Source organism: Schistocerca gregaria, chromosome 2 (genome assembly GCF_023897955.1).
Source record: "Schistocerca gregaria isolate iqSchGreg1 chromosome 2, iqSchGreg1.2, whole genome shotgun sequence".
In the NCBI taxonomy this organism is placed as follows: Eukaryota; Metazoa; Arthropoda; class Insecta; order Orthoptera; family Acrididae; genus Schistocerca; species Schistocerca gregaria.
The window spans coordinates 504,090,313-504,378,670 of NC_064921.1; the positions used below are offsets into that span (position 1 = coordinate 504,090,313).

The 288,358-nt window shown below is 39.5% G+C and overlaps 1 protein-coding gene across 8 annotated transcripts; it reads left to right on the forward strand.

Annotated features, from left to right (window-relative positions):
- Positions 1-29,051: 29,051 nt before the first annotated feature.
- Positions 29,052-232,634, forward strand: LOC126328814 (RCC1 and BTB domain-containing protein 1-like). Of its 8 annotated transcripts, none has more exons than XR_007561953.1 (13): positions 29,157-29,349; positions 47,080-47,169; positions 87,917-88,066; positions 89,380-89,591; positions 93,248-93,406; positions 104,413-104,666; positions 121,635-121,723; positions 128,678-128,835; positions 144,312-144,436; positions 144,525-144,622; positions 184,562-184,692; positions 210,386-210,602; positions 232,066-232,154. XR_007561953.1 is itself a non-coding variant. In XM_049996073.1 (12 exons), exons 2-12 carry the CDS (start codon positions 47,091-47,093, stop codon positions 191,581-191,583), a joined length of 1,467 nt encoding a protein of 488 aa, XP_049852030.1. In that variant the 5' UTR covers positions 29,183-29,349; positions 47,080-47,090; the 3' UTR covers positions 191,584-191,589. The 8 variants fall into 8 exon arrangements, 6 of the variants coding, with proteins under 6 accessions (XP_049852029.1, XP_049852032.1, XP_049852031.1 ...); XR_007561969.1 differs by lacking the exon at positions 210,386-210,602 and adding an exon at positions 190,807-190,875 and having other exon boundaries at positions 29,182-29,349; positions 232,066-232,152; XM_049996073.1 differs by lacking the exons at positions 210,386-210,602; positions 232,066-232,154 and adding an exon at positions 191,572-191,589 and having other exon boundaries at positions 29,183-29,349.
- The last annotated feature ends 55,724 nt before the right edge of the window (positions 232,635-288,358 follow it).

Sequence of the window (288,358 nt, forward strand, 5' to 3'; positions counted from 1 at the left end):
TAAATCGGTAAGAATGTAAGTGCAAATATGAATTTTTTTCATCAATGCCATTTCCCTTTTCTGTGGTCAAACGCAGGTAATATGTTACAGTATCCCACTTTTGACATTTTCTCGCTCTTGTTAATATACCCTGAGACAGTTTTCTATTTACATCTAACAATTGTGTCGTTCTGTTAAGCTAGGCGAAAAACCGAAACAGATGTAACACATAGTATTTCTATGTAGTCCTTGAAAATGGAACTGTAGCTCCGAAAAACATTGGCAATAATTAGGAAATAATTATGACTGAAGACGTAATCTTATTAGTACAACCCTGAACTAATCGTCTCCATGTTCTGTGTGTGAAAAGAGGGATCTGTCAAATTCATGAAGCTTGTACTATGGTTCATTCTTACGTGCTGCAAACCTTCAGTACCTAGACTGTCATATGACTTCCAGCAGTTGCTTATGATTGTCATCCCAGGGAGGATATTTTTCCTTTTCATTGTTATAACGACCTCCTTACTCTGTGCTTCCACAGGCAAAAGGAAGACTTTTCTGTATACCCACCATACTCCACAGTATACACACATAACAAAGATTTTACAGCCTGTGCCATTTTCCTTTTCTCAAATTTCACCTTGTCTATTTAATGACAGCTACTTGCTCCCATAACTGTTGTCAATTGTTAATCACCCATTCAATACACATTTCATGACATAAGGTAGATGAGTTAGTCACCATATGCTTAGAGAAGCCTAATTTGTGAGAAGTCTCATCAGGCAAAGAAGTCATCTATTTTTCTAACTGTAATTTATTAGTTACCAAACAAAGCACTTACAGTGGAGATCGGCCATTCGACTGCCCATCTGCACACTCCGTCCGTGCCAACAGTGGAATGTCTCATTTTTGCATAAATGTTGCTGCAGTGTGCAGCAGTTGCGCAGTCCATGCTGTGGTGAGACGCTATGCGCCAGTGTCCTTGCCCATAGGGTAGCTTAATTCATTCTGCATAAAGCCTGTTCTCCCGGCAAATATCTACTGCATTCTATATTGGATGGCAAATATTAAGATCACAGCATAGTCTTTGTTTCTTTCCTAGCTGATTAGTGATATTACTCATTTTTCAGGATTAACAAATTGTACGTAAACAGCTAGTAAGCGACAAAACATAGCAGAAAATTTATCTAAGCTATTATAATAAGAAAGAAAGTATCAGTCTTTTTTATTGCTAGAGAACAAGATTTTATTTATGTGTAATGTACCCATATATTCCTTTCCAGTTCACAAAATGCAGTCTTGCTATGGGTTTTTTTGCTGCTGCATCATTGTAGACCTATTATCGATTTCAAAATCATTATAGCTGACAAGAAACGTAAGTGTAAGTATAGTAATGAAGTTAGATATAAAGTATAAACACAAGTTTCCCGGTTTTTTCTCTATGAAATCTGGTCAGACTAGGATTGTGCCCGTTTTCATCTCTAGGTCCTGATGAGGGAGGAGGGGGAGGGGGGGTGGCGCCGTCTCTGAAATCGACGTTATTTCGACCATTCATGTGGTTCGCGGAATGCCGTGTCGCCGCGCCGATATTGCCGTTAATGTGTTTAGCATCCTCCTGAATCAGGTCAAGCGAGTCTGTTACAGACAAAAAAGTTTCCACAATGTCTTCCGGTGCATGAATCAGTTTTTCACGAATTCTGATCGGCAGTTTTCCCTTCACTGTTGGTATGAAATCTTTGGGTGCTATTGGTTTGTGCCAGTAGAGTGTTTCTCGTTAATACTTCCCAAAACATTTTCTGAGGCTGCCCTGTTTCGGGTTGTTTGTCTCAGGATTGAACAATTTACGTCGTAAGCGAGCTTCGCTAGAAAAGCCTGTTCAAATTAATCAAAAGTTGAATAGGTTTAAGAAGTTACTGCGGTTCAGATTCCCCTTGGATGAAAGCAGACTGTATTTTTTTTCACTCCAAGTCTTAGACAAGATCCTGTTAAATCTACGAATAAAAATGACGGAGATGCAGATACTTTTTGTCAGTTGTATAAATCTGGAATTTCTGGTGCTTGAGCAAACTTTCCTTCAGAAGCATGGCGATTAACTTTTCCTTCACCCGTGGCAGTGTCGGTATTGTCTCACGTGGTGAGTTCTTCATCAGAGTTCCTGTTTCAGGTCAGAGACCTGCATATTCATAGAGTCACGCCAGTCATTTAAGTCACAGGTCAGCTTCTGTCTTATGTGGACAAGCTCATTTCATACTTCCACACCAATTGATCGTATCGTAGCACAAATCTCCTTTTCAGCGTTTTCAAGAATGTGAGTGTTTTTCTTAAACATCTTGTTAAACTGTCCGCTTTCAGCAGAGAGGATTTGGCTTTTCTCTGTTCTTGCTCAAGAGACATGCTGTTAACTTTTTACATCAATTCTGACGCATTTGCTTCTACTGTAATCTTAGTACTGTTAAATTCCTTAACAACCAGAAACAAATGGCTTACTAAACCCAGTAGTTCACGGTGTGTTTCCTTCTATGTCAGTTCTTGGGTAATATAAAGTTAATTTGATAATTTACATCTTTAACTACATAGTCAAACGTCTTGTCCATCTTAATGGACTGTTCCCGTCAATGCGGGAAACATTTTCAATCATTTTGGTGAACTGCCCCTTAGCCTGTGACCGATTTTATTGATTAGTACGATATCACAAGAAATCATATCATTTTTAATTTACTATCTGGAGAAGCTAAACTTGCTGCTAGTCTTCATGAATTTTGTTTGCTAATTCATTCTTTAACTTTGCATCATCAGGAGTCATCATTTCAGTTTTTTTTTTTTCAAATAAATCTTCAAACGATGTAAGTGGTCGTCTGCTTGGTGTAACTTCCACACAAATTTGCAGCTGTACGTCAGTTTCCTTGAACAAATCACTGACATTAACGACTGAGTATTCTGAAGTATCAACATCAGAATCTGATTAATCGATAGACGGATTACCATTATTGCTGGTGTCGACATGGACTTGTTTTTCAATGTTGAATTCCATTTCCATCTTTTCTGGTTTCCTAATTTTTGTCATAGTTTTAATCTTACAGAGTATAATTGTATTAAGAAAAACGGGTTTAATCACAGTGTTTGACTTCTCCCATTCGATAATGGTGGGCAGCAGCAATTATTGACTACAACTACTACAGATAGATAAGATAGATGCTCATTTAAATAACAGAAGATCGGCTAGCATTCTATGTTACCAATGTGCAGCTCAATAGTGGCCATCATTGAGAACTTCTTTACAACAATGTGCAAAAATGACATTGCGGATAATAAAGTGTATCATTCAATAACCCAAAAAAACCCAAAATGAGCCACGAGTTATGTGGGAAAAATTTAAGAAAGTTGTCGAACATGTAAAGGCAAGCTATCTAAGCTGACATCCCTTACCTTTTCCTCACAATGTTGCCTCGCACTAATTTTGACATGTCTTACATCGATATAAAGTGTCACTCATTGTTGTTACAAGTTTTGTTGTCTAGTGTTTGGTTAGATAAAATACATGAAACAGAAAAGAACGAACATACAGTATACATGTAATTGCCTATTATGGGGCCACATGCTGGGTATTAGAATGATGCTATGCAATTCACTTTTTATCTAAGCTTAGGTTTAGAGATCAATGCATCATTTCAAGATGGCAAATCATCTAACTATTGAACATGAGGCTGGCGTCTGAAATAGGCATAGTCCGACAGCATCATTATTCAGAGATGAATGACTGAATCATTTGTAACATCTCTTGCATGGAGTGGTTGCAAAATAGATTACACTAGATCGCGTGTTATCTCAGGTTTGCTGATTTCCGTGAATTAGTAAAAATTAATGACTCAATACAATACCTAGCACGGTCTACTTGTTAAGACAGACAACAAGAGAAAGACCAAGTAAGAGAGTGAGAGCTGGCGCTCCTAAGAAAAACACAAGAGAACTTTTTTTCCCTACACTATTCTGTTCAGCAACTGGCCATTTCAATACTGCTGATCATTGGTCCATTTTTAGTACAGTGTCGCAGAATAAAATTTTATTATGCACAAGGACTATGTACATAAGACTGGTTCTTTTCAAATATTAATGAAAATGTATGGTTCAATGTTGCATTGTCCATGATCAATTATTTGCTGTTGTCATCTGGTCCAGGGTAGCCAGAAGCTTTGGGTCTAAACATGACATGTGGGCAAGTCAGGTTTTCCTTGGGCTAAATGTCAAAGTCTAGGACCGGTAAGTAAATTAACGAGTAGTTGGATGGTCGCAGATAACCGGAAAGTAGGACTTGAAATGTGGCATAGTGTACTATTTATCAGAAATGATTAGATTGATAGGGACGTATCAATATACTTGGTTTTCTTGCTTATACTTATTAACAACAAAACAGTGTAAGGCAGCAGTTACCTTGACAAAATCACTATTTTTGCACATTGTACATTGTTTATACTCATTACAGTGTAAAGTAGAGGTTACCCTGACAAAATAACTATTTTTGTACAAACTATTTAACTTATGGACGTAGAATAGCCATATAAATAATTTGAAACTGATTCTCTACCTCAGGCAGTCTTTGCAGCTGGATCTGCTGATGACTCAACGTGACTCTTTTTAGCGCAAGAAAATGCAATTCCTTATGTAGAATTCAACTTATTGTTTTCGTCTATGGCCACTAGTAACTTCTTCCAGTGTCGTGCTATGTGGCTCGTCACTCTCTATACCCAGCTAGTATGGAATCATGGACTTGTATCGGTACTTTTTCCTGTAAACAGAGTGGCTGTGGTGGCCGCATCATATTTGCCTATAAAGTATTCAGTTCTTAGAACTGAACTGTGCATGTTTTGTGAAACCACCGAAAATGGGGATCGGCCGTCTGAGGTTTTGCCTCACTCTTCTGTTCTTACTCCAAAGCATTCTATGATTCATACTTTATTGCTTAATCATTTCACATTACTATGAGATTTACCCACATGATGCACTACCTAAAAATCAAATTTTCTGAGTCATAAGGACCAATGGGTTAAACGACTGGTTGGATTTTTCAATCCTCAAATATACTTCAGTACTGCATAATCTGTTATGAACTTAAAACGTCTCTGACACAGATAGCAACGAAAATAGCTGATGCCAAATACTAGAGTGAGCATTTCTTTTCCTGTAGCTGAATAGCTTTCCTACTTTATTCAGTTATCTGTAAGCATAGACTGAGGAATGTTATCTCGCATCCACCTCTTGGCTTATGGCACAATCTAGGGCATGATTACTCAGGTCACATGATACAATAAACTGTTTGTGATAGTCAAGAAAAATGAGGACAGGACCAGCGATCAGCAATTACTTTCAACATTTAAATTCTTCCCAACGATTCCAGAATTCAACGAAATTTCACTCCTTTTTTTAAACAAATGTGTAAGTGCTCTTGCTACCTCTGCAAACTTTGCAACATATTTTGTATAGAAATTGGTGATCCTGAGATATGATTGTACTTCCTTTACCACAGCAGGTGCTAGAAAATCCTTTACAGCTTCCACAATTTGTGGGTCAGTATGTACTACATACAGGGGCCCTATTCTGTATCTTTCGGCTGCTCTGCGGACCTGCCCTCAGTTACAGGAAAGTTTAATGGGCAGCGTAGCAGGCCACTGTATCTTCAAGCAAAATGCAGGGCTAAGTCATGTGACCGAGGACCTAGGGTCTCTATGTAAGGACTTTACAAAAGAGTACCATGTAGTGATAGTGGGTGGGGTGGGAAACAGTGTGGACAGGGATGGGGCATATGACATAGGTGGTGACCTGGACAAGATAGCTTCCCTGACTCATGACAACAACGTACACTTCGTTGAGCTGTTCCAGCGTCATGATCGACCACACCTTAATTTGTCTGTGAGGTGTAACAGTGAGGGGTTAGGGATGGCTCTGAGGACAGCAAACTTTGCTCATGTTTCTCTGGTGCCTGTCATGACAATCAACAGCTGCGGTTTCACTAGGCATGATCTACACCTAAACAGGACTGGGAAGGGAAGATTGGTACAGCTGATTCTTGAAAGTATAGGGGGTGGATCTCAGGGCACACATGGTCAAATACCTGTTGTCATAGGAAAAGTAGGTCTTTGCCTAAAGAGTATCTACAGCACTTTAAAAATACTGAAACAATCACTCATAAGACAGATTTTAACACCTCAAACATCACATATACCAGATGTCACAAAGATAACGAAACCATTGGAAAGAGTAACATGGGGCATTTCAAACACATAATAATCATCCATTAAAACATGCAGTCAATAAAAAATAAAAAACAACTATTAGAAGTTGAGCTCCAATCTTTGAGCTGCACAGTAGTTTGTATTACTGAGTACTGGTGTAGAGACACAGGAATCCAACATGTAGTATTATCATCGTATGGAAAGGCAAACTCTTACTGCAGAACTACTTCAAGGGATGGAGGATCATGCATTTATATCAGAAAAGGAACACAGTTCAAATCAAGACATGTCCTCAGTACAGTAAGTGAAGACAAACACTTTGAAATATTAGATATTGAATTCACAGGGCTTGATATCGCCAAGAAATAAATAATTTTTGTGTGTAGAGATCTCCCAGTGGTAGTGTGGACACTTTTTTCAATAAGTTAACAGAAGTTCTAGATAACGTCTCAAGTACAAATGTCAACATAATTCTGTGTGGGGACTTTAACATCAACACTAACATCATAAATAAATCCAGCAGCACCTTCAGAAACTTCCTTCAAAGTTTTGGCATGTGCCTATTGGTGAATAGTGCAAAAAGGGTTACAACAATGACTTCATCAATAATTGACCATGTGGCCACAAATATGGACAGCGAAAATGTGATGTAGCTATAAAAGATCTCGGACTATCATACCATATTTGTCAAATAACAACAGCAAAGACAGACATCGAATCATTCCCTAAACTACGAGCCTACAAACCACATCTATCAGAAATCAAAATAAAAGATTTTTCAAAAGAACTAGAAAAACAATGCTGAGATGAAGTGTATAAGGATATCGATGTGAATATGAAATTCTCTAAATTCTCCACATTGTTTAAATTGAACTTTGAAAAGGCATTTGCAAAAGTATGTATGTCTGTATAAACATCTCACAAAAACAGATGGATAACAGCAGGTATTAAGAAGTCCTCCCAAACACTTAAACACCCCAATACCATGAAAAAGATATGCAATGATCCAGAGTTCTTAAATTTCTATCGTAGATGCAAAAAGATCCGGAGGAAGGTGCATATTGCTGCAAAAAAGTCATTTAATGACAAAATAATATATAATGCGGAGAATGAAAGCAAATCAGTCTGGGATGTTATAAAAAAAGGAAATGGGGAGAGGCAAACAAATGCAGAATAACATACTGCTAGGGGAAGGGGATAAAGCAATAAATGATCCACAGCACTTAGTGAACTATGTAAACGAGCATTTTTCATGTATTTGCAGAAAAGTTGTAGCAAAAATTCCCAAAAACAAATATAACACATGTAAATAATGTTGCACTAAATACAATGATGTTATTTCCAACGACAGAGAATGAAGTCAGTAAAACAATTCAAAAAGTAAAAAATAAAAAGTCAGTAGGCTTAGATGAAGTACCAATGTATGCACTGAAGCAATGCATAGCGATTATAGAAGGCCCCTTAACAAATATAATAAATGAATCCTTCACATCAGGGACATTTCCAGAGCAGTTAAAACAGGCAAGAGTTGTACCTTTGCTTAAGAAAGGTAATGCAGAAGAGACAGAAAATTAATGGCCCATTTCCCTACTGTCAGCATTCTCAAAAATAATAGAAGCAACTATGAAAGACAGATTAATGAATTACCAGAATAAATACAATAATTTAAGCGAATCATAATTTGGTTTCCAAAGTGGCAAAAATATGGAGTCAGCCATAGTAGAATTCGAAAGGTTGTACTTGATGCTCTTGATAAAGATGAGTGTGTCACAGGCATATTTTTGGATCTTTCTAAGGCATTCGATACTGTCGACCACCAGATTTTATTAAATAAGTTAGAAGCATTAGGAATAAGAGGGGTAGTTAACGACTGGTTTCTATCATACCTAACAGATAGGGTACAAAGAGTAGAGGTAGCACATACTTCAAATTGATCTAAGCATTTAGTAAAACACTTATCAGAACCAAAATATATTAATATAAGGGTTCTGCAAGGTAGCATATTAGGACCAAAACTGTTCCTGATATACATCAATGACTTTCCCAGTAGTATTACTCATGGTGAAAAAATCCTCTTTGCTGATGACAGCAATATTATAGTTACTGAGAAAACAAGAGAACTCCTTGCTGAGAAAGCAAATGAAACTCTCATGGAAGTTTATGGTTGGTCAATAACGAATAAAGTGACACTGAACATAAAGAAAGCTAATGTCATGAATTTCAGTTTGAAGGGGGAAAACGACAATGTTAAATTAAATATAGATAGCACCTCTATAGACTACATAACAAACACAAAATTTCTAGGAATGAATACTGATTCTCAGTTGAAGTGGTGTGAACACACAAAGGTACTTGCAAACAGAATGTCATCAGCATATTACGCCTTTAGAATCCTGTCATCAGTGTGTAACACGCAGTGTCTTTTAGTTACATGTTATTCATATGTACACCCAATTCTTTTTTGGGGAACAAATGCACAAATTATGAACACAATTTTCAAATTCCAGAAGGGGGTTATAAGAATAATAACCAAAAATACTACTTGAGCCCATTGTAAAGATCTGTTCAGATCACTGGGGATTTTAACTGCTCCACGTGAATACATTCACCAGTCAGTTGTACACATCAAAAATGACATTGGAAATTACTGCACAAACAGTTCTGACCATGACCATGCAACAAGAGATAGACTCAACTTACATTGACCAAGAAAAAATAAACATAAAATTCAAAACAGCATTTTCCACCGAGGAATAAAACTGTACAATAAATTACAAAAAGAGATTAAAGAAATTGCCAAAATAGAATTATTTAAAAAGGCAGCTAACAAGTACCTATTACACAATACCTATTATACATTGGAGGATTTCTTAGCTAAAACAGAGTAGGGGTTTGATAAAAAATGTTATACAAATAAATAATAATAATAATGATTATAAAATATCCAACATTCCACATAACACCTTCGCTTTATGTTTTTTCCTTCTTTTCTTCCTTTCTAGAAATACTTACCCCAAAGCTATGCACAGCACAATAGTAACACGTATTCCTCTTTCTGAGCTCAACATCTCACTCATTATGGAGGGATGCTGTCTCTGTTTTACAGGATAGTAAACAGGAAGTTGTGGTATAGAAAATGGACCAGAGATCACCAGTGTGTGTGTGTGTGTGTGTGTGTGTGTGTGTGTGTGTGTGTGTGTGTGTGTGTGTGTGTGTGTGTGTGTGTGTGTGTGTGTGTGTAGTGAGTGAAGTGTTACGAAACAATGTGTGTATAGTGTGATCAGTGACTAATAGTGAGATATGATTGAACAATGTGTCATTACATTAGCTAACAAGTTAGTTCTAAAAAAAAGTAAATCTAATCGTTGTCTCTAACTAGAAGTCTGTAAATATATATGTATACAAATTAGCTTATTTTAAATTGATCTAAATTTGTAAATTCTTTGACATGTTCTATACCCTTGTAAAAAGAGATCTATGGATGAATAAAGCTGCTACAACTACTACCACAGTTCAGTAGGCCAGCACACCAAGCGACCTTGTTATCGCAGGAGAGTCCCCATGCTATTCTGTAACCATTCTGGAAGTGATGACTAGGGCCCAGATTTTAATGACAATTTATATTTTTTTCTGAACTACAGGGTGAATTTTAGAACAATTTATACACAAATCTAGGCATTTTAGTCTCGAAAAATGTATTTCGGTTGTGCATATAAAGTCATATTTTAACAAATTTTAGTAATAGGTCATATTGTGGCTAACTTTTAATATAATAGGTCTTATTTCCGTCAACTTGTGCCAAAAATGCATATTTTTCTCGTATCTTACGGGACACACGAACAAGAAAATGAATATGTTGCTCACGAGACAATATTTAGCATGCTATTATGAGAGATAAACAGATAAATTAGTACACAGCTTTATTTCTCAGAACTGTAGCAGAAAATGGGTGTACCACAACAGTCGTTTCGCGAACATAAAACATTGTTGTGCAGAGTTGACAATACGCTCTCAGAGCCAAAAAAGGCGTCTTCTGCCGTAATAATCATCGCAATCGCACAGGTGTTCCGAGTAACCAGATTCAATACAGCCTTAGCCTTGTTCAACATGCCTAATGCAAAGTGCTCTGGCAGCGCGAAGTTGCAAGGATATGTTCGAGAATTTGGGGAGAAGTTCTTTAGTTCTGATGGGAAAATATTATTTTGTAAACTGTGTGAAGTTAAAGTTAGTGCAGAAAAGCGCTTTGATGTGCAACAACCCTGTAATACCGCTAAACACAACAGCTGTGTGAAACAAAGTGCTGAAAATAACAGCAGGCAAATTTGGAGAGAAGTCTTTAGTACTTATGGGAAAATATTATTTTGTAAAGTGTGTGAAGTTAAAGTTAGTGCAGAAAAGCGCTTTAATGTGCAACAACACTGTAATACCGCTAAACACAGCAGCTGTGTGAAACGAAGTGCTGAGAATAACAGCAGGCAAACGCTGTTATTTGAACAGACAGGTCAATTGTCAACCATGCAATCATTCTGCAAGTATTTGTGTCAGATGATGGTGTCCTGCAACATCCCATTGGAAAAGCTTAAGAATCCACGCTTCAGACGGTTCTTGGAGAAGTACACAACACATCCAATTCCAGATGAATCTGAGAAAGAACTATTTATCTGTATGCTACAATTGTGTGCTCAACAAAGTACGAATTGCTATTGCTGACCAAAAGATCTGGCTGCCGATAGATGAAACTACGGATATTAGTGGGCGATATATTGTAATTGTTGTTGTTGGTGTTCTAAAAGTTGATGGCCCTGGAGATATGTTCATACTAACGTGTGAAGCTCTCGATAGAGTAAACAATTCGACGATTGCTATTTTGTTTGACAACTCTCTGAAGCTTCTGTGGTCGGATGATGTGAAAAGAGACAATGTTTTGCTGCTTCTAACAGTTGGTGCTTCATATATGGCTAAAGCAACCAAAGGGCTTCAGATTCTCTACCCCAGTATGGTGTACGCCACTTGCCTTGTACAGAGTTGCCGAAGAGGTGCGATCAAATTACCTTGACGTGGAAAGATTAATTTACTGTGGCAAGAAAATCTATGCGAAGGCTCCACTAGGGGTGCAGAAATGCAAGAAACAAGCATCTTCAACGCCTCTCCCACCTAAACCTGTTCTTACTCGATAGGGTTCTTGGCTTAATGCTGCTGAGTATTACTGCACCCACAACACCCAAATGAAGACAATCTTCTGTGAGTTGATAGGGATAATCAAGTGCTATCAGAATTGTGAAAGAAGTTTTTACAGATACATTCTCTCGAAACTTAGCATACATCAACGCCAATTTTTCAGTGATATCAAAAGCAATCAAGCGACTGGAAGCTGTTGGCACTCAGCTATGTGAGGCCCTTAGTATTGTGCAACATGTGCAGAGTGCGTTGGGTCGAGCTCGTGGTCATGTGGCTGACAAAGCGAAAACCAAATTGCAAAGTATTCTCCAACGGAATCCTGGATATCCTACACTGTGCAGAATTAGTGAGAGTCTTTCAGGGAATGCCGCAACATTTGAAGATACAGAAATAAAGCTGAACTCCAATGATATGGCTGCCTTTAAAAACGCTCCAGTGACGCCTTGTGAAGTGGAGAGGAGCTTTTCCAGGTACAAAACTATCCTCATCGATAACCATAGATCTTTGACAATGGAAAACCTGAAAATGCACCTCGTGATCCAGTGCAACTTTGCAGATACTGAAGATTGACATACGGTATTAAATAATGCGAAACACTTTAAATACTATGTAGAAATAAAAACATTGTTTTACTGTTTCGATAGATGATCTTTTCACTCTACTTTCTGTTTAGAAAATAAAACATTCAGACATTCAAAAAACAGGTGCAAATTATCCAAAACCATACAGAAATAAAGAACTATACTTACAATATTTTGAGGAGTGAATTTTGTATTACTTTATGATGAATAAAAAATTAAATAAACAAACAAGAATGCTTTAAATAAACTTCTATTAAGTCATATTTATGTAAGTTTTAGGTCATATATGCTTGCAGATTTCACTGTTTTTTACGTAATTAAAATCCAGGCCCAAGTGATGACACACAGTTCTAATGAACTGAGGTTCTGTTGTTCGTTCCCATTGTGCCAACCAATCGAAAGCAAGTGGCTGGAGAACTGTGCATGCGCACTGCAGCATGCACAGTGCCACAAACCCAAAAAGGTTAGCAGCCAACAAAGACACACTATTCTTCGCAGTATCAAAAATTGTGTTTATAGTACGTAGTACTGTTCAACTTTCCCTGCCCACATATTCCATTGCATGAATGATAATGATAGGATGTTTGACTCTATTCTGGAAATTGTCATAAATAATAAATATTACTTTATTTTCATTAACTTTGACATCTTGTTTTGGATTTTGCGTTTCGGAAAATGAGTTAGGAATAGTGTGTAGTACCACAAATACATCTATAAAAACACCCGAAAAATTGTTCCAGAGAGTGTCAAAGAATAAGAGGATGCATAGAATGTGGTTGTAACTCGCTCCTATGGATCCATATAATGAAGTAACCTGCTTCCATACATGATGCATCAACGATTTGGATCTTATAAACAAAATTCAAAAAACGGCTTCCTGAGATTGTGTAGCGAATGCCTCTGTTGAAGTTCGTCGAAATTTGTAACATGCGCCAATGTTCCATATATTATTGTATAGGCTAAAAATATGATGGAAGGGATCTTCCATGTGTGCTTACTGTAGTTCACGATTCGATCGCAGATAAATGCTTGTGACAAGCGAGAATATAATTCGCAGTAATTTAAGTTGTGCACTTACGTTCCTGTCTAACCAGACACTCGGAAAATCGGGAAAAACTGGTCATTATTTGTGACAACAAAAATCTTTCGATTTTGAAACATACTGAAGGCACGAAATCGAAGACACACATTACTGAGAAATCGCCTTATTTCATGTTCATAACAACGAATATTGCAGAAAAATTCTTAAGTTTCACAAATAACAAAGTCTCAGAATGTGCTATGACACACGAAGACTAAAAAACAGAAACAATTAGTTATACCCAGTGGAATGCAAACCTGCACTGATGGCACGAAATTGTCGTGCCTTAACCAGTTAACCACAACAACCAATACGCAGGTTGTGCTCTGTTTCTGCAAAGTTTAATAGAGAGGCATAAGTGCTGATTTCGTTGCAGAACGATGCGGGCGTAAGCCGTAAATGCATGAAATTTTGTAAGCTTTCCACTATCAGGTTTCACAAAATTCCTTTCCGTTGTTTCAGACGTGTAATCGAACTTACTATGAGTAATGCACAGTGATCACACTGAACCATGTTGTGTTTAATGCAGCTGTGCGAGTGTTACCTTCATTCTGCCGTCTGTGCCTTTGGGCATTTCCGCATAGTGCCCCACTTGCTTGTAACTCTGACATAATGGTTTCCTACAAAACCGCTGAATGTGACCTGGAAAGCCACACCTATTACATACTGTATCTGCATTAAACACTACTAGCTTTTCCCTCTCCCAAGTCACTGAATTGATTTCCCACTGCTTTGTCCAAGATTTTCCAGAACTCCATGCCCACCTTTTGCTACATTTCGGATAGCACACTCCACAAAAACCCATCCAGGACCCATTGTTCTACCTCCCACAAAATTCGTTGACTCACACGTATAAATATTGATTCTTCTGATACGGTCCACAAGATTCTCTATCAATTCTCCTTGCTTCTGAACTACATCATTAATTTCTTCATAGTAACACCTTAAGGTATTCTTCCTCCTGTAATGATCCATTGACCCATCCTGAAAGACTGTATAAGACTAAGCATCCTACAATTTCTCATTACACATTACATATTTTATAGTATTCCCTACCAATTTTAAATTAGCTACATTTAACAACTATTCATAGCTTCAGTTGCTTAATTTCACAGTCATATACATGGGTGTCGCCAGCACTAAATTATTGAGAGAGCAAGTGGGAGCACTCAGTAGATAGAGCATAGACCACAAGAACGTCTAAACAAGAGACCCCCTTGAAAAAAGTTGACAAAATTAGGATATAAAATTTGGAGCATTTTGGTTGCCTCAGAGCATATACAAGGCGACCCAAAAGTTCGTTAATGCTTGAAAATTCATTAATTCATGGAATAATTTAGGTAGAGGGATAAAAATTGACAAAAAAGCCTGAAATGACATGGGGTTTTATTGAAACCTAAAACAAGTACAAAAATTATCCAACAGATGGCCCTGGACAGCAACATGTCTGTGACAGCACATGAGATTCGTATATAAAATAAACTACAGTGAGAGAGGGACTCAGATGTGCGAGTAATAGTGGGATGTTGAATTTACCCAAAAAAGATACTTTTAGTGCAGCTTTACTATCAGAATGGAGAATCCACTACTGCAGCTTTACGAACCTATCGCCATCAGAAGGATATACGAACGGGTAAAGGTCTTGTGGCAAGTTCACAGTGAAGAAAATGATCATGAAGTTTGAAGTCACAGGTTGTTTAGACGATAGACCCCACGGTGGGAGACCAGACAAAAGTGCTACTTCTGTAGGAACAGTTCAGAAAGAAATAGAGACATTGGCAGGTTCATCTCCACATGACGAACTCAACACTCATGAGGTTGTGCATCATGCATTCTATGCAGTACTGTTTGGAGAGCATAAAAACACATTTTCCAGTGCTGTCCCTACAAAATCCAGCATTGTCTTGAGCTGTTAGCCACCGATTTTGTGGCACGGAGAGAATTTGCAATGTGGGCACTTCAAAAACTGGAGGAAGATGACGATTGGTTGTCTAATGTGTTATGGATTGAAAAGGCCATTTTATATGTCAACTCCGACAACTGCAGAATTTGGGCTACTGAAAAACTAGAACTGCCGCAGAAAACTTATTGCAAGACGAGAAAATCATGGTATGGTGTGGATTTATCACGTCAATCATGATCATACCCTTTTCCTTTGCGAAAATTTGGGTAACCGTTTTCGAAATTGTCGGCATAATAGGTGCGAGATATACCAAGATGTTACGGAATCGCACCATCCCTAACCTGACTGACAGACACCTGTTGGAAGGGTGAGTTTTCTGCAGGATGGCGCTCCACCCCATATTGCTACACATGTCAAAGATCTGTCGCACACATTATTTGGAGAGGATCACATGCTTAGCTACCACTTCCATAGAGCCGGCCTCCCATGTCCCCAGGCTACAATCTGAGTGATTATCGGTTGGGGAATTACTGGGACTTATAATTCCACTGCGATCATCTGACCTCATTATGGATACTAAAAGGCAACATGTGACGGCAGTTTCTGACCATTTACTGACATGCTGTACACTGCTGTTCACAATATTATCCTTGGACTACAGCTATTGATGATGAATAATGGCAGACATGCTGAGCATTTGTTGTAAAGAACATTGTCTTTGTTAAAAATCTGTTGTTACCCTAATCATTACTTTTGTATCATATGAAGCGGCATTTGTTGGACATTTTGCACACTTTCTTTGTTTCAATAAAACCTCATGACATTGCAAAAATCACTGTCAATTTTAAACTATTCTATGAAATATTGCATTTTCAGATATTAGTGGACTTCTGGGTCACCCACTACTTCTATGGCACTTAAAACTCCTAAAACGTGCCAAGCTAAGCATTGAAGAAACGTATTTTGCGATTACTGAGTATAAAAAAGATACATAGTATTAACATTTAAATTTATTGACAGTGGATGTTTGATTGTATTATGTCCTAACAGCTGTAGAAACTATTCCAAATTGAATAGTTTTTCAAGCTAAATTCTGCTTGATTTTTATTGGAAATGCAAATAAGTAGTCTGCTTCATACCCAGTTCTCTTTAGTTTATTTTTCAACTATTAAAATATATTTAAAAAGGCAAAGAGAAAACTGTCAAAATTAGGAAAAAAGTAAGTTATGTAATGAAATCCGGATTGCTGCTGTAGTAGTTTTAATTGTGATGGATTCTTTTCAGATTACCATCTGCAAAATTTATATAATATTTTTTATTCTATTAAAATGATGGTCAATCGTATTTATGGATATACAGATTTAGCAGCTACATCCAAAAATCACCAATGGCTGGTGCCACTCTGTATTGTTACAACATGATGCAGATTTAGGGCTCTTATGTATAAGCTGTTTTCTGGTTTTGTGCTCTCGTTAATCTTCAAAGCTGTGAGGCCCACTGGATTGTAGGTTAAAAATGTAATTAGTTGAATAGTCAGAAATGATGATTAAATATGGTGTCAAAAGCATAAGATAAAATAACCTTACAAAGTTCATCCTATAGTGATCAAGATACAATTCTCCTGTTGTCAAAACTGGATGGAAGATGTAAATATTCTCACAACATTTCTTAACATTATTTGGTTCAATAAGAACTTGTGCACACTGCAAACTGCTACATGGTTGAACCTCTGCCATGTCATTGTTGAACACAGATAGTTCTTCAGTCATTGTACGGCAGTAAAACTGTGTTTTGCTTTGCAGCTTGAAGCTGGGTGCAAGGTATAGGTCTTAGCAATGCTTCAACATTAGCAAATAGTATGTGTAAACATATACGCTGCATGCCATATTTAGATTTGCTTCAAAAACAGTTGACAAATTCCTGTAAACTAAGTGTTCTACTACATTGTAGTGATGAAATTGAGTGAACTGGAACACATTTTCTAATAAATGTTAATTAATTTGCCTTTTAAAACAAGACATTATTGACTAACTGCCGTAAACTCTCTTCATAGCAATTTCTCTTGACATATGCAACAAATTACACCAACACCCAACTGCAACTGATCATCACATGATGTTCGATTGTTATCCATCTGCATCTTGGTCAACCAGCCAGAGTAGTTAGGTTTATGTAACGCTAAGCTCTAGCGGACTGATGACCTCAGATGTTAAGTCCCATAGTGCTCAGAGCCATTTCAACCATTTGCCTCCTGGTCACCTCATTACAAACTTGCATCATAATGAAGCAGATTCGTGCTTATGTACCCACTTCTTCCGCACTCATAGTTGTACCACCACAATTCATTACATTTTAGAGTATTGTCTTTTTAGTGGTTAATGTAAATGGATTTGATTTACTGCCATATTAGTAAATCCTATGAACCATCAAGTCTTACTGCACAAGAGCTTATAGTATGTCTAATTAGTTAAGCTTGGATATTTTCATTCAATGGTGTCATCTTTGTCAACTATGGTTCAAAAAATTGAAATTGCTTTTCAAAAAATATTGAGAGAGCGGGGGGTACATCTCCTCTCCCCCATATCCCCCATATGGCTACATGCAAACTAACAATAAAGACCTTAACACTTTCTCCAGATCTACTCTTCTTTAACCCTTCAAACGATTTGCTTCCCTAATCAAAGCTCTAACCATAGCCATCTCGGTCAGAAAATGTTGAACTGCCCCTATGGACGATAGTTTTTCACAGACTGACATTTTTTTCAATACTGGTATCACAAGTGTATAATACACCCAAATAGAAAGGAAAGGATAAACATGACAAGAGGGACCCAAAACAGGGCTGTAACACATGTACACCATTAATTGGCAGATCAGCTCTTATGTTCATCTAGATCAGCCCTCCTGCACTTTCCGGCATCGTTTCCCTCTAGTAGTTTTTAAGAACAATGTTTACCATTCCTCTGTTGTTGTATATGTTGCAAATTATTAAGTCTGAACAATACAGTTTCATTTAAAACGGTATATTTCTTTAGGATACAGATTTGGCACTTAACTGAAAAAAAAAACGAACTTCAAGGAGATCCTACATACACAAAACATACTTCATGAAAATACCATGGAATACTACATTGAACATTAAAAATATTTTTCCTTTTTTACAACAGTTCCTCCAAAAGCATAAATAAAACAGTCATATGAAAACAAAGTTACTGTTTGGCTTCCTTCACACCTATCTCTGCATGCAGCAAATTAAATCGAACTTGCTCAAGTGGCTTTGTCAGTAGATCAACTAACTGGTCTTTTCCATCAATGTGTTCTACCAAAATTTCACCATTCAGAAATCTTTCACGAACATAGAAGTGTCGGACCTCTATATGTTTTGACAGACAATGATAGTCAGGGTTTTTGCCAATTTTAATGCAACTGACTTGTCCGTGATATTACCCCTCCATGGTACTTTGTCACGATACCACTTGTGGAACGTCTTGTCTGTTTGTCTCCAGCAAAATCAGTATTCTCAGATTTTCTTCTCTATCATAGATAATGCCATAATTTAATGTACCTTTCAGATACCGAAATATGCGTTTAACTCGGTTCCAGTCTGAAGCAGTTGGTTTTCTCATAGCTCGAGCAGCTTTATAGACTGGAAAACTTATGTCTGGACTAATTGCTATTGACAGATACACAAGACATCCAATTGCCTCGCTATAGGGAATGGAGGACGAAATTGCTTCTGTTTCATTCTAATCATTTACTTCATATCCAATGGGAGATGAATTCATGTTAGATTCTGCCATTCAAAATCTTTCTAGTTTTTCTTTCGTGTACTTTTCCTGACTTATCATAATTGCTCCAATTTCATTTTGTTTTATTTTTATGCCAATAAGACTGTCAAGAGTCCCCAACGTTATATCAAATTCACATTGTAAAGTGATCAGAAATGCTGTTATTTCTTCTTCGTCACTGCCAACAATTAGGCCGTCATCAACATAAATAACTACATAAAATCTTTTTTCATTGCATTTGTGATAAAACAAACAAGGATCTGCAGCACTGTTCCGAAAACCTGATTTCTCCATAACGCCCATGAATCGTTTGTTCCAGCAGCATGGTGCTTGTTTTGGTCTATAGAGACTCTGTTTTAGGAGACATACTCGATGCTTACTATCTTAAAAGCCTTCTGGTTGTTCCATGTATACTTCATCTTGAAGTATTCCGTTCAAAAATGCCGTCTTCACATCAAATTGTTTCAACACCAGTTTTTTTTAAGTAGCTACCGCTAGCAAAACTCTAATGGTGTCATAACGTGCAACAGGACTAAATGTATCTTCATAATCTATTCTTGCTTGCTAAATATATCCTTTAGCAACTAATTGGGCTTTTAAGCGAGTGTTTCCATTAGCTGCAACTTTTCGACGTAGAACCCAACGATTGTGTAATACTTTGGCATTCATAGGACATACAACTAACACCCAAGTATTGTTTCTCTTTAGTGATTCTAGATCTTCATTGATAGCTTGCATCCAATTTTCTTTCTCATTCGACTGTAATGCATCAGAAAAACAATTCAGATCTTTTTGGTCGCCAGTAGTAAGTTTTGAAAACATAAAGGACTCACCACTTTCTATCCAGGCTGGTTTTCTTCGCAGTCTTCTGTTCTCCAGTTCATCTACGTTAGAAGATTTTGATCCTTTGGCTTTCAGAAATTCTGATGAATTTTTGTTATTGCCATCTGATTCCTGACTTCCTCCAGATTCAAGTCCATTAAGGTTTTCTTCACTTTGACTTCCTCCAGAAGCAGACTGCCAAGGAATGTCTAAGGTAATATGATCACTGTAGGAGCTACACACTATCTCTGGTTTAAATTTTATATCATGACTCTAGACAACTTCCCTTTTGGAAGGAATCCAGACCCTAAATCCATCTTTGTCATTGACATACCCAACGAGTTGGCCAAAAACAGCTTTGTCATCAAATTTTGAACGGAATTGTTTGCTTATATGAACATAGAAACCAGTGCCAAAAATTCTGAGATGATTTTACCACTGATCGAGTGTATCACAGCTCATATGGAAATTTGTCTAGAACCGAAGACCTTCCAATTCGGTTTAAAATATAGACTGCTGTATTGCATGCTTCTGCCCACAGTCCTCTTGGGAGCTTACTTGTGTTTAGCATCAAACGTGCGGCTTCAACAATTGTTCTGTTTTCACGTTCGGCCACACCGTTTTGTTCAGGAGTATACGGTGGAGAAGTCAGTAATTCTATTCCTTTCTCCATGAGTAATTTCTTAATCATGTTGTTGTTAAATTCCTTGCCTCCACCACATCGAAATTATTTAACAACATGTCCACTGGTTTGTGCATCATTTAAAAACTGCTTAAGCATAATGTACACTTCATGTTTATGCTTAAGAAAGAAAATTCGACGAAATTTACTTAAATCGTCTTTAAAACATACATCATATCGAGCACCTCCAAACGACTCTGTACTCATTGGTCCATTGACATCTGCATGAATTAATTTGCCAGTAATTGTGGAGCGGTCTGTTCGTGGTTTGAATGGTATTCTTTGCATCTATCCTAATGCACAACCGTCACAAAATTCATCATTACAACCTTCTACACTGATGTTCAGTTTCTTCGAAATGTTCTTGATGTGTTTCTTATTCTATTCTTATTTTGATCACCGAATCTTTCATGGTACATTTGCAGTGTTTCAGATGTCGCTATATTTACTTGATCACTGTTTTCTGGTCTGACAACACACATATTCTACATGCACAGACTATTTTCCACATAGCCTGTCATGACGATGTCGCCACTGATTTTTTAAAATCATAACACTTTTGTAATCGAATGTTATACTGTAGCCGTTACCTGCTGCTGCTCTGCCAGAGAACAAATGAGCGCTTGCATCAGGCACATACAAAACATTTTCCAACCTGGCCCTATACAATTCATTGTTTCGTCTTATTTCGATGTAACCTGTGCCTTTACCAAGTGCATGCATGTTAGTACATTGTCTTCCTAATGAAACCACTTCAGGAACATCAAATTCGCTATACAAGACGAAGTATTCTTTATTCGGGGTGATATGCTTCGTAGCACCACTATCACAATACCAGTTATTTACGTCAGTATAATTTACGGTAGACGCACCCATGGCACACGAAGTAAACACAGCGTTTTCACCCACCAACTGTGCTTGTCGCTCGCTATTGCAGTCACGAGGGTTCTGTGGACACTCTGCTGCCCAGTGTCCTAGTTGTTTACATTTGCTACACGGAAATTTTTGTTTTGATCACTTTTTTGACATCTTTTTTCGTGAGTTACACGCAACCAATGCAGTTACATCCGTTGAACTTTGTTCGCGCAGTTCAACAGCACAAAGTTTTTCAATAAGTTAGTTCAAATTCTGGTTTTCAGCGGGTATTGTGTCCCAGACATCTTTAAAATTATCATATACCTTTCCCAGCGAAGATAAAATTCTACCATTTAATGTTCTTTCAGACAACGTATTCTCTTCATGTTTCGTTAATTCATCATTTAAATCTACAAATAACTTTTGTAGCTTAACAACATGTGAGCTAATATCTTCTGCTTCGTCGCGTTTGACACGGAAGAATGTTCAAGCGTAGCGTGCTACTACGTCCAAATCTCGCATATAGTTTGTCCCATATTTCTTTAGCGATTCTGCACATCAATATAAGTTCAGCTACTGCTACCAAACTTGCGCTTTCGCTTCATTCTTTTGCCATTCTGCGTACGCTGCCTTCTGTTCACTTGTTGGTTCCCGAGGCAGCACCGCGGGTTCAGGCGCACCGATAATAACGAGTTCCAGTTCATATGAACAGAGTACCATAGAGATATGCCATTTCCATTTTGCCCAATCTTCAGGCCCTTCGAGTTTATCGACATTCACTTTATACTCTCTGTTTGTGACCATATTATTACCGTACAGCTAGATTCAACAACAGATAGCTTCTGCCAGCACACACTGAATTGAATCAAACTTGAAAAAAACTGTATTTTGTTCAGTTTCATGTAGTCTGGGCCCATAACCTGTTGTAAATTACTAAGTCTGAACAATACAGTTTCATTTAAAACGGTATATTTCTTTAGGATACAGATTTGGCGCTTAACTGAAAAAAACGAGCTTCAAACAGATCCTATATACACAAAACATACTTCATGAGAATAACAAGGAATACTACATTGAATGTTAAAAACGTTTTTCCTTTTTTACAATAGTATACATGCTTGAGTTGATTCCAATACTAATGTTTTCTGCAAAAAGTATTATTCCTTCTTGTTGTATATTAGACTAAAGGTCGTTTATATATGTAAGGAGCAATAGCGGAAGTATGCTTGAACCCTGGGAGACCCCATATATGACTCCTCCCCAGTCAGAATATTGCACTGCACTGACTGAAGTACTTCCTGTATGGTTTTGGTTAGATATGACATTACTCAATGGTTGGCTATGCCAAAAATCCCATAAAACCTCAATTTATCTAGGAGAATATTGCGATTCACACAATCAAGTGCCTTAGACAGGTGACAGAAAATAACAACCACCGCTTTTATAATTTAACAGTAGTAAAATTTGGTGGGCAAAGGCGTAAATGGTTATTCTTCTTAAGCTAAACTATGATTGACTAAGGATGTTATTGCTACTCAAGTGGAATATTATTCTAGGATATGTCTTCTTCTCTAAAATTTTGGAAAATGATGACAATATCGTAGTGATAGAAATTGGTAATTATTGGCATCTTTCCTATCACCTTTCTGAAAGAGGAGTTAAACAACAGCGTATTTCAGTATTATACAGTGAATGCAAGAGGTACTCTAAGATGAATAGCTTGGCACAGGAGAGAAATTCATGATGGGCCACATGAAACCAGCCAGAATCCTGATGAGAAAAAAAAACTCTGTGTAAACGTAAATATATAAATGTAAAATTGCCACTGGCAAAGCCAGTTGCACAGAAAACGTTCAGACCAATAAAGATTACTATTTCATTTTATTCTTCCATATTTTATGTGAACTGAACCTAGTTCCAATGTTTCTTTCTTAGGGGCCGGCCGCGGTGGTCTCGCGGTTAAGGCGTTCAGTCCGCAGGTTTGAATCCTGCCTCGGGCATGGATGTGTGTGATGTCCTTAGGTTAGTTAGGTTTAAGTAGTTCTAAGTTCTAGGGGACTGATGACCATAGATGTTACGTCCCGTACTGCTCAGAGCCATTTGAACTATTTTTTTTCTTTCTTAGGCGCTCCCACACACTCAGTAGTATCGCAGGATGTCACTATATTGACCGTTTGAGGGCGCTTATTGACGTATTGTCAGTACTAGAAATATTGATGAGCAGCATAGAAGGATTTCAAAATATTCTGTGTATTGTCGATAGATTCTAAACAAGTGAGGTTAAGTATTGACAGCCTGATCAATTCTTCTTAAGATCTTGACAAAGCTTCACAGAACAGCCATTGTTCATATTGTGCATATCATGCCTCAGATTCAATGTTTAGGGAGTCTTTCAACACAAAAGAATTTTAATAGACTTTTGCAAGGGTAACTACTGTATATACCCCTTTATGATGGTTAGTGGAGAACTTTCTATAACATTTATAACACTGCTTATTTCATTGATTTAAATAAAGTACAGAATAGACTGATGTCTTGCATAGCAGTTTGGGACCTACAAAGGTCTGTAAAATGCTTGTAAATTTCTCCAAATTATTACAAGATGTAAAAAAATGTTTTACACTAATTGCTTGAAAAAGGTCCTTGCCAGAGAAATATAATTGTTTTACTGGTTTCCACAGAATTTTACTAACTGAGCCAGCTACTATTATAGAATTAAACTTTGAAAGTTAGAATGACCTGCCTGTCTCCAGAAATCTCTGTTGCACCTCATCTCTTGTCAACTGTGATTAACCTCCTTCATTAATGTATTTTGCTTCTTCGTTTATCTTGCATCAACGCTAATAACTTGATGTGTGATGACCGATTTAATTTGGTGGTTTTATTGGTCCGTTTCATCATTTTTATACATAGTCACAAACTGATATTGGACAAGTCAATTTTTGTCTGATGATGAGGTGAGACAATGCGAATTATGTGAGGATTGTGAATTGTATATCTACTACAATATAAATAAGTTTACATACATAGAACTGTAAGCAAATGTATACATACAGTTAATGTCTTCGTGCTCTCCTCAAGAACTTATATCAGTTTTCTAGTTAAAAATGGAAAGGATTTTTGGGTCATTGTGTTGATAATAGCTTATGATTTTTATGCAAAAGGAAACAAACTTACATTAAATCATGACACTCTTCTTATGAATCAACAACAATTACTCTTAAAAATTAACGCAGAGTAATATTTACAGTTTTTATGGTATCTTCATCACTATAGTTTACAGCTTTTGATTTTGTACAAATTACACAAATTTAAAGATTAGAAAATATTTATAATTTATGTGAGGTACACTAACACTGATTATGTTACTGACCGAAATACTCTACAGGAACTCATCCAGATTTCAGAAAGCAGCAAGCTTCTGTATAGTTCAAGATTCTACATACTAAACAAAATACTACAATACAGTTTATTTAAAAGACACAATTTTAGAGCCATTTTAAAAGTCCTTAAATTTTTTGTGTCTTAATGTGGTGTGGTATCTTGTTGTAAAGTTTTTTCATGCTATTAAGGACCCATATTTTCTATGTTTCGTTTTTGCATTTTAACTATGTATTCCATTTTCTCTCGTTTATTGTACTTATGAACTGTTTCATTTTTTTGCACTAGTTATTCTTCAGTGCTCATCACTTTCCTTAATGAAACATGTAACTTCCAAAATGTATAACCAAGGCAGTGGAAGAAATTTTAGGTTCTTAAATAGTGGCCTGCTTGAGCTTCTAGTAGTTATATTTCCTGTAGTCCTTATAATTCATCTTAGGACAATAAATCAACTTCTACTGGTAGGTGAATTGCACCAAAAAATTATGCTGTTTCTCAACAATGATTCCTGCTGTATGTAATATATATTTTTATCATTTCTTGTGTCATGCAGTCAGTAAGAATTTTCGTGGAATAGCAGGTAGTACTAAATTTCTCATTGATGAACCTTACATGTTTGTCCCATTTTACTTTTTTTATCCATATTCCAAGAGATTTTGTGGTTCTTACAATTTTTAATTTTTGCAAGATAACATTATGATAGGGCTGAGAGTTGTATTCTTTGTATTGTTTGTAAATGCATAGTTACTGTCTTTTCTGCATTTATGATAAGACTGCTCCTGGAGAATTAAAGAGTTACGTATAATGTGCTTACTGTGATTTCAATCTCCAGTCCACCTACAGTCTCCCATTTTATCAGAATGTTGGAATCGTCTGGGAAGGAATTTCTGACTCTTAAGTCATTTGTAAACAGCAGGAACAAGATTGGACCTAGAATGGAACCTTGGGAAGCACCATATTTAACATTTTGTTTCCCTGACTGATACATATGCCTGTTGTTTCCTTCTTGACATTTAAGTTCTACTATTTGCTGTCTGTTGCTCAGGTGTGATTGTGTCCATTTGTGCCCCACCTGCATGTTTCAATTTTGTGAGTCGTAGTTTATGGTTAATGATATCAAAAGCTTTGATGAGCTCCAAAAATGTAGCAGATAACTGTTGTTTATGGTCTGCTAAGGTCAGGGATTCATTTATAAAATCAAAGATGGCAGTTCCTGTGGACCTATATTTATGGAAACTGTAGTGTGATTTTGAGAAGAGGTATTCCGAAAGGATGTGCTAAACACCGTTGGCAGTGGCATGTTTGTTGCTGTCAGAAGTAATTTGTCCTGCAGCAAAACTGAAGCAGATAGTTCCTGTGAGTAAGTATAGGTAGAGGTCTTTTAGGTAAATGGAACAAAATAATAACTGGATCCTTGTACCAACCTCCCAACTCAGATGATACAATTGGTGAAAGGTTCAAAGCAAACTTGAGTTTAATTTCAAACATGTACCCCACTATTACAATTATAGAGACTTTCATTTACCCTTAAATATGTTGGCGAAAATAAATGTTTAAATCTGGAGGCATGCATAAAACATCATCCAAAATTGGGCTAAAAGCATTCTCAAAAAATTATTTCGTGCAATTAGTTCATGAGCCCACACATCTAGTAAACAGCTGTTTAAGCAGACTTGAACTGTTAGCAATAAATAAACCTGAGCTAATAATGAGCTTCAAAACGGATACAGGGATTAGTGAACACAGAGTTGTCGTAGCGAGACTGAATATTGTAACCCACAAATCCTCCAAAAATAAACAAAAAATATACCTATTCAAAAAGCAGATAAAAATTCACTTGACACCTTCCTGAGAGACAATCTCTGCTCCTTCCAAACAAACAATGTAAGCGTAGACCAGATGTGGCTTGAAATCAGAGAAAGAGTATCGACAGCAATTGAGAGATTTATACCAAATAAATTAACGAACGACGGAGCTCATCCCACTTGGCATACAAAACAGGTCAGAATACTGTTGCAGGAACAACGAAAAAAGCATGCCAATTTTAAACGAACGCAATATCTCCCTAGATTGGCGATCTTTTACGGAAGATCGAAATTTAGTGTGGACGTCAATGCTAAATACTTATAATAATTTCCACAACGAAACTTTATCTCGAAATTTGGCATAAAATCCAAATAAATTTGGTAGTACCGGTATGTAAAGTATGCTAGTGGCAAGACAGTCAGTGCCTTCTCTGCTCGATAGCAAAGAAAATACTTGTGACGACAGTGTTGCAAAAGGAGAGTTACTAAACACAGCCTTTTGAAATATTACAGAATTCGAATCAAGAACAGCTGCCGATTTGAGTAACTTAGAAACTGATATTCTCGGAGTAGCGAAGCAACTTAAATCACTTACAAAAGAAAGTCTTCTGGTCTAGACTGTGTACCAATTAGGCTCCTTTCAGAGTATGCTCCATACTTAACAACCATATACAGCCGCTCGATCGACAAAGGATCCGTACCCAAGGACTAGAAAGTTGCAATATCCAAGAAAGGTAGTAGGAGTAATCCACTGAATTATTGGCCCATATCATTAACGTCGATATGCAACAGGATTTTGAAACATGTATTGTGTATGAACATTATGAACTACCTCAAAGAGAACGGTCTATTGAATATTGTAACCCTCAAATTCTCAAAAAATAAACGAAAAATATACCTATTAAGAAAAAGCAGATAAAGCAATGTTCTTGTGAAACACAACTAGCTCTTTTCACACACTAAGTGTTGAGTGTTACTGACAAATATTTCAAATTGATTTCGTATTTCTAGATTTCCAAAAGGCTTTTGATGCTGTACAGCACAAGTTGCTTTTAGTGAAATTGTGTGCTTACGGAATATTGTCTCAGTTATGTGACTGGATTCGTGATTTTCTTTCAGAGAGGTCACAGTTCATAGTAATTGGTGGGAAGTCATCGTGTAAAACAGAAGTGAGTTCTGTCGTTCCCAAAGGTAGTGTTATAGGCCCTCTGCTTTTCTTTATGTATATAAACGATATGGGAGACAATCTGAGCAGCCGTCTTAGGTTGTTTGCAGGTGATGCTGTCGTTTATCGTCTGATAAACTCATCAGAAGTCCAAAAAAAATTGCAAAAGGATTTAGAAAGGATATCTCAATGGTGCGAAAATTGGCGATTGATCCTAAATAATGAAATGTGTGATGTCATCCACATGAGTGCTGAGAGGTATCCGTTAAACTTCGATTACACTATAAATCAGTGTAATCTAAAGGCCGCAAGTCAACTAAATACTTAGGAATTACAATTACGAACAATTTAAACTAGGAAAAACACACAGAAAATATGCTTAGAAGCCAAACCAAAGACTGCGTTTTGTAGGCAGAACAGTTAGAAAATGAAACAGATGTACTAAGGAGACTGCTTGCACTGCGCTTCATCGTCCTCTTTTGGAGTACTGCTGCGCTGTGAGGAATCCTTACCAAATAGGTTTAACGGAGTACATCGAGAAAGTCGCAACGAGGAGCAGCACGTTTCGTATTATTTGCGAAATAGTGGAGAGAGTGTCACGACATAGCACACAATTTGGGATGGACACGACTAAAACAAAGGTTTTTTTTTGTTGTGGCGGAATATACTCACGAAATGTAAATCAGCAAATTTCTCCTCCGAATGCGAAAATATTTTGTTGACGCCGACCTACATAGGCAAAAACGATCATCATAATAAAATAAGGGAAATCAGAACTCGCATTTCAAGATATAGGTGTTCGTTCTTTTCGCTCGCTGTTCGAGAGTGGAATTATTGTGAAGGTCGTTCGGTGGACGCTCTGCCAGGCATTTCAGAGTGATTTGCAGTGTATCCTTGTAGAAGTAGCTGTAGAAGTGTTTGTTTTCTTCTATAAAATCAACCAGTCTGTTATAAAATATTATTTTCTAATATTTCAGAAAAGCCACACAGTAGATAATTTGGTCTGTAATTTTATGCTTCTGTTCTTTGACTTATTTTAAACAGCGGCCTTATTGTTCTATTTGTAACTTTTCAGAAAAAATCCCATTAGCCAGTGAGGAATAAAAACATCTGCAAAGGGTTTTGATATAACTGCTGAACATTTCTTTAAAATGGTATCAGGGATGTTATCAGTGAGGATTTTGATTTTAATACTCTAATGACGTTTGATACTTCTTTCTCATCTGTTGTATGCAAAAAAAAAAAAATTCTTTAAACTGTTTGGAACTTGTTCTGTTCTAGCATTTGGTGGATACGTTTTGGTAATATTTTCTGCTACTTCTGTAAAGCAAAATTTAATTTTATTCGCAACAGTTTTGGCTTTGATATTTTGGATGAATTTTTCAGAAGCCAATATTGTGTTGTTCTTCACATTGTTTTCCTGTTCCCTTTCTTACTACGTCCCTTAATTTTGTTTGGGGCAATTTTTACAGATTTGTCATTTGTCAGTTTCTCAGACTTTTCATGATGCCTATATCTCCTCCTAAAATAAGCTTTAAAATCTGTGTTTAGTCGCTCCTTTTTTCAGTCATTCTCGGACCTATTATCTCTTTTTCCTTGTTGTCTGTTGTTTGCAACCTTTAGGTAACATGATTGCAGCACACACTTTCTTTTGGGTGTTCTACATCTTAATCTTGTAAAATCTAGTTGTCGATTGCCAATTTTTGTGATAGTGGGAGGTATAGCACCAATATATTGACGATTTGACAAAGCAGAATTGTCAATAAATATTGAACGCTTGCAGGCCTCTTTATTTGTTGTAATGTTGGCGGCTGTTCTGTTTGACGTACACAAATAATTACTGTGGCTGTCACACAAGAGTCGTGACAATTATGAGGAGAGAACTGTGGAAAACAGGGAGAGGTGTGTATCATTGTTTTGAGTTATTGTTTATGCCGTGGCGTTACAGGAAGAGGACTATTTTGATATTGTGTGTTCTTTAAGAACCTCTCGTATGAAAATAAAAATTCGAACATGAAGTATATATAAAGTGTTTTGTCAGGAATGTTGTTACCGGTACCATACCAATCATAACTACCAAATTTCCTTATACTGGAAACTGGCGGCCTTTCCGTGTTGCTGACAAGTTCACATGAAAAAGAAATTTTAACTTACTGATTTTTCAAAAATTTAGTGATGCCAAAGTATCAGTTACAGGTATATCTCAGTTTGTGTGGAAACTCACCTGGATGAATTACTTACTGCCGTGTAAAATAAAGCTCTCAGTAGAGAGTTGAGAGCTGGCATAAGTTGTAAGCAAAACTATCTAAATACAGAAACAAGAGATCCGCGGCATGAGACTGGCAGTATCCCTCGTTTCCCCACCGTATGTTTGCATAAATTCTTCTCGTGTAATTTATTGTACCACGTTGACATTTTTGTCGTTCATGATCATAGCCTTAACTCGATCGAAATTTCGCAAATGCGATTGGACTTATTTAGTTTGACCAAGTTATAATGTCGTCTGGTTTCGTAGATACATTGTAGCCAGTCGTTTAATCGTAACACAGTGCGAAAAAAAAAGCAAATAACTGTTAATGTGTTAAGTATTTGTTGCTAACCATCAAAGCTAGAAAAAAACTAGAAATGGTGTGAAACTGTGTGGAAGCTTTATTGGAAATAGCCAAGTGCTCTCATTCTGAAATACTGGATGAACGTTGTTATTTGCGCATCGTACCTCAAGGCATATATCCAGTTTCTTACCGTAATAATTGGTTTACTATCTTATACTTTTGACAAAAGATTGTCTCTTAATGAGTATTTTATGATAGCGGTATAGGTTTTTAAACTCGGTCAATAATTATACGAAATTGCAACTGGAAAAGTGCATCGGGTTAGACATTTCGTGTTACAGTTAATGAAAAACTTTTTATAAACGTAAACAGAAATTGGCGTCATTTCATATGTGCCTCTAGTATGAACTGACCCAAGAATTTTAAGGAATTTCTAGAACCACCCCCTTTAATCCTTTTCGGTTGCCTGGACCATGTGTAACTGGACATGATTTGCATATTTGATGCACACGTCTACGAAATTAAAAAGAACAGTATTTAAACACTTTTTCTTATTGTGAAATTTAGTAATTTTTTGTAGCTTTAGAGTTTTATTGTAACCCACTCGTAAGCAGTTATTCTGCCTGCAGTGGATAAACCAGTCTTTTTGGTCCTAATGATGTTTATCATTACCAAAGGTCATTGGAACAAATTTTTAAATTACAGATACAAAAGAAGAAGAACGTAACAACAACACTAATAAATAAATGTCAAGAAGACATTAATTTCAAACCGTTTGCGTGTTATAAATTGACATTGCCTGATACTTGGCAGGCAAAAAATATGTTAACAAGGGTCATTAGGAATCCTACTAAGATTCACCTGAAACAATTTGGACAAAATCTGGCAGACATGTCTTACAGTAGCTTGGTGTGGTTACCAATATATCATTATTACAGGAATATGATTTTTGTACTTTGATGCCCAGTTAACTGAGCATTGTAAGTCCAATTAATGTAGTTTCTTAACAGAATTGCATATAAGTGATGGCCTGTGTACAGCTTGTCACTAACAAACTTAAAATCATTTTGATTCCTGTTGAGACTATTGTGGATTAGGCCTGCTCCACACACTCGCTTCCTCTGTGTTAATGGTGCAACAGAAATCGGTTCTTACCACATTGACAACAAATCTCAGGATATTCATGCTCTCTGTTTTTGTCTAAAGTTACTTGCCAATTCTTACGTGGTGTGACCATTCACGTATCATCAGCATAAAGGACATTTCTGCTAGCCATGTAGTTTGAAAAGTCATTATCACACACAGGGGAGAGGAAGAACCTGAGAACAGAGCCGAATGGGATTCCTCTCTCTATTTTTCATGGGGCGTGAATGTAAGAAGGTGGGACTGTGATGCATTCTGTGCAGAGAGAGAATGAGAATACTGTGTGATGTCGCCAATGCCCCCTCTGCCACCACCCCTCATGCTCCAACCATTGCCTACCATAGTAACTGGCAACTTTAAGATGAGCACTACACTGACCCACTGTTTCTGCTTTGAATCTCCATAACAGAACTTATAAGCTCGGAAAATTATCACTGTCACCTCTTACCGTAATACATGTCAGGTTTCCTTTATGCCGTCCATAATAAACACTATCGTGGCTTGTTGCTAAGTGTTCTAATCCCAGCTTGAAGCATGTGCTACAGGCAGACATGTAAGAATGATAATGTTGGCTGCTGGAGCATCATGGGGTACACTGCTCGTCAGCTCTGTGCCTGACACCTTCATCTGCTTTCTTATTACATGCCAATAAAACATGTACTAACTTTGACCTGTTAAACAAGAACTGATTTGTTGATGTGATTTAGCTACTAACCATAATATGCTAGCTTGCATTTTTTAACAATATTCTGTGACAGTAAACAGATACTGAAGGCTATAAATGAACCTTCTTTCATGACCATTATAAAGTGTAGTTAGGAGATTTTCATTTGTTTTTATAGTTAATTTTGTTCTGAATCAAAATTGTTTTTGTTTAGTTGCTTATTATGTTCCTAATGCCCCTCACAAGGTTCACAACTCTTTCGTTAGAACATTCATGACAAGCACAGGACCCCAGGTAATGCAGCACCCACATTCTTTCCTGTGTTGTAGTCTCTCACCTCTGACTATCCTTTCTTTTCTTGTTCTCTTTCCATGGTGGCAGGCTTTGATGTCAACACAATTATTCCCTAGGTTCTGCCTTCCCTTTTGGAATATTTTCATTCACTAGCTTTTGAGTGAAATAATTTGTAGTTGGCTTCTGGATTGATTTCCATTTTCCAAATTTTTCTGTAGTGTGGATCGACTGGGAAAAAAACCTTAAATAGTGCCTTTTGTATCCAGCGTTAAAAATCATCTGCACACAATACATGTGTAGGCTCTTATTTGCACATCAAAAGCATTGTGGTAGCTAGTCCAGTGGGGTCTTTATGTACCCTTTTGGTTGAGCCCCATGATGTCTGAGCTGCCAATCATATCAGATGGCCTTTGCTGTGGCTGAGTGGTGCCTGCAGGTAGAGCCCTTGATAGGAACAGGTGGCATCAGAGTGGATGTTTTGCACTTGAAACATATTAAATTACATCAAAACAATGGACATTCTGATATTAACAGACAGGAATCACAACTTCAATGCGGACAGTTACAACCCTACTGCTTACCCTCCACTAACTGCCCTATGGGAAGAGGTATAAGTCAGACATTTAAGAACAAAACAATTTATTTAATATTCAGTATGTAATCAAACTGATTGGGACACTTTCGGTGTGACAGCCATTATTTTTGTAGAGCATATTGAAGAACAATTTGGAGAAGTCGAGTCATTAGGAATTATGCACAGTGTAGCTGTTGATTAAAGCCTCTTCTGCAGCACAGTCTACAGCACTTTAGACATTTTGACATATGGTCATTGCCTCTCACAAGGCTTTGAATGTGGTCCGGAAAATAATCTTCCACCAGGACCTTATTCTCCAGACTAGGAGCTACGGGCTGATCTTGAGTGGCGAGGTGTACATTTTATCTGATTCATCCAAAGAGGTCCCAAGGATAATAGAGTAAATATATCTGCTTTTATATTGGCCTTTAAAGGGAATGTTCTCCCGGAAAAAAATTAGACATCATGTACAGGTGAGAAATGAAACTTTACATCCCACCACCCGTGACATGCTTTCAATACTTGTGTTTTGGTCATATGTTACCTTACTGCACGGCGCACCTAAAATTTGGCAACAGTAGACGATCACTCCATGAGGAAAGTCCTTGTGAACAACTACCTTTGTGTGGCAGTTGCACAGATCATCATCCTCTACATTCATCGGTGTGTCCAGTCTTCAAGAAAGAAACTAAAATACAGAAATGAAAACCCACTGACTGCCTCTCATATCCAGAGGCCACATAAAAAATGTGGAAGCCCAAATCCTTTTAATGTGACATCTGGTTGCGCAAAAGTCACAATCCTCACTCTTACTACCCCAATTTTTTTTTTTAACCACCTCTCCCACTGTGCTCGTCTTTTGCGGCTCCTGTGGTACATCTTCAGATATGGCTTCCAACGTCCGGCTGGAGGAGCAGCTTCCTCCTCTGGCATCTACCGGTAAAGGGGCTCCATCATGGGACCCCTATCGCCAGAAACCCAGTGATTAGAGGCCCGACACCATCCAGTGGCCAAAGGAACTGTGACCTGCGGGTCTCAGGATTGTCCACTTTTCATCTTTCCCCACACTAGTTGCAGATAGGCCCTCACAAGAATTTTAGCCACCAAAGGCTGCAGGAGGAAGAGGAGGAGAAGAAGGATCATGACAAGGCTACTCTGTCCTGTCCACTTTGCCCACGGCATGTTTTCAGCTATTGATCTAAAGATATCTCCCACCAATTCCGTGGCTTCACTGCACTAGTCGCTGCATGACAAACTTTTTTGCAATGACTGCTTTCCAGTGATCCTGTCACTTCTTTGCCATTGCCAGAAAGACTGACTACCACATTGGGAGCTTCAAAGAGCCAACTGGCAGTTGTATGCCTCTGCTGTTACTTTTGCTTCCTTTGTCATATGGCATCAGTGAGGCTGTGCAAGATGTCTCCAACACTGTCTACTAGTTTTGCTGGAACTGCTGTTCTCCCTTCCACAGGTCCCCTCCACTGCTGAACACAACTGTGGTGGGCCACAGACATTGCATTAGCCATTTAGGATCGTTTGAGCCCTGCAACATTTCAAGCAATATCCTTTGCAGACCGTACTGGTCACTAGCGTAAGTTAAGTGACCTTGTGCTAAGGCTCACTAACTAATTAAATGGAGTTAGAAGAAATGCTGGAAGTGTTACAACTCCTCTCTGGAAATATGTGCCTCTTCAACCCAGAGGTGGGCCAAGCTCTATAATTTTGTGGGCCACCAACGAACGATGACTGTTCTGGGTCTTGTCCTTCATGGCAGTCTTTTTACCAGTGTATTGGTTCTTTTAATCACGTTGCAATCAACCTTGCATCAGTATCCTCTTCTTATCTGGCTCTTTTTTTTTACTGCAGAAACAACAGGTTGTAGATGCCCCCGATATTTCGCTCCCTGCCAAGCTGAATCATATAATAAACCTTTCACTGACTGGGGACTGCTTCAGGCCCTTGCCTCATTAGGTGGTACATTCCCACACTCTGATTCAGTTCATTGTGAAATGATCCAATATCTGGGTGTAGCTCAGAGGCTAATCTTTTAAGGATAATTAATGTATTTAGCTCAAAACTGTGTTCCCTTTTCAATACCGAAATGGTATGGTTGTCCCAATCCTTAAGCCATGCAAAAGTCCAACATCTCTCGACAGTTACCAACAGATTAGCTAGACCAAAATGCTTTGTAAATTGCTTGAAAGGAAGGTTGTCCACAGATTATATTGAGTTCTCAACTATTGAGATCGTGTGTGTGTGTGTGTGTGTGTGTGTGTGTGTGTGTGTGTGTGTCCTTATCACTGTGGTTTCAAGGAGGGACAATCCACAACCAACCAGTCTCGTCTGGTTGAAAACAGCATCCCAAGAGGCTTTTTCTGACCTCCAATACCTCTTTGCAGTCTTTTTTTGCCCTACCTAAGGCATATGAGATTGCTTGGCATCACCACACTTTATTTATCTTCTATGACAAGGGCTTTTGAGGTCCTTACTGATTTTTATTTGTCAATTTTTATCCCACAGATTGTTGCAGATTCACATTGGCTCTCCTTGGATCCAAGAGAATGGTTTTCTTCTGGGCTCTGACCTATCACTCTCTTCCTGGTTACCATCAGCGAACTAGTGACCTTTGTTTGGGTATTGGTCATCCTTTCCCACTGTTTCCAATTCTCTCTTACAGAAACACTGGTTGAGCATCTTAAAAATACTGGTTTAGCATTTGTGTCATACTCCAGTCCGCCCTGATCCAGAACTCTACTTGGGTACCCAGCACTTGGAAATTGTCGCACAGTGCGGAAGCTTAATGATCTCTGCTTCCTTGCCCACACCTCTTGTGGTAAAGATCTAGTTATTCTTCTCCATATTTAGTGGGCCTTAGTCCCATCATGTATGGATGGTTTATGGCTTGGAGGGGCTTTTGTCTTTGAAGCTGTTAGACCCAGTCCATCATTGTAGAGTTTGTCAGGCCATTGATGCCTTCTAGAGTAGTCCCTCATCTGGGTGCTGAAGTGGGGCTCTTACAGAATCAGTTCTGATGGTATCAACTCTTGGTCTCCTATGCAATGATCATTTGACAGTTCCCTGATCATCCAATGGTCCTATTCTTCTTACATGTGTGGGGTGTCAGCCTCCTGATACCCGCTCTCGGGTGGGACTACCAGTTGGAATGTGCTTTGTAGCCCTGAACCGGGATCTCTGCCTCTGTGTCTCGTCTCTTGAATATGCTCTTCATGTTTTGTCATGAACCTCTCCCCTGCCCCCTTTGTTGGTGTGCAAGCCATGAATGGGGACCGATCTATTTTTATGTCCTAAAGTCTGTTGACCCCTACGACCTTTTTGTGCGCGTGACATTCAATTCTTAAAGAGTTTCAGGATGCAACCATCGTTTACACTGATGGCTCTAAAACTGGGGATAAGACGGGATATGCTTTACATCCCCTTTCAGTCAGAAACACCATTTGTTGCCAGGAACATGTATAGTCTGTACAGTGGAGCTGATAGCTATTAATAGTGTCTTCCACTTTATCAAACAGGTCTTACTTTACCTTTTCTGATATATAGTGATATCACTGCTATTCATGATCTTCTCATTGAACTAAGTCACACTGACTGCTTTATTGCCTTTCTCTGTGTCCCACGTTATGTGAGTGTACTCGGGAATGAACTGGCTGGCTGTTTGGCTGGAAGAGCAATTAGTCGCGACTCATTTGCTTTGCTGATCTTGGCTGCATATGAGACCACTGTGCACTTGAAGATGGAATGACATCTGATTGGCTGCTGCACCCCCCTCTAATAAACTCCACACTATCAACTACTGTTGCATGTCGCTCTACCTTCTGTTACTCCCGGCAGGGATCCACTATGGTATGTTGCCTCAGCCCTCCATGCTAAGCATGGCTTTCTGAATTCTTTGCCTCAGATACTGACAGATGATTCATGGACAGGCAGGCAATTGAACTGGTTCTCTGTTTTCTCCTTAAAAGTGCCCTTTATTTTTAGAGTAAGGTTGTAAGCTACCTTCAGGCAGGAGTGGGATGGTTGTGCTTGAGGTGTCTCCCACTGCGGAGTCTGAGGGGCCCTCGACCCTACCTCCTTGACCAGCTCACTCTTTCATCCCTCTCTTGCTTTTTTGATTGTTTTTAGACATGGTTTGCCTCATTTTCTGCTGCATCCTTCTTTCTGTTTTAGAGGTAGCACTCTGTTAAATAGTGAATACTCTTTATAAACACCTTGACTACAGTGGAGCGAGTGTGCGATGGCTGCGGATGGGGGAACTCCCACCATGGGCAGAACTCCGGGAGCATACAGCTGCTGCCTTACTTATTTCTCTCCTCTTGTGTTTATTACTGATGGTCCAACTGATGTCCATTACCTTTTTAGCCATCTCACCGTCCCGAGTCTGCAAAATTGAAGACATTTTGTGCACTGTAACTGTCTTTGCCTTTCATTGGGCTGGTGGGGATCAGATGCATGGTGGGGCCTTTCTCACAATTTGATGGGCCCTGAGAGACACCTTGTCATCTTGGTCATAGCTACTGGCATGATTGACACATGTTTTGGTAAATTTTCTCAACTATGGCACCAGTATTGTATTAAACACCTCAGTCTTACTGCTCCTACTACTTTAATCATCAGAACACAGGTTTCACTAATTTGAGATGAACTACCACGGAATCAAGGAAGTCAATCAGTCAACCGACCATTTTCAAAATGGCTATTACTTTTGGCGTAATTGGGATAAGTGATATGGGTCTGCAGTTATTTGGTATCTCTCTTTATGTGTAGCATAATTTTAAGCCATTCTGAGAAAGTTCCAATACCAAGAATATTTTTTTACAAGACAGATTTTCTTAATTACTCATTTTAGAGCTGTCAAAACCATAATAGTCATCTTTTCTAGAGTCACTCAGCTTATTTAGTAAGTGATATTTCTTGGAGTGATAGGTGAACCATTCTGTTGTTACACACTGTGCTTGTAAAAGTAGAGTCTCAGCATCAGTTGTATAATTATTGAATGCTACAGTAGCCAGTGGAGTTTACAAGATAGTCTTCATTTTCTTTGAATTTTGCTACTTTAATTTCAGATTCATAGAGATTTTTTTGAGTTTTTAAAAGTCTTCTTGTTTGCATCCGAACTAGCAAATGTATCATTAATTATAAGTAAAATGCCTCTTATCTGATTGAATCACCTACCATTTTTATATACCTGCATATTGTATTTGAGGGCAACATTACCCTCAGTTTGGAACCAGAGACAAATTTGGGAAAATATTGTGCATTTTCTGAGTTTAAATTAAGTACCTTAAATTTAGAAGTCTTGTTGTGGCCTTGGGAGAGCATTTGGGTGTCCTTGTGGTTGCATGTGTGAATGAGTGTAGTATTGCTGGGAAAAGAGCTAGTGTTCAAAAGCTAGTGTGAATGCTGTCTTTTGTTGTGTGTTACTATGCTCAGTGGATCGATCCGCTACAGGCGAGTGGTTTCCTTACCCTTATTTTACATGTTGCTCCATACAGGAATTTCCATTATTGTTGTATTTTTATGAAATAATTAAATATCACATCTACTATGTATTATTGATCAACTTCTTCCCATTTTCATCCTGTAACTTCTCTGTCAGTCAGCATTTAAGTCTGTGGAATTTTTGTAGTTAAACCTGATTGGTGGTGATGCGGTATTGCTGCCGTTTGACCGTTTATTATGGGACTCTCATTTATTTAGTTGAAGACAGTTGGCTTTAGAAATAAATTGTCAGTTACTGTTACGCTAGTGTCTTCTGTTGGACATCAGTAAATTAAGGGGCCCTTGATCAGAACTACCAGAGATGAAATCTATATTGAAATCTCCACATACAATTATTTACCAGTTATTACTATAGCCTTAATAATTGCTTATAAGTGTAAAAGTCTATGACTGAATTACATATCTCAGACAGGTGTTCACTGCATTATTGATTGAGGTATGTGGCATGGGACTTTATTCCACTCCCAATTTCTCGTACTACACTTACAGTAATCTGATACTAACTTGCATATATGTAGATGTAGCTGTTCAATTTCTGTGACTTCCAGATGATATACTGTAGGAAAAGCCTTCAGATTTTTCCATGCTGGCTGTTGATTTGGTAAGCTTATTTTTCTTACTGGAAAAATCAAATCATCTTATTTCTCCATATATTGCTTCAACTCTATAGATATTTGGCTGCCTTGTCTTTCAGAATAATTTGTTCTAAAAAAAAGACTTTGTTAAAAATATTGGATGCTACAGGAATTGGACATATTTTTTAATTGTAACACACCACCAGTCCTTGTAGATCCAGCAATTAGCAGTGGATCAACTCAAAAACATAGCAAGCATGGTGATAAATATTATTTTGATCGGCTAGAATAAAATAAACTGTTTTATTGCCACATCTACTACCATGAACAAACGACTGGAATATTTGAGAAATAATTTACAAAAACGGTTAGTAATGCACAAGGACACAACAGAATGAAGTAAGTCGTGTTCCAAGAAGGATATTACACTTTGTTTTATGTTTCACTGCATTACATGAGCAGACAAATGACTCAACTAGAATTTTGGCCTTAGCCCAAAATGAGAAAAAGATAAGAAGGAAGTGAAATACCTTGCCAAGTGCATTAAAAAATGCACATATACAGTGGGAAAGAAAACTATTGTATTCTTATTAAAGGGAACATTGTGAACCAAAAGTGAATTAAGGAAGCAGAAGAAAACCTAAATCAGCATGATGGAACATCACATTTTAACTCTACTGTTTCCAAAAATGAATGGAGTGTTTTAACAGCTGTAACCTTCTTAGATAGCTAAGAGTGTGCTCACAGATAAAGAAAGGCTGAAAACTTCATAAAAGTAATTCTTATCTGATTATATGAGTATAAAATTTAACTGACAAAAATGACCAGTTCATCAGCTAGTAATCTGACATGGAAATTAAGGAAAGGTTTATACACCCATATTTTTGTATGTCTAACTCCATCAATCTGGATGAAACGAAGTGCAAGAATTTCTAGAAAAACACAGTTTATTAAAGATGTACAGCACACAACACTTAAAATGTAGATTACATTAAATTTTTAGTTATAAGTTAATGTAATACAACTGCAGTGACAAATATATTAAAGAAATCAGATTTTAAGGTGCCTAATTCATGAAGCAAATCGTTTAGTGGTAAATACAGTTATGAATAAAAAAATCTATACAGCATTATTACTGGTCTCAAAACTGTAGGAAAGTAATAAGAAGACTATTTGTGAGAACAGGCTAAAAACCTAAAATTCATTAATGAAGTTCTCACACTATGTCAAGATAGAGGAAGTAGTCCTGGTTATTGGTAATTGAAGTTGTGAAGCACACATGTTCATATTGCTCCTCAGTGTTTCCTCGTCATCTTCTCACCATCTGTTGATTATTACCCTCTTTTCTTGTTTCTTGGAATCGAGCAAAGAACTACCTTGATTCATTACCACCCATTCACTTAGCTGCATACTGACATTGCAGGCAAGGAAGTGGAAACATGTGCTATCCCTCTATGAACCATTCCCTCACTGTTGAGCCAAGGGCCATAAGCCATTTAGAGGCAGAGTGGTTGGAAGTGTTGGAAGATAAGCTGCAATCTGTGAAACAAGTCGTCTTGCCATGTTGGTCCTTCTGCCAGACAGAAGAAAAGGGGTGAAGTTACACTGATCTGTCTCCGCAGAGGTCGTAGTCCTCTAAATTATGTTGCCTTGCTCTAGTGAGAGAATCCACCAGTTAGTGAAGCTTGTAGAGTACGTATTTCAATACACCACACTATAACAGTGTGTGTGTTATATTCAGACAAGAGGAGAGCAGTAAATTTAAGTGGAGCCCTGCCCTCCATTTTCAGCTGATGGTAAGCGTTTTAAAATTTTTGACTTGTCCAGACTCCTACTACTGTTTGGTTGAATGTTTTAGTGTGTTGCAGTGAGCCTGGTGCATCTATTTTGTGTCCATTTATTTTTAGCCCTCTTCTAATAATTCCCTGTATGCACCTCTTCATTGCTTGGTAACCAGTTCTAATTTTTGCTTGGATTTCCCATAAAGGCCATGTTTCACTGCCATCAACGAAAATTACTAATGTACACTGGTTGTATACCTGTTGTTTCAGATGTGTGAAATTTACTTTCGAAAACTCTTATTACTCAATAACATCCCAGAACATTTTTACCACATGTTTATTTGGTCACTTCCTTTTCTGTTTGTCTGTTACAAATATTGCAATTTATTTTAAACAAATTCCCCAATCAGATAGGGGCTTGAAACTTTCAACATAGCTCAGAACTGGATGACAATGCAATACTAACTAATTTTCTTTTCTGATGTGTGGCAGAGGGTACTTTGTAGACCACTTCCATTTCCCCCTATTCCTCTTCCAATTGTGAATGGTTCGTGGGAAGAAATATTGCTGCTAAGCTCCTGTGTTAGCTTGGTTGTCTCTCTTTTTTTGCAAGATATCTTAGGAGGAAGCAATATATTGGTCGCTGTAATCTCATCAAAATATTTGAAATAGATTGAAAAATTTCACACACAAAAACTAAGAACAGGAAAATAATTATTCAAATAAAAATGAATTTGTAATATTCAAATTTTTTAAATTATACTAGGAAGTGTAAAAGAATTTCCCCTAGCCTCATACAAGTTCCTAATTCCATACAGTGAGCCCTGAAATTTTGTGACTGTGCTGTGAAAATACTTGACATATTTAAAACGAAAAATGTGGGGCACATGCAAGAGTAGTTCACCTCCTTACTAATATCTATTGCAGGTGCAGCAAGTTTTTCATTAAAATCTTACAAGTATTCTCGTAGTTATTAAAAACTGACAGTCATAATTTTTTGGAACCATCTGTAAGGGGCTAGTAGAAATTATTTTATACTTTTTAGTCAGGCTTAACAATATGGAATATTAAAAGAGATCTTTTTTATAGATATTGCTGTTCGTTTTTTCTTTTGTATCAACTGCTCCAAATTCCCATTTTCTTTTTGGTGCGTTTATTGCACATTTTTTAGTTTTTATGTAACTGACTTTCAGGCCTGCTTTCAAATATTCTGTATTAAAGTTGTTCCGTGTCTTGTTTAACTTAACCCTTTCAAGACAGATTTTTTAAATTTTATGTATAAACTTCTTCTTTTGACCACATAGTTTTTTATTAGTCTTGATAATATTATGAATACATTTTTGTCCATTCTGAACTCACTTCCTGCAATTAGGCCCTGGGACACTGGTGTCCCAGTAGTCTTTATTGAGTGGGGCATAGGTGTTCCACTAGGCTTACTGAGTGCGACAAACGTTGTCCCGCCAGTACCCAATAGCTATAGCGGTTACTAAAATATATATATATATATATAGAAAACAAGATGTATATAATCAGTTTCCTACTACACTTATTAGTAACAATTTGTAGAACACATTCACTATCAAAGAATTACACATGTCCGATTTATTATAATTACATATGATATGTTGCAAAGCACTTTTTGCATAATGGATGCTGGCACACTTTGGGTGCAGCATTTCCACTGCAGAGCTGTTAGCTATATCTCGTGCTCTTGAGCACATCCGTTCATGCCCTGGGGAGTAGTTTATTCTGTATACTGACTCCTTGAGCAGCATACAAGCTATTGACAAAAGCTACCCTCATCATCCTTTGGTAGCAAACATCCAGGAGTCCATCTATTCCCCGGAACAGTCCAGTCATTCATTGAGTTTGTCTGGACCCCAGGTCTTGTTGGAATCCCAGGCGAAGAACTTGCCGACAGGCTGGCCAAACAGGCTATGTGGAAACTGCTTATGGAGATCGGCTTCTCTGAACCTGACCTGTGTTCTGTCTTATGCCACAGGGTTTTTCGGCTTTGGGAGATGGAATGGCATAACAGTACCCACAACAAACTGTGTGTCTTAAGGAGACTATGAATGTTTGGAAGTATTTCACACGGGCATCTCACAAGGCAATCAGTTGACTCTGCCGGCTACACACTGGCCATACGTGGCTAACACATGGTTACTTCCTGCGTCGTGAGGACCCACCTCCGTGTCACTGTGGCTCACATATGACGGTTGTCCTCCTCTTGCTGGACTGCCCACATTTAGCCACTCTGCGGCAGACTTTTAACTTTCCCAGCATCCTACCTTTGGTGTTGGGTGACAGTGCCTCAACAGCAGCTTCAGTTTTACGTTTTATTCGTGAGGGTGGGTTTTACCATTTGATACAAGATTTTGTGCATGTCCTCTGTCCTTCAGTGTACTCCAACCTAGCGCTTTTAGAGTGGATCTTTTAATGTGTTGCAGGGTGGATGGCTTATCCTTTTTATTCTTGTGATCAGCCAGCCACTGTAATCTGCTTTCTTGTTTTACTCTCTTCTAACTGTTTCTTGCTTCTCTCAGTTGTTTTATTGTCCTCTTTTGTTACTTTTAGTGTTTGTTTCCTTATGTTCGTCCTTGTGGTTTTTCCTTTCTTTCTGTTTTGTGTTATATGTCTCGTTTGTTTTATTCTTTCCCTTGTGGCATTGTTTTATTTGGAACAAGGGACTGATGACCAAGCAGTTTGGTCCCTTCCCACCACCCACCCTCCCCCCCTCTTTTAAACGAACCACGCCACTCTCCCCTGCTGCCATGCCAATCTCCTCTGCTGTAATTGTAAAAGAAGTGAGGAATTGGGGGTATATCAACCTGCAGACTAAAGGGGAAAATACTAAATGTCTTTTTCCAGAACTGTTTCACAGAGGAAAACTGCACTGTAGTTCCTTCTCTAGATTGTCACACAGATGATAAAATGGTAGATATCGAAATAAACGACAGAGGGATAGAGAAACAATTAAAATTGCTCAAAAGAGGAAAGGCCGCTGGACCTGATGGGATACCAGTTCGATTTTACACAGAGTACGTGAAGGAACTTACCACCCTTCTTGCAGCGGTGTACTGTAGGTCTCTAGAAGAGCGTAGCGCTCCAAAGGACTAGAAAAGGGCCCAGGTCACCCCGTTTTCAAGAAGGGACGTTGAACAGATGTGCAGAACTATAGACCTATATCTCTAACGTCGATCAGTTATAGAATTTTGGAACACATATTATGTTTGAGGGTAATGACTTTTCTGGAGACTAGAAATCTACTCTGTAGGAATCAGCATGGGTTTCAAAAAAGACGATCATGTGAAACACAGCTTGCACTATTCGTCCACGAGACTCAGAAGGCCATAGACACAGGTTCCCAGGTAGATGCCGTGTTTCTTGACTTCCGCAAGGCATTCTATACAGTTCCCCACAGTTGTTAAATGAACAAAGTAAGAGCATATGGACTATCAGACCAATTGTGTGATTGGATTGAAGAGTTCCTGGATAACAGAATGCAGCATGTCATTCTCAATGGAGAGAAGTCTTCCGAAGTAGGAGTGATTTCAGGTGTGCCATAGGGGAGTGTCGCAGGACAGTTGTTATTCACAATATACATACATGACCTTCTGGATAACATCGGAAGTTCACTGAGGCTTTTTGCGGATGATGCTGTGGTATATCGAGAGGTTATAACAATGGAAAATTGTACTGAAATGCAGGATCTGCAGCAAATTGGTGCATGGTGCAGGGAATGGCAATTGAATCTAAGTGTAGACAAGTGTAATGTGCTGCGAAAACATAGAAAGAAAGGTCTGACATCATTTAGCTACAATATAGCAGGTCAGCAACTGGAAGCAGTTAATTCCATAAATTATCTGGGAGTATGCATTAGGAGTGATTTAAAATAGAATGATCATATAAAATTGATCGTCGGTAAAGCAGACTCAGGACTGAGATTCGTAGGAAGAATCCTAAGGAAATGCAATCCAAAGTCAAAGGAAGTAGGTTACAATATGTTTGTTCGCCCACTGCTTGAATACTGCTCAGCAGTGTGGGATCCATACCAGATAGGGTTGATAGAAGATATAGAGAAGATACAACGGAGAGCAGCTCGCTTCGTTACAGGATCATTTAGTAATCGCGAAAGCATTACGGAGATGATAGATAAACTCCAGTGGAAGACTCTGCAGGAAAGATGCCCAGTAGCTCGGTATGGGCTTTTGTTCAAGTTTCGAGAATATACCTTCACCGAAGAGTCAAGCAGTATATTGCTCCCTCCTACGTATATCTTGCGAAGAGACCATGAGGATAAAATTGGAGAGATTAGAGCCCACACAGAGGCATAACGACAATCCTTCTTTCCACGGAGAGATTAGAGCCCACACAGAGGCATAACGACAATCCTTCTTTCCACGAGCAATACGAGACTGGAATAGAAGGGAGAACTGATAGAGGTACTCAGGTACTCTCTGCCACACAGTGTCAGGTGGCTTGCGGAGTATGGATGTAGATGTAGATGCAGGAAGTTGTGTGAGAGTTGCATGTCATCCACCAAGCATTGATCAGTAAAGAATAGGAGCTCTTCATTTCCTGTGTGTGTTCCCGCAATAAATTACTGCCGATCGGTTGTGTACCGTATTTGTTCTGTAATGCTAAATAAAGAAAATCATTTCTTACCTTTTTTCATATTTTCTTCTACACCAAAACATTTTACCCCTTCCTTTTCCCAATGAATATTAAAACACGATAAAATGTCTTGCTGGGAACTGAACCTCTTCAATGATGAGGTCCAACTCGCAAACTGATTTCCAGCTGTTCATATAATGCACATTACAGTATAAGTAACTTTAGTTATGCTCATAATTCCAGTTATGCTCAATACATTTATCAGCAAAACTTTTAGAATCTACCAGTGAAGGAATATATCTGGCATGAACAATGTATTTATAGTGGTAAGACCAAAATGAAATTTTGAAAATATGTGAAACTAAGGAAAAAGGTAAGAAATGAGAGTATACTCACTTTAAATTAATTCTCAAAATGGAGTAGATTTGAAAGTGGAAATATTTAAAAATACTTGTGGGTACACTTCCACAATAAATAAATGTTCCTGAACATGATTTAATTATACATATTATGTAAAGTTTTCTACTTATCTCTCAATTTAAGATTGTAAGCAATTGTAGTGTGACTCAGTGCCAAAGTGCCAGATTATGGCTCGAAGGTTTGGGGTCCAATCCCCAGTTGGTCCTAATAGGATTTTTATCTGTTGCTCGGCACTTGGTTTGCCTCGGGCAATAGTCGTTAATGGGAAGTATACAAAATACTGGATTGTACCATGGTTCAAAGGCTGTGCTATGTTTCAAAGTTCATTTTAAACTGAAGAGCTCCCAAAAACTGACTGGGTAAGAGATTGGACAAAAGCAAGAACATTCACCTCCAGTAGGATCACGCTTAGTATTGCCATCCACAAAACTTTATCTCAGAGGAGACAAGATTTTAAAATTATCACTTCTCATGTAACTGATTTAGTGAATTTAAAAATGTGTTGTGCCCCCAGAACAAAATTTTACCAGCAACACACAAAACTTACTTTATGTCAAGGAAGTGACAGCTTTACGCACACTATTTTGTCATGACACATTACTATGATACCTAAAAGGTAAGAATATTTCATTAGGAATGCAAAGTACTTCTTTTAATTTTATTGGCATGATTATGGATGCCATTTCTTTTAATTGATGGTGCTAAATTATGCCTGCATGTAGACAGGTCCATTGTTATCATATGCCTGTATATGATAGCATATTCACAGAGTCCTTTTTCCTCTGTTCGATAAGAGCTGTACGAGCAGGTGCACATGAAACATGGGAGCTTTTGATAATGTTCTGTAAAGGTTCACATTGTCCTTGACTACAGGACAGGGCTCAAGTTGCTGCTGTGACAATCATATTTTCTCGTGAACAATATGACAACCAAATAAACCCACATTGTATAGCAGCTGTTAAATCCACAATATTTTCCTTTGGCAATGCCAAATATGCAGTTCTGCAGAAAAACAGAAAATTGTTTTTAGAAATGTGTCAGAATTCTGAAATTAATGAAAAACATGTTTCCAGGATTTCTGCAGGGTGCAAGTGCCCCTCCTGCCACCTCCTCTCCACCTCCCCCTCCCTCCTCCTCCTTGGAGACACCGTAGTAAAGTACTGTGCTGTTCAAGTCAAGGGTTGACAACAGCTTAAACTAAAAAAAATACAAGCTAGAACTTGTGCCTTTCAATTAATGTGACTGCTTGCAGTGTTAGAGATAATGTTCTGGATCTGTCTACCCATCGTGTGAAAAGACTTCACTAGTGTAGACTATGATAACCACTAACCTACTGAAATATTCACTTTTATTGTCCATTTTAGTAAAGGAAAGTGTAAGGTAATATGTTCTTCAGCAATGAAAAGTCTGGCAATTTAATTCTGAATTTGGTATTGGCTTTCAGTTGTATTTACTTTAAAATGAATGGCAAAGTGGTATTCAATGTCTGTTATAGGTTGCTGAAATATGGATTTACGAAAGTGGGCTATATTTAGCCTACTTGAGCCACGTTTTGTTTCAAAAATCAAGATTGCCTGTGTTTTTGGTAAGTTCTGTTTCTCATTTTTTTTCCCCATTTGTGAAATGGAAGATATTAATTACTTCATATTGCATCATAGATTCTGAATTGATGATATTCCTTTGCAGCTCTTAACATTTTAACATTACAGCAGCAAATCCACCGACGAAAGACTCGGAAGTAGCTGTCCCCTATCAGTCTTACAGCAGATTAAAACACATCAAATCACTAAGGAGATTTAGTTGTGTAAAGCAGTTTCACAGTGGCATCACTGCAATAAGAGATACTGACAGCTTGCATAAACAGCCTCCACTGGAGTTTACGTACTGAAATTTAAGTGTCAAAGTTGTCCATGAAATATTGCTCATGTTGTTGGTTGTTGGATGTGACTACACATGGTTGTGTAGATAATCCATGCAGTTCATGTAAGCGTAACTATACAGCAATGTCTTCATCATTATGCTAACGCAAATATGACTTCACAACAAATGAGCTGTGGGACACCTCATAATGAGTTCTTATGTGGAAGGTTGCTGTTGTATATATGTTTCATATCAATTTATGAAATAAATAAGCTCTGAGACCTACACATATACACCACAATAATGAATAAGTTCGTGCAGCTACATGTTTGGCAAGAGTCACATTGTTGGCATGCACACACAGTTGGAGTTGTTATAATAATTATATAGTGCTTCTTTATTACAGCTACTGCAATAAAATGATCACAGTAGTGGCATTATCATTTAGCTAACCAGGTATGGCAGCCTCTCCTCCTCCTCCTCCTCCTCTTCTTCAAGCAAACCACAGAGGTGGACAGAAATTACAGGACTCAAGCTCACAGTGCTTGAGACTTAATGGTGCCATGTTAACAATTGTCAGTTACATTACAAATGTGTTTTCAGGTATAGTGCAGTTTTATTTCTGAAGAGAAATCACACTGACCTCAGTCCATTTATTTTCTGCTGGGAGCAAAGGATTAATGAATCATATTAGTCAGTCACATTGTGCTGTCATAATACACTACTGCAAACTCTCCATGTATGCCAAGGAGTAGATGCCCGTCTACTTGGGGCATTGAGACTCCTAGCAGTGGCCATCCTTCCTGACCCCAAATCGTTCCCCTCCATAGCTACACCATGGGAGGAATGTAAGGCTACAGAAAAAAGAGCCATATTCGCTTTGGTACTTTGTTTGCAGCAGAAACAATGGGTGCTCCTTTCTGGGTGCAAAGCCTCTGGTTTTTTGACAACCTAGGGGATAAGTTTGGGGAAGTGGCAATGCTGTCCAAAATGAGAAATGGGTCAGTCCTGATTCAGACAGCATCCCCAGTGTTGCTCCATGTAAAAAGCTGGGTGGTATTCCCATTTTAATCACTCCCCATAAAATTCTAAACGTGGGCCAGGGGAGTATTTTCCATCGAGAACACCTCTTGCAGTGTGATGACGAGCTACATGCCAATTTAGAACGATGGGGTGTCCACTTTGTCCGGCGTTGTTGCAAAGGAAATGCGCCATATACAACAAAAAAACACAGTGATCATACAAGTGTCTGCCAGCAGCAATGTGTGTCAAAGGCTTTAGGAAGGATATGCAATGCTTCATAACAACAAATTGCCTCAGATGAGCATGATGTGACAACAGTTTCTACATCTACATCTACATGACTACTCTGCAATTCACATTTAAGTGCTTGGCAGAGGGTTCATCGAACCACAATCATACTATCTCTCTACTATTCCACTCCCGAACAGCGAGTGGGAAAAACGAACACCTAAACCTTTCTGTTCGAGCTCTGATTTATCCTATTTTATTTTGATGATCATTCCTACATATGTAGGTTGGGCTCAACAAAATATTTTCGCATTCGGAAGAGAAAGTTGGTGACTGAAATTTCGTAAAAAGGTCTCGCCGCGACGAAAAACGTCTATGCTGTAATGACTTCCATCCGAACTCGTGTATCATATCTGCCACACTCTCTCCCCTATAACGCGATAATACAAAACGAGCTGCCCTTCTTTGCACCCTCTGGATGTCCTCCGTCAATCCCACCTGGTAAGGATCCCACACCGCGCAGCAATATTCTAACAGAGGACGAACGAGTGTAGTGTAAGCTGTCTCTTTAGTGGACTTGTTGCATCTTCTAAGTGTCCTGCCAATGAAACGCAACCTTTGGCTCGCCTTCCCCACAATATTATCTATGTGGTCCTTCCAACTGAAGTTGTTCGTAATTTTAACACCCAGGTACTTAGTTGAATTGACAGCCTTGAGAATTGTACTCTTTATCGAGTAATCGAATTCCAACGGATTTCTTTTGGAACTCATGTGGATCACCTCACACTTTTCGTTATTTAGCGTCAACTGCCACCTGACACACCATACAGCAATCTTTTCTAAATCGCTTTGCAGCTGATACTGGTCTTCGGATGACCTTACTAGACGGTAAATTACAGCATCATCTGCAAACAACCTAAGAGAACTGCTCAGATTGTCACCCAGGTCATTTATATAGATCAGGAACAGTAGAGGTCCCAGGACCCTTCCCTGGGGAACACCTGGTATCACTTCAGTTTTACTCGATGATTTGCCGTCTGTTACTACGAACTGCGACCTTCCTGACAGAAAATCACGAATCCAGTCGCACAACTGAGACGATACCCCATAGGTCCGCAGCTTGATTAGAAGTCGCTTGTGAGGAACGGTGTCAAAAGCTTTCCGGAAATCTAGAAATACGGAATCAACTTGAGATCCCCGGTCGATAGCGACCATTACTTCGTGCGAATAAAGAGCTAGCTGCGTTGCACAAGAGCGATGTTTTCTGAAGCCATGCTGATTACGTGTCAATAGATCGTTCCCTTCGAGGTGATTCATAATGTTTGAATACAGTATATGCTCCAAAACCCTACTGCAAACAGACGTCAATGATATAGGTCTGTAGTTAAATGGATTACTCCTACTACCCTTCTTGAACACTGGTGCGACCTGCGCAATTTTCCAATCTGTAGGTACAGATCTATCGGTGAGCGAGCGGTTGTATATGAGTGCTAAGTAGGGAGCTATAGTATCAGCGTAATCTGAAAGGAACCTAATCGGTATACAATCTGGACCTGAAGACTTGCGCGTATCAAGCGATTTGAGTTGCTTCGCAACCCCTAAGGTATCTACTTCTAAGAAACTCATGCTAGCAGATGTTCGTGTTTCAAATTCTGGAATATTCCATTCGTTTTCCCTGGTGAAGGAATTTCGGAAAACTGCGTTCAATAACTCCGCTTTAGCGGCACAGTCGTCGATAACAGTACCATCGGCACTGCGCAGCGAAGGTATTGACTGCGTCTTGCCGCTTGTGTACTTTACATATGACCAGAATTTCTTCGGATTTTCTACCAAATTTCGAGACAATGTTTCGTTGTGGAACCTATTAAAGGCATCTCGCATCGAAGTACGTGCCAAATTTCGCGCGTCTGTAAATTTTAGCCCATCTTCAGGATTTCGCGTTCTTCTGAACTTCGCATGCTTTTTCCGTTGCCTCTGCAACAGCGTTCGGACCTTTTTTGTGTACCACGGGGGATCCGTTCCTTCTCTTACCAATTTATGAGGTATGAATATCTCAATTTCTGTTGCTACTATATCTTTGAATTTGAGCCACATGTCGTCTACATTCGCATAGTCAGTTCGGAAGGAATGGAAATTGTCTTTTAGGAAGGCTTCTAGTGGCACTTTATCCGCTTTTTTAAATAAAATTATTTTGCGTTTGTTTCTGATGGAGATGTTTAAGTTAGATTCGTTTGAGAAGTTGCCGGCGGGCTCTTGCGCATGCCCACTTGAGTCACACATGAGTAGTATCTTCTCCCGCTTCTGGTTACAGAAGTGTGGCTGGACGCCACTACCTAATTTTGCCCCAGTTTTGGATTATAGTAAATCTTAGGCTGATGCACAGAGCAGTCTGAGTTGTTGTGGGGAGGTGGGTCATCTCCACATGACCTGTGTTTATGTTCAGTGATTTTGTTGTTTCCTCTTCATTCATTGCTCTCATGTTAAATTGTAACAAAATGGATTTTTGTGGCTGGGAGCTATCAAATGAATCAAAATACGTTCGCATGATTATGGAAGGCTAAAATATGTTATTAGTTTCAGATTTTATTTCCATCTTTCTGACAGTCGGGCATTAATCACCTTGCAGAACAATGAAGTTATTTTTGTTGGTTTGCTAAAGAGATTTGACTTTTATTAATCTTTTCTGCTGAGGCAGTCAATTTATTTGAAATGAAGTGTTTAATTTCACACTATTGGCTAGTTTCAGTGGTTCGCCAAATTTCAAATGTATGTATGGCATTATGCCATAATAAAGAACCAAACATTAGATAATACAGTACTGGTACTCCAGGAAAATTTACATCCGAATCTGGACATACAAATGTGCACTTTAAGCCGAATTATGCATGTAAGATCTTTTAATGTTTTACTTGTATGAACATATGGGCTTCCTGATTCAATGCAGCTGCACTAATGCGGTGACGCCTGTTATCTGGCACTCTCTTTAAACTGCTGAAACTAACCTGTTTCTAACAGGATGTGGGAAAATATTGTGAATGGTGGTTTGAAAAGCATTACATTCAAAGCAAATTTCCTTTTACAGAAGAACTATGTGTGAGAATGTACGATGAATTTCTTAAATCACAAAGCGATTGCCTCTCATTTAGAAAATCAACTCTTTGAGGATGACCACTTACAAGAATTTCGAGCCCAGATCAGACATTTACATCATTATTAAAAATTTTACTGGCAGATTTGTGTGATGTATCTTACAGTGTAACAAGTGCAAAAAAGGCTAACATTATATATGGAAGCTTAGCTTCTCTTACAGCTTATTAATCTTAGACAAATATTATACGTGAATGCTACGTATATTAATTTAAACCATTAACTTTTCTTATTTGTGTGTTCGTGCTATTTAAGAGTGATCTTGCTATTGGCCGACTACATCACGTGTCCTATGCTGTCATCAACTGGCGAGATCACGTTTACAAAAGCACATCGCAATCTCGATTTCAGTGCTTCAGAAAATGACATGTGGTGTTTGGTGGAATTCGGATTTATACCTTCGTAATATGAAAATATGCAGCATACATGTTGCTGCACATCAAAGGTCTTTCAAAACGTGTTTTACCCCCCTGAGTTTCATTTTCTAAAATGCCGGGAAATTCTACATCTGTATATAAAACCATAAACATTCAAAGTACAGATGAGTTTCACAGTGCCGAGGAAGAGTATACTGTCACTTAACTTGGAAAAAGTGTGTTTTCACCCAGGAGAAAGTGTATTTTTAACTGGGAAATCCGGGATTTTTTTCCTTGTTCACGTATACACCCTGATTGGCTGCACTATTTCCTCAACTCACTCTGCCTTTTCTACTTCGGGTGATTTCAACACCCACAACTCTTTGTGGGGTGGAATCAAGATTATTTGCTGTGATAAAAATGTTGAGAGTTTACTAACTCAACTTGACCTTTGTGACCTAAATACAGGTGTACCCCCCTCTCATTTCATTGTGACACATGGCAGATACTCAGCCATTGAACGGTCAGTTGGCAGCCGTGGCCTTCTGCAGTCTGTACACTGGAGAGCTCACGATGACTTGTGTGGTAGTGATCACTTTCCGCTCTTCCTGTCCCTCCCTGGTATCCTTCACCTGGACGCTTGCCCAGATGGGCTCTTAGCAAGTCCGACTGGGACACTTTCACCTCTGTTACCACTGTTGTATCTCCATTGCATGGCAACATCGATCTGGTAATCCAGAATATTGTTATGACCATTGTTGCTGCAGCTGAATCAGCAATCCCTTGTTCCTCAGGTTGCCCCCGGCAGAAGACAGTGCCTCAGTGGTCACCTGGTGTCACTGCAGTCATTGGAGATCGTAGGCAGGGCCTCGTATGTCGTAAGCGACATCTGTCAATGGAGCACCTCATTGCCTTCAAATGGCTCCATGTCCAGGTCCATCAATTAATTAAAAGATGGAAGTGGGAGTGTTGGGAATGCTGCATCTCCACTACCAACAACAACATGAAACTCTCCTTCCCAGGTTTGGACTAAAATCAGATGCCCTTATGGATATCAGACCCTTGCAGGTATATCGGGGATTTTCACACATGGAGCTATATCTACCAACCCAGACGCAATCTGAACATTTTGCTTGAACCTCTGCATCTGAGATGTACAACCCCAGAAACAGCGGTTGGATCATCATCATCTATTTTCTACTAAACGCCAACCTGAGCCATATAATGCTCCCTTCAATAAGTGAGAATTTATCAGTGCTCTTGCACACTGCCCTGACACAACCCCTAGGTCAGACGGCATCCATCATGAAATGATTAAACATCTATCAGTGGATTACCAGCACCACATTCTTGCCGTCTTCAACCGTATATGGAGTGATGGCAAATTCATTTTGTGATGATGAAAGAGTACCTTTGTTACAGTGCTAAAACCTGGTAAGACCCCACTAAATATGGATAGCTATAATCCTATTAGCCTCACCAATGTCCTGTGCAAGCTGCTCGAACATACAGTGATCCGGTGGTTGTGTCTACTCCCCGAATCTCAGGGCCTTCTGGCTCTGTCTCAGGGTGGTTTTCCCCAAGGTCTTTCCACCACTGAAAACTTGGTGTACCTGGAGTCTGCCATCTGAGTGGCCTTTTTCGCCATCATCACCTTATTGCCATCTTTTTTTGGCCTGACAAAAGCCTATGACACCACTTGGCGACACAACATCCTTACTACATTACATGAATGGAGTGTCTGGGACCCGCTCCTGATTTTTATAGAGAACTTTTTGTTTCTCTGAACCTTCAGATTCCAAATTGGTGCTTCACACAGTTTCCCCCATGTCCCGCAGAACTCTGTACTGAGCATCCCTCTCTTTTTAGTGGCAGTTAATGGTCTCGCAGCAGCTATGAGGTCCTCAGTATCGACCTTCTTATAAGCTGACGACTTTTGCATTTCCTTTTGCGCATCTACTATTGGTATGGCTGAAAATTAACTGCAGGGAGGCATACAAAAGGTGCAGTCAAGGGCCCTCACCCATAGCTTTCAGTTTTCAGCTCCCAAGACTTGCTTCTTGCACTTCTGTCATTGTTGTACAGTTCGCCTGCACCCACAAGTTTATCTTGATGACCATCTCCTTAATGTAGTGGATTCTTATTGCTTGTTAGGACAGTTTTTGATGCCCACTAAACTTGCTTCCCCATCTTTGTCAGCTTAAGCAAAAGTGCTGGTAGAATGTTAACACCGACTGAGGTGCAGATCGTCCTACACTGTTGTGGCTGTCAGTCGCATGTTGACTATGGGAGCCTGGCATGTGGTTCAGGATCGCAATCAGCATTGTAGAGGCTGGAGCCTATACACCTCTGTGGAGTTCAAGTTGTGACAGGATCTTTCTAATGAACCCTATCAACAGCCTAATTTTGGAAGCTGGACTTCCTCCATTGTGGATCTGACGAAAATAACTGCTTGACAATTATACTGCACACATTCACAGCTCGCCTAACCATCCAAATCATTGACTCCTTTTCTTTAACAAGGCAATTATCTTCCGAAATAGTGGCCCAGATCAGGGATTACAATTGCAGTCCATGTCCAGTCCCTTCTCACTGAACTAGTTTTCCCTCTCCCAGCTCATCTCCGGGTCCACTCCTGTACAACTCCATGGTATATACCTCAACCGCAACTTCCTCTGGATGTATCACAAGTCCCACCAGTCCCAGAAGGCTCAGTTTATCCTGGAGCTCTCTGCTGCCTTTTTCTCTCTATTCTTGCTTCATCCCAGGGTTCAGAGATAGTTTACACAGATGGCTCAATGGTTGATTGTCACATTGAGATTGTTTATGCTCATGCAGGACATACCGAGTTGTGCGCCATGCCAGATGGCTGTAGTGTTTTCACTGCAGAGCTGGTAGCCATCTCTCATGCTCTCAACCATATTCGTTCCTGTGCCAGGGAGTACTTTGTCATTTGTAGCAACTCCTTGAGTGCCTTACAAACTCTCAACCAGTGCTATTCTCGCCATCCTTTGGCAATGGCCATCCAAGAGTCTGTTCACGTCCTCCAACATGGTGAATGGCCAGTTATCCTGGGACACGCTGGAGTCCCAGGAAATGAACTTGCTGAGATGCTAGCCAAGGAGGCTAAACTGAGTCTGGAGATAAACATACTGTAATCTGATCTTCAATTGGTATTATGCTACCGCCAAGCTTTTGAACTCTGGAAAACAGAATGGCATTTCCTGACTTTGCCGAATAAAGGAGACGAAGAATGTTTGGAGGTCCTCCATATGAGCGTCTCGCAAGGACTCCATTGTCCTTTGCTGACCCATGATCAGATCAGATGATGTTGCGAGGACCCACCTCTGTGTTGATGTGCTTCTCATCTGACAGTGATCCACAGTTTCTTGGACTGTTCAAACTTACCTTCCCAGAGGCAGACTGTTAATCTCCCTCCGATTTTAGGCAACAATACCTCAGCGACTAACATGGTTTTAAGTTTTATCCATGAAGGTTTTTTTATCATTGTGTTTAAGGGTGACTCCTTGGCCTCACCTTTTGGGCCCACCCCCTACCTCCGTTTTAACTCTCCCTGGCTCTCTCTGATGCTGTCTGTTAGACTTGGTGTTCATCTTTTCTCCATCTGTTTTTTCTCTTACCTTGTGTTTTTAGGGTGGTGATTTTAGTGTGTTGAAAAGTGGTTGGCTCATCCTTTTTTATTCTTGTGATCAGCCAGCCAAGGCTCCGTGCTGTGTTGTTTTAACATCTTCTACTGCTTTTTTCCTTTTAGTTAATGTTTTCAATTTTTGCTTGATGCTTTCATTTTCTACTTCAGTGTGGTTACACACAGTTTTACACATTTTTGTCCTTTCCTGGATTTGAGGTGATAGGATTCTTTTGGGATATAGTTATATAGTTTCAATCCAAGACCTGTGTGACTAAGGAAAAAGGGACTGATAACCTTGTTGTTTAGTTCCTTTAATCTCCATACCAATCAACCAATTTGTGGCAGTGGAGTGTTGTGTGTCTCACAGAAGAGGATCTCAGTTTGGCAGCCTAGCTCGTGAGGAAGGTAAAAACCTAGTGTGCCAGCCGCTGATGAGATGAATCACTGTTGAGGTGAAACAGTTGTTAGTGAGCAACCTCTGGTTAATCTGCTGCCCCTCAGTGTTATAAACTAGGCTCCGGGCTCTGTCTAGGTAGACGTTTGTTTCCCTACCTGCTTGTAGGACCACGGTGGATCCCTCGAAATTTCCGTTTCTCTTCACTGTGGTGGCCAGCTGGAAGGTACCAACACCTAATCAAACAGGAGGACTAATGTGGCCAGTCCTCCCAAGTCGGAACATTTTCAGAATTCTAGTTTGTATAGTAACAGAATACACACTGCGAGGCAGAATGTATTTTCATTAATTCAAAGGAAAGAGGGAAGCTTAGAAAAAGTCTCACTTTTGTACATTCAAAAGGTTTCAGAGGAGATTGTAGGTGTGCTAAAATCTGTTAAGTGTTTGCAAAATGGGATTGTGCTGGTCGAAACCTCAAGTCCCACAAGCCACAAACCTGTGAAAGACCAAAAGCATTGGGGAATATGCCATTGAGACTGAGCTCTGTACCACATTAAACTACAGTGAAGGTAAGCGTAGGCTTGGTGTTGTAACATGCAGATACTTGGTAGACATTCCCAAAGAAGTAGTAAAAGTTGAGTAGGCTCAAGAAGGCACTGTTGATGTGTAGAATAATGTGGAAAGGATGGAAGATGATCTGACCAAATCTGACTCATTCATCCTCACTTTTAATAACATGAAACTTCTGGAGCCTATTAAGGTGGGTTTTATTCACTTAATCGTGTGGCCCTATGTCCCCAACCTAATGCACTGTTCTAAATGCCAGTGCTTTGGGGACACCACTCTTAGATGTAAGGGAGAAGCCACTTGGGGCAAATGTGGTAAAGCTGCCTGTGAAGGAGTTGAATGTTCATCACCTCCAAAGTGTGTGAATTGTTCTGGGGGTCACCCTGTGTGGAATACGGACTGCTGTGTTTTCCTTAAAGACCAGAAGATACACAAGATCAGAATGACTGAATGGACCCCCCATGGTGAGGCCAAAAATATTTACAAGGCCATGAACGCCCCCCCCCTCCCCCCACCACCAAATCCCCCTTATTTGCAACCTTCTTTGCTTTTGTTGTTAAACAGCCAGTCCAGAAAAATGCTGCTGCTACACAAATGGAGGTTTCAGCACTGGTACCCGCGTTTGTCAATGCGCTTCTGCTGCTGAAGTTACTTTGAAACCTGTGCTTCCTCCAAGTACATCAGACCGGGCCATGGTAGTTAATGATGGCTCCTCCAAAGGTTCCGTGTGGACCACCATCTAGTGCTGCCACTACTACGGTCGCGATTGTGGCTCTGAAGTCTCCCTGTGGCAAAAAATCAAAGACAAAGGCAAATACTCGACCACTGACAGAGACTGGAGGTAAGAAATCTGACGATTGTGATGTTGCTCTTTCACTGATGGTTCCTACGATTCGTCTTCAGAGCTGATGCAACTTGATGTGGGCCTAGAACACTCATATCACCACAAGACTGATCATCCACCAACTATGGGCTCCCCTCCCTGATTGAAAGACAGTATGAAAGTGCTCTTCCCTTAATAAATGGCTTCCATACTACAGTGGAATGTTAATGGATTCAGGACACACATCGGAGAATTGAAACTCCTGGCAAAGGGCTGCCCCCTGTGCCTGTTTTTATAAGAACCACTTTCAAGCCAATGTTGGCCCTATGCTACCAGACTATACCCCTCATAAAAGGATGGTCTAACTGGGGACAACTCAGAGAGGGACTGCTTTGTTAATAACAAACACTACTCCTGTGCTGTCTCCTTGGTTTATACGGGGTGTATACGGCCCGGGACATCCGGGAAAAACCCGGGAATGTTGTAGAATTCCGGGATATTTCATTGTTTTAGATTTCAGTTAAAGTTTTGTAGGTTTGACGTGTAAGATGTGATTCGCTGACAAAGAACTTTAGTCTACTGCTGCTGAATAATACTGCAGCAATGAAACATAAATCAGAGAATAATACCAAAATAAAAGTTTAGTTGTATAGAAATGGGTAATTTACACAATGCACAGACGAGTTTGCCGACACCGAAAAGTGTCAAATGCTTTAGGTCGTAGATTATGCAGTCGTCACACTTGGTTACATTTCTAACAGATCACTAGAAAATATTACGAATAATGGCTTCAGATGCGTTACTTACAAAGTAAATTTTCACGCAAGATGATTTATGTTACGTGCGAGAATGTGCAGTGAATTTCTTAAATCACAGGGCGTTATAACTGTCATTCAAAACGTAACACTTTGAGAATCAGCCATTTGAAAAATGTCGGGCCCAGAAGATGTCATTTATGCCACTATTTAAAATTTTACCGGCACATTTGTATTTGATATGACTTAACGTGTAACACACACTAAAAAGGGACCGAGATTCAAGTTAGTTTTCATATTTAATGTTGTTCTTTCATAGATAAAAAATTATGCAATCGATGGCAAAAAGTGTAATTGACCTTCAAAAAAATGTGCATAATGTGTTACTGAGCAATGTCACAAGTCTCTTCATGCCAGAACACCTCGACTTTTCTACGCAACTGATAATCATTTTGGCACGATTTTAATTGCCAAATTAGAGCCTGTTAGTAGGCCTACGTACTTCCTATCATTGTAGGACTAATAACAGTGGATGCCAATAGACGATGCAATTCTCGTTCGTACATACACATCTACTTAAGATTTAACCGGTGTAGAAACGCACTTTGCTTATTTGAGCGTACTCGGCCTACCTTCGTAACGCACGCGCCGCGGCCTGTCTTTCTCGTAGGCCTCGTGCTCTGAGTAACTGCCGTCATTCGCTAGCGAGATCACGTGACATGAGCTATGACTGGCTGACAAAAGTGCATCGTTTACGCAATCTCTATTTTAGAGTTTCGGAAGCTACCGTGCTGTAATTTGTGGAATTTGTGTATATACTTTCGCAATACGAAAATAAACTTTGTGCATATTGTCTCGCATCAAACAACTTCCCAAACGCATTTTTTTCCTGGATTTCGTTTCCTAAAGTGCTGGGACGTCCTCCGCCGGTATAAGACCTTTACGATTCAAAGGACTGATAGGTTTTACAGCTCCGTGGAAAAGCATACTGTTTCTTAACACGGATGTATTTTCACCCGCTTTATAAGTAATTTCATCCGGGAGAAATTGTGTTTTTACCCGGGAAATCCGGGAAAAATCTGGGAATTTTTTTTTCTTGTCCACGTAGACACACTGTTATGACATACAAGCAGTTCATATACACTATGTGATCATCTGGACACCTTGCTGAAAATGGCTTAAAAGTTCATTGCATCTTCCACTGGTAATGCTGGAATTCAATGTGGTGTTGGCTCACCCTTAGCCTTGATGACAGCTTTCACTCTTGCAGGCATACACTCAGTCAGTTGCTGGAAGGTTTCTTGGGGAATGGCAGCCCTTTCTTCAGAGTATTGCACTGAGGAGGGGTATCGATGTTGGTCGGTGATGCCTGGCATGAAGTTGGTGTTCCAAAACACCCAAAGGTGTTCTATAGGATTCAGGCCAGGACTCTGTTCAGGCCAGTCCATTACAGGAATGTTATTGTTATGTAACTACTGTCACAGGCCGTGCATTATGTACAGGTGCTTGATCATATTGAAAGGTGCAATCGCCATCCCCGAATCCCTCTTCAACAGTGGGAAGCAAGAAGGTGCTCAAAACATCAATGTAGGCCTGTGCTGTGATAGTGCCATGCAAAACAACAAGGGATGCAAGCCCCCTCCATGAAAAATATGACCACACCATAACACCACCGGCTCCGAATTTTAATGTTGGCGCTACACGGGCTGGCAGATGACGTTCACTGGGCATTTGCTATACCCACACCCTGACATCAGATCGCCACACTGTGTATTGTGATTTGTCACTTCACGCAACGTTTTTCCACTGTTCATTCGTCCAATGTTTACACTCTTCACACAAAGCCAGGCGTCGTCTTTCATTTGCTGGCAAGATGTGTGGCTTATGAGCAGCCACTTGACCGTGAAATCCGTTTTCTCACTTCCCACCTAACTGTCATAGTACTTGCAGTGGATGCTGATGCAGTTTGGAATTCCTGTGCAGTGGTCTGGATAGATGTCTGCCTATTACAAATTATGGCCCTCTTCAACTGTCAGCAGTCTCTGTCAGTCAACAGACGATGTCGACCTGTATGCTTTTGTGCTGTACGTGTCCCATCACGTTTCCACTTCACTATCACATCAGAAAGAGTGGAATTAGGGATATTCAGGAGTGTGGAAATTTCGCCTACAGATGTGACACAAGTGCCACCCAGTCACCTGACCACATTGAAAGTCCGTGGGTTTCATGATGATTAATGACTACTGAGGCCGCTGATATGAGTTCCTGGCAGTAGGTGGAAGCACAATGCACCTAATAAGAAAAACATATGTTTTTAGGGGTGTCCGGATACTTTTGATCACACAGTGTAGGTCAGAAGATCTCTGGCTGCTCACTGTACTTACCTCCAAAGGATGCGATAGATTCTGAGGTTCTCACATCCCTTATTGAACAACTCCCCTGCCTATTTCTGGTACTGTGTGATTTCAATTCTCATAATATATTATGGAGTTTGTGCTAGGAGTCGCGTCTTGGAGAACCTCATGGTGTCTCGACTGTCCCATTCATTTCTTGGCTTCTTTTGGATTGTCTTCAGCCATTGACCTCTCTTTCTGCTCTCCCGTCCTTGAAGACTCAGCTCAGTGGGAAGCAGCTTATGACCTCCCTTCCAATAACCACTTCCCACTGTGGATCCAACTACTGGTTGGAGGATTGTCTGAACAGAAGCCACTAAAATGAATGGTCAGCAGGGCTAACTGGACGCCGTTCAGCCAGCATCCAGAAATGGGTGGATCACATTACATGAGTGATCCAACATGCCACCAACTTGTCCATCCCAAAGTCTCCAGGTCATATTCGGAGGCAGCTTGTACCGTGGTGTACTGATGAGTGCTGTTCAGAAACACAGGGCAGGCGTGTGGCCCTTCAATGGTTTAAATGCTGCCGACCAGCAGACAGCTTCACAGATTTTCAAGCCATGAGAGCCAGTACGCGACACATAATCAATGAGACCAAGAAAAGGTCATGGCAAACATTCCTGGGCTGTCAACCATTCCTCTTATTCAACAAAAGTATGGGAAGCCATTCAGAGGATTTATGGTAAACACAGTTGTTGACAAACAGCAGCTGTGCTGAAAAAGAAGTGTCTCCAGAAAACACCTGGAGATGTCGTTCAGATGATGGGAGAAAATTTTTCACCAAAGACAGCCAGGATCCAGCATTTCCCCACTACTATGTGACTACAGAGATGCGAAAGTTGGACTTTAGATCCAACAATTCTGTGTCTTATAACTGCCTTTCTCAGTGTGAGAGCTGGAATCAGCACTGTCTGAGGCTCATCTTACTGCACATCATGACCAAATCAAGTACTACATGCTTTGACATTTTCCAGTGGTATCAAAGGAAATGCCTCTTGAATGTTTTAATTTGATATAGCAACAGGTCACAGCTGCAAAATACTAAATACTAACGCAAATTCTTTATAGACGAATGGAAACACTGGTAGAAGCCAACCTCGGGGAAGGTCAGTTTGGATTCCGTAGAAATGTTGGAACACGTGAGGAAATACTGACCTTAAGACTTATCTTAGAAGGAAGATTAAGGAAAAGCAAACCTACGTTTCTAGCATTTGTAGACTTAGAGAAAGCTTTTGACAATGTTGACTGGAATACTCTCAAATTCTAAAGGTGGCAGGGGTAAAATACAGGGAGCAAAAGACTATTTACAATTTGTACAGAAACCAGATGGCAGTTCTAAGAGTCGAGGGGCATGAAAGGGAAGCAGTGGTTGGGAAGGGAGTGAGACAGGGTTGTAGCCTCTCCCTGATGTTATTCAATCTGCATATTGAGCAAGCAGTAAAGGAAACAAAAGAAAAATTTGGAGTAGGTATTAAAATTCAGGGAGAATAAATAAAACTTTGAGGTTCGGCGATGACATTGTAATTCTGTCGGAGACAGCAAAGGACTTGGAAGAGCAGTTGACGGAATGGACAGTCTTGAAAGGAGGGTATAAGATGAACATCAACAAAAGCAAAACGAGGATAATGGAATGTAGTCAAATTAAATCAGGTGATGCTGAGGGAATTAGATTAGGAAATGAGACACTTAAAGTAGTAGATGAGTTTTGCTATTTGGGGAGCAAAATAACTGATGATGGTCGAAGTAGAGAGGATATAAAATGTAGACTGGCAATGGCAAGGAAAGTGTTTCTGAAGAATAGAAATTTGTTAACATCAAGCATAGATTTAAGTGTCAGGAAGTCATTTCTGAAAGTATTTGTATGGAGTGTAGCCATGTATGGAAGTAAAACATGGACAATAAATAGTTTGGAAAAGAAGAGAATAGAAGCTTTTGAAATGTAGTGGCTATAGAAGAATGTTGAAGATTAGGTGGGTAGATCACGTAACTAATGAGGAGGTATTGAATAGGATTGGGGAGAAGAGAAGTTTGTGGCACAACTTGACTAGAAGAAGGGATCGGTTGGTAGGACATGTCCTGAGGCATCAAGGGATCACAAATTTAGCATTGGAGGTCAGTGTGGAGGGTAAAAATCGTAGAGGAAGACCAAGAGATGAATACACTAAGCAGATTCTAAAGGGTGTAGGTTGCAGTAGGTACTGGGAGATGAAGGATCTTGCACAGGATAGAGTAGCATGGAGAGCTGCATCAAACCAGTCTCAGGACTGAAGACCACTTCATCAACAACAGTAGACAGGTTACTTCCTTAGGTCATGGAGAGTGGCAGTTTTGATACCTCCCCTCCAACCCGGAAAGTACTAAACATGTCCCATTAGTTACCAGAGTGACACTTTAAATGAGCTGTGTAGGAAAGGCACTTGAATGAGTTGTTAACAGTTGTCTGGTCTGGTTGTTAGAGACTTACTGCTCTTTCTGTGGATTCTCAAGATTTTGCTCCCCTGTCGACAACCTGACCCTGCTAGAGGCAGCTATTCAGCAGGCTTTCCTACATCATCATCATCATCATCATCATCATCATCATCATCATCACTGTTTTGGTATTTTCTTTGACATAAGTAAGGTGTACAACACTACTTGATGACACAGTAGTCTAAAGCAACTTCATCAGTGGGGCTTTTGTGGCCACCTTGCCATCTTCATACGGCCTCTTTTCCATAGCCACAAACAGTATCACATCTACGGTAAGGTCACCTCCAGTGGTTTTTATTTGTGGTTGATTTTGCTGTTTTCTGTTCCTACTCCAGTGCTGCAACATAGACCTACAATGCAGAGGTCAGGGGTGCCGACTTATATAAAATATTGGGGGGCCGGGGAGGGGGCGGCATACTGGGGGTCTTGCCCCAGAAAATTTTCTAAATTTTAGATGAAAAATAGTGTTTTACAGTTTCTTTAAGCATTTTAGAGTCATGTAATCAACATTAAAACCCCGAAAACTGGGCTCTCGATAACTCGACACTCTGGGAAACTCGACAAGCCCGACACATATTTTGTCTTTGGTAAAAGAAACAAAACATATACCCACACGGTATTTTCGTAAAAAAACTAATTTAATTTACAGTAATAATCATGCTTATAGACTATTACAGAGCAGTGAATATATAGCTCTGAAAAGACTGAAATTACATTTAAATAAATCCTAAACTATCATTAAAAAATAAATATAACATAAAATATTGCTGTCGAACAGTAATAGCACTTTGACTAATAAGTGAAAGAGCTAATTTAAGCTTACTTTGAATAAGGCTCAGGTTTCATTAAATGAAACTTAATAAAGTTAATACAGTATGCCTAATACTTCCAGTCAAAAAGTATGTAAATAGCAAGATTTAATTGGGTCTTACACCCTAAAAATATTTAAGTATTTGAAAATCACCAATACTGTACTATAGTAATACAGTGCTAAACTAGTACTAATGTTTTGAAACTGAAAATTTAACAGTATGTATGTATTTACGAGGGTAATCCCAAAGGTAAGGTCTCCTATTTTTTTTTATAAGTACATAGACCAGTTTATTTCTACAATGGTTTAAATCAGTTTACAGCTTGAACATTTAGCTATTTTTCGACATAATCACCATTTGTGTCGATGCAGTTTGTTAGACGCTGTGGCAGTTTTTGTATGCCCATGTCATACCAGCTCGCTGCCATGCTGTTCAGAAAGTTATGAACCTCTCCTTTCACCTCGTCATCGGAGCTAAATCGCTCGGACCACAGTTAACGCTGACAGGTATTGTGAGACTCTGAAAAAACTCAAACAGGCAATTCAGAACTGGAGAAGACGAATGTTGAGCAGGGACATACACATTCTCCATGACAACGCTTGCCCGCAGATTGCTTGGCAAACTGTTGCTCTCCTGCAACATTTTCAGTGGAACGTAACCACCCACCCACCCTATAGTCCTGACTTGGTGCCCAGTGACTATCACCTGTTCACTAGGTTAAAAGAACGTTTGGCTGGTAAGCGATTCAGCTCCGATGATGAGGTGAAAGAAGAGATTCATAATTTTCTGAACAGCATGGTGGCGAGCTGGTATGACATGGGCATACAAATACTGCCACAGCGTCTACAAAAATGCATTGACAGAAATTGTGATTATGTCGAAAAATAGCTAAATGTTCAAGCTGAAAACTGATGTAAAAAATTGTAGAAATAAATAGGTCTGTGTACTTATGAAAAATAGGAGACCTTACTTTTGGGATTACCTTCATAATTCTCTATTTTTTAAAGATTTTTAATGTTGCTCTAAATGCCATTATTAATGCTAGAGTGTCCTTAAAAAGGTGCAAATGTCAACCTTATGACTGGATTACTGAATATGAAGCCATTGGTGATGGGTCAGATATCCTATTCATCCAAAACATCTCGGTGGGCATGAAGAACAGCCAAGTTGTTCTGTCACTTCTGTCCCATTGTTGATCGGAGATTGGCTTCAGATGTCTAAGGGCACTAAATAACCGTTCTGCTGTTTGTGTTGTGATTGATACTATTTGGAGAAGCTTAATGCATTTCACTACTTCACACAACATGTCTGCAACTGCAGGCTCTTGTGTAACATACATTCTTACATCACACATGTTTTTTAAGGCCAGAAGGTCAGATTGCCTCAAGAGTTTACTGTCTTTGACATGGAATTATATGCAATCTTGTGGGCACTGGAGCAAATGAGACATGATTTGAGTACTAAATTCCTTGTCTGTTGAGATTGTGTGAGTGCCCTTCACTCTCTACAATGCTTATACCCAGCAGATAAAGTAGTTCAGGACACCCTCCTCCAACAATAGCTGGGCCCTCCCAAGGGGCTCACAGTCCTTTTGGTGAGTATGTGTGTGGTGGGCACAGGGCCCTGAGCTATTGCAGCCTCCCTTCCTTTTCCTTCCCCTCCTTTCCTGTCTTTGCTACTTCCCCTCCGCCCTCTCTTCTCCCTCCCTTGGTGTCCTTGTTTGTGTTGGCTGTGCTATCCTCCTGGTTATGTTGGCTTTGCGATTTGGTTTTTTTGTGTAACTACCTCATCCTTTTGGCATTGAAGACAAGTTTGGCGAAGTGGACTCTTTGAGCAAGATGTGGTTGGGTTTGTTGTTGATCAAAACTACTTCATTTGCCCATCCTGTGGCCCTTCATGCCTGTGACCATCTTGTTACAATTCCTGTGTCCATTACCCCCCCCCCCCCCCCCCCCCCCACCAGTCTTTGAACATGGTTCAAGGTGTAATTTTTCACAGGGACCTTATCCTTCAAACTGATGAAGACATTGGGGATAATCTAGGATGGCGGGTTGTTCACTTTGTTCGGCGTGTTCAGAAGGGTCCGAAGGACAATCACACTGATACTGGTACCTTTATTCTGGCCTTGGAAGGGGATACCCTCCCTGAGAAGGTCATGGTTATGGTTTATCGATGTCACATGAAGCCCTACATCCCACCACTTATGAGGTGTTTTAAGTGCTTGCATTTTGGACACATCTTCCCACTTTTCGCAGACCCCTCTGTGTGGTGACTGTGGACGTCCACTCCATGAGGGGAGTTCCTGTGTTCCTCCTCCTGTGTGTGTTAATTGTAATGGGAATCATTCTCCACGTTCACTGGATTGCCCAGCTTATAAGAAGGAAAAGATGATACAGGAGTATAAGTCCTTTAATCATCTAACCTACACTGAGGCTCGTAAGAACTATACAAGTCTTCATTCTGTGTGTAGCTATCCTTTAGTTACATCTTCACCCCTTCCTCCCTCTTCCTTATCCCAGTCATGAACCCCTCTCCTCCCTCCCCTCCCCTGCAGTTGCCACACCCTCCCCTCTGGGCACCGCTCCCCTTCGCCACCTGGAGAAGTGTCCCACTTCTTCCGCATCTGCCAGTCAAAGATGTCCCTCCCGGGTCCCCCCTTCTCGGCACCTTCCAGGCCAAAGGTCTGCTGCCACACAACAGCCACGAGAACCACAGTCTGTGGGGCCCCCACATCACCCGCTCTCTTTCTGTTCTGGATCTTGCTGTAGCTGGTTCCTTTTTGCAGCACAGCCCTCCTCGATCTCATACAGAAAAGAACAAGAAACATAAGTTATGGGACAAGGAGCCTCTGGTGTCACCAGGGGACCCGTTTCCACCTTCATAACCTGACTCGGACCTGCTGTTCATGGATGTCGCCCCCTTCTTGTCCATGATGGATGGTGACCCGGCGGCATGACTGGTTTTACCCCTTTGCGCCCTCCCCTCCCCCCACTTCCACCCCTCCCCCCCCATTTTAATCATCGTTCTGTGGTTTTCCAAAGGAATTGTAATGGACATTACTGTCACTTCACTCATCGACCCTCCATAGGTTCCGTGCTTTCTGTTGCAATTGGGCCTCTGGTGGCGTTTGTATGTTGGTCCGTACGGATGTTGCTAGCACATGCATTCCTCTTCAGACTATATGGGAAGCAGTTGCTGTTAGGCTCCACCTGGTCTTTGGGGTCACAGTTTGCAATCTTTATCTCCCTCCTGACAGGACTCTTACACCTGCTGCCTTAACTGCCCTTCTTCAGCAACTTCCTCCTCCCTTCCTCCTCCTCGGGAATTTTAATGCTCATCACCCCTTTCAGGGCAGTACATTTCCATCTAGTCGGGGTCTTCTCATAGACCAGTTTCTTGCAGACCACGACTTGTGCATTCTGAATTATGGTTCCCCTAGCCATTTCAGTGCTGGTCATGGCATCTTTTCTGCCATTGATCTTTCTCTTTCTTCTCCCTCCCTCCTCCCTTCATTTCACTGGTTGCCACACGATGACCACTTCCCGTTAATTCTCTCTCCCTTCCCGCTCCCCGATGGACAGGTTACCTCATTTGTCTTTCTAACGTGCCGATTGGCTTCTATATACTGCACAACTCCCTCTTTGTCAGGTTGTATTGATGACATCCTACGTGATGTGTCTGATGCGATTGTTCCTGCTGCTAGCCTTGCTATCCCACACTCATCTGGACCATTTCGCCGCCGGCAAGTCCCCTGGTGGAGTACGGCCATTGCCATTCATGATCAATGTCAAGCTTTGGAACACCTTAAGAGGCACCTATCCACTGCCAATCGTATTACCTGTAAATGGGGGTGTTGGGAACGCTTTGCTTCTTCCCTCAGTTCTACTGCCCCTATGTCACAGGTATGAGCTACACTCCGTTCTCTCCAAGGTTGCCATCGGCAGTCTACCCTCTTGGGCCTTGCCCTACTGGATGACCTTTGCACTGACTCATTGATTCTCGTGGAACATCTTGTGACCCATTTTGCAACAGCATCAGTGTCAACCTCCTATCCAGCTGCTTTCCTTCACCAGAAACAGGAGGCTGAAGCTTCTGCCTTATGTTTCACCCCTTGTCAGTCAGAATCTTACAATGAACCTTTTACTGAATGGGAACTTCTTTCTGCACTTCCTTCTTCTCATGATATGACCCCTGGCCCAGACTCCATTCGTAACTAATTACTTCAACATCTCAGTGCTCCAGAGAGACGTCATCTTCTCCAGGTGCTTAACCGTATTTTGCTCCAGGGTGACTTCCCTTCTCAGTTGAGGGACAGCATCATGGTTCCCATCCTTAAGCCTGATAAGAACCCCCTGTTAGTCTAAAGTTATTGGCCAATTAGTCTGACAAACATTGTTTGCAAGTTACTTGAACATATGATAGCCCGTCTGCTCCATTGGGTCCTTGAATCTCCGGATCTATCGTACCCTTACCAGTGTAGCTTCCGAAAAAGATGGTCACCAATTGACCATTTACTTCACCTGGAAACCGCAGTTCAGCAGGCTTTTTCCCAGGCGCCGCCATTTGGTTGCTGTATTTTTCGACCTTAGCAAGGCCTATGATATGACTTAGCACCATCATATCTTACTTACACTTCATGAGTGGGGTCTTTGGGGCCCACTCCCGACTTTTATCTGCCAGTACCTGTTCCATCGGTCTTTCCAGGTGCAGGTTGGAACTGTTTTTAGTTCTCCATGAACCAAGGAGAATGGCAACCCACAGGGTTTCGTATTGAGTGTACTTCTTTCCCTCATTGCTATAGATGGACTTGTGGCCTCCGTCGGTCCTTTGCTCACCCCTGCTCTGTATGATGAGTTCTGCATGTGGGTTAGTTCCTCTTCAATGGCCTCTGCAGAACGGCAGCTCCATGGTGCTATATGGTATGCCCCTGCATGGACCCTCTCACATGGGTTTCAATTATCTCCTTTAAAGTCACGGGTGGTCCACCCTGATCTGGAGCTCTACCTTGATGCACAACGATTACCTTTGGTCCCACAGTTTCATTTCCTGGGTCTTCTTTTTGACAACAAGCTCACTTGGCTGCCTAATATCAGACTTCTGAAGATAGGATGTTTCCGTAAACTCAATGTCCTTCACTACCTTGCCCACACCTCTTGGGGTATGGATCGTTCCACTCTTCTCTGCCTTTATCAGGCTTTAGTGCTGTCTCGCTTGGACTATGGTTGTCAAGTTTATGGTTCGGCTGCTCCTTCCACACTGTGTGCCTCCTGAATCCGGTCAACCATCGTGGTATCCGTTTGGCCTCTGGTGCCTTTCCTACTAGCCCTGATGATAGTCTCCTGGTTGAATCTGGGATCCCCCCACCCCCTTTCTGTTCAGCAGTCCCAGCTTCTGGTTTCTTATGCAATGCGGGTTTACAGGTTGGGCTCTACCTTGCATATCTTCGCCGTGATTTTCAGCTTCTTTCTCCCAAGTCCCCCCCCCCCCCCCCTCCACACAACCACATCCCCCTGCGGGTTCGGGGTAAGAATTGGCCCGCGGTATTCCTGCCTGTCGTAAGAGGCGACTAAAAGGAGTCTCCAAAGTTTCGGCCTTATGTGATGGTCCCCACTTGGGTTTGACCTGCCATTTTCAAAATTTCCGTTGTTAGTGCGTGCCATTTTGGGAAGGACGCCTTACGTGGTGTTTTTCTGTTGGTCCATTGTGCACCTCCATCTTGCATGCTATCTATTGTCGTGTGGAGGGATTTACACCCCATGTCTTCTGGGTTGCCTCCTCGTCTTGTGCGCAATCCCCTTCTTAGCGCCCACGACAACTGTGGACCCTTTAAACACCTAAAATCCAGCACGGTAGCCAGTCCGTTGTGGTGGGGTCGTCATATACCCTCTTGGTGGTAGCCCCCTGACCACGCAGGGATCGCACTACAGATGCCAGAGCTGTTTCCTCCCCATGCATGCCAAGGAGTATGTGCCCATCTTGTCTGGGGCACGGGGACTCCGGGCAATGGGATATCGGCCAGGTACCCGTTGCTTTGGCTGGGTGGCGCCTTTGGGGAGAGCCCTCGTTCGGAGTAGGTGGCATCTGGGTGGATGTGGCGCAATGAAGCGCAATAAATCTCACCAAGCTGGTGGTCGCACTGCCACCAGCGTCTCTAAGCGAGGCAGAATTGAATTTGATGCTGCACAATATGATCCTCAGTCGTTCCCCTCGTTGGCTGCGCCATGGGAGGAACGCAGATCTAGTGCCAAGCAGGAGCCTTATGTACCACAATACCTTGTCTGCAGCAGGACTGGTGGTGACTCCTTTCTTTCGACAAAGCCTATGTTTTTTGTGGAACACCTGGAGGATAAGTTTGGGGAAGTGGCGGGGTTGTCTAAAATGAGGAATGGGTCCATCCTCCTCAAGACGTCCTCCCCAGCCCAGTCACGGGCGTTGCTCTTGTGTGATAAGCTGGGAGACGTCCCTGTTACCGTCACTCCCCACAGTAGCTTAAATATGGTCCAGGGGATTATTTACCATCGCGACCTCTTGTTACGGTCCGATGACGAGCTGAGAGCTGACTTGGAACGACGTGGTGTGCATTTTGTCCGTCGTGTGCACAGAGGACCCAAGACCAACAGGGTGGCCACCGGTGCCTTTATCTTGGCCTTCGAGGGTGCTGTATTGCCTGAGAAGGTCAAGGTAATGGTTTACCGTTGTGACGTCAAGCCATACGTCCCTCCCCCGATGCGGTGCTTCCAGTGCTGGAAGTTTGGGCATATGTCCTCCCGTTGCCCATCCAGTGCCACATGTCGAGATTGCGGACGCCCCTCTCATCCCGATTCTCCATGTGCGCCTCCACCTGTCTGTGTCATCTGTGGGGAACACCACTCTCCATGCTCGCCGGACTGCCCCATTCTTCATAAGGAGCGGAAGATTATGGAATTTAAGACCCTGGACGGGCTTACTTATTGCGAGGCAAAACTGAAATTTGAAAGGTTGCATCCTGTCCCTCTTCAAACCTCTTATGCTGCAGCCACGTTATCATCGCCCTCGCGGGCGGCAGTTGTCGCCTCCTCTGTGCCGCCTTCAGTGGGCACTCGGGGCTGTACATCTCTGTCTGCCCCCCTCGTGTCTGGGGGCAAGCCTTCCTCTGTTGCCCCCTTAGCAGTTGGGGGCAAACCTCCTTCTGTCACTCCCCCCGCACATGCTTCGGGAGTGACATCTGCTCCAAAACCAGGGGGCTCGATCCCTCCCCCTCCTTCTCCGCCGGCGTCGTCTGTGCCGGCTCCTCTCTCGCGGAAGGGGTCCCTCAGGGCCCTCCCTTCTTCCGTTTCTTCTGCTACCCCGCCAGATGTCAGCCAGTGGCTGAAGGTTCCTCCACCTGCTGGTCGTAGGGCTTCTGCGTCGTCGTCAGCCTCCGACGCTCCTTCAGAGAAACTCTCCCAGCCCTCTAAGCCAAAGGACAGACGTGAGAAGAAGGAACGGAACGCGTCCAGGAAGAAGGACGCTCCGGCAGTTTCAGTACCGCCTGCTGTCAATAGTTCTGGCTCTGGGGATGTGGTGGAGATCCTCGCCTCTGCCGTGGATCTCGCCCTCACGGAACCCTCGGGGGCCTCTCCTATGGACACAGCTGACTCTCGCCGAGTGGCGGCCGTTGACTCTGCGGCGCCGTCTGCCTCTTAGTCGCCTTCACGCCCTCCCAGTCCCTTCCTGCTTCCATTTTCCAGTGGAATTGCGGCGGTTATTTCCGCCACCTGCCTGAGCTCCGGATGCTTCTGAGTGTTTCCCCTGTTCTCTGCATTGCTCTTCAGGAAACTTGGTTTCCAGCAATGCTGACTCATGCCCTTCGCGGTTATCGGGGATACTATAAGAACCGCGCTGACTGTCAACGAGCTTCAGGTGGAGTTTGCCTCTTTGTTCACCACTCTGTCTGTAGCTCGCCAGTACCCCTTCTGACGCCTTTAGAGGCAGTCGCTCTCGCCGGCTATTACTGTTTGCTCTGTTTACGTTCCTCCGTATGGGCAGCTCCCCCGACATGTCTTGGCTGCGCTGCTGGCTCTACTCCCGCCGCCATTGCTGCTTCTGGGCGATTTCAATGCCCACAACCCTCTATGGGGTGGGACTGTCTCCGATGACCGCGGTCACGCTGTGGAGCATGTGTTGGCTCAGCTCGACCTTAGCGTCTTGAACACCGGTGCTCCCACGCATTTCAGTGTGGCCCATGGCTCGTTCTCGGCCATTGATCTCTCTCTTTGCAGCCCCAGACTTGTTCCATCCCTTCACTGGAGAGTGCATCCTGACCTGTGTGGTAGTGACCATTTTCCCATCTATTTGTCACTGCCCCAGTGTCACTCTTCTGGGCACCTGCCCCGCTGGGCTCTCAACAGGGCTGACTGGCCGGCTTTTACTTCCGCTGCCACCATTGCTTCTCCCCCACATGGTGACATTGACGAGGTGGTCCGTGTCTTGACCTCGTCAATTATTTCTGCGGCCGAGACTGCCATCCCCCGCTCTTCTGGACTCCCTCGGAGGAAGGCTGTCGCCTGGTGGTCGCCGGAGATTGCTGAGGCTATTCGCGACCGTAGGCGGGCTCTCCAGCGTCATAAGCGGCACCCGTCTCTGGAGACCCTCATCGCCTTTAAGAAGCTCCGTGCCTTGTCCCGTCGTCTTATTTCACGGCGTAAGCAGGAGTGCTGGGAGAGGTACATTTCCTCCTTGGGCTCCCGTGTCTCCCCGTCGCTCGTGTGGTCCCGCATCCGGCGGATTTACGGATACCAGACCCTTATGGGTGTCCCTGGAATCTCCCTGGACGGCGCTGTCTGCACGTACGCTGCCACCATTGCTGACCACCTTGCCACGCACTTTGCTACGAGCTCTGCGACTGCAACTTACCCTCCTGCTTTTCGCTCTCTAAAGGAGCGCGCCGAGCGGACGCCGTTATCATTCCACACACGTCGTTCTGAAAAATACAATGCTCCTTTCAGCGAGAGGGAATTCCTCGCTGCCCTCGCCGATTGCCCTGATACAGTGCCAGGACCGGGCTGCATCCATGCGCAGATGCTGAAGCATCTCTCCGGGGACTGCCAGAGACACATCCTCACCATCTTTAACCGCATTTGGAGCGAGGGCGTGTTCCCGTCGCAATGGCGAGAGGGTGTTATCGTCCCCATCTTGAAGCCCGGTGCGGACCCTCTGGCGGTGGACAGCTATCGTCCCATTACCCTCACCAACGTTTTGTGCAAATTGCTCGAACTTATGGTGGGGCGGCGTTTGTGTTGGATCCTTGAGTCGCTCAGTCTCCTCGCTCCATCCCAGGGTGGCTTCCGTCAGGGCCGATCTGCTGAGGACAATTTGGTGCGGCTGGAATCTGCTATCCGTACGGCCTGTTCCCGCCGTCAGCATCTCGTTGCAGTATTTTTTGATCTGCGGAAGGCATATGACACAACATGGAGGCATCACATCCTTGCTACATTGCGCGAGTGGGGTCTTCGTGGTCAGCTTCCAGCTTTTCTTCAAAACTTTTTATTGTGCCGCTCTTTCCGGGTGCAAGTCGGTGCCGCCTCTAGTTCATCTTATATACAAGAAAATGGGGTCCCGCAGGGCTCGGTGTTGAGCGTTTCCTTATTTCTTGTGGCCATTAATGGTCTGGCTGCAGCCGTGGTGTCGTCGGTGTCTCCTTCTTTGTATGTCGACGACTTCTGCATCTCATTCAGCTCAACGACTACAGGAGTCGCCGAACGCAGGCTGCAAGCAGCCATTTGCAAGGCGGCATCATGGGCTCTGACTCACGGATTTCAGTTCTCTGCGGCCAAGACTCGAGTTATGCACTTCTGCAGGCGTCGGACGGTCCACCCTCATCCGGAACTTTACCTCGACGGTCACCTACTTGAAGTGGTGGACACTAGCCGCTTCTTAGGACTCGTCTTTGATGCCCAGATCACATGGGTTCCTCATATTACTCAGCTGAAGCAAAAGTGCTGGCGGCACCTCAACGCCCTCCGCTGCCTGAGCCATGCGTCTTTGGGTGCAGATCGCAGCACACTGTTGCGATTGTACAGAGCCCTTGTGCAGTCCAGGCTTGATTATGGGAGCCTGGCCTATGGGTCTGCATCACCCTCAGTGTTGACGTTGTTGGACCCCATACACCACTGTGGGGTTCGGTTGCAACTGGCGCTTTCCGTACGAGCCCCGTGGATAGTCCGCTGGTGGAGGCCGGGGTTCCCCCGCTGCGGATTCGCCGCCACCGACTGCTCGCCGACTATGCTGTCCACGTGCATTGCTCACCGGGCCATCCCAATCATCGCCTGCTTTTCCCTGCCAGGGTCCTCCCTCTGCCCGACCGGCGACCTAGGTCTGGGCTTTCCATTGCTGTCCGTGTCCAGTCCCTGCTGTCGGAACTGGGGTCGTTCCCTCTTCTGCCACCCTTCTGGGCCTGTGCACCCACACCTCCCTGGTGTATGACCCGTCCGTCCGTCCGCCTGGACTTGGCACGGGAACCCAAGGACTCGGTTCCGCATGTGGCCCTCCGTCGCCGTTTCCTTGTGCTCATCGCCTCATTTTCAGGCTGTGAGCCTGTCTACACTGATGGTTCCCTGGTGGATGGTCGTCCTGCCTACGCTTTTGCTCACGCTGCCCATGTTTTACAGCGCTCCTTGCCGGCTGGCTGCAGTATTTTTACTGCAGAGCTGGTGGCCATATTGCGCGCTCTTGAGCATATGCGTTACTGCTCAGGTACGTCCATCGTCATCTGCAGTGACTCCCTGAGCAGCCTCCAGGCTATCGACCGCTGCTATACCTCTTCTCCTCTGGTATCCTTTATTCAGGAGTCTGTTTTTGCCATTACCCGCTCGGGTCGTTCGGTGGCCTTTGTTTGGACGCCAGGTCACATTGGCATCCCGGGTAATGAACGTGTTGACAGGCTGGCCAAAGGGGCGGTCGACGCCCCTACTTTGGCGATCGGCCTCCCGGCTCGTGATTTGCAGCTGGCGTTGCGCCGTAAGGTGCTTCAGATGTGGCGTGACGAGTGGCGTAGCCTGACTTCTCCGAATAAACTGCGGGCTGTTAAGGAGACGACCGATGTGTGGCGGTCCTCCCTGCGGGCTTCTCGCAGGGACTCTGTCATCCTGTGTCGGCTCCGCATCGGCCATACCTACCTGACGCACGGACATCTTTTGCGTCAGGAGGATCCCCCCCTGTGTCAGTGTGGGTCCCGGTTGACAGTCGCCCACATTTTGTTGGAGTGTCCCCGCCTGCACACCCTCCGGCAGACTTTTAATCTCCCGGGCACGTTGCCTTCGGTTTTATGCGACGATACCTCCATGGCTGACGACTTTTTAAATTTTATCCGTGGTAGTCCTTTTTATGGTTCGATTTAGGGGGGGACCTGTCCCTTTCCCTTTCTGTGTATCTTGTCCTCGAGTGTCTCATTGGTTGCAGATTTTAATTTGTGTATTTGGATGGTTGACTCTTTCCCAATTTTTGTTCCCATGATCAGTCAACCAGTCTCCGGCCCTCTTCTTTTCTTCCGTTTCTTTATGTCCAGTGTTCGTCTGTACTCTTCTTGTCTCTAGTGTTCGCTGCCACATTGGTGTTCTTTCATTGACTGGGGGGAGGGGCGTCTCCTCCCCCCTTGGGGTTTTACTTGTTCCGTAAATTTTGTTTCGCCTGTTTTCGGAATGGGGGACTGATGACCTTAGCTGTTTAGTCCCCCTTAAACATCCCAACAAAAAAAACACACACACACACACACACACACACACACACACACACACACACACACACACACACACACACCCCTCTTGGTTGGTTCCTCGGCCCCAGATTCGGATGGCTCTCCACCGAGGTCTGAAATATTCCGTTCCCCCGATGCTGTTCCATTGTTTTTTCTGCCAAATTTTATAGGAGTTTCGGGATGCTGTTGTTCTTTTTACTCTGATTTCTCAAAATCTGCTTATCATGTGGGAAATGCCTTCACGTCCTCTGTTGGCATGGAAAATCAGTCCTGCCAACTGCATATGGGGTGTTTACTGCGGAATTGATGGCAGTTTCCCAGGCCCTTACCTTTATTAAACAGCCCCAACTCAACCATGTTTTGTTATGTACAGACTCAATGAGTGACCTTCAGACTATTGACGGTCTTTTTCCTGCCATCCCTTGGTTTCGGCCATCCATGACCGTCTCGCTGATCTTCACTATTCTACTTGTTCCATTGACTCCTTTGGGTCCCTGGCCATGTGAGTATCCCAGGTAATGAGCTCGCTGATCATCTGGCTGGTGAAGCAGTCATGTACCCCCCCTCCCCTCCCCCTCTTCTCTGTAACCCCTCCTGCGGTGGATTTATGGCTTCATATCAAATCCTACTTCGCACAATTGTGGGAAAACTCTTGGGAGGCTACCTTCCTGTCTGATTAAGATGACACCTGTCCCGTGGCGTTCTTCCTTCTGCCTCTCCCGAGAGGACTCCACCGCCATGTGTCCACATTTTGGTGGACTGCCCTCTTCTTTTGGCTCTGCATATTAAGTACAGAATTCCCCGCACCTTACCTTTAATATTGGAAGACAGTTACCAGATGGTTGAAATGGTACTCAGTTTGCTCCGTAAAAGTGGTTTTTATTTTCAGTTCTAAGGTTTTTAATCTCCCTCTGGAATAGGGGCAGGGCGGTGAGTGTTGGTATGTCTCCCACTGTAAGCTGTGTTTGGAGATTCCTGACTGCCCTTCCTGGCCAAGATCCTCCTTCCTCCCCCTTTTACTCTGTTTCTATCGCTTTTTAGATTTGGTTACTCTCCTTTTACAATATGCATTTTTACATTCTATCAGTTGAATGCTTTTGAATAGTAGGTGGTCTTCCCTGTACTGCATCAGAGGTGGGATATTTCATGCCTCTAGCATAGCCTGGTTTAGGGGTAGCGTCTTTGATTCATAATCAAAACGTCTTCGGTCCCGGGTTCGATCCCCGCCACTGCCTAAATTTTGATAAATAATCAGCATTGGCGACCGAAGTCTCCCGGCATAAGAAGTCAGCCTCATTCTGCCAATGGCCTTGTCAAAGAGGGCGGAGGAGCGGATAGAGGTTCAGGGCACTCTCTTGTCCTAGGGGTGAGAAATTGCCCCTAAAGGCGGAAGAATCAGCAATGATCAGCGTCATGAGGTTGCAGAAGGCAATGGAAACCACTGCATTAAAGACACGTAACATGTATCCACAGGACATGTGGCCTGTAGTTGAAGAAGTGTCATGATGATCTCTCCATTGGCAAAAGATTCCGGAATAGTCCCCCATTCGGATCTCTGGGAGGGGACTGCCAAGGGGGAGGTTACCATGAGAAAAAGATTGAATAATCAACGAAAGGATAATGTTCTAAGAGTCGGGGCGCGGAATGTCAGAAGCTTGAACGTGGTAGGGAAACTAGAAAATCTGAAAAGGGACATGCAAAGGCTCAATCTAGATATAGTAGGGGTCAGTGAAGTGAAGTGGAAGGAAGACAAGGATTTTTGGTCAGATGAGTATCGGGTAATATCAACAGCAGCAGAAAATGGTATAACAGGTGTAGGATTCGTTATGAATAGGAAGGTAGGGCAGAGGGTGTGTTACTGTGAACAGTTCAGTGACCGGGTTCTAAACAGTACCGACAGCAGACCAACACCGACAATGATAGTTCATGTATACATGCCGACATTGCAAGCTGAAGATGAACAGATAGAGAAAGTGTATGGGGATATTGAAAGGGTAATGCAGTATGTAAAGGGGGACGAAAATCTAATAGTCTTGGGCGACTGGAATGCAGTTGTAGGGGAAGGCGTAGAAGAAAAGGCTACAGGAGAATATGGGCTTGGGACAAGGAATGAAAGAGGAGAAAGACTAATTGATTTCTGTAACAAGTTTCAGCTAGTAATAGCGAATACCCTGTTCAAGAATCACAAGAGGAGGAGGTATACTTGGAAAAGGCTGGGAGATACGGGAAGATTTCAATTAGATTACTTCATGGTCAGACAGATTCCGAAATCAGATACTGGATTGTAAGGCATACCCAGGAGCAGATATAGACTCAGATCACAATATAGTAGTGATGAAGAGTAGGCTGAAGTTAAAGACATTAGTGAGGAAGAATCAATACGCTAAGAAGTGGGATACGGAAGTTGTAAGGAATGACGAGATACGTTTGAAGTTCTCTAACACTATAGATACAGCAATAAGGGGTAACGCAGTAGGCAGCTGAGTTGAATAGGAATGGATGTCTCTAAAAAGGGCCATCACAGAAGTTGGGAAGGAAAACATAGGTACAAAGAAGGTAGCTGCGAAGAAACCATGGGTAACAGAAGAAATACTTCAGTTGATTGATGAAAGGAGGAAGTACAAACATGTTCTGGGAAAATCAGGAATACAGAAATACGAGTCACTGAGGAATGAAATAAATAGGAAGTGCAGGGAAGCTAAGACGAAATGGCTGCAGGAAAAATGTGAAGACATCGAAAAAGATATGATTGTCGGAAGGACAGACTCAGCATACAGGAAAGTCAAAACAACCTTTGGTGACATTAAAAGCAACGGTGATAACATTAAGAGTGCAACGGGAATTCCACTGTTAAATGCAGAGGAGAGAGCAGATAGGTGGAAAGAATACATTGAAAGCCTCTATGAGGGTGAAGATTTGTCTGATGTGATAGAAGAAGAGACAAGAGTCGATTTAGAAGAGATAGGGGGTCCAGTATTAGAATCGGAATTTCAAAGAGCTTTGGAGGACTTACGGTCAAATAAGGCAGAAGGGATAGATAACATTCCATCAGAATTTCTAAAATCGTTAGGGGAGGTGCCAACAAAACGACTATTCACGTTGGTATGTAGAATATATGAGTCTGGCGACATACCATCTGACTTTCGGAAAAGCATCATCCAACCAATTCCGAAGACGGCAAGAGCTGACAAGTGCGAGAATTATCGCACAATCAGCTTAACAGCTCATGCATCGAAGCTGCTTACAAGAATGATATATAGAAGAATGGAAAAGAAAATTGAGAATGCGCTAGGTGACGATCAGTTTGGCTTTAGGAAAAGTAAAGGCACGAGAGAGGCAATTCTGACGTTACGGCTAATAATGGAAGCAAGGCTAAATAAAAATAGACATGTTCATAGGATTTGTCAACCTGGAAAAAGCGTTTGACAATATAAAATGATGCAAGCTGTTCAAGATTCTGGAAAAAAGTAGGGGTAAGCTATAGGGAGAGAAGGTTTCTTATACAAATGTACAACAACCAAGAGGGAATAATAAGAGTGGACAATCAAGAACGAAGTGCTCGTATTAAGAAGGGAGTAAGACAAGGCTGTAGCCTTTCGCCCCTACTCTTCAATCTGTACATCGAGGAAGCAATGATGGAAATAAAAGAAAGGTTCAGGAGTGGAATTAAAATACAAGGTGAAAGGATATCAATGATACGATTTGCTGATGACATTGCTATCCTGAGTGAAAGTGAAGAAGAATTAAATGATCTGCTGAACGGAATGAACAGTCTAATGAGTACACAGTATGGTTTGAGAGTAAATCGGAGAAAGACGAAGGTAATGAGAAGTAGTAGAAATGAGAACAGCGAGAAACTTAACATCAGCATTGATGGTAACAAATTCAATGAAGTTAAGGAATTCTGCTACCTAGGCAGTAAAATAACCAATGACGGACGGAGCAAGGAGAACATCAAAAGCAGACTTGCTATGGCAAAAAAGGCATTTCTGGCCAAAGAGAAGTCTACTAATATCAAATACTGGCCTTAATTTGAGGACGAAATTTCTGAGGATGTACGTCTGGAGTACAGCGTTGTATGATAGTGAAACATGGACTGTGGGAATAGCGGAACAGAAGAGAATCTAAGCATTTGAGATGTGGTATTATAGACGAATGTTGAAAATTAGGTGGACTGATAAGGTAAGGAATGAGGAGGTTCTACGCAGAATCGGAGAGGAAAGGAATATGTGGAAAACACTGATAAGGAGAAGGGACAGGATGATAGGACATCTGCTAAGACATGAGGGAATGACTTCCATGGTACTAGAGGGAGCTGTAGAGGGCAAAAACTGTAGAGGAAGACAGAGATTGGAATACGTCAAGCAAATAATTGAGGACATAGGTTGCAAGTGCTACTCTGAGATGAAGAGGTTATCACAGGAAAGGAATTCGTGGCGGGCCGCATCAAACCAGTCAGTAGACTGATGACAAAAAAAAAAAAAAAACAAGCATAGCCTGGGGGTTGCCCACTTACTGACTTTCACCATTGACTTGTTTTCACCATTGACTTGTTTTCACCATTGACTTGTTTTCACCATTGACTTGTTTTCACCATTGACTTGTTTTCACCATTGACTTGTTTTCACCATTGACTTGTTTTCACCATTGACTTGTTTTCACCATTGACTTGTTTTCACCATTGACTTGTTTTCACCATTGACAACACAACTGCACTTTTACATTTTTTAGCCTTTTACCTTTTATTGTGATGACTCTTCTGGGACGTAAATCTGTCCGAGTGGACCACCTTTGACACAAGGAACTGATGACTTTGCTGTTTGGTTCCTTAAACTCCAATCAACCAACCAACAATGGCTGGGGAAGCATGTGTATTGCTGCTGGTTGTCAGTGCACATGGGTATTGCAGGGAATGAAAGGGCATATGTAGCTGCCAAGGAGGTGTGTTGCAAACCCCAGTTAGTATGGTGTGTCATCCCCATGCAAATCATCACTTTGCTGTTGAGATAAGTTTGTTCGTCAATGGGAGAATGAATGGCTGTAAGTGACAGACAGTAAACCCCATGTAGCAAAGCCCACTATGCGGCCATGTCATACCTCATTGCAGCCACAATGACAGGACAGTGTTCTCCTTAGTTGTCTTCGTGTAGGCCACAGTCCTGTGACACAAGGCTTCTTGCTCCTCTAAGAGGACCATCCAACGTGTGGTATTTGTGGTGCTCAGATTCACTGTAAGCCACATTTTGTTAGACTGTGTTTTATTGTTGAACCAGAAGGTGGCAACAGATTTGCTGACAGACGTGCCCTCAATTTTAAGTGACTTTCCGATGACTGTGGTTAGAGCTTGAAAGTTATGTGAATTGTCCAAACTTTTTCCCAAAAACTTAAGGAGATGGTCTTAGTGTTGACAGAGTGACTGGCTAATCCATGTATTTTGTAAGTGGTCAGCTAGTCACCTTTGTCCATGCTACTGGTTTAGGTCTTCTGTCATTTTGCTTGTCTTTTAATCTCTGGTATAGAACTTTTCACCTTTCCCCCATTGTCTTAAGATATGTGAGATAGTGATTGTGTGAGTGAATGTGAGTGAGGTGGGAATGAATGCATAAGTGTCATTTTGTAGCTTTTATACTCACTGTGTGCAACAATTTTAGTGATTTTTAGTGAATTTTGTTTCTTCTAAAATCTGTCAGTGCACTGATAACCTCGATGTTAAGTGCCCCTAAAGTCAACCCACCCACCATGTAAATAATGCTGCCTTCAAAATGTGGCAGCAGGTAATTGCAGCTCATGCTTGCTCGATCAAGTGGCTAGTTCATGAGCACCTAACTGGTAATTACTATTGTTATGGGACTCAGCCACATAGACAGATGATGACAGGATAATGGATCATCTTTGGATAATTCTTTTATAAAATTGAGGAATATTAAAGATAAACTGTGAGATTGAAGAACATTCAAACAGATTAGAGTGCAGTACAAATGATATGGTCATGATCACAGGAGAGGCACTGCAGGTGTATATGTGCACATTGCTGTTCCCATGGCTTTTATCACCTCAGTGTAAGCTTTGTGTGTCAGCATACTTGATACCAGGTATCTGGCCAAATGCCTTGTAATATAAACGGCATTTTGTATGAATGATTCTATGAAACTTTCATGGTTCCAGTCCAGTGAAGTGTTGTTGAAAAATTGCCGAGCTGCTACTAGCCCTTAGAGCTCTCCTCCCTTGCCCAATTGTTAACAGGATTGCAAAACTATTAACACTTAAATGGTAGTGACGATGGTGCTTGCTGCTTGATCTTGGCAGATATTCAGGTACACAACGTTTTATTGCGTTGTTGCAGTACTAAGGTTTCTTACATTGTTAGCTATTTTTGCAGTTCTCTATTTTACCTTAACATTTGTTCCACTGTCCTGGAAATATTCATTTCAATTTAAAAGGACATCTTTATGGATTCTGTGCTTCCAATTTAGTTATACCTACAGATTAACAGTGTGAATATCCAAAAGGAGAGATATACTGTATGATCAGAAGTATTCAGACACCCCTATGTAATGAGGAACTGATGCTAAATTTGAAGGTTATGTCATTCCTATAATATACTATAAAAATACATTGAAGTCACATGTCGTGTGGTACTACTTTCTTCAATGATGTGTTTCATTTTGTACATCATTAGATTAATCTGAAGAAATTCACAAGGAGCCAGAAATAATGCATGGTGCATAATAATAGGTAACTAACCACTAAGAACAAACAGGAACTGAGTCAAAGTACAGTTACGAAAACATGCCAAGTTAAGGAGAACATGTCCTACATAGGTATGGAGTAAAATATTTTATACAATGACCATTCGAAACTTGATTATTATGGTGGCTATGCTGTTCAGGAAGATAACAAGGCCACCAGGTGGCAGTACTGCTGAGTATTAATACTTGAGACTTCATCTTAGTTATTAAAGTCCTATGAAGAATGGTGAAGATACAACATGGAGGCCATGTATAATTAGACAAGTATACAGACAATCAAAAACCCTAAAGTAACAGCTGTCTTAAACAACAAATATTTCATGTTGCAAGGTGATCAGGCGAAGGTGGGAGGGGCCAGACTGTGGGTCAGCACAATGAATAAGCTTTTCATTACAGGCACTTAAGATTTAAATAGACTTAAATAGACATTGACTGCCTGTACATACCATACAACCTTCATATTACGTAAAAATGGACCTCTTAAGTGACTTTGCATCACACCTGTTATTGATTGTTAGATGTCATGACATGTGAACCCACCAGTGTAAAGAGAGACAGGGAGTACTGTGTTGTCAGTTCAGAGATGATGATTTTATATCAGAATGGCTGTGCACCCTGCCATAAAGCAGCATCCATGAGGCAATGGTTTGCAGACAGTAACATTCCTTGGCTGTCCAGATTTCCGACCTGAACCCAGTGGAACACCTTTGGGGATATGTTAAAATGCTGACTTCGCTCCAGATGCCTGGGTCTAGCATCACTGCCTTTTCTGGTTTTGGCTCTTGAAGAATGGGGCGCCATTCCTCCACAGACATTCAGAAATCCCCAGAAGAGTTTGTTGTCGTGAAGGGAACACACCCCATATTGATACACTCTGAAGGTGTGTGGATACTTTTGACCGGAATATGTATAGTGGTAGATTAGTACAAGACACATTTGATAGTGGGTTTGTGTGTATGAAGTGATTTTTTGAGTGCCTGGATGACACAATTAAAATGGAACAGTCAGCAATGGTACCTGTGTATTTTGGGTCCTGCTTCAGCAAACAGTTTTAATGTGCAATCAATGTTCAACACAGTGATTGCTGTGCCATATTAAAAATATTCCAAATCATTGCATCAACCCAAGGCATTGTATGTACTGTTTTCCAATGTTGTGTGTTTACCTCATGAAAGAGTGGATGTAACTTCATTGTGGATAAAAAGGTGATTGACAACTCTTTTCATAGCATTTTCAACAGTCATTCTATAGAAACAAAAAATCTGAGGAATAAGCTCTGGAGTTCCAAATCTTAATTTGAAGCCTCCTGTTACTCTGTGTGCAGAAGTGTAGAGCTTCCATTGTAGTGTGTTATACATTTGTTTGCATTTACAGAATGAAATTTCACTCTACAGCAGTGTGTGTGTGTGTGTGTGTGTGTGTGTGTGTGTGTGTGTGTGCTGATTTGATACTTTGTGTTAGATTAAAACTGGGTGTCAGTCCAGGACTTGAACCTGGGACCTCTGCATTTTGTTCGTGCTGTGGTGATTAAGATTGGAAGACGAGAGAGAGGTTCTGGCAGATGTGAAGCTGTGAGGATGAGTTGTGCTTGAATGTGTTAAGTCAGTAGAGCACTTGCTTATGAAAAGCAAAAGTCCCATCCTCGAATCCTCGTCTGGCAAACAATTTTAATCTGTTAAGAATTTTAAAGTCTTTTAATGTTTTGTCGCTAGTCTTCTTTCTTGCTGTAATAATATTGTCTTATTTTTCAAATCTTTATCGGCATTCTATAAATTATTATATGGTTGCTTGTTCTATGACTGAGTAACTTTGGCTGACTTGATGCTGCAGACGGTGGAAGAAAATTAAAAAATTCAGTAGTGAGACAGATTTGTATTCTAACATTGGCTTCTGTATATGTTGACAATCGCTGGCCACATATTTGAGTAAACGAAATTGTAAACTCTAAATAACCAAACACACTTGACCTCTTAGCCACAAACAATCCAGAGCTGATAGAGAGCATCATGACTGATACAGGGATTAGTGATCACAAGGTCGTTGTAGCTAGGTTCAATACAGTTTCTTCCAAATCCATCAGAAACAAACACAAAATAATTTTATTTAAAAAAGCGGATAAAGTGTCACTAGAAGCCTTCCTAAAAGACAATTTCCATTCCTTCCGAACTGACTATGCAAATGTAGACGAGATGTGGCTCAAATTCAAAGATATAGTAGCAACAGCAATTGAGAGATTCATACCTCATAAATTGGTAAGAGATGGAACGGATCCCCCGTGGTACACAAAAAAAGGTCCGAACGCTGTTGCAGAAGCAACAGAAAAAGCATGCGAAGTTCAGAAGAACACGAAATCCCGAAGATGGGCTAAAATTTACAGACGCGCGAAATTTGGCACGTACTTCGATGCGAGATGCCTTCAATAGGTTCCACAACGAAACATTGTCTCGAAATTTGGTAGAAAATCCGAAGAAATTCTGGTCGTATGTAAAGTACACAAGCGGCAAGACGCAGTCAATACCTTCGCTGCGCAGTGCCGATGGTACTGTTACCGACAACTGTGCCGCTAAAGCGGAGTTATTGAACGCAGTTTTCCGAAATTCCTTCACCAGGGAAGACGAGTGGAATATTCCAGAATTTGAAACACGACTTCCATCCCAAGTAGATACCTTAGGGGTTGCGAAGCAACTCAAATCGCTTGATACGCGCAAGTCTTCAGGTCCAGATTGTATACTGATTAGGTTCCTTTCAGATTATGCTGATACTATAGCTCCCTACTTAGCACTCATATACAACCGCTCGCTTACCGATAGATCTGTACCTACAGATTGGACCAGTGTTTAAGAAGGGTAGTAGGAGTAATCCATTTAACTACAGACCTATATCATTGACGTCAGTTTGCAGTAGGGTTTTGGAGCATATACTGTATTCAAACATTATGAATCACCTCGAAGGGAACGATCTATTGACACGTAATCAGCATGGCTTCAGAAAACATCGCCCTTGTGCAACACAGCTAGCTCTTTATTCGCACGAAGTAATGGCCGCTATCGACAGGGGATCTCAAGTTGATTCCGTATTTCTAGACTTCCGGAAAGCTTTTGACACCGTTCCTCACAAGCGACTTCTAATCAAGCTGCGGACCTATGGGGTATCGTCTCAGTTGTGCGACTGGATTCGTGATTTCCTGTCAGGAAGATCGCAGTTCGTAGTAACAGACGGCAAATCATCGAGTAAAACTGAAGTGATATCAGGTGTTCCCCAGGGAAGCGTCCTGGGACCTCTGCTGTTCCTGATCTATATAAATGACCTGGGTGACAATCTGAGCAGTTCTCTTAGACTGTTCGCAGATGATGCTGTAATTTACCGTCTAGTAAGGTCATCCGAAGACCAGTATCAGCTGCAAAGCGATTTAGAAAAGATTGCTGTATGGTGTGTCAGGTGGCAGTTGACGCTAAATAACGAAAAGTGTGAGATGATCCACATGAGTTCCAAAAGAAATCGGTTGGAATTCGATTACTCGATAAATAGTACAATTCTCAAGGCTGTCAATTAAACTAAGTACCTGGGTGTTAAAATTACGAACAACTTCAGTTGGAAGGACCACATAGATAATATTGTCGGGAAGGCGAGCCAAAGGTTGCGTTTCATTGGCAGGACACTTAGAAGATGCAACAAGTCCACTAAAGAGACAGCTTACACTACACTCGTTCGTCCTCTGTTAGAATATTGTTGCGCGGTGTGGGATCCTTACCAGGTGGGATTGACGTAGGACATCAAAAGGGTGCAAAAAAGGGCAGCTCATTTTGTATTATCACGTTATAGGGGAGAGAGTGTGGCAGATATGATACACGAGTTGGGATGGAAGTCATTACAGCATAGACGTTTTTCGTCGCGGCGAGACGTTTTTACAAAATTTCAGTCGCCAACTTTCTCTTCCGAATGCGAAAATATTTTGTTGAGCCCAACCTACATAGGTAGGAATGATCATCAAAATAAAATAAGAGAAATCAGAGCTCGAACAGAAAGGTTTAGGTGTTTGTTTTTCCCGCGCGCTGTTCAGGAGTGGAATAGCAGAGAGATAGTATGATTGTGGTTCGATGAACCCTCTGCCAAGCACTTAAATGTGAATTGCAGAGTAGTCATGTAGATGTAGAATGTTCAGTCAACCACACCTGCTATATCTGGCCAAGAAGGAAGTTGCTTTAACCTTTATCTGTTTATAAAAATACATATATTTTGGGGGTATGTGATGATAAAACTTGTGACTGTTTTAATAGTCTATTAAGAAAAGTTTCATAATGCTCTTTAGGTATCTCATTCTTTGTCTGCAAAATATCTTTGTAAATAGTCAGACCAAAAAAGGCCATCTGAGTTGTTTTATTTAATAGGGGGAGAACCATTTGGAATATGCTTGGTTCAGTATATCAGTGTTAGCTGTTGCCTGTGACTATGTTCGCCTATCAGTAGTTTCTTTATGGTGAGTGGTAGTGAGTAAGTAAGCCAGTAATTTTTGAGTATTTGGATATGTAGCGGAGTGGATATGTATGTGTGTAGTGCCAGTAATCTGTTAGCTACTATAAAATGGATTTATGTTTCAGAGAGTCAATTTGGCCACTAAAATAAAATGTGGAATTTCTGAAATTATTAAATAGAGTTAAATCGGCAAAGAAAGAAAATAAATGATTTGTAGTTCATTGCAGTGCAAAAAATATATAATATTTGTATGTGCAGTAATGTCAGTGGCCCTTGCGTATCTCCCTCCTGCTTGGAGCTAAGCATATGTCATAACGTTTGCTCTCTCCTCCCCCCTCCAAATGTCCAATGGCATAGCATGCACGGCATCGCGTCACTGCCAAGCAGTAGCTGTGGGGGTCAGGAGTGTGCATCTATGTACTATGCTGTTGAAGTAGCTACACATTATACAATGTGTACATTATACAACAAATTTGATAATTGTTAACATGATTTATGTTCACTGACAAAAAAAGTTCCATTCTGCACTTCAAACCCTTAGAGGTCAATATTTCTTTATTGTCTAAAGTAGCCTACTTTCTTCCCTGGGGTTCTAGCTATCTCCAAAACACATTTCATCAAAATCAGTTCAGCGGTTTAGTTATGAAAATGCAGCAGACAGATTCACTTTCACATTTATAATATTAGTGTGGATAGAACCAGCAGATCATACAGCTCAGTATCTTCCGTACTCCCATTGTCTCATTTACTTACTGTTGAATTTAATATTATATTTTGAAAATGGTGAATATTTGACAAGACTTGACCGTTTTTTCTTAATGAAGTACTTGATACCGTACAAGTCCTGTACATTGCTGCATGACTTGTTCTTTATCTCTGACACATGAGGAAAAAATATCCCTCTTTTTTTCCTTTTAGGGAACAGTGGAAATGAAGCTCTAATAGTTACAGAAGATGACAATGTTTATGCACTGGGCTCCAATTCTGCAGGATGTTTGGGACTAGAATGTCATGATAGCACACTTTTTCCAAAAAAAGTAAAGGCACTTTGTCATAAGCGTGTGGAAGGTAAGAGAAATTTTTGCACTTCAATTTTATGTCAAATCTATAAATAAGACACCTGTACATTTATGGTTGTTCTAAAACTAAGAACTGTGACTTTTGTCTGAATGTTAACTGCGTTTAGTAACTAAAGGATATAACTCTGCTAGCATTAGAGTTTATGTGAAGAATGAAAGATAACTCTGACTTGGAATCAGTGTTAAACTGCAGGTTCCTTCTACAATTGACTTGGTAAGTCAGTTCACAGATTGGAGGAAAACAAGGGTTTACTACCTCCAATATCACCATGCCTTGTAAAACACTGCAGTATCCAAACTAACCTTTGGATAGAGAACAGTTTTATGTTTGTCTGAAACCTGAACATTAAAAAGTTATGAGCTGTGCTTATTATTACAGTGAAGCTTTCCACAACTGAAATTAGTAATATACTGTAGAAGGATGTTGTAACACTGTGCTCTAATGATTCTCTTGTGACATTTTGGCTTATATTTCTCAAATTACTTCCTGTCCTCCTCCTATATAATGTCAATTGTGCAGTCACTTGTTAGTCCAGTTAATGTGCAAAAATAAGAAGGAAAAAAGGATGTAGCTGCAAATTTTTGTGCAGTGGTAGAAGGGTGTGTCATGAACAACATACTAAAAAGTGTAAGGATGGTGGGGTGTTTAAAGATCACTCTTTTATGTTTTTTGTGAATAACTTGAAAGCTTATAGCAGAAATGTTTGTTGGTACAAAATTAAACTACGTTAAATTTCCCACAAGAAAAGGTCCTGTTTATTTTTTCTCTAGGACTAATAGTTTTCACAGTGCAAGGGATGGAAAAATTACAAATTATTAAATATAGTATTTTAATGGTATAAAATTAACATTTATTGTTAAATGAAATGTATTAAGAGCAAATATTAAATTTTTGTGCCGCATCTAAGTACAGTAGAATTGTATTAAGAGGTAAATTATATTCTGGAGGGTTTAACGGGTTGGAAGGGAAGGGGTGGGGAAGAGGTGGGGAAGAGGTGTAAGGGTAGGTAGTTTGCTGGATTATGGTCATGCAATTCCTTTCTGCTGGAGACATTGACAGATCTACAGGACGATCATTTAATAATATTATTACTTGCACAGAATTGGAAGATATCTTTTATTGTATGTGGCATTGTAGTTAAAATTTGTGCTTCATTAGCACAATCTTAGCAACTTTTTATGTAAAATGTTGTTGCTTGTTATTGCTCTGTTTAATCCAATTCTAAGCCAAATTTGAGCAGTGTGCTACACATGATGGAACATTTTGTTTTAGAGCTGTCTGTTTTTCTGGTATGTTTCCAGGATTTGCATATGGGAGTGGCCCCCATGTTTTAGCATATACTGCAGATGGATTGGTTTTCTCTTGGGGTCACAATGGATATTGTGAAGTAGGAGATGGAACTTCCTGTCAAAGACTGAAACCAACAGTGATTGATATGGCTCTTGAAGGCAAGCATGTAGTTGCGGTTGCTGCTGGGAGTCATCATTCGCTTACTTTGACCGATGATGGTGAGGTAATTAAAATATTCCTACATTAATACTGAAATTTTGTGGCAAATATGTTCTATATGTTTTAAAAGTCTGAAGCTTATGAATATAAGATAACAAGGAAATGAGATTGTGTAAATATTGCTTGCATCTAAAGACATCAAAGATAGATGAATTTACCTCTTCTAACACACTTTTGAAGTTGTAAAAAGCAATTCTGTCAATCTAATTTTATGAAAAATCATCTGAAAATAAAGTTGCATTAGTGAATTCTAGCTAAACTGTCATTCACCTGTCATTTTGTGCTGTACCCACAGAAAAATTGTAAATTGTCTATTCAGCCAGGTCTGTACTTCATTCACATTTAGTTCTGAGCTGTGCTCAAGTGGTAGCAACATTTTAAAAAGGTCATTAAATTGAAACATCTACCAAATGTATTTAAACAATCAGTGATTTTGTAAATGGGGTGCAACATGATAATGAACATTCAGTATCTGATCTGTAATGTTTTATTATTGACATGGCATGATTAGCAAGGTGCTCCTCCAATTCATTAAAATGGTCAAATCCAACACAGTAGGAGCAGTCAAAATTTTGGCTAGGTTGTAGCCCTATTTATATTATTTTACCTGATTTTTACTGTCTTTATGCACCTATGATCAATCCATGAGGGCTTGCCTACATGACACTAAAAAAGTGTCACAATTAATTAATTAATTCATTCATTCATTTCTGTAAATTCCATCATGATGGAGAACTCTCAAGATTATGGGAGAAGTCAGGCTATACATTAATATAGATAAGCATTAGTTATCATCATCTCTGGCTACAAATTTCTAGGAAAAGTCTAAAAGAGAACTGGTCTAGCACTTGTTAAGTGTTTCAGTAATAAAGGAAGTCGCAAAACAAAAATAGAAAAAAAATAAAAATAAAAAAAAAAATAATGAGGGGGATATTGTGGATGTACAGTTTTTTCCCCAATTTCAACCGTTTCATATCAATATAAAACTAACTTCGTGGCTAACTTGGTTTTTTTATGGGGGGGGGGGGGGGGGGGGGGGAATTGATGCGAGTCAATCCTGCTGGTTCTGATCACACTTTTATTAATAATTGTCTTTGAAAGCAATAGTGGTGTGTTTCCATTCTTGGGTTTGAGTGGGAATGATTTCCTTATTTTATAGTTTCAGGTGGAAAGTAGTAGTGTTAATTGTTATTATTAAATTATTATTTCAATCCATCTAATGTAAGAGTAAAGTTTGCAGTGCGGGCCTAGGCACCATCCTCAGTGTCCGAAGTAGTATCGGAAGAGGTGGTCCAAATAAACTACGTAATGAAACAAGTACATATCATCCTCTTCAATTCCATAACATTTTCATCTCTGGAATATTGAGTGTGTCATAATAGGCTGTTTTCTTGCGGCTGTTCATTCTAAGAACTTGATAGCCGTAATGCTAGTATAAAATGTTGAACAAAATTTGCATGCAGACAGACATCCTCCTTGCTTAAAGATTCTTAATCAAATGTCCATTCTTGTTGTATATTCTGTTCTATGCAACCCTCAATTTCCACCACCTCCAGCTCCATAAGCAACAACATGTTTGTAATAATAATAGGAAGAAGAGTTGGGAAGGTGCCTGGAGTTATTTTGAGTGCATGCACGTAGTGTGTCAGTTGTGCTGCAGGTTTTTTCCATTTTCTGTTGGCATGCCCATAGAAAAAATTGCATGGTGTCTTGGTTTGGCAGTGGCTTGACTGTCAAGGAGCAACCATGCTCTCCAAGAATGAAAACAAAAAAACAGATGATTTTTTGACAAATGAAATATATTGTAATCTTGTATGTCATGTTAAGCCTTCAAGGAGTATGTAGCATGAAAAGCTGTGTTCTATCTAATTCATGAGTCACTGTAATAATCTGTATGCCCATTCTAGGAAATATATGTTAGGAAAAAAAGCAAATGACGTGCTTTTTTTGTGATACGAGTTTGTGATGCGAGTTGCTCCAGTAACAGCTGTCAAGCCTGTCCTTGCCTACACATGGGATTTCAGAGTCATTGATTAGCATGACCTCTACTTCACAAGAATCAACTACGGTGACCATTTCTTTTCTTTTTTTTTTTTAAAAAAAAAAAAGGAAATATTTTGTATATTATGTCGAGTGATAGATCTCATGAAGTGAAGTGCTCCGACTCAGCTGCAACTACAGGGAGGGAGCCAGCCGCTACATAAAACGCTAACCAACAAGAACACTTCACCACACACTGCTGCCATAGCAGTACTGAGATTGCAGTAAACAGAGATCAGATTGCAGCAAACAGAGATCACAGATTAAATAGTGTGTTTGATGACATTTATGGCATGCTTGTATGTAGTTTGTGTTAATATGCATCTGGTTTTCTGAGAGGGAAGATCTTTGTTGCGTGCCTTGTGTGATGAAGGTTTGGATAACCTCTTCAGTTACAAATCTCATGGATTCAAGTGTCAGATTTACCTGTTATGGGGAAAAGAAAAGCTGTGAATACTCACTGTCAAATTTGTTCAGTTATGGAGATGATTTCATGAGTGACAAAATTGTGCAAGGAGTTGATGATTGTTTAGTTGTCAGTGATTTGTGCATAAATCACTCACAGGAAATTGTTGATTAACAATTTTGTGTGTGTGTGTGTGTGTGTGTGTGTGTGTGTGTGTGTGTGTGTGTTGGACTCATTTTCCTCAAATGTGTTAATTTAATCTTAGAATCCTGTAAAACACTGTTAGATCTTTTCATGAAAGAAAGTTATAATTGCTATCTTTTGGTACTGGGAAGGTATATTACTAGTTCAGTTCATGGAATGATGCACAACAGTTAAGTGAATAATATATAGTGAAATTTTAAAAAAAGCTGCTGGGGAAAAAAAAAAAGAAACCGCATACTATGTTGAGCTCTGGGATAGTTTTACTATACAGCACTACGTATCTATACTCTTAGAAAAGAATCTTAACTTTTTCAGATCAAAGTTGTTTTAACAAACCTCTGTACAGATCAGATTTTGCTCCCACCTGTTCCCCAAAGTTGTCACCACGTTTCCCTAACTGCAAAGAACTTCAAATTGCTGTCAAATCATGAGTAAGGTCATTGGCAGCAAAAATCTCCAATGAAGATATATAGTAACTCATCCTCTGCTAAGTGGTTGCAAGAAATTGTATGGATAAGTTTTTCTACATTGTAGTTTTAATATGTCTAAATTCATTAAATTGTTAATATTTTATTAATAATTAAGACAACCACATTTTGAATTTACTTGTACCTCTTGCCTCCTGATCATTCAGTGATTGTGGTTATCACAGTCATCATTCCATGCACTAGCATAATAGTCTTGTGCAGTTGTAACTGAAATGAATGGAATAATAAGTTGCTTGCTTTCTTGATCTTTTTACTATATTTTTAAGTCACCAAAACACATTTGGAAAGTACAAAAGCTGTTCTTTTAAGTAGGTTACAAGCTTATTTTAGTGACTCAGCCATCCTGATTTGGGTTTTCTAGGTCTGTTGAGTATTTCCAGGTTTGTATTTTCCCCTTTCATTTTCTTGTATTGTTTTTTATTAAGATTACTAAAACAAAATCAGTTCTGAAACAGCATTGGCAAAATGTTAAACTCAGTGAAAATTCAATAAATAAAATTAATTCACTTTTCTGTGCTACAGATTTATGCATGGGGACATAACAACTGTGGTCAGGTTGGTTCAGCATTGAGCACCAACCAGAGTGCTCCAAGAAAAGTGAACAGTGTAATTGGTGGGAAGAAATGCGTATCCATTGCTTGCGGCCAGACATCATCCATGGCTGTGACAGAAAATGGCGAAGTAAGTTGATAACCCGTGTAAAGTTTAACTTTGCTGTGTGTGTTAATCTATAGAAATTCTTTATTACTTTTTATATTTTTCCAACAGTGCCCTCTTGAAAGGCTCTATAGACTTCTTTGCCGATCAGCTCTGTAATTAGTGCAAAATAACTAACTACTGCTTCTAATATAAATGGATAGATAAAAAAATCTACTCAAGTGGTGGCAGGAGCGCGCGCACCCGCCCGCACACACACACACACACACACACACACACACACACACACACACACACACACACACACACACACACACGAGAGTAAATCCTGAGATGGATGGAATTAACCTAAATTAAGGACAGGTGGGTGGCGAGAACCAAGGACATGTTGTAGTGCTAGTTCCCACCTACGGAGTTCTGAGAAACTGGTGTCTGGGGGAAGACTGCAGATGGTGCATGTGGTGAAACAGGCACTGAGGTTATGACTGTTATGTTATACAGCATGCTATGCAATGGGATACTTTGAGTTGATTGTATACACCCTTTACCTATGCTCATTCATCCTGACTGATAACTGGGTGGTAGTTATGCCGATGTAAAAGGCCGAACAATGTTTGCATAACAGCTGGTGTATGAAGTGTCGTTTCAGAAGTGGCTCTCCCTTTAATAGTATAAGTTTTACCAATTCTGGGAATGGAATAGGTGGTGGTAGGAGGATGCATAGGGGAAATTTTGCAGTGGGGACGGCCGCAGGGGTAGGAGCCATAGTGCAGAGAGATGGGTGCAGAAGGAGCATAGGGTCTGACAAGGATATTGCGGAGATTGGGTAGGCGATGGAAAGCTATTATTCTATGTGTGGTGGGCAAAATCTGAGACAGAATGGATCTCATTTCAGGGCACGATTTTAGAAAATCATGGTCTTGTCGAAGTACCTGATTGATACATTCAAGATCAGGATAGTACTGGGTGACAAGTGGTGTGTTCCAAAGTTGTTTTTTGGAGGGTTCAGCAGTACCAGGATTGGATGTGATGGCCTGGGAAATCTCCTTTTCAACTAGGCTTTTGGGATAATTACATCTAGCGAAGGATGAAATGAGAGTGGTGGTGTATTGCAGTAAAGAGTCTGTATCCAAATAAATACGTTTGCGTTGAATGCCAAGGTTGTATGGGAGGGATTGTCTGACATGGAAAGAATGGCAACTGTCAAAATGTAAGTACTGTTTCTTGTTAGTAGGTTTGATGTGGATGGAAGTGTTTGCTGGCCTTTGGCAAGGATGAGATCAGCATCAAGAAAAGTAGCATGGGATTTGGAATAGGACCATGTGAAATTTAATTGGGAGAATGTCTTTAGAGATTCCAGGAATTTTAACAGGTCAGCCTCACCATATTTCCATATGATGAAGATGTCGTCAATGTTTCTAAACCAAACCAGAGGCTGAAGGCTTATGGATCCTGTGAAAGCCCCCTCCAAGCCACCCATGGAAAGGTTGACCTAGGCAGGTGTCATCCTGGTTTCCATGGCCATACCCCTGATCTGTTTGAATGTCTGCCCCTCAGAGGTGAGGTAATTGTTGGTAAGGATTAAGTTGACTAAGGTGAGAAAGAACAATGTCATAGGCTTGGAATCATGTGGGCATTGACTGAGGAAATGTTCAGCAGCAGACCGACCATATTCATGGGGGGATGTTGTTATAGAGGGATATGGCATCAGTGGTGATAAGCAAGGGGTGTGGTGGGAGTGGCAGTCACAGATTTCAGTTGATTTGGGAAATGGTTGGTATCTTTAATATCGAAGGAAGTCTTTGTACCATGGATTGATCAATTAAGGAAGATATGTTTGGTGGGTGCTTCGAAGCCAGCAACTATAGGTCAGCCAGAATGATTGAAAACTAAAAGGAGGGGGTGCGTGGTTTGGATGGGGAAAGAAGTTCTATGGATTGAGGTGTAAGTCTTTGTGAGGGGCCTGAGGTTTTTAGGAAGGACTGCTGGTCAGTTTAAATCAGAAGGATGGGATCTTGATGGCAGATTCTGTAAGTAGAGGTGTCAGATAGCTGGCATAGATCTTCACTAATGTACTCCTGTTGGTCAGGTACCACAGTGGTAGTTTCTTTGTCTGCTGGGAGGATAATGATGTAGTCATGAGATTTTAGGGAACATAGAGCCTGGAGTTCTACAAAGGACAGGTTAGGGTCATGTTGTAGTGACCTGAGGAAAGGTTGTGAAGCAATGCTGGAGGCGAGGAATTCTTGGAAGGCTTGTAAGGGATAATTCTGAGGTGCTGGGTCACGTTGCGATCATGGTTGGAATGTTAAAGACATGGTTCAGTGTCAGGTTTGGAAAGGTTTTGGGATTGGGTTGCAAAGTGATACTTCCAGTAAAGGAAAGTAGGTCCTTCACAAAAGCAGCACAGTTAAATGCAAGTTTATGGCTGAAAGAGCAACCTTTGGATAATACAGATAATTCAGGGGGGAAGACTGCTTTGGCTGAGAGATTGAGAACACTGTACCGTTATGATTGGTTTTTGTGATTGAGTTATTACAGATCTGGGAGGCGGTGGTGGTATGTTAAGGAAGTTGTCAAAGCTTGTTTTGTTGGAGGGGGATGATGTGGCTATTTGGGGAGCTGCAGAGGGGCAGGAAGGAGGAAGGGGAACACCACAGTTGAGGTAGTTTAGGAGAAGGTGGAATAGCTTTTTGAGGTGAAGTCTGGCATGTTATTGCAGTCTGAAATTGGCTTGGTGGATGATACCATCCAAGGAAACATGAGGGGCAGATAACTGCAGGATTTTGTTGGAGGGGGAGAAGTCTGGTGGAGTGGAAACTGGCAGGTGAGATCACAGGATTACTACTTCTCTAATTCTTTGTGAATAAAATATGATGATCACTTGCACTTATAACACATAAATATTCTGTAAACAAAACATCATTAATTGGGTAACATCAAACTTCTGTCAACACCATCGTGCAACATGAGATCACTACATAGAATGAATGAATATGAATGTAACATTTGGAAAGTCCAGGTCAGAATATCAACGGTTTGAAGATGGTAGATTGCTACTCATTGTAAAGATGGACAGATTGAGTACCAAACTGACACAGTGAAAAGGCTGTTACACACAGTGTTTGGGAAAGCCTTTTTCAGAAAAAAGTGGAAAACAAACACACACACACACACACACACACACACACACACACACACACACACACACACACACACACACTCTTCACAGAGGAGCTTCTGTGAAGTTTGGAAGGTAGGAGACGAGGTACTGGCAGAATTTAAACTGTGACGGCGGCTCGTGAGTCATGCTTGGGTAGTTCAATGGTAGAGCACTTGCCCGCGAAAGGCAAAGGTCCCGAGTTCGAGTCTTGGCCCGGCACACAGTTTTAATCTGCTAGGAAGTTTCATATCGGTGCACACTCCGCTGCAGAGTGAAAATCTCATTCTCTTGCTTCTTGTGTCAAAGGTACTAATCACTTCCTTCACAGACTTTCCACCGTCCACATCCCTTTATCTCCTGGATCCCCACTCATCACCAGTGACTCCACTTCCCTATACACGAACATCTCTAATGCAGACGGTATTGCTGCTGTGGATTCTACCTCTCCCAATGCCCTTAAGATGCCAAACCTACCACCTCATTTATCATACACCTTACTAACTTTCTCCTAACACACAACTACTTCTCCTTTGTTGGAGAATTATACAAACAAATCTGCACCAGGTCATATTCTTGTGGAAGAGTCAGTTTGGATGACCTGTCCAGTCCATGCACCCAGCACTTCCTATTAAAGTCCAGTCACAGACGTATCCTACCACATCAACAGCAGGGCTACCTAGAAAGCAGCCATGTCATATACCAGCTCTGATGCAATCATTGGACAGTTTTTTTTTTTAAATTAGTATGGCTACCAGCTATTTGTCAGCTAGGAAGGATGGCCACTGCCAGATTGTGTCAAAGAGCAAAGTGGGCCACCTTGTGGCAAAACATGTAGCAGCACATAACATGCTTATTTTCAATCACTGCTTCACTACCTGTGCCATCTGGATCCTCCCCTCCACGATCAGCTTTCCTGAACTGCGCAGACTAGAGTTATGCTTCCAATACATTTTTTGCACACAAAATCATCTTGGGCTCAACCTATGATAACCTACTGTCCCCAACCCACCACCCAACTGTTTCCAGCCCTCTGTCCTGTAATTTCCTCCCAGTTCATGTCCCCTCACCCTCAATGTGCCCACTCTATGCCAATGCACCCACCAGTCTTTTCCCTTCTCTGCTTGTGTCCTCTGCTCCCCATCCTCCCGCTCTTCTCTCCCTCCCACTCGCCCTCACCCACAGGCTCCTGATGCTGCCTGGGCCTTGTTCTTCCACTTTCGATAGTAGTCCGTTCATGCTCTGCCAGACATCTACATCTTCATCTACAGGTTGTTACAAAAAGGCACGGCCAAACTTTCAGGAAACATTCCTCACACACAAATAAAGAAAATATGTTTTGTGGACATGTGTCCAGAAATGCTTAATTTCCATGTTAGAGCTCATTTTAGTTTTGTCAGTATGTACTGTACTTCCTCGATCCACCGTCAGTTGGCCGAATTGAAGGAAGGTAATGTTGACTTCGGTGCTTGTGTTGACATGCGACTCATTGTTTGGGCAGGCATTGTTGGTGATGTCTTGATTGGGCCCCATGTTCTTCCACCCACGCTCAGTGGAGCACGTTATGATGATTTCATATGGGATACTCTACCTGTGCTGCTAGAACATGTGCCTTTACAAGTACGACACAACATGTGGTTCATGCACGATGGAGCTCCTGCACATTTCAGTCAAAGTGTTCGTACGCTTCTCAACAACAGATTCGGTGACTGATGGATTGGTAGAGGCGGATCAATTCCATGGGCTCCACGCTCTTCTAACGTCAACCCTCTTGACTTTCATTTATAGGGGATTTGAAAGCTCTTGTCTACGCAACCCCGGTACCAAATGTAGAGACTCTTCGTGCTCGTATTGTGGACGGCTGTGATACAATATGCCATCCTCCAGGGCTGCATCAGCGCATCATGGATTCCATATGACGGAGAGTGGATGCATGTTTCCTCGCTAACGGAGGACATTTTGAACATTTCCTGTAACAAAGTGTTTGAAATCACGCTGGTACGTTCTGTTGCTGTGTGTTTCCATTCCATGATTAATGTGATTTGAAGAGAAGTAATAATATGAGCTCTAACATGGAAAGTAAGCATTTCTGGACATATGTCCACATAACATATTTTCTTTCTTTGTGTGTGAGGAATGTTTCCTGAAAGTTTGGCCGTACCTTTTTTAACACCCTGTATATTCTGCAAACCACTTTGAGGTGCTTGGCAGAGGGTACGTCCCATTGTATTAGTTGTTAGGTTTTCTTCCTGTCCCATTCACGGAAGGAGCACAGAAAGAATGATGGTTTGAATGCCTCTGTCTGTGCAGTAATTATTCTAATCTTATCTTCACAATCCCTATGTGAGAGTCACACAGGGGGTTGTATTATAGCCACAGAGTAATCATTTGAAGCCGGTTCTTGACTTTGTTAATAGTTTTCTCAAGATGGTTTATGTCTACCTTTAAGAATCTGAGAGTTCAGTTCTTTTAAAATCTCTCTACCACTCTCCCAAGATTAAACAAACCTGTGACCATTCATACTGCCCTTCACTGTGTACATTCAACATCCCCTGTTAGTCTTGTGTTGGTAAGGGCCCCACACGTGGGCAATATTCTAGAACTGGTTGCACAAGTGATTTGAAGCAATCTCCTTTGTAGACTGATATTACTTTTCCAGTATTCTACCAATGAACCGAAGACTATCGCGTGCTTTACCCGTGACTGTGTGGATATGAAATGGAACGACCACATATGCTCAAAAGTGTTGCAACCAGGTATTTGTATGAGTTGCCCGATTCCAACAGTGTCTCATTGATATCATAGTCATAGGATACTACATTTTTTTTCCATTTTGTGAAGTGCAAAACTGTACATGTACGAACATTTAGAGCAAGTTGCCAGTCTCTGCACCATGTTGAAATTGTATAAAAAGATCTGACTGAATATTTATGCAGCTTGTCTCAGATAGTACTTCATTATAGATAACAGCATCATCTGCAAAAAGCCTGATTTTACTATTATTATTATTATCTGCATGGTCATTAATATACAACATGAGCAGCAAGGGTCCCAACACACTTCCCTGTGGCACACCCATAGTTCTTCTACATCCCGTCTCCGGCCATCCTGATTTAGGTTTTCCGTGATTTCCCTAAATCGTTTCAGGCAAATGCCGGGATGGTTCTTTTGAAAGGGCACGGCCAATTTCCTTCCCAATCCTTCCCTAATCCGAGCTTGCGCTCCGTCTCTAATGACCTCATTGTCGACGGGACATTAAACACTAACCACCACCACCACTACCACCACTTCTACATCTGATAACATAACATGCTGTGTCCTCTCTACCAAACAGTCCTCAACCCAGTCACAAATATCATTTGATACCGTGTGTAATTGTACTTTTGACAATAAACATAGGTGTGGTACTGAGTCACTGCATCTACATGGGTGCCTTGATCCAAAGCTACCATATCATGTGGGAAAAGTGCGAGTCTGGTTCCACATATTGATGTTTTTGAAATCCATGCTGGTTGACACTGAGGATGTCATTCTGTTTAGAATACCTGATTACGTTTCAACTAAGAATACATTCTAAGATTCTACAACAAATGGATGTCATGGATGTTGGATGGTAGTCTTGCAAATCACTTTTACTACGCTTCTTCTAGATGGATGTGACCTATGCCTTTTTCCAAGAACTTGGGATTTTTTTTTTTTTTTTAAATTGAGGGATCTATGATTGATTGTGGTGGGAAGAGGAGCTAACTCAGCTGCAAATTCGGTACAGAATCTGACTGGGATTCTGTTGGCATGGAGTTTTTTTCAATATTAAAGATTTCAACTGTTTCTCAACACCACTGTTATTAAAAATACATATTTCATTCATCTTTTCAATGGTACGAGGATTAAATTGGGGCAGTTCTCCGGGGTTTTCCTTTGTAAAGGAACATTTGAAATCTAAGTTAAGCACTTCATTTTTGCTTTGTTACCCTCAATTTCAATTCCCATCTCATTCTCTAGGGAATGGCCACTAACTTTGGTGCCACTATCAGCCTTTACATACAAGCAGAATTTCTTTAGGTTCTGCGAAAGATCACTTGACAGTATTCTGCTACAGTAGTCACTGAAGGCATCACGCATTGCTCCCTTGTGAGCCAAACATGTTTCATTCAATGTCTGTCTATCTATAGCCCTGTGCTTTGTCTTACACCTATTACACAGTAATCTGTTTCTTTACAGTGATTGTGTACCATGGAAGTTCCCTCCCATTGTGAACTGTTCTACTGGGTACATATCTATCCAGTGAGTGGTCAGTTATTCTTTTAAACTTGAGCCACATTTTGTCTACGTGTTCCTGTCCTGTGCTGGAAGTTTCAAGTTCCACATCGACATATGACACTACTGATTTTTTAACTAATTTACTGAACATGTATATCTTTGTGCATGTTTTAATTGTTCTTTGTACTTTGCTAATCATTGTTGCCACAACCACATCATGGTAATTGATACCAGTTTCAATGTGGACATCCTCAAAGACATCTGGTCTATTTGTTGCCATTAGATCTAACGTATTTACATCATGAGAGAGGTACCTGTCTGTGTGTTGTAAGTACTTTTCACACAAGGCCTTTAGTAAAGTTTCACAGGCTGTCTTATCATGTCCACTGTAATGTTCCCAATTAATTGTTCTCCACCAATGATTAATATGATTGGGGAACTTGCATACAAGTGAATTAGGTTTCCTCTAAAGTTTTTGATAACATCAGGAGATAAGTCTGGTGGACAATAGAAGGATCCGATTATCATTTTATGCCCATCCCTGATACTAAATCTTGCCCAAACAATCTCACATGCAGCCTCAATTTCTTTCTCGATGAATCTGAGTTTCTTGTCTATTGTGACAAATATGTTACCTCCATTTACCTATCCTTTCTTTATACACTTAAATTTCCCCCAAAAATCCCACTGCTGTCAATTCCAGGTTTCAATTAGCTTTCTGTACCTAGTATTATGTGAGCTTCATTGCTTTCCATGAGCACTTCAAACTCTGGCAGTTTGTTGCGAATGCACTAGTAGTTTACCGTTAGGGTTTTAATACTGATCTGCGGGAGACATTTCATTTGATCATACATGATACTTCTGGCTTTCCTACAGCTATCATTATCTGGATTGGATGGAGAGTCACCCAATCTAAAAAGCCCTTGTGTGCACTCCAAACACAGTCAGCTACCTGAGTAGCAGTCTCTGATGTGTAGTGCACATCTGACCTATTTATGGTGACCCTACAGACTCAACCCTATAGCGCAAGTCCAGGAAGTGACAGCCTAGCTCGTCACAGAACATTCAAAGTATCTGACTCAGTCCTTCCGCTTGACTCAGAACCAAAGGGCCACGATCAGATCCAGGGACAATGCTGCAAATTCTGAGCTTCATTGAAACTCCATGCGCAAGGCTGGTATTCTCAGTCCCCTCTGCCAGTAACTGGAATGATCCAAGTAGTCAGGGTGATTTCCAAGTGCTTATGAATATTAACCAACTCATCTAAGATTTGAGAACAGCAGGCCCAGTGAGGCTTCATTTTGGCTGGTGCAGTGTATTCAGTGTATTACAAGATGTAACACAACATGTTAGTCAGAAAATCTGCTACAATAACTAAATCATATATGCTGATTTGTTACAAATTGCTTATAGATTATGCAGAGGAGCTCTTCCAAAACACAGATTCGCAGCAGCTGCCAATCATTTGACAGTGGTCAGGGCGATTTCCAGCTGCTTACAAACATCTACCAACTCATCCTGTGTTTGAGAGCAGCATGCAGTGATTCTCCACATGCCTATAAAATAAGTTTTGCACAACATTTGTGTTGTCTCCTCTACGATGATTTTTTTTTATTGTTTTCATTCACGAGTATCATTTGTCAGTAAGAATACAGAGGGATACACACAATTTCACTAGAACACTATGTAACGCCACAGTCAGTGAAATGGTATTGTGCTTGTCAGTAGTGATCCAGACATTTGGTGAAACTTGCAGAATTGTGTAATGATTGTGGATTTTTGCTTAGAAATTTTATGTGATGTTATTGCCATACTGCAAGAGAAGACTGAGAAGAATCTTAAGAGAAGGTGTATAGACAGCATTAGAAAACTTGCAGGAGCAACATGGATGCATGTAGCTGAAGAGCATAATGCATAAATTAGTCTGAAGGTGACCATTATCCAGCAGTGAACATTGATTGGTTGCTGCTGATGTTGATGATAATGTTTAATAATATAGATTTCTCAAAAATGTTGGAAAGCATTATGTACAGAAAATTGGTTAAATCCATCTGTGTTAACATGTTGAAGTATTTGCTCAGTATTTTAGCATTCTGCAGAGTTTATTTTCAGTCTTTTCATTGAAGATGGACTAGGAATTTGGTTAGAGATGCTTCTTAATTTCTGTAGTTTCTAAAATGTCTGCCTGCCTTTGGGTAAACATGTCGCACATTTATCTATTTCTAAGTGGCGTGTTTTCAGTAGATGGCAATGAGCCGCTGCTTTATTATTTTTGGTGAGATGGGAAGCAGCACAGTGTTCCATGAATCTTGTAGAAGAATTCTTCCCAATTTGTCCCACAGAAGCAGTCACATTCCAACACATGATTTCAGACAGACTAATCTGTTTGAAGTTATCAGATGGATTTGGTTTATGAATTAATTGCTGTAGAAACTGTTTGTTCTTCATACAGAAACTTACATTTGCATTGCACTGCTTTAATATGTTTGCTATTTTGTAAGAAAGCTTCCCAACAAATTCAAGGCTACGGTATTTAATCTTATCGCTGTTAGTCTTTTATACGTGGATCTGCACAATGTACAGATTTCTGTGCTATGGTTTTATGATTCAGGATATCTGTTTTCTGATCTGGGTAACCTTTTTTGTTCACAATTTGTTTTAATATTTCTATTTCTTAAGTTAAATTTCAATGAAGTAGCTGAAACTTCACTGCTCGTTGAAATGTAGATCTGAAAATGGTGTTAAATTCTGCTTTGATTGTTTAGCTTCTCCCAGCATATGTGTTGAAAGAATATTTCATGGGCATACCGTCAATATTCAGTGTCCAAGAGGCACAATATTTCAGAAATCAACCCTGTTTCCATCATTAGGTGTGCCGACAAACTGACCCTTAGGAGTGTGTGAGTGACTTGTATCCCCTCCCTCTGCTTTCTGATGGGGCATTGCTTCTGCCGTCCTTACTAGCTGAGTTGGTGGTGGTGGATGCAGAGGCAGTATCAGAAGAATAACTGCTGGGGCTCCACTCACCTCGGAAGTCATCTTGTTGCGTTTGCAGGGCCCGATGACTTCAGCAGTTTTATTCCCATATGAGCTTGCCACTAGCTCATTGTGTTTGCATAATACCTTGTCCTTCTCTTTCTCCAACAGCGATTTTCCAGGTCTGGCTGAGAATGATACTACAGTCTCAGTTTATCAGTTGGTCCTCGTTTCTTATTGGAATAACTTCTTTTATAACATGTCTGCCAGCCCCCCCCCTCCCCTCCCCACACACACACACACACACACACACACACACACACACACACACACACACTCTCTCTCTCTCTCTCTCTCTCTCTCTCTCTCTCTCTCTCTCTCTCTCTCTCTCCTACACACACCAATGGCTACAGCAACACATACAATTTCCTGGTCTCATTATTGTATGTCTTAATCATTCTGGAATTTTCATTGTAATCAAATTATGTATAAGAAATTTTGAATGACAAAATCTTAAAATACATTTTTCATATAACATTTTTGTCATCATAGCTGAGTTAGTTTGAGGGATGAAATTGCTATGGTGTTTCTGTGCTCGGACTGAAACACTTTAACTGTGATTAATTGTTTTCAGGTTTATGCCTGGGGCTATAATGGTGTTGGTCAGCTAGGCATTGGAAATACCTCAAACCAGCAGACACCAGTGAGAGTGAAAGGTATCCTTTGCTCTGTTGTGATCACAAAAGTGGAATGTGGTTATTCGCATACATTAGCATTGTCAGATATGGGACAACTGTTTGCGTGGGGTAGCAATGGGTATGGTCAACTGGGCACTGGAACAAAATCAAACTGCAATTCACCAGTACAGATTGCACAGGATATTGGCAGGTTAGTTAGTGTATTATCTAATTGCTAATTATAACTATAAAATGTAAAAAGTACTTACGTAAGTAGTATACAGAATTAATAATGGATTTGTCATTTACCACTGTGTGACTTGGATGGAAATGGTGACTACATAACTATAGTGTCTTGTATAGAATAAGAAACAGCACTCTCTCATACAGTTGCTTTAACTATTTTATGATCTTATATGCCTTTTAGAGGATGCTGGTTACTAATAAATTGTTGGTGATAAAAATGTGTACTAATGATGGCATTAGATATTTTTATCTCCATACATCTCTGTCATTTATATTTTTTGTTTAACTTGAATGTGTTCTAAAGTAGATGTTGGGAGATGGTACATGCCACTGTATTGTACACTCATCTGTATATGAAATTTATGTTAATGTGGATTCAATCAAAAAACAAAACCCACTTGTATCACTGCTGTTTGGAATCGAGAAAGCCGGCCGCTGTGGTCGAGCTGTGGAGTGGTTCTAGGCGCTTCAGTCCGGAAGCACGCAGCTGCTTTGGTTGCAGGTTCAAATCCTGCCTCGGGCATGGATGTGTGCGATGTCCTTAGGTTAGTTAGGTTTAAGTAGTTCTAAGTCTGCGGGTCTGATGACCTCATCTGTTAAGTCCCATAGTGCTTAGAGCCATTTGAACCATTTTTTGAATCAAGAAATGCTAACATATCATCTGCTGACAACTAACCTGACACTGATGGGTAATGGTAGTAGGTATTGCTGTGACTTTCAAGAGTTTTATTGTTGTCCTAAATTCTTGAGGTGCTGTTAAGTACGGATTGAGATGTTGATCTAAATCATCGTCACACCTGATGTTGCATGGTAAGATTTATATCATATCGGCTTCATTTCGGTAACTTGCTTCTCCATATACACTGAAGTGCCAGGAAAACTGGTGTAGGCATGCGTATGCAAATACAGAGGTATGTAAACAGGCAGAATACGGCACTGCATTCGGCAATTCCTATATAAGACAAAAAGTGTCTGGTGCAGTTGTTAGAATGGTTACTGCTGCTACAATGACATGATCAAGATGTAAGTTACTTTGGACATGGTCTTACAGTTGGCGCATGAGCGATGGGACACAGCATCTCCGAGGTAGTGATTAAGTGAGGATTTTCCCATATGACCATTTCACAAGTGTACCGCGAATATCTAGAATCCGGTAAAACATCAAATCACTGAAATTGCTACAGCCAGAAAAAGATTCTGCAAGAATGGGACCAATGACAACTGAAGAGAATTGTTCAACGTGACAGAAGTGCAACCCTTCCACAGATTGCTGCAGATTTCAATGCTGGGTCATCCACAAGTTTCAGCATGCGACCGTTCAATGAAATTTCATTGATATGGGCTTTTGGAGCCGAAGACCCACTCGTGTACCTTTGATGACTGCACGACACAAAGCTTTACACCTCACCTGGGCCCATTAGCACCGACGCTGGACTGTTGATGACTGGAAACATGTTGCCTTGTCAGATGAGTCTCGTTTCAGATTGGATCGAGTGGATGAATGTGTGTGGGTATGGAGACAACCTCATCAATCCATGGACCCTGCATGTCAGCAGAGGTCTGATCACGGGTGGAGGCTCTGTAATGATGGGAGGTGTGTGCTGTTGGAGTTATATGGGTCCCCTGATACGTCTAGAAATGACTCTGACAGGTGACACATATGTAAGCATCCTGTTTGATGGCCTGCTTACATTTATGTCCATTGAGCATTCTGATGGACTTGGGTAATTCCAGCAGGACAATGTGACACTGCACATGTGCAAAATTGCCATGGAGTGGCTCCAGGAACACTCTTCTGAGTTTAAACACTTCTGCTGGCCACCAGCCTCCCTAAATGTGAACATTATTCAGCATATCTGGGATGCCTTGCAATGTGCTGTTCAGAAGAATGTCCTGTCATGGAGTTATGGACAGCCCTGCAGTATTCATGGTTTCAGTTTTCTCCAGCACTACTTCACATGTCAGTTGAGTTCATGCCATATTGTATTGCGGCACTTCTGTGTGCTCACGGGGGCCTTACACCGTATTAGGCTTGTGTACCAGGTTCTTTGGCTTGTCAGTGTATGTCATGGCATTATTGCCTGTCTGAGTATTTTATGGTTGAATTATCCTCTATCAAGGGGGAATTCTATATCTTTTTGCTTGTTCAGGATACAAGTTAAAAGTGCTGTTTAGACCAATGCTGTTTGTTTATTTTTTTTTGTAAAAAAAAACTACTACTTCTTGTAAAAATAAGATCAAACAAATGTAAAACTTGGAAACATCCTGACTGGAGAATAGGAGAATGGCAGCTGGATCATGTATTTATGGACAAATTCTTCCACAGAGAAATCTACAATGTTAAAGTGTTAAGAGGGGTAGATGCAGGTTCAGATCATTACATTGTCAAAATCAAAATTAAGTTCACATCACTAAAAAAGAAACCAAATTGCAATAAACGAAAGAGGAACTTTGATTCCCACCAATTGATTAGAAATGATAAATATAGAGAAGTCACACAAAACATAAAACTGACAGATAATTCAGAAGAACTGGTTCAAATTCTCAGGCAACAAGCAGAAAATTTAGCCCCATTGTACCCACCCAAAAGACATGTCTGGTGTAAATCAAAATGTGACAAAATTCATGAAGAAAGACATAATGCATGGTTAAAATTTCAAACAGACAAAACAGAAGAAAATGCAGTCAACCTCAAAAATATTAGGAAAAAGTTCACACAAATTATCAAGCAAACCAAGAGACAGTCACAGAAATATATAATTGACTCCATAGAAGAAAATTACTACAAAACCAATTTCAGAGACTTTTATAAAATTTTTGGAAGACAATTACAAAAATTTGCCCCTCCCATGTTAATGCAGAAAAGGGAAGATGGAAAATGGCACATAAAGACATGGAAAATGCTGAAATCTTTTGGCAGAAGCATTAATAAACTTTTTAACTGTGAAGAACCCCAGGAACTTTCAGCAATTACTACAGACACACTTATCAAGACTCTACCTGACCTCATAAATCCTCCAACAATCAAAGAGGTGGAAATGACACTCAGAGAGATGAAAAATTATAAGGCAGTGGAGAAGACCAAGTTTCTGCAGAAATGTTGAACTATGCCAGTGATACAGTTTGAATATCCTTACACATAGCCTTAACAAAAATCTGGATAACAGAAAAGTTTCCCAAACATTGGACCACAGCCATAATCCACCCACTCCGCAGAAAAGGAGATAAAAACAACCCAGGTAATTACATAGGTCTCTCTTTCTTAGACTGCATATACAAGATTTTCTCAAGAATTTATATAGAAGAGGATCAAAGAGCAACTAGAGGAAGAATTAGGTGAATACGGAGGGAGCTTCAGACCTTGGAGAAGCTGTGCAGAACAGATCATCACTTTAAAATTAGCCATAGCATATTACAAGAAATGAAATAAACCTCTTGTGGACTTCAAAAAAGCATACGACTGTGTCCATAAACCTTCAATGTTAAAAATCTTAAGAAATTTTAGGCTCCATGCAAAATTAATCAATCAAAGTGATAGAACTCACCTTAACCAACACTGTATCAAAAGTCAAGTTCAGGAGTGAACACTCTGAGCCATTCATCATAAAAACAGATTTAAGACAAGGAGATTGCTTGGCACCCCTGCTGTTCAAATTTGCCTTAGAATGCTTAATGAGGGAAAGATACAAGACTAACCCAAAGAGCATCCAAATTGGAAGTCCCCAAAGACAACATAAGTTTACACTGTCTAGGATTTGCTGATGACCTTGCTCACTTGTTAAACAGTATTCAGGAAACCAAACAAGTTATCTCACTACAGGAAATAGCACAGAAAATTGGGCTTGGAATATCCTTTGAAAAAACAGTCATCATGTTAACTCACTCACCACTCATAAACAAAATTGCCATAGGAAACCAAGAAATCAAAATTGTAGATAAATTTAAATATCTGGGAGAAATCATAACATATAACCTCAATGAAAAACCAACATGGCATAACAGAATAAAAAAATTGACTAGAGCACAATATATCACCAAGAACACATACAACAAAAAGAGCCTGTCAATAGCAACAAAATGAAAACACAACGAAACAGCCACTCAATCAGAAGTAACATTCACAAGTGAAATCATCTTCAAAACATCTAACACTGCACAAATAGGCAAAATACTCAAAATAGAGAGAAGAATCATCAGACTGTTCATCAACAAATCGTGCCAGAAAGACGGACAGTGGAGAGCAGCCACAAATGAAACAGTCTACAAGGAAATAGAACTGGTAATGAGTACAATCAGGAAGAAACGCTTTTCATTTTTTGGACATCTAATAACACCAGAGAACAGGATCATGAGCAGAATAATAGAAAAATTGTGGAATAGTAAGAGCAACATTAAGTGGATTACAGAAATCAAGGAAGATATGGATGAACTACAGATTACATTGGAAGACCTAAGAAACAAAACTGACAAAATCAGGAAACCCACAGACAAACAAACCAGACTGCAAATGAGAATCAACAAACATACAATAGGAAGGGTGATATCCAATGAAGAAAGAAGGATGATATCTGAGAGAACGAAGAAGCACTGGGCTGACAGAAAACTGAAAAATTCTTTGTATAAAGTTGGCTAGAGTGGTCCAGTGAAGGCAATAAAATGAGTCACAAAAACAAGATCAAACAATGGAAAATCCACAATGGAATTAGACCATACTATGGAAAGGACAGATTGCTACTCACCTTAAAGAGGAGATACTGAGTCACAGAAAGGCACAACAAAAACCCTACTATACATTTAGACTTTTGGCCAAAATGCCTTCTTCTAAAGTAGAAACCACAGACACATTCACAGAAGCACCATACACACTCACATGATCTCTGTCTCTGACTGCTAGGCTCAACGGACAGAGACGTAGTCACATGTGTAAATGTGTACTTGCTTTCTACTTTAGAAGAGGGCAAGAGCTTAAATGTATAGAAGAAATCTTGTGGTGTTGCAGTTCTTCTTATGTCCATGCTTGCTATGAAAATAGGACGAGGAATTCCACTTTATGCAAGGAGCTTTTCAGTTTCATTTTACCCAGTCATGTTCCAGCACTTTCTGTGCTATCTTCAGTGGGTTATTTTATTTTCTTACTGTAACACGACAAGATGATTATTTCTATGCCAAGCCAGGTATTTCCTTCGCAGCTCTTTAACAAATTCCAGATTATAATCATCAAAATTCAAAAAACCATACTCAAAATAAAATTCAACAAGCTATGTTCGACCTATAAAATAGTACCTAACAATCTAATCATAACTATAAACAACATGTCATCTATAGAACAACAGGCAAAATGTAAGGCTCAAATCTTGTGGATAAAGCAAGACATCCAGTCTTTGTATTCCAAAAATCAGGCTCTGAATATTGAACTATGCAGATTGCATATAGAACTAGAAACCACATAAAGTATCCACCATTTTTGATGAATTAATGTACAGAGTTAGAACATACACAGACACAATAATAGACAGAAAACATACAATCCAACAAAAGAATCTCACTAAAATGGTAAACCTACAAACACCTACCAATCCCATCACCGATACAATAAATACACCTTTCACAAAAGCCTGATTAATCTAATAGATATAAAATTACTTGAAATGGGTCCCAAGCATAACATAAACACAATGGTGTCACACAGGACAGTAGAAAATATCATAACAGAAATGGAACACATCATAAAGCTACAAGAAAAAACTACACACACCTGAATTCAGTGCAAATCTAAGAAGAGAACTAGTTGCAAAGGAAATAAGAAACATAATCAAAGGGAACAAAATCACCATAAAAGAAAACTCACGGACTGCTGAAGAAAAAACCTACAGAAAACTACAGAACAAATTAACACAAGAAAAAGCCATTATCACAAAATCTTACGAGGATAATTCAGTTGTAGTCATAAACAGGAATACATCGAAAAAAAATTAGAATTCATCCAAAGCAACAACACCACAGAATTAAGAATTGATCCAACAAACTGATACCAAATTAACATAGAAAACTCTGAAAAACATAGAAACAATTTTTACTGAAACACGGATTAAAAGAATGACAGAGAAAAATCCCAAGGCCCCGACCCAAAAATCATTGCCTAAAGTTCACAAACCTGGAACACCTACACGTCTATTGATAAACTTCACCAAAGCACCCACATACTACTTAGCCAAATACATACACACCCTGCTACAGGCAGTATACAAATACACTGCAAACAGAAGTCTAAAAAAACTCAAGTGATGTAATAGAAAAAATAAGAAATGAAAACATACCAAACACAGCAACATTAATTTCATTTGACATGATTTCCATGTACACACACACATTCCAACAGAAGAAACTATCAACATCATAGAAAGAAACCTCCAACTACAAGGAAACATACCCACAACAAACATACAAGAAATATCAGCCATACGCAGGCTCATCACAAAGCAAAACTACTTCATGTTCAACAACAAATTTTACTCTCAACAAGATGGACTACCCATTAGATCCCCAGTCAGTGGCCTCCCAGCTGACATTTTCGTCAGTCAGATAGAAAAACAAATCTTTGACAAAATATTAATACCAAAACAGTAAAAAATGATATATTGGTACAGATATGTAGATGATATAATTTGCTTCATAGATGAACCACAGCCTGGCAGAAAAGAAGTTCATGACAACATAAACTCCATCCATCCATAAACACAGTTCACCATTGAAACACAAACGGATGGAAAACTTAATTTCTTAGATCTCACCATACCCAAGAGAAACAACAAAATGAATTCACAATCTACAGGAAACCACAATCACCAGCACCATTATTTGTAATTAATCTAATCACCCCATAACTCACAAAGAGGCCAACTTTAGATATTTACTACACAGATTGAACAAAACACCAATAAACTAACATGATTACACATAAGAACTGAACACACTAAAACAAACTGCTCAGGAGAATGGATATGATGCAAAGAGAGTAAATAAAATGAACCACAAAATACAAAAACAAGCCACACACACACACACACACACACACACACACACACACACACACACACACACACACACACACACACACACACACTCACACAAAAATCGGCAGACAGTAAGCAACAAATGGCACATAATGACTTACAAAAACAAAGTCACACACAGGGTGGGTAATGTACTAAAGAAACAGGGACTCAACAAAGCATACAGAACCAACAACCCAATACAAAGCAGATTTGGAGGAAATACCACTAAGACTGACAAATACAGCCAGTCCAGTATATACCAACTTACTTGCAACTGCTGTCAGTCTGTATGTGTGTCCAACATGCAGGAATTCAGAACCAGATATAAGAACATCTCAGAGCACTGAAAAGCAATAGCTCACAGATCACCTGGTAGCACACAATAACACCAACAAACACCGAAACTGAGATACAGATCCTTAAAACTAGTACCTGCTTTTACAAAAAATTAACTATAGAAGAAAATTATCACATGTAAAAATCAATAGCCCAAGGAAAGAAAGTACTAAATGAGTACACATCACTGTGCAATAAAGCCCTGTATTTGCAATTGAAGAACTATACAGTTAACACCCACAACACTAAAAACTACTCAGAAGGAAAAAAAATCTACAATAACATGTAATGGTGGTTAAAACTCTCCTCATGTTTGAAAATTTGTAGAAAGTGTGCTGTCAAATGACCATAAGTCACAGAAATCAGCATATTCACCTCGCCAAAACATAAGAGAAAATGCTAACTCATCAAAGTCGTAAGTTACACACAAAAAAACGTGATATATACTCATTTCCGTTCGTAAATGCATAACAAACGGAAAAATAAAAATTATGTTTTGCTGTTTGTAGGTGACAAGTTGTAGATTGTGTAGCAGACTAGCTACCAATGTAAATACCCAACAGCTTTATGTAAGGTAAGTAATATAATGCATACATCACTCTTTTGCCAATTAAGCTATAATTAGAACTTTAGGCATAATGTAATAAACAACATACAGTGCATCATGTCATTAATACATATCTCAGCTGTGAACTGTAAACAAATGATGTATAATATTTTACAACAATTATTCATTCCCAGTTGTAAATATTTTGTACCAAAAGTTTCTCTAAATGTTAATATGTAACAACAGTTTTATCGCAAAAGTGGTGAAACGTGTCTGGGTAAAATTAAATTGAAAAGGTGGCCTGCATAAGGTGGAATTCCTCATCCTATTTTCATAGCAAGCATGGACATAAGAACTGCACCACCACAAGATGCCTGCTATACATTTAAGCTCTTGCCAAAACCCCTCTTCTAAAGTAGAAAGCACATACACATTCAAACACATGACTATGTCTATAACCACTGAGCCTCAGCAGTCAGAGACAGAGGTCATGTGAGTGTGTGAGTGGTTCTTGAGTGAATGTCTCTGTGCTTTCTACTTTAGAAGAAAGTGTTTTGGCCAAAAGCCTAAATGTATAGTAGGGTTTTCGTTGTGCCTGTCTGTGACACAGTATCTCCTCTTAAAGTGAATAGCAATCTACCCTTTTTATAGTACTGTCATACTTATCTTTTAGGTTTATTTTTTATTGTAGCTCCTTGGTGTTTACAAATGTTGCAGATTAATCTCTTTCTATGAATCTCATTTACTTGCTTCAGAAACATTAGATTCTGTGCTATGTTGTGAAGTGCTTTTTCTTGAGTGATAGATGACACTAATATATCCACATTTCACTTAGTTTTTCTGTCTGCTACCTAATTGTGGGTAAGAATTTCTCCTTGAATGCTTTCAGTGCTGAATGAGGGGGAGGGGAGAGGATAGTCCTTGCTATGTCAGTGTCATTTCACGTAGTGACTCAGGTGTGTAAATTGCATTCACATCAGTGACCTCAGTTTCAGCTGGAGATGGATCTGGAGCACACTCAGATTATGTGGGAGCTAGTCAACATCACCAGTGCACCAGCTGTAAATCCTAGGTGTGCTTCAGTTATTGGTGGTGAGCACGGTGGAGGAATGTTGTGTGTGGCAGAACTGCTCCACTCAAGTAGTATTAGACTTGCTCAGAGAAGCTGTGCTTTGTGTGGATCAATCTTTATTTTTCCCAGCTGCTCATGAGAAATTTATGGAGTGTACAATTGCAAACAGTAACATTCCCAGTAGTTCAGTTGAATCATCAGCATATTCATCCATTTGAGCCAAACATACGACTTGTTTTCCTGAGGAAAATAAAACCTATAAGAACAGTAACAGACCACAGATCACATATAAAAATATATTGATCCTAATAAAATGCAAGGCAATAACATTTGAAATAGTGTCATTCTTCTATATAGAAATGGACTGGAAGGCTTGACTGGGATATTACAGTTAATAAAGCAGTTACGTAAAGAGACAGTGCTTGAAGAAACTTGTGTTTCCATAAAGGCAACAACCTGTTGAAAAGGAAAATGAGTATGTCAGTGTCCTGTTACTGCTTAGTTAACATATTCAACCTCAGCTAGCATGTTGTCATGTACAGAAATCTTATATAAATTGTGGCAAACTTATAGAAATATTGGGAAGCAGAAAGTGTGTGTATTTTCCAAAACATAATGAAAATTGTTACATTTTACATCCTGGTTGTTCTTGACTATCTAAAGGCTTGCTTTATCCACTTAATGACTGCAGCATTCATTTTAAAGCAAGTGCATTGATTCAGGTGCCGAAAGTGTGGCTACATCACTCTGGGTTATAATGATTTTGTGGAGATTTTGTAATTGCTGCACACTAGCTAAGAATGCCATGCTCTGAACTTGTGTAAAATGCTTAGTTAACTATCCAGTGTGTAGTACATACCGCAGAGTTGTCTTTGAAGGCAATACGCATGAACTGAAAGCAATGAAGTTAATAGCTTATACAGAGGGAAAGTATAATCATAAGGAACAGCCTCTATTATTTATTGTGACTTTTGCTTCAGCCCTGGAGAAACTCTTAATGTTCTGATGACTTAAAGTGTGATTGTGAATCTGGGTTATATCGGCTTAGTCCCCCAAACCACCTTTCACTTCTTTAGGAGACAACTTACTTGGAATTTGCAGCTGCTCCTTTTTACTGGATAGCCATTTGCTGGAAACCCTCTTGACTTCTTCTCCGTCAAATAATGCTAGGCAAAGGAATTTTTAGACTCTTTCTACTTATTTCATAAGTAGACATACAAACTTTACTTTTCGTCAATTAATGATGTATTTGTCCTCCATATACAATAAAAATTCTTACTTTCCACATGAATATCTAACTTTCTGCAAGTATCTTGTACAATCAGACATTAGAAACAAATTGAGTTACAGTTAAAAGAAAGTTGTCTTGAATACCATGATCTTTCTTAGCATGAATCACAATATGAGTTTTGCCTCTAACGAGGTTGCATCAAGAGTTTGCAAGAGTACTTTCTCAACTGTTCTTGTTTCAATAACAATAGTCAATGACACAATGAGCACAGAGCTGCATATTAACTCCATAGTTCTTCCTTATACACACACTAAAACTTCTGTGGATTGGCTGACTGTTACTTGTCAGTGCCATCGAACCGCCACATCTACTTTCTTCTTGCAACTGATTTTAAAGCTGCACACACAAACGTGATGCACAGCGGGTAGGATTCTACCATCCCACACTCATAGCCAGAATATTGTGTGTTCGAGATGGTCGAAGGCTGAGTGGTTCTAGAATTTACACAGAAATTTTTGAATCACTACAAAACAAGTTGTGAGGATAAATGCAGCAACATGAATTTGACTATATGAAGCAGTGCAAATACATGTACTTGTGAGTATATAAGTAGCTGTATAGTTTACCCTATACTGTGTATTATCACATCATCTACAAAAGCAACACAGCATAGAGTAGTAAGTGCGGTCACTATTAAGTCCATACACTCATAACGAGACCAAAGAAATATGCACCAAACCATAAGATGTGCAGACATTTGTCTAATCAGAATGTTGCTCTCGACCATATGGAACCTTGCACGTGCACAAGAGAAAATATTTGCCCCAAAACTGGACAACTATTCATTGCAACTTCTGTAGTTGAATGGGAAGGAAAAGGGGTAGATGGAGAGGTATCATCATTAAAATGGCTCCCACCCTACAATGGAACATGAGTGAGTTCAGAAGATTCTTATGGAAGGATGAAGACTTACCTTCTACATCTACATCTACATCTACATGACTACTCTGCAATTCACATTTAAGTGCTTGGCAGAGGGTTCATCGAACCACAATCATACTATCTCTCTACTATTCCACTCCCGAACAGCGAGCGGGAAAAACAAACACCTAAACCTTTCTGTTCGAGCTCTGATTTCTCTTATTTTATTTTGATGATCATTTCTACCTATGTAGGTTGGGCTCAACAAAATATTTTCGCATTCGGAAGAGAAAGTTGGTGACTGAAATTTCGTAAAAAGGTCTCGCCACGACGAAAAACGTCTATGCTGTAATGACTTCCATCCCAACTCGTGTATCATATCTGCCACACTCTCTCCCCTATAATGCGATAATACAAAACGAGCTGCCCTTCTTTGCACCCTCTCGATGTCCTCCGTCAATCCCACCTGGTAAGGATCCCACACCGCGCAGCAATATTCTAACAGAGGACGAACGAGTGTAGTGTAAGCTTGGGAAATTCTGTTCTTGTGCTTCAGAGAGATTCATCTAAAAGTGTGTAACACCCTGTGCAGAGTGGTTACAGCTTGCACTGAAAGGATGACTGAGAGGGCCACAAGTGATGAAGCCTTGTTCTTGCATACCACTCCTTGCCTGCTACTCTCACCATGAACTTGGTAATATAGTTGTAGCTATAGCACAAGTGCCTTGTAGCGTGACCATACATTCACTGTACATAACATCTAAGGGAACTGTAGACATAGAGGCTCTCAATGTCATCATATATATCTCACATCTTTCTCACCTTTTGTACTAGGTTTTCATGTGTGCGACATGTTGTGGGACTCCGTCACAATACGCACTGGGACTTGAACTATTGTGATACTTGCAGTCACAAGAAAACGAACAGGGGGCAAAGCAAGTATTTCAGTACTGCTGCAGGGCTGTTTCCCACAGCTTATTTCTCAATATGCCGTGCCATCTTTGCTGATGCTGTTTAGTGGGAAGTTTGGTCTTACTCCAGTGGCCACTTCACAGACTAGATAAACCTAGCAGTGCTTGAAAAGAAACCACTGAAGTGGGTGTTCAGTATTGTGTGCTATACAGTCAGCTGACTGTGATTGAACTGTGTGAAATTTGAAGGAATGGGTGGATTATATTATGAATATGACAGGTTCAAAAATCAAGTAATTGCGGAGAACTTTTTGGCAGCAAGGTTAAATGTTGCCAAATTATTGAAGAGAGCAGTATGACATTGTGACATTTGTTCAAGGGTACTATTAATATTGTTGTTGTTATGGTCTTCAGTCCTGAGACTGGTATGATGCAGCTCTCCATGCTACTCTATCCTGTGCAAGCTTCTTCATCTCCCAGTACCTACTGCAACCTACATCCTTCTGAATCTGCTTAGTGTATTCATCTCTTGGTCTCCCTCTACGATTTTTACCCTCCACACTGCCCTCCAGTATTAAATTGGTGATCCCTTGATGCCTCAGAACATGTCCTACCAATCGATCCCTTCTTCTAGTCAAGTTGTGCCACAAACTCCTCTTCTCCCCAATTCAATTCAGTACCTCCTCATTAATTATGTGATCTACCCATCATAACCAATAGCTTGTGGTCAGAGTCCACATCTGCACCTGGAAATGTCTTACAATTTAAAACCTGGTTCCTAAATTTCTGTCTTGCCATTATACAATCTATCTAAAAACTGACAGTATCTCCAGGCTTTTTCCATGTATGCAGCCTTCTTTTATGATTCTTGAACCAAGTGTTAGCTATGATTAAGTTATGCTCTGTGCAAAATTCTGCCAGACAGCTTCCTCTTTCATTTCTCTCCTCCAATCCATATTCACCCACTATGTTTCCTTCTCTCCCTTTTCCTACTCTCGAATTCCAGTCACCCATGACTATTAAATTTTCGTCTCCCTTCACTATCTGAATAATTTCTTTTATTTCATCATACATTTCTTCAATTTCTTAGTCATCTGCAGAGCTAGTTGGCATATAAACTTGTACTACTGTAGTAGGCATGGGCTTCATGTCTATCTTGGCGACAACAATGCATTCACTATGCTGTTTGTAGTAGCTTACCCGCATTCCTATTTTCCTATTCATTATTAAACCTACTCCTGCATTACCCCTATTTGATTTTGTGTTTATAACCCTGTAGTCACCTGACCAGAAGTCTTGTTCCTCCTGCCACCGAACTTCACTAATTTCCACTATATCTACCTTTAACCTATCCATGTCCCTTTTTTAATTTTCTAACCTACCTACCTGCCTGATTAAGGCATCTGACATTCCACACTTCGATCCGTAGAACCCCAGCTTTCTTTCTCCTGATAACGACATCGTCTTGAGTAGTCCCCACCTGGAGATCCAAATGGGGGATTATTTTACCTTCGGAATGTTTTACCCAAGAGGACGCCATCATCATTTAACCATACAGTAAAGCTGCATGCCCTCAGGAAAAATTACAGCCATAGTTTCCCCTTGCTTTCAGCCCTTCGCAGTACCAGCACAGCAAGCCCGTTTTGGTTATTGTTACAAGGCCAGATCAGTCAGTCATCCAGACTGTTGCCCTTGCAACTACTGAAAAGGCTGCTGCCCCACATCAGGAAACACACGTTTGTCTGGCCTCTCAACTGACACCCCTCCATTGTGGTTGCACCTAAATTACGGCTATCTGTATCGCTGAGGCACACAAGCCTCCCCACCAATGGCAAGGTCCATGGTTCATGGGGGGAGGCCATTAATATTACCATGGAGTTTACCAGAGTATGGGAGATCATTGGGAGGAATTCCTTAGCCAAAAGTCATGGGGAACAAACATAGTGTGTAGTTCACATTTTATACATTTTCTGTGTCTTTGTGGGTTGAGAACAGATGGCTGATGTATGAACAAGCTAAGGATCACCACCACCATCCACCATCTGGGCATTAGGCTGACTGCTGGTATCAATACAGAACCATCCCCAATTGCCAGACGGTGCAGTGCCTTATGAGTAACAATGGTTCATAGAGTGGCAACAGCACTTAGTGCATTAAATGTATAGATTCTTGTCTAAAATGAAGTCATTGGCATGCTGATAGCTTTCGAAACCTAACTACAAGGTACAAAGCAAATTGAATTGCATGGAAAGCTAGAGCTTATGATGTATAAAGTGCAAAATTTACTGTTCTTACAGGGTAGTATCAACCACCATGGGTGCTAAGGAGTCCAAGAATTATTTAAACCTATTATATTGTGCTATGACGAGTATGGCAGATAACATGCTTAAATTAAAATTTTATAACATCTTATGTCTGTGCCATAATTTGATTCCAATATATACTGATGAGTGTAAGTGGGGGAACAATCTTGGATGCTGTTTGGTATGTCCTGATTCTGTCCTCAGAATCAGATTGCAAAACAAGTGCTTCAGTAAGAAGCAGATGGACATGCAGTCTTGAATGCTCAAGAGCAATTGAGATAGATTTGGGCTAAGAAATTTCTTATCAGCTCGAATTCCTGTAAGTGCATGTGCCCAGCAGAGAAATCATTCATTTACGCACAAGACATCCTCATCACCCTAATCTCTCAAGTGAAGAAGGTGAATTTGAGGCAATGAACTGGAAGGCATAGCAACAAGGGGACTCGCACAGTGTGATTCTCCACTACAATCGGTCTCCTTGTTGGAGCACACTGTCATGTGCCATATCGAGGAAGAATAGTAGGAAGTGAGGCTAAGAAGTCGTGGTCAGAAACACTTACCACCTGGTGCTTGTGTAACTCCTTCTGGCCATGGGAGTGAGGCGAGATGCTCATAACTTGCCTCCAAATGTGGCAGTCTGGCTCACTCGTTCTTTATCCAGAAACAGGAACCACTGGTTTGGAGTGCTTTTAGTCCCTTGCTAGTTGATGAGTACAAAATTAAAAGACTGCACCACATTTTCTAATGAAAGAACAGCCCATTGATTGGCTAGTGATGTGCACTCTGTTTTACTTAACAAGTGTATTATCAAAGTTGGTCAGACTACCAACTCTTATCTGAAATCTTTGGAAGGAACACATACTTAAGTATTTGGTATTTTGGCTGACTCTAAAAGCCAGCCATTTTATATTTCCCATATTTGAGCAGATTTATAGCATGTTTTTGTCCACTTTACCTTTCAAGGTATTATTATTATTATTATTATTATTATTATTATTATTGTTATTATTATTATAATAATATTTTCCTACTGTCTGATTTTTATTTATTTTGTCTGTAAGTTATATCTGAAGGCCATGCCATTATCAGTGTGTGGAGATTCTGATCAAGCTGTAGGACACCTTAAAGACAACAACTTCCTACAAACCAGTTTTCATCTCTGAAAGCTCCTAATTGTGTCATATTATGTATGTGTTTTGTTTCACAATGACACTGCCAAATTCCTCATCCCCCTCCTATATCCCCTCCTCACCCTACCCATTTTCATGTGTGTACTTTGTGCTTCTATGCAGATTTAAACACTTTTGCAATTTTTTCCTCTGCACACCCTTTCAATGTTTTCTTTCATTCTGTGTAACAACATTGTTTCTTGTCTGCATAAACCTGTTTTTAATCTTTTTGAGTGCTATAATTCTTCTATATACATTAATTTTCCTTCCAGAATTTTCTACAGTGATATATTAGCATTTCTGTTATAATAGTTATGTTATAACTGCTTTGCATGTTTTCTATTCCTTGGAACCTACACCAAAATCATCTCCCATCTTCAAAGTGATGCTCCTGATGAGGTACTTTGAGTGAGCTGAATTGAAGTGCTGCTACAGGGTGGATGCAATTGTTTTCCTTGCCTGTTTACTCTGGTCAGTCAACATTTTTGATTCCCAGCATGCTCAGATCTTGCAGTAGCACAGTTTTTCAATTGTGGCCACCACAATGCCTATCTGTTGTTACCCAACAGTCATAATGGATGATTTGGGAGACATACTGGACGTTGTGTGAAGTCACTATAGTTACTGGCCAGCCACTCTGTGTTTCATCTGCCAAGTATGTCTGCACTTCATCCTCATTACACCAACAAACTCAACATCTAATGGTGCTGATATCCATCATAGCATCTCCATACATCTTCCTCTGTCTTTCATGAATGTTATAGGATGTCTTACCTTATGCAGTCAAGAATTCAGTCACAGAATGCTCCTCATATAAGTATGTTGGTGTTGGCAGGTTTCTTAACTTACACAGTGGTGCCATCTGTTGATGTAGGACACTATTACTGGACTGGGCTATAGAAAATGGTACACAAAAGTGCACCAAATGTCACCTCACCAACTTAATGAAGGGGGGGATAAATGGGAAACACTACTATGACTGGCCTTCGCACATGGATTGCAACCATCACTACAAAGTTTTGTACTCAGATAGAGCAAAGATGGTTGTGTTAAATCACAATATTTGAGATTTTCTTTAATTAAGTACTCTAGTTGAGCAATTGCAGTTACTGTCAGTGAGTTACTAATGTCAGAAATTAGTGCAACAGATTTAATAAAGAAATTTTATATAGAGAGAGTTCCATGCTTTGGCAGTTAGTTGAACTGTGTTCCATATGTATTTAGCATGATATTTTTTTATAATTAAATTTCGTTCTGGCCAGGCCTCAACTCATATTCACCTCTTAATTTCTCATTTGTTTGTGATACCTCCTGTGGTGTAACTTTTAACAGGTGATACTCTGTAAATTTTGTTTTTGTGGGATTAATTGGCTCAAATTTTTCCACAGGATTGTTGATATTGCGGCATCGCACTATTCACAAATTTCTGCAGCCATGACGCAGAATTCAACTGTGTATATGTGGGGTTATTGTCGAGGTGAGTGGATGTTACATATGTGCTTCATAATAATTGACATATTTAATGATTTTGAGTTGTTGCTGTATTAAAATTTCATTGGTATATTTGTTCAATCCAGTGGTCTAGTGGTAAAGTTTGTATGTTAGACATCCAAAACCTCGTGTCATTGACTCTTTATCAGACCACGGAATGTTTCAGTATATCTTTAGCCTAGCCTTTACCTCTCAGTGATGTGAAGATCCATGAGAAACAAGCTGTGGTTTGGCTTGCACTTTAAACTTTGGGTCCCATTTCCCCAGTAGGATTACTGGGGTAGGTTAGCGACACAAGTTGCTGAAATGGCATCCAGGCAAGTGGTGTTCACCAGGCCATTATGCCACACTGTTTTTAAATTGGTATTATGCAATAAAGAGAATAATAATCTGAAAAATAAGGGTATTAGTGTCCAGTGTGATGCCCATTAATGAGGATGAGCTAGTAAAGTTATGGAGTGAATCTCTTAGACACTGAGTTAAGCTATATTGATTTCTTAATAGCACTACCAATGTTTGTGACAACTTCTGGAAATGGGCTTGCTGTTACATTTGATGCCTTTAGAACTGTTGTCATTGTAATTTATTAATTAAAGTTTCTGGTAGAGTTGCAAATAATATTGCTGTTGGTGACTAGTTTCAGACTTTTCATTATTTCTCAAACTGTTGCCTGAAATAGAAGATAAAATGTTGTTAATTATATGTGAGATACAACATTTTCAAATATTTTGTGTGCACAGATTACAGCTGTGCAATAAATCTGTTGTGTCATACCCGTGTTTGTGACGTTTCACTGGACATAATATATTTGTTTTCACAGCAGATCAGTATAACAAATTTTACTTGATAGTATTATGATTGTCTTAATACATTCAAAATATGAAAGGCATCTTTATTTCTTCAAGCCTAGTTTACACGACGACATTGAGCTGTGCCACTTGTCGCGTGGAATGAGTTGCAAGCAAATGGTTTTATATTTGACTGTAGACACGACGAAACCAGTGTATACTTGAGTTTCGTCATTTTGTAGGTCCCTGAGTCATGTCTGAAATGAAAGTTCTGGTAGCTGCACATCGCATGATATGTGATGGAGTTAAAGTTTGTTGCATGGAATCAATGCGTAAGGAAACAAATAAGGAATTTGTTTAGATTCGTGACTGGATGAAGGAAAGACATCAGCTAGGTTGCTCAGCGTCCTTGCTGAAATAACTTACAATGGAAGATCCCAGAAGTCCTTTTAATTATCTTAGAATGTCACCAGAACTGTTAAAGTTTCTTCTAAATAGAGTTAATTATGCGATAAGGAATGTAGGTACTGTAATGCGTGAAGCACTGTCGCCAGAACTGAAATTATATATCATATTACGTGCATTACAATCGAGAACACTCGGCATGCTATACAATACGGTTTTAGTTGATGATGACGCTATTTCATTAACACCAATAATTGTTAACATTAACACCAATAATTGTTAACATTAACACCAATAATTGTTAACATTAACACCAATAATTGTTAACATTAACACCAATAATTGTTAACATTAACACCAATAATTGTTAACATTAACACCAATAATTGTTAACATTAACACCAATAATTGTTAACATTAACACCAATAATTGTTAACATTAACACCAATAATTGTTAACATTAACACCAATAATTGTTAACATTAACACCAATAATTGTTAACATTTGAAACAATAATGATTTGAAGCAGGTTGCATTAAGAAGAGGATGGTTTGCAAGCTACTCTCTTAAAGACAGATCTGTACAGTGGTAATATTTCAAAATTCTAACATGTGTGAATGGGGAGCACTGCAGCGACATTTTAAATAGCTGAGTATTGAATAAAGAATGCCGATTCTTGAATTTGTATAGCCTTCCATCCTGTCAACAATATTCCTTAACAAAGAGTTGGCCAACTTGAACGATGGGATTTTAGTCTTGTAGATGAGAGCACTGCCACAGCTAGAATTCCACTTGCTTGTATTTTTCTTAATTTAGTTGTATATGTGCTCCTAACTGCAGCTCAGATATTGTCAAACCATCTATGCTATGATCACACATGATGGTCTCAGCGACAGCTATATGTTGCTTATTTTTTTAATCAGCATCACTGAAATACCACAAACACCTATGAAAAGCATAGATATCCAAAAAAAAATGAACATTTTTCTCCACCCCCCACTTCATATTTCAGTTTGTCTACACTCTACGAACACACATAACTTCAAAACTCATGCAGTTAGTGTCGCCAAAGTTGGAACACGCTGAAAGTGTTTAGTTTCACCAACAAGTTGCGCAAATGTGCGGCACGCATGCCCAGTGGTCATTAGCACAGTTGCCTGCAACCTAGTGTAATCGTGTAAACTAGGCTTTAGACATAAAAATTTGTTAGATGGCTTCAGTTTCTCTGAATGAAATATACCTTTAACTGCTACATTTTTTCATAGAACTTTTTTTGTAGCTCTTATACATAAGGCAAAGGCAGAAAACTCAGTAAAGAATCAAGGATAGAGTTCAGTATTTAGTTCTGGTGCTTTCTAGAGTCCCAGGTACAAGAACAAGTGAGGTCTCATGTAGAGCAGTACAATTAGTTGCTTCATTGATTGTGAAAAAATGTAAAAAGGTTTTTGAGTCACAAGTCATAGTGAATTACGTGACACTTGAAGGAAAATATGCAGGCTCAGCAGATGTCTAGTGAAACATTGAAAGCCTTTGTGTGTTATAGGGAAAGTGAACTTTTGTGAAAGTGGATTGATGCTATAAGGCTCAATTTCTTGGTTTTGTCTTGGACTGTTAGTTTTGGTTGATGGAAAAATGAATGCACGCATGTATGAAACATTTTAGACAATATCATTACTCCTATCGTGTAGCAGTAGTTTAGAGTACTACATTTTCCACCTCAGTCTGATGATGTTCTTGTTGACAAAGCAAGCATCATTGTAAAGTTGCTTGAATTGCTGGGTTGGATTGTTGGAGCCCCCAGGATTTGGGATGGACAAAAGAATCAACAGTTGGGCACAAGATTGGTCCACAAAAATACCTGTAGCAGGTGCTTCATTGCTAAATGTGCTGGCATTCATCACAACAACCTGCTTGATTAGTTGGTAGTCTGTCAGTTAGACATGTTTTGAATAATATAATCTGCACTTAATTCTCTTCTTTAATCAGCCAGCATTAAATCTGTTAGTGTCCTCTAAAGCACAAACTGTTTCAGCGTATGATTTTTTTTTTTCAATTTAAATAGTTTCTCAGTAATAAAACTTTGACAAAAATAAGAAAACATTCTTCAAAGTTGATAATCAGTGCTCAGTTAAATTTCAGGTGTGCGCGTGGATAAATTCAGCTTATTCTTCTAATATTTCAGCTGCATATCATTTGGCCATCTTCAGAGTGCGTAAGTTCAACACTCACTCCATCCCTTGAAACCCTCAGAGTGCGCCGTTGCACATGCAACCACAGATACATAAGAATGGCGACACTGATCGGCAGCAAGAAGTGCAGCATGCATGAATTAAATGTGTGAACCAAGTTATGAGTACATTCATCGTCTGGGAAGAATGATGGCAGTTACTTGCACGTAAATATAAATCTGTATGTGTCAGTTTCGGATATACTGCATGTCCAAAAGTGTCATCATTTTTGCACTGAACAATAACATCCAAAAATGGAAGGCATCACTCCTTTTTAAGTTTCTGTTGTGAAATGGATTTGTCTATTTATGGAATTTGTGTTCACGATGGGCCATACTACAAATGTGTTGTCAACTTATCTCCAGAATACTGTGAGCCTTAAAAGAAGATTCCAGCATCTTTTCCTCACAGTCTTCCACAGATATGAGGGGCGACAAGGGACTACTCATGGCGATACAATCAGTCTGTTCAAATGATTTGTTATTAAATAAATATTATGTTGTTGTCATAACATGTTTGAACAAATCTGAATTTTTTATCAGAACTTCTGCCAATAAATGATAAGTATTATGAAACTGGAACCTTTCTGAACAATGACACCACATTTAGAATTTTACCATTGTTGGAAACACCCAATCCAATCTTAAGAGGCCTGGGGTGCAGAATTACACGAGTTGAGCCGTCCTTGTAAATTTGTCACTAGTACCCATCACAAATTCTATGCTAATCATATAGTGCGTGGTGTTATTATTTGTCTTACCCTAGATAGAGAATTCTGTGAAAAAGCATTTCATTGTGAGAAACCATGCTTTCAGATGTGCTCAATGTAGCACAGTCCTTTGAAATGTGATGGGCCACAGGCGATCAATTGCTTCATGAAGGGAGGTACTGCATCTACTGTTGCAGCAGTACAACCTTCAACTCAGCGTCACAAGGTGCAGTGTTGGTTACATGAGTATGCTGTGTGCCTTAAGTGTTGGGCTGTTTGCAACAAGTGTTGAAAGAAAGATCACACTGCATTTGTGTGTAACTACTATTCACATGTCATGGACACAGTAGTACTAATGGATATAAACCGTATCTTTACAATGACTGTCTCTCTGAACAAATTGTTCATTGACTTGTGCATGTTCAATAAACCGCTAAAAATGCAAATGGACATAAGACTTTCAGTGACTTCAGTGAATGCACAAATGTATGTGTACTTTGCCTCCCCTCCCCTCACACAGGTTTCATGGAATTTGAATAGCTACAATAAACAGTAGTTTCCGATCCTATGTCAGTTCTCTGGTCTGTCTCATACAAATCTGCTGTTCGTACTCTCACCTTCCTTGTTGTGGATCATCCCCATACCATAGACTTGTTCGGGTTAGATGCGTTAAACACTTTTGGTTCCTCCTTTGCCAAATGAGGTAAATTTAGTGGTAGATAAAGTTCCGTATCATAAACTTGTGCCCCTCTGCTATGAGTTTTCTTCTCTGTTTTACTCTGTTTTTGGCTGTGCTACTGGTTTTCAGGCCCACATTACAATGAAAGAGTCCGCCCATCCTCGTTCCCGCCCCTCCCTCCCCCCAGGCGTGGCAGGTACCTGCCGTGTTGTGCGGCTCTGTCAAGGCCATATTAGACCATTTGAATTTGCTCCATGTAATTTGGTCTATTTCTTCCAGTGAGTGGGCTACACCACTGGTCATAGTTAAGAAGCCAGAAGCCAGCAGGTAAGCTTCACTGCTGTGGCAACTTCAGTGTCCTGATTAATGCACAGTCTGTGACAGTTACATACCTTTTGCCCTGCCCTGATGAGCTGCTCACAAAATTATCAAGCAGTCACTGCTTTTCCAAGGTTGGTTTGTCAGAAGTGTACTTTCCAGTTCCCCTTGCATGAGGCTGTTAGGTGCCTTGTCATTATCAATATACCTTTTGGGCTAGACCAATATAAAAGTTACATATTGGTGTTTCTAGTCAGCTTGCAATTTTTCAGCATTTTTGTAGAACAGCCAGAGCTTTTGTGGTGGCTGGCTGCATCAGTTACCTTGATGATATCATTGTTTTGGTCTCTTCCTCTGAAGACCACCTTAGAAATCTATGATTGCTGTTTTCTGTTTTGCAGTCTGTGGGTCTTAAGTGCAGTCTTGCCAAACCTCAATTTTTTCAGCTGTTTACTGAATAGGTTTTGAGGATTTTCACACAGGGGTCAAGCCGCTGTGTAGGTAAAGTTGCGTACTACCATAAGTTTTTCCATATGCATCCACAATCTCACAGAGATTCATACTGTGCAATTTCAAACAAACAATAACAAACTGCTCATTTCAGAAATAGACGTGAGTGAGTTTGCAATTAAATATTGAGATCTTATAATTCATAGTTTGGTAGTGTAGCTAGGTAAACATACTGAAATTCTAAACATAAAACTTCCATGCCAGAGTTTGTGACTATACAGTTCTTGCTGCAGATTGTTACTGGATTTAATAGAAATACTTTGGTAGCCAGGAAAGCCTTAATGTTCCATATATCGGATGCACAGTAGATTATCCTCCAGCTTGTGTATGTTTTGCATCCATCTGTATCATATGTAAAGCAGATGTAACTTGTTTTCAGGTTATAAAATAAGTTTGCAGCAGTCTTTCTTCATTTTTTCCACACAGCTTGGCCTCCAGAAGCTTTGGAATCTGATTCTTTTCCACTTCATCTACAAGCATTGTCATATTTCACACAAGTACAAAGTAGTGAACTGATTATTACGTAAGGTGTAAGCTTAATTTTTTCCTTCAGTGAATTGTAGTCACTAGATATCAGATTTCTTTTGTAACTCACTGAAATTGCTTTTAAGTTGCATAAGTAATTGAAAACTGTACATGACAGTTTCTTTCAATTAAATACATGACACAATGATTTAGAAAAATACTTGATGCAATACCTGTAGTGCACCTCATTGCTAAATCACCAGATAAGATTGTTCCACATGTAATTTATGTCCATTATAAACAGTTCTATAATTTATGAATGATGCTGGGAAGTTCACTACTTCATTATATTATTCATTACTTTTCACCTGTAAAATTTTTGCTAAATTCATTATGTATCACTTGATCTGTGAGCAGAAAGTTCAGTTTATGACTGACTGCCACATTTCACTATTTTGTACTTCTTCGTATATTAACGTGTTACAAAACAGCAATTTGCTCATTTATTGAGAGTTTGCTATACTAGGTCAGAGGAAGTGGGGTTGATAGAATTGTGTATGAAAACTATCTTTTATCACATGCTTTTGGGTGACTGCTTATTCTCTCCAGCATGATTATTTTCTGGTAATGAATTTCTGTTATGTGAAAATTAAAATAAAATCATCATTTTTTTTTATCTGTGGCACAAACTGAAATTTTGGGAATTTTTATAGTGATTAATATTGAGACAGACTGCTGCATTATGTAAAGCCAGATTTTTTTGTTTATTGTGATGACAAATTTGTCAGGACGTTTTAACGTGGAAGTTAGTGAAATGAAATTATGTTGTGTTGCAGGACAAATTATCACTCTACCAACAAAAACACCATTTTCTTCCTTGCATGAAGTTTTTGCCTGTTTCTCAACACCTGCTGTCATGTGGAAGCCACTGGAAGTAAAACAACATGAAGGGAATACAGTGGCAGAAAGTTTAAGAGCTGCTTTTGATGATCCAGTACGTTTCTTCATCACTAAGTAATTCTATTGTTCTCGTTTGTTTTTTGTTGCATTTGCTAAAAATCTTAGCTAAGTCTGGTAGTATTTCATTCCCGAAAATGAGATAGAGTACATTAGCAGAATACAAAGCCAACATCTTAGTAGTGAAGACGTACAGACTCTTTGAAGTAGCTGACCCTGAAGGGCAAAGACAGTATTCAAGGAAGGCTTTCAGATGCCATGGCCAACAGGGACATATTTTTGGGTTCCTACACAGTCCTGCGATGTTAGATTACCACTGATCCAGTTGGAGTCAAAGTGGAAATAGAACGAAAAACCCTAGTACTTTGTATGGGTGAACATGAAAAACTTGTATCAACACCACCCAAGTGCCTAAAGTTAGTAGTACAGGAGCGTAAGGTGTGTGTGAATATGAAGTATATTTCTCCCTCCTTTGTTCACCTGAAGCTATAAGAAGCAAGGTACTGAAAACATAATTAAATAGACACTCCACCTGCAAAGAGGCGTTGATATACTTCATAGGGGTCATGTTGAAAATGTGTGCCCTGACCAGGGCTGGAACCCGATATCTCCTGCTTACATGGCAGATGCTCTATCCATCTGAGTCACTGAGGGCACAGAGGATAGTGCGCCTGCACGCTCCCTGCGAGAATCACATCCCCAACATGTCCACACTACTATATTCGTAGTGCGCCTAATAGATGTTTGCCCATCATACTCATTACTCATGGCAGATTAATCTACCAAGTCCCGTAAGAGTTTGGGCATAGCGTGTGCATTCGCACAAGGTGGTCAATGGCCGGGAAGCCATGATGGGCAAACATCTATTAGGCACACCACGAGTGTAGTGGTGTCGACATGTTGGGAGAGAGAGTCTCACGGGGAGCATGCAAGGGTAAGTCCCTGCAGGCACACTATCCTCTGTGCCCTTGGTGGCTCAGATGGATAGAGCGTCTGCCGTGTAACCAGGAGATCCCAGGTTCGAGTCCCAGTCGGGGCACACATTTTCAATATGTCCCCTATGAAGTATATCAACGCCTCTTTGCAGCTAGGGTGACCATTTAGTTATCATTTCATTCTAGCGAAAGCTGCATGGTCATTAACGGTAATCGTTCTTTCGGGAACAGATACTACCTTTATATATAGTACTGAAAACAGTTGCATTGGGTGCTGCAAGACATTTGATGGTGTTACACTGTATTTACTTATTAAATTGCCAAAAGAGTTTTTCACAATATTGAATTCAAGTCTATAGTAAATGACTCCTGTGTCACAATCAAAATCATATGAGATGTTCCAAAATGATCTTTACAACTTTGATAAAATATAAATCAGAAATGGGGATAGTTGGAAATATGTGGTTTGCAATATAATGTTTGTGTACACCTAGTTTTAGTAGCTGTTTAACAAAGTTTAATGTGTGAAACATCTGTAGCATACAGGGTGCCTAAGAGATATTTCAGTTGCTCCCAAGTCCAACCCATCATGCCTTCATCAATGTGTGCTGTTGCTGCTCTGATGGGAGCTTGCTGTTCCTATAGTTCCTGCACTGGGGTCTGGTAGGATTCCTTGAATATCGTGTACCACTGTCTGATAGCCGGGTGTGATGGTGGTGCGCTTCTCTAATGTGTCCACGAGTTCTGCTGGACAGGTGTCAGATTTGTTCTCCAAAAACATAGATGATCAAAACTGTGAAAATCATTTTTGAACACTCTGCATTTAAGAGAAAAAGGAATCTTAATAAATATGTACATTTTTGTATGTGTTTCTTTTTAAGAGGATTGTGAATATATTGGAATCTGCCATGATTAGTAGAGATAAATTTGATCTACAGTCTATTTGTATAATTCATCAGCATTAACAGGGGTTTTTGCTGGGCTAAGTGACAGCTGTATATGAATACGAGGAAGGCATACAGTGTTGCTGATGAAGTGTGGAACAGAAGTCCATTATTTGACACAACCAGTAACTAGTGTTACATGTACTGTTAAAGGTTTCTCAAAGAATAGTGCTAAAACAGTCAGTATGGTACAAGATTACTTGATGCAGCTCTCCATGCTACTCTATCCTGTGCAAGCTTCTTCATCTCCCAGTACCTACTGCAGCCTACATCCCTTAGAATCTGCTTAGTGTATTCATCTCTTGGTCTCCCTCTCTGATTTTGATCCTCCACACTGCCCTCCAGTATTAAATTGGTGATCCCTTGATGCCTCAGAACATGTCCTACTAATCGATCCCTTCTTCTAGTCAAGTTGTGCCACAAACTCCTCTTCTCCCCAATTCCATTCAGTACCACCTCATTAGTTATGTGATCTACCCATCTAATCTTCAGCATCCTTTTGTAGCACCACATTTCGAAAGCTTCTATTCCCTTCTTGTCTAAACTATTTATCATCCACGTTTCACTTCCATACATGGCTACACTCCATACAAATACTTTCAGAAATGACTTCCTGACACTTAAATCTACACTCGATGTTAGCAAACTTCTCTTCTTCAGAAACGCTTTCCTTGCCATTGCCAGTCTAAATTTTATATCCTCTGTACTTCGACCATCATCAGTTATTTTGCTCCCCAAATAGCAAAACTCCTTTACTACTTTGAGTGTTTCATTTCCTAATCTAATTCCCTCAGCATCACCCGACTTAATTCGACTACATTCCATTATCCTCGTTTTGCTTTTGTTGACGTTCATCTTATATCCTCCTTTCAAGACACTATCCATTCTGTTCAACTGCTCTTCCAAGTCCTTTACTGTCTCTGACAGAATTACAATGTCATCGGTGAACCTCAAAGTTTTTATTTCTCCTCCATGGATTTTAATACCTACTCCGAATTTTTCTTTTGTTTCCTTTACTGCTTGCTCAATATACCGATTGAATAACATCGGGGAGAGGCTACAATCCTGTCTCACTCCCTTCCCAACCACTGCTTCCCTTTCATGCACCTCAACTCTTATAACTGCCATTTGGTTTTTATACAAATTGTAAATAGCCTTTCACTCCTTGTATTTTACCCCTGCCACCTTCAGAATTTGAAAGAGAGTATTCCAGTCAACATTGTCAAAAGCTTTCTCTAAGTCTACAAATGCTAGAAACGTAGGTTTGCCCTTCCGTAATCTAGCTTCTAAGATAAGTCGTAGGGTCAGTATTGCCTCACGTGTTCCAACATTTCTACGAAATCCAAATTGATCTTCCCCGAGATCGGCTTCTACTAGTTTTCCCATTCGTCTGTAAAGAATCCGCGTTAGTATTTTGCAGCTGTGTCATACTAAACTGATGGTTCGGTAATTTTCACATCTATCAACATCTGCTTTATTTGGGATTGGAATTATTACATTCTTCTTGAAGTCTGAGGGTATTTCGCCTGTCTCATACATCTTGTTGACCAGATGGTAGAGTTTTGTCAGGACTGGCTCTCCCAAGGCTGTCAGTAGTTCTAATGGAGTATTATCTACTCCCGGGCTCTTGTTTCGACTCAGGTATTTCAGTGCTCTTTCAAACTCTTCACGCAGTATCGTATCTCCCATTTCATCTTCATCTACATCCTCTTCTATTTCCATAATATTGTCCTCAAGTACATCGGCCTTGTATATACCCTCTATATACTCCTTCCACCTTTCTGCTTTCCCTTCTTTGCTTAAAACTGAGTTGCCATCTGAGCTCTTGATATTCATGCAAGTGGTTCGCTTTTCTCCAAAGGTCTCTCTAATTTTCCTGTAGGCAGTATCTATCTTACCCCTAGTGAGATAAGCCTCTACATCCTTACATTTGTCCTCTAGCCATCCCTGCTTAGCCATTTTGCACTTCCTGTCGATCTCATTTTTGAGATGCTTGTATTCCTTTTAGCCTGCTTCATTTACTGCATTTTTATATTTTCTCCTTTCATCAATTAAATTCAGTATCTCTTCTGTTACCCAAGGATTTCTGCTAGCCCTCGTGTTTTTACCTACTTCATCGTCTGCTGCCTTCACTATTTCATCCCACAAAGCTACCCATTCTTCTTCTACTGTATTTCTTTCTCCCGTTCTTGTCAATTGTTCCCTTATGCTTTCCCTGAAACTCTGTACAACCTCTGGTTTAGTCAGTTTATCCAGGTCCCATCTCCTTAAATTCCACCTTTTTGCAGTTTCTTCAGTTTTAATCTACAGTTCATAACCAATAGATTGTGGTCAGAGTGCACATCTGCACCTGGAAATGTCTTAAAATTTAAAATCTGGTTCCTAAATCTCTCCCTTACCATTATATAATCTATCTGCAACCTTCTAGTATCTCCAGGGTTCTTCCATGTATACAACCTCCTTTCATGACTCTTGAACCAAATGTTCTACCAGGCGGCTTCCTCTTTCATTTCTTAGCCCTAATCCATATTCACCTCCTACGTTTCCTTCTCTTCCTTTTCCTACTGTTGAATTCCAGTCACCCGTGACTATTAAATTTTCTTCTCCCTTCACTACCTTAATATTTTCTTTTACCTCGTCATACATTTCATCAATTTCTTCGTCATCTGCAGAGCTAGTTGGCATATAATCTTGTGCTACTGTAGTAGGCATGGGCTTCGTTTTATCTTAGCCACAGTAATGCATTCACGATGCTGTTTGTAGTAGCTTACCCGGAGTTCTATTTTTTTTTATTCATTATTAAGCCTACTCCTGCATTACCCCTATTTGATTTTGTGTTTATAACCCTGTATTTACCTGACCAGGAGTCTTGTTCCTCCTGCCACCGAACTTCACCAATTCCCACTATATCTAACTTTAACCTATCCATTTCCCTTTTTAAATTTTCTAACCTACCTGCCCGACTAAGGGATTTGACATTCCACACTCCGATCCGTAGAATGCCAGTTTTCTTTCTCCTGATAACAACGTCCTCCTGAGTAGTCCCTGCCCGGAGATCCGAATGGGGGACTATTTTACCTCTGGAATATTTTACCCAGGAGGATGCCATCATCATTTAATCATACAGTAAAGCTGCATGCTCCCAGGAAAAATTACGGCTGTAGTTTCCCCTTGCCTTCAGCCATTTGCAGGACCACAACAGCAAGGCCAGTTTGGTTAGTGTTACAAGGCCAGATCAGTCAATCATCCAGACTCTTGCCCCTGCAACTATTGAAAAGGCTGCTGCCCCTCTTCAGGAACCACACGTTTGTCTGGCCTCTCAACAGATACCCCTGCGTTGTGGTTACACCTACGGTATGGCTATCTGTGTCGTTGAGGCACGCAAGCCTCCCCACCAATGGCAAAGGTCCATGGTTCATTTGGGGGCAGTAGTGTATATTGGAGAATATTTTATATCCCAAACTAAGTAGTGTGACCCCTCTGTAATTGCCACACCCCATCTGATCTCCTTTCTTATATATGGGAGATATGCTACCCTCTTTGCATTGTTGGGGGCATTTTTCCCCTTCCCATATTCTGCTGATCATTTTCAGAAGGCTTCATCCCAGCTCTCTGCCTCCTTGCTTGAACAGTTCTGCTGGAATACCATCTGTCCCTGCTGACTTGTTGTTTTTCAATTTCTTCATGGGAGTTTTCACTTCTTCTATATTTGGCGGAGCAGTGTTGTTGTCTGGGTCCTCTTCCCCATTTGTTTCTATTGGATTCCTTGGTATAGCTATTCTAGGGTTGAGGAGACTGTCAAATTACATGCGCCATCTTTTGCATATTCCCTGTCTCATCTTTTATTAAGCTTGTTTTACTATCAAAAGGCTTCCATGCTGCATTCACCTCTCTATAGAATTTTCTTATTTCATTTTTGCTTCTCATGGGCTCCATTTCTTTGATACTTGCTTTCATCCATTCTCTCTCTTTTCTTTTGTGAGTCCTCTTTTCAATCCTTCATTTTTCTTTGTATTCTTCTACTATCCTCCTCATACAGTGTGATCGCAGTGTCGTTCTACATGCTTCTTTCTATTCTTCAGTTGCTATTTTGCATTCAGTATCAAACCATGATGGTCTTACTTGTCTTGTCCCAATTCCAAGTATCTCTCTTGCCGATGTCTCCACAATTTTTTTTTTCGCTTCCCACTGATCTTCAGTGTTGTTATATTGTCCAAAGTTTTCCAGAATCCGAGTTATCTTCTCCTGATACTGTTCTCTAACTTCCACTGATTCTAAAGTTGTTGTATTTCTGTGCCCTGAGTCAGACTCCTTTTGCTGCGTTAGATATCCTTGCCCTCACCCGTGCTCATACCAGAAAATGATCTGTATCCATGTTTGGGCCTCTGAGACTCCTCACGTCCAATAGGTACTATTTATGTATCACTTCTATCAACACATGGTCAATCTGGTTTACTGTGTTTCCATCCGGTGAGGTCCATGTTCCCTCATGTATTTCTTTTTGCGGGAACATTGGTGATTCTATTACCATATTTATAGATGCTGCAAACAGTATAAGCCTTGCTCAGTTCTCATTACTTGTTGCATGTTTTCTGTGAGGGCCAATTATCAGTCCATAAATCTGTTCTTTCCCCACCTGAGCATTTAGGTCTCCAGCTATTATTTTAATACCATGCCCTGGGCACTCATTATATGCTCTTTCCAAAGATTCATAGAATACTTCGTTCTCTTCTTCTTCGTAGGATTCTTCTGTTGGTGCAAGGGCATTAATTATGGAATAGTTAAAGAGTTTCCCCTTTATCCTGAGTGTTGATAGTCTTGGACTAATAGGTGTAAATCCTGTTACCAAATCTTTTAATTGATGATGTACAACAAATCCTGTCTCCAGCTCATTATTTCTTTTGATGCAGCTATAAAATATATTTGCTTCCTTCTTTTCTAAAATTCCACTGTCCATCCATCTAATTTCTTGTTGTGCTATTATACTTTTCTTCAGCTTCATTATTTGATCCAGCATTATTTTGGTGCTCCTGGGCGATGTAGAGATCTCACATTCTGAGAACCAATGTATAGATATGATCTAGGCATTATATTTCTCTTATTCCGTATTTTCCCTCCTTCATTTACTTGTATTCCACCCTCATTGTCCCTTTCCATGCCAGGTCAGTCTTTCTTCATCCGCCCAGCTTTACTTTGTAGAAGTTTTGCAGCAATTGTTTTTTACAGAGCCGGCGTCCACCCCTACTGTGGGATGGGTGCTTTTTAATCAGGGTTTTCTTCCCTTAGCCTTTGGAGACCCAACTCCCAAATGCAAGGCAGCAGTTGTTTTGCTGGTTTTGGTCCCCCCGGGTATTCGATTTCCCTGGTGTCCACCATATCTGGTGAATGTTCCCCAATCCATCACCTGGGGAGGCACCTGATGGGAGACTAGCATCTCCACACTGATTGCAACTGCACCCACCCCACACCATTATAGAGCCTCCACCAGCTCTAACAGTCCCCTGCTGACATGCAGGGTCCATGGATTCATGAGGTTGTATCCATACCTGTACACATTCATCCGGAACATGTTTCCAGTCATCAACAATCCATTGTTGGTGTTGGTGGACTCAGGCAAGGCGAGGAGAGACGTAAAAGTTTATCATGCAGTCATCAAGGATACACGAGTGGGCCTTTGGCTCCGAAAGCCCATATCGATGAAATTTCATTAAATGATTCGCACACTGATGCTTCTTGATGGCCCAGCATTGAAATCTGCATCAACTTGCAGAAGGGTTCACTTCTGTCATGTTGAACGATTCTCTTCAGTCATTGTTGGTCCCATCCTTGCAGGATGTTTGTCCTGCCACAGCAATGTCAGAGATCTGATATTTTACTGGATTCCTGATATTCACGATACACTCGTGAAATGGTCATATGGGAAAATCGCCACTTCATGACTACCTCGGAGATGCTGTGTCCCATCGCTCATGCACCAACTATAAAACCATGTTCAAACTCACTTAAATCTAGATTACCTGCCATTACAGCAGCAGTAACCAATCTAACAACTGCACTGGACACTTGTGTTGTCTCATATAGGCACTGCTGACCGCAACACTGTATTCTGCCAGCTTACATATCTCTGTATCTGAATCCGCATTCCTATACCAGTTTCTTTGGTGCTTCAGTGTATATTGTGCAGTTGTACTGATTACAATTCCCAAAGAGTACATGCAGACTTGTATTTCATTATTATACTGGCTGGGCCATTTTGACACTTAAACAGTTAAGTATCTCAGAATGCAACCACCTTCTAAATCCAGTGCAGTTGTCTTTAAATCTGATATTCTTAGATTTCTCTGAGTCTTTTTCTTGACATGACCCAGGAATATTATAATATTGGAATTTGTTGTGTCTGAGTTTGAACTTAGTTGCCCCCATATCATCATTAGTTTTTACCTTTAATTATTCAAATCCAGCTTTTCCATCTGCTTTAAATTGTTTAAGCTTTTCAAAAGAATCCTAGAGGTGCTCTTCCATTGTGCCTATTAATACTTGCATGCAATTCAAATATGATGCACAAAACACTTCCCCATATTACAAAAGTTACTTATATAGGGCTGGAAAATCACTGTTTAAAAGAAAATCAACAAATAGAACCACAGTGTCATATGGTAAGGTAGACTGCAATGCACCGCTGGTGCCCTTGGTGAAAGTGTGGAGTATTGGTTCTGCTGTGTCTCATCCTAGAAATTGCTCAGTAGTCATCAGGTGACCACAGCAATTTGTCACTGACCACCAAATAAGCCACCTTTGTTCTGTACTGTCACCGTCTAGAAAAATCTTCTTTGTTGAATATAATACTCAAACCTCTAATTACAGGTTATCAGTACCAAATTATTCATAACTGACTTTAGCACTTAGTTTTAAATACACAGTTCTTTTATGACCTGTTATCTTTTTATCACATTTTGTAGTCCCCATATCAATTTCTTGCAAAATTTAAATTTCCGATCAACTTCAGTGAGTAAACAGTTCTCTCTTTAATTAATACGTTTTGGGTGAAGCAAAAAATTGATTCATTTCATACATTTCTTCTTGCATTTACTCTTCTTCTGTGGTTTGTCGCTAAGATCTTCCATCCACTTTGTAATTTGTGTCCTGCACTAGGATCACAGATGTGGTGTAATTGTTGCTTCAGATATAGGGTTGTTAGTTACTTGTATAACAGCTGTTTGACTGTGAATCTCCTGCAGTGGTCTTGCATATATCTTCACAAAGGCTGTAGTGATTATTTAAAAACACAAATTATGATATACAGGGTGAAGCGAAATTCACGCATTTGGACTTCGTAGCGCAACTCCTCACATGCTAGCGATGAAAAAAGGTCCCTCAGAAAATTTCGTCTTGCGAGTACATGCGGCAGAAAAAGGTTGTTAAAGAGTGTCAATCGGGCAACACTCATACGTAGAAATGGAAGAGTGGTCAGCTGTGAAAGAAGCCCTTTCCACGTTGTGGGCTCAAATTTATTCGCACCACTTCATCTACTAGACGTGAAACCTATTTTCTTTGTACCCTCCTTTAATGGTCACATAGATTAGTTCCAACTATTATTCTTGCCTCGTTCAGGTCCTTTACATTTTGTTAGGGCCTTACATTACGAGTAGGACTAGCAACTTGCGTTACCAACAATATCCAAACTTGGTTACTATTTGTATGTGTTATCACCATGCCTCCATTAATTGTTTCAACAGTCTATTCCTTATTTGTCTAATCGCTGGCTGTGGTGGCTGAGCGGTTTTAGGCACTTCAGTCCGGAACCGCGTGACTGCTATGGTCACAGGTTCGAATCCTGTCTCGGACATGGACGTGTGTGATGTCCTTAGGCTAGTTAGGTTTAAGTAGTTCTAAGTTCTAGGGTACTGATGACCTCAGATTTTAAGTCCTATAGTGCACAGAGCCATAACCACGTATTTGGTGTGTTCAGCGTTACAAAATATTGTAAATTTAGGATACATGTGATGTAAGAAATGGTGTACATTACAGTATGAAATGTTTGAATGAAATTAGCAAATAAAAAAAAAAAAGATGCGCCCCCATCCCTGGATTGAACCCTTGACCTCCTGCATGCTAACCCAAAACTCTGTCTACTGCACCAACTGTACAGCATGAATAATATGTGTGGTCAGAGGTAGTTACAGTAGGTGTTGTTATTGTGTTGGCAGATTGCCATTCTTTAACGCCCTTTTCTGCCAGATGTGCTCGCCAGACGAAATTTTGTGTGAGAGATTTTTTTTATCGCTGGCATGTGAGGAGTCGCGCTGCGAAGACAGAGTGCGTGAATTTTGCTTTGCCCTGTATATGTGACTTCACCTTTGATGAATTTTCCTCCTCTTCAAATACATCGTCACTTCATATGAATCAAACATCTTAATTTTTTTTGTGTGCAAGATTCGTATTTTTAACTCAAAAGTTCAGCTCACTCATAATATATCATTGATTTATTGTTGACATAAAGAGTTCTTGAAAATCCTTCACATCTACAGGGCAGGGTGGTGATCAATGGAATACCCATTTCTTCATCTGAGGAGGTATTTCCTTTTGTCAATTGGTAAACTGTCCTACAATATGACTTATCACATGCACAATAAAAACAGCGTGTATAATGTTTGGGACAACCAGGAAATCCCGGAAAAACCCGGGAATTCTTTTATCTGGGAGAAAACCGGGAAAAACCCAGAAATTTTTTCATTGTTTTAGTCTTCAGTGAAATTTTTGTAATTTTGTCTGGTAAAAACTAATAGTCTGACAAAGAATTTTACTGTATCCCACTACTGCAGAATAATACTGCAGCAATAAAAAGTGAACGAGAGAATAAAGCCAAAATAAAATGTAAGTTGCAAAGGAAATGTGCCATCTACAACAAAACACAGGGCACACACAAGTGCCTGCCAAGAGCAAAATGTGTCAAATGCCTTAGGACAAAGACAATGGAATATATAACAGCAGCAAACTACTCCCGATGAGTGTGACGTCATTTCTATTTACATTAAGTTCCTTTTGAGCAGTTACCAGTGGGCTCATGCGCATGTGCAGATGTGTTGTGTATGAGAAGTACCTTCAGCTTCTGGCTACCTGAAGTGTGGCTGCAGCAGTAGCAAGAAGCAGTTATGCTACCCAGAAAAATTTTTCTGGCTCGCCTAAGCTGCCAGATTCGCGCATGCACAGAGCAGTGTTCATTGTAGTGGGGAGGGGGATAGTGACTTTTGTTTATGTTTAGTTATTTTGATGCTCTCTCTTCATTTACAATTCACACATCAAATGAAAACAAAACTGATTTCTGTGGTTGGGAGCTATGAAGTGAATTAAAATACATTCACGTATTTAAGGAAGGCTAAAATATGTTATTACTTTCAGTTTTATGATTTTATTTTATTTCCATGTTTTTGGCAGTCAAGCATTAATCGCCTTGCACAAGAACGAAGTTATTTTGGTAGATTTGCTAAATGAATGTGGGTTTTATGAATCTTTACCAGAGATGCAGCCTATTTCTGGCATGTATGGCATTATGCTGTAAGAAAGAACCAACAGGAGACAATACAGTACTGGTATTCCAAGAAAATTTGCATCCCGAAAAGTGCAATGAAAAGCTTAATATAAAATTGGGGCCTACTCCATTGTAAATCTGGACATACGGATGCGTTCTTTAAACTGAATTATGCATTTTAGTATACTTTACAAAATTCCTAAGATCTTTGAGTATTCTCTGATGTCCTATTTCCTCATGTAAGAATTCAGTGCTACACCTGTACAAACATATGAGCTTCCTACGTCGTCATAGCTGCCTACGCGCAGTTATGCCTGTTTTCTGGCAGCTGCTGAAACGAACCTGTGTCGAAGAGGTTGCAGGAAAATATTACGAATGTTTCTTTGAAAAGCGTTATTTTCAAATCAAATTTTCTTTAATGCAAGATGAATTGTTACGTGTTAGAATGAGCAGTGATTTTCTTAAATTGCAGTGTGTTTGACTCTCATTTAAAACCTAACAATTTGAATACCAATCCCTTAGAATAATTTTCAGTCCAGAAGACCAGAAATTAATGACATTGTTTAAAATTTTAATGGCACATTTCCATGGAATATCTTATACCTACACATACTAAAAAGACCAATATTATATATGAAAGCTTAGCTTTTCTTGTAGCTACACTTCGTTCATTAATTTAAGCCATTAACTTTTCCTGTTTGTGTGTTCACCACTACTTAACAGTGATGTTGCTATTGGCTGACTACATCACATGTCCTATGCTCTGAATATCTGCTGTCATTATCTGGCAAGATCACTTGGCATGAGCTATGATTGGCTTATAGAAGTGCATTGCAATCTATATTTCAGTGCTTCAGAAATTAACGTGCTTTTCCCCTTTCCGGGTTTCGTTTTCTAAAGTGCTGGTAAATTCTATGCTGTTGTATGAAACATTTACCATTTATAGTATTGATGTTTTGACTGCTCAGAGGGAAACTACACTGTCACTTATCATGGAAAAAGTGTAGTTTCACTTTGGGAGAAGTGGATTTTCACATGGGAAATTGTGTTTTTAAGTGAGAGATCTGGGAAAAATGTGGGATTTTTCCCCCCTTCTTGACCCCATTTACATCCTGAAAAATAAAGCCATGGAACAATATCTTTGTTATATTTTGTGTTATTTTTTATTTACAGTGATGGTAGACTTAAAAGTAATGCAAACGTGCTTGTATAATGCAATCTAAATGACCTGAGAAAAATACCAAGTGGCATGTGTAAGGTAATTTACCCCCTCTGTACACATGTGCAGTTTGAGTGTGTTGCATTGATCCATTGTATTTTGAGTAGAGGAAGTACAGTGTTCTAGTGTTGTCTCAGCATGAGCTAAAAAGCATGCTGTTATCAGATTTTTAACTGTTGAAAAAATGACTCATAGTGAGATTCATCATTATTTAAGGGGGTTTATGAAGATGCTGTTGGTAGGTGTGCTGTAAATTGCTGGATAATAAAATTTTGTGCTTGCAAGCCAGGAAAAGCCATAATTGATGAAACATTCATGATTCAGAATAGTCAGCAAATCACTCAAAAGCATATCACAAACCATATTGGAATACGTAATTAACACATTAGCTTCTTTATTGAACATCTAAGATACCATAAAATCTGTGCACAATGGGTACCCCACTGTCTCACAGATGAGGATAAATGGTGTCGATTGGAATTCTGCAAGCAACTTCTGCAGGACTACTGTGATGATGGAGATGACGACCTGTTGAATATTGTGATGGAGGATGAGCTGTGCGTCCATTGTTACGACCCAGAAGAGAAGAGTGCTGAGTATCAACATCTATCTTCTCCTCAGATGAAAAAGTTAAAAAGCACACACACACACACACACACACACACACACACACACACACACAAACACCCTACCTTTTGACTCTGTTTTTGGATGCTCACAAAGTCAATTTTTATTTTTTCCTCTAAAAAGGGTGGACCTCAAGGGTAATTATGACACCTTGGATGATGAGGTGAAGGCAGCTGTCAAGTCTTGGATTCTAGAAAAGTCAAAAGCATTTTTCAGTGATAAAACAACTTGTTATGCATTGTGCGAGAAATGGGCTAGTCTTAATGGTGACGATGTTGAAAAGTAAATGTATAGTTTTGAAGCTTAAGAGTTGTATTTTATTGTACTTTTTGCGTGATCTTCCTAATTGATTCTGTTTGTGTTCTACTAGCATATATGCATTACTTTTCAGTTTACGCTTGTATATAGACAGCTTTTGTTGCATCAATCACTGGTAAGAATATTTAGGGATATGCTCCACTCCTTTGGAGTGGTATGTATTACTATAAAAGTTTTTTTTCATCTATATCTACACTCTGAAAACCATTGTGAAGTGCATGGCAGAGGGGACATCCAATTGTACCAGTTGTTGGGGTTTCTTCCTGTTCCATTCATGCATGGAATGCAGGAAGAATGATTGTTTGAATGTGTCTGTGCAAGCATTAATTATTCTAATCTAACCCTCATGATATCTGTATGAGCGATACATAGGGGGTCGTAGTGTATGCCTAAGAGTCATCAGTTAAAGTCGGTTCTTGAAACTTCCATAAGAGACTTTGTCAGAATAGTTTAAGTCTGTCTTCAAGAGTCTGCCAGTTCAGCACCTTCAGTATCTCTGCGACACTCTTCCATGAATCAAACAAACCTGCGATCATTTGTGCTGCCCTTCCCTGTATACATTCAGTATTCCCTGTTAGTTATATTTAGTACAGGTCCCACACACTTGAGCAATACTCTAGAAGTGGTTGCGTGAGTGATTTGTAAGCAATCTCCTTTGTGAGGATTGCACTTCCCTTGCATTGTACCAATAAACTGAAGTCTACCACCTGCTTCACCCATGACTGAGCCTATCTGATCATTCCATTCACATCCACCTGCATCCTAATATTCTCTCTCTTTTAGATATTCCTGTGTCTACTGCTTGGAACAAATTTAATTGTTACATAGTAATAAGTTGTTATATAAAGAGTATACTTCTTACTGGAGCTGGCATTGACTTTTGATTTACATTATGCTGTTATTGTATATGCTGAGAGTCAGAATACTTTTGACAACTGCAATAGTTGTGTGACAGCAGGTGTAATGTGTTAGAAAGCAAGTGTCGCGCTATCAAAGACTTTTTATACGACTATGTAATTTTCTGGAATCATTACATTTTTGTTAGTTTTTGCTGTCTTGGGAACTATATTATATTTTGTGGCAGTTTAGTCTTGCTTGTGCTTGAGCACTTTCTACTGAAATACTGTCATAATGGAAATAGTATATAGATGTAGAATATAAACAACCCATACATCCATAACAACATACTAAATGGTTTTTCTAAATTGCTTAAGGCAAATGTTGTTATGGTGTTTCCTTGAGAAATGTACAGTTCCTTTCCTTATCCAGTCATTGTTTGTGTGCTGTCTTTAATGGCATCATCATTGGTAGGATGTTCAGTTATAATCTTCATTCTATCATGGAAAAAATCTTATCAGTACAGGAGAGAATCTTTCTTATTAATAAATTTGCAATTAAATTATTTTTTAATGAGACACTGGTTTAGATTTGAACAAGGAGCTAATTGGTTTATATTGTAGACATGCCGATTGTTAAGAAAGAATATAATCGGAAGGCATTTGTAGTCTGTGACCGGAAATAAAACTTTATATATAATGTCTTATTTTCATTCAGGCAGTTACTCCTGAAATGGGTGTAACATTGAAGCCAGTGATCAGTTTTACATGCATTGTTAAACTCATTTATTTGTGGACACTGTGAAAGTAAAATAATGAAAGTAAGACTCATTTAGCTATAATTTCATATATTTAAGAAAGGGCTAGTTTTTTATTTTTTTTTTAAAGGTGTCTGTCATTTATAATAATGCAGATTGGAGTGGTTGTTAACTCTATAGACTCGTACATAGCATACAAGTCTTATTTTGTGAGTGGCGATTGTCAGAATACTTATGAGCATCGTAAGTTCAATTTGTTTTTAGTTCGCCTTTTTTTTTTTTTTTTTTTTTTTTTTTTTTAAGCACTCTGAAGAAACTGATACAGTCAACAAATGTTCCATTTTCAGAACACTAGTGACCTGACAATCAATGTTCAAGGTAGGCCAATTTATGTCCACAAGACAGTGTTGAAGATTCGGTGCGAACATTTCAGGGCTATGTTTGAACACAATTGGCAGGAAAGTACAAGAAGGTATGTAAATACTACAGTTGATACTAATTTTTAATTAATAATAGCACATTATTCACCTTATCAACTGTTGTGTGCTTCACTTTTTCAGTGAACTCAATATGGAGTACTATACATATCCTGTATACAGAGCATTTCTCGAATACCTTTACACAGATCATGTCCTGTTACCACCAGAAAATGCTTTGGGTAAGTGCGTGAATATTTGAACAACTCTAATAATCAGATGAACAGGGATGTAAATGCTAAAATTATTATGGATTAGTGTAAGAATAGAGTAAGCAAGCTAAGTAAAGTTATCTTCAGGTTGCTTTGAATATCCCAGTGCTTTTCTTGGCATTTTGCTGTTAGAGCTGGTAAGTCTTTAACCTACTCCGACCTTCTGAATTGACTTACCCAACTAGCTTCAGATGAACTCCAAACCACACTGCAACAAGAATAATTATATCCCATGCCATTAAATGTATAAATAACTGCAGAAAAACAGTGCAGATAAATTCTTTGCATTTTAGAATTTAATATTGGTTTCAAAAGAAAGAAGTAGGAAAAGTGAAAAAGAAGAGAAGTGATTAGATTAGATTAGTACTTGTTCCATAGATCATGAATACGACACTTCATAATGATGTGGAATGTATCAGGTTAATAAAAAGTGTCCATGCAACATATTACGTTACACAAAATATTACATGACACTTAATATTTGTTTTTGTTTTTTGGATGGGGGGTGGGGGAATAACCTACTTCCTATACTCCAAAATTCATCTAATGAGTAGAAAGAGTTGCCATTCAGAAATTCTTTTAATTTCCTTTTAAATTCTATATGGCTATCTGTTACAGTTTTGATGCTATTAGGTAAGTGAACAAAGACTTTTATGGCAGCATAATTTACCCCCTTCTGAGCCAAATTTAGATTTAACCTTGAGTAGTGAAGATCTTTCTTTCTACTAGTGTTGTAGCCATGTACACTGTTATTACTTTTGAATTCGTTCGAATTGTCAATAACAAATTTCATAAGTGAATATATATATTGGGAGGCTACGGTGAAGATCCCTAGCTCTTTGAGTAAGTGTCTGCAGGATGATCTTGAATGAGCTCCATCAATTATTCTGATTCCACGCTTTTGTGCAATGAACACTCTTTTACTCTGAGTTACCCCAGAATATGATACCATACAAAAGCATAAGTAGCTGATCTCAACATTTCAGCAGATCTTATATGTTTTTCTTCTCCAGTTCAACCCCTCATCAGCGCTTACCTACAAATTTTGAATATTCTACCTTAGCTACCGATTTCTAATCGAAGTCTATATTTATTAATGGTGTCATTCAATTTACTGTGTGGAACTGTATATACTGTGTTTTGTCAAAGTTTAATGAGAGCCCATTTGCAGAGAACCACTTAATGATTTTCTGAAAAACATTGTTTACAATTTCACCAGTTAATTCTTGTCTCTTGGGTGTGATAGCTATACTTGTATCATCGACAAAAAGTACCAGCTTCACATCTTTGTGAATATAGAATGGCAAGTCATTAATATAGATTAAGAACAGCAGAGGACCCAAGACCGAACCTTGCAGCACCCCATTCTTGAGTGTTCCCCAGTTTGAGAAATCACCAGTTTTTTGCATATTATGTGAACTGCTTATTTCAACTTTCTGTACTCTTCCAGTTAGGAAGTGGTAGTCTGGCAGAATGGAAGTCTGGTAGAATGCAAAGAGATGCACAAATTGAGCAGGATAATTGCTCAATCAATATATCAAGTAATAGTGAGATGAATTGCAAAGTATGTTCAGATCTAAAAAGTGCAACATTCATTTGATGTTGCAGTTTAATGTAGTAAATATATAGCAGTTACAAGAAAATCAAATCATGTACATAATATAAAAGAAACATCAATTGAAATGGTGGGTGTAACACTGCACAATAAAGATTTTAAGTAATAGTTGTATATTGCCCAATCAATGCCATGTATTGTGCTGCATAGGTGTAGTTTCTCAGGTTATTCGTAATAACCTTCCTGTATTTGATAACTTTAATGTGAATGCAAATTCAAATAGCATAATAAACTTGAAATTCACTAATGCACTAAGCTCTTTTTTTTTTGTTTAACTATAATATGCTTAAATGCAAGAGTTATACACACATGCTCAACTGGAATATCTTAGACTGCAGTCAGCAGAAAATGTGGATGACGTAAGTTACAGTAGCTTCAGCTTTCATTATTCTGACCAATTTTGTCATATGATAAGGTACCTAAATTCATAACAATAATGGGAAGGTAACCACTCACCTATAGCACATCATGTGGAACACAGTAACACATAACAGAAAACAGTGTTCACACTAGCTTTTGAACAGTAGCTCCTTTTCCAGCAATAGTACATACCTACACACACACACACACACACACTCCTGAAGTCACAAGAAGATTAATTATTGATACTCAATTTTTTAAACCAGTCGTCTGAGCTGTTGGAGGTGGGGAGGGAATAGAGGTGCGGAGGAAATAGCAGGAAAGAGACAGGACTTTGTGGCCACACAAGAAGGTGAAAAATATGCAGCGAGGAAAAGATATGTATTAAGAGAAGAGCTGGAGACATGAAGGGGGAAAAGGAAAGAGAAAAATGAAGATGCAGAGGGAGAAAGGGATGGGAGAGAAAGGGAGAGGGGTTGAAAGGGGGGGAGAGAATGCTCGTGATATTGGGGGAGGGGGAAAGAGTGATGGGACAAGTAGTGCATGATTTGGATGAATAAGGAGTGATATGGATTGCAAAGAGAATGGAAAAGGCAAGGTGAGGCAGTGTGAACAGTTTTGCAGAGGTTTAGTCCAGTGGAACGGCAAGGGTGTTGGATGTGTTGGAGAGACAATTCCCATCTGTGTAGGTCAGTAAAACTTGTTCTGGAAGGGATTATCCAAATGGCCTGCATACTGAAGCAATTGTTGAAGTAATTTGTGTTGTGGTGTGCAGTATGTTCGAAAACGGTATGCTCAAATTTATGGTTTGCCATAGTTTGACAGTGGTCAATCATGTGAGTAGACAGTTGGTTACCTGGGATGCTCACATACACTGCTGTAAACTAAATGCAGCATAGCTGATATATAACATAGCTTCTTTTCCATATGGCCCTGCCTTTTATGGGGTAGGAAGTGTTTGTGACTGTACTGTGGTAGGAGGGGGTAGGGAGGTGTAGGACAGGTCTTACACCTGGGCCGACCACAAGAGAATGACCCATAGAGTGCGGGGGTGGGAGTAGGATTGAAATAGAAATGGACAAGGATGTACTGTACGTAGGTTGGGTGGGTAGCAGAACACTACTGTGAGGGATGTGGCTAGGATTTTGGGTAGCGTATCTCTCATCTCGTGGCATAACGCGAGGAAGTTGAAAGCCTGATAGAGATTGTGGTTGAGTTTTTTAAGGCCAGTGTGATACTGGGTGATCAGACTATTGCTGGCCAGTGGCTGTTTAACAGGTTTACTAGTGGCACTGGAGACTTCTTGAGAATGAGCTGGGTAGGATACTGACCATCTGTTAAGTCTCTGGTAAGGTTATTGGTATATTTTAACAATTTGTATTTTCTACTGCAGATGCAGCTTCTGTGATTGGTAAGGCTGTAAGGAAGATGCTTTTTGACATGGGATGGGTGACAGCTGTCAAAGTGTGGAGGTACTGCTGATGGTTGGTGCACTTGATATGGAGAGTCGTATGTATGGAGCCGTCCGCATCTACATCAATACTCTGCAAATCATGCTTAAGTGCCTGACAGAGGGTTCATCGAACCACCATCACAATAATTCTCTATTATTCCCATGTGATCTGTGTACCCTTTTTTGTTATGATGATCGTTTCTGCCTGTGTAGGTTGGATTCAACAAATTATTTTTACATTTGGAGGAGAGAGTTGGTGATTCAAATTTTGTGAGAAGAGTCTGTCGCAATGAAAAACACCTTTGTTTTAATGATGTCCACCTCAAATCCTGTATCATGTCAGTGACACTCTCTCCCCTATTTTGTGATAATACAAAACATGCCGCTCTTCTTTGAAATTTCTCAGTGTACTCTGTAAATCCCATATAATAAGGACCCTAGACTGTGCAGCATTACTCCAAAAGAGAGTGGAGAAGTGTAGTGTAGGTCATCTGTTTAGTAGACATTTCACTTTTTGTAGGTTTTCTGCCAATAAAACGCAGTCTGTGGGTTGCTTGCCCCACATTTTGTGTGTGTTCTTTCCAATTTAAGTTGTTCGTAGTTGTATTTCCTAAGTATTTACTTGAATTTACGGCCATTAGATTTGACTGATTTATTGTGTAACCAAAGTTAAGTGGATACCTTTTAGCACACGTGTAAATGACCTCACACTTTTCATTATTTAGGGACAATTGCCAATTTTCACACCGTACAGCTATCTTTTCTAAATTGTTTTACTACAACCTAAGACTGCTGCTCAGACTGCCTCCTAAATGATTTATGTAGATAAGAAACAGCAGAGGGCCTATAACTCTACCTTGGGGAACGCCACAAAACACTTCCATTTTACTCAATGGCTTTCCATCAATTACTATGAACTGTAAATCAGAAAATCACAAATCCACTCACATAACTGAGTCAATATTCCATAAGTATGCAATTTCACTAAAAGTTGCTTGTGTGGTACTATGTCAAAAGTCTTCTGTAAATCTAGAAATACAGAATCAATTTGAAATCTCTTGTCAATACCACTCAAAGTGGAGGTATTGTTGATGGTTGGTGCACTTGATATGGAATAAACAGCTAGTTGTGTTTCACAAGAAAAATGTTTTCTAAATCTGTGTTGACTGTTTTTCAATAGACCATTCTCTTCGAAGTAATTCATGATGTTTGAATATAACATATGTTCCAAAATCCTGCTGCATATTGTTGTTAATGACATGGGCCTGTAATTTGGTGGATTATTCCTACTACCTTTCTTTAATATTGGTGTGAGCTGTGCAACTTTCTAGTCTTTCGGTACAGATCTTTCATTGACCAAGCAGTTGTAAATGATTAAGTATGGAGCTGTTGCATCAACATACTCTGAAAGTAGAGATGAAGATAGACATCTAGAAAGGTGACTGCTGTATGTGGTTGAGGGTCTCTGCCAACACATTTGCATACAAACCTTACAACTGTGATTCCATCTCAAAAGGAAAACATGACCTCATGCAGTTTCTCAAGGCCATAAGTCCATCCCAGAACCTGGCACCTGAGCCCATCTCCCTTCTCACACCATCAACCCTACAAACTTTTACCTTCTACCTACCCTGCAAACCGAGCCCCATAGGTCTGCTTACAGGTCATCCCATTATGCTCTTTGTACAATGCTCCCACATAACAAACTTCTGTCTTTGATTACCAACGCCTCCAAACTATTTTCCATAACCTACCATCCTACATTCAAGACACTGCCTCTCCACGGTTCCTATCACATTACTGCCGGACACCTTGTTGGTCACTGTAGATGTGACATCTTCATACACAAACATTCCTCATTACCTTTCTCAACATCTTTCCGATACCTAGCCAACCACATTCTGACCCAAAATTATTTTACATTCGTAGGCTGAATCTACAAACAAATTGTGGTACTACCATGAGTACTCATATGCCACTATCCTGTGCAAACTTATTTTCGGGCCATTTGCATGAATCCTTCCTACATAGTTAACACCTAAAACCTATTGTCTGATTTGGATTCATTCATGACAGTTTTATGATCTTGGCGCAAAACAAGGACAGCCTTCACCTTTTCTTCCATAACCTCAACACCAGTTCTCAAATCAGCTTCACTTGGTCCTCCTCAAGTCATCGAGCCATCTTTCTTCGATCTCCACATCTCAGATGGCTCCATAAATATGTACATCAGTATACAGTATGCCAACCACCAAACAGTACATCCACTTTGATAGCTGTCATTCATTCCATGTCTAAAGGTCTCTTCCTTATAGCCTAACCATCTGTGGATGCCGCATATGCAGTGGAAAGCAGGAACTGTTGAAATATACTGATAACCTTACCAGACCTGATGATGTACAGAGAATATATGTGGCCGTTCAATAGATAATACAGTTCTTAAAGAGAGGTCAAAATTTAATAATCATGTTGTACTGAAACACTATAGTAGGGGAAGGAATAGCAGGGAAAGTTGCAGGAGAATATAGAGTTCACAGTAGGAGGGCATAGAGTGGGCAGACTCAATGAGTTCCGCAGTAAATTTCAGGTATTAGTGGCTGATACATTGATAGAAAATCATTAGGGGAGCACTTTTACTTGCAAAAGTCCAGTAGACTCACAAAACTTCCAGTGGGGTTACATTATGGTAAAACAAAGATTCTGGAATCAGATATTGGATTGCGAGCCTGCTCATATGAAGATATGGACTTTGATCACAATCTAGTAATAGTGAAGAGAAGCCATAGTTTCAGAGAGCATTCAGGATGGATCATTGTAGGAGGAGGTGGGGTACTGAAGTACTGAGGATGTGTATTTGAGATTCTCTGATGCTGTAGATATTGTGAAACTGAAGACCACAGTAAGAAGTTCAGATGGGGAGGAATGGAATTTCTGAAAAGGATAACCACAAATAATTGGACAGCAAAACATCAGCATGGAAAAAGATATCTACAAAGAAATTGTATAATGGAACAAATATTAAATCAATTGATTAGACAAGGAAATAAAAGTAGCAAAAGAAAGAACTGTAGCACTACAGAACACTAACACATGAAGTCAGTAGGAAGTGCAAAGAAACAAAAGTCAAATGGCTGTAGGAAAAAATGTGATGAAACTGAAAAAGAATTGTTTGTCAGATGGCCAACATCAGCACATAGGAAAGTCAAAATAAATTTTGGATAATTTAAAACAAATGGTGCCCACATTAAAAGTGTAGATGGAAGAGAAAATGGGTAGGAGGAAAGAGTACAATGTGAGCCACTGTCTGATACAATGATAGAAGAATAAATGGTTGTCAGTTCGGAGAAAGTGTGGCACCTAGTTCTAGAGTCAGAATTTGACACAGCTTTTGTAAGATATGCAATCAAAACAGAAGGGATAAATGAAAGTCCTGAAGAATCTCTAAAAGTATCGGGACATCAACCAAGTAGGTGCAATAAGAATGGAGGCCAAAAAGAGAAATGCTCAGATTAAAAAGAACATAAGCCAAGTGTACAGTGTTTCTCCTCTGCTGGACAACACGTATGCCAAGTAGCAGTGGAAGGAAAAAAGAAAGATTTAAAAGTGGGGTTGAAGTGTCCAGTGAAAGGGTATCAATGATAAGGTGTTATGATGACGTCAATCTCCTCTAAGAAAAGAGGCAGGATTACAGGACCTCTTGAGTGGGATCTACAGTGTAAGAATACAGATTATAGATTAAGAGTGAACCAAAGAATGATGAAAATATTGAGAATTGGGAAGCAGCAGAAATGAAAATATCTTCCATTCCTAATTTGTGTGGTCATATTGTCTGTAGTTACTTTACAGTTGTTGGGAATGTTTTAATTCTGTCTTTGCAGCTACAAGAAAATTCTTGTTTGTGTCACCAACTGCATTACATTTTGTTGAAGTAAAACTTGGCAATGAAAGATATTTACAATCAGATTTGACCTTTAGATCGAAAAACAGTAAAATACAAAAAAATGTTGATTTTTCTGTATGGTATTTAAAGGCCATTTTTTCACTCGCTTTAGCAAATGTCATCTGCTTGCATGTGTTTGGGTTATTTCTTTGTTTGGTACTGTTAATTCTGGCCTAATCTCACATTGCTTTACAGAACTATGCATTCTCTGTTTAACACACCACAGTGCAGCACTATTACTGTTTATTATTATTATTATTATTATTATTATTATTATTATTATTATTGTTATGTGCATATGGACTCTGTCGGATAATGCATTACATTTATGATTTACCTATGTATTAGCCCATACAGCTTTCATTCTTTCGCTATGTGCTTTCTTCCTTTCTTCTGATGACTTGGTCCCTGATCTTTTAGGGACGTCATTCTCTGGCTTTACTACCCATCAGTTTATCTTCTAACATTAAAGTTTCCAGTCTAGTACGTCCAATGTTCCTATCTGTGACTTTTCCAAGTCATATTTTTGTTCTTTTATCTATGGAATGTTCTTCAGTTTTGCAGTGTGTGTCAAAATCTTGTGGGTTAGCCTTGAAGATGGGAGTTTATGAATGTGTCCGTAGAATTTCAGCCTTCATTTCTTGATATGTGCAGCAAGGTTGGACAGTTCTTCTGTTGCTTTGCATAATGTGAGTCTATACCCCTCTCCTTTTTTATCTGATCCCAGCATTTTCCTCATGCTCTTTCTTTCCTCCAAGATGTTCTCCAAATCAGGTTTTCTATTAAGTTCCAAGGTTTTGTTCGCATACAGAACTTCAGATTTAATCACTGTATTATAATGTTTGATCTTTGTATGAATGGACATACATTTCTTGTAGATTTCACACATTCTCCCATATGCTCGTTTGAACCCCTGAACTTTCTGTGCTTCCTTTTCCAACCCTGTTGGTTCTATGATCTCACTGAGATATTTGAAGTGTGGAACTCAATTGATCTGTTTATTTGTATCTTTCTGGCTAAAAATATATCGTACATTTTCTGTAGTGTTATCAACTTTACCATTAGTTTCCTTTGATGTAAAACTGTTGTTTTTTCTGCAATTTGTCAGATACATGTTATTCTTTTTAATTATGTTGTTAGGTCTTTATTTAATGCGTAAGAGGAATGGAGTAGTGATGGAGTTGAAAACCTAAATGTAGGTGTGTGATGTGATGTGATGTGATGTGATGTCTAGTTTTAAATATTGACTTGGTCATTGACTAACAACATTGTGTGTTGATGCTTTGTGTGTATGTATGTTTCCTTAACTGATTTTTGTGATGATCATATCTTTTTCTGTAGTACTTGCTACAGTATATGGTATTCCTGTTTAATGTGGTCTGCAAGTGTTGAATGGTTTGTACTGTACATTCTGTCAAATGTCCTATCAGTTATCCCAATGTAGTTTTGTTCCACAGTTCCAGCAGTTGAGCTAGTAGAGACCAGATTGTCAGTATCAGTCTGGTTTTAATTTCAGTTTAATTTTATGGATAGAATTATTTGTTTTGTAGGCAATGTTCATGCCCTGTTTTTTAATGTATCATGAATTTTGTATGTGAATTTGCTTTGGTAGGTCCTAGTAAGCCATTTTACTGTAATTATGCTGCTTGTATGTGTTGATGCAATTTGGTTTTTGATTATTTGTGTCATCATTTTACTGTTAACTTAATCAACTAGTGTTTCTTTTTTAGTGGTTAACTATTTTTGGTAATCATAAATGTCTATGGAAATCTTATTACTCCATTTAGTACCTGCTTGCAACTTGATTGCAATTGTGTGCGTGGTTTGTGGTTGAATTTATTTTGCTTCTGATGTTGTGAGTTTTCTTTATGCATCAAAACTGTGGTTGTGTCTATCTTTTCTTATGTTCATCGTAGTGTAATTATTGTGGTTTGCTTTGACGTTCATCTACCATGCATATTATGTCATCCATGTGCCTGTTCCAGTAAACGATATTGTCTTCTTCTTCTTCGCAGATGGATCACTTAGGACTACGCGTAATCAACATTTGTTGACCTTCCTTTTCGCCCAGTATTCCTTCATAAGCAATGAATGGGCTAGCTTTTATTGTGTAGACCAAGGATGTAGGTTAGTTTTTCTCTCTTCTTACTCAAAACCCCGTGTGTTTGTGATTTTTCTGATTTCATTTATGTCATGTTGATTTGGAGACCCTAATTCTCTCAGGTCTTTTTGCGTCTGTTCGTACCAGTTCAGTCTTGTAGTTTTGTTCTTTAAAAATGCATGGATTTTGTGCATTAACCTGTTTGGGTCCATTCTTTCTAAATTCCCCATGACGTGGATTCTTATCATGCACATTGTCTGTTATTATGGAGATATTTTTATATATTTCTGCATTGGGTTTTAGATAATGCACACCATTTTTAGCTCTTGCTCCTAGGATTTTCCCCATTATTTTATGTTTTTTCACTCCTAATTCCCCTTTTAGTGTTCTGTGCTGAAGGTTTAGTGTCTCCGATTTGTAGAGAGCTTCGGGTTTAATTACTGTTGTGTAGTGTCATATTTTGCAGCTACACGAGAGACTTTTTGTTGTAAAGGTGTTTTGTTAACTGAAACACCGTCTCCATTTGCTGGACTCTTGATCTGACAGATTTCTTTTCATTACAATTTTCTGCAATCCATTCACCTAAATATTTAAATTATTTTACTCGGGAGATATAGTTATTACCAATTTTGAGATCAGAAGGTGCATCTTTGATGTCAGTCATAAATTTTGTTTTTCAAATTAAATTTGTAATCCTATTTTTGTTGCCTGCTCTTGTAATAATTCTAGCTGTTTCTGTGCATTGGTAATGTCTTGGGCAATCAGTGCCATGTTGTCAGCAAGTGCTAAACAGTCTAATTCTACACCCTTACGTTTTGGTCCCAGTCTGTGTGCTGGTGCACCTGCTTTTCTCCATTCTCTAACAACTTTTTCAAGAATGATGTATTATTTTTATTTATTTATTTATTTATTTTACATCCTCAAAATTTATTTTTTCTATTACATCCTCAAATATTATTTTTTCTATTATTATTATTAATTCAATTGGCCACATTGGACCACTTGAGTCATTCCACGTTCACTTTCTCTTTGAAGATAGGACTATTTGCTTCAAGCGTTCAGCCCTATACTATTTCATTCATTCTGAATGCAATTTTCTTTACTCGTCTGGAATCTCTACCACTCTTCACAGGAAGCAGCTACACGGGTAGCAGGGGCTGTGTGGAAGGGACTGAGCGGTTTTTTTAGTTTAGAGGGCCTCAGGGAACCACAGAAAGGGCATCCATCTAAAAGGGGCAGGTAAAACACAGTAAGGTAGTTGTAGAAATGATCAGTATTGTAGTTATAAATTGCCACAGCTGTGTTGGGAAAGAACCAGAGCTCCAAGTCGTAATAGAAAGCACTGAAGCTCAAATAGTTAGTTACAGAAAGCTGGCTAAAGCCGGAAATAAGCTCAACAGAAATTTTTTCTAACACTGTTCAGAAAGGATAGATTAAATGCAATTGGTGGTGGAGTATTTATTGCTGTCAGAAGTAGTTTGCCTTGTAGTGAAATTGTAGTAGATAGTTCCTGTGAAATAGTATGGGTACAGGTTATACTTGATAGGTTAAACTATTAATTGGATCGTTTTATCGACCCCCCCCTGACTCAGAAGATATAGTTGCTGAACAGTTCAAAGAAAACTTGAGTCTCATTTCAAATAAGTATCCCGCTCATACAATTATAGTCTGTGGTGACTTCAATCTACTCTCGATATGCTGAAAGAATTATACATTTAAAGCTGGCGGCAGGCATAAAATGTCATCCGACATTGTACTGAATGCTTTCTCAGAAAATTTATTTTGTACAAGTAGTTCATGAGCCCACTAGAAGCATAAATGGTTGCGAAAGCATACTTGACCTCTTAGCAACAAGTAATCCTGGACAAATAGTGAGCATCACGGCGAATACAGGCAGTAGCTGCTATGCTGAATACCGTAACTCCTACAACAATCAAAAACTGTTAAAAATGCTCTTAAAGCCTTTTTAAGAGACCATCTGCACTCCTTCCAATCTGATCATGTAAGAATAGAAAAGTTGTGGAATGATTTCAAAGAGATAGTTTCAGACAGCAATTGACAGAAATATACCACATAAATTAATAAGTGATGGTACTGATCCCCAATGATACACAAAATGGGTCAGATTGCTGTTGCAGAAGCAGTGAAAAAAGCATGCCAAATGTAAAAGAACACAAAATCCCCAAGATTGGCAAAGTTTGCAGAAGTTGGAAGTATAGTGTGTACTTCAATGCGAGATGCTTTCAGTAATTTCTACAATGAAACACACTCAAAATCTGGCAGAAAACCCAAAGATGTTCTGGTCATACACAAAGCACACCAGTGGCAAGATGCACTTAGTACCTAGTGCCACTAAAGCAGAATTAATAAACATGATTTTCTGAAACTCCTTCACCCAAAAAGATGAAGTAAATATTCCTTAACCCAAATCAAGAACAACAGCCAAGATGAGAAACATAGAAATAGATATCCTTGGTGTCACAAAGCAGCTTAAATTGCTTAATAAAAACAAGGCTTCCTGTCCAGATTGTATACCAGTCAGGTTCCTCTTAGAGTATGCTGATAAAATAGCTCCATATTTAGCAGTTATATGCAACCGCTTGTGCATGGAAAGATCTGTACCTAAAGACTGGAAAATTGCTCAAGTCACACCAATACCCAGAAAGGGAAGTAGGAGTAATCTGTTGAATTACAGGCCCATATAACTAACATCGATTTGCAGTAGTGTTTTGGAACATATACTGTATTCAAACGTTATGAAGTACCTCGAAGAAATCGATTTACTGACACATTGTCAGCACGGATTCAGAAAATATTGTTCTTGCGAAACACAACTAACTCTCATGAAGTAATGAGTGCTATTGACAGGGGATCTCAAATTGATTCCATATTTTTAGATTTCCAGAAGGCTTTCGACACCATTCCTCACAAGCAGCTTCTAACCAAACTGTGTGCCTATGGAATATCACCGCAGTTGTATTACTGGATTCGTGATTTCCAGTCAGAAAGATCACAGTTTGTAGTAATAGATGGAAAGTGATAGAGTAAAACAGAAATAATATCCGGCATTCCCTAAGGAAGAGTTTTAGGCCCTATATTGTTCCTGGTCTATATTAATGACATAGGGGACAATCTCAGTAGCCGTCTTAGATTGTTTGCAGATGATGCTTTCATTTTCCATCTTGTAAAGTCATCAGCTGACGAAAATGAATTGCAAAATGATTTAGATAAGATATTGGTATGGTGCAAAAAGTGGCAATTGACCCTGAATAAATAAAAGTCTAAAGTTATGCACGAGTACTAAAAGAAATCTGCTAAATTTCGATGATGTGATAATTCACACAAATCGGAAGACTGTAAATTCAACTAAATACTTTGGGATTACAATTACAAATACCCTAAATTGGAACGATCACATAGATAATGTTGTGGGTAGAGCCAACCAAAGACTGCGATTCACTGGCAGAACACTTAGAAGGTGCAACATGTCTACTAAAGAGATTGCTTACACCATGCTTGTCCTCCTTATTCTGGAGTATTGCTGTGCGGCATGGGATCCACATCAGATGGGGCTGATGGATGACAATGAAAAAGTACAAAGATGGGAAGCTCTGTTTGTATTATCGCGAATTTAGAGGAGATAGTACCACAGACATGATAACGTGAATTGGAGTGGCAGTCATTAAAACAAAGGCGTTTTTCGTTGCGATAAGATATTCTCATGAAATTGGGACAGCTTGAAGGTGGTTCATTGAACCCTCTGCCACGCACTATATTGTGAATAGAAGAGTTATCATACAGAGGTAGAAGTTTGTTGTTGTTGTAGTCATCATCCTAAGACTGGTTTGAAGCAGCTCTCCATTCTACTCTATCCTGTGCAAGCTTCTTCATCTCCCAGTACTTACTGCAACCTACATCCTTCTGAATCTGCTTAGTGTATTCATCTCTTGGTCTCCCTCTATGATTTTTACCCTCCACCCTGCCCTCCAATACTAAATTGGTGATCCCTTGATGCCTCAGAACATGTCCTACCAATCGATCCCTTCTTCTAGTCAAGTCCTCTTCTCCCCAATTCTATTCAATACCTCCTCATTAGTTACGTTATCTACCAATCTAATCTTCAGCATCCTTTTGTAGCACCACATTTCGAAAGCTTCTATTCTCTTCTTGTCTAAACTATTTATCATCCACGTTTCACTTCCATACATGCCTACACTCCATACAAATACTTTCAGAAACGACTTCCTGACACTTAAATCTATACTCGATGTTAACAACTTTCTCTTCTTCAGAAACACTTTCCTTGCCATTGCCAGTCTACATTTTACATCCTCTCTACTTCGACCATCATCAGTTATTTTGCTCCCCAAATAGCAAAACTCCTTTACTACTTTAAGTGTCTCACTTCCTAATCTAATTCCCTCAGCGTCACCCGACTTAATTCGACTGCATTCCATTATCCTCGTTTTGCTTTTGTTGATGTTCATCTTATATCCTCCTTTCAAGACACTTTCCATTCTGTTCAACTGGTCTTTCAAGTCCTTTACTGTCTCTGACAGAATTACAGTGTCATCGGCAAACCTCAAGGTTTTTATTTCCTCTCCATGGATTTTAATACCTACTCCGAATTTTTCTTTTGTTTCCTTTACTGCTTGCTCAATATACCGATTGAATAACATCGGGAAGAGGCTAGAACCCTGTCTTACTCCCTTCCCAACCACTGCTTCCCTTTCATGTCCCTCGACTCTTATAACTGCCATCTGGTTTCTGTACAAATTGTAAATAGCCTTTCGCTCCCTGTATTTTACCCCTGCCACCTTTAGAATTTGAAAGCTAGTATTCCAGTCAACATTGTCAAAAGCTTTCTCTAAGTCTACAAATATTAGAAATGTGGGTTTGCCTTTCCTTAATCTTTCTTCTAAGATAAGGCGTAAGGTCAGTATTGCCTCACATGTTCCAACATTTCTACGGAATCCAAACTGATTTTCCTCAAGGTCAACTTCTACCAGCTTTTCCATTCGTCTGTAAAGAATTCGCGATAGAATTTTGCAGCTGTGACTTATTAAACTGATAGTTCGATGATTTTCACATCTGTCAACACCTGCTTTTTTTGGGATTGGAATTATTATAGTCTTCTTGAAGTCTGAGCGTATTTTGCCTGTCTCATACACCTTGCTCACCAGATGGTAGAGTTTTGTCAGGACTGGCTCTCCCAAGGCCACTAGTAGTTCGACTGGAATGTTGTCTACTCTGGGGGCCTAGTTTCGAGTCAGGTCTTTCAGTGCTCTGTCAAACTCTTCACGTAGTATCGTATCTCCCATTTCTTCTTCATCATCATCATCTACAGCCTCTTCCATTTCCATAACATTGTCCTCGAGTACATCACCCCTGTAAAGACCCTCTATATGCTCCTTCCACCTTTCTGCTTTCCCTTCTTTGCTTAGAACTGGGTTTCCCTCTGAGCTCTTGATATTAATACAAGTGCTTCTGTTTTCTCCAAAGGTCTCTTTAATTTTCCTGTAGGCAGTATCTGTCTTGCCCCCCTAGTGAGATAAGCCTCTACATCCTTACATTTGTTCTCTAGCCATCCCTGCTTACCCATTTTTCACTTCCTGTTGATCTCATTTTTGAGACATTTCTATTCTCTTTTGCCTGCTTCATTTACTGCATTTTTATATTTTCTCCTTTCATCAATTAAATTCAGTATCTCTTCTGTTACTCAAGGATTTCTACTAGCCCTCGTGTTTTTACCTACTTCATCGTCTGCTGCCTTCACTATTTCATCCCACAAAGCTACCCATTCTTCTTCTACTGTATTTCTTTCTCCCGTTCTTGTCAATTGTTCCCTTATGCTTTCCCTGAAACTCTGTACAACCTCTGGTTTAGTCAGTTTATCCAGGTCCCATCTCCTTAAATTCCACCTTTTTGCAGTTTCTTCAGTTTTAATCTACAGTTCATAACCAATAGATTGTGGTCAGAGTGCACATCTGCACCTGGAAATGTCTTAAAATTTAAAATCTGGTTCCTAAACCTCTCTCTTACCATTATATAATCTATCTGCAACCTTCTAGTATCTCCAGGGTTCTTCCATGATTCTTGAACCAGGTGTTAACTTTGATTAATTTATGCTCTGTGCATATATAAGGTTTTGTAATAATCTCTTGACTGTTTCTTCTGGTATTTCTCTTCTATCTTTTCTAGGGTATTTTTAAGATGTTTGCATTTTACCTGTCTGATGATTTTATGGGTTGACTTTCTTTGCTTAATTAGTTCTAGATGTGATTCTTCAGACTTTTGAGCTTAATGCTTTATCCAAGCTTGGTGTCTTCTTTCTAGTTCCTGGTCACATTCTTTATTCCACTACTCATGTTTCTTACTGGGATTTATTGAAACCAACTCTTCTGCTATGGAGTTTAATTTGATGGTTTATTCTTCTGGCATATTATAGTGGATAGATCCTTACTGTATTTACTCGAATCCCCCCAACTCTTGAGTCGCATCTGAAATTGGAGACTCAAAATTCAAGAGGAGGGGTGGGGTGGGAGTAGTAGCTTCAGACCGCACCTCCAAATCGAAACAAAGTTGGTCCATTGTAACATGAGACGCAATTTGGGTCAAATGGATGAAGATACAGCTACAGTAGTTTGGTTCAAGTTGTAAGCTTAGCAGTTAAGCTTTACCAGGTAGCCGTTGCTATGCTTCAGGCACTCCGTCCGTATTTATACAGGTACCCTTCCTATTTCACGCGCTTCATCTGGTTTGAATTGAGTGCTTATTTTGCTTTGATCTGATAAGTGCCATTCTCTTTGTTATAGGTGTTCGTCACTCTAAGCTAAAAATGCATTATTGTACTGTGACATTCATTGTTTGTCACATTCTGACAATGAGTGTTTACGACCTGTCGCCGCTGTCCGTGGTACCGTCGCTTACAATAAAAAAAGAGAGAAATTGTCTCATTAGTGAAACAATGGCAAGAGACTGCTATTTATTGTTACTTACATTGCTGCTTTCTTTGATAATGATCAACAAGAACCAAATAATAGACTGCGTATGATAGAAGAAGTTGCGAATGCGAGTTTAGCGAAAATTTTTCCCCGTTTCTAAATCATTGTAGACACCTCTTTACTACATTACATTCTGCACAGAAATTGGTCATCTTAGATTTAAAAATCTAATAAGTTGATTGGAATACTCTATTTCAAATTCTGAAGGTGGCAGGGGTAAAATACAGGGAGCGAAAGGCTATTTACAATTTGTACAGAAACCAGATGACAGTCATACGAGTCGAGAGGTATGAAAGGGAAGCAGTGGTTCGGAAGGGAGTGAGACAGGGTTGTAGCCTCTCCCCGATGTTGTTCAATCTGTATATTGAGCAAGCAATAAAGGAAACAAAGGAAAAGTTCAGAGTAGGTATTAAAATCCATGGAGAAGAAATAAAAACTTTGACGTTCGCCGATGACATCGTAATTCTGTCAGAGACAGCAAAGGACTTGGAAGAACAGTTGAACGGAATGGACAGTGTCTTGAAAGGAGGGTATAAGATGAACATCAACAAAAGCAAAATGAGGATAATGGAATGTGGTCGAATTAAGTCGGGTGATGCAGAGGGAATTATGTTAGGAAATGAAGCACTTAAAGTAGTAAAGGAGTTTGGTATTTGGGGAGCAAAATAACTGATGATGGTCGAAGTAGAGAGGATATAAAATGTAGACTGGCAATGGCAAGGAAAGCGTTTCTGAAGAAGAGAAATTTGTTAACATCGAGTATAGATTTAAGTGTCAGGAAGTCATTTCTGAAAGTATTTGTATGGAGTGTAGCCATGTATGGAAGTAAAACGTGGGCGATAAATTATTTGGACAAGAAGAAAGTAGAAGCTTTTGAAATGTGGTGCTACAGAAGAATGCTGAAGATTAGATTGGTAGATAACATAACTAATGAGGAGGTATTAAATAGAATTGGTGAGAAGAGGAGCTTGTGGCACAACCTGACTAGGAGAAGGAATCTGTTGGTAGGACATGTTCTGAGACATCGAGGGATCACCAATTTAGTATTGGAAGGCAGCGTGGAGGGTAAAAATCGTAGAGGGAGACCAAGAGATGAATACACTAAGCAGATTCAGAAGGATGTAGGCTGCAGTAGGTACTGGGAGATGAAGAAGCTTGCACAGGATTGAGTAGCATGGAGAGGTGCATCAAACCAGTCTCAGGACTGAAGACCACAACAACAACAACAACAACAACCAGTTGCCATGCTTCATTTCTGACTGTATCACTATTAAACATAAGAATAATACGAATATAAACATGACATGATATGTATATTCTTCCGCGTTTGCTGTTGTCTCACTCTAGTTTCATAGTTTATTAGGCAGACAGGATTTAAATGAGATAGCAGCAAACATGAGAGAAAACATGGCATAATGTTACATTCATATTATTCTTATGGTCAAGAGAATACTGCATGTGATTCGCGATTCATAAAAGTTCCTATTAACCATCTCTTGTCACAGTTAGGAAAAAATTCAGAACGTACAGTTGGCCATATTGACATACATCCCAATCAGTCTTGCCATTCGGATTTTTGTCGGTAGATTTTTAGTGACGACTTCAAATGCAATGTTTGTTGTGTGTTGTTGTTGTTGTTGTTGTTGTTGGTGGTGGTGGTGGTGGTGGTGGTGGTGGTGGTGTTGTTGTTGTCATCGTCAGTCCGTAGACTGGTTTGTTGCGGCTTTTCACACTTTTCTATCCTGTGCAATGCAGAGTAGCAACTTAGAAATTAAATGCTGAAATTTAAAATAAAATTTTATTAAGTTTGTAATACATCTTATATGAAATGTTTAAAGTACCAATCAAGACTCTGAATCACTATCACTCAATTATTTGCTCCTCATTTCTTCATATAGAGCATCGTCCTCTGTACCATATAGTGCATTGGATATTGAACATGTTTTGAATGCTTGTTGGTGTCAGTTGTCTGCCGCTTTTCAGAAGCCAGTTTGTGTACATGCGTTTAAGCTTGTCCTTAAATGGTTTATTCAAACAGACGCCAAGTGGTTGCAGAATTGATGTCATCCCACCTGGAATTACTGCCAAGTTCATTTTGATTTCCTCTAATTTTCATTTTACTGCAGGTGTCGTATGATCTGCTAATGCATCTTATACCAACAGACTGCATAAACCAAGCATTGCGCCAGGATGAAGATTCCACATGCGCCTAATCCATTCCAGCACAATGTCCGAAAACCAACCAGTTTCATTTGCTTGTACAATTACAGTTTTTGGAAACACTTCTGATTTCAGTAAACTCTTTTGCTTGAAAACTATGAATGGGGGTAATTTATGTCTGTCTGCTGTGCAAGCAAGCATGATGGACATCTGCTGTTTTTCACCCTCCGGTGTAAGGCCACTTATGTCTTTCTTTCCTTTGGTGTCAGCCTTATAATTTGATGGCTTATCAAAATACATGGGAGTTCGGTCAGCATCTCCTATATGACCAAGAAGGTATTTCTTTTCTGTGCGCCACCCGATTATGAAGCGCAGAAATTCCACAAGTTTTCCTTCATAAATTTTTCGGCAGCTTCTGTGCAACTGAAGTTCGCCTCTGAAGTGAAAAACCCCAACGCTTCATAAACAGATCAATTCAGCTGCGACTAGCCTTAAAATTTTTGATTTTTTACTCTCTAGTAATTTCATGTGCCTTAATTTTTAAAACTTTGGCATTCACAGATAGGAATTTCTGACACTGTTCCTTTAAAAATTCATTTAAAATCACTTTTAGTGCATGATATTGGCCACGCTTGGCCCACTAAATGGTTTCCTGCTACTTGAACATTCAAATAATTTGTCTCTTTGCAGTCATCACCTGACGTTGCTCTCATCAATCCCATATTGCAGACATGCAGCATGATTAGAACTTTGTTCCACAAAAGAAATAACTCCCCTCTTGAATTTGGCACTAATTAAAGCACTTTATTATGGTTCACTAACACCAACAAGCACTTAACAAAATTCCATGAAGCAATAGGTGCTGCTACGTGAAATCTTAATCCCGTGCAACAATACTGAAGCCTTGTGCATTGTTGGTATTTTGTGTAAAGAAATTTATCTTTGTTGCTATGAATATTTGAAAGGCTGCTGCATTCGAAGATGAACAATATGAAATTTCTATTTACTTAGTTGGATAATGTATGAGAATGCAGTGGTCGAAACTCGGGGCGGAGAGAAAAGCTCATCTTCTACACTCTCTCTCTCTCTCTCTCCCTCTCCCCCTCTCCCTCTCCCTCACCCCCTCTCTCCCCCCCTCCTCGCTCTATCTCTCTGTCTCTCATCCCCTCCTCCCTCCCTCTCTCAACCCCCACCCTACCCCCTTCTCTCCCCCGAATTTTATTTCACCTCTTGCTCCTCATACTTTTCTTCCAAATTACTCTCCATCCCATTACTTTGCACTCACAGTTCATTCATCTTCGAGTCATTCTATGTCAAGTCAACACAGAAAAGTACAATTTTCAACTTGACCCTCTTTGATTTTCATAAAATTTCGTGTGTTCATTTCACATGACAAAGGAATGAAAAATACCAAATTACAGAATTTTAATGCAACTAAGACAAGAGTAATGGCCACTCGAAGTTCTAAAAATGTGCAGAAAATTTGATAATCGCCACTGACTAAAACAGCTGCATCTTCTGTTCTACTAAAGATAGAACAGTGAACCAGCTAATTTTGGAAATCATAATAATTAAGTGTCGTTTAATTTTGGAAAGGACTTGAAACAAGCTCTTAGTGATACAGTTTTGTCATGTTCAAAGAGTGTACACAATTAAGGTCTGTGACCTTGATCTTTGATTTTAAATATCTCAAAACACGTTACCTCTGAAATTGATGAAAAAATATATTTGCTTGTTCATGTTACACTATACAACATAGTAAAAATCAAGTTGGGATGACAATGGGATTAGGAGATATAATTTAATATGGACAGCAATGTGTTGCATTAGTGCAAAATATATTATATTCAAACTCCACCAATATGAACGAAGCACTGAAAAATATATGTATTGTTAAAATGGTGGTGGTATAACAATGCACAGTAAGGTAACAATGTAGGCAGCACAATATCAAGCTATCAAATTTTAACACTCGCAGGAGAGCTTCTGTAAAGCTTGGAAGGTAGGAGACGAGGTCCTGGTGGAAGTAAAGCTGTGAGGACGGTGTGTGAGTCGTGCTTAGGTAGCTCAGTTGGTAGAGCACTTACCTACGAAAGGCAAAGATCCTGAGTTCGAGTCTCGGTCGGCACACAGTTTTAATCTGCCAGGAAGTTTCTTAACACTAAAAGGCTTTTAGACTCGAAGGATATCTTGTAGAACAAAGTGGGAATTATATTGCAATTTTAGAAGTAGTCACAATCAAGCTACAGTATCCCATTACAGACAGTACTGTAAGATGCTTAAAAATGTTATTATGCAGGCAAAGATTATGTGGTATGGAATTTCACAGGATAAAATTAAAACAATATGGTCAGTTGTGAAGGAAGTGTCTGGTCAGTAGTACAAGGTTGGCGAAATAAAGTCAGTTCACAGTAAAAATATTTCTGTTACTGATAAATCAAATATATGTACAACATTTAACAATCATTTTCTGAGCTGTTTTGTAGGGAGCATGTTGTGCTCATGTCGGAGCGATCTATATGATTGTAAAACAATAAACTGGTAGCCAAGATTGCAATAATTCTTTTTATTCCATGATTACCAGTTCACAGGATAAAATTCCTGTGATCCTGGCTACCAGTTTATTGTTTTATTTTCTGAGCATTGCTGGTGGATTAAATAAAAATTTAGTTTCTACAGGAAATTGTATAACTTTCTTGGCAAATGCCTTTCCGAGATTGATGTCTGAAATACTCCTCAGTCATACAGATAAGGGGGAGATTGAGTCAATAATTAAATCACTGAAGACTAAGGACTCTCATGGTTATCATGGTTATGATGGAGTGTCCAGCAGAATATTAAAGTATTGTGCTGCACATGTTAGCTTTGTATTTAGTCATATTTGTAATTTTTCCTTTAGTACTAGGAATGGTCAGTTTACTGAGCGATTTAAGTACTCAGTAGTAAAGCCACTTTATAAAAAGGGAGAAAGGGATAAAGTAGATAATTTTAGACCTATTTCTATCAGTGTTTGCAAAGGTTATTGAAAAGGCTATGTATGTAAGGATAATTGATCATGTTATATCACACGATTTGCTATCAAATGTACAGTTCGGCTTTAGAAGTCGTTTAACAACTGAAAATGCTACATTCTCTTTTCTCTGTGAGGTACTAGATGGGCTAAAAAGGTAGTGTCAAATGGGGGTGCCCCAGGGATCAGTGTTGGGGACACTCTTGTTTCTTATTTATATAAAGGATATGCCCTCCAGTATTACGGGTAACTCTAAAATATTTCTATTTGCTGATGACACTAGCTTGGTAGGTAGTAAAGGATGTTGTGCGCAACATTGGATTGGTTTCAAATAGTGCAGTACATGACCTAAGTTCAAGGCTTGTAGAAAATAAACTAACAGTAAATCACAGTAAGACTCAGTTTTTACAGTTTATAACACACAAATCAACAAAACCTGACATTTTAATTTCACAGAATGGCCTTATGATTAGTGAAACTGAACAGTTCAGATATCTAGGTGTGAGTTCAAATATCTAGGTGTTCAGATAGATAGTAAGCTGTCGTGGAAAGTCCACATTCAGGATCTTGTTCAAAGACTTAATACTGCCATTTTTACTAAAAGGATTATCAGAAGTGAGTGATCGTTCGATATGAAGATTAGTCTAGTTTCCCTATTTTCATTCACTTATGTCATATGGTATTATATTTTGGGGTAACTCTTCCCATTCTAAAAGGATATTTTTGGCTCAGGAATGGATGGCTCAGGCAATAAGTGGTGTAAGTTCACGAACCTCTTGTTGACATCTGTTCATGAGTCTGGGTATTTTGACATTGGCCTCTCAGTATATATATTCCTTACTGTTATTTTTTGTTAACAATATTAGCTTATTGCCAAGAATAAGCAGCTTTCACTCAGTTAATACACGGCAGAAATCAAACCTGCATTTGGATCGGACTTCCTTAACTCTTGTGCAAAAAGGTGTGCAGTATACTGTTGCATCAATTTTCAATAAGCTACCGCTCAAAATCAAAAATCTTAGCAGTAATCCACATACTTTAAAATCGAAACTGGAGTTTCATCATGGGTCAGTCCTTCTATTCTGTTGAGGAGTTCCTTGAAAAATTAAGCTGATTCTTATTGTATTGTTGATTGCGTTTACTTGAACTTATGGACTGACTTTTTTTGGGGCCATGAACATTTATTTTTATCTGTTATTACTTTTATGTAGTAATTTCATGTACTGACATGTTCCATGGCCTTGGAGATTTGCTCCTCAATTTGGTCCTATGGAACTTGACGTGTAAATAAAAAATAAAAATCAATTATTGGATGTCAATGTGGCAGCTGCATATACACAGATAGTTGTTGCAAAATATGTTGTATGTTGAAATTATACAAATCTACCTTGAAGATGGAGTTAAAGAAGCTCATGTATTGCTGTAATCCATTCAGGGAAGATGGAAACAGCACATACAAGAAAAATCTACGCAAAGTGCAAATGTGAGCAGGTGATATGATTGGTGGCATTACAAGAGGCTACAAAATATGTGATAATTGTAGAAGAAAAGTAACTGAGGGGCAAACTGTGGCTGACCCAACTACATTGAAACAAGTGGAAATCACAAACCTGCATAGCTCCTCACTCGAGTCACACACATCTGTAGCCCCACCAATTGCTTTAGATGCACTAAATGATAGCTTGGTGTGTCTTGGCATGTCCCCAGTGAGAAAAGTAAAACAATTAGTCAAAGAATGTAGTATCTTCACAACTCCTAATCAAAGACCTAAATGTGTCTTAAATGAACAAATTGTGACTGGTGTCGTAGAATTCTAGAGACAATATAAGCCACTGTTTCCCTGGGAAGAAGGGTTTTGTTTCTGTCTAGGAAAATGGCTCCAGGATTCATAAACAAAAACAAGTAGTGTTGGGAAACTTGAATGAGCTGTATCGGGCATTCAAAGATGAACACCCAGGATTGAAAACAGGTTTATTGAAATTCTGCCAATTGTGACCCAATAGCTGTGTTTTGACTGGTGCTACCAGTACCCATAGTGTGTGCATTTGCAATATTCACCAAAATGTGAAGCTCATTTTGGAAGGTTTCAGATTGAAAGAGTTGATAGGTGAGGCAGACTGTGAACATAGCACCTACAAACACTACCTAGCTTAGATAATTTGCAATCCTGCACAGCCTAAATGCTATATGTTTGCATGTGATAACTGCCCTCAAACACATTCTGCCATACCTGCAGGAGTTGTTTGGTCTAACTGGAATTGATGAAGTAACATATAAACTGTGGACATGTACAGATAGAAAACTCTCCAGACATGTGGAAGGCTTCTTGAAACACTTTGCAGACAAATTTAGAAAACTTTTTTTGCAGTCTTTTATAAGTACCCAACATGGGTACTGAAACGGATATTTGGTGTCAATGAATACATTGTAATATGTGACTTTGCAGAAAATTACATATTTGTCTTGGGAGATGAGGGCAGGGGTTTCATTGGAACAATGCACAGGCCACTATTCATTCATTTGTTGTTTATTATAGACATCCAGAAAACTGTACAGTGGATCACATTTCCTTCATTATAGTATCAGAATGTCTTAAACATGACACAGTGTTCATCTTTTTCAGGGTCACTTGCTTAACTTCATGAGACCCCATTTACATACAACACACAGATGGTGCTGCAGCCCAGAATAAGAATTGCAGGAATGTTGCCAACAGAACAAGCTGATTTCAATTTCTCAGCAGAGTAACATTTATTTTGCCGCATGTAAAGGACCATGTGATGGTATTGCTGGTATCATTAAGAGGCTTGTTGCCCATGCCAGTCTGCAGTGCATATGCAACTCTCAAGATAATGACACCCACCCAGACAGTTGTTTGAATGGTGCTTCAAGAACATTGCAGTGTGTCACTGTCATTATACAACTAATTGTGAGTATGATGAAGAAGAATCTCTCCTTCAAGAGTGGTTAGCAAAAATTCACACGGTTGCTGGTACTCACAAGTTACATTGTGTTATTCCTACTGGCCGTTACAATATCCAAACAAAAGTTTTTTGCAGTTCACCAGACATCAGAAATGGATCTCTAACTAGGACCCAATGAGACAGGTCCTCGGCGATATCACAGGGTTTGTTGCAAGCATGTACAAAAAGGTCACTGGTGGCTTGTATGTGTTTTGAATGTTAATGGAGAAACCATGAGGTTTCAGTTAGCTTCCTACATCCTCATGGGCCTTCACCTTCATATGTTTCATACCCTGGGAAAAGTGACATCTTAACTGTAGATAAAAAGGACATTCTTACAAAGGTTGATGTGTGAACAGCAGAAGGGTGAACGTATTTCCTTTCACCAAAAGATGCACAGACAGTGTTATATGTTGCTTGTCAGCACTGGGGCATAAGAAGTCCAGATGATACTTTTATCAAATTTGTTTCTGTAAATGTGAACCTATTTACCGAGTATTCCAAGCATGTGTTTGGCTGGCCTGTTGATTTTACAAACTTATTGTGCTGTGTTATAACACCACCTTTTTGACAATAAACATGTTTTTCAGTGCTTTGTGTCATATTGTTGGAGTTTGAATACAATTTATTTTGCATTAATGCAACATATTTCGGAACATGTTAATTTATCTCTTAATCCCATTGTCATCCCAACCTGATTTTTTACAATGGTGTATAGTGTAAGAGGAAGAAACAAATATTTGTTTGCCAATTTTTGACATGTTTTGAGATATTCAAGGTCAAAGCTCAAGGTTTCTGACCTTAATGGTGTACATTCTTCGAATGTGACAAAACTGCATATCATCATAAAGTTTGTTTGAAGGCCTTTCCAAAATTACTTTGTTCGCTGTTCTATCTTGATTAGAACAGAAGTTAGTCATTTTTGTCAGCAGTGTTTGTCAGATTTTCTTCACATTTTTAGAATTCAAGTGGCCATTACTCTTGTCGTTCTGTAATTTGATATTTTTCATTCCTTCATCATGTGAAATGAACACACCAAATTTGATGAAAATGAAAGAGGGTCAGGATGGCACCTGGCTGATTTGACATGGGATCCTCTGCCTTCCCTCACCCCCACTTATCCAACATTTAGATTTTTAAGTCCAACACTACTCACTCATTTCTCTTACACATTGAATAAATACATAGTAACATAATTAAATGGAATAATGCCCATCTGATGAGCTGTTGAAAAAAGAACAGGTTTATATTGAAAAAAGAACAGGTTTATATTGAAAAAAGAACAGGTTTATATTGAAGAAAAGCTAGTGGTAAAGCTGGTAACACTACACAAAACACACGATACATTCTTAGCCAGAAAGGTACACAGAAACAGGAGTACAGTGATACATTGTGTTGTATTTAACATAAAAAAAGATACCTAGTTCTGCAAACATTGTGGGATTAGTTCAGAACCAATAGCGCCAAATGTAAAAATAACTCAAAAACGTGCAGGCGAAAAACCAAGCATGAAATGCAATAAGTGAAAATCACCATTTTTGATAATGAACTGTTTTTTTATCTAGAAAGTAAGTCGAATGGTAAATATCTCTCATTACACATCACTGATGAAGTGTAATTCCAAAAAAGAGGAATACACATTTTCTTATAGTTGCAAAGACAGAATTGAAATACCCTCAATAAATAACTTGCCCTATACTATGAGGAACTGTATTATAAGGCAAAAATTGTAGAGAAAGCTGGTGATAAGAGTATATACACCAATTAATCAAGAATTTTGCTGTTCTGAGATAAAGAGAGAGCACAGAATAGGAAACCTGGTGGACCACATCAAAGTACAAAGAAAGTGGAAGCAGTGTAGCAAATATCTCTTAGATGTTGAGGAGTGGGAAGGGGCATAAATAAAAATTAAAATGTTGTATATCAGTTCTTGAAGTTTCATTACTTTTCAGATGACATGTATGTATACCCCACAACTACCCCCTCCCACACTGTTTCCTCAGTGGCCTCCCCACGTTACCCCCACCCCTTCATCTTTGTTCGTTGTGTAGAACTACTCCATCCTGTGTCCACATAAACCATTTCTGGCCCTGTGTCTGTCCTTGTATCTACTTTTATTCTTTCTCCCCAGCCTCATCTCTCCCTTTCTCTTGTTTCCTCTTTGTTCACTGCATTTGATCAGTCAAAAACAACCACTCATCTTATTCTGGCCTCAGCACACTGAGTGAGGTGACACAGTGGTAAGACATGGACTTGTATTCAGTAAATTAGTGTCTCAAATCCCTATCAGACCATTCAGATTTAGCTTGTTTTTAGGTTCCCTAAATTCTTAGGGCAGATGCCAGATTTATTCCATGGGAAAGGACAGCTATTTTCGTTCCCCATCCGTCCACAATCAGTGTGTTAAATCATCTCTAATAACCTCATAATCAACAAAATTTTAAAACCTTGTTTTTCCTTCCTTCCTTCCTTCCTTCCTTCCTTCCTTCCTTCCGTTTCTAACATTAATAGAATGTAGCTTTTTCTCTTTCTCACTATGCAAGGGCAACAATAATTCAAAAACTGTGGTTCAAAATGCATCTACTTTTGGTGATTTATCGATTACTATTACTTCCTTTACTTCGTTAGTGGTTATATTTACTTGCACCCTCCTTCTTATTTCTGTTCACAATGAAGAATGTGGGAATATAATATTATTTATACAGATGCTATTAGGTAGTTAATGACTGAGGTGACACAGTGCTTAAGGCATTGAACTTGAACCCTGGAGAGGCAGAGCTCAAATACCCACCTGGCCATCTGGGTTTACGTTTGTTGTGTTTTTGCTAAATTTAAGTGCATTTCAGCGTTGCTCCTGTGGAAAGAGCATGACCAATTTACTTCCTCATTCTCAGTTAATCCCAGCATGTACTATGCCTAATGACCTCTTGATCAAATTCCAATTGTCTTTCCTTTCAAAGCCAGTTAGGGAAAAAACTAATGGAGTATGTTAAATTCTATATAGTACATGCAGCTGAATTAATCTCTGTTAACCATTCCACGACACAGTTTCTTCAAAGTTTCCTTGGAAGAAAGCACAGGTCACCCCTGTCTGCAAGAAGGGTAGAGAAAGTGAGCCACAAAACTACCACCTAGCTCAGTTGACATCCATCTGTTGTCCTTCATGCCAACCAGCAGCAGGGGGGAAAAAAGAAAAAAAAACTGGCCATATGAAATGTAACTGGCTCACTTCTTGCATGATAACCAGAAAGCCATGGCTCGAGGCAAACTGGTGCAAGCAATATTTCTTGACTTCCAATAAGCTTTTGACACAGAACCACACCAACACTTATTAATGGAAGTATAGGGTATCAAATGAATTTGTTACTGGATTGAGTATTTCTTTCTAGGGCGGATGCAGCATGTTATCATGTATGGAGAACCACCAACAGATGTGGTAGCACATTTGGATGTGACCCAGAGACGTGTGGTAGGATCCTTCCTGTTCATGTTGTTTATTAATAGTAACATCAGACATTTTACATATGATATAGTTACTATAATGAAATATCACCTGAAAAAAGCTGAACATATGTTCAATCAAATAAGATTTCAAGGTGGTGCAAAGGTTAACAGCTAGCTTTAAATATTCAGAAATGTAATCACAAAAGGCAAAAATTTAGTGTCCAGTGGAAAGAATATCAGTGAGTCATGAATGGAAACGGTCTACTCAAAAAATAAGAGTTAACCAATTTCTAGAGGATACAAAATGGAATGGACACATTAATTCAGTCATGAGTAAAACAGGAGGCAGACTAGATTCATAAGTAGAATAAAGGGGAAGCACAGTTAACCTACAAAGGAGACTGCTTACAAAACTTATGTGACCTATCCTAGGATACTGCTAAAGTGTGCTAGAGTCATATTAAGTAGCACTGACAAGGGATATGAAACATATACAAAGATAAGTACATGAATAATCCACATGTGTTTGACTCGTGGGAAAGCATTGTGGAAATACTGTAGAACCTGAACTGGCATATGCCTCAAGTAGATGACAACCATCCAGTGGAATTTAACTTACAGAATTTCAGGAACGAGTATGAAGTGAAGAATTTAGGAAACTGCATAGTCCCCTATGTACTGCTCAACTAGGGACCATGAACATGGGATTAGAGTAATTACAGCAAGCACAGAACTATGTAAGAAATCATTGTTCCTGTACTCCATTCGTAAATGGAATGAGAAAAAACTCTGTTGAATGGGAAGAACCCTCTGCCAGGATCTTTGCAATTATTTTCAGAGTATTAAGTGCAGTATTAAATGTTGACACACTGTATTGTTGGGTCCAGCCTAATGACAAAAGTAGAAGTCTTTGAATCTCTGTGTAGCCCCAGGGTTCCTCGTGACATGAAATATAGTAAATCTACAGGCTTCTGTAGCCATTGTCACTGAAAATAAAATTATCTAGAGTGTTAGGCTACATCACATTTCTTCTTCAAGATCATCGGTGTCCCCAGCTAGCTGAACACTGTCATAAATCACTGTTGAAATCACTCATTAAATGGAGTTTGTGAAAGAAAACCTCAGAATGTATCCAGATTCACGTGGATTATTTATTTTTTATGTCTTGAGGATGATTCATATTGAACAGAATTACGTGCTTGCAACTTACACCATTTATACAATTTGTCTTGGGTATTATCTGAAGAATTCATTCAGAATGTCATGTACATTAAAATCTGTAAGAACTTTGAAGGAAAGATATGTCCACTGCATTGAATTAGGGTCATTGAAGAAGCCATTCTTAAGTGTGCTGATAGAAAAATGCTACTTCACTATGCAGGACTTTTGGATGGTAATGTAACATAATAACATTATCAAAAGGAAAATTCACTTGAGAAAACTATACTATTATGAGACAGAATTGCTGGCCAGGAACTTACCTTCAGGAGGTGAAGTAGGCGTACTTACGATAATTACATATAAAAGTGCACAACAAAATCTTCACTTTTATGAATGGTGGTTCTTTCCTATCTTGTTTCCAAGGAAGGAAGTTTTAGTTTTAAAAGCTAGCATACTGCCACATATCTTCATATGTGCCTATTGACAGTTCCGAGAATTCACTGCCTGAAGGTAAATACTAGTCAGCAGTTCTGTCTCATTATCTTATTGTTTATTTACTTATCACCACATCCTACAAGAAATATTTATCTTTATTTACAAAGCACGAAACATCACTGACAGATATCCAGCTGCTGAATATATTCAGTTAATGTTTTTATTGCCATCAAGAACTCCTCTAGATAATTTTGGACACACATGAATGATATGCTGAACAGTTTGTCATTCTGCACCTCAAATTATGTAGAGCGCAGACTAGATCTTGAGGTGTAGCACTTTTCTGTCATTTCCTGCTCATTGGTCTGTTGTTGTTACTCCATTGTCCATAAAAAAATTTGCTCCGTCTAGATGTGGATATGGGAGTGAAATCTACTTTTTTGAGTGCAGGAACATTCTCATGTATAGGGAGATAGAGATTAATAGATATTCTTGTAAACTCCCATTTAGTAGCAGATTCTAACCACAAAAATTGGGGAGGTATGTGGTTGAGAATAAGTTACCAGAAAGATGGAGTGTTTCTGATTGTTCCTTTAATGATGTGCATAGTCTGCTTGAGCTGTGTTCCGATGAGTTTGGTACATGGGATGTTGATCCAGACTGCAGTGCAATATTCTCACACGGACTACACCATTCCAAGAACAGAAGTTCTTAGTGCTGGAGCTAATGAATTACATGTTGTGCCACAAAGTTTGTGCAAGATGTTATTTTTATCTTCATCGTAGTGGCTGTTTTCATCAAGCACTCTTTAAAAGCTGAGCAGCCTGTCAAGAATGAAGCATGTATAGTGTGGGCTTCTGTTATACATCTGCAGTTTCTCTTCAAAATACCCTTGTTTCCTAGTTGGTGAGCTGCTTGTTAAGGTGGAAACCAGTGAGTTCTGTTTTGCCAGCATTTGGACGTAACCTCCAGTTATATAAGTATTTGCCAACAATTTGCAGGTCTTTGGTAAAGATAGACTTGGTCGCTTGTTGCAAGAGCCCTGTTGAATGCAAACATCCAAATGTGCATGCATTGTGTTGTACAGGTGCCAGATGTCAATTTATGGGATGGAGTTCAACACCTGTTGCTATTGTTTGACCAATATGGGGATGGTTAATGCTGTTTGTAACTGATGCTGGAGTTGTCATCTGATGATGTCCCTTACGTTCTTGATCGGAGACAGATCTGGTGATCGAGCAGGCCAGCAAGTAAAAACTTGATAGAGCATGTTGGGTTTCAACAGCATGTGTGGGTGACTGTCAACCTGTGGAAAACTCCCCATGGACTGCTATTCATGAAAGGCAGCAAAATAGGTTGAATCACCAGATCGATGTACAAATTTTCGGTCAGGTTGTGTGGAATAACCATGAGAGTGCTCTTGCTGTGATACGAAATTGCACCCCAGACCACAACTCTAGGTGTAGGTCCAATGTTTGTAGCACACAGACAGGTTGGTTGGAGGCCCTCATCTGGCCTCCTCCTACCCAACACAAGCTCTCAGTAGCACTGAGGGAGAGCCAGCCTTCATCAGAAAACACAACAGACCTCTACCCTGCTCTTCAGTGAGCTCTCGCGTGACGTGACTGAAGCCCCAAATGGTGGTGGTCTGGGGCAGTGGAACTCACACTACAGGGCATCTGGCTCAGACCTGTCCTTGAAGTAATCAGTTTGTCACAAATCATTGTCACTGTGCTGCCATGTGCTGCTTAAATTGCTGCTTCAGATTCAGTATGATGTGCCAGAGCCATAAGCAGAACATGATGGTCCTTCCTCTCGGTAGTACCACGTGGCCATTCAGAACCCAGTTTTCTTGTGTCCGTACATTCTCTCGATCACTGCTGCTAGTTGTCATATACAGTGGTTACATTCCTGCCAAACAAAAGACAAAAAACTTTTTACTTATCTTCATTTTCTCTTGTTGTTGGCTCCAGTTCTTGTATCTACGGGTACATTATTGTGTCTGAAATTTTGATTTATAATGTTGTGGGTTCCTGATGACTAAATAACTGGTGAAGATTTGCTTGTATTATTCTTGAATTTTATTCTTTTTACACATTTTTCAGTGTCACTTCTATCACACCACAATTACATTATTAGTGACACAATCAAAAACCTGTCTGATTCCATCAGAGGCATGTCCACTACTACTAACATTCTGTGGTATTCACAATATTCCAATGAGTTTACAAACTTTATTGATAAAAGAAGAATCATCACCAAGATGATGTTGTTGTGGTCTTCAGTCCTGAGACTGGTTTGATGCAGCTCTCCATGCTACCCTATCCTGTGCAAGCTTCTTCATCTCCCAGTACCTACTGCAACCTACATCCTTCTGAATCTGCTTAGTGTAGTCATCTCTTGGTCTCCTTCTACGATTTTTACCCTCCACGCTGCCCTCCAATACTAAATTGGTGATCCCTTGATGCCTCAGAACATGTCCTACCAACCGATCCCTTCTTCTGGTTAAGTTGTGCCACAAACTCCTCTTCTCCCCAATCATGTTCAATACCTCCTCATTAGTTATGTGATCTACCCATCTAATCTTCAGCATTCTTCTGTAGCACTACATTTCGAAAGCTTCTATTCTCTTCTTGTCCAAACTATTTATCATCCATGTTTCACTTCCATACATGGCTGCACTCCATACAAATACTTTCAGAAATGACTTCCTGACACTTAAATCTATACTCGATGTTCACAAATTTCTCTTCTTCATAAAACGCTTTCCTTGCCATTGCCAGTCTAAATTTTATATCCTCTCTACTTCGACCATCATCAGTTATTTTGCTCCCCAAATAGCAAAACTCCTTGACTACTTTAAGTGTCTCATTTCCTAATCTAGTTCCCTTAACATCATCTGATTTAATTCAACTACATTCCATTATCCTCATTTTGCTTTTGTTGATGTTCATCTTATATCCTCCTTTCAAGACACTGTCCATTCCATTCAACTGCTCTTCCAAGTCCATTGCTGTCTCTGACAGAATTACGATGTCATCGGCGAAAATCAACATTTTGATTTCTTCTCCATGGATTTTAATACCTACTTCGAATTTTTTTTTTTTCTTTGTTTCCTTCACTGCTTGCTCAATATACAGATTGAATAACATCGGGGAGAGTCCACAACCCTGTCTCACTCCCTTCCCAATCACTGCTTCCCTTTCATGTCCCTCGACTCTTATAACTGCCATCTGGTTTCTGTACAAATTGTAAATAGCCTTTCGCTCCCTGTATTTTACCCCTGCTACCTTCAGAATTTGAAAGAGAGTATTCCAATTAACATTGTCAAAAGCTTTGTCTAAGTCTACAAATGCTAGAAAAGTAGGTATGCCCTTCCTTAATCTTTCTTCTAAGATAAGTCGTAGAGTCAGTATTACCTCACGTGTTCCAACATTTCTACGGAATCCAAACTTATCTTCCTCGAGGTCGGCTTCTACTAGTTTTTCCATTCGTCTGTAAAGAATTCGCGTTAGTGTTTTACAGCAGTGACATATAAAAGTGATAGTTCGGTAATTTTCACGTCTGTCAACACCTGCTTTCTTTGGGATTGGAATTATTATATTCTTCTTGAAGTCTGAGGGTATTTCACCTGTCTCATACATCTTGCTCACCAGAGGGTAGAGTTTTGTCAGAACTGGCTCTCCCAAGGCCGTCAGTAGTTCCAATGGAATGTTGTCTACTCCGGGGGCCTTGTTTCGGTTCAGGTCTTTCAGTGCTCTGTCAAATGTTTCATGGAGTATCATATCTCCCATTTCATCTTCATCTACATCCTCTTCCATTTCCATAATATTGTCCTCAAGTACATCGGCCTTGTGTAGACCCTCTATATACTCCTTCCACCTTTCTGCTTTCCCTTCTTTGCTTAAAACTGGGTTTCCATGTGAGCCCTTGATGTTCATACAAGTGGTTCTCTTATCCCCAAAGGTCTCTTTAATTTTCCTGTAGACAGTATCTACCTTACCCCTAGTGAGATAAGCCTCTACATCCTTACATTTGTCCCCTAGCCATCCCTGCTTAGCCATTTTGCACTTCCTGTCGATCTCATTTTTGAGACATTTGTATTCCTTTTTGCCTGCTTCATTTACTGCATTTTTATGTTTGCTCCTTCCATCAATTAAATTCAATATTTCTTTTGTTACCCAAGGATTTCTACCAGCCCTCGTCTTTTTACCTACTTGATCCTCTGCTGCCTTCACTACTTCATCCCTCAAAGCTATCCATTCTTCTCCTACTGTATTTCTTTCCCCCATTCTTGTCAATTGTTCCTTTATTCTCTTCCTGAAACTTTCTACAACCTCTGGTTCTTTCAGTTTATCCATGTCCCATCTCCTCAAATTCCCACCTTTTTGCAGTTTCTTCAGTTTTAATCTACAGTTCATAACCAATAGATTGTGGTCAGAGTCCTCATCTGCCCCTGGAAATGTCTTACAATTTAAAACCTGGTTCCTAAATCTCTGTCTTACCATTATATAATCTACCTGATATCTTCTAGTATCTCCAGGGTTCTTCCACGTATACAACCTTCTTTCATGATTCTTAAACCAAGTGTTAGCTATGATTAAGTTGTGCTCTGTGGAAAATTCTACTAGGCGGCTTCCTCTTTCATTTCTTAGCCCCAATCCAAATTCACCTACTACGTTTCCCTCTCTCCCTTTTCCTACTACCGAATTCCAGTCACCCATGACTATTAAATTTTCATCTCCCTTCACTATCTGAATAATTTCTTTTATTTGATCATACATTTCTTCAATTTCTTCGTCATCTGCAGAGCTAGTTGGCATATAAACTTGTACTACTGTAGTAGGCGTGGGCTTCATATCTATTTTGGCCACAATAATGCATTCACTATGCTGTTTGTAGTAGCTTACCCGCACTCCTAATTTTTTATTCACTATTATACCTACTCCTGCATTACCCCTTTTTGATTTTGTGTTTATAACCCTGTAGTCACCTGACCAGAAGTCTTGTTCCTCCTGCCACCGAACTTCACCAATTCCCACTATATCTAAATTTAACCTATCCATTTCCCTTTTTAAATTTTCTAACCTACCTGCCCGATTAAGGGATCTGACATTCCATGCTCCGATTCGTAGATAGCCACTTTTCTTTCTCCTGATAATGACATCCTCTTGAGTAGTCCCCGCCCGGAGATCCGAATGGGGGACTATTTTACCTCCAGAATATTTTAACCAAGAGGATGCCATCATCATTTAATCATACAGTAAAGCTGCATGCCCTTGGGAAAAATTACGGCCATAGTTTCCCCTTGCTTTCAGCCATTCACAGTACCAGCACAGCAAGGCCGTTTTGGTTATTGTTACAAGGCCAGATCAGTCAATCATCCAGACTGTTACCCCTGCAACTATTGAAAAGGCTGCTGCCCCTTTTCAGGAACCACACGTTTGTCTGGCCTATCAACAGATACCCCTCCATTGTGGTTGCACCTATGGTATGGCTATCTGTATCGCTGAGGCACGCAAGCCTCCTCACCAACGGCAAGGTCCATGGTTCATGGGGGGAAGATCACCAAGATATAACATTATCTTATAAATGAATCCAGAAATAAATTTAATAATTAGCATTAAATTGTGCAATTAATAATATGACTTTTAAATATGCCAGATATTTCGTAATTTCAAATATTTCTAAAAGAAGGTAAATTTTAACCATGCATACAGAGTGTAACTAATTTCTTTTTATACATTTTAGTCTGAAATATAATACATTTTACACAAAATAATATGAAATTCCTTTAGTTGGCATCGGTTATTTCTTTTTTTTTTTTTTTAAAAAAAAAAAAAAAAGGTAATGTTAGAGAATGGTGTCCCATTACAACCTTAAAGGCATTCTTGACTAACATCAACTCATATTGTCCAATCTCAAATGTAACTAATGCTCATGACTATTAAAGCATGTGTTGAAAGCAAATCTTATTTGGATCCTGAATGTGCAATACTAGTGCCACTCTTAGACTGCTGCAAAATTTGGATGGTTACCCTCCAATGATATAGAAGCATGCCTACCAACTTTTGTTTGTCACACTCCTCCACCTTCTTGGTGCTGCAATTCTTTTTCCATGAGTGGAGAGAGAGAGAGAGAGAGAGAGAGAGAGAGAGAGAGAGAGAGAGAGAGTAAGTATTAAATTTTGTTATGTAAATCAGCATTACACATTAATCTGTAAGATTTTTTTTCAATATTTACAGTAAATTAAAAAGATTATTATAAATATTCTCAAAGTTCCTATATTACCAATCAAATCATTTCATTTCTATGTAATGAGATGATAAAATTCTGATTCTAAGACAGAATCTTTGAAAACATTTCATTAATGTTGCTGGACTAAAGCATGTCAGACACTGTCTGATAGACAGAAGTGTTAGAGATAATACTAGAAATTTCTATACAGGGTGAGTCAGTAACTATTGCCACCAAGAATAACTCCGAAAGTATGATAGGAGGTGAAAACTTCGTTGGGTAAAAGTTGCATGGGACAACAGGGGCCATAATATGACCCTTTTTTTTTTGTTTGTTAGATGGGGTCGCTTCAGAGATATGATCAACTTTGCTTTTTTAATTGAGATGCATAGTTTGGTAGTTATTTTCTGATAGCGGCTATCGAGATGAATCGAATGATGTGTAACAATAAGTTCTTTGAAGGTCAATGAAGGTCACAAATGTGGCATGAACATCCATTTACAGAAGGTGTTCAAAGCGATGACCATTGGTATCAATGCAGTGCTGCAATCTTCTTGTCATGGATTGAATGGTATTCTTTATCACACCAACACTTACCCGAAGTACGTTATCTGACAGTTCTCTCTTGTATATCTTCAGGAATCATTGGAATGTCTTTATAAACACTCTCTTTTAAGAATCCCCACAAGAAAAAAAATTCAGAGCCATCAAATCTGGCGGCCACCACATACTTATCTGCGTCCAATCCAACCATTTGGGAATTGTCTCTGCAACTCATTTCTAGCCATTAGCAAAAAATGTACCACACACCCGACTTGTTGATACCACATTCTGTTCCATGTTCCTAAAGGTATTTTGTCCAATAACAGACATAATGTTTCTTGCAGGAATGTGGTGTACTTCCTTTCATTTAGCTTTCCTTTGATGAAATAGGGGCCTGTAATTCTGTCCTACAGAATCCCATACCATACCTTCACCAACCATGGTTTTTGGTGTGTGATTTGTCTCTGCCAACATGGATTTTCGGTTGCCCAATAGTGCATGTTATGCAAATTAACATTTCCATGGTTCATGAATGCAGACTCGTAACTAAATAAAATCAAATTAGTAAATGTATCATCCCTCTGAATCTGAAGTTGACCCCATCGGCAGAATTCATGCAATGCATACAATCCATACCATTTAAGTCTTGGTGGAGACTGATGTGGTAAGGATGATATTTATGGCGATGCAGAACACGAACAACACTACTCTGACTTGTGCTAGATTCCCTTGCGATTTGATGGGAACTAACACCAGGATCTTGAACCACAGGGGCAAGAGTACCAATTTCCATTTCCTCATTAGTGACTTCCCTTTGTCGGATATGTTTCAGATGCGTTAAAGATCCCATTGTTATCAATTTATCATATACGTATTTAAATGTAAGACGTGTAGGATGAGTATGTTGAGGATATCTTTCAGCGTATAAGTCTCTAGCTCTCTCTGAATTTCATTGGCATTCTCCATAAATGTGAAGCATATAGACTTGTTCTTCAAAGAACTACATCATTCACATTTGCTTGATTCTACAATACTAATCTTACCATTCCTATTAGTGTTGTATTGAAAAACCATTAAGTGGTGTTTATGCATCAATGGCAAGTAAGGTGGATACGCCGTATTCGGCAAATATTTACTATTTGCACGATATACAAGAGAGAATTGTCAGAGCATGTGCTTTGATAAGTGCCGATGTGATAAGTTATACCACTCAATCCATGATAAGAAGATTGCAGCACTGTATTGATACCAATGGTAATCACTTTGAGCACCTTCTGTAAATGGACGTTCATGCTAACTCTTTGACCTTCATTGACCTCCAAAGACCTTACTGTTGCACATCATTGGATTCATCTCGATAGCTGCTATCAGGAAATAAGCACCAAACTGTAGCATTCCATTGGAAAAAAAAAAAAAATGATCTTCATACCTCTGACACGACCCCACCTGGCAACCAAAAACCAACCTCATATTATGGTCCCCTCTGTCCCATGCACCATTTGTCCCACAAACGTTTCAGCTATTATCGTACTTTCGGAGTTATTCTAGGTGGCAATAATTAGTGACTCACCCTGTATAGTGAATTGTGAATGTTTTAATATTTGAAGTATCATTTAATTCTTAGCTACAGGTGAATGACACTTTTGAGTGACCTGTTGCCTGTTGGGTGATGGGAGTCACCTACAGCTTGATCAAAAGAAAGAAACACAAACAAAAATAGTGATAATTGGATGTTAAAATAGCCAACATTCTCAAGTGTCATTAATCACCTCTTCCCAGAAGGGAATTTAAGGGAACGCATCTTTAGATATATGAAAAGAACTTCATAGAGGACTTAGTAAGTTAGGAAGTAAATTTCCTGTGCAATCATTGTTGTGGATGATCATTGACCAATGTCTCAATCATTCTAAGTTGAAAAAAGAACAGATATCTCAAGATTATCTATATTTTAGTATATACACTTCTGGAAATGGAAAAAAGTACACATTGACACCGGTGTGTCAGACCCACCTTACTTGCTCCAGACACTGCGAGAGGGCTGTACAAGCAATGATCACACGCACGGCACAGCGGACACACCAGGAACCGCGGTGTTGGCCGTCGAATGGCACTAGCTGCGCAGCATTTGTGCACCGCCGCCGTCAGTGTCAGCCAGTTTGCTGTGGCATACGGAGCTCCATCGCAGTCTTTAACACTGGTAGCATGCCGCGAAGCGTGGACGTGAACCGTATGTGCAGTTGACGGACTTTGAGCGAGGGCGTATAGTGGGCACGCGGGAGGCCGGGTGGACGTACCGCTGAATTGCTCAACACGTGGGGCGTGAGGTCTCAACAATACATCGATGTTGTCGCCAGTGGTCGGCGGAAGGTGCACGTGCCCGCCGACCTGGGACCGGACCGCAGCGACGCACGGATGCACGCCAAGACCGTAGGATCCTACGCAGTGCTGTAGGGGACCGCACCGCCACTTCCCAGCAAATTAGGGACACTGTTCGCAACCGTCTCCATGAAGCTGGGCTACGGTCCCGCACACCGTTAGGCCGTCTTCCGCTCACGCCCCAACATCGTGCAGCCCGCCTCCAGTGGTGTCGCGACAGGCGTGAGTGGAGGGACGAATGGAGACGTGTCGTCTTCAGCGATGAGAGTCGCTTCCGCATTGGTGCCAATGATGGTCGTATGCGTGTTTGGCGCCGTGCAGGTGAGCGCCACAATCAGGACTGCATACAACCGAGGCACACAGGGCCAACACCCGGCATCATGGTGTGGGGAGCGATCTCCTACACTGGCCGTACACCTCTGGTGATCGTCGAGGGGACACTGAATAGTGCACGGTACATCCAAACCATCATCGAACCCATCGTTCTACCATTCCTAGACCGGCAAGGGAACTTGCTGTTCCAACAGGACAATGCACGTCCGCATGTATCCCGTGCCACCCAACGTGCTCTAGAAGGTGTAAGTCAACTACCCTGGCCAGCAAGATCTCCGGATCTGTCCCCCATTGAGCATGTTTGGGACTGGATGAAGCGTCGTCTCACGCAGTCTGCACATCCAGCACGAACGCTGGTCCAACTGAGGCGCCAGGTGCAAATGGTATGGCAAGCCTTTCCACAGGACTACATCCAGCATCTCTACGATCGTCACCATGGGAGAATAGCAGCCTGCATTGCTGCGATAGGTTCATATACACTGTACTAGTGCCGACATTGTGCATGCTCTGTTGCCGGTGTCTATGTGCCTGTGGTTCTGTCAGTGTGATCATGTGATGTATCTGACCCCAGGAATGTGTCAATAAAGTTTCCCCTTCCTGGGACAATGAATTCACGGTGTTCTTATTTCAATTTCCAGGAGTGTATATTATTATATATTATTATCTCTGTGGTTTGTTACTAGAACATCAATGTTCACATCTAGTACATACAATTTGTAATTCAGAATCAATTACATAAAAGTAGAAATTTGACGCAATTTTTTTTGTTAACAGAGTTGTTGGTACTTGCAACAGAGTATTGTGAAGCACAGTTGAAGAGATTATGTGAGCAGATAATAGAACATGGAATAACAGTAGAAAATGCTGCATCACTCTATGCTGCTGCTATTCAGTACCAAGCAAAGGTGAGAGCAATGTTAAAAAAATTTGTTCAACTTGTTTCAAATAATTACCTGTCAATTTCTCGACTTTATGATTGCATGCGTTAATGCTTCAGAATAACCATATTGGAATTAGTGGTTTGTAAGATAGTGAAAGATGTGCAATGCTTTAAAATTGATACTGGCTGGCTGTTCAGTGCGAGTTCATAAATATTGAGTTTGCCATCTCAAGAATAAAACTGAGAAACTATAGCACAAGATAAATTAAATGGAGTGTACTGCATGAATAACGTATTGTACAGGACTTCTTATTCTGAAAATTTTGTGGTACACTATTCATGCACTCCAAATTTACTATATTTTCTTTGATGTTGTGTAACATCCATTTGAAGTTGAGTCTACTGATTAATTGTGCAAGAACAGATACTTTGATACCACAAATTACTTGACCAGATGCACTTTCTCACTTACCACAATAAATTTGAACTTTTGTTGACTGATGTAGAAATGCAGGTGTACTCGTTTTAGTTTGATGGTGTTGTTTGTATAAAATGGTTACAAACTGTAATCTTAGTTTGTATCTGTATCAAGTAAAAATGAAGTTATTCCAAATGATAGTACCATTCACCTGCATCGGTGCACAAATTTTAGAGTCTTGTGTTGTGTAACAGCACTTCAATAAAACCAAGGACTTACAGTTTGTGTTACTAAATATATGGCTGTCGAAATTACACCTTGTTCTTATTTTTTAATTAAATTATATAGTCACCACTTACATAAATTGATTATACAAACGTCCTCAATAGATTTTGCATTTCTTAAAACATTTAAACCTCAGTGTGTCTCCTAATAAATTCAATGTGCTCTTTTGTAATTGAATGCCAGCAAGTTATTCTACACTCCAATGAATTGTAGAAAGTTGGTGAGGGGAAGATAATTTGGTATAGCACTGGGCTACATAGCAAACATGTACCACAAGCATTTAGAGATCTGTGTAATAGAGGAAATTGTACTTGAAGAAAATGCTTGGTGTTTTTATATTCCCTATTGCATTACACACCAATTACTTCAAGCTGCAGAACAATGTGAATAGGGTACTGTAAACTTTTTCATTTTTACATTCAGTTGTTCTATGGATCATGGTCTTTTTTTCTTTCTTTTTTCCAAGCATTACTGGTGGTCCATCTGTATACATATAATCTAATAAATTCCGAAACAGACCTACATTTTCTGTACTTTCTTCAATGTTGCTAAGTGTGTCACTTCCAGCTGTGCTCCAATGATATCTGTGCTTTCATTATGCTGTCTGCCATAACCTGTGTGAGATGCATGATTGTCACATTTGATAATGGTATCATGTGAAACTGCTATACCTGAAGTGGACATAAATGTTCAGCTACAGCTACCAAGTATTCTTCTATTAAATCACCATCCTTGAAAGGGCACAAGAACTTTGCTACAAGTAGAGCAATTTTGCCCCTCATTCCAACAGCACACTCACTTGAGTTTCTTCCTATTCTTCTTCTCCGTCAGAGTATTTTCTTTTAAGGTTTAAAACCTCTTTGACACACTTAGGTCCTTCACATTTTCTATTTCCGTATTCTTTGATGTGGTAAGACATGCCTTTGCAAACTGAACTTGATGGAAATATTCAGTGTCTTACGATACACCAAACATTTTACAAGTCAGTCGTTTTGTAAAATGATAGAATTCCTTGGAGTGCAAATTGAAGTATGAAGACATTGTCAGCACGACATAATGTCGACTTGATGTTGCTGCTGTTAGGTGGCAGCAGTGTCAAAACTGACCCTCCTCCATTTCACAGTTGGCAGTTCTTCCATGTTGTTGATGTGCATGTGTTTACCTCACTGCAAATCGTGCTGAAACTAACGTGCATTAGCAAAGACCTGCTTAGGTGCAAGTGTTTATGCTCAAAATCAGTGAGTTGTTAAGCCTTAGTGTAGAAGCTGAAGATGACAAGATATAAAGTAGCCTCTATTTAAAATGGAACAGTGTGTTTGAGGAGTGCACTGGCAGAGAAAGGAGGACTGGGAGGATTGTGGTATGGCAAAGGCAACAGCAACATAAGCCGAGTAGGGAAGAGAAGAAGGGAATGATATGCAATGTAGAAATCAAGTGATACAGTAACGGGGCAACAAAAATACAATAGAACCACAATAAAAAGGTGTCCGCATATTTATGTGTATAAAAATTACAGTATTATGTAGTAACCTTCATGATGAAATGTATCACAAGAGTAATATCCTGTATAGCAGCCAAATTGGAAAATTAATTACAAGGATGGCTGTAGTATCAGTCATCATTGTTAGTGTACTCCTAATTGGATTAGTGAACCTGTTAGTATTTTACATGACTGCACATGGTAAGATAGTTCACTGTTAGGGTATAAGATACTGTCAAACCCTTTTTCTTGAGGACCTGTTGATACGTACTTTATAGGTATGATTCTGGCTAGCTACAACTGATGCCCAACATATTAACTGTGAAAAATGTACTTGTACCAGTTTGGCACAGTTGTGCCTCTGTATTTACCTTGGTATACATGCCTAGCTAAAGTGAAGAGAACTTGGAACAGAAGAATGTGTCCTTGGGTAATTGAAAATGGCTACACATCCACAGCCGTATTTTAAGAGAATGAACAGCCACAATTTAGTGAGTAGGGGGTGGACTATTCAGACATTTTCAAAAGAACCTATGAGAAACAGCAAAAGGCTCCCATTTTTGTCGATATTGCTCATGACAGGAAAACCAACCTGTCACAGGGACAGAACAACAGAATTCATTTTGAAATCCTGAATCTACATTCTGCCATGTTCACTTTAACACAATTATTTGACTTCAGCCTGGTTGAAGTTTTTCTCTACAGGTAAATAATTAATTCATGAGGATTGATCTGAGTCCTCAGTAATGGCTCTCTATGAATTGTTCAAAGTTAATCTTCTTAAGGAGGCATGTGGTTTTCATTGAGTGATTCGAGAAGAGTCACTGGTACTTACTGCTTGAAGATTATTTTTAAAAGATGTCATTAAAAAACAGATTTGTGTTATATAAATAGTTTAAGAGTAAAGGATGCCACTCACTGAATAGTACAGGGTATCTCAAAAGAAAGTTTATGTTTGAATAGCTCTCTGCACCTGCACGACAAATCTGTGGACAGTGGAAGTACGTTCATCACTTGCATCATCTTTAGGAAGTCAGATGATATGGAGTGCTTCTCTGGAGTGGACTGTCCTTTCTGTGTGTGAGAATTTTACAAAAAAAACAGTGACTCGGCAACTGTACCCTGGAGGATATTTTGTAGTGATGATGCTCAAAGTGTTTCCCTTATTCAGGAATAGATAAAAACATTTGAAGAGACTGGTTCAACACTGGCCAAAACCGGGTGACCAATGTCATCAAGAATGGATGAATCCATGGAGAGTGTAAATTGGTCTGTTCATGATTATTCTAACCTCTCCATTCGTAAGCATGCATGTTATTTAAGTGTGCATAGATTATCACTGCACCAAATTCTACAAAAAGGACCTTCACCTGCATCTTTACAAAATCCAATTTGTGCAAGAATTAAGTATCTCAGGATGTCAGACATAGGATGCAGTTTGTTAAGGATTTGACTGAGTGCCCCTCATCTACCATCATCTTCTTTTCTTAAAAGGCTCATTTTCACTTGAATTGTCACTCAGTAAGCAAAATTTCCACTACTGGAGTACAACAAATCCTAAACAGGAGCAAAAGAAAACCCTTCATTCACCAATAGTTAATCTATGGGCTGCAATGTCAGTTTGAGAAATAATTGGCCCGTACTTTTTCGAGGCCTAGAGCGGTCATGGAGGTATAGTTATTTGATGATGATGAATGGCTTTTTGCTGCCTGAACTGTGAAACTTTCCTGGTTATAACCAAATAAGATGGAGCCACAGCACACGTGTCCAGTACTGCGAGTTTGTGAAACTTTCCCTGGTAAATTGATCTCCAGGAGGAGTGACATAAATTGGCCCCCACGCATTACAAATTTGAGCCCCATGGATTGTTTCTTGTGAGAATATGTTAAATCTAAAGTGTGTGTCAATGATCTGACTTATGTGGAGCAATTGAAAGAAAATATCCATAGCAAAGTGGCAGCCATCCGAGTGTCTACATGTGAAGCTACCATGTAAAATTTTGTTCATTGTTTAACAAGTGCTGTAAGTGTGCTGGATTTCACTTAAATGACATTATTTTTAAGAAGTAAATACCCAAGCTTTATATTTCAATAATAAGTAAAGATTTTGCCAATAGATTTCAGCCTCTATTTTAGTTTGACATGCAGAATATAAACTTTCTTTCGAGACACTCTGTAGAAGCATTGAGTTGTCGACAGCATTCAATAAAGAATGAAAATGTTGCTAACTTTTGGACAAATCCTGTAACAAGCTTGAGTACACATATATATGAGCAAATGACCCCCTCCTCCTCCAGTCTCCTCTCTCTCCTGTTATCCCCTCCCATCACCCCCCCCCCCCCCCCCCCCACTGGCTCCAGTGCCTGTGCATCACTTTCCCATAAATACACCTGTTGCCTCTCCATTCCACATTTGTGTCTTGCACACCTGCTGCCTTTTTCTCAGCTGCCAGCTACCCTTCCCCAACCCCTCCTCCCACTTCCTGCCACTGTCTTCCCCTGCCTGCCCCACAAAACACAAACAATCCAGTCCACCGAACTACAGTCCTCAGTGTTAGTGTGTATTTACGGCCCTCAGTGTGTGTGTGTGTGTGTGTGTGTGTGTGTGTGTGTGTGTGTGTGTGTGTGTGTGTTACGTGCTCAAGCTCTTTAATGAATTCATCTGAAAAGTAATGAAGATTTTTATTTTTGTTGTTGTGCCTGTTGATGACTCAATGCTTCTACTATTCAGTGAATGGTCTCATTCACTCCTAAACTACTTACATTATGTCAGAGCTTTCCTTACCATACATATTTGTGTTAGTTTCATAAAGACATGTATAAAAACTCACTAATTAAAAATGTGTGTAAATGCAAAAGACAGCAATGTGTTCCATCAATTTGCTGTACTTACAGTATTGTTATGTAATAAATATTAATTATGAATCTTATGGAACTATTGGTTTCTTAGGATCAAAAGGCATGGTAGGAAAAAAAAGGTTTAGAAAAAGTCACATCACCAGTAGTAAGAAGGCGACACTCAGAAAATTGAATGAAGAGAGAGACAGGAGATGCCTGGTAGGAATCGCGGTAAAAAATAGATTGGGTATTACATTACGGAGTACTGCTGATGAGACAGGGTTGCAGCAATTGACTCAAAATAGTAAGAGAATGGAACAGCAATGTGTAAGCACTCTTAGTTGAGGTGATCTTCTGTATTTCCAGCACTATACAATCCACAGCTCACTTGGAAGTGGAAAAAAATAAAAACAATTACCACATAATCAGTATTTCATATAATGCAGTCGCTATGTGCAGAAAACAAGTACATACATACTTCTGTAAAATAATGAATTAACTCAAAAGTTTGCATGCCCTGTTATCATTTCAACACATTAAAATTGCATTATTTATTTGTTAAATACACTCCTTTAGACAGGAAGCAATGAAGAATAGTTAACTATTTGCATGTCCACTGAATGATAATAGAAACCTTTAGCTACGACATGGAATGAGTATTTTACAGTTATAATACACTTTCTCAGTGGAAAAGAAAATTGCGGCATGGTTATCTAAAGTGACTTCTTTAACATTTTATGCAATGTATATATTTTGATACAGTATGCAATATGCAATGTGTAAAATTGGAGCATGGTGACTAGAAGTACCCATTGTCTACTGCTGATCTGCAGCTCAGTTTATTCCCTAAGTATCAGTAAACAATTACTTAACTGTTATTTCATGATACAAACTGCTTTATATTTATAAAAGTCTGTATCCACATTTCTGATTGTGTTCAGTAAGACTTTTTACTGTAAAGCATTAGAGTGGATAATGTGTTAATTTTTATCTGTAATAGGGTCTGTATTCTGGTGCAGATCAGTATATGTGTTACTTTGCAAATTATTGCCTCTGGAAATAGGCACTGGCATTCAGAGTATATCAGTGAAAATGCTACATAGTTTCTATTATTTGACAGAGACCTAGACAGAAATAAGGAGGCGTAAAAGTCTGGCATCAGTAACTGAAACATTTTCATCACATGCAGGTATCAGTGAAATACAGTGCTTAATTTTTGTGTTACGTCCACAGATAAGCATGATTATTGTCAGTTGTTGCTACATTTTGTGTCTCATGTTACATGTAGCACTTTAACAATACACAAGTATTTTGACTAAAGGAATGTCTTAATATTTAAGGCAAAATAGTGGTAAAACTAATATGCTCTGACTTCACAATAAGTGTTATGTACTTGCCACTATGATAATGCTTGTGATACTTTAAGGGCTTTTCCTGTTGTGTTTCTCTTTTCCTCAACATTTTTACAAAGTGTCCAGTCCTCATTCACCCATCCCCCACTTTCTCCTACCTCTGGTTTTTTTTTTTTTTTTTTTTAACCTCATACATTCTACTTTCACATCCCATGAGTGCAGCTTTTTTTCTTCATGCACACTTTTTTTCCTTACATCCATCTCCCTGTAGTGATACCATTAACAGAAGTGACAGTATCAGGTTTATTTATTGGCACAACAGACAATGTCATATGTGGTTCATGTAACAAATATTTCGTGTAGTTTCAAAATAATCAGTTCTTTCTCAGAAACTGTAAGACTGTTGGAACACACACTCTTTTCTGGCAATTAAAATAAATGTATGTTGCTTGTGACACTGTGGCCAGAACTGGTTCTTTTAAAATTACTTCAAGGTTTCACTTTATTTATGGTTTTCTCTTGATTGCACTCAGCTTCATTCATAACATGAGTGAGTATTCATTTACGTAAACTATTTTCATTTTGAGCTTCATACTAAAGTTTGTATATTAATTGATTATTTAACTGTATTTTATTCATTTTGGATGTTAGCCAGTTGATACTTGGTAATGCTATCTTTGCATTAATATTGCACTCTAGTGATTGCTAATGAGCTCAATGTTGAATGGACCAAAGTTATATTGGACATGTACTACACAAAAGAATTTCAGAAGTGACTAACTCCTGCAATGACAAAGAATATGATAATTTGTTCATAAAACTTAGTAATACAAGTAGAACCAAGAGGAAAATAAGGAAAATAAGATTATTTTCACTTAAATACAAACTTTTGTATCAGTAGCTGGACATAAATGTTTTAATTTGGTAAGGAAGATGGAAAATGTAGCATGAAAGTTGGAAAGACTGTTTATGAACAACGCAAAACCTGTGGTGGCGGGGATTGAATGAGAGCTACTGACAGCAATAGACACCTGAGACACACCAACTGAAAGTGTAACATGTACAATTCAAAAAACTTACTTGATTTTGTAAACACCTAGGAAAGGTGGAACATCATTAACAACAACGGAAAAAGAGATGGAGAAGCTGTGCCCAAATTAAGAAAAATATAGTAAAAAGGATGTTTTCCACAAGCACTGCTGAAGCTTTGGTTTGGAAAACAAGTTTGTTGTACTTTAGGTGTAACTAAAGATGGACTAAGCTGTGCTAAGGAAGGCATGTAAGTGAATGGGAAGCAGGTAACAGCAGTAAAGCTGAAGAAAGACTATTCATTGGAGAAATTACAAATAAAGGAAAGGGAGCAGTGGACACCAGTATTAACTGATAATCAACAATATGAAGAAGTAGTAAAGGTGAACAAAAAAGTGTAACACTCGGATGATTAAAACCATGTGCTGAACTGGGATTTAATCTGGGACCTTGCCTTTCATCTGATTGTAATATGTTGCCTGTTGCTCCCTTCAAAACTGTTAATAACCCTGGGTGTTTCAACATCAGGCCCCGTTACTGTAATTTCCTACCTTTATGAAATATCTCTTGTTTTAATCTGCTGTTGTAACCAATAAATTATGGCCAGTGTCCACTTTTGCTCCTGGATTTACAGTTTAAAATGTGGCTTTGAAATGTGTAGTACCATTATATACATCTGTCTGAAACATTTAAATGTCTCCAGGTCTTTTCCACATATACATCATTCATTCATGATTCTGAAAACAAGTATCAGCTTTGAATAAACTTTCCTCTGTGCAAAATTCTACCAGGCAGCTTCCCCTTTCACTCCCCCCCCCCTCCCCCCCTCCTCACAGTCCATGTTCTGCTGCTATATTTCCTTCTCTTCCTTTTCCTCCTACTGAATTCCGCTCCCCCAACACAATTAAATTTTTGTCGCCCTTAATCTGAGTTATTTCTTTTATCTCATCACATATTTTTAAAATATTTGTATCATCTCCAAAGCTAGTAACCACATAAATTTAAACTATTGTGGCGAGTTTTGGCTTTGAGTCTTCTTAGCTATGATTGTGTGTTCACTCTGTTGCTCATAGTAGCTCACCCATATTCAAATTTCTTTGTTCATTATTATAATTGCCTCTGTTTGAATTTCTGTTGATAACCCTGAACTCACTTGATTAGAAACTCTATTCATCACCAAATCCCACTATATATAGTATCAATCTATCATCTCTACCTACCTACCTACCCACCCACCCAATTTAAGGATATAATATTACACATACTACCCATAGAACTACTTTTTCAAGGATAGGTCAGTTAATCATTCAGACTGTGTTGTAACAACTACTGAAAATACTGCTGTCCCTCTTCAGGAATGATATGTCAGTCTGAACACTCCATAGACACCCTTCCAACATGGTTGCACCTATAGTACAGCTATCTGTATCATTGATGCACTTAAGTGACTCCACTTTGCCAAGGCCCATGGTTCATGGGGTCTCATTAGAAGATGTGACAGAAATTATAAGTTGCAATTTGTTCATTAAATTAGATAGTGTCAGCATGGTTAAGGTCTGCATGAAAAAGCCAGTTTGGGGTGCACTGTGTACTAACCAGGGTAATATGCTTTCAACTGAGAAAATGAGTTTTATTTCCTCAGAGTGAGTGAGAATTCATTGGCTAAGATAGCTGCTTCTTTGATGTAGTGCTCCATCTGTTATCACACCAGCACTGATTAAATGCTGAACACTAAACTTGCTGTCTTGTTTTTTGGAGAAACATAAAGGTCCACTTTGTTGAGATCCCATTTTCATAAGGTACCAAAGATAGGTTTAATTGTGAAGGATTTATGGAAAATTTGAAGACAAATTAGGTTACACATTGACCTCGTAATTATTAGAGACAGTAAAGTCATTCCCTGTATCTTCATATGCCAAAGTGAAACAGGATATGCAGTACATGAAATTTAAATGGCAGGCTAAAAAGTGGATTTCACACAGTTAAAAACAGTTATTTCTTATTAAATAAATAGAGAAACATGAAGAGTAGTGGAGGTACTGTGAACTTTAGATATATATAGAAAATTATTTAATGTATAATTTAAATGGTTTGTTAATATTTACACTTATAAATCCAAAACTGGAGGAAAACCTTAGAAATTATTGTTTATAAATAAACTATAGTAGATAAAAGAAAACTAATAGCAGCATAATATTTCTCGGAAAATTTCTGTATGATTTGATGTATCGTACATTTATAAATGGTTAAAATTAACCCTTTTGCAGTCGGCTGATTTGGAGTGGTGTATGTTGAAAATGCCATGCATATTTATACGATTATGCTACATTCTATTTAAATTGCCAGATATCACACAGTATTCACTTTAAAAATGTGAAAAAATTACCGCTTATCCATAAAAGTATGTAGAATATTATGGCTTACACAGATTATCATAATGTTTCAAATGAATTTGACTGTGACAGTCCAAATAAAATATATTTTTTTAAAAATATTATAAATTTGACTTTGATTCCATATATCAAACACTGTGCTTCAATTTAAGAAGGCTAACTACAGCCCATAGAATCTACACAGGTTTCTGAGTAAAATGACATGAGGGATATAAAATTTGTGTTATTATTTAGAGAGATAATAATTATTTATTTGAAGAGAACATTGTAGAATTTCCATGTCTACAGTATGACTTAGCATTTGTGTCTAGGAAAACGTTCATCATGCAACCCATTATTGCATCTATTACAAACAGTTCTTGACATTCTTTTCCTTCCCTCACTAGTACACACACAGCATCTTGACTCTTTCTTCTCTGGAAGTTTCCTCAAACCTGGAGAACCATGAGAGCCATTCATCTGACAAGGCTTCAATTATCATGACATTATATACATATCTGGAAACAACTTTCCTTCCTTTATTATGCTCTTTGCATAATATGTAAGAGTTCAGCACCATTCTTGACATTATGTTAATAGCTACCTTCTTCCAGCAACGAAGAGTTCGCCTCTCATCCAAATACACATACAGCATCATGTCAGATGTGTCTATTCCACTTACATACTGGTTGTACTGGTGTATTATTTCTGGCTTTTTTACTGTTTTATTTTTATTTTGGACTTCAATGTCACCAGCACCAACTTCGCTTGACAATAAGAGAACGGGGGGTACGCTGGGATTTTTTCTCTCGGTACGCACATTATAGTACCAGACCTGACTTACAATACATCTTTTCTGCAATTCCAAATTTCTTTCTAAATTGCTTTGGCAAATATTTCCTGTTTTTTCTTAGTGCCAGTAACGTATGTACCTAATTTATTAAAGACTTTTTACAAGTGGTACTGACATGAAAAAGTTGTCCACAAAGATATGATATCTCTTGTTCAAGTAATTGCCCAAACACAGTAACTTCAGGACAACACAGTAATCTAAGCTATGTCTTGCAATCTCAGCCTTATCTTCTTGGCTTTTGGCACCTCTGTAAGTATAAAACCCAAAGCAATAGTGCGTTATGGAGTCACACAGCATTCAGAATTTGATTCCCCATTGGTGGTGGTGTTTGTTTGGCAAATACTGTGATAGGGAAGTGTGACATTTAGTGCCAACTAGACACTCATAAATACTAAGGTGTTCATGAGGTGTGTAATGATGTCTAAATACATTATTAGCATGATCTACCAATGGCTGGTACCCTGATACATGGGTCGTCATCAGGATGGCCTGATGCTGGACATTTCTCACTATCCACAAATGAAAGAATTTCATAAGATGCCTAAATCAGTGAGCAGAAACATTTTACCAAACCATGGAAATGCCTGGTTTTGTGCTCCAGTATGAGAGCATTGTCGGCCTTTTATTGAGTCCCATATTTAGTAAGCAAGCAATAAAACCTCTTATCTCAGTACCTGCACATTCTTCCATTTCTTATACGGTTTGGACAATGTAGCTGAGCAATTTGTTTCAATGACAATAAGGTGCAACAATGTTGCAGTAAAGAATAGATTGAAATATTCTACCACAGTAGATCCTGCTGGGGGCATATATTTTGGTCCTGGCAGCTCTTGAAATGGATGTGGTAATGGCTGTAGTGTTTCAGGTGCAAGTACTTCAGTGTATTATACATCTTTCATTTCGTCTTCACTTTCATACACGTCATCATCAAGTACATCACTGTCACTTTCTGAACTGTTGCTACTTTCGCTAAAACACTCTGTATCACTAGTACATCCTTGAAGTTCACAAATTTCTTCATTGGTAAGTCCTCTGCTGTGGCCTGGTATAGGTCGCATTTTTCACAAAAAGCGGAGAAAATAAACTGTAAACTCTTATTGTGAAGAAAAACACACAGAAACCATGATAATAATGTATAATGCAATAACAGAATGTAAACATGTACTGCAAAGCACGGCATCAATAAACAAACGATGCAAAAGCGGAATAATCGAACACTAATATTTCACTGAAACAGTGCTCATTTGTCAATAGTTATCAACCTACACATAGCTCAAGGCAAAGAGCATATGTAATCAGCACGCCACACCATCTATCACCTGATTCTAAACAAGACGAAGCAAAGTACCGACGAATCAGCACCCTGACAGTATATGCATCAGTAGGGGGTAACAATAGATCGTTACCTTGACATTCAAAGGGTTAAGAATTTCAGTAATTTTCACATTCAGTGGTTTAACTGACTTCAGTGGTGCTCAACTGAGGTTTCCTTGATGAACAGCGGCAATTTGGAAGGGAGTGTTAAGAGAAAGCTTTGTCTTGATGATCGGTGAAATAGCCACTAGTTCCAGTGTGTGAATTATTCAAAGTTCCTAATTTTAGACATAGATATTTGTCGGTGTGTGATGAACTTGTTACTATTTGGGTTCTCTGAGATACGAGTGCAGTTCATAAGTTTTCAGCCATTGTGGAATTTATAGTTTGATATACTGTGCAACTATAATGGTTTTCTAAAGATAACTCGCAATTAATTGTAGTTTATTCAACTGCCTCCAAGATCATAAGAAACTCAGTCAAACTCTGACATTAATTTACTGTGAACTGTCACTTCTCAATGTTCTTATTGGGAATAAACTAGAATTCATGAAACTTTAAAAATTACGTGAGTGCTTACATGACTTTAGCATAGCAAGTCCTGCTTGCATTTACATTATATACTTTTGTGGAACATTGGACATATTGTGAGTTGGTGCCCTGCAGATGAAATGTAACCAAACTTGTATGTTGAACCACAGTCACAGGAGGGGGAGGGGGGGGGGGGGGCACTGAAGTGTTTGTGCTGTGTAACGTGTGGTAAATTTTTTTGTGCAGTATCACCTGGATGCTCCGAGCTGATATATAACTAGTGAACAGTTTATAAGTTTTTGGTGAGTTGATGGTGTGAGAGATTGTATTTTGTTTCATCATCCACATTAAATGCACATTCCCATACAACCCATAAGGTCACAGTGTGTAGTGACCTCACACCAACAGAAATTGTTGCAGTGCACACACAGGGACATTAACAATGATAATTGTGCAGTAGAATTAGATTAAAAGGCAACTAGTATGGACATAGAGAGAAAAAAAAGCAGGCACTATTTGTTTAAGTACACTGTAATGAATGTAACAGGATATTTCGGCTTCACTCGCTAGTTAATTCAAGGCTGCTGAAAGAAGAGTACATGATATTGCATGTATATTGAAGAGAAGATGAAAGTAAAGTTTCATAGCAGAGCCATCACAAAACTTTTCATACACTTGAAATCGTGCAGCTCTCTTCTTAAGCTTTTCATAATATTTCTTGCAAGATGTCTCCCATATTACAGTGCATTTTTTCACCTTTTCAATAAACAATTCCACATCCAAACCAGCTGCATTCATGACAGCCGTTGCTAGGGTTGCAAACACATGCATTGCCCGACTCTCCCACAACTACTGCTGCTTCACAATGCTTAGATTGCTGTTAAGTGACAGTGGTTAGCAAATGCAATTCTATCATTGCATCCTCGCTGCTAGTTCATGGCTTTACTTACAGGGTTCGTGCGACTCCTTTCTATTTCACATGTACTGCAAAGATATTAGGAAACGACATTGCAAATTCATGATGATAAACTCATATGCATGGAGCCTAGCGACGTATGAGTGGCCAAGTAAGTGGTCCTGGCAGTTGGGATACCAGTTACTTTGGAATGAGGCTAGGCATCTAGGACATATTCTGAGTCATGGTCACCTTTCTGCTCAGACAGCAAAGAGTACCAAATCCTCCAGTTAGTCCCTCAACCCTTAGGGGTAAAACTCAATGGGACCCAGGGCAAGTAAGGCTAGCAACCTGCTTCCCTGGTACATTAAATATGATGCTGGCAACAATCAGAGCAAAATGCCTCGGACCTATGTAGGTGACGGAGTCGCACCTCTAATTGACAAACCAGGGACTCCTAAGATACGACTCGGCAAACGAATGGTATTGAGATGGGGAGCTATTAATATCAATGGGGGCTGCTCTGGAAAGAAGGTAGAGCTGGCAGAGGCTGCAATTAAGATGGGGTTGGATGTTTTATCTGTTAGTGACATTCGGGTAAGGGGTGAGAAAGAAGATGAAGTGGGAGAATACAAGGTTCACCTGTCAGGAGTCAAAGCAGGAATAGCACAATGGGTGTAGGGCTTTACATCAGGAAAGAAATGGAACCCAGCATACTTGCAATAAGGTATGTAAAAGAACGACTGATGTGGGCACATTTGACTGTGTCTAGCAAGAAAATTAGGATTGTCAGTATATTCACATTGTGGAGGGACAGATCAAGAGAAGATGGATAGTTTTTTGGATGCACTCAGTGGTGTAGTTGTTAGAGTAAAGGACAAGGACAGTGTTCTGCTCATGGTTGATTTTAATGCCAGGATTGGAAATCGAACAGAAGGGTATGAAAAGGTTATGGGTAAATTTGGAGAGGATATGGTGGCCAACAGGAACGGAAAACAACTCTTGGATTTCTGTGCCAGTATGAGCTTAGTAATCACAAACTCCTTTTTTAAACATAAGAACATTCAACCCGGAAGTCAGGGGAACCAGATCTGTCATTGACTATATAACAGATCAGGAATTCAGGAAGGCTGTGAGGGACACACATGTTTTCAGGGTATTCTTTGATGACACTGATCACTATTTAATCTGCAGTGAAATTGGTATTGTGAGGCCAAAAGTGCAGGAGTTCACGTCCATATGTTGGAGGATAAGAGTGGAGAAACTTACTGATAAGGAAATCAGGCACAAGTACATAACAGTGATCTCAGAAAGATACCAGTTTGTTGAATGTAGTCAATTACAGTCATTGGAAAGGAATGGACAAGGTACGGGGACACAGTACTAGAAGTGGCTAAAGAATGTCTTGGAACAGTAGTGTGTAAGGGTAGGATGAAGCACACAGCTTTGTGGAATGACACAGTCAAGGCAGCCTGAAAAAGGAAAAAGAATGTGTATCAAAAATGGCTACATACTAGAACTCAGGTAGACAGAGAAAGTTATGTTGAAGAAAGAAGCTAAGCCAAACAGATAATTGCAGCATCCAAGAAGAAATCGTGGGAAGACTTTGGAAACAGGTTGGAGACTTTGGGTCAAGCTGCTGGAAATCCATTCTGGAGTGTAATTAGCAGTCTTCGAAAGGGAGGTAAGAAGGAAATAACAAATATTTTGGACAGGTCAGGAAAACTGCCGGTGAATCCTGTTGATGCCTTGAGCAGGAGGAGGGAATATTTTGAAGAGTTGCTCAATGTAGGTGAAAATATGATCAGTAATGTTTCAGATTTTGATGTACGATGGGATAGGAATGACAATGGAAATAGGATCACATTTGAGGAAGCGGAGAAAATGGTCAATAGATTGCAGTGCAATAAAGCAGCTGGGGTGGATGAAATTAAGTCAGAACTCATCAAATACAGTGGAATGTCAGGTCCTAAATGGCTACACAGGCCAATTTGAAATGGCATGGGAGTTGGGACATGTTCCATCAGACTGAACGAAAGCAGTAATCACACCAATCTTTAAACATGGAAACAGAAAAGATTGTAACAACTACAGAGTTATCTCTTTAATCAGCATTGTGGGTAAAATCTTCTCACGTATTGTTGAAAGGAAAGTGCAAGTATTAGCCTAGGACAAATTGGATGAAAATCAGTGTGAGTTTAGGCCTCTTAGAGGTTGTCAGGACAAGATCTTTAGCTTACGGCAAATAATGGAGAAGTGTTATGAGTAGAACAGGGAATTGTATCTATGCTCTATAGATCTAGAAAAGTCATATGACCGGGTTCCTAGGAGGAAGTTATTGTCTGATCTATGAGATTATGGAATAGGAGGCAAACATTTTCAAGCAATCAAAGGTCTTTACATAGATAGTCAGGCAGCAGTTAGAGTTGACAGTAAATTGAGTTTATGGTTCAAAGTAGTTTCAGGGGTAAGACCAGGCTGCAACCTGTCTCCACTGTTGTTCATATTATTTATGGATCATTTGTTGAAAACAATAGACTGGCTGGGTGAGATTAAGAAATGTGAACACACAATAAGCAGTCTCGCATATGCGGATGACTTAGTTGTGATGGCAGATTTGATTGAAAGTTTGCAAAGTAATATTTCAGAGCTAGATCAGAAATGTAAGGACTATGGTATGAAGATTAGCATCTCCAAAACGAAAGTAATGTCAGTGGGAAAGAAATATAAACGGATAGAGTGCCAAATAGGAGGAACCAAGTTAGAACAGGTGGACGGTTTCAAGTACTTAGGATGCATGGTCTCACAGGATGGCAACATAATGAAAGAACTGGAAGCGAGGTGTAGCAAAGCTAATGCAGTGAGCGCTCAGCTACGACCTACTCTCCTCTGCAAGAAGGAAGTCAGTACCGTATCTGTGCACCGTTCAATCTTTCGACCAACTTTGTTGTATGGGAGCGAAAGCTGCGTGGATTCAGGTTACCTTATCAATAAGGTTGAGGTTACAGATATGAAAGTAGCTAGGATGGTTGCAGGTACTAGTAGATGTGAACAATGGCAGGAGGGTGTCCACAATGAGGAAATCAAAGAAAAAACTGGGAATGAACTCTATAGGTGTAGCAGTCAGGGCAAACAGGCTTAGATAGTGGGGTCATGTTACACGCATGGGAGAAGCAAGGTTACCCAAGAGACTCATGGGTTCAGCAGTAGAGGGTAGAAGGAGTCGGGGTAGACCAAGGAGAAGGTACCTGGATTTGGTTAAGAATGATTTCGAAGTAATAGGCTTAATATTAGAAAAGGCACCAATGTTAGGGAATCGTGGAGGAATTTTATAAGGGGGACTATGCTCCAGACTGAACACTGAAAGGCATAATCAGTCTTAAGTGGTGGTGGTGGTGGTGGTGGTGGTGGTGATCTGATGACTATGACTTGTTACCTAGTTTGGTGTGGTGACCTGCCTGTAGATATTATACCCATCCTTAAAGGAGATGAAAATTTAGTTTTGATTGAGGACTGGAACACTTGGTTTAAGAATTTTGAAAGAAGGTTGTATATACTTCAAAGATACCCGGAGACACTGGAAGATTTTGCATAGCTTGTATAATGGTAAAACAAAGAATCAAATTGCAGATGAAAACTGAAAAAATGCAAGAGATGAAATAGTGAAGGCGGCAGTGTGTCAAATAGGCAAAAAGACTAGCCTCAGTGGAAATCCGTGACTAACACAGAAGATACTGAATTTAATTGACAAAAGGAGAAAATATAGCAGTAATTGAAGCAGACAAAAGAATACAGAAGTCTGAAACGTAAGGTTGACAAAAAGTGCAGTATGACTAAGTCGTTGTGGCCAGTGAACAAACCCAATACAAGGTGACAACTATTGAACTGTATGGAATAAAATCATCATAATTTCTGAATGGTTTGTGTGTGAACATTCAAACTGCACGGCTGGCCATGGGGTGTGATGGGAATTTTTATGCGTTGGTTTAGTGACGAAGTCCACTTTCATTTGGGTGTACCGAGCGAGGTGGCGCAGTGGTTAGCACACTGGAATCGCATTCGGGAGGACGACGGTTCAATCCCGCGTCCGGCGATCCTGATTTAGGTTTTCCGTGATTTCCTTAGATCACACCAGGCAAATGCCGGGATAGTTCCTTTGAAAGGGCACAGCCGACTTCCTTTCCCATCCTTCCCTAATCCGAGCTTGTGCTCCGTCTCTAATGACCTCGTTGTCGACGGGACGTTAAACACCAATATCTTCCTCATTTGGGTGGGTTCATCAGTAAACAAAATTGGTGAATTTGGGGGACTGAGAATCTGCATTTCCAATCGAGAAACCTCTTCATCCTTAGCAGGTGCCTGTGTGGTGTGCAATCTTGAGTCACGGAATAATCAGTGCAATATTCCTTGATGGCATGGTGACTACCAAACAATACATGAAGGCTTTGCAAGATGATTTCATCCTTATTATCCAAAGTGACCCTGATTTTGACAAGATGTGGTTCATACAAGATGAAACTCGGCCCCATTGAAGCGGGAGGAGCACTTTGGGGACTGCATTCTGGCTCTAGGGTACTGAGAGGCCACTGGCATGGGTCTCAATTGGCTGCCATAAACTCCAGATTTGAACACATGCGACTCCTTTTTGTGGGGCTGTATTAAAGACAAGGAGTACAGCAATAACCTCAAAATCATGGCTGGGCTGAAAACAGCCATTCAGGATGTCATCGACAGCATCAATGTTCTGACACTTCAGTGGTCATGCAGAATTTTCCTCTTCATCTTCACTGCATCATTACCATTGATGACAGGCATATCGACCATGTCATAACCTAAACCCAGTAAAATGTGTAGTGACGTTTACATGTTGAATAAAGTTCCCCCCCTCCCCCTCGTACACTTCAATAATTGTAACCCAGTACATGCTGCCAATACAGGAGAAGCAGCTGTATGAAAATCCAGAGCTCAGATGACAAGCCCACACTAAGCAAATAAGGGAAAGTTGGAAGGTGGAAGGAATATATAGAAGTGCTATACAAAGGAAATAAACTTCAGAATACTATTACAGAAAGATAAGAGGATGTAAATGAAGAAATGATCGGAGACAAGATACTACAAGAAAAATTTGATGGAGCACTAAAAGACAAGTGGAAACAAAGCCCCTGAAATAGGAGACTGTCCCTCATGATAATTAAGATGCTTGGTTGAGCCATCCATGATAAAAGTATTCCACCTGCTGTGCAAGATATATGAGAACGGTTGAGTACCCTTGGACTTAAGCATGCATACAAGGAGGCATACACATGCAATGCTCCTACATGGTACTGGTTGGATGAATTGTTCATCCACTTGGCATTATATAGGGGCATCGGTAGTGGTGTTGGCATGATGTGGGGCCATAGGTGGTGGTGGTGGTGGTGGTGGTGGTGGTGGTGGTGGTGGTGGTGGTGGTGGGGTGTGTGTGTGTGTGTGTTTGTTTTACTCCAGCTTGTAAAAGGGTTATTCCAAAAGCTAACAAATTTTCTTTCTTTCATGTGTGCGTATCAACAACTAAATCCTTCTGCTTTTTGGTGAGTGGTGTCCTTTACTGCAACAATGTAATAATTCAAATTTCAAAGAAGGCGGATACTGAGAGGTGTGAATATCACCGAACTACAAGTTTAATAAATCATGGTTCCAAAATACTGACGTGAATTATTTAGAGATTGGAACAAAAACCAAGGAGAGATCAGTTTGGATTTCAGAGAAATGTTGAAACACGTGAAACTATGCTGGCACTACAACTTACCTTAGAAGATGATTAAAAAAGGCAAAGCTAAATTTATAGCAGTTGTAACTTTACAGAAGGCTTTTGACAGTGCTTGCTGGAATACACTCTTTGCAATTATGAAGGTGTCAAGGAATAAAAAAAACTGTGTGGGAAATATTATTCACAACTTGTACAGAAACTAGTCTGCAATTATAAGACTCAAGAGACATGAAAGGGAAGCAGATGTTGAGAAGAGAGTGAGACAAGTTGTAGTTTACCACCAGTGTTGCTGAATCTGTACATTAAGCAAGCTGTGTGGGAAACCAAAAGAGAAATTGGGAAAGGAGATTAAAGGTCAGGGAGAAGAAATAAAAAGTGAAGATTTGGCAATGAATCGGCAATCTTGTCAGAGATGGCAAAGAACTTGGAAAATAAGTTTAATGGAACAAAAAATGTCTGGAAAGGATTATACAGATTGCGTTGATAGAAGTAAAACTATGTTAATGGCAGTCCAATGAAATGAGATGCTAAGCGAGTTAAATTGGAAAATGAAACACTAAAAGTACTAGATGAGGTTTGCTGTTTGGACAGCAAAATTACTGGCAATAGCAAGGAGAGTGTTTATGAAAGAGAGAGAGGTACATAAATTTAAGCTTCAGGAAGTCTTTCCTGCAGGTATTTATTGGAGTGTAGCCTCTTACAGAAGCAAAACATAGACAATCAACAGTTCAGGCAGGGAGTGGATAGAATCTTTTTAAATGTTTTACTGCAAAGAATGCTGGACATTAGATGGGTAATCACAGAGATTGGGAGAGTTGCACAGGGTGGACCAACATAGAGAGCAGAATCAGACTAGTTGTAGACTGAAGATGACAACAAGAAGAATGGTTTTCAAAACAATATATGGACTTTGAACTTAACTGACTTGTTTTGGATGCAGATTAAAGCAAAAGAAATTGATGAAAGGTGGAAAGAGCCAGAAGTTTTTTGAGAGTTGGTAATAGTGCATTATACAGTGATTGATGGAAAGGGGAAATAACAAAAAATGGAAGCTGCATTAGTAGCTTTGAGAGATGAAATAGTGAAACTACCAGAGGTTCAAATATGCAAAAAGATGAGGTCCAGTAAAACACCCTGTACAGTATGTGAGATATTGAATTAATTAATGTAAGGAGAAAATAAAATTGTGAGTAAATGAAGTAGAGATTCTACATATACATTAAAAAAAAATTATTGATAGAAAGTGCAAAATGGCAAAGAAGGAATGTCTTGCAGAAAAAGAAACGCTGTAAAAGCATGCATGAGTATGGGAGAGGTAGATTCTACATATAGGAAAATTAAGAAAAACATTGAACAAAAGAGAACAGTTTCTCAGATGCCAAGCCACTACTATGCAGAGAACGGAAAGACGAAAGATGGAATGGATATATTGGACTACGCAAAGGAAATAATCTTTTAAGGCAACATTATGGGGAGGCAGGAGGAACTGGATGAAGATGAGTGATGTGGTACTGTCAGAGTAATTTGATAGGGACTGAAGGACAGGCAAAATGAAATGCTTGGAGAAGATGACATTTCTTCAGAATATCTGTGGAGAACCATCCATTTACAAAATCATACCATGTAGTATGCAAGATACATCAGACTAGTAATGTATTAATACTAATTTCAGGAAGGGCATGTGCTGACAGGTGTGAATGTTACTGAACCATCAGTTTGATCTGCTGAATGGAATGGACAAGCATCTTGAAAAGAGGTTTTAATTTTAACATTAACAAAGTAAAACAAGTATGATAATGTGTGTGTCTCATAGTAAGGAAGCTCCAAAAAATATTATGGAAAGAGGTTTATGCAATTATTTAGTGATTATGAAGGGAGAAATAATCAATTTAAAGTTTCTTCACAAAAGTAAATTGCATAGAGTTCAGTTTGTGGGTTGTGGTGGTAGAAAACAGTGCTACATATTGCAGAGGCTAAGAATGCTTTATCACTTTAATTTTTTGTTTTTTTGCACAACATGTTTTTTTCTTTGTGGTGGTTCCAAAAACTTTACAAAAGCTTACTTTTGTTATTTCTGTTCTCTGTTTTATAGTATTTTTCTCTGTTAAGCTTTTGGTGTGTACTTCCCCTTTGTTGTTTAATATTCTTTGATATTTTGTAGAATTTTTGTCTGTACAGTATATTGTTTGTATCTGAGATAAGTTATCATGGTAATTTGACTGTCTTACTATTTTTGTATTTAGTAATTATGATTATTTAAATCTCAATTTAGCATTTAGAACTTGTGAATGGTATGCATGCTTATTATGATACACTAAATTAAAAAGATCGTAGGTTCAACATGAGATCTGGTAACTTGAATTCCATGACTGAATTCAGTATAAAATTAGGAAATATTTGTAATTAGTTCCCTGGACATCTTTGTTCTTGTAGAACTTTGTGTGCTTACATTGTTTCTCTCAATGTTTAGTGTGTAATATTGATTGGCATATCAAAAATTAGTATTATTTTATCAAAATTAAAAAAAACTGAATGTAATTTTGTGCTTTGTGTGTTATTAAAACTTCTGCTTAATTGTTTTCTTGTGAAGTCTTGGGTTGGTGGAAAAAATTTTTCTTCTGAGAAGAATGTCTTAACAGAATTCGGGTGTGATGCAGAATTTGATACATTAATAATGGTAATCTTCATCAGAACTCTCTTACTTTAATTTCTACATGGTAATTGACTTTTGTCTTAATGTAATTTTTCTCTGGATGAGTGGGAAAAATTGGTAATTTGGCGCTAACTGAAGAGGCAGCAGAATTTTGTATGACGGGAGACCTGTTATATAGTCTCAAATGTTTGTATTTCTTTTTCATTCCTGATAAATTTGGTTATGGAGCTGTGTTGTCACAGTTTCTTTCTCTGAATTATTAACTGGCTCCATCATCATCCATTGGCATGACAGGATGACGGTCTCCAAACATTTAATAGACTGTGCAATTTGCTGTCACATTTCCATATTAATTATTTTTTGTGTCGACTTGCTGCATTTTTGTGCTGTGTTTGTTATATCCAAGACAGTTACTGTCGTTATATTTGTGGCAGTTCTTTTTGCCTTTCTTGTGATAAATTTTTTTGTTCATATTGAGTGATTTTTGGGAATTTGTTGACAGCTATACTTTACATGGGTATGAATTTTACTGCTATCTGTATGTATTGTATATCTATCTTTACTATATTGTATATTTATCTTTACTGTCATGCTGTAAGCTATAAACATTCAGCTGCATAAGTAGCCTATATTCCTCAAGCACAGCATTAGTTTTGCACTGCTGGTAAGCACTACATTTCTATGTTATCTTTAGCTGACTGGTACAAGGACAGTAGAAACACATAACAGCACAGAGACTTCATTAGGTTTTGAACTATAGTTCTCTTTTTTGTTTAAGCAAGCACTGCACTTGGGCAGCTGTGAACTAGGAAAAGGGCAGTAGCTCAAAAGCTAGTAAATTTGTTGCGTGGTGAAGTGTTTCTATGTGCCATACATTAATCAGTTACCAGCAAGTGACTCCCTCTTAACGTTTGTTTACTTTTTAGTATGCTTATATAGTTATAAAAGGACATAGAGATTGTAAGATGTTGCATGATAGTAGAATATTGGTCCAGCAATGAAAATAAAGTAATTTGAAAAAAAAAAAAAACCGATTACCATTCTAGAATGAAAAGCTTAGCAATCACAGTATCTCTGACATTATTTGTAAATGAAGTTGTTCAGGAAATCAGCCTTTGAAAAAGAGAAACTGCCATAGGAAATAACTAAGATCAATACAGAGATAGAGGACCTTGTGGATAGTCAGTATAAATATGAGTATCACGAGGAAATTAATTTATATCTATAACTTGCAGTTTGTGATAGTGTGACATTACCAATTGAATTACAAATGCTGACATTTAAAAGTTGAAACCGTGTACAGAATATCCAAAACTAAGTAAGGCAATAACAAAATTAGAGTAAATTATTATTCAACATGAATATATAGTTTGTTTGAAAAAAGTAATAATAAAAATGTGCTGTATTCTTATAGGGAATAGTACTAGTCCGAATTAGAAAAAGGGCATGCAAATGTGTGTCCAGAAACAAAAGCTTTTGGGGATACGTGTCATTGTCTCCAGTGAAACTCTACCACCTTATTCTACAGGACGTGCTCATCGTGTTTACCATTCATTTTTATGCATCTTTCAGTCCTCCTCCTCAAAGGACCATGAACTTGCATGAATACACCTAGCTATCCTCAGATGTGGTTACATACATGATGCAAACTCATCTCTAACCTGTCCACATTGTTGATGGATGTGGAATATATCGATGCCTTTAAAAGTTCTTGAAGACAGAAATCCAAATGCTACAGGTCCATCTTGAGCAACCTCACAATTACTAAAGCAGTGCACCTGGTGTCTTGCTTCAGGGGTCAATTGAGGATTTGGATTTGCATACATGTGGTTATTGTGGAAGTTTCGTACCCCACGTTGTGTGGATTTCACCTTATCCGTAAATAAAATGTAAGCTGTGTATCTTTAGTGCTCGTTATTAAAATTTAAAGGCACAACTGTTGTCTAGCATGGCGATTTTGTAGCCTTATAGTGGTATCCATATTACTTAAAGTGCGTACAAAGTAACTGCTGTTGCAGGACTGACCATGCAGGAGCATGACTTCTACATTTGGCGACTCCAGTTCTTCACAGATGTATTAGTATCATCTTGTATTCATAGCTGCACTGCATCTCCCATTCAAAATGAGAACTATGTGAGGTCCACCATGTTCCCTTGTCCTTGTTTCAGATGTTCATATGTCTGCAAGTTGCTGGACAAAAACTTTGCTGAACATTTTTGCAGTTTTCTGTGGTTCTCCATATTAACATAAAGATCAATGAAAGCAGATAGTTTCTCTATCCCTTGATATTTGGAAAGCATTCAGTGAGATAAATCCCTTGCTGTCTAGAAAGAAGTTACTACTCATGTCTATGCATGAGAAACCTCCCCTGCATTCAGTATCATGACTTGCTGCAACGACACCTACAGCTTGATGCGCAACATTTATTTGTCACCTCTATTGGCCTCGTCGCTGATACTGTTTGCAAGTTTCTTATAAAGAGCAAACCATGTTCTTCCTAGCTGAATTATGTGAGCAGAGGCTCCCGTTATGTATGCTATGTATTTCAGCCCCAACTACTTAGAATATGTGTAAGCTGCAGGCATGTGGGAGGCATTGAGTTTGTATGTTTACTGGAATATTGAAATCACCTAACAATGTCAGACGAAAGAAAAGACATGATTTTTGCAAGGAAGTAACATCAAAATTTAGTTTTTAGTGATTCTGTTGCATGTTTTAATATGTAGTGAATTGATTTTATTCAGTTGCTCCTATCTGAATAAGCTGCACTCTTTTCAAAATAATGAAACTGGACTCTTTTCAAAATAATGAACCTGCACTCTTTTCAAAATAATGCTTAGGGTTTCTAAACTACATTTCTTTTTCAATACTGCACCAACATTCTACTGACTGACTTGTCCACTTTCATATGAAAACAGACTGACTTGCCTCATTTCGTACATCTCGTAGCATAAAATTCCTTTCTTTGTGGACTTGTTGAAGACAGCAATTATTTAGCACAATTAATTTCACAAGCCTGATATCACTATGATTGGATAATATTTGGAAGTGCATGCCATTGCAGTGTATGAGGTGCACAGTAGCTATTTTGTTAAGGGTAATCAACTCTCCAGCCAGTTCACGTGATGACAGCTGTAAGAGATTGAAAAGCATTAGTGTTAAGACCAAAACAAACGCTCACCAGATATGAGACTGTTGAAACCTTAATTATCCACTGCGTAAGCATTTGCAACAAACTTTAAAAAAAAAGTATAATCAAATTAAATGTGAAAGGATTTCTTGGTAGGGAGGATGTTGTATATTATCTCAGGTGGAAAACAATCAACAGATGTAATCAGGCATGATCCAGACAAGTGTGTTGGTCCACATTTGTGATGTGTATTAATGATGACAGACAATATTGACAGTTACCGCAGCCCTTTAGCAGATGTAGCAGTTTTCTGTAACAGAGCACTATATGAAAAAAAACCTGCAAAAATATCCAATCAGATCTTGATAGAATTTGGAAATAGCACAAAGATTTGTAACTTGCTTTAAACGCAAAGGAAAATGTTTGTGTGCTTCACAAAACACAGAAACATTGTAGCTTTTGACAACTGTAGCAGCAAGATGCATCTGGAATCGGTCAACTAATACAAATATCTGATTGTAAAAATTTGTATGGATATGTAATGGACAGGTGACGTAGGCTCTATCAAACGTGATGCTGACCAGTCTGGGATTCTTACCAGATAGGGTTGGTGGGGACATTGAAAAAATTCAGAGGACGATGGCTCTTTTTGTATTATTATGAAATGAGGAAAAGTATATCAAGGATATGATAAGTGAGTTGGCATGTTAATTATTAAAACAAAGGTGTTTTGCATTGTGGCAAGATCTTTTCACGGAATTTCAATCACTGACTTTCTCCTCCAAACATGAAAAATATTTTGTTGAAATTGCCTGTATAGGTACAGACAGAGCAATTGGAAAGAAGGGATTTGAACGGAATCCTCGGGAAACAAGGAAGAGAGGCAGGCCCAGACGAATGGGGAGGAGGACAGTGTACGGGGAAGCAAGGAGTGTTGGCAAAACGTGGTCAGAATTGATGGAAATGACCAAAGACAGGTAGATACTGAGTTCTTCTGCAGACTCTGTTCTCCAGAGGGGCCAAAGAAATTGAGTCAAGTAAGTACCTACCTAGGGAGAAATGACTATCATTAAAGAATAAGAGAAATTGGAACTTACACTAAAAGTTTAGGTGTTCATTTTCCCCGCATGCTATTTGAGAATGGAACAGTAGATAAGTAGTCTGAAAGTGGTTCTATAAACCTCTCTGCCAAGCACTTAAATGTATATTTCACAGTGATCATGCAGATGTAAATGTAGAAATTCAGATCAGACTCCTCTTGTCCTGTGTAAGTAATGAACAGTAGACCTAGGACAGATCAGTATTATAGTTGTGAATTGGTGTAGCTGTGTTGGGAAAGAACCAGAGCTCCAACCAGTCATCAAAAGGATTAAAGCAGAAATAGTTACAGATGGTAGATAAAGTCATCTGTGCATTTACCAAGGATGTAACTCTGTTCAGAAAGCACTGAGTATATTCAGTTGGTGTTAATCTGTTTGTTGCTGTTACAAGTAATTTATCCTTTAGTGAAATTGAAGTAGATAGTGTGCTGTGTGTTAGTGTGGTATAGGTTATACTCAACAACCAGAATAAAGTAATAATTGAGTTCTTTTACTGACCCCTCTGACTCAGATGACATAGTTGCTTAAAATTTCAAGGTAAGTTTGAGTCTCAGTCCAAATAGGCACCTGACTCTCACAATAATAATTGGTAATGGCCTCAAGATATCATCAATATGTTGATGAAAATACATGTTTAAAGTCAATTGTAGGTGAAAACTTTGTCAGAATCTTTTATTTTTTATTTTATTTATTTTTTTTAATTAATTTGAGCAGTTACTTCAGGAGACCACGCAAAGTGTAAATGGTTGTGGTAACATACTAGACCTCTTTGCAACACTCAATCCTGAGCAAATAGAGATCATCTAGACAGATACAGAAATTAGGTTGTAGTAGCAAGACTGAAAACCATAATATCCAAATCCACCAAAAATAAATGGAAAATATATCCTTAAAAAATATATATAAAAATTTCCTTGACACCTTCTTAAGAGACTTTGCACACTGTCTGGGCAATCGCTGGCCAGAAGTTGCTCCAATTTAAAGAAATATTGTTGACAGCAGTTGAGAGTTTAATATGAAGTAAATTAATGGTACACAAAACAGGTCAGGACACTGTTGCAAAAACAGTGAAACAAACACACCAGATTTAGGACACAAAATCTGAAAGGTAAACATTGTCTTACAGAAGCTTGAAACATAGTGTGGACTAAGATGTGAGATGCTTTTTGTAATTTCCACATTGAAACTGGGAGAAAATCCAAGGAAGTTCTAGTCATATGTAAACTAAACTGGCAGCAATACACAATTGACACCATCACTGCAAAGTAGCAATGGTGATGTTACCAATGACAGTGCCACTAAAACTGTGTTAATAAACACAGTTCTCCGTAATTCCTTCACCAAAGAAGATGCTGTAAGTGTTTCGGAATTCGAATTAAGAACATCTGCCATCATGAGTAATTCAGGAGTAGATATCCTCAGTGTAGCAAAGCAGCTTACATTTAATAAAGGTGAGATTGTATACCAGTTAAGTTCCTTTCTGAGTAGGCTGGTGAACTAGCTCTACTTCCAACAGTCCAATAAAACTGCTCACTTGATGAAAGATCTGTACCTAAAGACTGGAAAGTTGCGCAAGTCACACTAACACGAAGAAAGGAATTAGAAGTAATCTGATGAATTATAGATACATATCACTGACATTGATTTGATACATCTTGATACCTGCACTCATTAGCATGTGCTTCAGGGATACGGGGCGGCATGCTGGCCCAGGACTGAATTCACCCAGCGCATTAACAGGGAGGGCTGGTGTGCCGGAAAACCTTGATGTGGTTTTTAGTCAGTTTCCCACATTTGGTTAGGTAAACAGTCGGCTGATGTCACGTCCTACTTCAGCTACATGATTCACAAAGATTTAGAAAACATTCACTCCCCTTCAGATGAGAACACTAGATACAGACAGTTGGGTACACAAATTCCATCCTTTGAGAGGAGGGGTTTGGCAACAAAAAGGGTGTCAGAGGGATAATTCACATGCCACCCCCCCCCCATATAGGTACGGGGTGAAGGCAAAGGTGGAGACGAAGAAGAAGAAGAAGAAGAAGAAGAAGAAATTATGACATGATGATGAGTTACTGTAGGATATTGCAAATATACTGTGTTCAGACATTACGAAATACTCCAAAAAAATAATAATTCAATGGAACACAACCGCCACAAATTAACACAGTATTGTTCATGTCAAACACAACTTGTTCTTTATCAAGATGGAGAAATGAGGGCTATCGACAGGGACTCTGAAGTTGATTCCATATTTCTACAGTTCCAGAAGCATTGTTCACAAGCAGCTTCTAAACAAATTTTGTGCCTATGGAGTATATTCTCAGTTGCACAACTGAGTTCATGACTACATGTCGGAAAGGTCACATTTCATAGTATTTGATGTGTTGTCATTGAGTGCAACAGAAGTGATATCTGTGGTTCTGAAAGGAAGTGTTATAACCCCTTTGCTCTTCCTCAAGAAAATGTTACAGACACTTATCTGCTTTAAACTATATAAATAATTTAGGAGACAATCTGAGCAGGACTTTGGAGTGTTTGCAGATTATGCTGTTGTTTACCATCTATTAAAGTCATCAGAAGATCAAACTGAATTGTGAAATGATTTAGACGGGATATCTGTATGTTGTGAAAAGTGCCAGTTGAATAAATAATAAAATGTGAGGTCCTTCACATGAGTACTAAAAGGAATCCATTAAATTTTGCTTATGCAATAAATCTCACCAATCTAATGTGTGTCAATTCAGCTAAATTCCTTGCTATTACAATTACAAACAATGATCACACAGATATCTTCCCCCCTCCCTCCTGCAAGATCTTTTAACAACATTTCAATCACTGACATTCTCCTCTGAGTGTGAAAAGATCCAGATTCACTCCTTGTGTTGGCAGAAATGCCATCATAATAAAATAAGAGAAATCAGAGTTCACATGAAAAGATTTAGGTGTTCATTTTTCCCATGTGCTGTTGGAGAGTGAAACAATCAAGAAATAGTCTGAATGTGATTCTGTGAACCCTCTGCCAAGCACGTAAAGGAGGATGTAACAGAAAATGTAAACATTTACTTAAAACATCATCACAGCAATATTTATTAATGTGCAAATCTGAAATTGTGCAAGTGTAAAAAAAAGAGCTATGTTTCAATGGAGAAATACAATAAAATATGCAGGATTAATATTTTGCCAGAAATTTGAATTTTTATTTTTTTTTATTGTTTTTATTTATAAAAAGCCATAACTCAAATTCTAACCATGTTTTATTGTAGTGTCCTGAGAAGGTTATAAGACCACTGAACTACAATTATTGATTTAAGGTATAAATTGTAAAAAATCAGATTGTAATTGCAGTCTCTTGTATTTTTTTGTTCCACGGAGATGGCAACATGTTGTGAACAGTTCCTGAAAATTTCATAGCAATAGCACATATAATTTTTGAGAAAAGGCTTCTAATAACACAGAAAATGTAAAACAGAGAAAATGAGGTTCAAAGATATTCTTCTCGTACTTCTACATGTAATAAGCTTACGTCAGTTTCAAAATCCTCCATACTGCTACTCCTTATCCTCCAGGTTTTTCAACGAATCTGCCTGATCTGTATTTGCAGGTAAGACACTGATCTGTTGGCTTTCTTGACCCTGCTCTCCCAATGGTGTAAAATGCTTTCATTGTAAACACACCATGATCTATACCAACTCTCTTCAGCACGTCAATTCTGCCATTATTCCCATTATTGTAACATAAACTACATCATAGACACCTATTTTGAGTACTTACAGACCACAGAATGTCCTTTTTGAGCATCTGATCCAAATTAAATTATTGAGGCTTTCATTTGCATTTTGTGTCTTTCCATGAAGACACTTCCTCAGTAAATCAGGGTTTGCAAGAAACGTGAATGTTGGCTTAATTGCATTCATAACAGGTTCTGCTAATGAGTGTTTATGTGAATACGTCTCATTTCTGTTGTTAAACTTACATCAATTGTCTTTCGGACACAGATTGTGCATTGGTCAGTGGATAGTTCATGGAAAAAAATTGCCCACATAGCATGCCTCATTGCCACTAAATTATGTGGTTTTTTTTCTGAGACTCCTCCCACAAAGCAACTGAAGAGAATAGGTTTCTTTCAGAGTAAGTCTGACTTTTCCTCCTAATGGTTATCCAGCCTCAAGTATGTCACCTTTCTCATCTTTCAGCAAGCAACAAAGCCTCTTTTGGGTGTGGCCAACACATTTCAACTTTTTTATTGTTGTATTGAACAGATTTTTATCTGTTACAACTTTGAACAAACAGGAGTCCCCGCCACCAAGGTATTTAGTGTATCTTACACCATACCGGTCCTCAGATCTGGAGAACATCCTCACAACTGCAGCATCCTCCATGCCCCCACTTGAACCACTATGATTTTTAGAGCATGTTACTGCATGCTTTTCTTGCCACAGTATCTCACTATCTTCATTGTTGGACATTTTCCTTGTAGCACACTGGTGGCAGTATTTAGACATAATTTCTACATATAAAACTTTACCTGAGTCAATACCAACAACAGATACTACTCCATACAGAGATGTGTGACCCCTTTTCATCTAAGTCCCTTCTACAGACACACACAGGCCAGTTAACATTTGTAGGAGATTCACTGTCATGAGTATCTCCCCCAGGATCTATTTCTTTTTTTTCCACCAATGCCTCCACTGCTTCCTTCATAGAAACTTTGTCAGTGTCACGCCATCAGCCATTTCTTTATTTATTTTTTCAAACCTTGTGCAGGGTGGAGGTATGGTAAGAAAACCACACAATAAACTACCTCCTTCCCTGCCCTGTGCAAGGCATTTCAGAGCATATGCTAAACTAAAATTGCTTTCATAGGTACTGGTGTCAGTTTTTTTTTGTAGGAGGGGAATGAAAATTCATAGCCACATGAATTACAAATTAATTTAAAATCACAAGCTATTCCCACTTTTCTTTATTCAGCAATGATCATGCATTTCGTATTTTTACAGCTAATACTTGAACATGAAAACCTTTGAGCTTGTCGGAGAAGCTCTAAATCAATAAGTCTGAATCCAGTGGAATCCATATCAACATCATTCACACGCCTTTACATTTCTCCTGTCCCAAGTTTCGATTCTGAAACTGAGAGCTTATCTTCTTCTTTCGAGCTGCTTCCTCTTTTTTGTTGCTAAACTGATTTCCATGAAACCTCTGTTTCCTAGACACAATTTTGCCACCACCCAATATGCACAAATCTTGACTTTCATGTAAAGACTTGCAAATTCAGCCTTCCATCTACTAATATGTGTTAGTATTGTCAAAATGTAAATAAACCACCTGCAAGAAAGTTTTCAGGCAAAGATATAGATGTCAGCCAGAGATATAGATATCAGCCAAAGATATTGAAAGAAAATAGCCTTCACACTGACTAAAATTCCTCTGAAGCCCTAAATGTTGGAAAAGGTGGGAGTGGCCACCGGTGCAGAGTTAATCAGTTTAACAATTTAAAGGCATTTCTAAAGCTGCTATCACCATAAAATTCACACACAACATAGTGTAAACTGTGTAGGTCAAGAAAATAATATTTTTGAAAAATCCATTACATCCCCCCTCAGATGTGAATCGCAGAATAGTCATGTAGATGTTAGACATCGGAAAAATGTAATCTGTGTACAAAGGAGATTACTTACAAAACACTTGTGAGACTCATCGCAAAGTGTGTGAGCCCCATATCAAACAACAAATAAGGCTTCTCAAACATATACTGAGATTGGCACAACAAATTTCCACTGGTTTGTGTTTGACCCATGGGAGGGTGTTGCAGTGATACTGAAAATTCTGAATTGGCATACACTTGAAGTGAGACATCCGCTATCCCGCAAAAGCCTACTTATGTAGTATCAAGAAATGATGTTAAATGAATAATGTAGGAATACAGTACAACCTCCCACAGATCACTCCCACAGAGACTGTAAGGCAAGAGTAAACTAATTACAAAGCACATAGAGGTATTTTGGCAGTCATTCTTCACACACTCCATATAGGAAAGGAATAGAAAAAAACATTAATACAAGGTACAATGGCGAGTAGCCTCTGATACACATTTCAGTGATTTGTCAAGTATGGATATCATCATGTAAACTACATATTTCAACTCTTTCAGTCCAAAATTTTATTGTTGGTTTGAAAAAAAGTAATTTGATGTTTTACATGTAACTTAAGCTCTTATCAATATATACCTTAGTAATGTGTATACCAAGCTAACTTTATTGTTGTTTGGATCTAATTTCCCTTATTATTAGTAGCATGTAGGTTCTCATGTTGTTACTGGCATCGAGTTCTTATTTTTGTTGTTAGTGTCTGATTTCCTGTATTTTTTTTTTAAATTTATAGAAAATACAAAATGTACAATGTACTGTGCATTGTGAGGGGAGTGTTGCTGAAAATCCGCAGAGTATCTCTTTGGAATGAATGGCATCTTGGATAACTTAAGTTCCAAGTACTTTATTTTTTTTACATTATTTATTGGAACAGATTCTGTTTTACATTTAACAAATTTTAATTTTTGATGAATTTACAGTGCAATATGTGTTAAACAATATTGAAAATCATCCAATTTTTAATTTTTTTTTGTCTGTGTTTCTCCGTTGCTCCCTTCTACAGTCCAATAAGGTTGAAATCTAAGCTTGGAAATCATTCATAGTGTCCACATTCCAGATCTTATAAAAATTCAGTAAAGTAAGTCTTAGTAATAGATCCTTAAGATAAACCCTACCCATTCCATGCTTACATCTCTTTACAATTTCATACTTTAAGACTTCAATACCTTTTTCCAGTTTTCTTATCCCATCTACTCACATGATCCTCATTCCCTGTTCCTACACAGTTAAAAGTAGAGGTGAGTCATTTTTGAAGTGGCAGGTTCAAAGGAACAGTTCACTAAAATGAGCAGAACAACTGAGGAATGTCTTCTAAGGAACAGTCCCTCAAGTCATTCTCATTCCTGTCTTCATCTCATTTGGTCAAACCCTCATTCCTTGTTCCATTCAGGCTATTTCTTGTTCCCGCCTCAGGTCTTGTTTCATCAGTCTTATTCTGTTTTGGGTAGTCACTCTTTACATTGTTCCACATCCACTGTTCTTCATTCAGTTGTAGTTCCTATTGTTCATTGAGTTTACACAATACTGCTCAATTTCAAACCATCATTGAAATCTTGACTTCTGTTTCTTTGGATGTGCCGTTCTGCATCCATAGAAAAAAAAAAAAAAAAAAAAAAAACCTTGTAAACCTAATTAGCAACTTATTCGTCCTGACAGATTGGTTACTAAGTGTAAATTATTTTTCAGCTAATGTTGTTGTTGCGGTTTTCAGTCCTGAGACTCGTTTGATGCAGCTCTCCATGCTACTCTATGCTATACAATCTTCTTCATTTCCCAGTACGTACTGCAGCCTACATCCCTCTGAATCTGCTTAGTGTATTCATCTCTTGGTCTCCCTCTACGATTTTTACCCTCCACACTGCCCTCCAATACTAATTTGGTGATCCCTTGATGCCTCAGAACACGTCCTACCAACCGATTTCTTCTTCTAGTCAAGTTGTGCCACAAACTCTTCTCCCCAATCCTATTCAATACCTCCTCATTAGTTATGTGATTCAGATTATAAGTAAAGAAAAAAAAAACTGATTGTAATACTTGCATTGAATATATATTGCAACAAGTATTATTCAAATATATTCTCAAGCAGCATAGTTTTATAGTTACCATTTTCTAAACAAAGGCCGAATAAAGAGATTATTTAATCAACAGTTGTAGGATTCAGTGACCTTGTGTTTTTCTGAAGGAAATATATGTTTATATTTTCAGACATGGGCTCATATAATTTATCTGATATGTACTCCATGACTTACTCTTGCGTGCAATATCTTCAAACGTTTTGCTGAAATAGTCATACACTACATCAAAAGGACAGTATGTGATGACTCCATCTGATATTTATCATTCTGTAAACTGATATTGTGTGCCAAAACTTCCAGTTTCACTTGCGTAGAAATCATCATAACATTCCACTTCTATCATGACTGTATAGTTACTTGTCAACATATCTGACCCATTCTTAGTGTGGCTCTTGTGCACAGGTTGAGTGTCCCCAGTTTTACCTAAACATCTGATTCGAGTTGGTCTCTAACAAACCATTCTCTGTTAGCTTGAAAATCAAGTCTTTCATTGCTATGCACAATTCTCTGAGAGGAAGATGAATACATTATGCCAGATTTAGTCTTGTTCAAGGATATCGTGTAAGTGTGTGCTTTCTAAACAATTAGTTTGGTTTTAAACAAGGAAAAACACCATATATGCTGTGAACAGTTTCATTGAGATTATAAGTACATCATTAGACAAGAGCAATAAAGTGGCAGGAATTTTCTGTAATGTCACAAGGGCATTTGATTCTGTAAACCATGAAGTGTTTATTTACAAACTTCATTAGTATGGCATTAGGGGCAGTGCCCTACAATGGCTTAAATCCTACTTATCAAACAGAAAGCAAAGAGTTAGCCTCTCTTTATATGGGGCAAATTATTATTCTGATTGGAAAAAAATATCTCTGGGCATTCCACAAGACTCCGTATTAGGCCCAGTTCTATTCCTCTTGTGTGTTGATGACTTCCCATTAAATATCTGCTCCCCATCAGTTCTATTTGCATATGATACTTCTGTCTTAATTGAAAATCATTTGGAAAAAATCCCATACCTGTGATCAGTACTGTCACTATCTTTGAAACTTGGTTTCAGCTAAATGGGTTGAATCTAAATATAGTGAAGATTCTTATGATGAAAAATGTGAACAGATTAAGATTGTTCACAAAAACCAAGATATAAAAGAAGGTGACTCGGTTAAATTCTTAGGTTTAAATGTGGATAAACATTTGAGTTGGCCAGCACACATTGCGTACCTAACAAACAAAATGAACAGCTTTGCATTTGCAGTGCAAATATTATCAGCTGCTATTGACATGGACACAGGACAAATAGCATATCCAAGCTAGCTACCTTGAATCTATTATTAGGTATGGTATTGTGTTTTGGGGTAGCTTAGTGCTGATATTAAAAATACAGAACAAATATTTTGAAATATGTGCACTATAAATCATAACCATGTCTTCCACACACTAGACATGAAGTATTTTAGGGAAACTATTTTGTACATTCACATGATACAAGAAACAAAGAAACTTTTATGCTCACCACCCACCGACTCAAACTGTATGTCCAGGGACCTCAGTATAAGGGAATGAAAATTTATAATAAATTGAAAGGAAACAAATTAATCCAGATGAATTTAGGTTCATTTAAAAGCAAGCTGATGTGGCACTGACACTGAAATGTTATTTCTCAGTGGGTGAATTTATGTAGGACGTAATTTGAACAGGATACCATGTATTTCATATTGAAAGGAATACCATTATAGTGTTGTTATTTATTGTAGAGCTATTATTTATTAGTGTAAAAATCACTCTATAACTGTAGTCAAAATTTTTGACACGTCTCCAGTGTGCAAACCAAATGGACTGTAAATGCACTTCATTACTCGCATTCGGGAGGATGACGGTTCCATCCCGTCTCCGGCCATCCTGATTTAGGTCTCCCGTGATTTCCCTAAATCGCTTCAGGCAAATGCCAGGATGGTTCCTTTGAAAGGGCACGGCCGATTTCCTTCCCCATCCTTCCCTCAGCCGAGCTTGCGCTCCATCTCTAATGACCTCGTTGTCGACGGGACGTTAAAAACTAATCTCCTCCTCCTCCTCCTGCACTTCATTACTTAAATAAACCACAATTCCACACTCTTACCAGAAGTAAGCTATAAATAGCTTTAATTGTTTCCAATTGTTATGCATAAATTATCAATACAAGACTGCTTGACAACACTGTATATTATGTTAGATACAGTATGCATTGGAAGAGAGAATACAGTTGACAATATCAGTTTTATTGACCTACTCAGTAATGCCTATAATTGTCTTATGTGGAAAAAACTTTGGACTAAAAATTATTACTTACAAGCAAATTAACATATAAACTCATACATACTAACAAGTTGCTTGCTACTCTCTACCGTATCCTCTTTTGACATACTTAATTTCATTTAGAGACATAAGACAGAACTTGAACCATTGCAAAGAAAACTAGAAAGCTCCAAAGATTATAATTGTTTTTAATTAAATTTGTTGCCTTTTTGTGGCAGACAATATAGCCATTGCTTATATTAGTGACTTCAATTAAATTTTAAAGACAGTGTTTTTTTTTAACATCCCAATATGAAATGATCAAGATCTCCATCATGTTCTGGATATTTGCTACATTTAGGAGCGTCCATCAGTCTAATCCTGTAGATATGTGTAGGAAAACATGCATTTCCCAGCCTTATTGTAATAATAGATGTTGCATATCTGCTGATGCTTCAGGCTGCTTGGTGAATTTATCTGGCCATACCAAGGTTTTGTCGGTATAGTGCACCGCACTGAACTAAAGTGAATGAAACCATTTTCGTGTTGCGGTATTTGTAATCGGGTTTCGCATTGAACATAAGCCTCTTTTTCTGATATATATGTAGGAAGTCAGAATATGGAAGTTGTGAAAATAGCAAGCATCCTTCTTTGATTTGTTTAGCTAAGGCCATGTAATACTTCATTAGGATGCATACCCAAGTATCCCTTTACCCACATTAGATGATTAGATGAACGAATTTAATTTCTTTGGCTTTTGGTATTAATGTTATCACATCATAAATATGCCTTTAAGCATCTTTCCATTTTTGATGATCTAACTGGCCCAAAGCCCTTTGAGTTTGTCAGCAATAGCACTTCGTTCCCTATTCAGTTCCAAACTGAACTGCTTCTTTAATTGTTGTTACTTCTGCAGCATAAATACTACTTAATGGTGGCAATGAAAACATCTTAGCTATTTGCAACTTAGGGCAGTAATATGCACAACTAACTCCTTCATTTGTTTTTGAGCCATACTTATGTATGTGCAAAAAATCTTGGCATTTACTTTCCAGGCAATTTATTACATCGCCATTAACATTAAACTACCCGCCTATTCTGCCTGCTAGATGAAAAACTTCAGGCTGGCAGTCTGTTGTTTCATATTCATAACTGTACATTCATAATATTTGGTACTTCTGTATCAAAGAAAACATAAATCTGAGACATCTGAAGTCTTTCACTAACATTAGTGTTTGTTAGTCTTCGCTTTGATATCACCTTTCTGCCAGCCACTTAGTTTTAGAAGGACTTACTTGGTGATGAATTTATTGCTCCAATGCACTGTCTAATAGCTCAGAATTGAAGTACAGGGTGATTCAAAAAGAATACCACAACTTTAAAAAGGTGTATTTAATGAAAGAAACATAATATAACCTTCTGTTATACATCATTACAAAGAGTATTTAAAAAGGTTTTTTTCATTCAAAAACAAGTTCAGAGATGTTCAATATGGCCCCCTCCAGACACTTGAGCAATATCAACCCGATACTCCAACTTGTTCCACACTCGCTGTAACATATCAGGCGTAACAGTTTGGATAGCTGCTGTTATTTCTCGTTTCAAATCATCAATGGTGGCTGGGAGAGGTGGCCGAAACACCATATCCTTAACAAATCCCCATAAGAAAAAATCGCAGGGGGTAAGATCAGGGCTTCCTGGAGGCCAGTGATGAATAACTCAATAACACAAAAAGCTTTCTGTTGAGCGGTCGCCATCTTAGCATCAACTGACGCTGACGCCTAGTCAACAGCACCTCAAGCGAACAAATGTACAACTAAATGAAACTTTATAGCTCCCTTAATTTGCCGACAGATAGTACTTAGCTCTGCCTTTTGTCGTTGCAGAGTTTTAAATTCCTAAAGTTGTGGTACTCTTTTTGAATCACCCTGTACATTTAGTTTCTTAATACATGTTCTGGGGCATATCCAAACAGAAAACTTCTGTAACACATTGCAGTGTGTGTCAGGAGGAGAATGTCCAGCTGGTTTCCCCATCACAAACGATGTACACCACCTAATACATTTAGAATAGTCTACTATCCAGAAGCAGCCCCAATACCTTTGCTGATGTTTGTGCATTAAATCTAAAAGAAAACAGGCTTATTGTACTCAGTGGGTACATTGGATGTTTTCATGTAAAGAGAACTACAGATGATTTTGCATAGAACTAGTAAATCAAGTCAAAATATATCTGTTATGGTTAATACAAGCTATTGGAATTTATGTACAGTATACTAATACACAGGGACTAAAAACAGTAAAGAATCCCTCCACTACTTGTTGAGTTATGTGAATTGAATGAAGCAGTTTAGAGGAAGACATGGAAGAAAAATTGGAGAATTTCATAAAGATGTTGAAATGAACAGCAGTTAAAAGTATGACCCAGGAAAAAGGTGATTAAGTAATTGAGATGAGACACTGAAAAAAATTGATTATAAGCAAGCAGCAACTAGGAACTACATTAACACACAGAAAGACAAAGAGAAAACCAACTAACACTAATAAAAAAAACCATTGCAAAAAAGAAAAAGAAAATCACAGTTAACTATGGGAAGTTTTTGTATCACCCTGAGAAAATAATGAGACAAAACTCCTCTTACAAATTAATAAAATCTTGGAGTTTATGAAGTTCAGCAAAATGTTAAATTCAACTTGTTATCCACTAATAGCATAAGGAAAAGATAGATTGCTGCTTACAGTAAAGATGACTTGTTAACTTGCAGACAGGCAAAAAGTATGCCTGTTAGCCACTTAAGAAGAAGAAGAAGAAGAAGAAGAAGAAGAAGAAGAAGAAGAAGAGGGTGAAGGAATTCTGCAAGAGGAACATAAAATTGTAATAAATTACATGAAAAACTAAGGGATCAACAGTGAAGACAGCATAAATATAAAACCTTATAAAAATCCAAGTGAGTCATCTTTACATTGATCCCTTTTCTCTGCAAAATCTGATTTGCTTTGGGCAAGAAATATCTAGGTGGTGGTCATAACCTGTCATCAGGCGAGTCAGTAAAAAAAGGAAACATAAAGGGTGTGGATAATTACAATGGAATAAATTTTGTTGATTTTTGGCTATAAGATATTTACTAATGTTGTCAAATTTAAAGTCCATTATACTGAGAGAGCATTACAGGAAGAGAACAAAATACTGTAGCCAATCTGACATGATGGGGTCATTTTGTACCCTTTCAATTGAGCCCTGTGACAAAACAGGGATCACAATGCTGATGCCTGAGCTGCTGCTTCTCCACAAATGCCAAGGAGTACATGCCCGTCTTACTGGGGCAACAGGACTCCCAGCATTGGCCAACAAGCCACATAGCTTTTGCTGAGGCTAGTTTATACCTGTGGGGCAAGCCCATGACTGGAGAAGGTGGCATCAGGGTGATTGTTCTGCACATGAAACGTCTTAAATTACACTAGAACAATTGATCTGGCTGTCTCTTCAGATAGGTATTGAAACTTCAATGTTTGCCTTTCCTGGCCACCCTGTGGGAAGACGGACAAGCCAGAAATCTAAGAGCGAAATAATGTATTCAGTTGTTTGTATGTGCTTGAACTGATGGGGTATTTTTACTGCGACAAAGCAGTTCTTTTATGCAGAGAATATTGAAGATAAATTTGGAGAAATTGAGCCATTAGGAAAAACGCACAATGGATTGCTATTGACTCTCTTCTGCTGCACGATCTACAGCTCTTAAGTCCTGGAATAACTGGGTAACATACCAGTGACCATTGCTCCATACAAGATTTCAAATACGGTCCAAGGAATCATCTTCTACCAAGACCTTTCACTCTTAAACAGTAGAGGAGCTACGCGCTAATCTTCCCTGGTGAGGTGTACATTTTGTCCCAAGGACAAAAGAATACATATGTGTGTCTTTATTTTAGGCTTTGAAGGGCATGTCTTTCTCAAGAGTTGGCCATGATGTGCAGGTGTATCATGGAACTTTATACTCATCGTGCATGAGGTGCTTTTGATGCCTCTGCTTTTGTTGTATGTCATTCCACTGCACAGTGGACCCAGAATGTGGTAACTGCAGATGGTCACTCCATGAAGGTAGTCCTTGTGAGCAGACATCTCTGTGTGTCAATTTCATGGCATACCACTTTTTTCCAATCTTCAAGAAACACAAGAAAATACAGGAATAGAAATATATTTACTGCATGCTGTATACTAAGGTGCACAAAAAATATGAATGCCCACATCCTGTTGGTATGACATCCAGTTGCCATCACTCGCACTACTTAAATGTTTTTTAAACCAGTTCTCCTACCACTCTCCTCTCTTGTGATTCCCACTGTACATTGGTTCACACTCTAACAACCCTACCACAACAAAGGTCAGCATTTAATAACGATTGTGCTGTTGCTCATGCATTTTCGGGCAACAACAGTCATATTATGTGGCAGGTGTCATTAGAGCACAGTTAATAAAGTCATTTCATGTAATAATCAAAAAACTAGGCACTCATCTTTTTGTGTTTCCCACACTGGTCTCATCATAAAATCATGGCTCAATTGTTGAAAATCTAGGTGGTTATGATTTCAAGCTCGGATGCAAATAGGCCTAGGATTTATTCTGCTATATTCAAAAGTTTTGTAGATGCGCTTCTCAAACCATTCATGGAGATTACACTTTTGCAGGACAATGGTGATTTAAAAAAAGCATCAGCACTCCGAATTTAAGATACATTTCCTTTGAATTGCTTTTATTGCAATGTCACGTAAACACAAACATCACTTTACAATACAAAATATACTTGAAATCATCTTCCTCACAGTCACTGTTAAAGTTCACATTTTATAAGCAGACTACAATACGCGTCTTTCCAACATTACGTCCAAGACGTCCGATTTTCTAACAACTCAACAACTAACCAACTATCGCTTAAACGCCCAAAAGTCAGAGTTACAAGTACGTCAAAGATCATAGTGACAAAAGAAAGAATACACATAAGAATAATATCATTGCAATATAAACATATCGACGTATCAGAAGTGAAATCAAATCTGAATGTTATCTCAGAAATATGTTAAGTAGTTAACAGAAATACAGTAGAATATTACTGGTATCGAGAGGTTCAGGTGAGGTTCCATAATTGTTATGTAATTAAAGTTCCATTACAACACTGGTCAGGTCAGTAAGTGGATTCCCCTTGGGAGCACTTTGGAAGCAACGGTAGTGTGAGTCCAAACTCCTCAGTGATCACCATTTGCAACCTTTACATGTCCACAGGCAGGCCCTTATTTACCTTGAGTTTACCTCCTTAACCAACAACCTTCTCCCCGTTTTCTCCTACTGCATCTCTTGTGTGGGGTAGCATACCAATTTGTCTGGTAAGGGCCTTCTACTTTGCCAATTTCTTACTGGCCATAATCTGTGTTTCCTCAGTGATAATGCCACTCTCCACTCCAGTGTTGCCAGTGTTGTAGATTTAATGACCAGGATTGCTGAAAAACCCTAAAATGTTTAAAGTGACATCCTTCACAGATCAACCTCATGAGTTTTAAATGACTTTGTGCTAAGGCTTACTATCTAGTTAAACAAAGTAAGAAGTAATGCTCGAAGCATTATGTCTCCTTCCTGGATACATATGTCTCTTCATCCCAGGTGTGGGCCACCAATGATCCACAAATGTTCTGGGTCTTGTCCTTCAGGGTGGTGTTTGGACTGATGCATTGACTCTTGCTGAACACTTTTTGACCCACTTTGCAGCAACATTGGCACTCTCTTCTTATCTAGCTGTCTTTCTACTGCAGATACAAGAAGTTAGAGATGCCCCCCCCCCCCCTATGTTCCACCCCCACCATGCCAAATCATATAATGAACATTTCGCTGATGGGGAACTGCTTCAGGCTCTTGCCTTGTCTCACAGCATTGCTACAGGCTCTGATTCAACTCATAATCACACACACCAACACCTGCATGTTGCTCAAACGCTACTTCTACTTGAGGTCTTCAACCAAGTTTGGCTTGAAGGTGTCATCCCTTCACAACGGCAAGATAATATGATCGTCCCAGTCTTTAAGACAGGCAGAAACCCAATGTCTCTTGGCAGATACTGACCAATTACCTACAAACATGCTCTGCAGACTGCTTGATTGGTTGGTTGTCTACAGATTAAGCTGGTTTCTTGAAACTTGGGACCTTTTGTTCTCGCTATCAGTGTGGTTTTCAGAATGAACGATCTACAGCTGACCATCTGGTCCAGTTGTAAATAGCAGTCCAACAGGCTATTGGTACCATCGCATTTTACTTACTCTCCATGACTGGGGCTTTTCATTTTATATTAATCAGTTTTTATCCTACCAGTTGCTCCACATTTGAGTTGGTACTTCATTCAGCTCACCATGGATCAATCTACTTAAAGGTCATAAATTCTCACTTTCCCCCATGACCTTTCAGCATCTGATATGTACTGTTCCTCAGGAGTGTCAGGATGCTAACATCTTTTACACTGGTGGATCAAAAACTGTTTATGAGCATAGGTTATGCTTTTGTATCTCCTGCCAGTCAGGAACACCAATCATTGCGAGGAACATGCAGTGTTTTGTAGCCATTAGAAAATCTACATCTACATCCACATCCACATCCATGGAATTACCTGCTTCCATTTGCTGACCTGCTATATTGTAGCTAAATGATATAGGATCTTTCTTTCTATGTATTCGCAGCACATTATACTTCTCTACATTGAGATGAAATTGCCATTCCGTGCACTATGTGTCAATTCGTTGCAGATCCTCCTGCATTTCAGTACAATTTTCCATTGCTACAACCTCTCGATATATTACAGCAACATCCGCAAAATGCCTCAGTGAACTTCCAATGCTATCCACAAGGTCATTTATGTATATTGTGAATAGAAACCGTCCTAAGACACTCCCTTGCGGCACACCGGAAATCACTCTTACTTCGGAAGACTTCTCTCCATTGAGAATGACATGCTGCGTTCTGTTATCTAGGAAATCTTCAATCCAATCACACAATTGGTCTGATAGTCCATATGCTCTTACTTTGTTCATTAAACGACCGTGGGGAACTGTATCGAATGCCTTGCGGAAGTCAAGAAACACAGCATGTACCTGGGAACCCGTGTCTGTGGCCCTCTGTGTCTCGTGGACAAATAGCATGAGCTGGGTTGCACACGATTGTCTTTTTCTAAATCCATGCTCATTCCTACAGATTAAATTTCTTGTCACCAGAAAAGCCATTATACTCGAACATAATACGTGTTCCAAAATACTACAGCTGATCGACGTTAGAGATACAGGTCTACAGTTCTGCACATCTGTTTGCGTCCCTTCTTGAAAACGGGGATGACCTGTGCCCTTTTCCAATCCTTTGGAATGCTATGCTCTTCTAGAGACCTTCGGTACACCGCTGCAAGAAGGGGGCCAAGTTCCTTCGCGTACTCTGTAAAATCGAACTGGTATCCCATCAGGTCCAGTGGCCTTTCCTCTTTTGAGCGATTTTAATTGTTTCTCTATCCCTCTGTCGTCTATTTCGATATCTACCATTTTGTCATCTGTGCAACGATCTAGAGAAGGAACTGCAGTGCAGTCTTCCTCTGTTTCAGTACCATTTTGGTCACAGAGTGTCTGGACATTTTGTTTTGAGCCACCTACCGCTTTGACATAAGACCAATCCTCAAATTTATTAAACAGGCATCCCTTGACTGCATTTTAATTTGTAGTGAGTCAATGAGCAGTCTTCAGGCCATTTACTGAAGTACCTCTTGTTACCCTGTGGTCTCTGCTAGTCATGAATTCCTTGCTGGACTTAGTCATATTGCTGCTTGGTTGTATTCCTTCTGGTTCCAAGTCATGTGGGTATCTCAGAAAATGAACTGGCCAACTATTTAGCTATAGGAGTTATTACTCGTGCCCATTTGCTGTGCCTCTTCCAGATGTGGATTTGCAGGTGCGAATAAGACCTCTATTTATATGGAGATAGAATGACATCTGGTTGGCTACTGCCCTCTGTAATAAATTCTGCACTGTCAAGGAAACGAATGCTGTCTGGCACACTTCCTTCTATTCCACCTGGAAGGAATCTTTGATCATAGAAGGCTAACCCATAGTTTTATTTTACATATTGAGCTACCCCCACATTGTAGCTGTGTATTCTTATGGAAAGTAGGTCATATCCTAATGGAATGACCCTTCTATTGGCCCTTCATGACCTACCAAGTTTTTTTGCCTCAGATACTGGCAGATGAGTCACAGATGGTTGAGCAGGTTGGTACAAGTATTTAGGCTACCTTGGGGCAGGGTCACGTTGGCTGCAATTGGGGCACCTCCTGCTGCATGCTAGGTCTGGAAGTCCTGGATCATACCTCGTTGACTGCTAAGTCTTTCATCACTGTCTTACCCTGTTTTAATTGTTTCTAGATGTGGTTTGTCTCTCATTCTACTGCACCCATTTTGCTATTTTAGAGGTAGCTCTGAATTCAATAGTGAGCACTGTTTAATGCCTTGACTACTCTAAAGCAGGGGTGAGTGGCTGTAAAAGGGGCGACTGCCATCACACGACAAACCCCAGGGATATCCACCTGCTGCCTTATCTATTTCTCTTCTCTTATTATTGATTGTCCAGCTGATATTCATTAAATTATCAGCCTTCTCACATGTACTATTCTGAATCTGCCGACTTGGAGATATTCTTTGCTCTGCCTTCAGTCCTTCATCAGCCTGTTGGGATCAAATGAGAGGGTTGGGGGCTTTTCTCACCATTGGATGTGAGCCTTGGGAGACCCCTCATGTGCTCTGACCTAAATGCTGATCTTATCCATACTCTTATGTGTAAATTCTTCCTCAGCTCTGGCATCATTAGTGCCTCAGTCATAGTGTTTCTACGTACCTTCATTGTCTGAACAAGCACTTCACAGACATCTCTAATTTTGGATGAACTACTCATGGATTGAGGTGCTGGTGACCTCGCTGTTAAATCCCTTAATGCCATGTAAGTCAGTCAACCAACCAACCAACCAGCCAACAAACCAAAATCATTAACAATTTAGTGGGGTGGGTAGTATGCAGGTGCTGCACACTGGTTAACAGATCATGCTAGTTCTGTGAAATATCGTTGTCCCTTGGCTGGCAAATTCAACAGAAACATGGCTAGCACTGCCAGCAAGCATCAGTGAAAATTTTGTCTCTAATAAAAGTTGTTCTCTGTGATACGATCTCCCACCCCTAGACATTTGTTGCAAAGAGTTTGAAACTCGCTGTATATGTAAGACAGTGTAAGAGGCATTTCTGCAGGATTTTTTATTTTATTTTATTTTATTATTTTTTTTTTTTTTTACTTGTCTTGTTGAAATATTTGAGTTGATGCACAGCTACTGTACTTTCCTTGTCTGGAAGCTGATAGAAATGACTTGTATGATTGAAAACACTGCGTATCACCACCACCACCACCACCGCCTTAGGATTTTGTTTATCTTGATATTATTTCACCCTATCTATTCAGTGCATTATCCTGCAATTTCCAGTGTTTTGCTTGTGTTTTGCATTAGTCTGCCTACTGCTTGTACTTAATTGATTTCTCTATTTGTGGTTCTAGTTATCTATTTTATTTTTTCATTGTATCTAGTGGCTCGTCATCCTAAATTATATTCTTACTTCGTACTGCCATTAATTTCCTCCTGGAGTACTGCGCCATTTTTTTTTTTTTTATTATGACTGATACTTCTGTCAGTATTTTGTTGTTGTGAAACTGAGTGGAGTGGTGTAGTAATTAAAGTAGTTCAAAAAGACTAATTCACTTTCCTCTGCCGTTCATTATCAAATCTTAGCTTAATTGCTGTTGGCTTTGTTTTCATGAGGAAATTTAATCTAATTGAAGAGGTCAGTGGAAGAAATTGGTGACCATCAGCGATTTGCCTGATCAAGTTATCTGCTGTACGAGTGGCACTCAACTTGCAACAATTTTTTATTTTTAAAGGTAGGTTGGTTTTATTCAGGATTCCATTATACCATGTTGTTCCCCACTCTTTTGACTACAAAACCAAATGTTTCAACAAAATCTTCATTCAGTGCGACAACCTTACTAGGAGGTCCTGTATGCTCACATGGTACCACTCTACTAGTCATTGTAGGAGCCAATGTCTTGCTGTATCATTAACCTCCCCACCATCCATGTACTGCTTTCCATGGAGGGCGTCCTTCATTGGGCCAAACAAATGGAGATCAGAAGGTGCGAGGTCGAGTTGTAGTGCGGATGAGGAAGGACGGTCAAATGAAGTTTTATGAACTCTTCTTGCATGCACAGATTTCTGTGGGGCCTTGTGTTCTCATAGAAGAGGAGAAATTCATGTGCATATTTGTGGCTACGAACACATTGAAGTCGTTTCTTCCGTTTCCTAAGGGTAGCAGATAGCAGATTGGACAGGTTTGTGCAACCTTGTTGCAATGATGACAGATGCCTTGCCCAAAGTGTATGAATATCTGTGATGCTCTGGTTTTCTACCAAAAGAAATCCATAAACAGCTCTCTGTTTGGGAAGCACCTCTGTTGCAGATGCCACTTTGAAGGCTGCATGTAGCACCCTCACCTATGGGAATTTTGTGAAACTGTAGGAGCTGAAGCAGGAATATTCCATGATGTCACATAACAAATTCCACATTTTGTCAACCGAAGTTGTTTGGGAAAAAATGTGTTACCTTACCCATTGTAGTTTCAAATGCACCACATGTTGGTAACAAGGAATTCCACATACACCACTAGAAAATACTATCTGTTGACTGCTCAGTCTTATTGCATTTATTTTCTTGTCTTTCAGTTTAGCCAAATATGTAACATGCAACAACTACAATATGCTCTTGTGGGCAACCACTTTATTCTGCTAATCTCTTCGGTATTTTTATCTACATTTTGCCATAATGAATGATAAGATATTTACTGTTTTATTTATTTTTCTCTGTTATTCCTATTGTGTGTTCCTGCTGTTATTATGGACTGCATTTCTTGTCTTTCCACCCAGTTTACTAACATTCTTGTGTACAGTTTTGTTCAGATTTCAGAATGCAAATTTTTCCTGTTTCATTGTGTAAAATCCCATTAAAAGACTTTGAAGGTTGGAAGATGTGCACATTTCTTCAGTGTGTGTACGCACTGCCTCTGGAGTGTGTGCGTGCGCTACACTGCCTTTGGAGGCTGTATACATTGTTTTCTAGTTATTGTTTGCAAAATGTGCATTCTTTGCTTTCAGAAGGTGTATTTTTTTTTGATATTTATCTTCCATTTCTTTGAACCTATTTGATTCATGATGAGTTGTAGGCATTTTAATATTTATGATTATCCTTTTATTCGTTATAATTGATTTATAATTTATTGTTTGTTTTGTTTGTCATTTTAGGAACTTGAGGAGTTCTGCTTCAAGTTTTGTCTGAATCACATGACAGCTGTAGTTCAGACAGATGATTTCAGTAAACTTGAAGGTGACACCCTAAAAGATTTTATACGTAGAGCTGCTCATAATGGGGCATTTAAGTCATAGATTAATTCTTGTGTTCTCATCTTGAGTACATTCAAATATGACTACAATGCAGATTTAAATCTGTCTGAAAAAAAGGGACACATGAATTGTCTAGTGTTGAACTCTCCCATGCGGTAATAATTTTTTTGGGGAAGGAGCAACACAACAGACTTTTACACTGGTAAATGAGTATTGTTAAATTATGAATGACCTGTGATAAACACATCAGTATTCTGTGGCATGTAAAGATTTTATATGTGAGTGTAAAGAACTGGTTTCTGTATTTTTATATTCCAACATGCTGTAATTTAAGATTGTTATTAGCAAAGTGTGAAATTCTTGAAATTGTTAACTAACTTTTATTTATAATTTAGTACTGTTGTAAATAAATCTGTTTGTACTTGTTGTTGTTCTCATTTTGAAATAAAATTTCTGTGTTTTCTCGTGAATTTTGTATTCAGTATTCCAGTATATTATAGGCAAAAGAAAATGTGGGACAACTAGAGCTAACTTTACATATTTGATGTCTATATGAAAATATTAGTTGGTAATAGAGCAGAAATTAATCATTTGGTTATGAGAAATAATGCATTGCACACAATTTTTGAGACTTGTTACCAGAAATCATTACAGTAATAGTGAAGTAAAGTACAATATATGTTCACTATTTCTCATTCATCACCTGTTTTCATGTTTTTAAAGTTTTGCTTATTTTTCTATTGCAAATGTAAAATTATATTGCTTGATATTATGTTAATACCTGTGTAAAATCTACAAGAAGATATAGTAAATGCTATAATTCTTCTTGTATAAAAGGAAATGATCTGAGTGTAAGGCTTGGTTCAACACCTGGTTTTCCTGCCAGGCAGCTTCATAGCAATGCTCACTTCACTAAAACCATAGTTTCATTCTGGGACCATACATTGGTTCTCAGAAATTCTTTTTCCTCATTGAACATCATAATAAAACTTATTTTGAAAACTGGCCACCTAGGATTAACAGAGTGACAGCAGTGACGGGCATAATTAACAGAGTGACTGCACAGTCTTAGGTGTGACTGTGCTATAACTCCCACATTTGTGCAGAGTTCTGTTGGATTTAAGGTCAGTTTGCAAAGCTGAGGTAGGAGTGGCACAGTCATAACAGTTGTTCAAATACCTTTTATTTTACTACAGATGTCATACCACAAAGAAACTCGCTCATCAAATAGCATCACAGCACTACCAAGCACATATCTATGCTTGTGTTATGATGGGGAAGGGTGTGTGTGTGGGAGGGGGGGGAGGGGGTAATCACATGGCCCCCCCCCCCACTTCATTCTAAATGGTGAGCACCTCAGGAAGCTGAATAATAATTCACTGAGTACAAGCTAGGTGAACGTGGATTTCCTAAGCTTGGGACTCGTAAATACCATCAGTCCTCTGTAACAATAAGTTCTGGACATCCTCCAGTGACCCGTGACGCAGGAACATCGTGTGTCACAGGGAATGGGAATCTAGGCTTAACCAGTTGAATTGTGAGGATGCACTGTGCACTGATGAAATGCATGGCTATTGAGCAGAATAGTTGGTGGGCCATCTTGTCACACCTCTGTTTTACAAGGCTTGCCCAGCCAAGAGGACTCTGTCTGCTTGGACACTCAACATCCCTAGCTGCTCTCAGTACCTCCATGTAGTCTACATCTCTCTTCTCTACTTCCATTAGTATGGATGGTCCCTTGAGCAATATTAACACCCAAGCCCCTGAGAGACTTCATGTGGTTAGTCCACCTAATATGTTTGTAAATGACAGAGAAATTAGTAAAAGTAATGGACCACGCCCTGTGGAAAAGTTGTATTTAGTGTATTTTATGTAGCAGGTTTGCTTAAGAAATTGTCAGCTTTCCACACCCACAAAGCTTCAGAGGCTTGTAGGGCAACTTAAATCTGCCAAGAGGTTTTTAGCCTAGCTACTTTACCTGCACAGTGAAATAGTGAAAATAAACTACTATCAATAATGTAGTCCACACCAAAGATTGAAGTGCAAAAATTTTATACCACTTCGATGTAGTCAGAACTACTGTTTACAGCACTTTGGGGTTCTCGTGCTTCAGTTCGGTACATGTAAATAGGTAGCTACATACTACACCTGACAATAGGTCTATACAGTCTGAATGCAGTAACCTAACACAGACAAGTCAGTTCGCTATTGTTTCAGTGTGGCAAAAACAAATTTCTTAGGATGAAGTCCAAACCATTTGTAATAGATGTTTCAGTGTTTGTTACATTGAATGTGATCATCAAAATTAACCACAAGTGCACAGCAAGACTTTGTTTTCATTAATCAACACTGTCATTGTACGTCATTGTTAAAGTTTGACACAGTCATTAAACTCAAATAGAAATCCACCTCAGAAGTGAATTGTCATTTTCAGTCTTTACGTAAATGTTGGATGAATTGCCAGACATAAAATTTGAACTGAACACACTACGGTTTTTAACTTGTGATCTCTACTAGGCTGACTGCAGTACGTTCCTCAGTATAGGCAGATGTAAATCTAACGTAGAACCCAGCTGCCACATAGAGAAGGGACAGTTGTATTCTTCATTAGTGGTGGAATTAAGTCCTAATTACCCCCCTCAGCAGCCACTCTGTAGTGTCTGCAAAATGAATCATTAATGTCAGTGGCAATAACTGGTGGCATGTTGGATCACTTCTGGATACTGTCATGGTGCTCAAGCACAGCGTCCACCTCCTCTTCCAAGCATCCACTGTGGTGACTTACTTTCAGGCACCACTCTGTCTGGAAGGTGAATTCAGATCAGGAAGTGATCACTTGAGTAAAAGTTGACTACTTCCCATTAAGCAGTATGCACAAGGACTGGAAAGCATACCAAGAGACTGATAGCAGTGTATGATGCTGTTGCAGGTTGAGCCAAGTGATCCTGCCTTCTGAGGATTTCAAAATCATGCCACCTACCATACATGGTGTTCTCTGTTGAAGTGGTTCTGCCTAACTGTCATTTAAGCCTCCTTAGACTTCGTGTACACCACAGTCTTCTCTGTCTCATGACATGCAGTAGAGAAGAACTAGCCAGCAGTATGAGCCTTCTCTAGCAGTTGTGGTGATAGATTTTTGGGCTCAAATCGCTGTGGCACGTAATCACATACGTAGATGTTGTCGTGACAGGTTCCCATCGCATCATCATGTACAGCAGTGTGGTACTGCATACTATTCTGTATTCTCCTAAGTGGCGCAAGTGCTTAGTTCTTTTTTCGTAGCGTCCAATGGTGTGGTTACCCTTATTTGTGAATGGAGAAAGCATTGGCTGGATTTCTTACCTTTTACAATCAATAGTTAGAATTTGTTTTCTGTTGTATGGACTGAAAGCTGACATATGCCTGGTTACACTGTGGAATAGTGTGTATGAGCGTGCCTAGTTAATTTGGTGTCACATATTCGGAAATGGGTTTTGGCTCACTTGCAAATGTTTCCACGGTGTCTTGTGGTTAGTAATTAGGGGAATTTGCATTCCTTTTCGTAAAGGCACAATGTGTTGGATTCGGTATTAATATTTGTCGGTTCAATGATTGCACCAGTCATTGTTTGTGTTCCTGGTTAGTGTGGGCATCGTGTCTAGGGAAATTAGTTTTGGCTTGTTTATGAGTGTTTCCACAGTGACTAGTGGTTCCTAATTTTGGATATTTATGGTCTCCTTGTGTGTGAAACAGGTGGGAAATCAGGGACCAATACTTTATTTTTCTGATTGTTTGTACCATACACTCTCAATTGAGATCTTTGAGTGGTGAAATCCTTTGAATTTCAATTCCATATTGTACCATTTGCACAATGAGTTTAACATTGTGGAAAAGAAACCTGCAGGGTACCAGGTACTACATGGTACGCTCCTGGAAGTGGAAATATTTTCAAGCTGTTTCTCTTAGTGTTCATGGGGTTTGGTAAGTCTATTTTCAATTGTGAAAGTACCGGCTAGAATCAGTCGTGTTGTATCAGCAACTGTTTTGTGTTTGTTTTCTGCTGCAGGCACCAAGAAGCTAACTTCCAAGGAGCTTTGTGGTGAGTTTGGTGAGCATATGTGCTCCTGGGCAATCATTTACAGTTATAACATCTTGAGAAATTGGTTTTGGCTCACTTGCAAGTTTTCTACAATGATTCAGGATGGTCACTTTTTTTTTGCACCCAAATAGAGTGGAGGGTCAGTTACTAATAGTCTACTTGTTGGGTGTTTTGGAGTATCAAATGTTTTGAAATTTACAAAGTTGTGGAATCCAACTGAAATCTTGTGTTGTATCATGCAGTGACTTACTGAGTTTATTAATAGCAGAAATTATTTAGCAATTCATTCAGGAGGAATTGTCCAGGAAGTCTCTCTTGTGTACTGTGTGGAATTCTTAACAACTGCAGCTGAATGTAGTTCTCATAACTGAGACTGGCTGCACCACCTGGTTTAAATTGTTACTTGGTGGTGTGTGTCACTGTTTGCATTTGCTGACGATGGCTTGCTCATGAAAGCCACGTCCTGCATCTAGTTTGGCTGCTCATGTTTTACGAATTTGTCTTAATCTTGTTGGCTGTGTGTGTGTATTACATACATATGAGTGTATCTAGTTTAGTTGTTGCTGTGCCTTGATCACTATCTGCCTCATACATTCTCATCATGTTTTTGTTATTGCTTGGGTGTTGAGCACATGAACGGGTATTTATTCTAAGTCATTGCCATGGTCGGTGTTTGGCTTGAGTTATACTGTTGTGCATTTTAGTTGGTTATAAGGTATGCCATCCTTGCTGGCTGTGTTACGTAAACTTTTCTTTATTTTTTGGTTCTGTATATTGTACACACATGTGCACATTTAGTTTAACTTGTTGCCTTGTGCTATTGTAAGGAATAACGCACATGCATTCATTATCCAGATTGCCCTCTTTGCTCAACAGGTATCCGGAGCTATGAACAGTAAAATTCTACAGTGAAAGCTTTCTATTCTGTGTCCTATGTTGGCCCTCAAGCCTTGCAACAACTCGTCACTTGAAACCAACTATTCAATGTTGGACAAATGGGTGGAGAAGAGGGGTTTTAATTTCCTCAAAAAGCCTGTGAGCTTTCTTCTGAATTTTTTTTTAAATAGTCTGAGTTGTGGGTGGGGGACACTGTCCTTAATTTTAAAAACTGAATTAGGTTTTTAGGCCTAAAATTTGAGTCTAAACTTACGTGGTGGTCACACCTCAGGGACCTGAAAAGATGGTCCCTAAACACACTCAGTATTTTAAAATGTCTTAGTCACATTTCACAGGGAGCAGACTAAACATGTCTGCTTCAGTTTTACAGGACTTTTGTGTGGTCTTTGCCTGATTATTGGTGCACATTGCATGGGTCTGCACAGCAATCTTATTGAGAAATGTTGAATGTGGTGTAGCATGAAGGAATTTGGCTGGTTCCTGGGGCTGTGGCTACTGGTAAGGCTACTGCTGTATGCTTGTGTTTTACTCCTAGTGTTGATCTGGCTGATAACTGTGTAGATACTTTCCAGCCCTTGCACACACCGCTTAATGGGAGATAGTTAATGACGTGTACTCAAGTGATCATCTCCTGATCTGAATTCAGCTTCCAGACAGGAAGTAGGCCACCACAATGGATGCTTAGTAGAGCAGGTGGACACTTGACAGACATTTTTTTTGTGTTTGAACACCGTGACAGCATCAAGAAATGATCCACCACGCTGCCAAAGCATCCATTCTGCAGTCTCCAGGCCAGCTGCAAAGGAAGCCTTTCCATTGGTGGAGCTGCATCCAGGACCAGGCAGCCAGACAGCCAGCTGCAGAAAGCCTTTCAGCCTTTTGAGTAGTGAGTGTGAAATGTCACCGAATTATTAAAGACAGCAAAAAGATTCGTGGCAACAGTTCCTCACCACCATAAGTAATTACACTAAAAGTACAGTCATATGGAAAATTACCAGGGAGATTTCTGGGAGAGCAGGAAAGTGCACAGTGGCTGCTGTAATTGGCTGACATGCAGGACATTGTCCAGACTGTGGCGGCCTGTTTTGTCACAATTATTGCCACTGACAATAATGATTCAGTTTGCCGACACTGCAGAGTGGCTGCTGAGAGGGGCAGTTAGGACTTAAGTTCCACCAGTAATGAAGAACACAACTGTCCCTTCTCTACGTGGTAGCTGCATTCTACATTTTCTGCAGCTCGTGGGATATCAGCTAGATACAATAGGGTCCATTATACTGTGTTATGGCATCTCAAAGGCTGGACCAAAGAAATCCTCCTCACCCTTTTCATTGGGCACCAGGACACTTTCCTTACTCGTGGTGAGTGGCAGTTTTAATCCCACTTTTAAAATCTGAGAAAGATGGCACATACCTGAATGGTTATCGTATTGTTGCCCTGACTAACTGCATGAGAAAGACGTTGGAGCAGATGGTCAGCTGCCACTTTGTCAAGATCTTAGAATCCCGGTGTCTCCTTAGTCACTTTCAGTGTGTGTTCTCTAGATATCGCTCCACCTTTGGTAACACGTCATTGCTGAAAGATGCTATACAACATGTTTTCCTATGCTGGAATCACTTAATGCATATATTTTTTTATATCAAGAATGCCTGTGGTACTACTTGAAAGCATATTATACCCTGGCAGCTCCTGGAATGGGGATTTTGAAGATGTGTTCCCTTTTTTTATGTAATCCTTCTTCTGAATTTGCTATTTTAGATTTGGGTCAGTCGTGGCCTATCTAAATTCTCTGTGTACAAGAACGGTGCCTCTCAAGGTAGCGATTTAAGTGTGACTGTCTTAGCAATAGCTATTAATAGTATCACATTAGTTGTTAAGCTTCCCATCCAATGTTCCTTGTTTGTCAATGACTTCTCTGTCTTTTGTTGCCTCTCAGGCCTTGCAACAACCAGTCAGTTGCAACTGACTATTCGACATTTGGAGAAATGAGTAGAGAAGAGGGGTTTTAATTTCGTGAGGGGAAGTCTGTGGGTGTGTTCTCACATTAATTTTAAAGACAAATTGAGATTTCTGGACCTCTTTTGCCACACTTTGGGGTCCTGAAAAGGTGGTCCCTAGACACACTTTGTGTTTTAAAATGTCTTAGTCACAGGTCTTGGTGAGCAGATTGAATGTGTATGCTCCAGTTTTACAAGGCCTCTGTGTGACCTTTGCCCAATTTTGGGTGCACGGAGTATGGGTGTGCACGTCCATCTTATTGAGAAATGTTGAATGTGGCACACCATGAAGGTATTTACTGGTCAATGGGGCCTGTGGAACCAGCCTTTGCCCAGAGGCTTGTGAGCCATTGCTTCATACCAGTTAATGACTACTCATGCTGTGATGGGCCTATAGAACACTGTCTGCACCATACACACTGGCATACTAACCACTGCTCAGGCACCAATGGAAAGGCTGTTTGATAATTGACAACCAGCAATGAGAAACTACGGGACACACACATGAAGGAATGCCTTTTTGAAATTGGTGTGGCTAGTTTTCAAGTTTTGCACTAATTTTTGTGCAGACCTCTACTTTGACTCCCCCAGAGGCCCAGCATTATTTTAAACTGGTGTATTTATATGAAAGATACTCTCCAAAATTTTTTGTACTCTTTGTTGTTTAACATTTTACATAGAAAGCACAGTTTTAAATATGTGTACCCTGATAACTCCAAACAAGCAGACTCCCTTGGTTGTTCAGTAGTATTTCCTGACCGTGTCCATAGGATTTGCCTTTGCCATAAATATACAGTGTTTTCTGCAGAATTCCATGCAGTCTTAACAACACTGCAGCAGACGGGGGGTATTCAAGGCAAACAGTTTCTTACCTGCTCCATTTTCTTGGTGCTGTGCAATCATTGCAGCACATGTACGCAACAGAGAAGCTGGTCTAGGTAGTACATGGCCAACTGCACTTCCTTCAATGGTGTATCATTTGAGGAAATGAACAAGCAGACTGAACTCCCAAGGAGGCCTACAGAAAATATGAGGTACCATTCCCCCACAGGCTGTTATATCACTATATTGTCAGAGTTCCCTGTAATTTTGAGTGGGGGAGTGGCTGGTATTGCGAGTGGGGGAGTGGCTGACAATGAGGGACAATAAGTTGCAGTTGGTGAAGTCAACTATCTGGCAGTGGTGTAGCTCATGCTTGTCACAGAAACAGGTTGAAGTGATGGCTTCCAACTCCAGCAAGAGGCTTCCAACTCCAGCAAGAGGATCCTCCAGCCTGTGATGCCTGCGATGTGCAAATCACTGTGTGCCACTTCTTTACTGTGTTCATTTTGTATTGTGACGAGAAGACAGAAACGAATTTCAGTGTTGATCTGGTCTCTGTTCAGCTGATAATTAGAAGAGTGAGAGAAGATTTTAAGATTTTCTGAAGTGTCTTAGCTGCTGCTGTTTGTTGCATTCTTTTATTTCTTTCTCTTGCTTTTTACTTTTTCAATCTGATGATCTATGTGATTTTGTGTGTGTGTGTGTGTGTGTGTGTGTGTGTGTGTGTGTGTTTTAGTGATGTCAAGGAATTCGTTCTGTTTTACCTAGTAGGTACACTGTAAGACATACAAATCTTTTAATCACACAAGTCTGAAGCTTCATTTTAATTTGTGTGAAACTATTTATTGCAACATAAAGACTATTCTTGTTAGTTTCACACTTGAATAACAAGTGAATCATAATTAGTGTAGAAAGCATTTTACTTTGTGACTGTTACACTCATGTAAGAAATAACTGTTCAGTTTTTGGCATCTGTAACCACATTGTTCCACACTCAAATCTGAAACCCCCATCATATGCAACTTTGGCTGCTACTAGCTTATTACACCTTACAAAAAGGTTGACTACTATAAATATTGAAAGTAACTGGCATTGTTTGCATGATATTGATGCTGCTTTTACCTGATGTACTGGTTCTTAAGTCTGATAATTCATATATGATTGGATCACAGATGTTCTTTAATTAGAGGCATCACATCTGTTGTATAATACACTGTTAATTTACAGAGTCCTCTAATCAAGAGAAGAACTGCAGAACTCCATAATTTGTGTAAGTGTTGCACATGGGACAAAGCTTATACAGTATTTGTGTGTTCAACAAATTCCAGGAAGTACATAATTGAGAGTATAATCTTAATGTACTGTTAGAATAGTCATCTAAATGTTCATATTTCATCTGTGTCTAAATAGCAGCAGAGCCCTTACAAAACTGTGGGCTGAAGGTCGCTTGAAATCCAGGAATAATTACACATTGATAGGTAACTGATTTAATTTTATACCTGTTTCACAAAGTGTATGGGCCACAAATTTTGACTTAAATTTTTTATGTGTGGGTAGTCCAGGTTTTCATTTGGAGTTGGCTTTGTGATGGTAAACAATATTCAAAATATACCTTTTTTTTTACATTAAAGCCATGGATATTTTGCTCCAGTGTTGTGTATCCTGATATGTCTTTTACCATTACACCAGCAACCAACTTCCACTGCAGTTTCCCCGAACAGTTTCTACCACACCCCTCTCTCCTCCACAAACATACACATTTCCCTCCAGTAACAAATTAGCTATTCCTTGATGCCTCAGAATGTGTCATATCAACCTACCACTTCTTTTAGTCAAATAATTTATAAAGCTCTCTTCTCTCCAGTTCAGTTCAGTACTTCATCATTACTTTCTCAATCTACCAATCTAATCTTCAGCAGTATTCCGTAACACTATTGTTCAAAAGCTTCCATTCTCCTCTTATCTGTGTGACTTACGAACCTCAATCCTACGTAAAGCTGCATTCCAGCAAATTCCCACACTTAAATTTATATTCACTATCAACATATTTATCTTTCTCAGAAACGATTGTGTTGCTGTTGCCAGTCTTCCATTTTATATCCTTTTGGTCAATTACAACTTATTCTGCCTGGTGAAGAGATATAATGTATTAGCCAAGCAATAACATCTTATTTACTAAAGCTCGAACACAAATCAACTGAAAAATGTAATTCAATACAAAGAATACTTATAAAAATAAAAGACTAAAGCAGATTGTCCGTGCGCTCGTCGCCACAGAATAATGCTGCGTTTCATTGTGCATTCACAGATGTTCTTCTGGCGTCCCCACATTGCTCCCCCCCCTCCCCCTCCTCCCCCCAGAGTAGAGCAGAGCTCCGGGAGTGTAGGGGTATCCATATTTCACCTCACGTCCAGATCTCATGTGTACTGAAAGAACTGCTTGAACTTCTTCAGCCTTCGGTGCTGACAGTGATGGTTCTACTTCCTCTTGCGGTGCTTAGACAGTGTGATCCGCGCTCCTAGTGTGAAGGTGACACATTGTGTTCAGCAGGTACATCCTCTTCGGTCGGAAACATGTGCAGGTTTGATGGGTTCCAACAATACCACTCGGGTCTTCCCATTTTGATCTATATGCATGGTATGTTCATCCTGGGAGAGAACTCTGTAGGGTCCAGAATTTGAGGGCTGCAGCAGTGACTTGACAGCATCTGTCCATAGCATCACATGTATATTTGATGGTAGATCTTTGTGCACGAATGAAGTTACCGCCCCATGTCTTGAGAGGCAGATGGGCGAAGTCTGGCCATATGCTTGTACACCATTTGCAGTACAAAAGGCAATTCAGTATGTCATGAACTAGTTTGATCAGTGAAGAATTCTGTGGGCAGTCTTAAGGGTTCACCATAAACCAATTCTGCAGTGAATGCTACTAAATATGCTTTTAATACTGTACGAAGGCCCAACAAAACTAGTGGCAATGCTGACGGCCAAGACTGTGCGTGGCACTTTAAAGCGGCTTTTAACATTCTGTGCCAGCATTCCACCAGTCCATTGCTTGTTTGGTGGTAAGCTGTGGATCAGAAGGTTGCGTGTTCAAATCATGTCGGGGTCACCACTTTGGTCAACTACAGCTTGTTTCATCTGTTGAAGAGATACAATGTAGTAGTCAAGCAATAATTTTTTTATTTACTCAAGCTCGAACACCAATCAACTTAAAAACCTAAGTCAGTAGAAAGAATACTAATAAAAATCAAATAGTAAAGCAGATTGTCCCAGCACTCAGCACCATAGAATAATGCTGCGTTTCATTGTGCATTCACAGATGTTCTTCTGGCGACTCCCACATCCTCTTTATTTTGCTCATTCTCAGAAATTCTGCTGCCCAAATAACTGCATGCATTCACTATTTTTATTGTTTGATTTTCTAACCTAAGTCCAATGGCATCTCATTTGACTAAACTCCCGTTAACATTGTTTTACTTTTGTTGATGTCTATCTTTTCAAGACGCTTGCAGGAGTAGTCACGGGGGAAAAAAATGAAAATGCAAAGTGATATTTGTATGCTTTGGGTCAGAGGCCTCTTTTACATTGTTTGCTCTTTGGAATAATGAATTACTCTTTGTCTGTCACTTACAGTTGTAATATTTTTGAGAGAGAATAAAAAGTTACTGTAGAGCAGTAGTGTGATTGCTTAATTCACTACGATTAAGCGTCATGCAAGAGAGCTACAAGTTGGTGATCTGCAAGCAAAAAAGAATCACGAGCAGAAGGAACTGTACAAAGTAGTAGAACAGTGTCACTATATCAAGATGTGAAACGAAGTGAAGTGGAAATAAAACTGACGGAGATGAAAGACAACTTACAGAAGCAAATATGAGAACTACAAGCGAAGGTAAAAACACAGAATAATGAGAGTCTGTTCCACGATTAGCAGGAGGAACGAGAACGCCATTAATTCTATGAACCTCCCGAGTCAAGTCCCACAGTTCTGACAAGATAAACTGGAATTATGGCTTGCCATGCAGAACACCATGACTGATGGGAGTACGAAATTCGCGGTGACAGTCAACAGCCTTGCTAGGGCAGCAAGTATATCATCAGATGTACTGAGTCCGCCATCAGACCAACAATATTGCGACCTCAGAAAGACGCTGATTAGCTGGTTGTGCAAGCCGATGGAACAACGAAATGTTGTACATGGCAAACAGATGTGGGACAGAAAACCTTCGAACTCTAGCGCCACTTACGAGAAGTTGTAAGCGGTGAGGAATGGTCAAATGTAATGTTGCTGTAGGTATGGACGGCGCAACTACCAACAGCGATGCGAGGGCTGATCAACAAGAACTGAGACTGGTTTTTTTCCTGTAGCTTCTGTGACAGTTTCCTGTGTGTACCATGAATATTTGAAAAGAGCGGGTTTTTGTATGTCCGTATGCAGCCGCACTCTCGTATCTGTGGGTTGGTAGTAATACTCTGTTTTGTAGACGCTTTTTCCATTTTGTATACCAGATGATGGAGGTGACGCGAGATGAGCAATATGGCGCAATAATATGTGATCGCTTAAAGCGTACTGGTACTGAAACTTGAGAAAAATTGCAGGAAGTGTACGGTGAAGATGCGCTACCTCATGCAACAGTGTTTAATTGGTTCAAGGAATTCAAAGGATTTTCTGTGTTAAACAGGGTGGGCCTGATGTTTTGGCTTTACTGTGACTAAGTCAACATTAACACAGTCGCTGTTTCTGTCCATGAGGATCGGCAGATAACATTACATAGCCTCAGTGAAGTCTTGACAATTTCATATGGTGGGGTCTTTATGATTATGCAGGTTCATCCCCATATGATCTGTGTTTATGCCCGTTGGGTGCCACGTACGTTGACTCTTGAACAAAAGGCTGTGTGAATGGATACAAACCACGAAGTGCTGCGTCTCTTTTCTGCTGGAGGTGATGCATTTCTGGAATCTATTGTCACCAGTGATGAGTCATGGCTGCATCATTATTATCCTGAAGGAAAGCGAGTCAGCACAGTGTAGAGCATGCCAAGTGCTCTAACACCAAAAATGGCGGAAGTTGTGTCATCTGCAGTGAAAGTGATGGTCATTACATTTTTTGACTGTCATGGAATGATTTACCAGTATACAGTTCCCCCTCACGCTATTGTTACAGCAGCATACTACACGTCACTATTGGCTAAACTGCGGAAGCACATTTCAAGGAAATGACCAGAACTTTCTCGAACTGTGTGGCAAATTCGTGATGATAATACGTGGCCTCACATCACAAATCAAGTCGTGTAGCTTCTGGCTTAGTTCAACATTACCTGAGTACCACATCCTCCGTATAGCCCCTATCTTGGACCCTGTTATTTGATTTTACTCTCATCGCTAAAGGCAAAGCTTTGGGGCATTTGATCTGAGAACGCTAAAACTGTGCTAAAAAAAAGTGAGACAATTCTCAAAGACCTGACAGAAGTGCTATAAAATGAGCATTCAAGTAAGAGGGGAGTGCTTTGGAAAAGATGATGTAAACATTGAAACTAAGTAATAAACATCTGTGAAAAAATCAGTCTCAGTTTTTGTTGATCATCCCTTGTGGTCACATATCAAGAAACAGACATCACTTCGTGGATTGTAGGGGGTGTGTAGCGCAGGACGTAGTGACCATGTCGAGCATGATGAAAATTATCAGGAAGGTGACACCCAAGAGACCACAGCGATATGGGAAAAACATCACTAGGCAATTAAACAGTCTGAAAGAGCAGGTAAATGTACTACAAAAGAACATAACGGTGTTGGTGCAGGATAAGATTGTGCCCAAATGTGACACTAACAGCACAGATAAACCATTTAAATAAAAGCAACGAAAACAAGCCTGTTGGTAACAACGACACTTTGGCAAACAAGACACAATATATACGCCTCCATGTAGGCACCCAAATGGAGTCGGCGGCCTGCAATGGACGCAGTGGGTCGCAGGAGAAAATGCAAGCACAACAAGAGATGCACCAGTTGTGTGAGTAATGAATCCAACTTACTAATGTAATCACGTAGGTTCTGTTTGAGGGATCGTAGGTCAGGCCATTGTTTTCTGGCCGATACCGGGTTAGCTCATTGCCAGCCTTCCAGGAAAAGAGAGCAATGTCAGTTAGTCTTGCTCACGTCACAGCAGCCAGATTTCATATATTCATGGATGCTCTGGAGCTTAGCGTTTGTCATCCGACCATTACAGCATTATATGCAGACTGACTAAGATATGTAAAATCTGTGCTCTGACTGCATTTACCATGCTACATTATGTCGAGACTTAATTCTAGTTTCTGAGGGGCGTTCAATATGTAATGCTACACATTTTTTCCTTGACCATTTTCGGTTGAAAAAAGGCGGAATTTGTTGTGGAACGTAGTGGAATATTTCCGCTTCAACCCTTACAGTTTCTTGAAGTTCCAATAGGTGACAACACTATATGTAGCCTTCAAAATGGCTTTTGTAACGGAGATTAGTTCCAAATTGAGAACTGTCATTGAATTTCTTTTGGTGGAAAACCATAGCATTGCATATATTCATAGAGATTGCAGAATGTTTGTGGAAACCTGGTAGTAAACAAAAATATGGTGAGTCGTTGGGCGAGGTGTCTGTCATCATGGAAACAAGATCGTAAAATCCTGTCTGATCTCTTGCGTGCCAGCTGGCTGCACACAATTGCGATTCTTGCAGTGTTGGAAAATGCCACAAAAATGCAAACGAATTTCTCTTTCTACATGACAACGCAAGGCCTTACAGAAGTCTGTACACCCAAGAGGAACTCACAAAAATAAGTAAATTGTGGATTAACGCGTTTAAACTATCTGCATCAAACTCTGGAGGTCTCCCTGAAAAGCGGAGAGTCACTAATGTCAAAACGACACTCCTTAAAACGAGAAAGCTATTTTCTTGCCGCGCTCTTGTTCAATGGCATTTTCCCCATTAACGGCGTAAATGTTTCTGGCTGTCTCTGCTGCTCTCACCCCCCTCCTGAACTCAAACAGTATTTGTCGGAACTGTTTCCATTTATCCATTCGACACTCCATTTTCTAGCGTCCAGAGCTTCACTCACTATCTGCAAATGGCAAAATGACAACTCAAATAACAACAGTGAACAACAAATAAAAAATGACAATCGATAAATAAACCCAACCGGATACAGATACGCAAAACAAAAACGCGGCGAACTTATACACCAACCTAATAGTTTCTGAGTTTCTTTAGGAAATAGTGTTCAAATCAATTTCATTGGTTCCGAATACAATATGCTCAACAAGTGGACAACAGCTACAATTATTTTGTGAAGATCCTGGCAATTTTTCGGATATTAGGAAATTAATTCTTCTGTTTTTCTCAGTGCAGTTGGTCGGAATTTAGTCGGCAACAAAATTCTAATCGCAGACTTTCTGATGAGTAAAGGCAGTAAAATGTTGTTAAAGTCTTAGGAACTGTAGAGATAGAAACTCTGACCTGACATGCATACAGCCTTTGTACTACCGCACCAAATCGTGACCTGTCTATCGCTGCATGGTCGTAAGTATTATTGGACAAGTGTTTTGCACCTGTTCAGGATTAGTACACGCACTACAGCCACGCCACACACCGCCTGTGCCGTTGTATCTAGCGGTAGGTACGGAGCGAGCGGTTGGCAGAATACAGGCGAACTCCTATGAACTGGGAGTGAACGGCTGTTTGCCGTACGAACGGACTAATTTCATTCATTTTAAGGAAGCTACATTTAGGGATATTAACACCAGTACTTTATTTTATCACAGTAATCTTCAGTATTCTAGGCAAACATTGTTTCTCTGCTATACTTCCTTTATTTAATTTGTAAACAAATGGAAAACTGGATTTAACGTCGTTCGAAGTGTTTCGTATGGAGTCCGTAGCAGGGAAATTACAAATAAAATGACTCAACTCTTAAAATGTTTCAGTGGAGAGAAAACTAGACTTTCTACAAATTACACGATTGATTTATGCCCGAATTTTCATAGAACAACGAAAAGTGAGAAATGGACAAATTCCATATTGAACGCATTTCCATCAGAGCTAGGTAAGCAAAAAAATTTTTTCGAAAGAAAAAAAGATCTTGAAAACAAAATAAAAAATGAGAAAAGGCTGTCAAATGTTTTGCGAAATATCATACTTTGTCTGATAATAAGAAAAAAATACGTTAGAGAAACATTTGACGCGGCTTCCAATGATCCTCGAAACGATGGATAGCAAATGAGGTATCAACTGAAAATTTAAAGATTTATCTATTTTGCAGTGGCGTGACATCTGAACTTCAAGTTCTCACTCGACAACTCATTTTGTCTTTTTGAGTTCGAGCACCATTCAAATGTGTGTCAAATGTTTCTCTAATCTCTATTATTTCGTACTTTTTGGGAAATCATTTCACGAAACTTTCGACTGTAATTTTTTTTTTCAAAAAATTTTTTATGGATAAGTTCTCCGTTTGAGAATGTTTTGTTTCGCGGTAAAATGAAGGACTAATGGTGTAATTATCCCGATTTAATTTTTGGGTCGGGGCAAGGTTTTGCGCATTTTTAGATGTTTTACCCAAACTTGCTACAGGTGGCAAAGAAACCCCAAAGACAGAAAAAATTATCGCTTGCCGTAAAGAAAGTTTTCCACCTTTTCAAACGAAAATGACTATTTCTCGTACTCTCTAGACTTTTACTCCATCTGTGGGTAAAATGTATTCAACGACAACTAATAATGTATTCCATAGATTCTAAGGTGCAATGAATCGTAGATATGGACCAATATGCCTTAATCACTTACAAGCGTTAACAAGTGTTTTGAAAACAAAAAAGGAAAAGACAGTTAAGGAGAAAAGACAGCCTGGGGAAATCATATGCTACTGATAGAAGGCGTCTTCTGAAACAGGAATAGAGAATACTATTAGACACGATCGAGAAACTAGAGGGCAACTGTAAAATGAAATTCCGCTAGTTTCTCAAAATAAAGTACATATGCGGGGTAGGGTGGTGCCCAGCCGTCGCACTCCGTGACGCCACATGACCCCACAGCAGGCCTGACCTGCAGTTAGTTTTTCGCAGGTTCCGTGGCTCATAATTGCTACCCCTCGTTAAAATGTCGAATGAGTTAGTTCTCTGATTGCAGCACACTTTCTAGGAGAAAAATTTGGTAACACACCGACCATTTACATGATTTCTTAAGCTATGTTTTTTAATTACATACAGTCATTTATAATTAATTGTTTAAAAATCGAACTTTAATAAGGGTAGTAGGAGTAATCCATTTAACTACAGACCTATATCATTGACGTCGGTTTGCAGTAGGGTTTTGGAGCATATACTGTATTCAAACATTATGAATCACCTCGAAGGGAACGATCTATTGACACGTAATCAGCATGGCTTCAGAAAACATCGCTCTTGTGCAACGCAGCTAGCTCTATAATCGCACGAAGTAATGGCCGCTATCGACAGGGGATCTCAAGTTGATTCCGTATTTCTAGATTTCCGGAAAGCTTTTGACACCGTTCCTCACAAGCGACTTCTAATCAAGCTGCGGAGCTATGGGGTATCGTCTCAGTTGTGCGACTGGATTCGTGATTTCCTGTCAGGAAGGTCGCAGTTCGTAGTAATAGACGGCAAATCATCGAGTAAAACTGAAGTGATATCAGGTGTTCCCCAGGGAAGCGTCCTGGGACCTCTACTGTTCCTGATCTATATAAATGACCTGGGTGACAATCTGAGCAGTTCTCTTAGACTGTTCGCAGATGATGCTGTAATTTACCGTCTAGTAAGGTCATCCGAAGACCAGTATCAGCTGCAAAGCGATTTAGAAAAGATTGCTGTATGGTGTGTCAGGTGGCAGTTGACGCTAAATAACGAAAAGTGTGAGATGATCCACATGAGTTCCAAAAGAAATCCGTTGGAATTCGATTACTCGATAAATAGTACAATTCTCAAGGCTGTCAATTCAACTAAGTACCTGGGTGTTAAAATTACGAACAACTTCAGTTGGAAGGACCACATAGATAATATTGTCGGGAAGGCGAGCCAAAGGTTGCGTTTCATTGGCAGGACACTTAGAAGGTGCAACAAGTCCACTAAAGAGACAGCTTACACTACACTCGTTCGTCCTCTGTTAGAATATTGCTGCGCGGTGTGGGATCCTTACCAGGTGGGATTGACGGAGGACATCGAGAGGGTGCAAAGAAGGGCAGTTCGTTTTGTATTATCGCGTTATAGGGGAGAGAGTGTGGCAGATATGATACACGAGTTGGGATGGAAGTCATTACAGCATAGACGTTTTTCGTCGCGGCGAGACCTTTTTACGAAATTTCAGTCACCAACTTTCTCTTCCGAAAGCGAAAATATTTTGTTGAGCCCAACCTACATAGGTAGGAATGATCATCAAAATAAAATAAGAGAAATCAGAGCTCGAACAGAAACGTTTAGGTGTTCGTTTTTCCCGCTCATTGTTCGGGAGTGGAATAGTAGAGAGATAGTATGATTGTGGTTCGATGAACCCTCTGCCAAGCACTTAAATGTGAATTGCAGAGTAGTCATGTAGATGTAGATGTAATATGTAAAACAGCTGCAAACATCTGAGTACTTTACATACGAGTTAATGAGTTAAATATTTGCCTTTAAGCATGTAAGCGAGGAAAGAGTTTAGGACAGGTATGAAATTATTCTTAAAGTACGTTGAAAGACAAGTGGTCTCATTATTAAACAATGGATGAATATAAAGTTTATAACTTGCACTCCATTTTAAGCAAAAGCTAGTTTGTGACATATCTCAATGTCTGGGACGTCATATCTCCTGAACGGTGTGTCACAATGATGTAATTTCGCAGGCTCATTCAGTGGTACATGGAGATAATGTCTGCAAAGTGTGCTGCGAAGAGAGTTAGTATTAAAGAAGTAATAAATTAAAACGTCATGTGTGATGGCGAAGTCGTACTGAGCGCAATATTAAGCAAAAACCAGTTTTTCACGTATCCCAATGTTTATGACATCATATCTCCTGAACGATGTCTCGGGGAATGATATAATTTTGTAGGCATATTCAATACCTTATGTGGATACTGTGTGCAAACTACGCCGCTAGTAGAGTTGGTAGGAAAGAATAAGTAAACTACGTCATGCCTGTTGCTGAAATTTGACTGCATGAACAGCGAAAATGTAGTAAACGATAAACATTTTTTACTTTCATGACTTTGTGCGAATGCTAGCGAGAAGAAGTTTCATAGTGGTTTGAAATTGTGTGTAAACTTTGCTGGAAGCCACTAATTGCTCTCTTGCTGAAAGACAATGAATGAAGACCGCGTATTTGCGCATCATCAGTTACGTTGCCTCAAGAGAAACACAGTTTCTAACAGTGATACTTGTAATACTGTGCCAACTTTTCAATACCAGGTTATGTTCGTTAATGGGAAGATTACGACCATTATAAATTTTGAATTCGACCAATAAATATATGAAATACCAAAACTTGCGTTTTTGTTCACACTACGCTGGAGCTGGAACCGGGTTCCGGTTTTAGCGTTTTTATAGACTGTGGTTAACCTCTCTTTTTTTGTGGATGAGTACCTCATTCATTTCTGTGCCATGGCTGAGTGATAGATAGTGTAAATCATTTTGAATGATGCTGTTGGTTTCGAGCTGGGACCGACTGTAGATGACAAACTCACAAGGAACTGAATGTACTGTGAGGCTGTTGTCAGATGCTTGACTGTTCAAAGAGTTGTCTAGAAGAGCCTCTAGAGTGGACAACACATACTATCCTTATTACACGTTTCTGTGTAACAAACACATTTCTTTCCAATGACGAGTTACTCCAGGATATGATGTCATAAGATACTAGCTTATGAAAATAGCAAAATTTTACATTATCCGTAATGCAAGAGTTGCAGAGCTTAGAAGTTTAAGAACATCTGTAACATGAGTCTCCCAGTTCAGATCCTTATCAAAATAAACCTCAAAGAATTTGTAAGGTTCTGTTTAATTTATTGATTTAATTACTTGACTCGCCATCACATTTGTGCGGTGATTCGGCCCACCTACATGTAAGGAGACATTTTGCAGTGATTAGCTTTTAACTCCTGAAGAAGACAGCGATAACAGCCATGACAACGGTCGAAAACTACCACTAAACATAACAAACATCAACAATCCAGCACATATTAAACTAAGGTTTAAATCGATATTATTAAAATACTCTTTTTATAACTTACATGTATATTTTGAATGTGATTTTTCTGTGTAATATATTTGCACACTTATCATCTACAAAATGTAAATTTCAATAAGGCCTAACCGACCGCTAAAAACTGATCTATTTGTATGTATTTATTATGTTTATCTAGTAAATCGTAACTACTGTATATGTAATGCTTATCTGTATTTAATTTGATTTTATAAGTATCCACAAATTTTAAATTTAAATTAGGCCTTTTGGACCTTAATTTTGAACAACTTATTTGTATAGCCTACTAATACTATATCTTTTAATCTATAACTATCATACAATTGTGTAAGTCTAGATTTATTTAATTTGGTGTTATGTATTTTTTAAATGTTTAACTACTATAATGACTAGTCCCATATCACGTAGTACTTTCTGTGCACAAAATGATTCAGTACATCAATAAAGAATGAATGAATGAGTTATAATTCGAATGGCGTGGATTGAGAACCGAGAGGATTTTATTAATGCAACATTTGCCAAACGATTCTTTATTGCATTAGCCTTCTTGTTTTGTTTTGGGAATCCTACTTAAGTCTTAAGTGCATGCGAGAATTTTTAAATGCTTTTATTTAGAATGTTACTTAAAGCTGCCGGATGGGCTGTTTGCACAGCAGAGGTCTACAAAATAAACGAGAACTCTGCGTTGTGACGAAAAAGGCTAATCTAGTCAATCGTTTGAAAGTGCCAGGATCCCTTAGGTAGAATACAAGCAGATCGGAAATAAAAATTAGTTAACCCCAGGATATATCACGCAATTTAATGCCATGCAACATCGCCTCTAGCCTTGAGAATGGTTTCAGTTCGGCGAGGAAGAGAGGCCACGAGTTTCTTCGTGTATGCCATATCCTGCTGAAGCCTAGCGGCCCACTCGAGCTGGTTTAGGGTGTCTTCAGTGTTCGTCAAATTAAGAATGTGTGCTCGCAGTCCAATGCAGACAGCTGTTGTCAACTTGGAAGACGAGAGTTCCCACAGCATATCAATCACGAAAATGTAGCAGACAGTGGAACACCTGGTCACCGAGCATTTTGAAATACACATCCTGGTTTCATGCTGGCGTAATCCAAATGAATAGACCCAAGTCACTGAACAAAAAACACCCCTAAAGTGAAACAGAAGAACCTTATGCCTTAATCAGACCGTCCACACACTGCAGTTTCAATCCCTTCTTGGGCCGTCGGTGAATTCGATGTCTTGCGTCATTTGAAAAGATGCGAAATTACAGCTTTTCGGACCACTCCAAACGCTTCCAGTCAGCTGTTACATACACAGTTCCTGTGTTGTTTGGCTCATTGAAGACGTGAAGCTTGCATTGCCGAATAGCACTAAGGAACATGTTTCAGAAACCAGTGCACTGTTATTACAATTAATGCAACAAATGGGACAAAAGCTTCAAAAGTTAGACACAATGGAACAAAATCTTCGAAAGTTAGACACAATGGAACAACACCAGAGAAAAACACAGCAACAGTTAGACACAATGGAACAAAATCTTCGGAAGTTAGACACCACACTTGAACAAACACGTGAAGATTTAACTACTGAGTTACATAACATTGAATCGAAATGTCAAAAAATCTGTAATGACGTAAAAACACAAATTTGTGAGCATTTTCAACCTATTTTTGCGCGGCATGAAAACGCATTACAGAATCACGAAGCAGCCATAAAAGAATTGCAAACTATTGTTCGTGAAAATCACGACACCTTGCAAGCTAAAATGGACTCAGTTGCATCCACCGATTGGGTTACGCAACTTGCAAAAACTCAGGAAAACTTAAAGGACACAGTAGATTCGATTTCAACACAAATGGACACTCTGAAACTTGGTTCAGAAAAACACACTGAGGAAATGTGTTCACTATCGGAGAAAGTAGCCGAACTTTCGGATCAGTTCACTAATTTATCTGCAAAGGTAGATGATGATCTGAATGACACAAGACCTGTAGCCATCACTGACACAGAAGAGTATGAACTAATTAAGAAATTCAAACAAAATCAGAATCAAATTAATACGCAATACAAAAGAGAAATCCGGGAAGTACAAGATCAGTTGACGCAGGTAATACAAAAATTACATATTTCGGAGGACACTCGCGCTCCAACATGGGAAGAGGAACTTAGAAATACGGAAAAGCCACAAAATAATAACACAGGGCATTTCGGAAATCATGAAAGAAATTGGCAAGGTGCACCGAATTTTGAGATGGAATCGCCGACACGACGTAACAATGACCGATATGCTACTAGCCGACACGATGATTTTGACTATAAGCTGTTCATTACTGCACGTAAATTCAAAACATTTAAGAATTCTGGCAACGACATTCATCCACAAGCGTGGCTCCATCAATTCTCTCATTGTTTTCCTCCCAACTGGTCATTAGAGCACAGATTAGAATTTATTTGTGGCTACTTGGAGAATGAACCAGCTGTAAGAATGCGATCGATCATTCACGATTGTCACAGTGAAGGAGAATTTTATCATGCCTTCCTCTCAGCATATTGGTCTCAAGCTACACAAGACCGAGTAAAACATACCATCATGATAATGAAACACTTTGAACAATCTGAATTTTCCAGTCTCGTCAAATATTTTGAAGACATGTTACATAAGAATCAATATCTTTCAAACCCATATAGCCCTTCAGAACTCATCCGCATTTGCATAATGAAATTGCCTGAACATTTAAGGAATATTATTTTGGCAGGGCGTTGCAAAGACGACATTGAAGCTTTTCAGGGACTCTTACAAGAATTAGAAATTGACACAGACAGTCGCGGGATGCGAAAACAGGAAAACAATCAGTACAGTTCACATCCGTCACAATTCCGTGACAACAGAACAATAACTGGACACGACAAGTCTATTCTTAGAACGCAAATCGTGACGAAAACAGACACCACCCATATGACAACCACTGGCGGAGTAATAATAGTTACAGAGAAAGATCGCATTTCCGTAGTAATGACTATCACAGAGACAATCAGAGAAACAGACAATATGGAAACCAAAATAATTATTATCAAGGGAGACAGAATAATTTCAGACGCAACGGTCCAGCACGCAGTTACGATTCAGGAAGAAATTCTCCACCACGTGACCGACAAACAAGAAACTATGTAAACTACCGACAAAACGACAGACCTGAATTCCATCAGAACTGGCGAGCTTCAAACAGGGCAGGGCCCTCTCGGCAAGGTGAATTTGTAGAAGTTAGGTCTCCTAATCCCAATAACGACGCACGCCAACAAAGAGGTAGCAGACAAAATGACTCGCGCCGCAGGCAGCCACGTGCGCCCGCTGGCTCAGAGAAAAATAACATAGGCGCTAACCTTGAGAAAAACTCCACTATTCTTTATCGACGTTTACCGCATAATTGCGCTCAAGTTGAAACTCTGAGTACTATGAAGAGTAAAGGTTTACACCACATTTCACATGTAAAACCTTATTGAAAGATAATCTGCTTTTTAACTTTGTCTTTGCCATAAAATTTTTCACTTCACGCTGCTAGTACAATTTGTCAGACTTAGAATCTGTTAACGTGCAACCATGTTTGAAGTTAAATATCCAGTCAAGAACCAAGAGAACTTATTTAAACAGAAATTACGAATGCATTGTTATAGTGAACAGACGTCACAATGTTATTGTGTGAGTACATTCTTGCTTGTTAGTTGTACGATTACGTAACGACTATAAGGCTGACATACTTAGAACATTTACCAGTACTGCTAATGAGATTTTAATGCAACATTTTGGTTTACTTGAAAATAAATTCTGGATTTGAAGTACTTTCTGCGAGATACCAGATGACTCAGTGGTTAGTTTATGTGACAGCTACACGATTTTATCACGACGCTACTAATGAGTGACAATTTACAATGTTGCTTTTGCACTGTATCTGTTTTATATCTGCACAGATTTTCTGTATTATTCTGGAAAGTAAAATATGTTTTATTAGTAACTTTGTGGTATAGCTACAATGAGACAGCCTTTTTCTGTAGCACAACAATACGTTACAGAACAGTACTTACTTCATCACGGCAATAAGCGTAGTAACTACGATATCTATACGCAAAGCATTTCACTTTTGTTTATCATGAGGTAAGTACATTGACTTCTGTAGAACTTACCTTTCGGAGGACGATAACTACGACACTTCCACAGAGATTATCTTACAACACGACGCACAGTTTAGCGCTACAGTACGCGTATTTGAATGACTAATTTTGCACTTAAAACATTTCTTTTTAAAGATATTTGAAATACAATGATACAAAGGTTTTCCGTGATACATTTCATTCCATTGCTGTAATCTGTAACATCTGAGGATATAATTACATTAATCCTCAGGGGCGTACACGCTTACTTTGTGTACCATGGGTATGGCAAGCACAAGGAGCCCTAGCTAATATGGTATTTGCTTATACAACTTTACACATCGGTACCATATTTCTCTAACACCTTAAATTACACAGCAATCTGATCATTTAACTGGGAGAGACAAACATTCATTTTACTACATCAGTGACAGATGTTTACGTAATTACACAGTTGAATAACTTCACACTTACGAAATTGTATTTTGTCTGTACTTTGTGAACTGTTCATACTTTTTCGGAACCATTGTGACACTATGAGAGCTTTGAATGATGTATTTGGTATGGGATCATGATTTTTAAAGTACGTTTGAGGTAGATGACACTTTTGACATGTGCAGAGAATTTTTTTAGGTTTTATAATTATTGGAGGAAGCTACGACGATTTTGAGAGTTGACTGAGGTGTTTTGATGTTATTATTACGATGACTATGTGTATTATGCTGTTGCGGTATGTTTATGATCAATATGCTGATGCTATATGAGTTATTTGATTATGCTACATATTTATTATGATGAAATATTGAAGAAGTGTCTACGAATATGTATATGTGTAATAATGCAAGAAATAATGAGTAGTGGTTAGGGACCCTGGTTTGTGAAAAAAGGTTGTTGGAAACCAAGAATCGTACTTTAAGAGTTATGAAATGTATGTAAATGCGTGAATGTATTACAATGCCTACGAAAACTTTTTGGACACTGTTATATCAATAGGATTTTGTTTCTACAGATGTGTAACGCAAATTCTTGACCTGTGAAATTTTTTATATGAGACTGCCACTGTAGCGGAAACTGGTGTCGTAAATATTTCGGTAAGAAAGTTAAGTGACCACCTGCACGTAATGCGTCGTGGTCACCCAGCTGCGCGACAGCCACCTAGAAACAAGTCATTAGTGTGTGCCTTTCAGAGGCACAGGTGAAAATAAAAGAGGCCATTATCCTCGCTATTGACATTCCTTTGTAGAAAGCATCGCAAAAACGACACGCTCATTACTTGGAAAAGATACTTATTTACATCTGCACACCTGATAATGACAAGCGTCTTTCTACGAGAGTTGAGAGAATTTGTACTAACTTATGAAATGTCACATGACTATTGAATGATATTTTTGTGCTTTGCTTTTCATGGTTGCTTATTTCATTTAATATCTGTTTTCCAGCTGTGTTGCATCATTGATTTTATAAAATAAAATTAAATGCATTTCCTAATGTGAACACTTTCTGCCAACAGATCTATTAAATACTAATTTTATGATCCATATTCTTCGAAAAAGGAGCACTTTGAATAGAAAGAACAATAAGAGGGGATTAACAACAGTAACTGAATACATAATTTTCTTTTCAAGTACATGGTAATATTTTTTTTACAAAAAGTTTTTGTGGTGCACCATTTTAATTATATAGACATTAAGATGTGAATATACATTTCCCTTATCTGCGTTGTTGTTTTTAGTGTAGTATTTTTTTCTGCTTCAGCTTTGCCATATTTAGGTATAAGTTATTGCATTTGCTGTTGCTGTTTTCCAGGCATAGTGCTATTAAATTTCGCTTTGTATTACTCTGGTAAGCCAGTTTTACTACTGATTTATTTTTCTTGTTTGCTGCACAGTGCCTTATATTAGTTTTAATATTGCAATTGTTTGCCAACTTAGATTTACTGCTGCTAGCTTGGCCAATTTGTATTTTTTATCATTGCTGTTTGTGTTAATAGTTTTGTGGTGCTGCGTTGCGTCGTCCCTTAGTTTAGCATCTGAGCTCAGTAGGTTTAAGTTAGCTTAAGAGGGGGTAGACTATATAAGAAACTAACTATGATGAATTGGAAGAAAAGCATTGAGAAGCTATAAGAAAATGGTTTGGCCAAAAAAGTAGTGTACAGTGGAGAAAAACTATATTTGAAAGAGGATGAGAACAAAATACAGAAAGCATGCTTGGATAGGATTTTTTTTTGGCTGGAGCAAATGTTGAAATAAGAGGGACGATCTATAGTATGAAGTTTTGGGTTGGACTGCAGGGTACCAAATGTTACCCAGAAAACAAACCCTGTCCTTTCCTTTTGTGTTATCCCAGTATGTGTTTGTGTACCCTTGTGTATTTATTTTCTTCCTGTCTCTGTGTACTGTTTCATAGAATTTTTTCTCTTCTAATACTAAGCTACATTCACTATGATGAGGAATACTGTTACCCTCAAATACACTCCTGGAAATTGAAATAAGAACACCGTGAATTCATTGTCCCAGGAAGGGAAACTTTATTGACACATTCCTGGGGGCAGATACATAACATGATCACACTGACAGAACCACAGGCACATAGACACAGGCAACAGAGCATGCACAATGTCGGCACTAGTACAGTGTATATCCACCTTTCGCAGCAATGCAGGCTGCTATTCTCCCATGGAGACGATCGTAGAGATGCTGGATGTAGTCCTGTGGAACGGCTTGCCATGCCATTTCCACCTGGCGCCTCAGTTGGACCAGCGTTCGTGCTGGACGTGCAGACCGCGTGAGACGACGCTTCATCCAGTCCCAAACATGCTCAATGGGGGACAGATCCGGAGATCTTGCTGGCCAGGGTAGTTGACTTACACCTTCTAGAGCACGTTGGGTGGCACGGGATACATGCGGACGTGCATTGTCCTGTTGGAACAGCAAGTTCCCTTGCCGGTCTAGGAATGGTAGAACGATGGGTTCGATGACGGTTTGGATGTACCGTGCACTATTCAGTGTCCCCTCGACGATCACCAGAGGTGTACGGCCAGTGTAGGAGATCGCTCCCCACACCATGATGCCGGGTGTTGGCCCTGTGTGCCTCGGTTGTATGCAGTCCTGATTGTGGCGCTCACCTGCACGGCGCCAAACACGCATACGACCATCATTGGCACCAAGGCAGAAGCGACTCTCATCGCTGAAGACGACACGTCTCCATTCGTCCTTCCATTCACGCCTGTCGCGACACCACTGGAGGCGGGCTGCACGATGTTGGGGCGTGAGCGGAAGACGGCCTAACGGTGTGCGGGACCGTAGCCCAGCTTCATGGAGACGGTTGCAAATGGTCCTCGCCGATACCCCAGGATCAACAGTGTCCCTAATTTGCTGGGAAGTGGCGGTGCGGTCCCCTACGGCACTGCGTAGGATCCTACGGTCTTGGCGTGCATCCGTGCGTCGCTGCGGTCCGGTCCCAGGTCGACGGGCACGTGCACCTTCCGCCGACCACTGGCGACAACATCGATGTACTGTGGAGACCTCACGCCCCACGTGTTGAGCAATTCGGCGGTACGTCCACCCGGCCTCCCGCATGCCCACTATACGCCCTCGCTCAAAGTCCGTCAACTGCACATACGGTTCACGTCCACGCTGTCGCGGCATGCTACCAGTGTTAAAGACCGCGATGGAGCTCCGTATGCCATGGCAAACTGGCTGACACTGACGGCGGCGGTGCACAAATGCTGCGCAGCTAGCGCCATTCGACGGCCAACACCGCGGTTCCTGGTGTGTCCGCTGTGCCGTGCGCGTGATCATTGCTTGTACAGCCCTTTCGCAGTGTCCGGAGCAAGTATGATGGGTCTGACACACCGGTGTCAATGTGTTCTTTTTTCCATTTCCAGGAGTGTATAATTTGCATTAATAATATGTTATTTACTTTGTAAAGATGTTTAGACATTATTTATCTGTTCTGTTTTAATGCTCATGTGTGAAGCTGATGTTTCAAAAGTTATTCTGATCTTTTATGTATGTACTTATGTCATAATTTTTGTAACACTGATGTATTTGTTATTTCGATTCTTTTGTAAAGCCCGTTTTACTACAAATGTTATCTGTATTGTTATCTTCTTTAATGATATATTTTGTACGTTTGTTATTGTATTCTTATGTTATAAAATTGTAATTGACACCAGTTCATCAAATTAAGTAACTTGTAAGTTACATTTCACTGCACACTTTTCTGTTGGTCATAGTATATGCACAATATGTGAGGAGTAGGGACTGATAGTGTTTGCAAGTGTGTTGATAATTCAGCAAGGGACTGGTTAACAGCATTGCTGGTTCTAAGGACAATTCCAAAAACTTTGTGAATGGACAAGTGGTGAGTTATGGACTTGCTCTATTGTCCGCAAGACTCTTCGATGGTGATTGTACACCTGAACAGTCGCAGTAGATGGCTGCTGGCCGTCTCTACAAGGACTACAGTGGGTCTGAATCTTTGATGGCCCACCAATACCATACTCTCTACCAGGACTACAGTGGGTCTGCTCTGTGATGACCTACCTACCAATATTCTTCAAAACTTCGACTGACTCTGCTGTGGGTTTGCTCTGTTGTGGCCCATTACCTGTGTGCATGTCAAGAGTCAGCACTGTCTTTCCATTGGAAGGACAACACTACTTCAAGATGGCATGGAAATCCACTACTTCCGTGTGCATTCTCTTTTACTACTCAGACTTTGAGAAAAAAACACAGTAATTTTACTGTGATGAATGATCAGGACTGTCTTTATGGGACTGTGAGAAAATTTTAGCTTTTGACCAACATTGTATCAATAAGTGTGTGCATTTGATTTCTTTGCTATTGTAATCATAATAATGAAAATTTTTTTTCAAATCTGTATTGGCCACTGCCCAAAACAATTTGCAAATTTTTTTGTGGGGAGTGTGGGGGCTCTGTAAGTAGGCTGTTTAGGTTTTCTTATTGTTAACGCCACGTAGCGCTCTGTATGAAAAATCACTGGCTGTGCCGTGTGCAGTCTGTGGCCGGTTTGCATTCTTGTCTGCCATTGTAGCTTTGGGCAGTTGTCTGTTAGCGGCGCGTAACGTTGCGCAGTTGGAGGTGAGCCGCCAGCAGTGGTGGACGTGGCGAGAGAGATAGCGGAGTTTTGAAATTTGTAAGAATTGATGTCATGAACTGATATATATATTATTACTATTAAGGTAAATACATTGTTTGTTCTCTATTAAAATCTTTCATTTGCTGACTCTGCTTCTCAGTAGTTAGTGCCTTCAGTAGCTTGAATCTTTTATTTAGCTGGCAGTAGTGGCGCTCGCTGTATTGCAGTAGCTAGAGTAACGAAGATTTTTGTGTGGTAAGTGATTTGTGAACTGTATAGGTTAATGTTAGTCAGGGCTATTCTTTGTAGCGGTTACTGAAAGTCAGATTGTGTTGCGCTAAAAATATTGTGTGTCTGTTTAAGCACATTCGTGTATAAATTTTTCTAAGGGGACGTAGCCTGTTGGGGGACGCGGAAAACAGTGTAGTCGAAGTAATGCGGGAACGGAATGACTTATCTGATGTACAGAAGGGAATGATCATTGGCTTTCAGGCCAAGGGTGGAAACATTAGCGAAATGTCTAAATTTGTATACTGTTCACGTGCCGCCGCGGTTATATTACGAGGGACGTTTGAAAAGTCCGTGCAAAAATAAAAACTACTTACGTGTTTCGGGTAAACCTTTTTTATTTTTCGGCATAGTCTCGTTTTAGACTTATACACTTCGTCCAACGCTGTTCTAATTTGTTGATCCCTTCCGAATAATAGGAATTGTCCAAGTCTGCAAAGTAGCTATAGTTGCTGCAATCACCTCGTTGTTTGAATAAAATCTTTGCCCCGCCAGCCATTTCTTCAAATTGGGGAACAAATAGTAGTCCGACGGAGCCAAGCCTGGAGAATAGGGGGGATGTGAAACGAGTTGGAATCCTATTTCCAATAATTTTGCGACCACAACTGCTGAGGTGTGTGCTGGTGCATTGTCATGATGGAAAAGGACTTTTTTGCGGTCCAATCGCCGGCGTTTTCCTTGCAGCTCGGTTTTCAAATGGTCCAATTACGATGAACAATATGCACCTGTAATAGTTTTACCCTTTTGCAGATAGTCGATTATCCCTTGTGAAACCCAAAAGACAGTCACCATAACCTTTAACCTTTCCGGCCGAAGAAATGGTCTTCACCTATTTTGGTGCAGATTCTCCCTTGGTAACCCATTGTTTAGATTGTTGTTTGATGTCAGGAGTATAGAAATGTATCGATGTTTCATCCACAGTGACGAAACGACGCTTAAAGTATTGCGGATTCTTCCTGAACAGCTGCAAACCATCCTTGCAACATTTCACATGATTCCGTTTTTGGTCAAGTGTGAGCAATCGCGGAACCTATCTTGCAGATAGCTTTCTCATGTCCACATGTTTACGCAAAATATTATGTAGCCGTTTATTCGAGATGCCCACAGCACTAACAATCTCACACATCTTAACTCTTCTGTCATCCATCAACCATACCACGGATTTTATCAATGATTTCTGGAGTCGTAACCTCCACAGGGTGTCCAGAAAGTTCAGCGTCACTTGTGCCCATATGGCCGCTCCGAAAATTTTGAAAACACTTATAAACTCTTCTAATCGAAGGTGGAGAGTCACCGTAATGTTTATCAATCTTCTCTTTAGTCTCCTGAGGCGTTTTGTCTTTCATAAAGTAATGTTTAATCACCACACGAAATTATTTTTCGTCCATTTTTGGACAACCACTTGACATCCTTGATTCGCACGAATGCCATACACAAAGAAATAGACCAATGTGCCTTGCGTTCTTTGGTGTGCGTTCTTTCCAAAGACGCTACTAACTAAACATGACTTAGATACGCGCCGGTGGTGCCATCTCTCGGACTTTACATGGACTTTTCAAACGACCCTCGTAGACCACACATGGCAAAATTGCGCTATCCAAAATCGGTGCAGAGGCAACTATGGTACACCATGGGCAATAGATGACAGGGATGAACAACAGTTGTAGAGATGTGTACAGGCGAATAGACGCGCAACTGATGAGCAACTGACCATTCAGATGAACCAAGGGGCTATCAAGAGTGTCTCCGCAACGACTATTACTGCATACAGTGCCTCCTGCGGAGGCACCTGGTTCATGCACCCAGCTGACTGCTGTTCGTCGGCGACGAAAGCTTGGAATTTGCACGCCAGTACCACAATTGGACGTCCACTAAGTGGTGACAGGTGGCCTTTCCAGATGAATCACGTTTTATGTTCCATTGGACAGACTGTCGTTAGCGTGTACGGCATGAAACGTCTGGAAGCAAACAAGGTAGGGGTGTCATGGTCTGCAGAATGTTTTCATGGCGTTGCTTGGGTGATTTAGTCATGGATCAACATAAGTATGCATCTATCATTGGAAGCCTAAATCGTTCGTTCGTGACGGAAGTTCCATGCGGCGATAATTATTGCTTAGAGATCCTCTCCAGTCTCGACATGTGTCTCGTACATAAGAATTTTCACATGGCGGAACCACCAAAAGTATCGAGTAATTCCAACGAAATTATGCTACGTGGCTGTAGCTAATCTGTTTGGACCGATCCTGTGCATTAAAGGGGGTAGGGCGTCAAACGGGCGGACTTGGAGCAGGAGAAGCACTACAGGACATTTTAATTTCTACTGTCTATAATTTTACAAATAAATTCATAAAACTTTGTCAGCATGACCAGGAAGGATTCAGTCTCGTTCCTGCTTTAGTTCATTCTTCTACTCTTGTTACTGCTGGAGTTTATTTATTGATTCGTTTTAGACCAATATTAGTTACTTATAATTGTGGTTGATTTTTACTTTTAATTGGTTGCATAACATTCACACCCATAGCAGTGGAATTTCAAAAACATAACAAATTTTTTTAATTGTGAAATTTCATCATTGTTTCACTTACTATTGGGTGAATTTGTTGCTATAGGCACACTTTTATTGATAAGTAAGAGAGATTCTTCAAAGAATTTTGCACAGCATATAAACCATACCTACCGATGTATGAAACTCTAGAATTTATTTAATTTATGAAAAATGTGTGAGTTTTCCATTTGAAACTTCATGTTTAGAAAAAATTCAAATTTTATAGTTATTTATCCCAATTTTTAACCACAATATTTAATAGATTTGGAAAATTCTAGAATATGTACACCTGTAAGTATGTTTTGTATGCTGTGCAAAATTCATCGAAGAAAAGTGTACCCATAGCAATATTGCAGCCAATAGTAAGTGAAAAATAATGAAATTTCACATGTAAAAGAATATTTTGTTATGTTCTTAAAGTTCCACAGCCATGAGTGTGAATCATGAATCCTTCCTGGTCATGCTGACAAATGTTTATGATTTTATTTGAACAAGTGTAAACAGTGGAAATTAAAATGTCGTGTGGTGTCTCTCCTACTCCAAGTCGGCACGTTTGACGCCCTATCGCTCTTAACACAGGTTATTTTTCCATGTTTGTTGCCTCTGAATTCACCTCAAAATTAGTGAATTTCGTGCCTTTACGAAAGGCTACTGGCAAGATGGTGACAGCTGACTTTGTGAATAATTTCTTTTGGTAATTTGGTACAGTGAACCGAATGATTTTAATCAATGAGCCACAACTAAGATCTCGACAGTGGCTAAACATGATGAGTAGACATAAGGTTAAACATGTCTTAATTTCCATGTAGCCTCCTTCATCTAATTTGGTGGACAGAGTCATGAAAGAACATGGTAAATTGTGTACACTCTACTGTTTCATGTGCCACAGAACGTAGGAAGTGAATCTTTGGTCGCTCCAGGATATCCTAAATGAGACTCCTAACGCAGCGACATTGTTTCCCCAGTTCTCGACCGGAAGAACTGAAAGCCCCCAACCACATCGAAATAAGTGTCCAAGGAATAGAAAAGCAACTGGAGTCACTCAACAGAGGAAAGTCCACTGGACCTGACGGGATACCCATTCGATTTTACACAGAGTACGTGAAGAGCTTGCCCCCCCCCCCCCCCCCCCCCTTCTAACAGCCGTGTACCGCAAGTCTCTAGAGGAACGGAAGGTTCCAAATGATTGGAAAAGAGAACAGGTAGTCCCAGTCTTCAAGAAGGGCCGTCGAGCAGAAGCGCAAACCTATAGACCTATATCTCTGACGTCGATCTGTTGTAGAATTTTAGAACGTGTTTTTTGCTCGCGTGTCATGTAGTTTCTGGAAACCCAGAATTTACTCCGTAGGAATCAACATGGATTCCGGAAACAGCGATCGTGTGAGACACAACTCGCTTTATTTGTTCATGAGACCCAGAAAATGTTAGATACAGGCTCCCAGGTAGATGGTATTTTCCTTGACTTCCGGAAGGCGTTCGATAGAGTTCCGCACTGTCGCCTGATAAACAAAGTAAGAGCCTACGGAATATCAGACCAGCTGTGTGGCTGGATTGAAGAGTTTTTAGCAGGCAGAACACAGCATGTTGTTCTCAATGGAGAGACATCTACATACGTTAAGGTAAACTCCGGCGTGCCACAGGGGAGTGTTATGGGCCCATTGCTTTTCACAATATATATAAATAACCTAGTAGGTAGTGTCGGAAGTTCCATGCGACTTTTCGCGGATGATGCTGTAGTATGTAGAGAAGTTGCAGCATTAGAAAATTGCAGCGAAATGCAGGAAGATCTGCAGTGGATAGGCACTTGGTGGAGGGAGTGGCAACTGACCCTTGACATAGGCAAATGTAATGTATTGCGAATACATAGAAAGAAGAATCCTTTATTGTATGATTATATGATAGCGGAACAAACACTGGTAGCAATTACTTCTGTAAAATATCTGGGAGTATGCGTGTGGAACGAATTGAAGTGGAATAATTATAAAAAATTAATTGTTAGTAAGGCGGGTACCAGGTTGAGATTCATTGGGAGAGTCCTTAGAAAATGTAGTCCATCAACAAAGGAGGTGGCTTACAAAACACTTGTTCGACCTATACTTGAGTATTTATCATCAGTATGGGATCCGCACCAGGTCGGGTTGACGGAGGAGGTAGAGAAGATCCAAAGAACAGCGGCGCGTTTCGTCACAGGGTTATTTGGTAAGCGTGATAGCGTTACGGAGATGTTTAGCAAACTCAGGTTTGCAGACTCTGCAAGAAAGGCGCTCTGCATCGCGGTGTAACTTGCTCGCCAGGTTTCGAGAGGGTGCGTTTCTGGATGAGGTATCTAATATATTGCTTCCCCCTACTTATACCTCCCGGGGAGATCATGAATGTAAAATTAGAGAGATTCGAGCGCTCACGGAGGCTTTCCGGCAGTCGTTCTTCCCGCGAACCATACGCGACTGGAACAGGAAAGGGAGGTAATGACAGTGGCACGTAAAGTGCCCTCCGCCACACACCGTTGGGTGGATTGAGGAGTATAAATGTAGATGTAGATGTGGATGTATATCATAATAAGGCACAGTGGCCAAAGGAACACCGATGTATCGACAGTTAATCATAGGTGGACAGTTAATCATAGGTGGGCAGTTAGAGAATTTGAAGCGAGTGGTAGAGTGCATAACCATGTGCGGATGCAACTGGCTAAGACAGATTAAGTTTCTTGTTGGCCAGAAAGTTTACATAAGCGCTCACCGACTTTCCAATAAACGCAATATCTTATCTCAATAATTTTTCATGGAATTTAGTGTTTCCTACTGGATATGGAGGATCCCGCACTGTAATGCTGTCAAAACAATACAGACGCCTGAGCCATGAAGCTTATATTCCATGTTAAACCAGGGATCGAATAGCAAGGAGAGAATTACACGAAAAAGTGTTTTGGTAATAACAATGAGTACCGAAAAAATGGTGAGTGAAAGCATTTTTTTGTTTGTTCTATTAATTTACGGTATTTTATGTGAATATCTTTAGCTTATATATGTTATCCTTAAGCGATGATTTGCTGTATACCTTTTATGATTTAGATGCGCTGATCCATATTTAAATTGCAGGTACATGTTTCTTGGCGATCCATTGAATGTTTTGCATTTGGATTAGCTTCTCTGAGCGTATGGAAGAGAGAAACAGCGCTTGAAGACGTGCTTAAGGTGAACCTTGTACAGAGTAAAGATATTGCAGACGATGATGACTTATGATAAAGGCAATATGGTATAAGAGAGCAAGCAAATCGGAGAACGCACTCTTATATTTCTGTAAGGCATTGTGCAGTTCGTCTTGATCAGTCTCTGAAGCATCTTCATCTTGACACTCTCTCCCGCCATCCTACAAGAAACTCATCTCGCTACTGCTCAGAGAGCAAATTACTTTGCCCACTCTCATTACCATCGATTTGTTTGCACTCATATTGCAACTCCACTTTGGTAGAAAATTAAAGACAACTCATTTTGGACTGCCCTCTTACAACACACTCTTCATATTGTATTCTATCAATAATCGCCTTAACATTCATCAAAACTTCACCTCCTCCCACGTCAAATATTGCTCGGTGGGAACTCAAAACATCACTGCCCAAAAACACATTTAATTTGGCAATGATGACATAACCATCAAATTTACTTCAGACTCGACGCCCTGACAAACCAACAGAGAATAAGACTGTCTCTTCACCTCTATGGTTTTGCTGAACGTCACTCCCTGAACTCTGACCCTTCTTAATGTCAAAATTGGACAAGCCTCACTTCATAACACCTCTGAAGTGCGTTCTCACTGATAATAGAAAACACAGCTTAGACCTTCTGGATCCATAGATATGGATACAACTGGACTTACTGCAAGAGCTTCCACTTCTATGATTTTGTCTAAAAGCGTCTCCCTTGTGTCTTTCTTAGAGACGAAGCTAACACCCCACTCAATATTTGCTTTCACCACCTCTATCCCCACTTCTTCTGCCACTGACACTTGGCATTACTGAGGTGCTGACCTATTGTGAGGCTCATTGCTAGTTTTGCATAACTGAGCTCTCTTGAAAATGACTTCTCCCATGCTCATAATGCTTGTTCCACACATTCTCTTGGTAAGGTGGGTGCCATCCACCGAAATGATTGTCTCATATATATTGTGCCTGCTTCATGATCGTCTTATGTTTTGTGTCAGCCCATAATAATGGTTTTGCTCAGGCTTGTTAATACAGACATTACTGTCCCCTGTATCATTCACTAATTCTTGCAATAAATTCTTGATGGCCTCCACATCGTATTTACATCTACCAGCTAAAATAACATGCCTAAGATGTACATGTAGTTTTGGGATGCAGATTATACACGGAAGCGCCAGAGAAACCGGTACCGCATGCGTATTCAAATACACAGATATGTAAGCAGGTAGAATACGGCTGTGCGGAAGGCAACGCCTATATAAGACAAGTGTCTGGCGCTGTTGTTAGATCGGTTACTGCTGCTACCATGGCCGGTTATCAAGATTTAAGTGAGTTCGAACGTGGTATAGCGCACGAGCGATGAGACACAGCAGCTCCGAGGTAGCAATGAAGTGGGGTTTTACCGTATGACGATATGAGTTTACCGTGAATATTATGAACTGCGTGAAACATCAGATCTCCGACGTCGCTGCGGCTGTAAAAGATACTGTAAGAACAGGACCAACGACAACTGAAGAGATTCTTTCAACGTGACAGAAGTGTTACTTTTTCGCTAACTGCTGCAGATTTCAATGCTGGGCGATCAAAGTGTCAGAGTGCCAACCATTCAACGAAACATCATCGATATAGGCTTTCGGAGCCGAAAGCCCACTTGTGTACCCTTGATGAAATGAAACGATCGTATGGCATTGCTGGCCGGGAGGCCCCAAGCGGAGAAGTTCGGCCGCCGTATTGCAAGTCCTTTTAAGTTGATGCCACTTCGGCGACTTGCGGGTCAATTATAATGAAACGATGATGAACACACAACACCCAGTCATCACGATGCAGAGAAAATCCCTGACCCCGCTGGAATCGAACCAGGGACTCCGTGCGCCATAAGCGAGAACGCTACCGCAAGACCACGAGCTGCAGACTGTACCCTTTATGACTGCAAATCACAAAAATTTAAGTCTAACCTGGGCCCGTCAACTCCGACATTGGACTGTTGAAGACTGGAAACATGTTGCTTGGTCGGGCGAGTCTTGTTTAAAGTTGTATTGCGCAGATGGACGTGTACAGGTATGAATCCATGGACCCTGCATGTCAGCAGGGGACTGTTCAAGCTCGTGGAGGCTCAGTAACGGTGTGGGGCGTGTGCAGTCGGAGTGATATGGGACCCCTGGTACGTCCACATACGACTCTGACAGGTGACACATACGTAAGCATCCTGTCTGATCACCTGCATCCATTCATGATCATTGTGCATTCCGACGGACTTGGCCAATTCGAGAAGGACAATACGACACGCCATACTTCTAGAATTGCTACAGAGTGGCTCCAGGGACACTCTTCTGAGTTTAAAAACTTCTGATGGCTACCAAACTCCCCATATCTGTAATGCATTGCAACATGCTGTTCAGAAGAGACCTCCACCCCCTCGTACTCTTACGGGTTTATGGACAGCCCTTCAAGATTCTTGGTGTCAGTTCCCTCCAGCATACTTCAGACGTTAGTCGAGTCCATACCACGTCGTGTTGCGGCACTTCTGCGTGCTCGCGGGGGCCCTACACGATATTAGGCCGGTGTACCAATTTCTTAGCTTTTCAGTGTAATTAGCTCAGTGGGACCCTGCAGATTGTTCTGAACCAAGTGTTCAAAGAAGCTCACTAGACTTGTAAAGCCAGACCAGTTGTAATTGGAACATAGTGATGCCATGCTTAGTGTGATCTAGTGCAACTTCAGACCAGTAAGTTGATAAGAATGCCTGGCAAAATTCTTGGTAAGTACTACACTCTCGCACAATTGGTCTCATTTGAAGAACATGTTCTTCCTCTAAATATCTACACATAAACTCAATCTTCTACCAACTACACCATGTGGGAGGCAGCGAATACCAAATGCTCCAACAACTCCATGGATAGATGCCTTTGGGGAAAATTGCGGAAAACTTCGAATTTCTGCACAAAAAAGAAAAAAAAAATTATAGTCAATGCTACCCATTTCTTGCCATGGTGAAAATCCTCGGACATGCCCACTACCATTCGCACCCCATATGGGTGTGTATGGTTCTGGTCCACAACCCTATTCGTCCTCACATCCGGCATCATCTGGATAGACCTCATGACACTCGTCACTAATCATACATTCCTCTCTTTCGCGTTTGCCGCCTAATATTTCTTGTACTGCTGCCATTCGTGAAGCTTACACGGGTCCCCCCCCCCCGCCCCCCCAATGCCACTGATTAATTGCTTTGCCCTTCTTTAAACTTTAATAAAGATCGAATTTCGTCTCTATCCATCGCTGCAACGGGCGTTCTATTGTCGCTACTTTCTTTTCTCCCCACAAAATCCTCCCTGTTCTCCAATAACTTAGCTAGCTCGTATTTTAATTTGAATTTAATTAATTTAAATTCCATTATACAGCTGATGGAATTTCTGTTGTAGACCCTGGATTGCTGTTCCTTGTTCCGACATCTATTCCTTCACATTCACTTGCTCTATTCAGACCATTTAAAGTTCAGTTCATACGTTTTGTCGCATTACCTCACCTTTTCATGCAATTATTCCAAATCTGCTTCTACTGTCTCAACCCTCTCCTAGTTTTGGAGGGTATCACGTCTTGCTGTGATCGTAATTCAGCCCTTGCCTGGATGCTGAGTGCTCAGAGCTGCTCTTCCAGACTGTCTCGCAACTCCCTCATATCCATGAAAAGTATTTTCAGTTGCAAATATGGACAACTATCAGCCGTATAGTGGAATTGTACTTAGGTGAAATATTATATTTAATGAAAGATCCCTCAAGAAAAATGGAAAAATTCTCAGATTTGGGCAGGGTGCACCAACGTAACAATACATTTCGGAACACTTCACCCTAGCTACTCAGCTATCAAGTTACTATGGGAATCATGATAACTAAGGAATGAAAGAGGAAAAAATCAGTTTTTCCGTCCTCAGTATGGCCTGATCAGAAATCGGCGGCCTGGGTCGGTTGGGGAGCACACAGGGCTCCGTGACATGGGTACTGCCTTCCTCAACTGCCTGCTTCATTCTCTGCCCCTGGTGTGTGTATGTGTGTGTGCGTGTGCGTTACATATTGCATCCTCGAACCTTTTTCCTGTTTACATTCCTTCCCACCTCATATTTCACTAAATTTAATAATGTGACCATAAATGCATCCTGAATCGATAATATGGCAATAAAAATTTTGATTTACAGGGAGGCTTCGACATAAGGGGTGCCCTGCAGAGAAGCTCTCCTTCTTGTATCCCTTCGCCTGGAAACTCAAGAAAAGGTTTCAGAACGTTGGACTCGCTTTTAAAGAGTCACGCTGTGTCTTTGTGTTCTTTTTTTTTTAATCCAGCCTAGCTTAGCTGTACAATGAAAGCTTGCCCCATAAAATGGTTCTTTTCGGGAGAATACCAATCAAAGTATATAACAGGCATGATACCTTAATTTCACGACTTAAATTATTGAACGAAGTGAAATATATGGGCGCGGCCAATAAAAGTGCATATAGCTCATGTGATCCGTCGCATTGACAAATCTTCCATTTCCAGGACGAGGAGATTAATAGATAGACATAGGAAACTGATACACCAGTAAATAGGGTAGTGGTATCACACAAACTAACGTCGACCAAGATGGAAGTTGCTGCACTGAGGGAATCAATTTTTGCGCGTATCAAAACAAATACAAATACAAATATTTTATGCCGCCGTTGAGGGTATTTACATGCAATTGGCGTCGTCTGTGTTAACACATTAATAATAATATAGGACGGCCGCTGTGACTGAGCGGTTCTAGGCGCTTCAAGTCTGGAACCGCGAGACCACTACGGTCGCAGGTTCTAATCCAGCCTTGGGCATGGATGTGTGTGATGTCCTTAGGTTAGTTAGGTTTAAGCAGTTTTAAGTTCTGGGGGACTGCTGACCACAGATGTTAAGTCCCATAGTGCTCAGAGCCATTTGACCCATTTGAATAATAATATAAACTTCGACACGACAAATGTTATTAACTACAATAGAATAATCCAAGATGGATACAATATATATTTCTGCAAATATCAATAACAAAAAGAAGTTTCCTAACACATAATTTACGAGAGAAATGAACTACATAGTTCAGTGAATGACAAATAAATTATCAAACAGATAATTAACAATAAGTACATGAAACAGCTGCACAGTGTGACATATGTATAGTTTGTAATTAATTTATAGTTCATTCTCCTAAGGAAAGTGGGTCATTTGCCACATACTCAAGGAACTCTTGAGCAGAGTAAATTACTTTGCTTTTCATCCACCTCGAAAAACTAGTTTTACATTTATTTACCGGCGCTGTGTAGGCATTTTCAGGTAATTTGTTGAAGTCGGCAGGAGCAAGATATTTGTAACTGTTATGTGCCTTTGTAAGCCTAGCATATGGCATATTAATTATATGTCCACTTCTTACGTTATGGTCATGAACTGTTCTCCTTAAGTCAAATTTACTCAGATTCTCTTTAACGAAGACAAGGCAATTGTAAATATACAGGCCAGGCATTGTCATTATATTTAGTTTCTTAAAATAATCTCGACATGTTTCACATGGGCTAAGTCCCACCTTATGGCCTTCTTTAGCCACTTAAACACTAATTTTGAGCCAACGGAATTGCCCCATAATAGTGTTCTATAACTCAGGTGCGAATGGAAGAATGCAAAATATGCATATAACAGAAGTTCTTTACTGTCACTGCTCCTCAGCTTGTACACCAGATATATGACACGTGCCAATTTCCCACATATCTTCTCTGTGTGGGTATCCCAGCTGAGCTTTTGATATATATGAAATCCTAATAATTTTACTATTTTGTTATCATGACTGGGAGCATTCAAACTGAATACAACAGCTTCAGTTTTACTTTCATTCTTCTGCAGTACATTTGCCTCAAACGAAGTAGTGCACCTCTCCATTGCCACTGCCATGCTGTGTTGCACATTTTCAAGATTGATATCAATGTGATGAGTGTTGTCTAATCAGAGCGCTACATCACATGATACAACTGCAGGTAAATCATTTACATAAATAATGAAAAGGTCCAAGAACGGATTGTTGAGGCAGGCCCTTTACAACTGGGAGACATTCTGACATTTGATTATTTACCTTAACTAACTGTTTTCTATTGTCTAAGTATAACTGTACAAGGCATAGAGCATTCTCTCTCACTCTGTACTGGCAGAGCTTTTTTATGAGAATATTGTGGAAGACCATATCAAAAGCTTTCCTGAGGTCCATCAGTGTTTCAAAACAATTATATATTTTTGCTACCATACTCTCAACTGCTTTGACAGTAGAAAGGCTGGATCTGAAACTATACTGTGAGGAGGTGATTATATTATAATGTTCAAAATATTGACTCATCTGTTTATGCATGAAGTATTCTGTTATTTTTGGTATTATGGGTATAAATGATATTGGTCGACAGTTATCTGGAGATGATATTTCTCCTTTCTTATGTACTGGTTTAACTACAGATATTTTTAAACATTCTGGATAGTTACCTTCATTTAAAATTTTTTCGTTTTTTTTTAGTCAGTGGCGTTACAATTTAATTTCTAATATATTTAACAACATAATTTGAGAGACCATAGTAATCCACTCCTCTAGAATTACTGAGCTTAGCTGTTGATTCATTGACCATCTTCTCAGGTACACAAGTCCAGTGAAAGTTGTCTGTCTGCTTATTGTTCACTCTCAGCATCAGCGCCTCTGCCTTACTCACATTCTCCATTATGCTATTATCTGCTTAAGGACTGACAAAATGTGCATTTAGAATATCAGATGGAATTGGTGTCTGGTATACTTTATCATAACAGTTGTTTCTGTTTTAATATTTTCCCTTGCAGCTTTGCATTTATTCACTGAGTTCAGTATATATGTATCATTTGCTTTGCACTTAGGTGCCTTGATTTCAGACCTGCAAATCTTTTTTACTCTCATATACTTTTTTTGTCAGCAGTATTGTGCTTGGACCTATCACAATAGAGTATCATTTGATTCTTATTCTTATTCTACTTAGATGTGGGGTGTACCAGCTTTTTAGATTTTGTGTTTTGGTGTAACGATTTTGCTTAATATTTTCTTGCAGCGTTCGGAACAACTTGCTTCAAATTTTTCAGTTAACAGTTCTAGAAATTTGTTGGCAGATTCATTTGCACCAGCAGTGTTTATTATTGTATCCCGTTTTCTTGAATTCAGTTTACTTGCCAACTTGTTTAGCTTTGGTTCGTTAATTGGTCTTATAACTTTTCTAAGTCTGTGGAAGTTTCAGTTGCTTTACTGTTAAGCCATAGTCCCTCATGATCTGAAATGCCTAACTTGATTGTGTTGAATTCTGTTTTTTTAGATGAAAGTTACAAATCAGGTTATCTAGACATGCTTCCTGTTTTGTGGGTTTGTCATTTACGCAACTGAATTTTAGCGATCTTAGTGTATTTAGCAAGTGATCAACCGTTCTCTTCTTAAACCTAATATCTATATTGATATCGCTAAATAGTAGTATTCTGTGATATTTGTGAGTAGCAAGAGTATCAGCTTCTCCAGAAGCTTCACAAACAGGTCTTCATTGTGTTGTGAGGGGCGGTATACAGAAGCATTTCAATGTATGACGTGAATGCGGGATCGAGAGGACGAGTGTGCGACGTCGTTACGCTTCGATGCCACTTTCTGAAAAGCTGCAACAGACGTTTAACTTATTTAAAATTTTATTTCAGTGGTCGTTTAGCCATTGCTGTCGACGTTGTTAACACCGATGTGCTCAGCAGCTACTGTCGTTGCTGTTGAATATCGATCACAGGATATGCTAACAAAATGCTATGTCACCTGTAACGTAGTGAACCGTTGCCTGGCAATTACTTCCGTATTCTCTCGAGTACTTGAAGTATCACTACGAATTCGTTCTCTGAATGATTTAGTAAAAGAAGCTTCAATTTTTGACTCAAGTATTGTAGTGTTGAGTTTTGTCTTTCGAGTACAACTAAGGAAACTTTTTAAAAGTTCTTGAAGAGCTTTAGAAGATTTGGACACAGCGAACGACCAGCTTCAGTGGCGAGGTACATCGTACCTGCAAGAGTTGTATCATTGCTCAACTGTCACCTATTTTTTTATCACACTGAATCATCTGCAGTGAGAATATTGTGTAAGCTTTTAAGCCACTGTGCATTGTAGAAGTACTGGCACATTGATTCGTGTGGTAGAATGTGATGTGATTTCAGAACAGAATGTGACGTACTTCGTTATTTTGTTTTTGGCGAATTTCATGTCCTTCATGCATTCTTAAATTAATTTCTTGATTTTACAATGACGACGGTGTAACCGATCTTTCTTGCTTGTCGGTTTCACACACATACCGTCTATGATCATCGTAGGATCCGTAGTTTCTTCCGTCTGCGAAGACGAAAATACTTTGGAAACTGGCACCGTCTATGATCAGTAGTTTATTCCGTCTGCGAAGACGAAAACACTTTGGAAAATGGCGCCAACTGCTTAAAGGCATACTGAGCTGACGTGGCACCATAACAAAAGAGTATTCCTCCCCTGTTGTTTAAGGAAACTGAATTAATACTTTGGAGAGCGGTTAGCTGTTGAACCCATTTGGAGTTTCTTAGCTTTTCGGGTGTTTTTATTGTTTAGATACTGCTGGATATCTATGAATCGCAAGACATGCTTATTTCATCGTAAATAGATTCACGTTACTTAAAACCGTATTGCAGACGTTGGTAAGCAATGATGTGTTCTGCAGTTACTCGGGTATGCTAACAACAATGCTATGGCATATGAACAGTCGTAGACCGTTGCCTAGCACTTACTTCCACTTCTTTCGAATACTTGAAGTATCGACACGTATAGGTTCTCTGAGTTATTGAGTAAAATACACTCCTGGAAATGGAAAAAAGAACACATTGACACCGGTGTGTCAGACCCACCATACTTGCTCTGGACACTGCAATGATCACACGCACGGCACAGCGGACACACCAGGAACCGCGGTGTTGGCCGTCGAATGGCGCTAGCTGCGCAGCATTTGTGCACCGCCGCCGTCAGTGTCAGCCAGTTTGCCATGGCATACGGAGCTCCATCGCAGTCTTTAACACTGGTAGCATGCCGCGACAGCGTGGACGTGAACCGTATGTGCAGTTGACGGACTTTGAGCGAGGGCGTATAGTGGGCATGCGGGAGGCCGGGTGGACGTACCGCCGAATTGCTCAACACGTGGGGCGTGAGGTCTCCACAGTACATCGATGTTGTCGCCAGTGGTCGGCGGAAGGTGCACGTGCCCGTCGACCTGGGACCGGACCGCAGCGACGCACGGATGCACGCCAAGACCGTAGGATCCTACGCAGTGCCGTAGGGGACCGCACCGCCACTTCCCAGCGTGTCGTCTTCAGCGATGAGAGTCGCTTCTGCCTTGGTGCCAATGATGGTCGTATGCGTGTTTGGCGCCGTGCAGGTGAGCGCCACAATCAGGACTGCATACGACCGAGGCACACAGGGCCAACACCCGGCATCATGGTGTGGGGAGCGATCTCCTACACTGGCCGTACACCTCTGGTGATCGTCGAGGGGACACTGAATAGTGCACGGTACATCCAAACTGTCATCGAACCCATCGTTCTACCATTCCTAGACCGGCAAGGGAACTTGCTGTTCCAACAGGACAATGCACGTTCGCATGTATCCCGTGCCACCCAACGTGCTCTAGAAGGTGTAAGTCAACTACCATTGCCAGCAAGATCTCCGGATCTGTCCCCCATTGAGCATGTTTGGGACTGGATGAAGCGTCGTCTCACGCGGTCTGCACGTCCATCACGAAAGCTGGTCCAACTGAGGCGCCAGGTGGAAATGGCATGGCAAGCCGTTCCACAGGACTACATCCAGCATCTCTACGATCGTCTCCATGGGAGAATAGCAGCCTGCATTGCTGCGAAAGGTGGATATACACTGTACTAGTGCCGACATTGTGCATGCTCTGTTGCCTGTGTCTATGTGCCTGTGGTTCTGTCAGTGTGATCATGTGATGTATCTGACCCCAGGAATGTGTCAATAAAGTTTCCCCTTCCTGGGACAATGAATTCACGGTGTTCTTATTTCAATTTCCAGGAGTGTAAGTTTCGGTTTTGATTCAAGTATTGTAGTGCTGGATTTTGTGATCCAAATACAACCAATGGAACAGTTTAATCTTTCTTATGGTTTCTTCCTTGAAAAACAAGTACACTGTTTCTGTTCTACTGAATCTTATTTGTTTCGAACTACTTTTGGGCTTATGAGGCCATCTTCAGGAAACAACTGACTAACGTTCTTAGGTATCTAGTATTGTAAGCAAAGATGCTGTGCACCAAACTTGTTTTTTTAGTCTTGAAATTACACTTTACACAACTGACAATATTAAGCTCAATAAATAATTAAACTACAGAATATTGCAGTATTACAGTTTATATGTTTATAGACTAAAGTCTGTACAGTCTTGACATTGGTATACTTAGTTTTTCGCGAAGTTCATGTACTTTCGCTTTGTATTCTCAAATTAACTGCTTAGTTTCACAGTGGTAGCAGTGTCAAGGGCACTGTCCGATTCCACACGTCTGCTTTTAGGCATGAAGTCCTGTGTGACATCATGACTATATTGCGAAGGATGTAAGCGGCCTGCAACTGAATGTTAACAGTGGCAGTCATGGAACTAAAAAGGAAGGGAGTTGTCATCACATCGCAAACTTAAAGCCGACGTCCGCCATCTTATGTAGCCCAAAACATTAAGTTCACTGCATTTATACTGCCATGGTCCACCGCAGTGATACCTCCCTGTGATGTTACTCTGATGTGCCTGTGCCCAGTTCAGATCATTGGTGATAGTATTGGCTTTTGTGGTAGTAGGCTATCCCAAATAACTTCTGGCGCTTTTATTGTGTGGAGAAGAGACGTAGTTGTTTCATAAAAAATGCCAGCTTGTGTCATTTACCGGCATCCTAATCGATCCGATTGTAATCTGAAGTTTAAAAGAATCACATTTCATTCATAGGTAGAGCCTTCAAGAAATATTATCTTCCGTATACATGAATTGTAGTTGCGCTGTCTACTTTTATTCTTTCCTGCGCTTTTCATTGCCTTGCACACCACAGACATCAAACATCTGAGCCACAATGTATCAACGGTCACGTCCCCGAAAAACACACGGATACAGCGGCCGATGCGCAGTGACCAGTTTTCGTCCAAAACGCTGGGAGAGTTCATTCGTTTGTTCAGAAATGGAGGCCGACAAGTGTTTGTCACCTTTTGGCAGTTGGCGATGACAGAATGGACGCGCATGCCCTACAGTCTTTCTCAAACGATTTTACAGAAGCTATTCAGCAAAAAACCATTTTTACTTTACTTGATAGTTTTATATGCCAGGTTCAGTATGATGTGCCTATCATAGTTATTATGAAATTTAAGTGGAAGTAAGACACTGCGCGAAATTCGAAAAAGTTTGCAATGAAAAAGGGTGGTCTCTATCATTTTGGTGCATACGAAATTCAGCTGACATATTTAATTTTTTTATACTTGGGTGGAAGTCTCTATTTGTTCAAATATCGAGAAAACTGATCTGACGTGGAGCACCAATGATAAAGCCAGAGTGAAATATCGACAACATTCCTCATATTTCATAAACAGAGATATCGATATGAAATTTTGACAACTGATAGCACAAAAAGAGGAGAATGATGGCTAATGTGCAAAACTTCATTATCTACCGTATTATTCCACTAACTACAGACTTTTCCGATGAAATAACGTAATTTTTAAGACCCATCAATAGCTGGTGAAGCGAGAAATGCTATGGGTTTGCAACAACATAAATGAAGTCACTAAACGTTTACTTTGCACCGAGAATGTCCTTTTTCATAAGTTCCTGATCTTACTTTTCTTCAGTTCCTCTGTTAACAATCTTAATAAACGACTGTTACAGAATTCTCTCGCATTTACGTCTGCACAACATATTAGTGAGCTGAGACTATGTAAAACCCGCTGAGTTTTGCCAAAAATAAGCAAATTTTAACATGGCAACAAGAGAAATGTGTAGATTTTACTCAAGATACCCTACTTATGACACTTCTCTGAAAGTTACAAATGGTTAACAAACCAGGCGAAAGTAAATCGCTGTATTTTCAGTGGTATTCTTTTTACATACTAACCAAAGAAGAGGTGAGAGGCCTTTTTGAATGGTCACCATGTAAGTGTGGGTGTGAAGGAGCCCACTTAATACTTACAAAAATGTGAGTGTAGGTTTCAGTTTAGAATGGCACTTCCCCTCCAGTACTCGGCATTTCCCCTACAGCACTTGTCCACAGCCCCCACCACTACTGCTCTCCCCACGTGTGTCCTGTCATCTGTGCATTTACCGGCCACAGTATTCTGTGTACGCTATACATGGCAATAATAATTCATTCCTCACATTTCCTCCCTCTTTAACAAAGATTCTGACTAGAGCAGCAAGAGACAGTTGTCTTGTGCGTGAGAGTTTTGTGTGTATGATTGTATCAATGTGTGTGCAGAAGACCTTCCTGAAGAAGACTTCGGCCAAAAACGTATGTGAACAGTCTTTTCATCATGCCTGCCCGCTGCTTGGCTCATGAGTAGCAATCTATCCACTTCACAGTTTACTTACACCCCATGAAGTTAGCTGTAATAATCCACTGCTCTTCAATAGGATCAATGACATAGAGAATTACAATACCCCAAGATAAAAATGACATTCATTATGCCACATTAAGATTGTCTGTAGCACCAACAGGGGTTAATAACGTTGCAACCAAAAATTTTGATAACTTACCCAGTGATATGAAGTGCCTGAAAAATAGCAAAATAAAAATTCAAGCTAAACTGAAAACTTTTCTGTTTGACAAATCCACCTATTCCGCGTAAGACTATCTATTGCTGTAATGTGTAAATGGTGATGGGTAGCAGTTACTAACATCTGTCAATCTTTGATTAAAAAATTAAAAAACACTAATAAATGATTGGCAAGGAGGCATGTTTAAAAAAGCTGAATCTAACATAAAATGTCTCTTCGCATGTATTTACGATTTATCATGCAAATGATGTATGAAATATGAAACTAACTAACTATTGGTACATAACGAAGTATGGTATAGACTTATATATTTTGAAAACCTCCGAGTGAAATTAAAATGTAAAGTGAGGCAGATGATCTAAAGTAGATGTACATTCCAACTGTTATGTGCTTGGTTATTCCTGAAAACCTGACAATTATTGACAAGATATGTTCTGGGAAAAGAAGAAAACAGGCTAATATTGGAAAGATAAGCCTATATGTTACACTGATTAGGCTATCATTACTAAAAATGACTTACACAAACGTCCAAGAAAAATATCCATTTTACAGTGTTTATCAGTTTGAGCCTATTACCTTAATCACATTTATAGTATATCTCGATGGTGGAATATGTTTAAAAATTATATCGTTTTTTACCCAGTAAATTGCTGTTATTGGTCACACACTCAATGAGGCAAGACTTCATCATGAGAAGATGTGTAAACCACAGTGACACGAATGCGCTGAAAATCTAATGAACAAGAACCCTATCCCACATTGAGGTATACCTCTCTGCGGTTTTGTTTTTTTGGCGTTTCAATAATCGTTCACTTTGTTAGCGTGCACAAGATACGATAGCAAGCCTTGCTTCTTTCCTCACTGCACACGCTTATGGGCTATCAAAGAACATGTAGGTAAGTCTTTTCGCAACATTAAAAATGTTGTGCACACAAGGTGAAAGCTGAAAACGCCATGAACAAGAAGCAGTACTACTAAGCAAACAAGCATTGCTTCCGAAGTTTCAGCTTCATTTGCTGTCGATTCAACTACAACGAAAGTGGATTAAGGAAGCATGCTTTTCACATCACTTCCTTCTCTTCTTGGTTGTTCGAAATATATCAACAAAAACAAAGTTACATTAAGAGGACCACATGGGTCGTTTTAGCTACTAAAGCAAATAAGCATTCAAGAACAGAAAAACGTTTGAAATTGTCTTCCTGACACTTTTTATTGATGTAAGCATGGTAATTTTATTATTAAAACAGTTGTTGCGTGTACACGACAGGTATAACGAAAAAGAAGCAATCGTAAGCAGTAGTCTGTTTATATTTTGGGTTATTTAAGATGGCAGCAGCCCTCGCCCACTCTGGCTTTAAAACAACGTACATACCGCCACCTCTCTTCTTTTTTTACTCCCATAGTAATAGTGTTAATTACCAGTGTAATCTATGATGTTTGTTAACTATTCTGTTTATTATGTGGACACTTTTACGTGTCAGTTTTAGGTGTGTGTGTGGGGGGGGGGGGGGGGGGAGGGAAGTGTTTTGATAAATGGTAGTGTAAGATAGTGGTAGCTGTCGGGCCTGAACTACCACGTTTGCGACACTGCGAACCTCAGCGAACAATTGCGCTGTCGCCGTTTCCGAATGTCTTTGTGTTCCCAGTTCTGTTTTGAGATGCGCGTTGTTCGTTATTTTCTTTTCTCATTTTGGAAGAACTCAAGAGACTAACCCTGGTCCATCACGGGGTACGAATACAACTCTTTCTGCGTTGGAAGGAACAGGCGACACACATGACCATTATGCAGGTTGTGTCTGCGCATGAGCACAAAATACGAGCCCAGGCTGCCAGCCCTGGGAGGGGGGGTGGCGGGGGGGGGGGGGGGGGCGAGTTTGGGGAAGGTCTGGTGTCGCTGTTTTTGGTTGAGACATATGAGTTCAGCGTACAATGTGATTCCACTTGTGTGCTATTTTTTTTATATTTTTTAGCTTTATCATGGAAAGGTTCTTGTGTGGTATTTATCGATCATGTATGTATTTAATCATATTATTTTTTTCGTTTTATCTTTTCTTATATATAATCTATATGTAACATGGATTATAGACCCCGCCAAAGGTAAATTTACGAGTTGTTTTGTGGCAAGGATAATGTTTTGATACATCGTTAAATATCTGTATGAAACAAAATAAGAAATACGCTCCTCAATTTATTAATTTCTGTATCTTCACCCTTTTGTTTCGATAAGTAGTAGTGTATGGACGTATGCTGGGATCTGTCACACCAGGATTGTTAAAAATGTGTATTTCAACTGTGCGTTAAAAGTGTTATAAAAAGTTATTAGAAAAGCAAAATTTATTCGCACATCTAAGACGTCCACTCCTATCTGTTCATCATTTCACACGCAGCCAAGATTCTGCATTAAGAGGTCTGGAGCAGACAAGAATAATTTACGTGATATTTGGAGGAGCGATCCTGCATCGACATTGTCACAATCAAGACTAAACACAATGGAATTAATGTGAAGCTGTACATAACGCAAATTATGAATATTTACCTTAAATATATTGATATAGAAGGTCTTTTGATATTGCTATCAGTTAACGTTCACCCAGGAGCGTGTGCAGATTCATTAAGTACCTTCAAATTTCTTTCAACTATTTTTTTCCAATCAATTTTTCCAATTAGTCAAGCAATTATTAATCAATTTACGTCATTTCCACAAATATCTATTCAATGGTGACCGTTTAAAAGACAGCCCAGAGCGAAATATGAACAGATGTTTCAAATGTTGAGATAAATATTTTTGAGATAAATGATTAATATTATAAACTAATATAAACTTAAATAATAATAAATAAATAATTATGATATATTATTGTGTTATAATCATAAAAATTATTAATTATAATAATAAATAATACTAAATAAAAACTAATATAAACTAAAATAATTATAGACTAATATTACAGACTAATGATAGTTTCATTGTAATTGTTACATGTCCACAAGATTGGGAATGACAAAAACACTGAAGGAGCAAATTAAAATAACATTCTGTCTACAAACGAGACGAGCTGGGAGTGCTGATTCTGGCTGTTTTGGTAAGAAGCTGCTACACTGTATGCTTATATGGCTGCGCTTGGCGCCATCTCTGTGCCAGTAGATTATTTCTTTTTCTTCGTTTACTGAAATTGCATTCCTACAGAAAAAACGAAAATGTGTACAAAGTCATAATTAAAGTTGCAAGATGAGTCATTCAAATTCTATAAGACTATGTCAGATAGTGATCAGGTTCATTAGACGACTACCCAACTAAACCTACGTTAATGGAAAAGTACAATACGGACAGAATTTCATTTTTGAAAAATTAATTAATAATTTTGTTGAAAACTATTCACGATGGAGTCAACGGAAATGACCATTGTTGAAAATTCATTACAAAATGTCATATGCCAAGATGTCGGAAATCCGAGCTTGGCAACGGTAACACACACATACATCTGTACTGGATGTTAACAAATTTCTTTTCTTCAGAAACGCTTTCCTTGCCATAAGCAGTCTACATTTTATATCATCTCTACATCAACCATCATCAGTTATTTTGCTTCTCAAATAGCAAAACTCATTTACTACTTTAAGTGTCTCATTCCCTCAGCATCACCTGCTTTAATTCGACTACATTCCATTATTCTTGTTTTGCTTTTGTTGATGTTCATGTTATATCCTCCTTTCAAAACACTGACCATTCCATTAAACTGCTCTTCCAGATCCTTTCCTGTCTCTGACCGAATTACAATATCACCGACAAACTTCAAAGTTTTTATTTCTTCTCCATGGATTTTAATACCTACTCCAAATTTTTCTTTTTTTTCCTTTACTGCTTGCTCAATATACAGATTGAATAACATCGAGGATAGGTCACAACCCTGTCTCACTCCCTTCTCAATCAATGCTTCCCTTTCATGCCCCTCGACTCTTATAACTAGCATCTGGTTTCTGCACAAATTGTAAATAGCTCTCTGGGTACAAGAGAGCCTCAGGCGTGGAGTATTCAACCCAGCTTCATTCAGTAGTAAACATGGAAACTTAAGGGGCTACTTTGAAAAATATTTGAATAAAACCAGATACTGGAGGAACCTGATATCTCAAGTAGACGTGCTGAAAATCTTAAAGAGACACATTAGGGAAAAACTCATTACAATTCCTGAACACGACACCGGATACTTTCTATCTGTACTGGACTCAATTGATTTGATATACGAAGAGAGACCAGCACATCCCAATCCTATTAATACGCTGATAGTGCCACAGAGATTTACGGACTAACAAGTGAACATCAGATTCGTAGTACAACATTAGTGGCAACCTTACCCCACACAGATTTATGGTAACGGTAATGGTAATCATAACGGCAACGGCAAAAGTCGCAAATTCAAGGACGGATAAAAAAGGAATAGTCAAAAATTTAACAAAAGCAACTACAACTGACAAGTAGAGTATGGACAGCCTGTGCAATATGTACAGACACAAGCTACCGGCAATAATCAGCCGATCGCTTGGCAAACACAAAACAATACAGACAGCCGAATAATTCACAGACAGCAGAATACGGCCAGCTAAGTAACGCACATACGCCGAATAACACGCAAAGGCAAAGAGAATTTCAATCGAGAGCCTCACAGGATACTAATTAGCGTAATCATACATCAACAGTCCACATGGTGGAAGTTATGCCTAACTCAGAGACTGATGCCACCGCGACTCCGGAAAACTTGAACTGGTTGCGGTAGGTCCCTGTTCCGTGTACAGGGAGGAGAATGGGGGCACGAGCTTGATCGACACTTGCTTTATCAGATACGGTCAAGGTACTGATGTGACAGGTGATCTGTATCAAAGTAATGAGGTTACACAGGAAAACCTGACAGAGGACAAGGTACAGGCTACTATTAAAGCCAGAATCTTTGACCTTCATGTACCCATTCTGCTTGACACAGGTGCTACGGCTAATTTGATGTCACAGGGATTCTTTGAAGAGCTGAAGAAACTTGGGCGTATACCCACACTGCCAACGCAAAATTGCAAGTTACAAACTGTGACTGGTCAGAAATGGAAAGGAGACAAATTACAAGCCTTAATTCCGATTCCATTAGGACAGATTTTGTAAAATGCAGTTTTTTGATAGTAGAGAAATTAACAGTTGATTGTTTAATCGGTATGGATGCACTTAGGACATATCATATAAAAATTGATATAGGAAAAGGCCAATGTCATTTCACAGTAAATAACTGGTTATTTGAAATAGACCTAATCAGGGGAAGTACTGATAGACATAAATGTGCTTTGAGGTTCAGTCGGTAAATCCCATAGTTATGTTTGTCAACACATACAATAACGAACAGTTGGCTGCAGAAGAGATAAACGTGGATATAATAAACACAAAGGTAAGTGAATCAAAATGCTTGTCCCAAGAACAGCAAGCGGAAGTTAGGGAACTGATACTTGCTTATTCACATGTATTTGTAAAAACGACCAGGTATCATTAAGGATTTTGTGTACAAAATGGAAGTAGATCCTCACGAAACTTTTTGTTCTACTTCATACCATATACCACGGACAAAGAGGGAAGCAGTAAGAAAAGAGATTAACAGGATGCTTGAATGGGGCATAATACAACCATCATTTTTGTCCCATTTTGGCTGTGAGTAAGCCAGATGGCAAGGTGCACTACGCCCTCGACGCATGTAACATTAATAAGATTATTGTACCATTTCGCACATGTCCAAACAATTTAGAGGAATGGCTTATGAAATTCCATGATGCTAAATTTCTTCCTATAATCGATCTGAGGTTCTCATATTGGCAAATAAAACTACTTAAAGAGTGTCAGAAGTATACCACTTTAGTATGTAGGGGTAGGAGCTTCGAATTTCAAGTAATACCATTTGGATTGAACATAAGTGCCGATGTATTTATCTCTTCTCTGGACAAAGTGCTACAGCCCAACCTTGTGAGTAAGGCAACAGTAAACGTGGACGACCTTTTAGTCGCCCCACCCACTTGGGTAGAATACTTAAGATTAATTCAACAAGTATTGAGCCGATTTTCCGAACATGGAGTTATATAAAATCTCAAGAAATCTAATTTTGGACAAGAAAAGGTAAATTTTTTAGAACACATAATCTCTTTGGAAGGCATACTACAAGATCCTAAAAAACTTGATACCATTAAGAACTGTCCTGTTCCTCAAAACAAGATAGAATTAAATGGATACTTTGGCCTAGTCTCTTTTTGCAGGAAATTCATCCCTAACCAACTTATGAACAGTGAAGCCTTACTAAATCTTCTCCGGAAAAAGTGACCTTGGTTTTGGGACAAGCAATGTCAAACCGATTTCGACAACATCAAGTAAGCCTTATTAAATGCTGATATTTTATTTCAAACAGCCATGAAGAGTGATTTTTGCTTATGCGCCGACGCATCCTCTCAAGGTCTGGGTGCATGCCTTTTTCAAATGGTAGAAGAAGACGGAAAACTCGTCCCTAAAGTAATTAGCTTCTCCAGCCACAACTTATTCGAAGCTGGAGGTTCATATTCAGCTACGGAGTTGGAGGGTTTGGCTGCAATTTGGCCCTTTAAAAAGTTTGAATGTTTCCTTTGGGGTAAACACGCAAAAATATACTGTGACCACCAGTCCTTATCGTTTTTGCTAATCTGTAAATTGCTACAGCAACGGATAACCAGGTGGTGTATGTAGCTCAAGAATTTGATTTTGAAACAATGTGCATAAAAGGAAACTAGAATGTAATAGCTGATGCTCTTTCTCGCATATACCACAGGGCTTAGGGGAATTTAATGATCTTTTAGAGCATGAAGGTGAAATAAGGGCTATGTTGATGGAAGGCAAAACATTCCAACCATACTGTGTCCGCAGTGTAAATACATGTAGCAATTACAGCAGGAAGACACATGCTGGAGTGAGGTAAGAGCAAAACATACGAATCGTGATGACAAGTTAAAAAGGTTTCTCACTATTCATAAAGGTGTTTTGTTCCATAGGAACCAACTTGAACAAGAACAATGGCACTTGTGTTTGCCAGAGGAATATATGCATCATTTTTTCTTACACACACACACACACACACACACACACACACACACACACACACACACACACACAATGCTTTTGACCATTATGGCATTGCAAGATGCATTGATAAAATAGGTAAATATTGTTATTTGTCCAACCTTAGATGAAGAGTTTACAAGTGATAAGAAAGTGTATTGTCTACCAGGAAGCAAAACGTTCCAACATCTCCAAACAGATTGAACTACATCCCATTGTGTCTAAAAAAAGTCTAGGAAAGGTATTGTTGGATGCGGCTGGACCCTATCCCAGAAGTAAGGGGGGAATAAAATATATAGTAGGTCTGTACGATATTTTCACCAGTTACGTAAAACTATATGCTGTACAGAACATTAAGGCCAGTTGAATTATAAGATGAATCAAAGAGGATTATTTTGCAAGAGTAAGAAAACCAGATGTCATGTTAGCAGATAATGCCACATTTTTGTTGGATATAAATGGAAAGAGTTTGTAGATTCCAACCAAATCAAGCACATTTTAGTATCCAAATTTCATGCCGAAGCATCCGCCATAGAAAGGATGTTTAAGGAATTCAACATGTTTCTGAGGACCTATATACCTCAGAAACATACTAAGTGGACTGAATATGTCTCTCCCTTCTTAAAAGTTGTTAAAAACCTTCCCCATATATCAACTGTATTTACACCAAATGAGCTGATGTTCAATTGCAGACAATTTAGGTGAGTGGGAGAAACCTTTGCCTAATATACCGATACCAGAATTATCACTGGAGGATAAAATACCACAGTTAGAAATCAACCTTGAAACCTGGGCTAAATATAGGAAAGGAATTTGTGACAGAAAGCTGAAACGTACAACACAATTTTATGTAGGACAAAGGTGTTACTTAGAACATATCCCAAATCCACAAAAATTGAAAAACTGTACCGTTAAGTAGCTACTACTATACACCGGACCATAATTAATTATTAAAATATGCTACC

Excerpts from the sequence above, each read along its gene's own strand:
- LOC126328814 (XM_049996070.1), top strand. The coding sequence starts at position 47,091 with ATGGATTTACGAAAGTGGGCTATATTTAGCCTACTTGAGCCACGTTTT. Across the intron at positions 144,437-144,524 it reads TGGCAGGAAAGTACAAGAAG|TGAACTCAATATGGAGTACT; the intron begins GTATGTAAATAC and ends TCACTTTTTCAG. Across the intron at positions 144,623-184,561 it reads ACCACCAGAAAATGCTTTGG|AGTTGTTGGTACTTGCAACA; the intron begins GTAAGTGCGTGA and ends TTTTGTTAACAG.